Below are 288,358 nucleotides of genomic sequence, written 5' to 3'. Positions count from 1 at the left end.
GGAGAATAGAGAGTCTTGCGAGGTAAGAAGAAAGAAACATCAATTAGAATGGTGACAACTATGCAAGTGAACCACAGTCACGGAAAAGGGTGTGTATTATTTGTAGTGCATACTTCTAGTGATAAAGGTAAGGAAGTTGAGGATACATATGTTTGAGAAGGTACCCAGTTCTAAAACAGTTTCAGGATGTATTTCCTATAGATATTTCAGAGTTTCCACCTCACAGGGAAGTAGAATTTTCTATTGAGTTGGTGCCAGGGGCAGCCTCTGCATCAAAGGCACTTTACAGGATGAGCACTCCAAAGTTTGTAGAGTTGAAGCCACAGTTGAAAGAAATGTTGGACAATAGATACATTAATCCAAGTGTATCACCATGGGGCACATTGGTATAGTTTGTGAAGAAGAATGATGGTACTCTCAGGCTATGCATTGACTATAGGTAGTTAAAAAAAGTAACTATCAAGAATAGGTATCCATTACTAAGGATTGATGACTTGTTCGATCAGTTGAAGGGAGAAACAATGTTCTCGAAGATTGAACTGAAATTCGGATATCATCAGGTACACATTAAAGAAGAGGACATTTACAAGACAACTTTCCAGACTAGGTATGGGCATTATGAGTTTTTTATAGTTCCATTTGGTTTAACTAATGCTCCGACTATCTTTATGTGCTTGATGAATAGTGTGTTGCGTCTGTATTTGGACAATTTTTTTATTGTGTTCATTGATGATATATTGGTATATTCAAAAAATGAAGAAGATCATGTCGATAATTTATCAGCATTGTTGATGATACAGGAGCATTGAATCAAAACTATCATTGTATTTTAGTAGACATAGGGGGTCTTGTGTTTTCAAGGAAGTTGGATTCCTATGTATATAATTATTAATGTTTTGAGTGGTTAAAGTAGGAATTAATTAGATAAGTGTGAGGATATTTGTAAATGGTCTCAAGTGTAGGAGAACATGAGTGATTATGATGATGAGAGAGTTGGAAATCAATTGTAATTCTTATAGGTCTCATGATTCGAGGAACTAGAGAGGACTCTTAGGGATAAGTAGGAGTTAAAAGTGGATTTAGAAGAATTTCAAGAGTTAGTTCAGCAAATTAAGGATCTGAAATAAAATTAGTTCAACATAACCTTTTTGTATAAAGGTAAGCCTAAAAGGCGAGAACAAGTTAGTTAGTCAGTAGTTAGAAGAGTATTTAGAGGAGTCAGTCAGTCAAACTGTAAGCCTACAAGAAAGAGAAGAAAAAAGGCCACTGGTACAGAAGATTAGGCCAAGGAAAGGGTTCCTGTGTAAATACATGTTTATTAATACAAACAACTAAATTTTGAGTCATGTGTGTGTATTGAATAATTGAGATGATCTTCACTAATTCTGCGTAACTTATGTTGTAGGTACAGAAGGGAGACGAACCATAGAGAAGAGTAATAGAACAACTTCCAACTGCAGTTGGGTAGAAGTTTTTGAGGCAACTCCATAGTTGCGATTGTGGGTAGAGTTGTCTTAGAGAACAATTCCAGCAAAAGAAGTGTTGGGTAGAATTGTTGTCAGCAAGAGGTTTGAGGAGAGAACCATAGAACTGTGTTTCAGATTTTTATACATCGGAGGAAGACTTTACTGTTACTGTGAAGGTGGAAGAGCATAAAGGCGCAAGTGGAGCTAAGTCAAAGAGAAAGTGGTGGCGGAACAACGAAGGACCATAACCTTGAAGAATGTCGAGTCCATAGAAAACCATTAAAGGAATGGCATAATACTAAAGTAAAGTGTAGCGGGGGTAGGAAAGAACAAATTCCTTTGATCGTAGTTGAAGTCCCGTAGTAAATCTTGACCGTCGATCGCCAAAGTCAATGCTTACATCATAGTCAACTGCAGAATTAAGTGAGTGGATAAACCGTGTGCTAGTTGAAGGGTCGCAGATTGTAGGATCTAAAAGCCTTGTCATCCAACGGATATGGGTCATAAAGAGATCGATCTTTAATGGCAAGGACGGACCTAAAATTTTATATATCAAGAACTTATAAATCTCATTGAGTCCGAAAAGGCATTAAGCGTCACGTAAGTTGATCCACCTGATATTGCTATGGATTGTTGGATCAAGCGGATCTTGATCAACGATTATAAAGCATCGGTTTGGTTTGTTGGTCGGGAAGAAGTACAACCGTTGGATCGAGGATAAAATAGACGGTGGAGATTGAAGGGAAAAAGAATTTATGGAGAGCGGACCCGAAGAGGTTATAGGCGTGGTTTCCTTTTATTTGAAGTTTGGTTGTGATCGCATATCGCATGCGAGAGGCGATGAAGTCGCAGGATGGTTTGATGCGATATTGTGACAACCGTTGATCTGGTGAATGAAATCAATGGTGGGGAAGGCAGTCGCATATCGCAAGTCAAGAGTTCCGAAGGCATGTTCTAACGGTGGAGAAAGATTGTGATTGCGATAAAGGAAAGCATCAGGTAATGTGCAAAGACCAAGGAAAAGGCGAAAAGGTATGGTTTATGTGTGTTGTGGAATATTTCTATTATGTAAACATTATAATAGAAATAAAGCACCAATAGGAAGTTTATGGGTAAGTCCGTGAATAACCATAGTTATAGAGTGGGGTTGGTTATATATGTATAGGCTTAAGGATTGATTAACGAAAATGATGAAGGGTTGAGTATAGAGTCCCGATAGAAGGATTATAGAAGGTTTAGACTATAGAAAGTCTATAGAAATGTTTCCACGTGAATGAGATTAAATGAAGGGGCCTTAAACCTTCGCTTATGAAGGTTTGACCAAGCAAGTCATTGTAATTCCTAGGACGAATGAGATTATGCATTTTTATATGCATACTGTGGGTATCGTGGGTTTTACCCTGTGACAGAGTGGTATCAGAGCTAGTTAAAGCTCTTTTTAATTAAAGCAAATTTGTGCAGAATACAAGTGTGATTGCAAAAGAAAGAGGAGATTAGGTTATTTGAATTTGATAAGTAGATGGCATGACATAAGGTGAGAGTAGGTGATATTCTTAAGAAGAGATTGCAGAAGCATAAAGAAAACACAGTGATGTTTGTTTTCTTGAGGAAAATGGAGATTCACTTGAATGTGAAGAATGGATGGAAACTGCTTGTGAAACCATGCAATGGCAGTGAACCTGAAGAATCCAATTGAAGGTTGGACAGAGAGGATAAGAGTGTTCTTAGAAGGAAGTTGAGAAGCAAGCTTTTGAAATCTTGGGAATGATATTTGGTTTGAATAACATTGATACACAGGTGATAGCAAAGGACGGTGAGAAGATTGCAACAACCTAGAGCAAGGACTGCTCAATTGGTTCTAGAGGAAAGAACCAGTGGCTCTAGAGGAAAGAACCAGAGAAATGCTAAAAGACTAAGCTCAGAGGAGAGAATCTTAGTGAGACATATGTAGCAAGAAGGATACTTGTTACTGCAGAGGTATTGTTGCAGCTCACAAAAGCAATTCCACAAAGGATGTGGGTAGAATTTCTAAGGGATGAAGAAAGCTAGTAAGAGTTTATGATTGAAAGAAGAGGTGGTCAGAACCAAGTATTTCATTGTGATTGAAATAGAAGAGGACAGTTGTGCAGATGAGTTGAAGCCTAGAAGGAGTAGAGATAAATTCTCAAAAGAGTTTCGAGAGAATAGAGAACCAAGTGCTTGCCAAAAGACCAAGTAAAGAGGAAAGCTTGGTGAGGTAAGTGGCAGCAGGGAGGACTTGCTGTTGCAGAGGTTTTGATGTAGCTAATATAGGTGATTGAGGAAGTCATGAAGATAGAGAAGAAGATGACTATTGATAGTCATAATAGAGATAACAGAGGTTCTGAAAAAGACCACAGCAAAAGAAAAGTGAAGAAGGAGGATGCTAAGGTAAATGGAAAGAGGATGAGTCAAGAGGAACGTGACAAGGAGATTGCAGAGTTAAAGAACAACTCAATGTATTAAGGATGATACTCGAGGAAAGCCAAAGACAAGGTTGGGCCTTGAGGAAAAAGGCAGTGAAGTGGTCTAAGTTACAGAGAAGACTACAACAGAGGCAAGTGAAGAGCTTGATGGAATAACTTAGAGAAGCTGAGTTGGAAATGGAAGAGTCCATTTGTAAATCAGAATAGGGCAAAATTATGGGTGAAGATGAAGACTGGAGGTCTATGGAAGATCTTATGAATCATATGAAGGATTGAGAACATCAAGGAGGTATGATGATTGAAGCATCAAGAGAGACCATAAGGTCTTATGTTTTTAAAACTGATAATGTGTGTATGATTACAGGTATTGTAGGAGAAGAACAACCTTTTGAAGATGTATTCAAAATAGATGAAGATCTAGAAGTAAAAGGTGACAAATAAAATTTCCCAGAAGAGGAAGAATTTGACTGGATACAACAGGAAGAGTCTATGGATGAGTCTATGGAAGTTGTCATAGAGATGGACGATCAGGATCTTATTCTGATGAAGAATGAAGGAATATTGTCTCAAAGATGTAATCTAATGAATTTGATTAATGTTATTGATGAAAAAGAAATGCAGGAGAATATTAATGCAGATGATGAGACAAATATAACTCTGGAAGAAGGGTTACAAAAGGACAGCAAGACAAAATGTATTGAAGAAGAAGGACATCTACTGAAAGATGTTAAGAAAGAAGAAGTCTATGCAAAATATTTAGCAAAGGGAGAAAGGACATCTGATGATTTGTCAATAACAAAGGAAGGTATGGAAAACTGTGTGAAATTTCCAAATTCTACTCCAATTGAAATTATTGAGTTGTATGGAAAATTAGACTTTCAAAGAAAGGAGTTGGAAAAGCAGAGGATATATACTCAGGGTAGATTGCTAAAAAAGGAAGACAAAGAAATTTTCATGAATGACAATCATAAGGAAAAGGAGATGGTAATGAAAGTTTAGAAAATTGACATTGCAGAGGAAGGAATTCATTATTGTAAACCAAAGCAAAGGGATATCATTGAAGAAAATGGTATGGAGGAGATACTCACTGATAGTCTCATGAATTCTTTTTAGAATTCAAATCAGCATACTGATGTGCTGATAGAGGAGGAGAAATCAGAGCAACATACTGATGTGTTTCCGAAGGAAGAAGAGGCACTGAGGCCTTATGTTTTTTATTTTAATAATTGTTTTATGAGTGTAGGTTTAGTTGTAGATGCTGGAGAAAATTTGACACAGATGAGAAGCCAAATAAAAATGAAAGAGGAAGAATTTGTGGAAGTATTTAATCCATGGAACAACGATGTTAGATTACTGGAGAGAATGTTGGAAAGTCAAGATTCAATGCAGAAAGAGATAATCATGAAAGAGGGTAAGGATGAAAGGGTGGCAATAAGAATCTGACAACTTCAAACAGAAGATAATAAACAGAAATTTGAAGAGTTAGTGGACAGCAGCAACAACCTGAAGCAAAGAGAAAGAGGTAGCAGTAAATGGCAGAATATGATCTAGCCCAAGGATATGCTAGAGATGGAGATTGAAGAGTTATGGCAGTTAATGATGAAGCAGTCCATATGGAGGAGGTTGATAGCAGTGGGAAGAATGATCAATCAGAACTTGAAATTAATTGACAAGGAGAGGAAGATGAAACAGAAGACAACTGACATACAACAACAACAAATATGCAGAGCATTCAGACAACTACAAACTAAATTTTGGGACCCTGGAGGTTTCCTATCAACACATGAAGACACATGATCAAGAGATCATGAATGTTTTCTACTTTGGGAGTCTGATGCAGGAGCATTGACTCGAAACTATCATTGTATTTTAGTAGACATAGGGGGTCTTGTGTTTTCAAGGAAGTTGGATTCCTATGTATGTAATTATTAATGTTTTGAGTGGTTAAAGTAGGAATTAATTAGATAAGTGTGAGGATATTTGTAAATGGTCTCAAGTGTAGGAGAACATGAGTGATTAATGATGATGAGAGAGTTGGAAATCAATTGTAACTCTTATAGGTCTCATGATTCGAGGAACTAGAGAGGACTCTTAGGGATAAGTAGGAGTTAAAAGTGGATTTAGAAGAATTTCAGGAGTTAGTTAAGCAAATTAAGGATCTGAACTAGAATTAGTTAAATGGAACCTTTTTGTATAAAGGTAAGCCTAAAAGGTGAGAAAAAGTTAGTTAGTCAGTAGTTAGAAGAGTAGTTAGAGGATTCAGTCAGTAATACTGTAAGCCTATAGGCAAGAGAGGAACAAAGGCCACTGATATAGAAGATCAGGCCAAGGAAAGGGTTAAAGAGTTTAGACTTCTGTGATCCATACTTTGATTGTGAGAATAATTTCGGCAAAATCACATAGAGAATCATTTATCGACGTGTTTCGAACCAACTAGTGTGGTTCATCGTCAGGACAAGTTGAGGAACAAATCCGAGCGATCAGTTAAATAGTGCATGCAGGTCCTCCAACAGCTATATTTGACCGGGCAATGGTTAAAAAGACTCTTAACGGCTAGATTAGATCAGGGCCTAGGGGAAAGGGTCAAGGTTAGTTAAAATAATCAAATAATATTACAATTTTTCATCTTATTATCACAATTATTAACTTCTCAAATAAATATTATTAATCTAATAATAGACTAAATTTTATCTTATTTTATTAATTAATTAATTAATTTAGCAATATTAATTTATTTATTTTTTTAATTATTATTATTAATTTATTGTATTAACCTTAAGTTAATAGTAATATTATAGAATTAACTTCAGGCTAATAGTAATATTATTATATTAATTTCAAATTGATATTATTAATAATATTAGCCTAGCGTAAATTTTATTTTATCTTTTATTTTTTTATTTTTTTTTATTGTTTTTATTTTTATTTTTATAATATTATCAATAGCAATATTATTATATTAATACCAAATTTATATTAAATTATTATTAATAGTAATATTATTGTATTAACTAAATAGTAATATTATTATATTAACTTCAGGTTCATAGTAATATTATTATATTAATTTCAAATTAATATTATTAATAACATTAGCCTAGGGTATTTTTTTTTTCTTTTCATATATGAGTAACTAGAATAATATTACAATTGCTACTATTTCATGATACTAGTTATATTTAGAGAGACTTAATTACTAAATAACAATAATATTTTACTTAAAACTAATAATATTGGTTTAGGGTGAATAATTAAAGATTATTAATTAATAAAGTGACTAATGATATTAAAAGAATGAGACTATTATTACTAAACTAAGAAAACAACAGCTAAACAAACAGAGAGGGGTCATGAGAAGAAGAGGCTAAGATAGTCTATCTTAACCTCTTCTTCTCATGACCCCTCTCTGTTTGTTTAGATGTTGTTTTCTTAGTTTAGTAATAATAGTCTCATTCTTTTAATATCATTAGTCACTTTATTAATTAATAATCTTTAATTATTCACCCTAAACCAATATTATTAGTTTTAAGTAAAATATTATTGTTATTTAGTAATTAAGTCTCTCTAAATATAACTAGTATCATGAAATAGTAGCAATTGTAATATTATTCTAGTTACTCATATATGAAAAGAAAAAAAAAAAAAAAAATTACCCTAGGCTAATGTTATTAATAATATTAATTTGAAATTAATATAATAATATTACTATGAACCTAAAGTTAATATAATAATATTACTATTTAGTTAATACAATAATATTACTATTAATAATAATTTAATATAAATTTGGTATTAATATAATAATATTGCTATTGATAATATTATAAAAATAAAAATAAAAACAATTAAAAAAAATTAATTAATTAATATTGCTAAATTAATTAATTAATTAATAAAATAAGATAAAATTTAGTCTATTATTAGATTAATAATATTTATTTGAGAAGTTAATAATTGTGATAATAAGATGAAAAATTGTAATATTATTTTAACTCACCTTGACCCTTTCCCTTAGACCCTGATCTAATCTAGCCGTTAAGAGTCTTTTTAACCGTTGCCCGGTCAAATATAGCCGTTGGAGGACCTGCATGCACTATTTAACTAATCGCTCAGATTTCTTCCTCAACTTGTCCTGACGATGAACCACACTAGTTGGTTCGAAACACGTCGACAAATGATTCTCTATGTGATTTTGCCAAAATTATTCTCACAATCAAGGAAAGGGTTCCTGTGTAAATACATGTTTATTAATACAAACAACTCAATTCTGAGTCATGTGTGTGTATTGAGTAATTGAGATGATCTTGAGTAATTCTGCGTAACTTATGTTGTAGGTGCAGAAGGGAGACAAAACATAGAGAAGAGTAACAGAACAACTTCCAACTGCGGTTGGGTAGAAGTTGTTGAGGCAACTCCACAGTTGCGATTGTGGGTAGAGTTGTCTTAGAGAACAATTCCAGCAAAAGAAGTGTTGGGTAGAATTGTTGTCAGCAAGAGGTTCGAGGAGAGAACCATAGAACTGTGTTTCAGCTTTGTATACATCAGAGGAAGCCTTTAGTGTTACTGTGAAGGTGAAAGAGCATAAAGGCACGAGTGGAGCTAAGTCAAAGAGAGAGTGGTGGTGGAACAACGAAGGACCATAACCCTGAAGAAATCTGAGTCCATAGAAAACCATTGAAGGAACGACATAAAACTAAAGTAAAGTGTAGCAGGGGTAGGAAAGAACAAATTCCTTTGATCGTAGTTGAAGTCCCATAGTAAATCCTGACCGTCGATCACCAAATTCAATGCTTACATCATACTCAACTGCAGGATTAAGTGAGTGGATAAACCATGTGCTAGTTGAAGGGTTGTAGATCGTAGGATCTAAAAGCCTCGTCATCCAACAAATATAGGGTTGTAAATGGATCGAGCTTTAACGGAAAGGACGAACCCGAACTTTTATAGATTAGGAACGTATAAATCTCATCGGGTCCGAAAAGGCATTAAGCATCGCGTAAGTTGATCCACCCGATATTGTTGTGGACCGTCGGATCAAGTGGATCTTGATCAACGGTTATAAAGCGTCGGTTTGGTTTTTTGGTCGAGAAGAAGTACAGCCGTTGGATCAAGGATAAGATTGACGGTGGAGATTGAAGGGAAAAGGGATTTGTGGAGAGCGGACCCGAAGAGGTTATAGGCGCGGTTTCATTTTATTTGAAGTCTGGTTGTGATAGGAGGCGATGAAGTTGCAGGATGGTTTGATGCGATATTGCGACAGTCGTTGATCTGGTGAATGAAATCAACGGTGGGGAAGGCAGTCGCATATCGCAAGTCAAGAGTTCCAAAGGCATGTTCTAATGGTGGAGAAAGATTGTGATTTTGATAAAGGAAAGCATCAGGTAATGTGCGAAGACCGAGGAAAAGGCGAAAAGGTATGGTTTACGTGTGTTGTGGAATATTTCTATTATGTAAACATTATAATAGAAATAAAGCATCAATAGGAAGTTTATGGGTAAGTCTGTGAATAACCATAGTTATAGAGTGGGGTTGGTTATATATGTGCAGGCTTAAGGATTGATTAAAGAAAAGGATGAAGGGTTGAGTATAGAGTCCCGATAGAAGGATTAACGAAGGTTTAGACTATAGAAAGTCTATAGAAATGTTTTTGCATGAATGAGATTAAATGAAGGGGCCTTAAACCTTAGCTTATGAAGGTTTGACAAAGTAGGTCACTGTAATTCCTAAGACGAATGAGATTATGCATTTTAATATGCATACTGTGGATATCGCGGGTTTTACCCTGCATCAGTTGAGATTGTTGAGAGAGCATCCTTTGTATGCTAAGTGTTCGAAAATGTAACTATGTTCGATCTTCAATAATGTACTTGAGTCATTATGTAATGTACTTGTCAAAATAATAAAGAAAAGAATTTGTATTATTATTATTATGACTTATTAAAGTATGGTTTCATGCTTGGGTCACCATGTTTTAGGTTAAAGTCCCCATTGAGGACTTCTAGGGTTTATTCCGAGTGTATAAAGTTATTGTACATTTAAAGAGACCCTTCTTGGGATTTTGAATCATGTAAAAAGTTCAAGTATTGAGTCAAATATGAATTATGTAACCTCCACACCATGTCGGCCTAAGGGAATTTCAATTTGGCCGAAGGATCCTATTTGACCCCACAAGAACCCTATAAAAGGAAGCACGTCGAAGTCATTTGGATCATCACTCTCTCATCAAGTTTGAATTCTCTTGTTGCTAGGAAGAAGTGCGAAGTTCTCTTGTAGCTGGGAAAAGGTGCAAAGTATGTTGCTAGGAAGCCGAAGTGAATGCAAGTTTGGGAAAGTCTAAGGAGAAAGAAAAAATAAAAAATTTGGTGCCTCTCTCTTTGTGTTTTGTGTTATGGATTGGGATAATGAAGCCTCCTAATTTTCGTTGTTACTGGAAGATACCAGTTGTCATAAGTTGTTGCCCAAGTCAAAGTTGCAGGAAAGAGGTCGGAATTCTAGGAGGCTAACTTGGTGTGGAGGGAAGGTCTTGTCTTGTTCTAGGGTGAAGAGTCTCAAAGAATACTAATGAAAGGAAGAATTATCTTGACCGGTTTTTCCCCTCAAGGGGAGTTTTTCCCTGGCATGTCACTACATCTGGTGTCTATTTTTTTATGTAATGCTACTTTTAGTAATTGTTTGATGAACTAAATAAAGATGATATAAATAATTGCAACAATAAGAAACATCACAAGTAACTATCAAGATCAAGAAAATATTTACTACCTTTCTGATTTTCCAACATGGTATCAGAGCTTTGGTGAAGAAGAAAGAAAAACGCAAATCCATTCATAGGCACTATCTTAGGTAAGGAATCTATTATATTCAAGGAAGATGTATAACTCAATCAAGGGTGAGAACAAACTTGAAGGAGCATCTAACTTTAGATCCTGGAAGAATAGGATTGACCTAATCCTAAAAAATAACAAGGTGTTGGATCTGGCCTACAAAAGAATCCAACGATGTTGACAAAGCAAAGTTCAGGGATTTAGAATTGGTGGCTATGACTTTGATGGTAGAAGGAATAAAGGACAACCTTGTCCCATTCATAACTAACACTGATCATGCTCAGGAAATGTATGAAGCCTTGTTGAAGCTATTTAATATTAAGAACATTGGTCAAGTAGAAATTTTGAAGAATGAGTCAAGGACTATGAATATGACTAAAGAAGATACTATGGAAACCTTGTTTGTGAAGATAGCTAGACTCAGGGATGATCTCTTGGCCATCGATGAGATTGTTCATGACAAAGAACTTGTGGTCACTGCTCTATTAGGGTTACCACCCTCTTGGGGAGAATTTGCTGCAGGTATCAACAGTTGGAAGGTAGCTCCCACCTTTGAAGAATTATGGACCGCCTATAGTCAAGAATAATAGAGGATCTCAATGGTTGTCAATCTTGAAGGAGTATTAAATGCTTATGATGGTCATCATAAAGGAAAGAGATCGAAGGGACCAAGGAAGATAGTTGACATGTCCAAGAGAGAGTATTATCAATGTCATAAGAAGGGTCATTACAAAAGTGATTGTCGCAAGAATATAAAGAATAAGAAGAGAGGAAGAGATCAATCCAACCTTGTTGTAGAAATAGACTAAAAGAAGGCCAAGCCTGAAGAACCCGATATTAGGGACTTAGACTATTAAGTCCTTTTCTTGTACCTTTACATATCTTGTTTTATATGTTTTAGAATTTATAGGCTTTTAACATATTTTGGAAAAGAAATTTCTATATTGTTTTAAGTTTGTAGGTTTCCCTCAAGCTTTGGATGGAGCCCCCAACAACTCCCAGGAGATAAGTATCTCATGCCTTTTCAGTTTTGGTTTCATGTATTCATTTAGTTTTGATTATATTAAATACTAATCACCTTTCTCCCTCTGTTGTCTTGACTAGAGAAAACATATGCAAGAAGGAGGATCTCTCAAGACAAGGTTAGTCAAGAAACAAAGTTATGCTTTGAATAAAATTGATTGAAAGGATTCTTCATTTGATGATCTATTACTAACTCCGTTATGACTAGCTGTATTGAACCTTAGTGATTCTTGTTTGGGTAATTTATCTCTTGATAAATCTACCCACCTCACTCATATTCTTGATTGATTATGAAGAACCTTAAACAGGTGATGGAAAACCCTAACCAAAGGGTATGCTAATGTGAATGTCTAAAATCCTAAGTTGCTTAGGGATGTTGTGAAATGCTAGTGTTATTGATGATGTCTTGTTTGGGATTTTCGTGTGATCGTGAAATCCTAACTTGTTAGGATTGAACGATAAGGTCTAAAATCTCAGAACCTTTGAAGCTCTGGTAATGTAGGGTTTGTTATGTTTCTACATTGGAACCCTATCCCATTAGGGTTTCATGGAATGTATGTTTCTACATTGGAACCCTATCCCATTAGGGTTTCATGGAATGTATGTTTCTACATTGGAACCCTAGTCCATTAGGGTTTGGTAAAATGTGCATTATACATTGGAACCCTAACTCATTAAGGTTTGGTGGAATGAGTGATCAAGACCCTTACATTGTCTTAGAAATGTTTACTTTGGTATATGCGTGTTTGTTTGATAAAAACCTAGTGTAATCAAGATGTTTATGTGTCTAACTCTTATTTCATATTGTTGTGAAGTTGGGTTTTGACTAACACATGATATGAAATATATTTGCATGATGATGAAGTCTAGGCATATCTAGATATGTCCTTTGATTGAAATCCTAGGATGGTCTAGGTAAAATGTATTAATGTTGTTGGACATATGATATGCTTATGTATAGTTATGATTTCCTAGATATGTGCTGACCTAGTCATTGATGGTCATGTGATTTAGGATTTAATGGAAATCCTTGTCTGGAATTCTAGGATGATGATATATGGAAATCTAGGGTGTTATAGATAAACCCTAGTGAAGTTAAAATTGTCTGGTATATGAGATATAACAATATGGAATCTATTAAGCGGTTGTTGAAAATGAAAAATTTAGGGTTTTGCAATTAAATCCTAGTAGTGACATTGTCTAGTGTGAAATATAACAATATGATATCTATGCATGTAATGGAATTCTAAGGTTTTTGAGTTAAAACTTAGTCAAAGAAAAATAATTGAATTATGATGATATGAGATTTGTATAAGTTTGTTGAATTTGTGAAAAATGGAACTCTAGGGTTTTGGAATTGAGCCTTAGTTGAAGTAGAAATCACTGATGAATGTTGAATATAGGATTTGATATTTGTGAAGAGATTGTTGAAATTTGAATTTTTTGGTTAAATTTGATGATTTCTTGAAAATCTAAGGTTTGTGAACTAACCCTAGTGGTAATTGGTCATGTTAGTGATTGTTTGATGGTTAATTGAAAATCTAGGGGTTGGAACTAACCCTAGCGGAAGCTGGTCAAGTTAATGACTAAGTTGTGATTGACTTTGATTATTTTGTTTGTATGAAATCTAGGATTTATATGAATCCATAGTTGTTACACTAAAAAATGTCACCATGGCTATTTACAGTTGGTATGGCTCTATCAACAGTCATACTACCCTCTTGAGCAAGTCTTATGCCTCTACTATTCATGTCAAACTCCAAGAAAGAGAGAAAGTCTTTATAAACATGTTTATCTCTGGGTACGCAGGTTCTCTCAAGCCTTGCCTGCGGGTACGCACCTTTTGTTCATAAGGTCTGCGTCCAAGGACGCTCTGTATCTAAAGGGGCAGGTGCGTCCCTCTGAAAAGGTTAAAATGCGCAAGTTTTATCTTCAAAAACTTACTTGTGGTCATTTCTAGAGCATTCTAGAAGGTTGTTTGATGTGTATTGAGCGCCTCCAGATGGTTCATGCACTCCTATCAAAGAGGAACTTATCCCATCAATAAGGGAGTGATCCCATCCAAAGAGGGGTCTATCCCATTGATGGTGGACCTGATTAACTTCCTCTTGAGCACTATAAAAAGAGGCATTGAGCCAGAAGGAAAAGAGGCTGAAGCTATACATTTTCTAAGGGTAAATGCTGCAGGAATTAGGACTCCCATTTAGAAGCTTGTGAGGAGAGATTGCCATCTTTGCTTGTTCTATTTGGAAGTGGGTGAGCTTTGTCAAAGTAGAGGAAGACTCTTGTGGACCCTGGAAGGAGCTTGCACAACACCAAGGCTCAGGTTGTAATGGTTCCTTTTGATTACCTTTAATGCAAATTGGTCCATTCTTCTCAATAACTTGTTGTTTATGGGTTATTTCATGTACTCCTTGGTCTATATGTTGAATATGCTTTGTTTTATGTTATAATCAGGTGCTATTTAATTGTTTGACTGTTGGTGATTGCAGGTTTTGGAGAAAAGGAGGAGCTCATCCAGATCAACAAAGCTTGGACTTCTACAACAGCGTTTGGACAAAGGTAAGAACGAAACACTTGATTTCTCATATCATAATGCATGTTTAGAGAAGGATAGCTCCAGTTTGTTTTGTTTGTCATTAGAATGTCTTAGACTTCTAGGAAGGTCGGTTGTGTCCGCACTTTTGACTGATTCTGTGTGACAAATTGGCGACTCCGCTGGGGATTCCATTGATGAGAAAAGTCTTTTCCTTTGTGTGAACTTTGCTTTGAGAAAATTGGTTTATTTTTCTAGTTTTGGCTCTGTGATTCTGTCTCTGGGTGGGTTAGCTTAGGATTAGTTTTATTTTGGTTTTTCTTGAGTTTTTCAGTAGGGCGCACCCTCTGAGTGCTGCACAGTGCGTCCCTGGACGCACTTTTGCTGTGTGCACAGAGCGGGCCCGCACCTATGCTAACGGGTTGCCTGCGTCCCCTGCTAAAATTTGAAGAAAATTCCACTTTTTGCATTTTTTCTCTTAGATTTTGCTTTTTCTTAGTTTTTACTGCCCAGATCCATTAGTCTCTTGCCATAAATCTTCACCTAAGCTTGTTTCATTAGCATTCCTACTCTAAGCTTTCATCAATTGGGTGTCTTGAGTTTCTTTTTTGAGAAATTTTGATTTGATTTCCTTTGGTCATTACTTGGAGGTTTGTCTCAGTCTTTTCACAATTTTGCATCTTTTTGCTTTTGTTTTTGCAAAAAAATTTCCCCCTCATTCGCCGGGGGGGGCTAAATTGTGTATGAGTGTTAATCGCCTTTGAGTATTTTTATTTTTGATCTTTGGAACTCTCACCCAATTTTCTTGACTTGCACTTGATTGGTTCTTAGATCACATTAGAATCATCTTGTGTTTGAGGATTCTCTTGCATAGATCACATTTGCATAATTAGAATTCTCACTTTCAGAATATGAATGAAAAATGTGCATAGATTACATTTGCATACTTTTCAAGTGAATTGTGCTTCGATTACCATTGCATAGTTTACATTCTGAAAAATCAATCGTAGATTTAGATCAGCTTTCTTTGATTTGAATTTACACAAAAATAAAAATAAAAAAATTGGTTTGGAATTGATTTGCATTAGTTTTTCTTGATAAAATTAGTGCATTAGAGAATCTGTTATATTTTCTCTTAGTGATCAATTTTTGCATTGTTGGAAGTGAATGGAAACTCTCTCCTTACTTTAGTTAGGATTCATCGAATTGAAAGGATTGCATTATCATATTCGATTGCATTCAGTTGAGTCGGGTCATAACACCATTGGTTTCGTATCCATTTACCCATTTGAGTAAAAACAGCCTTAATAACACAGCGCTTAATTAAAATTCATCTAGTAATTTTTACATTTCTAGGGCTCTGATACACCAACATAGCTCAGGCTAGTGTCTTGGAGTAGGAGAGTAATTAACTCTCCAAGACAGCAAAACCAAACAAGTAGCTTATCTTGTGGTAGGATAAATCCAACTGTTTCATTTGTACTCTGGGAAAGCTCCTCTTAAAGGAGAAGCACGAGCTCGTGTCCGAACCAGTGAGGGGATCAATCCTCCCTCATTGGGAACGATGCCAGACACGCACGTATTACAAATGGTAAACCTCGGATTAACCATTGTCGAGGAGCCAGGGGTCACTTGTCGGTAAACCTTGGATTATTGTCAAGGAGCCGGCAGGGGGATTGAGCTTGATACTCTGCCCTTGCGTGCTGTCGGAGTGTAGACTGTTCCCCCAGGTGCATTTGTTGCTATTGGTAACCTTAGTGACCATTATCTTAGGATTCTACCCAAGGTGACGGTGGAGGGAAGATCCCACTGTACCTGGAGCAGACGTCGGTTATACTCACTTGGATTTTCTGGGGGGTTCACTTCACTCGAGACGGTTAAAGTGGAGGAACTTGGTCCAGTCTATTCATTAAGCAGGTTGCCGGGGTAACTGTTCCACCCACTATTTCTGTACTGGATTCTGCGAGGTTGGGCTTCATCACCAACTAGTGTTTTCGGTCCGGAGAGCTTACTGTTTGTGTGTGGTTTGACTCCTAGATTTGATAGCGCGTGTTAATTTGTTTGTTTTTACTTTTAGAGACCATAGGTGTGCATTGTGAATTGTTAATTTTAGTTTTAAATTGTTAATAAAATTCACTGAAGTTGAATATAATGGCAAATGCTCCGGAATTTATCAACCTAGGAACCCCTCCTAACGAGAATCCTAGTACTTTTCCTTACTTTGGAAATGTTGGTCCTCCTTATATGGCTACTTTGTCATTACCTGGATTTACAATAGGTTTACCGATATGGTTATTTTCAACTTCGTTGGCCCAAAGTACTCCAATTGTTCCACCTCAACCGGATGCTTCACCTTCACAGAGTTCACCATCTCAACATAACCAACTTTCTGTTGACCCTTTACCTTCTTCGCCTAATTTTTCTTCCTACATTTCTTCCTCTTCGCCTGGTAAAAGTCTTGATGCTAGTAACCAGGAGGTTAAGAAGAAAGGGAAGAAGAAGAAGAAGAAGAAGACGCAAGATAAGAAAGAAGTCAACCAACCAACCATGGCTGTAAGTGTTAGTTGTGTTGAGGAAAATTCCGACATGCATCGTAAACCCAAATACCCTTGCAGGCTTTGTAAGGGTGACCACTTCCTTGTCAATTGCCCTGGTATTCCAAAGGTCTTGGAAGTATGGTCAGAAAAATCTCATCAACTTTCCGTTGATCCATCAACCAGTGATAGTCAGGTTCCTGGGAAAAAGGGTAAAGTTAGGTTTCCTTGTAAGTTATGCAAAGGGAGTCATCAAACTCACATTTGCCCTCACATGGATGAAGCCTCAAAATTGTTGGAAAAACCTACTGTTCCACAGCAAGAATTTCCAACTGTTTACCGTAAACTTTCTCCCAACCTACCGTCAACTGACGGAGTGATTGATCTAAATTCAAGTACAGTCAATCACACTCTTCCATTGGAGAGTGAAACTCATGTCACTCAGGTTGATGATCCATTAGTTGATCAAGTGGTCGATTCAATTTCACATTCGGTCGATCCCACTTTCCCTTTAGAGAGTGAACTTCATACCGCTCAGGTTCTTCTTGTTACATCAGATTCTTCTACGCCGGGGGGCATTTCACCTGTTTCTACAGAACCCCCTCCAAGTACTGAGGTCTTTTCCTTTGATTGGAATAGACTGACAGAACCTCGTCTTCCTTCCTCCATCCCTTTCCAAATCATTGTTAAGGCTGGTGGTAGGGACATACATCGTACGCAGGTAGATGAAGGTGCTTCTGTTAGTATTTTATCCTCAACTGTTTGGAAAGCTTTGGGTTCCCCTCAGCTTGCGCCTATTACGCAGAATCTGAAAGCTTTTAACAGATCCATTAGTGAACCTTTAGGGATCCTTCCTAAGTTTTCTATTACCTTGGAAGGTAAAACTGTCTGTATTGATCTTATGGTAGTTCGAGGTCCCTTGGATTTCAATTTACTCCTTGGACGAGACTATGTTTATGCAATGAAAGCTGTCGTATCGACACTCTTTCGCGTAATGTCTTTCCCTCACAATGGCAGTATTGTGACTGTAGACCAGCTTTCATTCCCTAGTCTTATCTCAACTACCAATAGTATGACACCCCTAGATGTTCCTGATTCTAAAGTGGTATCTACCCTGCCACGGGTTAATTATGTGGCAACTGGCCCCATGTTTTCAGTTACCGATGTAAGTGAGCCTCTCACTGTGTGCTCATCTTCCTTTGATTTAGATCCGGTAATTGACATGGAAAACTCTATGGGATTACTTAAACACGATGTTCTTATCCCTTTTGAGTCCCTTGACATGTGTTCCTTCCAGAGAACTATTCTTCCTTCTGATGAAGACCTCTTGGAAGCCATGATCAAGGCGTGGCCATTGACATGTCTTTCTTCCAGTTGGAAGCCATGATCAGTGGGTTCCGAGGAAAGTTCCTGTTACTGAGTCAACCTCGTTAAAAAATGAATCAGGTATGAGGAAAGTTCCTTTTACTGTGTCAACCTCGTTAAAAAATGAATCAGTTGATGAGGAAAGTTCCTTTTACTGTGTCAACCTCGTTAAAAAATGAATCAGTTGACGAGGATAGTTTGTTCCTCTCTCAACCTCGTTAAAAAATGAAATTGGATGTACGAGGAAAGTTCCTTTTACTGTGTCAACCTCGTTAAAAAATGAATCAGTGTGTACGAGGATAGTTTTTTCCTGTATCAACCTCGTTAAAAAATGAAATAGGCTGTAACGAGGAAAGTTCCTTTTACTGTGTCAACCTCGTTAAAAAATGAATCAGTGTGTACGAGGATAGTTTTTTCCTGTATCAACCTCGTTAAAAAATGAAACAGGCTAGCATGAGGATAGTTCTTTTACTGAGTCAACCTCATTAAAAAATGAATCAGCTAGATTTTAGGATATGTAGTTAGACTGTAGAAAGTAGGGTTATGAGGATAGTTCTTGTTACTGAGTCAACCTCGTTAAAAAATGAATCAGTTTGAGGATAGTTCCTGTTACTGAGTCAACCTCGTTAAAAAATGAATCAGGTATGAGGATAGTTCTTTTCTTGTGTCAACCTCCTTAAAAATGAAACAACTCCCTTTTCAAGTTAAATATTGAAAGTAAACCTTCATTTCATCCACCTCATTGAATGCAATGAAGCCTGGGGGGCATGTCGCTTTGCGTCATTATGCTGGGGGCATGCGAACTTTTTGAGCATAGTTCCTTGTCTTGTGTCAAGCTCGTTTAAAAATGAAACAAGGTTAGGTTAGGTAGGTAGATTGTAGAGAGTAGTCATGAGCATAGTTCCTTGTCTTGTGTCAAGCTCATTAAAAAATGAATCAAGGATTTTAGAGCATAGTTCCTTGTCTTGTGTCAAGCTCGTTAAAAAATGAATCAAGGTTTTTAGAGTAGAGTTTTTTGTTAGGTAGATTGTAGAGAGTAGTTATGAGCATAGTTCCTTATCTTGTGTCAAGCTCGTTAAAAAATGAAACAAGGGTTTTGAGGATAGTTCTTTTCCTGTGTCAACCTCACTAAAAAATGAAACATCTCCCACAAGTCTTTCCAAGATCTTGAAAGTAAAGCTTCATTCCATCCACCTCATTGAATGCAATGAAGCTTGGGGGGCCATGTACCTCGTTTTGCGTCATTATGCTGGGGGCATGTGAACTTATACCAAGCATAGTTTTTCGCTTCAAGCTTGTGTAAACATGAAACTGAATCCGAGCATAGTTCTTTTCCTGTGTCAAGCTCGTTAAAAAATGAAACAAATCCTCCTCTACTTGAGTCGAGAGATTGACGAGATCTTATAAATGTTAAGTTTTTAGGTTAGTTATTTCAGTTTTTTGCATAATTTTCTTATAGTTTTAGGTCGAGTCTTTCAAATGATCTCATTCATGAACCTTCATTCCATCCAGCTTGTACTTAGTTGCATGAAATGAAGCTAGGGGGCATGCACTCTAGCAATCACGCTTAGGGGGCATCAAGCACAGTTTTCTCTCTGTTTCAAGCTTGTGTAAAAAATGAAACTACTTTAAAGCATAGTTTTTCTCTGTTTCAAGCTTTTGTAAAAATGAAACCTATGTCGAGTCAATTTCGGTTATTTTCAAGACTCGTTAAAACTCATGAAAATCCCGAGATTATTTTGCCATCTTTCATTCTCGTAAAACAAATGAAAATGTTGAGTTCTTTCCGTCATTTCCTGCTCGTAAATTAAATTGAAAGTCAGCCATATGAGTACATTTTTATCATTTTTTCGAACTCATTAAAACTTATGAAAAAGTGAAAACCATGAGTACATTTTTATCCCTTTTTCAAACTCGTTAAAACTTACGAAAAAGTGAAACCTCAGAGTCATCTTTTAAGCCCTTTTTTGACTCCTAAAACATGAAAAGATTGCCGAGCGTTTCTTTTACACTCGTTAAAACGGAATTAAAAGACGGTCCCCTTATAGCTCTTTTCTGACCGTAAAATCAGGAAAAGATTGCCGGGTTTTTGTCGTTTCAAACTCGATACGGAAATAAAACGACGTGTCCTTGATCGCTTTTTACTTTTCAGGTCAGTGGCACTAATTATGAAAGTACTCCTTGGTCGCAAGATCAAGCGGTTCCCCCAGGTATTATTTTATACTTTTTCGGGCTTGAGGGACACAAATCTACGAAAAAGTTCAACTTGGAGTTTCCTTAAGTTTTTCAGACTCTCTAAAATTGAAAAACGTCGAGTTTCTCCTATACTGGGCTCGTTAAACATTTCACAGTAAAGGACCTGTTCAATTACAAACAGGAACGAACCACTCCTTCCTAGGGTTCGAATCAAAACTGGGTTGGACTCATCCGAAGGATGAGCTTATAATCAAGCATATGTTATCCTCCTCAAGCTTGTTAAAAATAAAGAGGTACTTGCCAGAAATGGTGGGGGAAAAGAGAGAAGAATGAGCCTATTTGTTACCTTTTGTCTCAGAAGAAACTTTATTACCACTCTTGGACACGACACTTTTCATTCACCTGGGTTGGGAAATCTTTTACCTCACAGTCAATCAAACCACTTTTGAAAGTCTTCAACCGGGTTCTGGGGATTAACTTTGAGTTATTCAGCACCAAACCATCTGTCGTGTCGTTATGTGTCCAAGAGGTTTGCAAACAAAAATTTCATCTGCAAAATACTTGTCATCCATTTGACCATCCCTGAGTCAGTCCTTACAGCAGTATTTCTTCAACTTGAACAATGATTTCGTGTTGTGGGCTTGCCCGCAACGGGTCACTTTCTATCGACATCAGCACATTATCTAGAGAGATGACTTAGAAATCGTCAGTGCCTTGAAGTCTGCATGCATCAATGGCAGGTTTTTCGCCTTTGACGTCAGTTTACATCATTGACTTTCGATCGAAGGATTCCGTGAAATGTTCGACATCAACTCATTCATTCACATCTCATGGATTGTACTGGGTACTTTGAGAACCATTGACATTACTGGTGGTCTCTCTCACGCTTGTTAACAGTTCACATCATTGACTGGTAATCAAGTGGTTTCTACCATGTTCGACATCGACTCATTTATTCGCATGGCTAGAATCGTACCAATTCGAGAAGTAGGAATGAAGACCCTGGATCAAATCTTTACCATCCAGGCTGCGAGGAGTTTTGTATTCATTATCTAAGTAGACTAATCATAAACAGATGGCTGCGCCCATACTGTGTCTACAAAAAGTCTATGATTATGATGTACTGCAAAATCATTCCTGTATCAGAGTAGTTAGTCTGTTAGTTAAAGTTTTTATCTGAGTATGGGAATGCCTACCTCAGTGATGATATAATCTTATCCATGTATTTTGTGTTGAAAATTGCAGGTTCCAACCAGGTTCTCCACGAGATAATCCTCGAAATGATAAAGCGCTTCACCCTTCCTAGATAATACAAAACCCTAATCTATTCCAGGCTTCGCACTTTAGGGGGCAATCTGTTACACTAAAAAATGTCACCATGGTTATTTACAGTTGGTATGGCTCTATCAACAGTCATACTACCCTCTTGAGCAAGTCTTATGCCTCTACTATTCATGTCAAACTCCAAGAAAGAGAGAAAGTCTTTATAAACATGTTTATCTCTGGGTACGCAGGTTCTCTCAAGCCTTGCCTGCGGGTACGCACCTTTTGTTCATAAGGTCTGCGTCCAAGGACGCTCTGTATCTAAAGGGGCAGGTGCGTCCCTCTGAAAAGGTTAAAATGCGCAAGTTTTATCTTCAAAAACTTACTTGTGGTCATTTCTAGCATTCTAGAAGGTTGTTTGATGTGTATTGAGCGCCTCCAGATGGTTCATGCACTCCTATCAAAGAGGAACTTATCCCATCAATAAGGGAGTGATCCCATCCAAAGAGGGGACTATCCCATTGATGGTGGACCTGATTAACTTCCTCTTGAGCACTATAAAAAGAGGCATTGAGCCAGAAGGAAAAGAGGCTGAAGCTATACATTTTCTAAGGGTAAATGCTGCAGGAATTAGGACTCCCATTTAGAAGCTTGTGAGGAGAGATTGTCATCTTTGCTTGTTCTATTTGGAAGTGGGTGAGCTTTGTCAAAGTAGAGGAAGACTCTTGTGGACCCTGGAAGGAGCTTGCACAACACCAAGGCTCAGGTTGTAATGGTTCCTTTTGATTACCTTTAATGCAAATTGGTCCATTCTTCTCAATAACTTGTTGTTTATGGGTTATTTCATGTACTCCTTGGTCTATATGTTGAATATGCTTTGTTTTATGTTATAATCAGGTGCTATTTAATTGTTTGACTGTTGGTGATTGCAGGTTTTGGAGAAAAGGAGGAGCTCATCCAGATCAACAAAGCTTGGACTTCTACAACAGCGTTTGGACAAAGGTAAGAACGAAACACTTGATTTCTCATATCATAATGCATGTTTAGAGAAGGATAGCTCCAGTTTGTTTTGTTTGTCATTAGAATGTCTTAGACTTCTAGGAAGGTCGGTTGTGTCCGCACTTTTGACTGATTCCGTGTGACATAGTGAGAAGTCTAACATATGTATTCTGAAAGGTTGTTAGAAACTTTATAGATCTGTATTTATCTCAATTGTTTCTAGGGTTTTCCATATGTTGTAGTAAGGTATGTCATTCCTTTCGAAAACACATTGAAACCCTAGATGGAATGAATGTTGACATGAAATAGTCTAGGGTGTATAACAAAGTCTGTAGCAAGATGTTGAAGGGTATATTCCTCTTATTTGTAATTGAGTTTGGGTATCTAATATTTATAAAAGTGAAATGATTCCACGATTCTAATATGGCTAACATCATGATTCTATAGTTTTGGTTGTACTTGCTATTGAAGTTGTGCAGGTACACTATCTTCAACTTGGTGAAGATGCTCATTGATGAGATAAGAATGACGAGGATGATGATAACTCTAATGAAATAGTTGGAAGCCACGAAAGATTCTCCGATATAAAAAAGAAGAAGATGATGATCTCCCAGAGGAAGCATGAATAGAAGAGATCTCCCTAAGATTAAGAGGGAGTCCAGATAAAAGAGGTGATTCTTGGTTGAGAGGGAGGGCATAGCTTGGTATTAATTGAAGAATGAATCTCGAGAATATGTTGCTTCATGGGAAGTAGGAAGGAAAATGTATGGTTAATGAATGTTCCTTTGAAATATTTTGTTGATAGTCCTACTATAAAATATTTAGAAGCAACATCAAGTTTTCTGTAAGACCCTGAAGGTTTGTATTTAATTATGTACATGTGAAAGTATATTATTGATTGGGGTTGTGTTTGTATAGGTGAATCTATCGAAGGTTTTGATAGAATGTTGGTTAACCAATCAAGTTTGATTGGGAGAGATTGGTCATTCTTGATCTGTCAAATCAAGGGGTGTTGAGGCTTTATGAGTAAAGCATTTCCTGGGAAGACATCTGACTGACACTTTGTGTTTATAAGGTGGTTTTGATCAAAGAGATTTGTTTTGGATACACACTTGGATTCTAGGTTGATGGTTAGAAAGTAAGCCCAAGGGTACCTAAATGGCCTGACATCTTGAGTCCATCTTAGTCCCACCTAGATAGATTGCCTTGGTCAAGAATCTAGTCCTTGGCATTATGGTGCCTAAACTATTGAGTGACTGTTTGGATAGATTGCCCTGGTCAGAAATCTAGTCCACAACATTGTGGTGCCTAAAGTTCTTCATGGTTCATATAGTTTGAGATATTCGATTGTATTTTTACATTATGAATAACTCCCTAGTTAAGAGGGAGTGTTGGAAAATGTAACTATGTTCGGTCTTCAATAACGTACTTGAGTCATTATGTAATGTATTTTTCAAAATGAAAAAGAAAATAATAATTATTATTATTATTGTGACTTATTAAAGAATGGGTTTCATGCTTGTGTCACCATGTTTTAGGTCAAATTCAGACTTCTAGGATTTATTCTGAGTCTATAAAGTTATTTTACATTTAAACAGACCCTTCTTGGGCTTTTGAATCATGTAAAAAGGTTAAGTATTTATTCAAATATATGTAACCTCCACACCATGTCAGTCTAAGGGAATGTCAAGTTGGCCTAAGGACCCTATTTGACCCCACAAGAAGCCTATAAAAGGAATCACACCGAATTCATTTGGATCATCACTGTCTCATCAAGTTCGAATTCTCTTGTTGCTAGGCAGAAGTGCGAAGTTCTCTTGTAGCTAGGAAAAGGTGCAAAGTCTATTGTCGGGAAGCTGAAGTGAATGTGAGTTTGGGGAAGTCTAAAGAGAAAGAAAAAATTGAAATTTTAGTGTCTCTCTCTATGTGTTTCATGTTATAGATTAGGAGCACGAAGCCTCCTAAGTTTCATTGTTACCGAAAGATGCAAGTTTCCATAAGTTGCTTCCCTAGTCGAAGTTGTTGGAAAGAGGTAGAAATTCTGGGAGGCTGACTTGGTGTGGATGGAAGGTCTTGTCTTGGTCTAGGGTGAACAGTCTCAAATAATACTATTGAAATGAAGAATTATCTTGACTGAGTTTTCTCCTCGAGGGGGTTTTTTCCCTGGCATGTGCCTACATCTAGTGTCTATTGTTTTATGTATTGTTGCTTTTGGTAATTGCTTAATGAACTAAAGAAAGAAGATATAAAGAATTGCAATAATAAGAAAAATCACAAGTAATTATCAAGATCAAGAAAATATTTACTGCGTTGCTGATTTTCCAACACTAAGCTCATCAAGTGCAGTTTCTTTCAAACTAAGGTACAGTACTTGGGACATGTAACTTGCAAGGATGGCATAAGAGTGGACCCATAAAAGGTAAGAGATATCATGGAGTGGGTAGCTCCCAGGAATGTGGATGAGGTGAGATATTTCATGGGGTTAGCAGGTTATTCCAAGAGCTTCATCAAGAACTTCTCGCAAATTTCTTATTCTATCACGTCATTATAGAGGAAAGGTAAGAAGTTTGAATGGACAAAGGAGTGTGCGACCAGTTTTGAGAATCTCAAGCAATTTTTGACACATCCACCAATGTTAAAGATTATAGATATGGACAAAGAGTTTGTAGTATGTACGAATGCGTGCAAGAGAGGACTTGGTGGAGTCCTTATGCAGTATGGACAAGTGGTATGCTATGAGTCACAGAAACCGAATGAGCATAAGTAGAACAACCTGACACCTGATCTTGAGTTGGCACCAATCATACATCCATTGAAGATGTGGAGGCACTATATTATTGGCAGGAGGTTTGTATTAATGAGTGATCACAATGGTTTGAAGTATCTATTTGACCAACCAAATTTGAATGGCAGGCATGCTCCGTGGTTGGCTATGATCAGTGAGTTCGAGTTTGAGATCAGGTATATCAAAGGTAAAGAAAACAGGGTGGCATATTCTCTTAGCATGTAGACACAGGTAATTCACATAGCTGCTATGAGCTTCTATCGGACATATTTATAGGATACAATCTTGCAGGTAGGTCAACAGGATGACAGGTATATGGAGATTGTGCACAGGTGTCATGTCATTATGATGTTATACTTCTTATGTTGTCATGTTGGTTTGCTTCTCAGGAGGATGATCATTTTAAATACTACAATGAGCTATGTTAGATAGCTCCATGGACAATATGTTTTTTATTACAACAACCTTGCTGGTTGTAAGTGTTGTTGAACACCGAGGACAATATTCCCCGAAGGGGGAGGGTTCTATAACAGCCTTGGTCAAAATTCCATTTTATAAAATTTAATAAAGGCAAAATAATAACCACGTTTGATGGCACACTTACTCCAAGTTGAATGTTGGGAAAAAGCATAGTGACGGGGATCACTGGTGATTGATTAATGGCTAAGGAAATTGGCAAAGGCTTTGGAAGGCAAAGTGGAATTTTGGCACATTTATTTATGAAAATAATGGAAATTAGGAGAAAAGGGAGGTGAAAGGTCACAGGTTGCATGTGAGAAGGAAAATGAAGGAAAATAATGGAAAATGAAGAAAATAGAGGCCTCATTAATAAAAAGGATTCTGAGGATCAGTTCACAAACTTTTTTCAGTTCAGTTTTTGAGCTCTCTCTCATACTGTTGTATATTTAGACTTTTCTTGGAGTACTCTTGGAGAAGTGTGGCATACTTGGAGTTTTGGAGAAAGAAGGAAAAGGAAGAGCAGGAAAGCGGAAGAGGACATCGAGATCAACAACTACAACGAGTTTTTCTTGCAGGTACCAAGTTACATGTATGTTTTCCTCACTAGTTTTGGCATGCATGGCATATGCATGTGGTTTATTGGTCATGATTTGTCATTGACATGGATGATTTCTTGGATTGACAGTGGATTTTCCTATCCTTGCCATTTACTGGATAACTATGGTGTTGTGGGTTCATTTCATTTTTATTTTTTTTTTGGTTGGTTCTCATGTTTCCTTTAGCTTGGGTTCAATTACTAGTTCCAGGAATCCTTGGTTGGATAAATGCTCTGGAAGCCCTGTAACAACTTGGGCTCAGTTACTAGTCCCAGATTCCTTGGTTGGAAAAACTTTATGGAATCCCTTGGTGGGTTGAGTTACTAGTCCTGGAAGCCCTAGTTGGACAAACGCTCTGGAAGCCCAACAACAATTCTGGGTTGAGTTACTAGTCCTGGAAGCCTTGGATGGAACAAACACTCAAGAGCCCTGAAAGGCTTTGGTAGAGACCAATTTGGTGATGGTTTTTGATGTCTGATTATGATTTGGAATCACAGTTTGATGGGTTGAGGTGGTTTGGCCGCTAGAACCCCTAAATGGTTTTGATTGATGTGTTTTATGTGATCCCACATTCATGCTTGGAATATGGCATGGAAATGACTGGCTGAAGAAATATTTGGCTCAGCCATGTCTACAGTCGGGTGGTTCATGGAAGTCCCACACCGGGTTGGCCTTTGCATCATTAATATGAGGTTTTTTCTCCTTGTTAATTCATGAGTATTATATTGTTTTATATGTGGATGATATGGTTGTTGTTTCCTTGGTATTTCTCTTGTTATTATGTTGGTTATGAACATGTATTATGAAAATGGATATGTATGGCTCTTGCCATGTTTTTACTTGTAAAGGAATGAAAAATGTATCTATGTCCTAGTAGATGAAATTACAGCTAATGTGTTTAGGCATCAATGCTTCTTAGCGATTCTCAAATAAGTATGAGACCCCTATGTTCAGTTATGTTGTTAAGACCTGTAGCTTTCATGTTTGATGAAATTCCTATCATGGTTAGTAGGGGCCCAGTCTAGTCCTTGTTGATTTTATTACAAATTTATCTTTATTCCAGGGTGAAATTTCATTTCTGAAGGTGTCAGTGAGTTCTAGACAGTGACCTGGGCTCTGGACCTAAAAAAGTGGCACAAATATCGGAGTCACGGGTACAACACTGGGAAAAAAAGTCCCTACACGCTCACTTTCACTTGTTGTGGGAGCATCTGGAGCCTCCTGGACGTAGGTTAGAGCATATCAAGGGAGTCTTTAGGGGTTTGATGCACTAAAACTTCAGTTAGTCTCAGGGTTTGGTTACCTAAGCGGTTGGGATGGATCCTGGGAGTTCTGTTGCTGATGTGGAAGGTTTGTGTGATGTGTTCTGCCAGTTCCACTTCCTTATCTGACACATAGGGATTAAAATCATATCATAGTAACTTCTCGTCACATGTTTACCCTGGTTGGCCGTTTACTTGGGTATATGTGGGAGGAGGGTGTTACATGCTCCACCTCAACCTGAGCGTGCACACAATGATTCACTCCTTTTAAGAGTCCATAACGCACTGTACTAACGGTCTCCAATCAAGTCTTTCTGGTGAACCTCTCCATGATTGACTCTTCCCACACTGTTACAGGGCTCCAGAGTGAGATATATCAACCCACAATCTCTAGGGTCCTAAGCTGTTACAGGGCTTCAAAGATTCCATACTAATCCACAGCCTCTAGGGACCTAAGCTATTATAGGGCTCCAAAGACCTCTATCTCAACCCACAACCTCTAGGTACCCAAGTCGTTATAGTGCTCCAAGGATCTTATCCCAACCCACAACCTCCAGGGACCCCAACTTGTTACATGGCTCTAGAGACTAGCAACTTAACCCACAACCTCCAGGGAACCCAAGAACCAATCCCCTTCTCTTCTCTTCTCTTCTCTTTTGAGCTTTGTTGACTGCCTCTACAAGATGTTTGCATAACTTCTTCCTAGTGCGATCTGCCAATTTTTCCACTCGTCTACGCTCTCTTCTCTTCGAATTTATCCCCGTGTTTCAAATGAATATCTCCTTTCCATGGTGTCTCTCTTCTTCTTCCTGGTAGGTTTTGTATTGGAATTCACAACTTCCTTTCTGCTACCCTTTGTCCTTTTTTCCTTGTTTTCATTCCTTAAGCACATGGGATGTGTACTCTGTGTTACAAATTATTTAATTTGGATAGTTTTCCTCATTAAATTTCTACACAAATAGCCTTTAATGGTTTTCTAGAAGCTCATTTTATTTCTCTGAACAAGAACCATAACATCCCAAGAAATCCATCCTCTTCCCTAGCTCTGGAATCCATGTCCTTGACTCAATTTTCCCTTTTCCTTTTCATATATTTTCATCAAATTTACAATGCCTTTTTCAGAGAACTTCGGGTGGGTTGTCACAGAGGGAGAGCCTTATATCACCAAGGGGCGACAAACTAGGTGACTCCATTGAAATTCCCAAAAATTTAAGAGGTATCTTGTATTTTTCTGATTCATTTATTAGTTTTTGAATATCTGGCTATATTTTCCAGTGCTAACAACTATCTATTTGCAGAAAGCAAGCTTCCCACATCTTCACTACCACAGAGAATTTCATTTCGTTGTCATTCTCTCTTGTTCTCGGATTGTTGTATATGATAATCTTACATTGCAATAGTTTGTGATAATTCTGGTCAAAGATTTTCCAGAAGCTTGTCTTTTTAGGATTTTGGTTGTACTTTGTCCATTTAATAAAGTCAACCTTTTATTTTTCAATCAAATTGTCTAATTATCTCTCTATATTTAAGATGAATTTGATTTCAATAGTTTTTTTTATTATTTCAACATCTTATGCTATATAAGACTTAAGGCATCCACATAAGCTCTGATTAGTTCATTGCCTCCCTTTGCATTTTTAGGAGCGTATGCTCTACAGAACCTTAGACCTTTAACCTAAGCTTTGATTACATCACTTCTTGTTTCTAAAATCTGATTTGAATTCCTTGGTTTCCTTTTTTGTTTACTTATTATTTCAATTATAAACATTGTACCTTTATGTATATATCATTGTTCTATTTACTGATGTAAATATTTTCTCATTTCATTCCATATTCCTAAAATACAAAAAAAATCATACAAAACAAAAAAGCACAAACTTCATCTAATTTCCCGAGCACACCGTCTCACTATCTCGTTGTGATAGCACGATTCAAGCAGTTGATTTATTTAAAGTTTTTCAATCTTAAAACAATCATCAACACCACCGTAGCCGAGCTAGTAGGACATGCAACAATCAATGTATGCTACACAACCTATAAATGGTTTCAACAAAGAGAGTTGGATGGTTTTTACAAAAGGACACCAATCTTAATAAGGGGTGTAAGAGAAGGGATAACATAGAGATCCCTTAGGGGTAGCACAAAAAAAAAAGATGAGGCACACAAATTTTAGGAGGGTAATCCTGAGGAAAGAACAACATAGAGACTATGCATGGATTGGGAGCAACATAAAGGGAAGGAGCTCAAGCGCAACAAGAACAGACTACTGAAGAAGAAAATATGAAAAATATTCATATGAGGATGTAGGATAATAATGCATCAATGACCTTAGGGTGCTCGGTTTTGGGTGGACTCGACATTAGGGTGTTAAATCACTTGATTGTTGGGTGGAGAGTCAAAGTCCCCATCTCAATTTCCAATCATTTGAAGTTAATAAGATAAGTTTCTTACTTGTATACTTGATGCATTGAAAAGATGAACGTTGTTACTATTCGATGCATTCATGTTTTAACATTGTATATTCCTATCTATCTATGATGATATTCCATATGTATATTTGTAAATCTCATGATTATAAGGGTTTGAGAGGCCTTTGTGTTATGCTAATATGTCCAAGAAGTGCAGAGTTGTTCGTATGGTTCCATGTGGCTGCGGAGTGTGGTTGACCAAGTTGTTACAGTGTGTGTGCCTCAGCAATTAATCTAGCCGAGGAGAAGGGCAGATCGATGATGGTCTGAGAGGGTGGTTGTTGAGTTGTCAAATGTTTAGTGGAAATTAAAGAAACTAAGGCATGATTCGGTGGTGAGGAATACAACATAGCTTCACTTTGGGTCAATAAAATGATACTTGAATTCTACAGTCAGCTGAGGTTTGACTTGAGTTGATAAGTTGTGTCGTGTGCATAATTAGAAAGGTGTTGGACTTCCACGTTGACGCTCAATAGCTAATGTGGGGTCCATTGTGGGAAGACCTGGATTGTTGGTACGCTAATCATTTGAGATCATCTATGGATGAGGTCTTGGTATGGTCATTACTTACGTGTATAAAGTTGTCGACATAGGACAAAGATCCTAAAGAGCATGGGACACATCCATTACAGTCGACTAGATGAAGGATTTGGCTGGTCTTGTGTAGTTGAATGAGTCGACTAGTTGAGTTGATTTGATTGATCTTGTCTAGTCGATTAGTTTGAGTCACTTTGACTGGTCTTTCTTAGTTGAGGTATGTCGATTGTTTTGAGTTTAGCGAGTCGAGTCGATTCAACTGATCTTGTCCAGTTGTGGTAATTCAATTGGTTTGAGTCTCTTCGACTGGTCTTGTTTAGTCAAGGTAAGTCTACTAGTGGGGTCGTCTTTGATTGACCCTACCTAGTCATGCTATGTTTAGAGATAAGTATATTGTCTTATGGCTATGTCAGGTCGAGACCCTAGAAATTCTATGAGAGGCAACACGTTATATATATATATCTATATATATATATATATATATATATATATATATACATACATACATGTGTGTGTGTAGTATTTAAGGGTTTCGCCCTTTCCTAATGTTGGAGAGGAGCATCATAGGCTTTGGATGCAACCTATTATGTTGGTGCATGCACATTCACTAACGTAATTCTTAATGGGTTTTGCGGCCTTGGTGCATTGATAGTTGTGGTGGTTTAAGAGACGAAAGGATTCAAGCCTGTGTAAAGTGAGGAAGAGATCCAGAAAAATACGTAAGTATACAAGTTGGAAAAATAGGCTGAGAACTTGCTAGTGGGACTTACAAGGTCAGGGGTCAGCTAGTTGGTTGGAAAGACAGAACATAAATTGCACTTGGATTAGCGGCTCGACTACCAGGTGGTTTGACCCTATTCATTAGTCAAGGGTTGGTCTAGTAAGGGCTGGAGGCAAGTTGGTCTATTCATTTGGACCTCCAAGTTGTGGGGTTGGGTCAATCAGTTAAGTCGAGTTCGAGACTCTGGCGTTTACTATGGGTTATATTTCACTTAAATGGGCTGACTACCGAACATACATAAGTGCACCTGTTCCACTTGGATCCATCCATGATGGCAGAGCAACCACTTAGGCACCACACTAGATACCACGTAGGTGACGCGTGGGGACACTATTGATGTGGTAGGTTTAATGGGCCAAAATTTAAATGGCCATATCCCCTAATTCATAAGTGAGATTGAGGTGGATTGTATATCGTTGGAAAGGTATCTACGAAATGAGCGCAAGGGAATTTTTTATTATGGGTTTTGAGAAGTTTGAAAAAGATTGAATTTTATGACCCTATTTCCATAACTGACTTTTCGACGTTGGGTCATCATGGTAACAACCTCATTACATCCTTAGTATGAGCTAGGGATAATACAAAGCTTTAGTTATCAAGAGTTAGCTGAGTGGCTTCTGGGAGACTCTTCTCAAGGTCCACCTCAATGAACATCTTGGCACATACAAACATACCTTATCTAGGTTCAATTTGATCAATATATTTTCCTAATGAGTTTCTAATATTTTTGAGAGTTTCTTCATTCTAGCATTGAAGTAGAAGATGTGGTAGTTTATACTAGACTATAACAATAGAATAAATGTCATTTTCAAGGTTAAAGTCCAGATTACAACAGTTGAGACACAAAGTCTGAGCTCCTAGGAAATAAGATCTACTTCTAAATATTAAGTCCCAATCTACTTTTTCTTCAAATAGGAATGTGAAAAAACACTTCCCGCGGAAGAATAAAGAGATCTTCCCTTTGATTAATGGTCCTAGTTTTTGTATATCTAGGAATTTAGTGTTTGTATGGATGACTAAACTCTTGTAAATTGTCCAATTAAGGTCCAATATTCTAGTCTCCAAGCCCATTGTTCTTTATTGGGTCGTATGCACAGGCACTTTTGAAATTTCTTCAAGCCATTTACCAAATTGAGGAGGAGGAGTTTTGGTTGGATGAACAAGGACATATATCAAATAATTTAAGCCATTTGATGATAGGTAGAGGTGGGGAGAGGGGCCAACAAGCCCCCCTAGAGGTCGAAGCCATGGGCACAAACATAGTTTAGGAGAGTTGACACAGGAGAAAGGAGGCGATCGTGATATTTTGTTGTTCTAACATCCTAATTTCCAATTTCCATCTTTATTCATAATTCAATAAGTAATTTATACATATAATCAGATTCACAACAGATAAATTATAGCTTAATATTATCATAGTAAATTACATTTACTAAATAGGAGAAAATAAACATTTACAAAGTTTTCATGGCTATATTTCTTATGGCATTAAGGTTGTCCAATACATTTAAATTTCACTATCAATCTTACCTAATTTATTATGATGGGGTTTTCTACTTGCATCACACATTTGTTTAAGGCACTAGTGAAAGTAATACTTGTACAACTAATCAATGTATTGCTATGATAACATTATAGTTAATTCACCATAAGAACTTGATTCAATCAATCAATTTATATGTTTAGCTATGTTCATATAATCGTATATGAGGGAACATTATACCTTTTTTTTTCCCTTGTAACTGAGCAAACAACCCTCCAACCAATATGCAGGGTTAAGAAATTATTTAGGGTTCAAGGTCATTCAACAACAAAGCTTAAAGCTATTACAACAATATAATTGATATATGCTCAACATGTCACTTATGGGAACTGAACTTTGGCGGGGAGAATAACAATCACTCCTTCAAACCACTCAAATGTACCCAATTGACTGACACACTCTACCTTTATTTATTTTATTTATTAAATTTTTCTCTTTACTGCCTCCTCATTTATGATTTGCATCTTTATATCACTGCCTTTTTGAATTTATTTTTTATTTATCTATTTTTTTTAATTATTATTATTATAATGTTACATGGTATGTTTTTATTTTATTCAAATATTATATTGTTAGAAAGTTTCGGTGAAGTTCGTTTTTTTTCATTTGAATTTGGTGATTTAATTTTTTTGCGAGATCACTACTTTTTTGTTTTTTTTTTTATTATTATTATTATTATTTCAAATGATTTTTTTAATGCATAAATGGATCCACAACCTTGAAAACCCCTTGAGTTTCTCAATTTGTATATATTTAACAACTCAAATATGTCATTCGAACAATTTTTTACTACATTTTGGACAAACTCATTGAAAAATATACGCAAGAAAGAGTAAAAATATAGAATGTTTACACCACACTGAAATTTATTTAGGTAAGAAACACTTTCTCCAAATAAGGTTGGTAAGAATCATTCCAACCATATCGCCTCCAACAACACACATATGATCCTTGTCTACTGGGCTAGGTGGGTAGACAATTTCAAGTTGCTAAGTGGGTTAATGGTCCTTTCCCTAAGCTTGGGTTTTGAGTAGACAAAAAGGTCAAAGGTTCAATGATTCGATGGTGCAGGTTCATTGTGTTGAGAGGGGAATTTTTTTCCCTTTCTTAACAGTATGGGTTCCCCCCACTTAAAATTTCAAATTAGGTTTCATAATGTTTTAAATAAAGAATCAATCCAGGTTAAATTCGCTTGGCAAATTTTATTGGTTTTCTTTTACTTGTTATGGATTTGTTCACTTTCTAATCTCTAATACTATGCAAGATGTAAAAAATGATTCTATACGAAGAATCCACATTTAATTTAAATGCCTAAATATGAGGTGAAAATTAAGAGTCTTCAACACAACCAATTACATTTCTACAATTACTTTCAATAAATAATTATTGAATAAATAATGTAAAGATACAAGTAACAAGTTATCAACCAATATTAATTTGTAGTTAAACAAATGTCTAAAACTCCATATTCAAATGCTATAATAAAGAAATTGAAAGACAAATAGGAACAAAGAAAAAACCATACACATTAAGAACCATTCTATTAACTATTCCAACCACAGCAACCAACAACAACAAAAAAAGTCCATATATAACACAACATGGAGACAATGATATTTTTCTCATCATGCAAGGTTACATTTATAGTTTTCTTTAAACTACTTCCTCATGTGTATATTGGCCTTTTTATTTCCAAAATATAAAATTCATATATTTCTTCTTCAAGGAAACTTCAAAACTTCGACCTTCTACAGCATCGCTCTAGAATTTCAGCCCTGCAATTCCGATCTCATGCAACTTCAAATAACCCTAGCAACTTCATATGTGTGGATAGAAAGAGATAAACCCAAGAGACTCCAACTTATTATTTTCTTTCTTCGTCCTTCCAACTATTTCTCCTCCTTCGCTATTGCAAATTGAACTTGTGATTGGGTGGTGCTACAAATAAGTCGAGCTCCTTCTATTTATATCCTTCTTGAGGGGTTGAATAGCCCTCCTTTAGACCAACTTCTCCTTTCTTGGGCCAACTTGGTCTTGGAGGAATAAATGACTTTTCTTGACTCAAAATAAATATTTTCTTTTGTTACAAAGAGTCCAAATGGGACATGAAATAGATTCTTCTTTGTCCTATAAATACCTAGAAGCACAAAGAACATGATTTTGACTTAGACTTGAGCATGAAACCCATGCTTTGAATAAAATATTTTTTTTCCTTTCTTTTTCTTTTTTTATACAAACTATACAATGCCATGTTTATAAAAGTTAATTATGAAGATCGAACTTAGTTACAATTTCCAACACTCCCTCTTAACTAGGGAGGTACACATAATCCCATCATGAAGTACAAGGAATATAATTCTTGAAGCATTCTCATAAGAAGAGTTGGATTGATAAACCATCTATCAAGCATCTATATTATAACCAAAATTATAATTGAAGGCCTTAACTAGATAGGCTCTACTTCATTCAAGAGAATTATTCTGGGAGGTTTTACTTGAGCTACTACACTACCTCTAAGGAACATACCCCATCCAGATGTTCACTGAGTATTTCCTTTTAGGACTATTCTTAACTTGGATTTCCAATCCTGAATCCTCAAAGAATTTTTGTCCTCTTCAACTACTCGTATCTTGGTTGCCCTACCTCATCCTCAAAGAGTATCGGTCTAAAACTTATTTCCATAAGAATTTCCAATCTTAGATGCTTATCCAATCCTTCAGAATCCATTATTTCCTTATGGCCTTCACTAAGACTTACGATTGTTAATCCTGATCTAGTGCATGATACATAAATAGAAGAATTATCCAGCATCACTCCCTCTCAATTAGGGAAGAGATGTCTACCAAATCAAGATTGTCTCTAAGGTTCTAAAGCTTCTTGTTTGGTAACACTTTAGTTAGAATATCTTCTACCAATTCATTTGTAGGTGAATAGTGCAGCTCCATGACCCCATCTTGTACCAAGTTTCTGATGTAGTGGTACTTATTATTTATATGCTTCATCCTACAATGAAACACTAGGTATTATGTTAATATTATGCATATTTCATTGTCATAATGTATGCGAGTAGGGCTAAGTGGTCCTTCAAATAAATCTGATAATAAATTCCTAAGCCAAACAACTTCCTAATAAACTTCTCTAGCAGCAACAGACTCAACTTCAACACTAATCAAAGCAATTGTATCTTGTTTTATGCTTATCCATGAGACCGTGGAAGTCCCTAAGTTGAAGCATCCACCTGTTGTGCTTCTTCCATCCATATTATTTCCACCCCAATCAAAAAATGTATATCCAATGAGTTGGATCTCATTGCCATTGTATCAAAGGCAATGATGTAAGGTTCCACATAAGAATCTAAGGATATGTTTGGATGCAATCCAATGATCATGTTTTGGCTACATCTGAAACTGACTGAGGACATTTACTACAAAACAAATCTTTGTCTAGTATTTACCAGATACATCAAGGACCCAATCAATTGTCTGTAGCAAGTGGGATCCACTAGACTAGAATATGAATTCCTCAAGTTCTTCAGATTGGTAATCATAGAAGTCGTCATAGGCTTTTTATCCACCATGCCAAACTTTTGTAGAATCTTGATCACATATTTTCATTAACCAAGATATATTTCATATGGCTTCTGCCAAACCTCTAGTCCCAAGTAATAATGGATAATCCCCATATCCATCATATCGAACTCAACTTCTAACTGCTTCTTGCATTCTTGAATTCGATGTTCTACACCTGTAATAAGTAGATCCTCCACATACAATATTATGATGATTGTCTCATCATAAACACCCTGATGTAGAGGTTAGGATCTAAATAACTCTTGGCAAAACCAAGTATCAATAGACTTGCATCCATTCTTGCATACCAAGCCCTAGGTGCTTGTCTTAAGCCATATACATCCTTATTCAATTCGAAAACATGAGTCTCCCTCTGATTTATTTCAAATCCTTGAGGTTGCTCAATGTAAACCTCTTCTTCATCAATAGTCCCATTCATAAGGGTTGACTTAACATCCATTTGATGGATATTAAATCCCATTGAAGCAACCAAAGAAACAAGAGATATGATTGTTCTATATCTAGTTGTAGGATCAAAAGTTTCTTTATAATCAATACTTTATTTCTGTGAGAAACCCTTTGCCACAAATCTAGCCTTATATTTATCAATGCCCCCATTTGCAACATGCTTCATTTTATATATCCATTTTGAAGTTACTATCTATTTGTCACTTGGCTTGGGAACGATTTCTAAGACATCATTCTTCATAATTGACTGGTATTCTTTGAACATCACATTCGTCCACCCTTGATGTTTAGTTGCATATTCATAGGAGGAAGGCTTAGCTTCAATGAACTTCATCATATATGTTTCATATCCAAAATACCTATTAGGTATATTACTTTCTATGAATTTTCCTCTTGTTGTATGTCCTTCTGCTTCTTGTAGAGTTATCCTCAACCAAGAAAATCTCTTATGAATTTTAGCAAAAACAACTTGCTGAATAGGCTCACTCGTTCCTTCAACATCCGCTTGTTTTGATGTAGAGTCTTGACCATTGTTGTCCCTAGGGAGATCCTAAAAAATGGGTACCTCTTCTTCATCAAAATCAACTGGAACATCTTTTGATTTCTTGTAAGCCACATTTTCATCTAAGATGACATCCCAACTTACTTCAATATGACAATCCTCCTTAATGTATATTCTATAAGCTTTTGACTGTACCTAACAAAGATTCCCTTCATACTGGTAGGATCCAACTTCTTCCTTTTTTCCTTTGGAATATGCATATAAATAGGACATCCAACTATTTGAAGATGATCCACACTCAGCTTATTTCCTGTACATGCTTCTTCTAGTGTCATATTGTTGAGGATCTTGTGAGGACTTCATTTCTGCAAGTAGACAATTATTACACATGCTTCTCCCCATAAGAATTGAGGGAGATCTTGATCATGAAGCATGGATCTGACACATTCTTCAATTGTTCTTTTCTTTCTTTCAACCATGCCATTATGTTCAAGATTATAAGGAACAATTAACTCCCTCTTAATCCTTGTTTCCTTGCAAAACACTTTAAGTTCTTTGGAGATATATTCTCTGCCATTGCCAGACCTCGGAGTCTTGATCTTTCTTCATGTTAGATTCCTTGAAATTCTCGAATACCTAATCTTTGTTCTTGAGGAGATATAACCATGTTTCTTGGAGAAATCATCAATGAAGGTCACATAATATTGATGCCCACCAAGAGATTTCATTGCCATAAGGCCACATACATCAGAGTGTATGAGATCTAAAAATTCCTTAGATCTGGTATCACTTTTTGCAAATTGCTTCTTTACATTCTTTCCTAGAGCAAAACCCTTAAAGGTCCCTTCATGTTCTTCCCTTAATTCAAGGTTGTCATTGCCCATTTGATTTAGAGATGGAAAAATCTTGTAATGAAGGTGTTTATACATTCTATGCCATAGTTCGAAAGGTCTCACATCTAAGTGAACTAGGGCTTGAGACAAAGGTGTAAAAATTCTATACAATGTTCCCTCACGAATCCCAATTATACTAGCATGATCAATACTAGAGTCCTTAACCCAAGCCAAAACCTTGCCATCAACAAAAGCCATTCTATCACCCTTATCCTCTAGACAAGAAATAGAAAGTAAAATTTTCTTCAAACCTGGAGCATATAAAATATTGTTGAGGTGAATACTTCCACTGGACTCAAGCTCCAATGAAGTAGATCCAATCCGTTTCACTGGATAACTCTTCTTATCTCCAAGTTCAATCAAGTGAGAGGAGGTTCCTTTTGACAAAGTCGGGAGTTGACTGCATTCACCTGTCATATGTCTAGAAGCACCACTGTCAATAACACATACATTCTCATCCCTGAAAATCCCAAACAAAGCGAAAAATAAGCTTCCAGCCATCACTTCTAGCTTTGAAATGATCTTCAAGATGTAACCCTTGATGAATGTAGCGAGATTATGAAGAAGCTTGAAACCCTTCTTCATAATCCTTGCCATAGCGCCAACTAGGATGTGATGTTTTGTCTCCTTCTTGCACCTTAGCTTTGATACCATGTTGGAAAGTCAAGGTTTTGGAGATTACTGATGACTTTCCTTCCTTGATAATTACTTGTGATATTAGTTGGCCTTTTATTACATAGTATTCTTTGTTCATTAAGAAATTACCAAAAATAACGAATATCACAACGTGACAAAGTACACAAGATATAGGCTCCAAGCCAGAGAAAAAACCCTCCATGGGGAAAACCCATAAAAAAAACTTCTCTTCTTATAGAATCTTCCCAAGAACCAAGCCAACCTTCCAGAAATATCTTCTTCAAGGAAGCTTCAAAACTTCAACCTTCTAAATATTTTCTCTAGAATTTTGGCCCTATAATTTTGGCCTCCTGCAACTTCCCAGCTTCACACATGTGGATAGAAAGAGATAAATCTAAGATAATTCAACTTCTTCTTTTCTTTCTTCATCCTTCCAGTTATTTCTCCACCTTTCCTATTACAGATCAAACTTGTGATTGGATGGTACTACAAATGAGTCTAGCTCCTTCTATTTATAGCATTCTTGAGGGATTGAAGAGCCCTCCTTAGGACGACTTAATATTTCCTGGACCAACTTGGTCATGGAGGAATAAATGGATTTTCTTCACTCAAAATAAATATTTTATTTTATTACAAAGAGTCCAAATGATACTATAATACATTACATAAATTCTTTGTCCTAGAAAGACCTAGAAAGACTTGGAAGCACAAAGAACATGCTTTTGACCTAGACTTGAGCATGACACCCATGCTTTAAATAAAATAAAATATATTTTTCTTTCTCTATAAAAAATATACAATGTCATGTTTACAAAATATTATTATGAATACTAAATGTAGTTACAATTTCCAACATTGAGGCCCATAAGGGTTTAAAGAAAAATGTTAAGGGATAGCCCATAAGGAACCAACAATTTCCCTCTCTCTTTATGTTCTTTCTCTTTATGCTGTTGTTGTTCTTTATCTTTCTTCTCTCTTTATTTCTCGTGAAATTGTAGCATCTATATTAAGTTCTATCTCTTCATGTTTTGCCATATCTTCTTCTCGAAGGACCAAAATTCCTTGGTCCAATCCTGAGGGTTTGCTTCTGATGCTCCACTAGTTGAGCTTATTTGAAGTTTTCATTCCTGAGATGTTTCTACAACCAATGATGTTTCTTGAGTGGATGTTCCACATTGTAATTATCATTCTCTTGATTTTTCTACAATTTTTTAATTGTTCTTATACTACTTGAGTTCTCGAAGTTTTTTTTTCCCTTGGAAAAATCGTAATCTTTCATTATGATTGAAAAATTACATGTTGTAGATGCCTTCTGGCATATGCTGTAAAAACAGATTCAAAAATGTTGTGCAGAAAAGATGCAAAGATCCTTCATCACCACGCAGGGTGTACGGATTCAGGAAAATAGTCATGTAAAGCAAAAATAAAAATTAATGTACAGGTGGGGAAAAAAGTCAGACTTTTCTCCCTTTTTTCTTCTCAACCTTTCTCCAAACCCCCTGTGACTCTGTTGGAGTTATAAGTGCTAATGTTGTTTCAGCCACAGGTTGTGGATTGTCTTTATCGGAGTCTGATGTGTCTGATATGTGTTGGCGTTTGTTTCTGCCCATATCCATAGTTTCTGATATACTTGCCAGTGTTGTGTCTATTTGTTCCTGTGGGTTTGTTTTTTCTGCTGCTGGTTCTTTGTTCATCTGGCTGGTTTCAGTGGGGTTGGCAAATTCCATTTCTTCTTCCTCCTCGTCATCCGGGGCGGGTGGAGAAAATTTCCATCCCTTAGCTTGCTTTTCCGTTTTCTTCTTTCTGCGATTATCTTTTTTGTTTGCTGGACATGAGCTTTGTAGATGTCCTGTTTGTCGGCAAATTCGGCATCTGAATGTCGTATTTTCATAATCTAGGACCTGTGTCCAGCTCCTCTGTCTATGCTTTAGCTGAATTTGATCTGGCAGGCCTTTGCTGAGGTCTACTTCCACACATATTCGTGCAAAAGTATATATTCTTTCCTCTATTCGTTGGGTGTCCATTTTGATGTAGCGTCCAATAGTGTTTCCGATTCCAGCTAGTACTTGATTATTCCAGAGATGTATTGGGAGATTGTGAAGCCGCACCCAAACTGGCATTTTGGAGATGACCATTGTATTTGCATCAAAATCTGGGAACCATGGTGTGATGAAGAGTCCAGTGGATCCCCAGAACCAAGGTCCTTCCTGTATTACTATGTCTCTGTCTATTGCTGATTGAAATTTCACTATGAAAAAACCCTTGGAGCAGAGATGTATTTCGCATTGTGTGGTCCAGTTCGTGAAGATCCAATAAAATAGATCAGCTGGTTTGGGCCAAAAACAGTTAAATCTACAGATTATTGCTTGCCTTTCATATATTGTGCAATGCTCATCTAATTCTGGTGTATCTATATTGTATTCCGGCGTATGATCTAGTTGTTCCACAATGTATGGTCTGGCGTCCATACCTGTTTGTTTCGGTGCTGCTCCTTCTGTGTTTTTCCCTTGTAGGGCATTTTTGAAGGAAATGCTGCCTGGTTTTTTCCCTATTGAACCAGTACCACTTCCTTCAGCCCTGTCAGGAATCCTGTTATTGTCAATTGCTCCCCCTCTTATCCTCAGATTGAGGATGATTGTTGACAGTGATGTAATTTTGTATTCCCACAGGTATTTTGTGTCTTGTAGCACTCTACCCCCATGTATCAGGTTTTGAGTTCTGATGGGGTACCCCAGCTGTTGCATTATGATTTTTTGCACTTGCTCTACTGAATCTGTCTCTTTTACCCAAATTATTTTCGATTTACCTTCTGGGGTTTTTACAAAGACTTGAAAACTGAATGGTCTTATCAGGGTTTCAGATTTTGTTTTCTGCAAATCTAACCCTGTGCTTTTGCTCTGCATCTTTTGCTTACTTCGAAACAGCTTTTCCCGTGAGTGTGTTTCCAGATCTGACCAGAATAGGGGTAGATCTGCTCTACAGAGATCTAGATCGGAGAGCCCAAGACCCGATCTGTGCACAATGCTGCTGATCGATGAATATGTTGCCCAATCTATGCTCAAAGGCAATTATTCGAACATATGGAAAACAAGATCTGCATAATAGTTCAATTCAGAGTTTTGACCTGTAAAGAGCTTAATAATTTCTTCATACCTTTTGCTTTGTCGGCGGTCTACCATCCTGAGAGCTCCATTGTTACTCGAGACAACACCCTCCGATGCAGTTGCTGCCATAGAGCAGACTTTCAAAGGCTCGATCCTTCTGCATTTCAGAGGCATAGCCGGCCCTGTTGGGCCTATCGGGGGTTTATCAGCAGTATTCACCTCATTTTGCATCAGGTTCGTCTGGATTCGCACCTCCGCACTTCTTTTAAACTCTGACTGCAACAAATGACGTGACACCCTTACTCTCGGCCGTGTAAAGTTGATCAGTACCCGTCGAGCGGATTCAGACTTCTCACTTGTGGAATCTCCGGATGTTTGACAAGCGCGGGTAGATCTGGGAGCCATTGCCTTCGCAGGTTCGAACTCGGATCGCCGCAGCAGGTTTGAGTTCTCGAAGTTAAATTAGTACTCAGGCAGTTTATTTTTTCAACTACAATATATTTTCTAACTTTAATAAATCAACTTTTTTTATTCCTAGACCTAATTTATCTATTCATATAAACATAACAAGGATTTGCAAAAACCTACTAAAGTGAATTTGTAAGATCTTACCTCTCATCTTGCCTCTTTCACTTCTCCTTGTCCTAAATGCTTATACTAAAACAATGCAAAAGCAAAGTAACTATATAAAACTAAAAACTAATTCTAGTTATGCCTCCTTGATGGCACCAAAAATGTCAAGATTAATTTTCTAGTATATATTTTTACATTCACCATATCGATATGATATTTGTAAACTAATGAAGCGCTCTCACTATACGTGAAATAAATTTCTTAGTTTCCTAATGTGTCACTTTAATGAATATTAAGTTTAACTAAGAATGAATCTCTTGTAAAATGTCAATCAATCTATGCAACTAATAAATAATGTTAATTGGAGATTTAAGTAAAGAATGAGATTCCATCTAGGACCAAAAGCATATAAAGCTAGTTAAGTAACTAAACTAACATTTAATAAGAATTAATTTCAAACTTTACTAAGAAGGTATAAATACATTAAATCATTGCAGTGGAAACAACAAAATTTCTAACTTGATATTAAGACTAACTCTACTTGAACTATTTCAAAGCAAAACAAGGTTCTAGGCTACCAATATAACTTTCAAGACAAAATGGAACTAATATTTTCCAATATACGCTACCAAAGCTTGCATAGGTAAAAATCATGGTTGTGGGATATCACACCTAAAAAAGCTCACACAATAGTACTTTATTCAATTGTGGATATTATTGATTGGGAAAGAAATTATAATCACTCATGCATTGAATTGAAAGGCTATTCTAGATTGAATCAAAGGAAAGAAATGGCATCAAGTCTGGGTTAGCTAATTAAGCATACATTGTGGTCTCAACATGTGCAATATAAGGTTGTAGCATTTATATTATATTCCCATGGGTGAAAGAAGCTTGCAACAATACTATGAAGACCCTTCCAATAATTACCCAAAAAGCATGATTTAGACTTGTTTTAATAACAACTTTTATGCCAAATAAAACAAAATAGTTGTTGCACATAAACAAAGGCTAATTTACATATATGTGATACGAACTTAAAATGAAAATAAATATATATTTACCAACAACAAATGCATAAGAAACTAGACTATGTATACAAGAAAGAGAGGTGCGCATGCCCATAGATTGGGGGCCCTCCAAGCTTTGATTTGCACACAATTATGGATTGTAGAACCTCAGAGTAGTTGTATATATAATGAAAAAGAAAAGTACATGATCCAGGTGGATATTGGTGGATAACCAAATGGAGATCATGTGCCAAAGTTACGACCCCGGGAAGTTGATGTACCAATTTACCCAAACAAGGCCCACAATTTTGACGCTTCATCTCCTAGGGTTAGGTTTATGGATGTTTAGGGTTTTCCATTGTTTATCAATAATAAATAAGAATTTGAGCCTCATTGTAACACAGATCAGAGGCATGTAGATGCCACATATATTCTCAGATATAAGCTACCATCACCCGAGCTAGTTTATTTCCATTCTGTTTGTAAGCATATTTCAGTATTCTGATATTAATGAAATGAAGTGTATTTCTACTACATTTCCATATTTATGGTTATATATGTAATTTTTTTTGTTCTCATTTAAGTTCAGATCAATGGTATTAAAGCGGTCTACTCTTTCTCTGTTTTTCTTTGCATGTCCCCAACGAGGTCAAGGTATAAGGAGTTATGGCTCGATCTAGTTTAACCTTTGTAAGACCAGCCTCACAAAACCCAACGACCTCCCATGGCGGAAGAAAATAAAGAGGAGGGGGCAGGAGATCCTTTTAAAATATTGCTCGAGGAAGCCCTCGAGTGACAAAGGAGCACGATGATGGATAACTTTTCCCAAATCTTGCGACGACTACCCATAGGCGACACATCTTCATCCAATAGCCACTCTGGGGGCGCCACTCCTTTTAAGGTACAAGTTAACTTTGATATTCCCATATTTGAGGGCCAAATAGATGTAGATGCCATAGATAAATGGTTGAATCTATTGGAAGGATAGGTTTCAGTTCATGACTTTTCCAATCGAGAAAATATTTCTTTTTCACTTTTCAAAGTCACCCCACACGTCAAGGACTGGTAGGAAACCTACTGTGAACAAAAGGATCAGAGGTAATCCTCATTGTTTTCAGCTGCACCCACTTGGGATTCTTTCCAAGATGCCATCAAGGAACAATATTACCTTGTTGGGAGCTATGAAGATAAACACATAATGTGGACCACATTATGATAGGGAAGGGACCAAGGTGTGCCAGAGTTCAAAAATGTTTTCCATACCCTCTGCACTAAGTTGGGTATCAAGGATTTTAAGCGGCATTTGGTACTCAAGTGCCACGACTGTCTACACAAGTACATCCAGGACGAGACGGAGTTCCTGGACATCTCGTCACTCGGCACGACATACCGATACACTATCAAGATTGAGCATAAGTTTAAATAGAAGAAGCAAGACTTTGGATTTGCAAATCCAAAGTAAGGAAAAGGTGCCCCTAAACTAGAGAGAAAAGGCCAAAGCCAATGTCGGGCGACCCAAGACAACCCTCCGAAGCCGCAAGCAAATAACAACACCACGAAGACAAATAAGGAAATGAGAAAATGGTGTCAGTTCCATAGGAGCTTCACTTACAACACAAGTAAGTGTCGAGCCAAGCAGTCATTGGTGGAAGAGTTGAAGGCTTCTGAATCAGACGCATGTTCCGACTCTCAATCAGAATCCAATAAGGGGAATGAAAAAGGGAAGCAAATCATTAGCATAGAGCCCAGTGCCACCATGGTCACCACCAAGATCCAAAAGAATGAGCCTAAAGATCCAGATGAGGGGGAACGCCTCTTCCACTCACAAATGTGGGTGAAAGGTTCTCCATTGTAGTTCATTGTCGACAGCGGGAAACAAAAGAACCTCATTTTAGAAGAGGTCATGAAGCAGATGGACCTATCGACGAAAACACATCTGCAGTCGTACACCATCGGGTGGCTTCACCAAGGATGAGATCTTCGCGTCAACCAACAATGTTGCCTTCCCTACAACATCAAGCCCTTCACAGATGAGGTATTGTGTGATGTTACTCCTCTTGAAGTTGATGATGTATTATTGGGACAACCATACTTGTGGAAGCAACATGTCGTATATGAATCTATACCTGGCTTTATGATTATTACTTTGGGCAATAAGTTGTACAGGATACTAAAGGTAGCCCCGCCTACCACCATCTCTTTGATCACTACAAAGCAATGCAGTAAGATCATTTCCCAGACCAGGAAATTTGTTTTCCTTATGATTCTCCCTCGGGGAAAGAAGAAGGTTATGTCCATGGCTTCCAGACAGGCTCCTCTGCAAAATAGCAACAAATGGACAAGTTCGTGGAGGAGTATAGGGACATTTTTTGTCACCTACAAGGGTACCTCTACACTGTCAGGTCAAGCATTCCATCGATCTAACCCTGGGTGCGATGCTACCCAATTGACTGATCTATTAACATTGTTCTAGAGAACGATGAGATCAAGAGGAAGATTTAGGAGTTGTTGCGAAAAGGGCACATCAGGGCAAGATCATCACCCTGTGGGAGCCTGATTGTATTGGTACAGAAGAAGGACAAGACCTGGAGACCTTGTATTGACTATCGAGTGTTGAACAAGATCACTGTCTGGAATAAGTACCCAATCCAACAGATTGGTGACCTTCTGGACCAATCCAAGGGGGACAAATATTTCAGCAAGATTGACTTGAAGTTTGATTATCACCAAGTGCCTATCAAACTCTCTGATGTGTGGAAGACTGCCTTCAAATCCAAGGAGGGCCTTTTCAAATAGTTGGTCATGCCTTTTGGGTTGACGAATGCCCCCACAACCTTCATGAGATTAATGGATGAAATCTTATGACCCTTCACCAATGTATTCATGGTGGTGTATTTAGATTACATCTGGAACTTCGTCCAGAGTTGGGAAGAGAACCTCCACCATATCCAACAGGTACTTCGAACCCTGTGACAACACAAGTTGTGTGCCAATTTGGAGAAATGCACTTTTATCATGACCCAGTTTCAATATCTGGGGTATATAATTGATTAGGAGGGTGTGCATGTGGACCCATCCAAGATACAATTCATTTGGGATTGGCTAGCCCCAACCACTCTAACAGAGCTCCGCAGCTTTCTGGGTCTTGCCAATTTATACCACAGGTTCACGTTGGTGTTCTCTCATATCACTTGGCCTTTAAGTCAAGTCACCAAGGGTGAATCGAAAGAAAAAAAAATTTGGTCTGAAACCCAATAGAAGATGTTTGTCGAGTTGAAGCATTTCCTCTGCTCTGCACCAGTGCTCATATTACTAGACCTGCAACAACCATTTGAGATTGAGACAAACGCCTCCGACTATGTTATTAGTGTAGTTCTTGCTCAGCAAGGGCATATAGTGGCTTACCACAGTGAGACACTTTTTGACACAGTCCAAAAGTATCCCACTTACGACAAATAAATGTATTTCATTGTGAAATATTGTCTTCAACGGAAGGGAAATGGTCATCCACACAGACCACCGACCCCTGCATTTCAAATAGACACAAGGAAAGTTGTAGAACCATCGCCATCAGAAATGGTCCACATACCTAAAACAATTCCATTTGAACATTAAGTACAAGAAGGGAAGCACCAATAATGTTACATATTGCCTCAACTGACCACCAATTATGGCGTTGATCACTGTGCTCGACTCCTGTGGGCACGAGACTCCAAGGTGGCCACATCTTTACAAGAGCGATCTAGAATTCGGCAGCACATACCAGACACTCATGGAAGGTAAGCAAGTTCCAAATTTTCACCTCTAGGATGCACTATGATTCCACCTGGGACACATCTGTGTTCCTTCAAGCGAACATGCCAAGATGATTTGGGTGCACTACAGTCAGGTCGTTAGACATTTCGGAGTAGAGAAAACAATGGTAGTATTGTAGAAGTATTTTTATTGGCCAAAACTTTAATCAGGATGTTGGGAGGTACATTAAATCCTACACTGCCTGCGTCATTTCCAAACCAACTATCAAGAAGCAAGGCCTATATACTCCTCTTCCTACTCCTAGTCGACCTTGGGAATCCATCTCCATGGATTACATGTCGACCCTTCCTTCTACTAAGCATGAAAACGACTGTGTTTTTGTGGTCATCGACATATTCTCTAAGATTGTCATTATGGCGGTCTACAAGAAGAGTATCACAGAAAAGGCCATTGTTAAGCTCTTCTTTGAGTGAGTGTGGGTACACTTTTGGGTCCCACAGTCCATTATCTCTAATCGGGATAGCAGATTCCTAAGTGCATTTTGGTCAAGTCTCTGGTCGATGTTGGATACCAAACTCACTAAGTCCATGACTTTCCATCCCTAAAATGATGGCCATACAGAAGTCGTTAACAAGATTATCGTACACATTATGCACATGTACAACTTGAAGCGTTCACGCACATGGGATGAAAGCCTCCTCTATGTCCAACAAAACCACAAAAAAGCTCTTCACAGCTCAACGTGCCGCAACCCCTTTCAGGTAGGGTTTGGATTTTATCCATTATGTCACATTGATGTGGCCATACCATTTGAAGCTACTCAAGCATATTCGACTCATGTCCAGTCTAAAACTGATAGGGCTAACAACTTCATTGAGGACATTCAACACATCTGCGAGCAGGTCCATGATATATTAGACAAAGCCAATGCTAAGTACAAGTAGCACCATGATCAACATTAGGTGTTGCACAATTTCTAGGTGGGTGACAAAGTTTGGCTACCAAGGTTGTAGGGGAAAATGCCTTCAAGCTCAACATTCCATCGTTCCTTGGTCTACACCTAGTGTTTAATGTAGACCACCTTTGGACATACTTTATACCATTGTTGGACACATCCGACATTACAGAACAACTCACACCAACAGAGCTAAACCTAGTCTGCATGGAACAAGCCACAACTGATTGGATCATGGACACATTGATCAAGAGCACTCACCAACAAAAGATCCAACTATATCGAGTTGTCTAGCCAACTCCTGCATCAAGGCAGATGTCTCACCAGGGACCAAGTTCAGCAGAAGTTTCCCCATATCATGGAGGCACTCAACGCAATGGGCACCATTTCCTCCTAAGGGGGGAGGACTGATCAGGTGGATATTGGTGGATAGCCAAATAGAGATCATATGCCAAAGTTACGACCCAGGAAGTTGATGTACCAATTTACCCAAACGGATCCCACAGTTTTGGCCCTTCATCTCCTAGGGTTAGGTTTTTGGATGTTTAGGGGTTTCTATTGTTTCTCAATAATAAATAGGCCTTTGAGCCTCATTGTAACACATTTCAAAGGCATGTAGACACTACATATCTTCTCAGAGATAAGCTACCATTGCCCGAGCTAGTTTATTTCCATTATGTTTGTAAGCATATTTTAGTATTCTAATATTAATGAAATGAAGTGTTATTTCTGCTGCATTTTTGTATTATTGTTATATCTATAATTTGTTGCATTCCCGTTTAAGTTCGGATCAGTACAAGACTTAATTAAAAGTATTACTATATGAAGGAACTTGATCCCCATGCCTTCACTTATATGAGTATTTATACAAAGAAAAAATGAAACTAAAATGATAATAATTCTCCATGAGTTAACTAAATGACTAATTTAACATTCATCTCCATTAAATTTGACTTTTGTTTCTATCAAAATTGTGCCAAATCACAACATATTGAAACATCTACACATTTTCTTTTTGTAGTAACATAATTTTCCTTTGTGTGGTAGCATTAACCATGCATCTGCATGTGGATTTTTGTAAATCCCAAAGGAAACTTTCCATCTCGTGAACGATTGAGACAAAAACCTATGTTCTTGATTTTCTCCAAACCGCCTGGAAATATCTTAACAAATGAGAAATTACAAGAACAAATTACTTCCTGTAGAACTTGGTAAAAAAGACTTTTCAACACTTGAGAAAAACAACTTTTTATGGATTTATTTGGCTTTATTGGACAAAATGTAAGAAAAATGAAGGAAATTAGGGTAAATATGGGCGAAATAATAGTTAATTGGGACACTTTTTGGCAACGAAATTGAGGACCAACAAAAATCATGGTTACAAAAGGTTTTAATATTAACCCCCCAATAAAATGAGTGCTATTAGTAGCCCCAATTTTCAGTTTGAGGGATTCTTTTGGTGTTTTTGTTAGAACTAGATTTCTTGTTTTGAGGTCATGGTTCTCATTGAGATAGTAACTATGTTTACAACAAACTTGTCTCCTTCATTGTACTTCATGAAACTTGCTCTATTTGTCTTGAGTGATAAGGTTATTAAGGTGATTCAAGAGGAAGACTAAGGTAATTACGTAAGAATACATGGGAAGCTAGGGTTTGGGAGAAACCCTAACGGAGCAAAGGGAGCACTTGTTCTTGTAGTTCTTGAGAGAAGAAGACTAAGTTTTGGTGGCATTTGGAAACCATAGTACTACTTGAATTGCTTAATGTGGATATAGAGAGAGACTATTTTTTATACTTGTGTGATGCAAATGAATATTTCAAGAATGGGTTCTTGTTGTGTATGTTAATTTGTTTTGGATCTTTGGTGGAGTGGGTAGTTTTGATTGTAAATGATTCCTAACTAGGAATTGGTGGCTAAGGTTTTATCATGGTTTTTCTAGTTAGGGTTAGGAGAGCATGACTCATACCAAGCTATATTGAGATGGTTATTTATATTTGTACTTCATCTTATCTATACTTATGAAATGTTCCTACTATCCAAACCTTGTGTACTTGTGTATCTAATTTTCAACTTATGTCATCTTGATGATTGAGTAGTTTTTAATGTTGGGTATGCATGCTAGTTAGATATAACATTGGGCATATTTTCTTAAGTGATTTAACAAACATATATAAGTTAAAAGGGTATATTTATTGTTGCAATATGTGCTTTTGTATCATTTTTATGCTTGGGAAGCATGCCTTATATCCCTAAAACTTGTTCCATTGACACTTGTTGAATACTTATTTTCTTTGGTTTCCTTATGTATTTAGTTAAAGAGAAGTGAAGCATATGATGTCATAGTTTAGTATTTCAAATCCATCTCTAAGGCTTATATCTCATAAAAATATATATGGAAAACCTCATGGTTAATGTGAAATTTCTGAATTTGCACCAAATTTTATTTATTTATTTATTTCCAAAGAAAAAAACCAAAACTTTATTTCGAAAAAGGAACAACATTACATTTTGCATATGCTTATAAAACATTTAGAAAGAGAAACCAAAATTATTTTTAAGAGAAACAAAAACTAAAAATAAAATACAATTACAATGGGGAAGATAAATTTATGTAGAAATCACTTATCTTCCCGTTCTTTCCTTTATTTTTTTGGACCTATTGTCATTTTGCAGATATGGGGCCCACTGGAACCAGAGCCATATCACTCACTGATGTCTCTAGAGGGTGTCCTTTGTCCTAATATGAGATTTTTGATACAAGAACATGCTTTTTACCCCCTAATCCATCCTCCTTACATGTCATTGTTGGTTGATGTTTTGATCCCTGATTTATTATTGAATCTGTCTCACTCTGATTGAGGGTAGCATTGACATTATTATCATGAATGCCCCCTTTTTATTTGGATGCACTCTCCATAGTTTCCTCTTCTTCTTCTTTAGATAGGTGTGGATCTGTGAAATTCCATCTTTTTGGCTTATGTGCCTTTTTCTTTTCTGGGTTCTTTTTTTCTTGTGGCATGTGTTTTGCAAGTGTACTGTTTGGAAACAATTTCGACATCTGAATGTGTGTTCTCATAGTCTAAAACTTAGGATCACTGAATATTTTTGTGTTTTAATATAATTTATTCTGATAGACCTTTGCTAAGGTCTATCTCCACACATATTATAGAAAAAATAGAAATACCTTTCTAAGTTCATTCTAAGTCCCTCTTTTTGAACTTGCCCAGAGTGTTTCCAATATCCTCAAGGACCTTAATGTGCCAAAATGAAAGAGGTAGGTTTGGAATTCTCACCCATACCAACATCTTTGAGACCACCATATTTATTGCATCAAAGTCTAGAAACCATGGAGTAGTAAAGATCCCAAAACCAAGGCCCTTAATTTTGAACATACACAAAATATTTCTATGTACCAACTTGAACAATGAAGAAACCTTTGGAACACAAATAAACTTCACATTTGGGTGTCCCAGAGGAAAAAAATCAATTATGTAATGCTTCTGATTTAGGCCAGAAGCCATGAAACCTATAGATAAATGCCTTGGATTGAAGGGGAGTGAAGAGAGAATTTATCTATGGAAGATTAAATTCCATGGTTGTTGGATGCTCCATTTGTTCTTTAAAGTAGGGAGCTGAATTGTTTTGAATATGATCTATTGAGGTAGAAGACTTCCTTTCACTGTATCTCTAAAAGAGGTAGATGTTCTATTTGGTACCTTGGGTCCTAGAGCTCCTCCCCACAGCCTTAGTTTCAAGACTAAAGTTGAGTTCCTTTGATGTAATAGTATTTGATTTGGCAAGAGTTTTGAAGAATATTTACCTCATATTGTAGACTTTACAAATTGGTAGGAATGACCCATTTAACCCCTATGCTTTGTTTTAGAGTGTTGACAGAGTCTGAACTCCTTAGCCAAGGGATAGAGGTCTTCCCATTTAAATATTTGATAAAAATATGAAAAAGACTTTGTTCCATCTCAACCTGAGGAGCATATAACTCAAATCAATAAGAAATGAAGGGCACACTTTGAGGAGAAGGCACCCATATGAACTCTGGAAATAAACTTTCTTCCAAACCCAAAAACCCTAAGACAGGGTAGGCATGAGATGCGGGTAAAAGGGAGATAGGGGGCTTACTAAGCACCCCTATGTTGAGAAATATAGGGTGTAAGAATTATGTTATTTCTCTTCTATTAGTGATTGCTTGTGAATTCTTTTTACTTGATTAGATTAGGATAATATACATGTTAGATTATTAGTGTTCTTCTTCATCAAACAGTAACCAATGCATGAACATAAATACACAAGAGATACAGAATGTAGGCTACAAGACAGGGCCAAAACTCTTACTCTTTGAAAGGAAAACCGACACAAATTCTTCTTATAGAGATTCCAATTTAAGAATACCAAGACCAAGACCCTTGACCTATTAGCCACTCCAAGACCAAGACACTGGTTCTCTTGATTGTCTTCTCTTCTTCTCTTCCTCTTCAATCTTCTTATCATTGAAATTCTTGTCACCACCGAGATCTTCTTACTATATTCATATCAAGAGAATCGATCTATTTCCTTGATATAGTACATATGTCCTTCCTTTAAGGTAGCACCGAGACCTTATGTTGAGGTTCCACTACATCACTGAATTGCAGCTCTTCCATAACTCCTAACAGTCCTTCATATCACTGTAATCACTATTCTTGATTACTAGACTTCAGAAGGATCTGAATTACTCTTACTGCAATGACATCTAAATTTACTTGACTGTAAGAATTTACCAAAATAGAGATCTGAATTGATAGATGAGTGTGTTAGAGGTCTGAGCCCATCATTGTTCTCTTCATCAAAAATATCCAAACTGTTGACTATGATTACCTTCTCAAAAATCTCAAAATAATGAATTCGTTTACTGTGCCAAAGATCTGAATTTATATCTATATTTCCCATACTAAAACCTCATAGATATCACCGAACTGTTAACTATACTCCATCATGGAAACTTCAGAAGAAATCTGAACTTTGTCTTCTATTACTTCCATCCGAAATCACAAAGATATGTGAAGATTTCTCTATGGAAATGCAAAGTGTGATCATGCATATATGTAGTAGTTTCCCTCTATAAATAAGCTGACCTGACATCTTGAATAGATGTGTCTCCATATGGGCTAAGCCAACATTAATTTCTACATCTTCTTAAGGCCGACATGAAGAGTATAGTTTGTGTTTGTCATTGGACGATTTCTAGACAATCATATTGACTCAAATACTTTTGAGACATGCCCAAGAAGGGTTCTTCATACATGACATAAACTCTTTGACTTTTAATGACCAATCTTAAGGCTCTCAATGGGAGCCATCTAAACTAAAATAACTTGCTCATGAAGCCCATGAAGCAAGGCTTACAACAATTATTTTATTTTCTTCATTACATCATTTTACAAAAGTCACAATTACTTGTCATTATGAAGACCGAAGGTATTCATAATGGTACTTGGTCATTATCAATTTGAAGAATTTCTCATAAGAAGAATCAAATTGATAACCCGTTTGTTTATAATCATATCAACCAACATTGTCACATAGCAATGCCTTGACTAAAAACTCTATGTCTCCACAAGATCTAAGCGCAATGTTAACGACACCAATGATTTATAGACACACTCATCATTCTCTCTCTCAGAAAATACCCCACCTAGGTTCTCAAGGTGTGTTCCATTAGGACTATTCTTATCTTGGATTCCAAGTCCTCAAATAATATCGGTCCTCCACGACTACTCTTATCTTGGATTCCCTATCTCATCCTCAAAGAGTGTCGGATGCCAAACGATTACCCAATCCTCTCATTCTTGTCTTCCCAGGTGAATACTAGAATGATGTGTCTATCTTTCCCTCTCAATTAGGGAGGATATATATATTCCAATAAAGAAATTTACTCATTCCTACACAAGGAATGTACCTAAGCTCCCTCTTGGCTTAGGAATTTCCAATTTTCTTCCAAGTAAGAAACTTTCCAGGCTCCCTCTCAAAATAGGGACCTTAAGCAGCTCCTCGAGTGGAGATGATGGGACAACCAACTCCTTGAAGAGATCTTTCCTTCGATGTCATGAATTTTTTTGTCAATGAGTCTTCATATTTTGTGGCTTCTTCATAGGGCGCATACCATCCATCACTTTCAATCATATCATTATTCCTTTCATCAGAGAGTGATCCATTAGTCTTCATATGGTCTTGCTTCATGTCTTGTTGCCTTCTTCATGCCATATTTCCCATAAAGATATTACATCCTTATAAATAGTTCTTCATAGAAGACATTCATAGTTCTTCTCTTCGGTAGCCTTGCATAAGCTCATCCAAATACTTGTTCAAAAATAAGAAATGAACACTTAAATAAAAATTACCTTTGTGATTTTCTGTCATCATGAAATCTTCTCGTTTGCATCAACATCCTACATACATGTTGACATATCTCCCAAAGATATCCATTGTCAAGGTCTCCATCTTTTTCAAACTTCCATCAGAGTCTTCATATCTTTCAGGGATATTTCCTAGTCAAATTTTCTTTGTCTTTCGCAAGTTGATATCATTTAGCATGGTCGCATATTTCATGACCTCTTCCTTCCTTTCTTCACACTTTTAATTTCATTCCTAGGATATTCCAATGAGAGTTCCTCAATTGTATTCAACCACCTCATAATCCATATGAGGACATATTATGTTGATTTCATCTAGTGTGACTCATGCCCTCTAGCATTCTTTCATAGGAGGAGATTCCTTTCCTTTGATCATGCTTCTCAAAATAGAGCAGTGATCCAAGTTACCTGCAACCATACAACATGACTTTATAAAATTAAATACAAGCATACATACCTCATTTACCTTTAGGTCATCTAGGTTTCTTTCAACAACTTCCTTGATTGACAAGATCTTTAACCCCTTAATATGCTTCCTCTCTTATGTCATCATACCGTCATCCCATGAATTCCACAAGTTGGGGTTCCTGATGAAACGCTTGCTTCCACTCTAGATCGGTGAATCCTTCGATGGGGACTCCATCAAAGAATCGTGAGGATCTCGCATATTCGTATTCAACATATGTTTCCCTTTTGACTGATTTATGATGAGACTTGTCCTAGATGACTTTTTCCTTTGATCTCTCAATGAGGTTGCCAAGAGTGATATCTTTTAAAGTTGACTATCATACCTCCTTCATATTTCTTATGGTGATGTCACGAGCTCTTACTTCTAATGCTTTTCTTCTTCCTTAGACTTCCTTATTTTAGCTTCCTCCACTTCTTCGGTGAAATGGACTTCTTCTCTACTCTTCTTGTTATTGTCCTTCTTAAGCGAAGGAAAATATTTCTTGTAATGTTCATAGCCTTGAATCTTAGCTATGTTCTTATTTCCTTTCGACAAAGTGTCTGAATCCTTTTATTTTATCCTTCAACACTTTTTCCCTCAACATGTCTTCTTCTATCTTGAATAGAAACCATGAGTCGTTGAATGGGATAGCCTTCTTATCCTCATAGACATTGTTACCTTGTTCATTAGTTAGTGCATTTAGAACAATGAGGATTATCTCTCCTAGATCTTGCAATTGAGATCTTATGAATATAACCCGTTATCCTTTGATACCTTCAATTTGTGTAGATCAGATCTAAGTGATATGACCTTTTTTATCGTATCTTCAGAGAATATCTCTACGATCCTATCATATATATCTATTGATCTCTCAAATACTGCTATATAGGGATGAGGGATCTTTGATTGATTACATAAGAATCCCTTGAGCCCTTTTATCCCTTTCCATGTATTCAGAGGAGATATTTCCATTGATATGTTCAATGACTTCACTTTCTTTGAGGACTATGTCTATCCTCCTTTTTAATGCAAGGAATTTTGATGACCAAACCAACTTATAGATCTCCTTGCAAAACAAAGTCATTTTACCAAATTTGATTATAGAATGAAAGATACTTACTTGACAAGTGAAGATGAAATATTCAACTTGATCACTTTGATGGTGGTTGAAGAAGATGTACTAGTTCTCCTTTTGGACGATCTTCTTCCAAATGAAAATCCCTTTTTCAATAAAGGAAATTGCTCCTTTTATGATGTCAACGCCTTTAGATCTAGGTTCCTTTGTTGATGGTGATTGATGAGGATGTTTTGCTACTTCCTCAGATGATCTTCTAAAATGATAAGGAGGGGATCCTTGCTACAACCACCCTCCAAAATTTTTCCTCTACTTCGTTTTGGAGCCTTCATACCAAACTTTCACAGCATCATGTCTTGCCTTGTCAAGTACACAAGCTTCAATGATTTTCTTGCAGAATGACAGCATGTCCATCAAAACTTGTTGCATCCCACTCACAGGATGTTTCACCAGACTTGGTCCAGCTACATGCTGAGCAACTCCCTCAATAAATTGCACAATTCTGGAGGGTAACGAGCCTTCCCTCCAGAAATTACGCAATTCTATTTGGTAGCCCGTTGGGCTCCATAATTGCGCAAATATGCATGTCACGGTTCGCTAGAAAAATTGCGCAATTCCTCCCAGCAGGACTGCTCAGCCCAGAAATTGCATAATTCTAGGCAACAGTCAGTTGCTCTACCCAGAAACTGTGCAATCCCTCTGGGAAGCTAGCCCATCTCCCTCCCATAAATGAACATTTTTTCCTCCCAACTGAGCATATTGTTGCATGTGCATTCAAGTTGATCAGTTCCCTCCGGGACCGAACAAAACTGATTTGCATGCATGGGTTGCTCCTCCCAAGGCAACATGCAAAGGAATCCCTTGTTTCAGGGATCTATTTTTAGTAGTTGGAGGTTATATGCAAGGATCATTTCAGAAACCTCCCACCAAGTGTCGCTTTCCATAGATTTGTGGCATGCGTGTCGCAACCTCAATTTTATTGAAACTCACCAATTGGACATTGTAGAGCTCATTCCTCACATCGATCTTGCATCTCCGACATCCCACATTGCATCTAGGAGTTGTCAGCACATTTAGCTCAATTGTTTTGGGGTAAACCCGCTTTTCATGTCTCGCGCTACGTTTCTGGTGGTTTTTGTGTTTCGCTTCGTATGAATGTTGTCTGCTTGATTTCAGTGAACGCTTGATGTCATTTTGATACATATTATCCTGTACTAGCCTCGTTTCAATTTTTGTTAACATATCACTGTTGTCACATGCATGAAATTGTTTTTGCACGAACGATTATCGTTGCGGTGATTCACTTCACACACATGCATGCCTTCCCATTTCCTGAATCATGCACTTGCTGTTGGCATGAATGATCATTCACTCTTGTTTGCAATCATCTCATCATGCATTCACATTTATCATTTTTTCAGTCACCCGTCGGCCGTACTGGGCTGCCTTGGCCCAGACCGTGCCTTGTCCCGCTAGCATTGTGCATTTCTGGATGTGAAGACTCTACCTTCCCTCCAGAAATTGTGCAAGTCTACCCAAGCACTAACCTCCAAGCTTGCATTGTGCAATTCTTGGAGGCAGTGTCCTGTTGGCCCCAGAAACTGTGCAATGCAGTTCACTGGTTACATGTCATTGCTGACTGAAATTGCACATTATGCAGTTTCAATCCTCAGTAGTCCAGGCTAGACTATGCATTGCACAGTTCCAGTAGTCAGTCAAACTCCTGACAGCCCGGGTTGTGCCTTGCGCAATTTTGGCAGCTAGTCTCCTAACCTCCTAGTGGAAATTGCGTGGCCTTCATGATTAGTCACACAGGTATGTTGCAAGTTAGTTCTCAAGTTCGTTTTGGTTTTTGACTAAAATATTGCTTTCCATGAGTGTTTCCATTTCTCCAGGTATCATAGGTGTTCATCTGCCTCTTAGCAGCATAGGTACAATGGTTTCCAGGAGAGAAGAATCGAAGACACCATTTAGAGCACACTTGGGGATGCAGTTGATCAAGTGTCTATGAACTTGCCTACCCACGAAGACATCAAGTTGTTCGTAGACAAGGACATCAAGATAAGATGGTAGCAACATAATATCAAGAAGCACCATCAGCAACAGCCGAAGACAGCATACCTACATGCAACGAATGCAAGAGGAAGGTTTTTGATAACACAGAGGCGGAACAAAGTTTCAAGCTCAAGAAGATCCACTTTTGATGAAAGAAACTTTGGGGATCGAGGCTATGAGGTGACAACGCGACACGAAGATCACATGAAGGCATAGAAATGAACAGAGAAGGAGTTGCATGTGCTGAAGCAACAACTCGAGGAAGAATAAGAGCTACACAGAAATGAGAATGAGTTATAGCAGGAACAAGTACAACAAGGGGTGCAACATGCACAGACAGATGAAACTATGCCCGTACAAGTTATAAATCCATCCCAACAACTGGAAAGGAGCAGACAAGGTGAGAAGTGTTGTTGATTGCATGCAAGGGAATTCAGCAGCATGCATGTCATTGTGCGCACGCATGCGATCCACCCATTTGGCACACTTGTTGGGTTGTGTTATATTCTTTCCACGTAGTTAACAGGGGGTTTTAGGGGCACCTGTAACCCCACTTTATGGGATCTGAGGCAGCGCCCTGGAAAATTTTGGTTTTGGACCCTATGTTAGGTTGGGCGGACCCACCTATGGTTTTGTGTATGATTTTCGCACATGTTTTTTGGACTCGATGGTTTTCAGTCCATGGTATTGGATGCTTCGGCATGTATAAATATGTATTATAACATTGAAAGGAACATAATGAAAAATCAAGCTGGTAGTCCCGGTTTTGGGATCCAGGGGAAAATCCTCTCTGTATATGTGTTTTATGTGTTCTGCTCTCGCATTATTTATTTTTTGTGTTTTAGAATTTGTAAGCAGGTAATTTCTGTACGGGGTTAAAACCTACAACACTCACCAAGGTGAAGACAAGAAGCAATTCCGACTGGGCTGAACATGCAGTTTGACAGTTGATGTGCATGACCACCAACAGACACTTGAAGATCAACACAGACATCATGCATCGGTGTGTTTCCAGTTCGGCCGCACCCAAGAAGACCATGCACATGCTATCAAATGATTTAGATGGAGGAGCCATATCAGTGCACTAGATGCAATGGAGGCAAGAGTTAGCTTCAGCAAGATGTCACCATCGAGCGCACGGACACCATCATGGACGACCAAGCTTGGCATCATCTCACCACCTTTACCATCAAAGAGTTGGTCTCACCACAACAGTCCGAGTGTCAATGATATCTTGCATGGCTTACTCAAGCCATTTTGTCTCACATGGGCACATGTGCATTGTAATGTAATGTCTTGTCAAGTGGAAGTTCAAGTTTCGATAGTTGAATGTAACAGTCATAGAGTAGTTGAAGAGTCATGAGGATAGATGAATGGTCACAAAGGGGAATGTCAAGGGTCACCCCACCCTTTTCTATAAATATAACCTCATAACTCATTGTAGAGGCTTTTGGTCATTTAAGCTTCCGACTATCTTAGAGAGAGCTTGGACAATATTGTAACGAGCCTTGGCTTCTCCACTAGGCAGAGCTAGTACATCTCTTTGGAGGAGCAGGCGGTTGTGGCTCATTATTCCGCTGTCGAAACTAGTGGTTGGACATGGATGTATTGTATGACTAGAACTTACACTTCTTAATACAACAAAGCTAGCATGTTTCATGCATATGTTGTATTGTATTCTATGCTACCTGGTTTACTCTAAATGATATATGTATTTGTTTTCTTATGCATGCATGTATGGAATATTCTGTATAAGTATGTATGAATCTTTTTTAAATGTGTTGTTGGTTTAACCATCACTTTAGATTGCTAGCTAACTTGCCTTCCATGTTGTGATTCATCTTTGCTCATGTGTTCCCTTCTTAACTCCGTGCTATCACAGGTTTCCAAGGGGCACACTCATCTCAAACCCCATGTGTTTGAACCTCTCATGCACCTTCCTTGGCTTGTTGCAGCTGTTACACCCTTGCTACCAACAGAGACATCTTACTTGCCTTTGTGCGAAATCACGGTCAAGGCATTACCGTACTTCCACTATTGTGACTCCTACACCAAACGGTCTGAGATCTAATTGGGAATTCTTACCATGGAGATCCCCTTACATGTTGGCGGGTCCAACACCATCAACATTTTGGCGCTAGAAGGAGGGCCAAATGACAAGCTAAGACCTCACATATGTTTTGAATCTCTATATATCTATCATGACTAACTACAACGTTTCTCTTCCGAAGTGTATGTCTTATGGAAACGACTTCATTATCTCGAAAAATCTCTCGGATAACTTGTCACATAAAATATTTGATGGTGGAGGCCACGTAGCCTTGGTTAGGCACGCGGTCGGTGTTGTAGGCTCATGCAAAAGACATGGAATCTTTGAAGAGTACATGACCTGCACATTGTTCGTCTACACGCTTTGAGGGCACCCCATGCACTGGTGTGCCACGCTGCCTGAAAAATCTATTCATTCTCTTGCTCATCTGGTCGCAGAGATAGACTGTGCTTTCAATCACTTTAACCATAAAGCACTCGATCAAGAAATTCTGAAATTACGAAAAGCACCCGATGAATTCGTTGATCAATTTTACACACGCTTTTGTAATCTTGCATACCGATTTCCCGAAGATGAAATTGATTGGGAATTTATTTATGGAATATTTGAGTATCTTCTTCGCATATCTGAACCCCGCTCAACACACTTCAGTGATGGAGTTGCACAATCACAGGCAGGCATAGTTGTTGTCACAAGTGACTGTCTGCCTTCACCTCATCAAACAACTCCACCACCGCAAAGTAATGTGGGAGAACATGCACACACATTTGTTGAACTGTCACATCATCCCACCCCACCTGCTCTTGATATCTGCGCAGATTTGGCTTGCAAGCCTATTGGTTGTCATGTGGATTTGTTCCCTCAACCTCCGTCCCTGCGTTCTGTTGATCCTCTGGATTGTACTATCTTGTGTTTTCCCATTCTAGACTCCTCACCTGTTGTGAACGAGGATCAAGTTGTCGACGGAGTTGGTGTTATGCAACCAACCTGTGCCATCATTCATGATGAGTGTGTGCGGGAATCTAAAGAAGAAATCGCGGTGAAGGATGACTCCCTTCCAGTCGCACCTCATCCGCTTTATCCTAACATCCCTTGTGATTTTTCCACTGCTGATGTCCCATGTGAAAACCCATTTCTGGATGTTTCTACTTCCAATCATTCACAAGACACGTTAGATGTCAGTCTGTCATCATAATGCGGAGAGGACACATCTTCCTCCAAAAATCCATCTAATCTGTCATCTGTCATTTCTGAAAACACAGAGGGTGAACATCTTTAATTCTCATCTACCCCTATGCCCGATTCATCAATTCATGAGGATGTCGACAAACATCCTAAATTTTCTAATCTTGGTTGTCGTGATCTCTTTACTTCTTCATCTGATCATGATGTTGATTCAATTGTTGTTAATATTTCTAAGACATTGGTCTACAATGATCTATCTGTCAACGAAGTCGAAACCCCGCAAATTGGTGAGGCACTTTAGCCCGAGCTAATGGTTATGTCAGGCCCTCCCTATCCTGAGGTTGGTTTCACTTCCGGTCAGGAAATTGTTGAAACACTCAAGGCTCCTCATCACTTTTTGCTTTGCATTGAAGATCAACCAAACACCCAGATTTTGCTTCCTCCACTCAAACTACACAATCCCATCGCTCATGCATTGGAGGAATCTTACACACATGCACAACGCAATTGGTCTACCTTTCTCACATTTTCTTGCATGTCACAGTCAAGAGAATGCATACACTCGACATCTGCGCACATTGTAGCACAGCACCATGGAAGCTCCACAGAGTGCATGTCATGTGCTTTCACTCATCTTTGTCCTGTGGTCGCTTGTAAGCTTGGAGTGTGTCCATATTCATCATTATATCTTTCATGCTTGCTGGTTTGCGCAACTATGATGTTCGAAAAGCATGCCTTCACCAACATGGTTCAACCAATGCGCCGGTGGCTGCATTGGAAGTATCACTTCACGTGAGATGACCTATGCACTGTTAGCTTAGGAGTAAGAGTAGTGTTTTCTTTTGAGCTGTTTTCCTACATGCATGTTTTCTTCTTTCTTTGTGTGTTTGTTTTCTTTCTTGTTTGTTTGCTTACTCCCTTTGCTTCTGATTCTTGCTTTTCTTTTTGGTTTGTTTTCTTGTTATTGTCTGTAGGTTAGTTTCGCATGGACCGTGTACGACTCTTGAACAAGCTGGGTAAAGTACAAGAGGACTTGTACAACTATCAACATTTGGTTATATTTTGTCTGCTTTCTTGTGTAAGAACTTGTTGTCTTCAGTCCATGATACATCAATGGAAAATACGTATTGTTCGAAGTGAACCTTGGTGAAAACACAATGCTTGCACGCTAACTATTATCACCTACTCTAGTCAGTTGTTTTTGGGTTAATCCTTGTTAGCTCAGTCAAGTAGAGTAAGGTGGGGGGGGGGAGAACCTTAACAAGTACGTCACAGGTATACATAAACTACTTCTCTAAAGGAACAACCTCTTTTGCTCTCAATAAGTCGGGATCCCTCCTTCGCCTATGAAATGAATAAGTGATATGCACAGTTACAGAAAAATGAAAAAAATGAAAAGTGAAATATGAAAAAAATAAAACATGAATAAGGTGACAGAAGAGAAAGGATTCCTATGTAGAGAGGTGATGCAAGTAACTCTGCCGAGGTACTGACGAGGCTCACTAGCAGCATAACGATGCTTGTGTTCCTGCGTGACTCCGCCGAGGTACTGTCCAAGTCTACTAGTAGCGAAGAAACATGAGAGATGAAACTAAGACTTTGACGACTATACTTCTTGTGCACCAACATACCCCTCAACCCCATTCAAAACAATTGTGTTGACTTGGCTTGGAATGTGTTTCAATTGACCTAGAGCTTGGTAGATGCTACATATTATAATCAAGCAAGTGTGGAAACCAAGATGAACTGAGAACTGAACAATACTTCCGGAGGTGTTAGACTCACAAACAAGGTCAATTTAGAGAGTTGGAGTGCTACCAGTGTGTCGCCAAGTGTTGTAGTGGCTACAACCACCCTCTAAAATTTTGCCTCAGCTTCGTTTTGGAGCCTCCCTAATAACCTTTCACAACAACATGTCTTGCCTTGTCAAGTACACAAGATTTAGTGATTTTCTTGCAGAATGAAAACTTATCCATCAAATAATGTTGCATCCCCCTCAGAGGTTGTTTCACCGGACTTGGTCCAGCTATAGGTTGAGCGACTCCCTTAAGAAATTGTGCAATTATGTCTGGCAGCCTGCTGGGCTCCAAAAATCCGTAAATATGGCTATCACTGTTCACTGGAAAATTCCACAATTCCTCCCAGCAGGACTGCTCAGCCTAGAAATTGTGCAATTCTGGGTAGCAGTCAGTTGTTGTGCCCAGAAATTGTGTAATCCCTCTAGGCAGCCAGCCTAGCTCCCTCCTAGAACACATTTTTTTCTCACAGCTGAGAAGATTGTTGCACGTGTAGTCGAGTTGACCGGTTCCCTCTGGGACTGACCAAAACTGATTTGCATGCATGGGCTGCTCCTCCCAAGGTAGCATTCAAAATCATCCCTTGTTTTGGGGATCTATTTTTAGCAGTTGGAGGTTACATGCAAGGATCATTTCAAAAACCTCCCACCAAGTGTTGCTTTCCCTAAATTTGTGGAATGTGCGTCGCAACCTCAATTTTATCGAAACTCACCAACCGGACGTTGCAGAGCTCATTCCTCACATAGATCTTGCAGCTTTGACACATTTCATCTAGGAGTCGTCGGCACATTCAACTCAACTTTTTTGGGGTAAGCCCGCTTTTCATGTCTCGTGCCGCGTTTCTGGCACTTTTTGTGTTTCGCTTCATTTGAATGATGTCTTCTTGAGTTCAGTGAGAGCTTGTTGTTGTTTTGATACATACTAGCTCGTACTAGCACCGTTTTGGTTTTTGTAAACATCTCATAGTTGTTGCATGCATGAAACTGTTTTTGCACGGACAGTCGTCGTTGCGGCGACTCGCTTCACACATATGCATGCCTTCCCGTTTCCCGAATCCGACACTTGTTGTTTGCATGAATGATCATTCACTCTTGTTTTCACTCATCTCATCATGCATTCACACTTCTCATGTTTTCAGTCACCCATCGGCCAGACTGGGCTACCTTGGCCCGGATTGTGCCTTGCCCGGCTAGCACTGCGCATTTCCAAAAGCGAAGACTCTGCCCTCCCTCCAAAAATTGCGCAAGTCTAGCAAGGCACTGACTTCCAGGCTTGCATTGTGCAATTCTTGGAGGCAGTGTCATGTTGGCCCTAGAAACTACACAATGCAGATTGGTGATTACATGTCACTGCTGACTGAAATTGTGCATTGCACAATTTCAGTCCTCAACAGGCCAGGCTGGATTGTGCATTGCGTAGCTCCAGTAGTCAATCAGCCTCTTGACAGCCCAGCCTATGCCTTGCACAGTTTTGGCAGTCGGTCTCTTGACCTCCCGGTGGAAATTGCACAACCTTCATGGTCAGTCACACAGGTATGCTGCAAGTCAGTTCTCAAGTTCGTTTTGGTTTTCGGCTGACAGATTGCTTGCCATGAGTGTTTCCATGTCTCCAGGTATTGTAGGCATTCATCTGCCTCTCAGCGGCATAGGTACAATGGTTTCCAGGAGAGTAGAGTCGAAGACACCATTTAGAGCACACTTGGGGATGCAGTCGATCAAGTGTCTATGAACTTTCCTACCCACGAAGACATCAAGTTGTTTGTAGACAAGGAAATCAAGATAAGATGGTAGAAGCATCACAACAAGCAGCACCATTAGTAGCAGCTGAAGGCAGTATACCTGCACGCAACGAACGCAAGAGGAAGGTTGTTGACAACACAGAGGCAGAACAAAGTTGCAAGCTCAAGAAGATCCATTTGTGATGAAATCAAATTTGGGGATCGAGGCTATGAGGTGACATCGTGACACGAAGATCGCGTGAAGGCAGATAAAGGAACAAAGGAGTTTCATGTGTTGAAGCAGCAACTCGAGGAAGAACGAGAGCTGCACAGACATGAGAATGATTTACAGAAGGAACAGGTACAGCAGGGGGCGCAACATGCACAGACAATGAAACTGCGCTTATACAAGTTATAGATCTATCCCAACAGATGGAACAATGCAAACAAGGTGAGCAATGTTGTTGATCGCATGCAATGGAATTCAGCAGCATGCATGTCATTGTGCACACGCATGCGATCCACCCATTTGGCACACTCACCGAGGCAAAGACAAGAAGCAAATCTGACGGGGGCTGAACATGTAGTTTGATAGTTGATGCACATGACCACCAGCGCACACTTGAAGATCAACACGGACACTATACATCAGTGTGTTGTTGGTTCGGCCGCACCCAAGAAGACCATGCACATTCTATCAGACAAGTTAGATGGAGGAGCCATATCAGTGCACCGGATGCAACTGAGGCAAGAGTTAGCTTCAGCAAGATGTCACCATTGAGTGCACGGACGGCCAAGCTTGGCATTAGCTCACCACCTTCACCATCACAAGGATGTCAAAGAGTTGGTCTCACCACAAAGATTTGAGTGTCAATGATGTCTTGCATGGCTTTCTCAAGCCATTTTGTTTCACATGGGCACATGTGGATTTTAATGTAATGTCTTGTCAAGTGGAATTTCAAGTGTCAATAGTTGAATGTAACAGTGATAGAGTAGTTGAAGAGTCATGAGGATAGATGAACGGTCACAAAGGGGAATGTCAATGGTCACCCCACCCTTTGCTATAAATAGAACCTCATAACTCATTGTAGAGGCTTTTGGTCAGCCAAGCTTCCGATAGGACTATCTTAGAGAGATCTTGGACAGTGTTGTAACGAGCCTTGGCTTCTCCACTGCGCAAAGCTAGTACATCTCTTTGGAGGAGCAGGTGGTTGTGGCTGTAACATTTCGCTGTTGGAACTAGTGGTTGGACATGGATGTATTGTATGACTGGAACTTACATTTCTTAATATAACAAAGCCAGCATGTTTCATGCATATGTTGTATTTTATTCTATGCTATCTGGTTTACTCTAAATGATATATGTATTTTTTTGCTTACGCATGCATGTATGGACTATTCTTTATAAGTATGTATTAATCTTTCTGAAATACGATGTTGGTTTAACCATCACTTTGGAATTATAGCTAACTTTCCTTCCATGTTGTGATGCATCTTTGCTCGTGTGTTCCCTTCTTAACTCCGTGCTATCACAGGTTTCCAAGGGGTGCACTCATCTCAACCTCGTGTGTTTGAACCTCTCATGCACCTTCCTTGTCTTGCTGCAACTGTCACACCCTTGCTACCAACAGAGCCATCTTACTTGCCTCTGTGTGAAATCGTAATCAAGGCATTATCGTATGACCCACTGTTGAGACTCCTACAACAAACAGTCTGGGGTCTAATTGGGACTTCTTACCAGGGAGATCCGCTCACATGTTGGCGAGTCTAGCACTGTCAACACTTTGATAACCATCAACTTGCTTTGACACCTTTCTTGAAACTAGATGCTTGAGTGTCTCTTTGATTAGATGCCCTTCCTTTGACTTCAACACCTTAGCTTTGATACCATGTTGAGAAATCTAGGGTAGAATCATTATGCGATTTCTCTTCTATTAGTGACTTCTTGTGACTACTTTGTACTTGATTAGATTAGGATCTTCTACATGTTAGATTATCAGTGTTCTTCTTCATCAAACAGTAACCAATTCATGAGCATAAATACACAAGAGACACATAATGTAGGCCCTAAGCCATGACAAAAACCTCTCACTCTTTGAGAGGAAAACCCACACAAGTTCTTCTTATAGAGATTCCAATTGATGAATACCAAGACCAAGACCCTTGACCTATTAGCCACTCCAACACCAAGACACTGGTTCTTTTGATTGTCTTCTCTTCCTCTTCAATCTTCTTATCATTGGGACGATTTTCACCACTGAGATCTTCTTATTGTCTTCATATCAAGAGCATCGATCTCTTTCCTTGATCTAGTACAACGTCCTTCCTTTAAGGTAGCACCGAGACCTTAAGTTGAGGTTCCACTACATCACTGAATTGCAATTCTTTCATGACACATAACAGTCCTTCGTATCATTGTAATCACTATTCTTGATTAGTAGACTTTAGAAGGATCTGAATTCCTCTTACTACAATGACATCGGAATTTACTTGATTGTAATCATCTACCAAACCAGAGATCCAAATTGCTTGATGACTGTACTAGAGGTCTGAGCCCATCTCTGTTGACCATGATTACCTTCTCAAAATTCTAAGAATAATCTAAATTCTCTCACTATGCCAAAGATATGAATTTATCTTTGTCTTTCCCATACGAAAATGTAAGAGATATCACTGAACTGTTGACTATACTCCATCATGGAAACTTTAGAAGAAATCCGAACTTTGTCTTCTATTACTGCCATCTAAAATCACAGAGATATGTGAAGATCTCTCTATGGAAATGTGAAGTGTGATCATGCCTATATATAGTAGTTTCCCTCTATAAATAAGCCAACATGACATCTTGAATAGATGTGTCTCCATATGGGCTAAGCCAACATGAATTTCTACATCTTCTTAAGGCTGACATGTAGAGTAGAGTTCGTGCTTGTCATTGGAGGGCTTCTAGACAATCCCATTGAATCAAATACTTTTGACACATGCCCAAGAAGGGTTCTTCATATATGACATAAACTCTTTGAATTTTGATGACCAATACTAAGGCTCTCAATGGGAGCCATCTAAAATAAAATCAATTGTACATGAAACCCATGAAACAATGCTTACAATAATAATTTTGTTTTCTTCATTACATCATTTTACAAAAGTCACAATTACATGTCATTATGAATACCAAACCTAGTTACACTTTTCAACACTCCCTCTTAACTAGGGAGCTATTCATAATGGTACTTGGTCATTCTCAATCTGAATAATTTCTCATAAGAATAATCGGATTGGTAACCCATTTGTTTAGCATCATATCAACCAGCATTGTCACATAGCAGGGCCTTGACTAACAACTCTATCTCTCCACATGACCTGAGCTCAATGCTGATGAGACCAATGATTTATAGACACACTCATCATTGTCTCTCTCAGAACATACCCCACCCAGGTTCTCAGGGTGTGTTCCATTAGGACTATTCCTATCTTGGATTCCCAATCCTCAAAGAATATCAGTCCTTCGTGACTAATATTATCTTGGATTCCCTATCTCATCCTCAAAGAGTGTTGGATGCTAAATGATTACCCAATCCTCTCATTCTTGTCTTCCCAGGTGAAGACTATAATGATGTGTCTATCTCTCCCTCTCAATTAGGGAGGATATATATATTCCAATAAAGTAATTTACTCATTCCTACACAAGGAATGTGCCTAAGCTCCCTCTTGGCTTAGGAATTTCCAAGTTTCTTCCAAGTAAGAAACTTTCGAGGCTCCCTTTCAAAATAGGGACCTTCAACAGCTCCTCGGGTGGAGATGATGGGATAATGAGCTTCTTGAAGAGCTCCTTCCTTCGATGTCATGAATTTATTTGTCAAGGAGTCTTCATCTTTTGTGACTTCTTCATAGGGAACATATCATCCATCACTTTCAGTCATGTCGTTATTCCTTTCATCAAAGAGTGATCCATTAGTCTTCATCTGATCTTGCTTCATGTCTTACTACCTTCTTCATGCCATATTTCCCAGAAGGATCTTACATCCTTATAAATTTTTCAAGGAATACATTCATAGTTCTTCTCTTCGATAGCCTTACATAAGCTCATCCAGATACTTGTTCAAAAATTAGAAATTAACACTTAAATCAAAATTACCTTTGTGATCATCTTTCATCATGACATCTTCTAGTTTGCATCATCATCCTCCATACATGTTGACATATCTCCCAAATATATCCATTGTCAAGGGTCTCCATATTTTTCGGACTTCCATCAAAGTCTTCATATCTTTCAAGGAGATTTCCTAGGCAAATCTTCTTGGTCTTCCAGATGTTGATATCCTTTAGCATGGTTGCATATTTCATGACCTCTTTCTTCATTTCTTCACACTTTTCATTTCATTCCCAGGAGCTTCCAATCAAAGTTCCTCAATTGTAGCCAACCACCTCATACTTCATATGAGGACATATTATGTTGATTTCATCTAGTGTGACTCATCACCTCCAACATTCTTTCGGAGGAGATTCCTTTCCTTTGATCATGCTTCTCAAAATAGAGCAATGATCCAAGTTACCTGCAACCATACAACATGACTTTATAAAATTGAATACAAGAATACATACCTCATTTACCATTAGGTCACCTAGGTTTCTTTCAGCAACTTCCTTGATTGACAAGATATTTAACCCCTTGATCTGATTCATCTCTTATGTCATCATACCATCATCCCATGAATTCCACAAGTTGTGGTTCCTGATGAAACACTTGCTTCTACTCTAGATCAATGAGTCCTCCGATGAGGATTCCATCAGGGAATCTTGAGGATCTCGCATATATTTATTCAACAGATGTTTCCCTTTTGACTGATGTATGATGAGACTTGTCCTAGATGACTTCTTCATTTGATCTTTCAATGAGGTTAGCAAGCGTTGTATCCTTCAAAGTTGACTATCATACATCCTTCATATTTCTTATGGTGATGTCACGAGCTCTTACTTCTAATGCTTTTCTTCTTCCTTGGGATTCCTTATTTCATCTTCCCCCACTTCTTTGGTGAAATGGACTTCTTCTCTATTCTTCTTGTTATTTTCCTTCTTAAGATAAGGACAATCTTTCATGTAATGTTCATAGCATTGAATCTTAGCTATGTTCTTCTTTCCTTTCGACAAAGTGTCTGAATCCTTTCATTTGATCCTTCAACACTTTTTCCCTCAACCTGTCTTCTTCTATCTTGCATAGAAACCATAAGTTGTTGAATGGGATAGCCTTCTTATCCTCATAGACATTTTTACCTTGTTCATTAGTTAGTGCATTTAGAACAATGAGGGTTATCTCTCCCAAATCTTGCAATTGAGATCTTATGAATATAATCCTATATCCTTTGATACCTTCAATTTGTCTAGATCAGATCTAAGTGATATGACCTTATTTATCGCATCTTTAGAGAATAGATCTACCAGCCTATCATATATATCTTTTTGATGTCTCCAAAACTGCTATATAGGGATGAGGGATCTTTGACTGATTACATAAGAATCTCTTGAGCCCTTTTATCCCTTTCCATGTATTTAGAGGAGATCTTTCCATTGAAATGTTCAATGACTTCACTTTCTTCGAGGACTATGTCTATCCTCCTTTTTTATGCAAGGAATTTCGATGACCCAACCAACTTATAGATGTCCTTGCAAAATGAAGTCATTTCGCCAAATTTGATTATAGAATGAAAGATACTTACTTGACAAGTGAAGATGAAATCTTTAGCTTGATCACTTTGATGGTCGTTGAAGATATATTAGTGATCCTTTTGGATGATCTTCTTCCAAATGAAAAGCCCTTATTCAATAAAGGAGATTTCTCCTTTTATGATGTCAACGCCTTTATATATAGCTTCCTTTGTTGATGGTGATTGCTGAGGATGTTTTTGTACTTCCTCGGATGATCTTCTACAAGGATAAGGAAGGGATCCTTGCTACAATGATAGGGAGATTGCTTTATATCTTTGAAGATGATGATAATGACTTCTTGCCTTCAAGATACTTCGACTTCTCTTGTAGTGTAGATCATAAATGCTTCTAGGATTTCGACTCTCTCCAAGATGATGTGATCTTCAACTTTAAAGTACTTCGAGCTACCTTGATTTGTAGATAACTTGATGAGGGTCTTTGTGGTCTTTTGATGATGACTGTAGGATCCAAAACTTTTGTTGTTGTAGACTGCTTCCTATATCTAGGGTTTGGTTCTTCAATGTAGATCTTGATCTTTTGCTTTGATAACCTTTGACTTGCTTTGATGCCTTTTTTGAAACTTGATCCTTGAGTGTCTCTTTGATTAGATGCCCTTCCTGAAACCATGTTGAGAAATCTAGGGCAGAAGCATTATGCGATTTATATTCTATTAGTGACTACTTGTGAATGCTTTTTACTTGATTAGATTATGATCTTCTACATGTTAGATTATTAGTGTTCTTCTTCATCAAATAGTAACCAATGCATGAACATAAATACACAAGAGACACAAAATGTAGGCTATAATCCAGGGCCAAAACCTCTCACTCTTTGAGAGGAAAACCCACTCAAATTCTTTTTATAGAGATTCCAATTGACGAATACCAAGACCAAGACCCTTGACCTATTAGCCACTCCAAGACAAAGACACTAGTTCTCTTGACTTTCTTGTCTTCTTCTCTTCCTCTTCGATCTTCTTATCATTGGGACGCTTGTCACCACCGAGATCTTCTTATTGTCTTCGTATGAACAGCATCAGTCCCTTTCCTTGATCTAGTACATATGTCCTTCCTTTAAGGTAGCACCGAGACCTTAAGTTGAGGTTCCATTGTGTCATTGAATTGCAACTCTTCCATGACACCTAACTATCCTTCGTATCATTGTAATCATTGTTCTTGATTACTAGACTTTAGAAGGATCCGAATTCCTCTTACTGCAATGACATCTGAATTTACTTGACTGTAATCATCCACCAAAACAGAGATCTGAATTGCTTGATGATTGTACTAGAGGTCCAAGCCCATCACTATTCTCTCCATCAAAAATATCCAAACTATTGACTGTGATTACCTTCTCGAAAATCTCAGAATAATCTGAATTCTCTTACTGTGCCAAAGATCCAAATTTATCTCTGTCTTTCCCATACGAAAACCTCAGAGATATCACCGAACTGTTGACTATACTCCATCATCGAAACTTCAGAATAAATTCGAACTTTGTCTCTATTATTGCCATCCGAAATCACAGAGATATGTGAATATCTCTCGTGGAAATGCGAAGTGTGATCACGCCTATATATAGTAATTTCCCTCTATAAATTAGCCGACATGACATCTTGAATAGATGTGTCTCCATATGGGCTAAGCCGACATGAAGAGTAGAGTCCATGCTTGTCATTGGAGGGCTTCTAGACAATCCTATTAACTCAAATACTTTTGACACATGCCCAAGAAGGGTTCTTCATACATAACATATACTCTTTGACTTTTAATGACCAATCTTAAGGCTCTCAATGGGAGCCATCTAAAATAAAATCACTTGCTTATGAAACCCATGAAGCAAGGCTTACAATAATAATTTTATTTTCTTCATTACATCATTTTACAAAAGTCACAATTACACGTCATTATGAAGACTGAACCTAGTTACACTTTTCAACACCATGTAGAACATGTCCATCACAATGACCTTGTCCATAAGAAACTCCAGACATAGTCGACAGTGAGTGGAAGCACTTGTTGTCGTATCATCACAGGCCCAAAAGCAATTGGCACCTGCCATGCCCACTCTAGAAAAGCGAGAACACCATCATCATGAACAACCATACTCTTTGCACCGTTTTTATTACAAAAAGAAATGTTGGAGCAAACCAAAATAGTGGAAGCTTCCACAGGGCTGAGCTCCACACTTCCATTATGCTCGAGAAGTTGGGAGCATTTATTGTGAGGCTTCACAGGAAAAGGGCCAAATACATCAACCAAATGAAGAAGCAATCTATCCCATAGGCTATCTTTAGCCTCATGGACGTTAAAATAATTTCTTTCTTTCTTTCTTTCTCCTTTGACACATAGCATTGAAAATCTAGTCGAATCGCCTAAGGATAGGGAAAAACACGACCACGTCTAAAGCTGTGAGCATACCAAAGCACAAACTCCCCTTGTCCTGGGATGCCGAGAGCACCAATAAAGAAATCAAACCTAGCGTTGGTGCAATGCCCGTCACAACAAGATGACAAAACCCTAGTGTGCACATTTTCCATCGATTTACTGTTTGGCATTTTCAAAATAATGGTTTATTTACCTAGGTTTATTTAGTGTGAAACCCTAATGTGCTTTAGAGAATATCTTTAACCCTATAAGGGTTGTTATACTTTGTTTATTTTGAATTGAGGTTTGTGCTATATTTGTAGGGATGCTTACTCTCAATCTAAGAAAGCGAGAGAAATTTGTTGGTATACACAAAGAATGTATCACAAGTTGTCACGAGGATAAGTCCAACAACTATTATGGAGTTAAAAATAGTGATTCCAAGCTTGTAGAGTATCAGGACGTGACTGTTGGATTCTCTCAAGAATAGTTGACATTGAGGAGATTCTTCCTCCAATTATTGTAGGATTATCCTAAAAAGGTGGAGTTAATCCTTTTGATTTTTTTTAGGTTTAGGGGTGCATGGATGAGATATTCATGTTTATAGTTCATCAAAGGCCCTGTATGAGTTGTTTTTTGCACTATGAGCTTGATATTTAAGGATGGACAAGATTTGTGCATATTTCTATATTTTTAATTTTCGTAGTATAATCTAAATTCTCTTGGTCTTATATGGAGATTTGATTATCATTGCAAGATAAGGAAGTCCTCGTCACCAATCTCAAGATGTTGATCATTTGGGCTTCGAGGTTGGCTTGCGCTGGCATTGAATAATAAGATGATCTGATCTTGTTAGGAATAAATTGTTAGCATATAAGATCAAATATCAAAGACATACCTTCAATCATGAAGAGAAGTTGGAATCATCAGATGCCCATTAATCCAAGCATGCCATGTGCAGGGGACTTGCTTGAGTTCATATGGCACTTTCTTCAATATGTAATCATGAGTCTCATCTTATGTGCCTCAAAGCCTTGAGGTAGCTCCAAGTACGCTTCTTCCTTAAGTACATCATAGAGGAAGCCAATTTCACATACATATAGTGATAGTGCATCTGGCAACAAGTGTTAGAATCTTATCATAATCCTCTCCCTCTGAGAGCATCTTTCTTATCATTGTTGGACTGAATATCGCAGAAGCATCTGGTACTGCTACATCTTAGTCATCTTAGAATGGTCCTTGCATGAGGGACATATTGCTTCTCTTCTTATCCTTATCTCAGAGTATCTCAACATTACATGGCAGTTTTCTCCCTCTAAATAGGAAACCTCTTTAGTCGTAGATATCAACCTACAAGCCTTGCAATCCTTCCTCCGAGGTTTGGACTCTTGTCCATTACCACTCTAATCATGGGGCAACTCTACATTCTCCTCAATCTCATTATAGAGGAGTTGGCCCTCACATTTATTAGTTGTACCTGTTAACCCCAGAAAAAGAGCAAGAGCTATAACAAAAACGCAAATAAACATAATAAAAGTGTATATAATGATCAGGCAAGTTTGTCTTTCTTCTATGAATATGAGAGTGGCTCCTTCATTTTCCAGCACCAGCTCCCTCTTGGACCTAACTCTTCCTGCATTGCTCTGATGATCCTCAAGATGGATCACATCCTTATCCAAGAAGTTAGAAGCATTCAAATACTCATGCTAGAAGGATAAACAATAGTCTAAGAAAATCAATTAAACAAGAACAATGTCACAACGAAATAACATGAATTGAAAGTACATATCTTTTAAAGAGGATTGTAGGAAGCTATCAACTCCCCCTTGATGTTGCCTCTATATTCATCAACCATAATGTTAATGTCTTCTGCAAAAGAATAATTGCTTACACCACTTGTGTCCTTAATCTCCTTCTTCAGCAGCCAAGCTCAATTATCAATGTTTAATATGGCCATTGGCTCTACACCATATCATCTCCTATTGGGTAGGAGACAAATCCATCTAGGGTTCCTCTAAATATATCACGAGTACTTGAATAATTGAATGGCTTCTTACTGATCATTTCCTATCATGAAAAATTTGAATCACACTAAGGTTCCAATGCTATAGAACCAAGCGTTTCCAATATCCAAGGCTACTCCTTGAGTTTCCTTCAAATCCTAGCATTTTTTAAAGTCTCCAACATCTTCATCTCTTTCACTCTACTTGACCATGAACTCCAACAAATGTGTCTTCATGGGGGTGATCTCAATGACTTTTATTTAGTCTAGCTTTGATACCATGTTAATTTTTAGGTCTAGATTGTTCTCTATTGTAGATAATTGCAATTTTAAACTTTCTCAACATTTTCACATTACATTCACCCATAACATCATATCATCATTAGAAACCATGTAGAAAGAACAATAACATCAACAATGTGGCGAAATAGAAGGAACAACAGAAGAAAATCACAAAATAGAGACACCACGATTCTGGTTAGAGACCAGGGCAAAACGCCACAAGGTGGAAAACCCATAAATTGATTCTTCTTCTATTAGATATTCATCAAAGGTTTAGTTGAGATACAAAGTACAATAATCATGAGACATAAGTATTTCATCATTCAATACATTAGTCATACTAGGACAATCCAACAGCAGGCAGGCCTCCAAATCATAGGAACAACATGATTGTAAATGTCATAGTGCATTACACACTTCACTATCATCTCATTATCACAGAGTCAATTTGTACATCAGATTGTTTGTCATACATCAAAAGTCCCTTCCATGTCAAGTTCACTGTCATACATCAAAGGTCATTTCCATGTAGATCTTTGTCACATATTAAAGGCGCTATCATATAGATCATTGTCACATATCAAGAGCAATGTCATGAAGATCAAGGTCACATATCAAAGACATTGTCACTGTCATGTCAAAGTAATTGTCATATCAAAGTTACTATCACCATTACTGTTATGATGTCACTGTCACAATGTCAACAAGGTCATTCACTCCCTATCCACAAGGTCATTGTTATGTAACAAGGTCACTGTCATAGCCATACATGGTTACTACCATATCAAATGTCACTTTCATACTAGGTCACAATTATGCCAAGTACACTGTCATATAGATCATTGTCCATACATAAAGACCATTGTTATATCAAAGTCACTATCATATGTCTCCAAGTCATTATCAAGTTGCTAGCCAGAGATACATTTGTGAATTAACATTGTGAACCAACTAGAGATAATAATGTGAGCCGATGCCAGCGATACAGTGTAATGTGCTCCAACATGAATCACAAAGAAATACATTGCAAGCCATTATATAGAATGTGGGTCATTGTATACAATATGAACCACATAAAAATATATTGCGAGTCACAGTTATGAATTTCAAAAAATACGTATGTGATCCACTGTAAATAATATAATTCGAGTCACAGAAATAATGCGATCCACTGAGTGCAAGCGATAAACAAATACTAGAGCCATAGAGGTATAAGAATGTGAGCCACATGTTTATAAATGAGCTACAGTGTGAACCACAAGGACAAATACCAACAAAGGAGAATAGCGAGCCACAGTTAAATAAGTGAATCACAAAGAGGATATGTCAATGATCCAATAAATAATGTGAGCCTCAGAAATATGTCAACGAACCAATGTGAGCTACAAGAATGTATGTGAGTCACAGAGCCATAGAGAGATATATCGAGCCATTAAAATAGCAAACCACAGAGACAAATACCGAGCCACCACAGAATAGATGCGAGCCTCTGAGATTGTAATGTGAGCCTCAGAGACATGAATCACAAAGACATACGAGCTTTAGAATGCGAGTTGCTTGAGCCACAATGATTGGCTATTTATAGTCGATTTGGGATGTGGCTTTTCACATGGGCGCCGACATAAGTTTCTATGAGGCCGACCTTGTAACTTGGAGGGAAAAACACAATTTAAATTTCCTTCTAAATATATTAACAAATGCCATGATGTTGCTTGCTCAAATAAATTTGTGCCACATGAAATAATGGAGAAGAAATAATGGAGAAGAGTGACATGCCAATTACATTAAGGAGGATTGCCATGACCTCATTAATAATAATATTTTCCTTTTAGACAAGATGGGCTTCATTTGGGGAAATTCATCCCAAAGCTGCCCAAATTTCAACACTATTATAATGGATTTTTGCACCTTCCTTGGTAAAACATGTTATCCATCATTTATGAATGCACTCGACTTATTTCTTACTTTTCATTTTTTACTTCAACAATGAATGTACACCTTAATAATCCATCATTTATGAATGCACTAGACTTATTTCTTACTTTTCATTTTTTACTTCAATAATGAATGTACCCCTTTAATTATTAGATCAAAGTCTTCAATTTCAATGAGTCCTTCATAAAAGCCTTCATGTTACAAAATCTCTCATTGTTTATCCTTGTAGATTATTAATGAAAAATCTCAAACGTTTTTTATTAGATAGTTTGACCATTAATTACTTACTAAATTGTTTTAGAATATATATTATTTTTTTTCAAAAATGAATTTATATCTTTAAATTATACGGTAAAGATATCAATGCTTCTTCAATTAATGCCTTGTGCTACAAAACCTCTCGCAGTTCCTAATCCTTTATAAACCAAAGGCCTTAATAATTCCTCCTCTTGACTCTTTCATAATTGGCATATACCTCAAAATGAATTACCTAGAAAACAAGTTCTAGTAAACAGGAGGAAAAAATCCAGAATGCTACTCAGACAATTATTTTAAGGAATACAACCACTACTGAATTTGGGGAGGAATCTTTGAGATCCTGCTTCTCGTACAAGAAAAAGACTGATACTTATAAAACTGACTTATTGGATGGTGACATGTACATGTCAATCAGAGGATTAATGTCAGTATGATCACATGAGAGCTAAATATGAATGGCTTACCAACAATTTGGCAATTGATGGTAGCACCGTTAAGATATTTACAAGAAAGTTGAACCAATTATTATTGGTTACCATTACAGTGGGCCTAACGGTTAAGAGCATGTGTTTTCTCCTAAGAGGTTACAAGTTCAAAACCATAGGGGTAGAGTATGTATGCCTTCATAGGCTTCGCAGTCAAGTATGTAAATTTTAAAATAAACGTCAACAAACATGCAGATATTACAAGCATTGTTTTCTTTTCCAGCCATTTGATTGAAGCTTCCAGAGAGTTCTATGAGCTTCCCAAGGTCTCATTTAAGTTTCCCGAGGTTTGCATGGGTTTCACACAAGTTTCTAAAGTTTTCCTGGGGGTTTCACTTAAGTTCTATTTTCTTGTTTCCTCCCTCGTTTCCTGTGGTTTTCCGTTTCCTGTGGTTTTCTTATTTCTTGCAGTTTCACTGTTTTCTAATTGTTTCCTCTCAATGCTCATTGAAGTTTCGAGCCAATGGTAAACCCCAGTGGTCCCTATTTCCTACCATCTTCTATTCCCTATTCCCAATTCTAGGGACACATAGGGTTGCATGAATATTCAAAAAGATTTTTCAACCAACATAGTCACCACTACGTAAAGTTAAAGTTCAGATTCAATCATAGTCCACCTTCATCTATTTGATGGAACGCGTTAGAGAGATGACTTCGATTAGGGCTGATGATATGATACCAGTTTGTAATATTAAGAAACTGAAACGTGTGGCTTGATTCAGGCTGTTTGCAAATTGTAGTCTTGCATCAGGAGCCTATAAAAGAATATAATTATTTCACAATGTACAAGTCAATACTCAATTATAGTCAATGTCTAGACCAAACAAGAGGGCTAAGATTTGTAGCCTTCTTCACTAATTCTCTCTGCTTTATATATGTGGAAGATATATGGAAGTATCAAGAAACTAACACATCAAAATTGTATTAATTGCCTTCGAAACAGACAATAATGGCCAGAAGATGAGTTATCTATAAAAATTACAGAGGAAATATCTCAATAATCATCAGCTTATTAAGCTCAAAAACAAATATGCTAAGACAAAAAAATTAGAACAAATATTTTTTGGAAGGGTTCGAAAAGGCAGGAGTAGGGACTTTTCCGTATCCTAATCAGATAAGAAGAGGAATAAACTAAACATCAAATGTGTTCGCTTTAGAAAAACCATTTGTGATGTATCAGGTTTGAAGGACCAAAGGTTAAAGCATCTCATCGAACTAGAGAATCAAAGAAGGCTGGTGAGGAATGTAAGGTTGGAAACAAAATGCAGCAGTGAGTCTACTGATAAAGGTGCCAAGAACGTAGAATTTGTAATTTAAGGGCACAAGCAGACCAGTATTCATTTTGAAGCTTCAGGGTTGCCTAGCGGAGCACAGTAGTTTAGAGGTTTCAGTTCAGGAGTGCAGAGGTCAAAATGAGTAAATATTACCTATTTGTAAATTCATTGGTCAGCCAAGGAAGCATACCAGTTTAGAGGTTTATAATTGGAGAGATCAAAATACACAAGTAATAAGGCTTGATGATGTTTCCATCATGCTTGGCAAACACTGAAAGGAGAATGAAGAAAATGTAGAACTGTACTTACGCAAGCTATCGGAAAATAAGGTTAAAATAGGGTTAAAATATAAAGAGTAAAGCAAGTCTCTTGAATATTTATAAGCTTGTATATGCTTAAGGTAATTCTAAATTTTTCCAATACACAAGTGGAATAAGGATAAAAAGTAAGAAGCAAAACACTCCTAGAACTTCACCATGTGCGATTTCTGGAGCTGAACAACAAATAGATGGGCCATGGAAAAATAACAGGATCATATGGACAACAAAAGACGTTTATGTTATTCCGTCAAACACAAGTTGTAGCCCTTATGGCAAAGCATCCACAGAGATGATATTGAGCCCCTTCCAGTGCCCAGTTTGCTTTTCGGACAAACATATGCTATACTTTGGGATATGAAATGACTGAGCACTTACGTGATGTTTCATTTGTATTTTCCAATTTTGGAGATAAAAACAGTTGATCAGATATTAAATGCATTAGGTTGACTCGAGAAAACAGAAAAACGGAAACCTGAGACTGTCATACGTTTAAATAATATGTATTCAGCTCCCTGAATATTTTGGTTCAGATAATCGTATCTGGGAGTAAAGACTTAATAGATGGCCAATTGGAAATACTGTACAGACCAACCCACAATTAGAATACTTCGTGGAAATGAAGGAACCCCTATTGTAAGACATCTGCAGAAATACTGGGAGCTGGGCCTCTTCCCATTGCCAGTTTGCTTTATAAAAGATATCAACAAGCATAGGCCACGGATGTGTAGAGCAAGAGAATCTTAATGAATAGTTCACTAAAATAAAATGGAATGATCAAAAAGCTGGTTGGCTAATGAAGTTATCCAAGATTCATCGCTGAAAAATATAGTATAGCCAAGTAAAGTGATAGTTTCTTAAAATAACAGTTCATACAATCTCAAGAAGCATATAGAGAATCGAGATTAAAAGGAACGTGTTATTTTTACCAAGGAGACTGTATCTTCCTAAGGAAGGTAGACATATCTGGATGATCATGGCCAACTCTTACATAGGACAATCAGTGGATATGCAGGGGCATAAAAGTTCGTCTAGCCATGAGAAGATGAGAAAAATATATTCTAAAAATTCTAGGTATAGAACATCGTATTACAATAAAAGAATGAATCGTTATTCTATTCATGTGTTAATAGTTTTAACCTTATCTGGGCAATGCTGCTGAATCAATTTGGATGAAGCACTAGCTAGCTTCACAGCTACAAACAAGTAACATTTACTAACTAACCAACATGAACAGCGACAAACAAGTAACATTTACATAGCCTCCACCAACTGTGTTTCCGTGAAAGGTATAGAGAGTCTAGACCATACGAACAGTGGATGAAATTACAGAACACAACCCTCAGAAAACTCCAAAAGAACATTAGCTTTTATCTCCATCAGATAGAGCTATTTAGTTTTCATACGCATAGCATTTGCTCCACGGTAACATAAGCATGCTTCCAGCACAGTAGTTTCATGTAGAGAATAGTATAAAGAGAAAATAAAGACATAGCTTGTTCCTGCAACTTGTGGAAACTTTTTTCTCGTGTTATAAAAAATTTTCAATTGATACAAGTGATCAAATCAAAAGGAATCAATTAGTAATTCCGTGTTGGTAAAAAGATCATTTCTCACTAGTATTCCTACTAATACTTTCAAAAGTAGAGACTTGATTAGTAGCTTGCCATCTACAGATAATAAAACCAAGACGTAGTCTGTCCTTGACTAAGGAGAATGATCTGCTGTGTCTTTGTCCGCTTAGTGCTCAAGTAATGGCTAGTTTTATCCTAATATATAAAATAGCATCTCATTTGTATGCCACATACCATTAATAGTTCATCATAGACTCATCACCGCATGTTAAGATCTAGTTCTCCAACTTCTCTCCAGTCATCTTGCATCCCATTTCCTGAGGCCACTTCCATATTTTGAAACCCTCTGTCATCACCTGTCTCTGGATCATGGTCATCATTCAAAAAATCCTCAGATGGCTCAGCATCATCTTCCCTCTGCAAAGTACCCCATCCATGCAAAATATCTTCCATGTTTACACCTTGTTCTTGTGTAGGAGGCTCATGCATGGTATGTTCTTCAGCTCTTCCTTTTACAAGAGCTTCCATTCGTGCAGCTGCTTCTGCTCGGACTGCTTCAACCCGAGCCAATACTTCGGCATGTGCCTGAGCTTCTGCTCGTGCCTGTTCAGCTTGAGCTATAGCCATCCTCATTTTTGCTTCTGCTGCTTCCCTTCCTGCTTTCTCTCTAGCTTCAATTTCTGCCTGGGTATCAAACCGCTTCTGCCTCTCATCCTGAAGGATCATTTGCTCTATCATTAATCTTTCCTCAAATCGCAAATCTCCTTGTGCTCTCCTTTTTAAGATGGAGTTGAAAATGTGCATTTGCTTCTCAAAAGCTCCAGTAAATTCTCCAACTTTGGAGATTATGTTCTGATCCCAGACTTGATAACGTGACAATAACTGACCGGTTGTATCAGAGTCCAGTATTCTATCCTCCTCGTCAGCTTCATAGTCCGCTACAACATGGTAAGGTAAAATCCTGCAAGAAAATTAGCATACTTTATTTCAAAAAAATACAACGGATCACTCAGAAGAACACTTACATCTGAAATTAGTTCAATTTTTCTATTATAATCATAGTCTCCCGCAAGATACTTGCAACTCCAAATAAACAGAAAATTGTAGCTCATAATCAAAGTTTTTATCAAGGAATTCACTTTCATTTACAGTTAGATCAATCTGTATACGTTTTAATGCAAAAAGCTATGTATCATGTTGCAGCATAATTTAGAGAAAGGATAGGCTCTGTTGAATAATCACCAAAAGTATGCACTTCAACCTGATTTTAACTCCACAAAAGCAATATACAAACTAACCAGTATCCATAATTGGGAATCTCGTGTACAATAAAATAAGTTACGGTGCTTGCTCTACATTAATATCATGTAGTATTTACTGTTTATCATTCATAATTTTCCTTGGTCTTCATAAAGTTTCTCCCTACCAAGAACAATTTGGAAAATAAAATAAAAGATAACTTTCCAAGTATATATTTAGACAGCATTATGAGAACAGACAAGTGCAACCTTCCAGAAAATTGCAGGAACAAAGGTAGCATCACGGTGTCAATTCATAAGATCAAACAAGAATTTCTAATTGGACCAACTAATGCTAAAGGAGATCCTACACTGAAAATGGACAATAACCCAGGCCTTCAAATGATGGAAATGGGAAAGAAACATGCATTCCTATCACCGAATCCAGAAAGCTACTATTCTCATCATTCAAGCCCAAATTGGAGTGCTAATACGCTAAAATTTAATGCAGTTCAAACTTTCCAGTGGCCAAATGAAGTGAAAGAGGGTGTATTTGTAGTTCTTTGCAGTGCCTTAGAAGTTAGGGTAGCCTCCTGGTCATGTGTTAATCATTGTTAACAGCTACTAATGCTCAGCAGAGATTCTGGTCATGTTGATGTGATATCCACTTCTTTGACAGAAGTGGTCCTGCTGATGTGATACCACTTCTTCAACAGAAGTCTACTTTTAGCATACAACCGCAAAAAATTGTTCAAGTTCATTCACGTTTGCTCAGGTTCACTTTTACGGTTACCTCTGCCTCATGATGTTTCTTTGTGAAGAATTCTAGTAGCAAGGCCAGTATGCCTTGAGTTTGTTGTATACCTGTTGCTTTTTACTCTACTCACAATTCTTACTCGTTTATGTTTATTAATGTTGATTATTTATTATTTTATGTTATATTTCATTTTAAAGTGTGTGTGTGTGCATTGTGTATATATATAGAGAGAGAGAGAGAGAAGCTCATCCAAACCTTATCAGGAAATTTGAATTTGAATCAAACCTAATCACTGCTGAACCCAAACCATGTCACATAGTTAGCATATGCATATACAATACAATGCTACGCAACCCTATCAAAGCATTAAGGAGGTGTATTTACTATTATGTAATAATACATATATACATTGTCTGTGCTAGAATTGGCCTTGCATTGTTTGGAGACCCATATGGCCAACTCCCAAACCTCGACATAATACCCTAAATATTGAGTTAAACATATGCACTATTACCCTTACCCAACAGATGGGTTGACTCAACATGACTCCACCATAGTTATCATACTCATACTTGCTAAGACAATCATCCAGGGTACTCAGCATGCACAGCACATTGGGCATACTCATACTCTACAATATGAAAAAGTGGTAAAAGATTTTTATGGAAAAGAAACCTGCGAGTATGAGGATTGACTAGGAATACTTAGCACAGTCAACAGGTACTCGCCAATACTTGCAAGTATAGCAATATTGACTGCCCAATACTTGGTCGATGCAAATATGGCAATATGAAGCCAAGCACTTGTCCATGATCAAATGACATATTCAGCGTGCCCTCAATCACTTGCGAGTCATGCTTGCAAACTATATTGCACTAAGTTTTGGGGGCGGGGAGAATGGATGGAAGGTACTCCCAAATTTTCAGGGGATGGGTGGACATGGATGACAAAAAAATATTTAGAATATTCAAAAATATTGAAAATTAAAAAATAAAGATCCTAGAACATTTGAATTGCCTTCCCACTGCGGGATAATGAATTCAGACAACCCTGATCTCCAACCAGAATGGCCCTTTTGGGCAGAGCAGGATGAATCAGACTGGATGTTCTAGAATTGGCTTAATGTGGAACAGCATGAAGCCAATGAAGATTTGAATTTTTTCATGGATAGGAATGCTGAATATACAGAACAGATGAAAAACCTTGACCAAAGAGGTATTATCCTGTATTTCTTACACAAGATGCCTGATAAGGAATCCTTTCAAAATGGTGTATTTTAAATTGGGAGGCAAATGTGCTCTCGCTGAAATCTTATTGGGGTCTTGGCTCTAGATATATGTACCTTTTGTTCAATTCAGAATCCATGGCCAGATTTGTGCTATAGAATGGTGCATAGAATATTGGAGAGTCCTTGGCTTATGTCCAATCTTGGAGAGCAGATTTTAACCCAGAAGATACAAATCAAGCCAGGTATCCTTTATGGATTGAGTCTCCAGGCCTCAAAGCAGACATGCACCCATTTGTAGATCTCTTTGCACTAACTTTAGGAATCTTCTCATTGCTGATGGGAGATATAATTCTTTCCAGACAAGTCTATGGGTACGTGTAGAGGTGAACCTAACAAAGAATCTGTCCCAGCACATCTAACTGTTTACTATTGAAGGCCTTGTTTCCAGAAAATCATGGATTTGAACCTCACGAATACTTGTTTTGTCTATCAAGCACAGGATCATTTAATTAGGGACTGTCTTAATCACAAACCCAAATCACCACCACCCCAGGAGTAGGCCTCCATTCAACTACAGAAAAATTTTGTCTTCAGCTCCTTCAACTCAGATTCAGTCACCTGTCAATGTTTTGATTCCTCAGCCTGCTAATTAGCCTCCTAAACCCCAGATTCAGGAGAAAGGTATTTCCTCATTCTCAGTGCTGGCCAAGAAAGGTTCAAAAGTGCATGAGAACGATTGTTGGTAAATAAAGGAAAGCAAGAAAGGATTTAAAATTTAACCCAATTTGACCAAAAGATCAAGCAAAGGAGAAGATGCTCAGCCGTGGACAAAATCCTACAAAGAGGTGACTGTTGACCACTCTGTGTCAAGCACCCTATAGCAGCATACATTTTGTTTTCGAAGCACTCCATCATGCTTGAGCAGTCAAGCAGCCAAAGATCATCATTATCTTTCAGCAGTCTGTCAAGTCATGTAAACCCAAATTCTGCAGCCCGGTGGGCCATTGTCAAAATGATTCTAGTATGTCTATTAAGCCATGTAAAACACCTAGGTAAGCTTAAGAATTTTTCCTAACGAGTTTCATTCTAGGGAGTTTTTTAACCTCATTAATTATTTTGTGTTTCTAAACACTAAATAATTAAGAGTTTTTCTTCCAAATATACCCCAAAGCTATGGTGTGGCTCAATGTTGATGTCTTAAGTGAGTCCTAGTGTGTCGAGTCTATGTATTTTCATCATACTAGATCATGTCGAGTCTCGCAGAATTTGGTTGAAACTAAGTGTCTATTTTTAATTATTAAATCTCCAGCTGGTTAGGAAATTTAATCATTTGGATGAAAATTGTAAAACCAAAAGTTTGTAAAAGTTGAAGGGGGTAGAGTACTCATAATTAGAACCTCTACACCTCAACTTAGTGTTTGGACACCTTTTGAGGGTTGAAATTATGTCTATCCCCTCAAATTATTTTTATTTTTAGTTTTCTGGCAAAAAACAACAAAAAATAGCGAAAAAAATAAAATTGAGAGAAAATAAAATTCTCTCCAAGTGGAAAAACGAATTTTTGGCGAAGGTGGTCTTTCCCAAAGAAGAATTAAATTTGACAAAATCAATTCCAAGGCAGAAAAACCCACAAGAAATTCAATGGGGCTAGAAAAGAATTAATTTTTCATGAAAATTAATTTTCTGAGTCTAGTTGGTTGAAGAAAATTCGTGGGTCCAAAATAAATTAATTTTTCAAGGTCCTCCATCAAGGGAAAAATCAAATTTTTAAGAAAAATCAAGCCTTTGGACCATGGATATTAAGTCAAAAGTGATTTTTTGAGGAAAAAAGGTCAAATAATATTTTTTTGACCATGAAAAAAGTGAATTATTATGGAATTCGAATTTCTTCATCAAGATCAAAGGACATGATTTAATTTTGGCATGGATCAAGTCAAAATTGTGCAACTTCTTGGACCTAGCCATTTTACACTTGGAGGGGGATCTAGATCTCTCTATTTTTCTATAAATTGAGCCTGAGACTCCTCATTGTATCAACTTTGATCTTGAAGCTCTTTCTATTTTGGAACAATAAAACAGAGGTCTTTGGGGTTTACTATTGTGGTGTTTTTTCCATGAATATGGTAGTATTGTTTCACTGGGCTTTCAATTTCTATTTGTGCTTACACTTGTTATGTTCATCTGCTTTTATACAATCATTGGTGTATAGCTATCTTGCACTGGTGATTGGATCTGAAGAATCCCATAGGATTGGATGTGGCTAGTCGTTTTCGGTTAAACTACTAGAACTCCCTTCCATTGTATTTTTCATATCTCATGTGGATCTAACAAAATTCTTCTAAATTGTGTAGAAAATGTTTTTGAAATAGATCTCAAGCATGAGGGGACGTTTTTGGCTAAACTATCCCACTCTTGAGCATTGAAGTGGAAGAACCCACTCTATTTTCCTTAAAGATTTATCTAACGATTTTTATTGTAGGGTTTCTAGATCTGGGCTTGAGGAAAATCATTTATTTTATGTACTCATCTAAATTAAATAGTTACAAATGAATAATTTGCTATTTAAAGAGCCATTAGACTTGTAAATTACTCGTAAGTTATTTTTTGTAAATAATTATTGTAAATATTTTTTCTAACATTTCCTTTGTAAAATTTGTAAATAGATTTTTGTATATATATTTTCTTCCAACCCTTGTAATATAATTCTTGTATATATTCGTAGGCTTTTCCTTATTGTTTCCTTGCGGATCTGAAGACAAAGAGAGGGAATTTTATTTACATTGTGAGTGGATTGGTTGGGCAAAGATCAAAATTTTTTAGGGCACTGGGGTCTTGGGATTAAGACATTAATTAACAAAATTTCAAATGATTTCTGCGTTAATATTCTTAGGAGGTCGTGAGCCTTTGTGGCTTCCTATCATCCTGACCGTGGGTATTTTTGTAAGTCATTGATTATCTTTCTCAAGGTCGTGTGCAATTAGAAGTGGCAAAATCAAATTCTTTTGAGGTGAAGACGTCTATGAAATTTTGAGTTATTCCTACATTTCTGTGAGAGATCTTCAAAGGTTTTAAGTGAAATTATCCAAGTTCGATTTTGAAAAGATCAAGCATTTTCAACACTTGGGAAATTAATGTTTGAATTGTTCTCCTAGCCACAGGAAAGTATCACATGGGGTTTCAAAATTTTTTTATAGATCTTTTGGTGAGCCACAAGCATAAGAGGAGGATATCCTCCTTCCAGAGTGAATTTATTTAAGGGTTTTCATCTAATTTTTTTTTTATAATTTTCGCAAGCCATTTTCAAGAATCGATCTCGTGAAAATCATTTATTTAAAGGCTTACATTTTTTATGAAGCCGAGAGGGTTTTTCCCTTATCTGGTGCGAAGTCCTGTGCTAATTTGTTATCTTGTAGAAGAAATCGAAATTTTGAAGGGATTTTTAATCATCAAATTTGGTAGAAGATCAATCATCTGAAATTTCTTTGACGTCCCGCGTTTGGAACGAAAAGATTTGGGCAGAGAAATTTAATTGTTTGAGTGTATTAAAAGTTAAATTTTAATTTTCTAAACCTTTTGTCTCCTAGCCGCTTGATTTTTCCCTAATCCATTGCGTAAAGATCCTGCTTAATCTTGTGTGTCAATCTTTCTTTGGGAAAGTCATTTCCCTTTGGGATAAATTTTCTTAATTAAATTTTGTCTAATCAATTATAAAATATTTCCCCAAAGGTTAGCTTGAAGAGGGGTATTTAATTCTCACTTTGTAAATCCTCCTTAAGTTTTATTTAAAACCCTTTCATATTGTCTAAAAAGGTTTTCTTTGTAATTTTAATAAAATCATTTTTTTTAGAGGGAGCTTGGGGCCCCACCCCTTGGTATCCCTATCTCCTCAATGGAGGAGCCATTCTTGTGGTGATTGCTAATTTCTCAGATTAGTTTCTCCATAGTCTCTAGATCTAATTCATTGCATTAGAGTAGTAGTATATTGAATTGTTTCATTTGATTGGATTTCATTAGCAATCTCATCTGCCATATTTCTATTATGCTTTCATCATGCAATTCTCACTTTCTTTAATTGTTATAATAACATATAAGTGAATAACTTCTTGATAAGCACTATTATCTAAAGCCATTTGAGCTATTGTTTCATAAAATTGTCATCTCTCTCATCTTTATTGTTTCATTGGGTGATCCTAAATTTGCTTCCTCAGATCATTGTCATAAGCTAATAATCTTTGTTCTAAATGATTATCATAAGCATTGATTATAAGTGTCTTGGCATTTCCTACATTGAAGCATATTGTTATAATTGAATCTCATTGAAGCATTTACATTTGCATCCATTGTCATAAGCTAATAATCTTTGTTCTAAATGATTATCATAAGCATTGATTATAAGTGGCTTGGCATTTCCTATATTGAAGCATATTATTATAATTGAATCTCATTGAAGCGTTTACATTTGCATCCTAGATCTAGTTGTGCATCCTTAAAATTAACCTCCAAGCATAAGCTTGGTTGTATAGAAATTCTTAGGACCACTTTCTGTAAAAATTCAAAAACTCGAATCCTATTGCAGCAACTCAAAATTATTCACCTAATTGTTATTTTTAATTAACAATTTATTCATTGTTTCCTATAGCAAATACTGAATAACTCACATTGCAACCTACACAAATAAAACTGCAGAAGAATAAACGCTGTAAGAAATGCTAGCACACACATATAAATTTACACAGTTATTTTTGAACCAATGTCCCCGGAAAAACCCAACTTGGGAAAACCAGTGTAGTAGTTAAGGTTTTATTTATTATGCAGCAGTGAAATTTGAGTACATCTATGGATGCCCAACTGGCTATCCAAACAGCGAGAAAATTTGAGTAAAATACTTAAGGGAATTACCCTTCTCCCACAATCAATCTCTGGCTGGACTTTCCCTATCAAAAACTCATCCTCCTGGAGCACTGCGTTAGCTTTTGCGCTGCTCAGTGTAGCTGGTTAGACGGCTTTGTTATCGGGAAATCTAGTGTCTATGCAGAGCTGCTAGTCCCACTAAGGCTGGTAGCTACCTTAGAAACAAACAAACTAAAACCACTTTCGTTTTCCTTTATGAGAAGTAGATAAGAGGGGAATAAAGGAGACCAACCTCTGTCTTGCGCTTGGTTCCTTGCTTGATTCCTCTCCTTTCTGATAGATCTTTGCCACTCGCTTCATTGTCTACCCAGCTTCAAAGAGCACCTGTAGAATCAAAGTAGCATAACACTATCCAAGAACACAGATCTACTATCATAAACAATATAGGACCAGATATATATTGACCACACGAATGCATATATCATCAATCATACAAGAATGTGGAGGAAAACTTGAATAGCTTTATTAATAATCAAGAATAGCAAAGAGGATTACAACCAATTGTTCTGACCCAGCATCATCCTCTCAGCAAGAAAGCCCTTCTTCACCTCATGAAAAGCTTAGATCACCCAACATTATGATGTTACACCAAGAAACCAGCAGCACTTCCTTACAAGATACAAAATTCCAGCCTCCTGGATCTCTGGGATGAGGGATCCATATATAGATGTTTGCAAGGGGGGTGAGTTAGCTTTTGAGATTTGATTAGTGTCCTCTATTTGATAGTTCTTGATTCCACTTGGAGATTGACGATCTCTTACTCATCCCTGGGCAAATGCAGAGAGGCAAGTGTCACAGGAGAAGTTTCTGGAAGATTCCATGATCCTCCACCTTGCAGATTGACCCTGCCATTTGTCCACTCTCGCCCATCGCACCCCATAGAAGGGCTTTTCAGTATGCATCGCACCTCCCGTGTGTATTTAGGTGGGATGCAGCGCACTTTGACCATGGAGCAGGTGAGATGGTCCAATTTGACCAGTTCTGAGCAATTTTTCATGAAGAACTTCTAGGAGAAGATGTAATCAGTTGACCTTGTTCTTTTAGAGGTTGGAACAACACTTTTAGGGACTTAAGAGCCCTTGTTTTATGGACATTTATGATTGGGGTTGCAGTGCCCAAAAATGTCTATAACAGTGGCCCCCTAAAGCATGAGGTCGTTAATCTGTTGATGTCGGGTGAAATGCTTTATCATGAGGATACAATACAATACATTATCTTCATAATATTTTCATGATCTAGCTGAGGCGGGCATTCCCATGCTCAGCTTTATAAATTCATTTTCATGTACATAAGACAGACAATCGTCTAAGTGTAGAGTGATGATTCTGGTAAAGCCATCATCCCTTAGGTTGGATGATTATCTGTGCAGTAATGATGTACATTTGATGTCTTTATTTTCCTGAATATATATCGCAGCCCGGATGGATGAAACTAGATCCGGGGTCTTCAATCTCGTTCGATCTTCACTCAAAGTACAAGTCGATCCATGTGAGAGATGTTCTGGAGTCGAACATGGATGGACATCACCTGATTACCAACCAATGATGTGAGTTGTTAACAGGCGCGAGAGGAATCACCGATAATGATGATGACCCTCAAGGTACCACAGTACAATTCACGTGGTGTGAATAAAGGGACTTGGCATCGAACACCACGCAAAATCTTTCGATCGAAGGCCATTGATGTAAACCTGTCGCCGGAAGTGAGAAACTTGCCATTGAGGCATGCAAGCTTCAAAGTACTGAAAGGGTTGTTCTTAGATTGACTTCTTGGATAATGTGCTGATGTCGACAAGAAGCGATCCGTCATAGGAGGGCCTTAGTGAATCCCACATCAATGACACGGAACGGAGCAAATGATTTTAATGGAGGTGAAAACGATCTGGTGATAAAAGGTTCAGGGTGGCGGTCATGAAAGGATGGAGCGTGAATGTATTGCAACGGATGAGACACAGGTGAATTCTCTGAGTGACTTCTCTTGAACATATCGGCGACACTGACATGATGGATTGGTAGAGTTAACCCCAAATATGGATGGTGTGATCGACCCATGGTGATATGACCAGTGAACGGAACAACCCAACCCGACTCGGATGCAGAGTGAAAGTGTCATGTTCAAGAGCGACTTGCTACCAATAAAGTTTCTTCAAGTTTTCTTCCCAATTTTTCCCCAGTCATTGCTGACCAGTACCTCTTTATTTTTGTCAAGCTTGAGGAGGATAACATATGCTTCTTCTATAATTTGCCCTTCGGGCAAACCCATCGCTATGTTTTAACGAGCCTAGCGATAGTGAAACTCGTTCTTGTCTGTATGGACAAGTTTGTCGCTATTCGGTTTTAACGAGTTTAAGGACAAAAATAACTCGGTCCTTTTCAATTTTAGAGAGTCTGAAAAAGGGACGTAAAGAAAACTCCAATAATCCTTTTTCGTCATATAATCCCTTGAGTCTGAAAAAGTATAAAACAATACAAAAGGGATGAATTTTCGGTACTTTTAACGAGCCGAACAAAACAAGTGCTCGATCTTTTTGTGTAATAATCCCTCAAGTCCAAAAAGATTAAAATCTAAAGGAGGGATAGTACTTCCGGTCCCTTTAACGAGCTAGAGAGGCCAATTGCTCGGCAATCTTTTCATATTTTACGAGTCAGTTGAAAAGAGCTTAAAGGAGACTCGTTTTTTGAGGAACGAGTGATAAATTTGGGTAGCAGCTGATTCCAGGTAAGGGTGCATGCCCCCTAGGTTTCAGTCATATCCTCCGAATCACTCGCGCTCATCAGGAGGACGGACTGGGGATTGATGAGACATTCCTTGCGTGAAAAGACCATTCAGGGATGATATATGACTATTTGCTATGTGTGAACCAGGGAATGAAAGCTGGTCTACGAGCTTGACCACCCTTCCTTCATGCGAAAAACACATTACTCTAAAGAGTGAGGAGACAATGGCTCCCATGCAATAAATATAGTCACGTCCAAGGAGTAGATTATAATCTAGGGGTCCTTGGACTACCATTACGTTCATGTGAACGGTTTTCCTTCTCAATGTTATCGGCACATTGGGAAGGATCCCTAACGGTCGACTAGTTCCTTTGTCAAAGCCTGTTAGATTTCTCATTTCAGGCAAAAGCGGTGGCGAACCAAGCGCTTTCCAAGCAGTTGAGGAAAGGATACTCACAGAAGCCCCTTCATCTATGATGGTACCGGCCATGACCATTCTGTATATTTGAGCAATGGTTCGAAATGGTACACTGGCCGGTAAGTGGGGTTTGCCTAGTAGATTCCAATCGAAGGAAACAACTAGGTTGCTTGGAGGTGGGACCGAATAGACGGCCGGATATGACTTTGACGAACTTCCTTCCTGCGGTAAAGGAACGGGTAGACTGCCCCCATGTTCATCGGAGTCTGTGCTTACGAAGAGAATTTGGACGGTGTCGTTCTTGTTCTCTCCGGTGACTGTATCATCTGAAGATGGATCCTCTGAAGGCAAGACCGGGTCAACTGCCGCCTCAACCTTTTGACTTTTGTCTAGTATGGATTCAGATGGTTTATCTTCAATGATAGACGCTTCGGCTGACCACAATGGCGTGTCAGCCGGATTCTCAACTAGTGACGGACTCGGCAAGAGTTTCTTATATCCAGGAGGAAGTCGTAACGGTGAAACCAGACGGTCGTCCAAAACTCTTTTAGCCTCGTCTAAGAAGGGACAACGGTGGACGGCGTGATCGCCTTCACACAGTTTACAAGGAAATTTACATTTTCCTTTTTGTCCAAGGGCTTCACTTTCACTAGTTGACAGTGTATTTTCAACATGACCATCAGAGGTTGATGACACCGGATTGTGCAAACGAGGAGACCATTCCCTTAAGATCCGCGGGATGCAAGGACAATCTCGATGATAGTGGTCTTCTTTGCAAATGACACATGGCGATTTAGGCCTGGACGGTGCAGTGTGTGGATTTTCGCTAGACGATGCCTGGTTGCCCCTTTTCGCTTTTGGCTCCTTCTTCTTCTCCTTCTTCTTCTCGGTTACTTGATTTTTGGCTTTACCAGCTTCATCAAGCGAAGAGGAAGAAGGAGAAGAAGAATTGGACGAAGTAGAAGGTTGGGGGGTGACTCTGGTATCGTTTAGTTGCTGACTTGATTGTTCAAGAATCACGGTGTTCTGAACGACAGAGGTTGAAAAAAGCCATACGGGCAAGCCGATTGTCAATCCTGGAAGCGACAATGTGGCCATATGGGGCGCACCAACATCTCCCCAAAAGGAGAAAGGACTACGATTTCCCCCAAGGGGAACTCCTTGGTTGGTGGACTCCATTTTTCTCAACTTAAGACCAACGTAGGAAAGGTGATATTTATTCCGATTAAAATAAATTTTAGACACTTTGATACAACTTGCTTTTTCAATTTTTTAAGAGTCGAGAAAAACAAAAGATGACTCTAGTCGCCTTCGATTTTTAATGAGCCTGAAGTGACAAGTGCTCAGATGGACCTTTTCCTTTAAGGAGTCTGAAAAGGAACGAAAGAGACTGCTCTGAAAATCTAGACAGAGGGATTACCAAACCAATCGCAAAGCTGCAGAATACTTTTTACGGTACGGCAGTCAATCTTCCCGAATGCTGTGTTTAGTGCATTGCGATCGATAGGGCGGCAGACACGGCTTCCTATGGATAAAGGATAAAACCTATTGTGGTCTCCCAATATATACTCGACGGTACGTGGCAGCACAAGTCCGTACTGGCACTTATCGTCTCAAAGTGGAGGAATCACCCAACCATCAATGAAAACAACAGTTACCAGGCTTTACGACGCCGGAATACGTCTCTAGCCTAGACTTCTAAATGTTGTGCGTTAGGTTCCAAAGCGTTTTTAGATTCATTAAATTTATTTTACAGTTGATCTTGCTTAAGAAATTTGTCTTTCAGGTCCACCGCGTGATGTAGATGTACAATTCCTAAAATGCAATCTAAGATGATAAACAATCGTTTAATCTTCTTTTTGCAATGAAAATCCTAGCTACTAAGGAAAGAGAGATGATATTCTTTCAACATAGAGCAGAGAGCACACACTATATGCACTGTCCTAAATCAAACCAACAAACAGTCTAAATGCAAATGCACATGCATGTATTTGTTTTCAGCCTTCTTAATGTGTGAATGATAAAAAGAAAGCTAAGCGCAAATCTGAATTATTTTTCAAAGCGACATTACTAACAAGTTTCTTTTCAAGACAAAATGAAGGCAATGACGACACTTTGCGATTTGGAATTGAAAACTTGCTTTCGACACTTGAAAAACTACTAATTCAAATCAAATACAAGAGTAACAGTGTAATCGACTATTAAGAACAATCGGATTCTCTTCTATGACTGAAAACGACACTTGCGACACTTTCAAATCAAGAAACGACAGTTCAATTACGCTACTTCTTTGTAAAGAGAACTGAAAATGGCTCAAAATACATAAAAACATTTACAGTTCTTTGCACAATGAAGGCGGAATAATGGCAAGGAAGGGGGTTTCAATAGGGATATACTGACTACAAACAGCAAAACTCCTTAATAGAGCTTAAAAGAGTGAACACAGAAACCAAAATCCAAGAGCAGAAGAGGCCTTGTCTGATCAGCGCACCTGTAACATAGGGAAAGTGAGATGCAGCGCACCTACTACACTCGGGAAGTGCGATGCATCCAAAATCCAAAGAAGAGACAGTGCGATGGTCCAGGGACGAGACTTCAACTGGGTTCCGGGTCACAGTTTGCAGCTCAGTTCAGGGATTTAGGCCGAGCAAGTGGTAATCAGTAAATAAATCACAAGGGTAGATCTAAGGAGGTTATGTTATGAAACCAGCTCAAGAAAAGATAGATCAACGCCTTAGAATTCAGCCTCTTCGAGGGGGCAACCTCCTTTACATAAATGAACAATTCTTGGATGATAGAAATGAAAATACCTCATTTCTATATATAGGAGTCTAAAGGGGCATAACATAATCAGAGCCGACATAACAATAATAATGTAAGGGCACAATAATAACAATAGTGGGCTTCTATGGGGCACAAGAGTAACAATATGGGCACTACATGGGTACATCAATATAATAAGAGGGTTGTACTAATAACAATAAGGGGTTACACTAGTAGTATAGGGGCCTAACATGCCCCTCTCCTTCAAAAAGCGTTGTCCTCAATGCTTGAGTAGTTCTTGATGCTTCTGTATAAAATTCTTGTCCTCCCATGTGGAATCTTCAGTAGGTAAGCTCTTCCACTTGATGAGATACTCTGAAATTGATCGATTTCGTAGCTGTCGAGTTCTTGTTTCTGTGAATACTCCAGGTTCCAATATGATTTTTCCTTCCTCTTCAATTTCTGGCAATATTGTTTGCATTGGAATCTTTTGCAACTTTTGAATAAGTGGCCATACTTCTTTGTCCTTCTTCCATTCATCCCTTGCTTCGTTTATCCAATCTGGTTGGATAATAGAAATAGCACAAAACAATTCTTCCACATCCTCATCCTTGAAGAGTCTTCCCATTCGGTAAGGTCGCCATTTGTTAAGTGCATGTAGTATTGCCCACATTTCCTTCTCATAAATAGTTTTATTTATATGTAGCAGCAAAAATACCCAATCACCTACATCAAAACATTTTTCACTATGATGTTGATCTACCTGTTGTTTCATTTGATTTTGCACCAAAGTGGCGTTATCCTTTAAAAGTTGGAGAACTTGTTGTTGATGCTCGATGTGATCTTTCACTGCTTGAACCTTTTTCTTCTTGATATGTCCTTCTATCTTTAGAGTTTGAGGAGTGGTAATTTCTTCCAATCCTTTACAAGATATGGTCGGATTCATTTCTTGATGCTCGATGTGATCTTTCACTTCTTGAACATTTTTCTTCTTGATATGTCCTTCTAGCTTGATAGTTTGAGGAGTGGTAATTCCAACCAATGAATTACAAGATATGGTTGGATTCATTTCTTCTTTCTTGACGTGATCTTTCACTTCTTTCACCTTTTTCTTCTTGATATGTCCTTCTATCTTAAGAGTTTGAGGAGTGGTCTTTCTTGCTAATAGTTTACAAGATATGGTCTGATTCTTTTCTTCTTTCTCTGTGGTTGAGTCCTGGCATACATCCTCTTCTTTTGATGTTTCTTGATCCTTTTCTTCCTCTTCTTCATACTCTATGTAAAATAATTTCTTCTCGACACACTTACGACCTTTAGTGCATCTACTATCACAATTATAACAAAGCCCTTTTTCTCTTTTTTCTTCCAATTTTTGTGGTGTAACCCTTGTAGGTTCTGGAAGGCTTGGAGAAACAACACTTCCATCTTTATAGTTGTGAGGGGTAGACTTCCTTGTTGCCATAATTTTACTTTCCAATATGTCACAAAGCCCTTTTACTCTTTCCAATTGTTGTGGTGTTGCTCTAAAGAAGGTGTTGCTCTTTGTATCCTCATAATGTGCTATCATTTCCTCCGTGAGAATTGACCACGTAACAAGTTTTTTACGAGAACAAAGCCCTTTATACCATAAAAATTGATCCGGTTCTAAATATGAAGATGCAATACATACCTTTTGTAACAGTGGTACACCATGTAGATCAAAATATTGCTCCATCTGAAGTATCCAACTTACCGGATCCTTGCCATCAAACTTCCTCATCTTGCTTTTTCTTGATTTTAGGATCTCGATCTTGCAACGGTTGTAACTCTGTAATTTCGGATATTTAAGTTCTAAAATTGCTCCCTGTAGTAGCCCTTTGTGTCCTCTTTCCAATGCCACCAGTCTGATCCAAATTGGATTCTCCAAGAAAGAGTTATGCACAATATCCCAAGATGACCTGATTATTGACCTTTCCAGAAGAGCGAACTTGTATGAAGTGCCATGTGTCAATTTTTCGACCTTTGGTTCTGAAAATGACATACAAGAAACTACAATTTGTCTTCTTTCTATACCTTCTTACGAAATTTCAATCCGATGCTCAGAGAGAACGTTATGACGATTTTCCCTAGGTCACCTGTTTTGAATGTAATTCAGGAGTCTGCAAAAAGACCAACTTCCTCAAATCATATCTCCGCAAATATCGTGCGAAAAGCTCTGAAATTCGGACCCAAGGTTCAGCGCAATTTCTTCTCAAATGGGTTTTTTTTGCGACTTCTGAAACATCACAGAAAAAACGTTATAGCGAAAATGCCACGATGACCTGTTTGGAGCAGCGAAACCCTAGAATCCAAAGCTCTGATACCAAATGTTATGAAACCAGCTCAAGAAAAGATAGATCAACGCCTTAGAATTCAGCCTCTTCGAGGGGGCAACCTCCTTTACATTACATAAATGAACAATTCTTGGATGATAGAAATGAAAATACCTCCTTTCTATATATAGGAGTCTAAGGGGGCATAACATAATCAGAGCCAACATAACAATAATAATGTAAGGGCACAATAATAACAATAGTGGGCTTCTATGGGGCACAAGAGTAACAATATGGGCACTACATGGGTACATCAATATAATAAGGGGGTTGTACTAATAACAATAAGGGGTTACACTAGTAGTATAGGGGCCTAACAGGTTACTAGAGCCACCACAACGGCAATTAGAGAGCTTGTAAATCGATTGTTTAGTTCATAAACAAAACCCGGAGATAGACTGAAGCAGCATTGATCTACTTTGCACTTGCATAGCAAATGCAGTTCGAAGGCTAGCTGGCTTGACTTCAGGCTCCGTCTGTAAGTTTATAAAGTAAACAAATATAGACAAACAAACAATCTATTCGCTCCCCAGCGGAGTCACCATTTTGTTATCAGGAAATCTAGTGTCTATGCAGAGCTGCTAGTCCCACTAAGGCTGGTAGCTACCTTAGAAACAAACAAACTAAAACCACTTTCGTTTTCCTTTATGAGAAGTAGATAAGAGGGGAATAAAGGAGACCAACCTCTGTCTTGCGCTTGGTTCCTTGCTTGATTCCTCTCCTTTCTGATAGATCTTTGCCACTCGCTTCCTTGTCTACCCAGCTTCAAAGAGCACCTTTAAAATCAAAGCAGCATAACACTAACACAGATCTACTATCATAAACAATATAGGACCAGATATATATTGACCACACGAATGCATATATCATCAATCATACAAGAATGTGGAGGAAAACTTGAATAGCTTTATTAATAATCAAGAATAGCGAAGAGGATTACAACCAATTGTTCTGACCCAGCATCATCCTCTCAGCAAGAAAGCCCTTCTTCACCTCATGAAAAGCTTAGATCACCCAACATTATGATGTTACACCAAGAAACCAGCAGCACTTCCTTACAAGATACAAAATTCCAGCCTCCTGGATCTCTGGGATGAGGGATCCATATATAGATGTTTGCAAGGGGGGTGAGTCAGCTTTTGAGATTTGATTAGTGTCCTCTCTCTGATAGTTCTTGATTCCACTTAGAGATTGATGATCTCTTACTCATCCCTGGGCGAATGCAGAGAGGCAAGTGTCACAGGAGAAGTTTCTGGAAGATTCCATGATCCTCCACCTTGCAGATTGACCCTACCATTTGTCCACTCTCGCCCATCGCACCCCATAGAAGGGCTTTTTAGTATGCATCGCACCTCCCATGTGTATTTAGGTGGGATGCAGCGCACTTTTACCATGGAGCAGGTGAGATGGTCCAGTTTTGACCAGTTCTGAGCAGTTTTTCATGGAGAACTTCTAGGAGAAGATGTAATCAGTTGACCTTGTTCTTTTAGAGGTTGGAATAACACTTTTAGGGACTTAAGAGCCCTTGTTTTATGGACATTTATGATTGGGGTTGCAGTGCCCAAAAATGTCTATAACAGGCTTGCGTTAGACTGGGCTCTGATGAAGTCATTCTGCCTCTGGTTGCTGAGAAAATCATCTCTTCGGCTCTTTGGGACTCCTCGGACTCTGGAATTGAGAACAATTTTCCTTCTCTCCAAATCAATCTACCTAACTGAAGCATTGCACAATCCCTCAGCACTTCCTCTCTGGGATAATTTGTCTCGCTGTTGCCTCTCTGGATCTGGAAAATCTTTCCTCCGAATCACTATCTCTGCTCCTCACTTACTGCTTTGATCTCACTGGCTCTCTCTCTGGCAACTGACTGTTGCTACTCTAGAAATCGATCTGCTCATGAAATCGAACCTGACGACTATCTTGTCCAAGTGCCCATCGGTTTCTTCTTATAATCCTCTGTTGAGACTTCAACGGCCAAGATTAGATCTTAATCGATGGCTAGGATTAACTTGAAGTCGATCCGTGTGAGTTTCTAGAACATTCACACCTTAACTTAATTAATTCTGATTAATTAGTCATATTCCCTAAGTTTAGACTTAGGAAATATTTTAAAAATGACTTATAGTCTAATTAAGTCATTTCTAGGTGGAATTTCCAAAAACGACTTCTGGGTTTTGGAGATCTCCTGTACTCTAGCCTCTCCACAAAATTTCGTGGCTAGAACACATTCGATGCTACAAAAACTAACACTCCCCCTTAGCGAGGAATGTGTTTTAGTGCTCTACTGCACATCCTATGACAACAACCTATCTCTACATCATCTCTTGTCGCGCTGCTGATGTCTAGCTATTGCTGCCCACCAACTACTGTGCAAGTCTTATATTTGCTGCACATGTGCTGCTGCTGACCCTACTGAACTGCTGCCAACACTGCTTCTACACAGCAACTCCCTCTTCATCGATTGTTGTTGCAACTGCAACATCTGCAACTGAAAAGCATCCTAAACACTGAATCAACTGTGATCAGTTATGATGCATCTGTCCCCCGAGTCCAGACTGCTACTAGTATTTGCGTTGTCGCTGACTCTGCACTGCTGCTAACTTTGCATTGCGCTCCTCAGCATCTGACTGCTACTAGACTATGCATCTGTCACTCTGGCATTTGACTACATCTATTGCCACTGATCCATCCTGCTACTAAATACTGTGGGCCCCCATAGCAAGGTATTGATCCAAGAGGTGGACTCCTCAAGGATCCTGCCCATCTATAGCACTCTAGGGCTACAAAACCAAGTCACTCCACCTCACTCCTGGAGGTATGTCAGCAAACATGGCGAAGTCTTCCTCCAGCCTGGAGGACAGCGTATCGATCTCTGTTGATGCTACTTGCGATCCTGCTTCTCCTCCTTTCCCTTCCTCCTGAGAGGACACTGGGTATTGTAGTGACCAAGCTCACCACATCTGAAGCACTTGATCTTCGACAGGCCCTTCTTCTTTCGTTGCTCCCCCTGTCCTTGACTAGGACCCTTAGATGCGAGGGCCACATTCTCCTCCTCCTTCACCTGCTTCTGTCCGCTGCTGCTGCCACTAATGGAGCTCTTTAGAAGAGCTCGCCTCAATTCCTCCTGCTGCAAGTCAGCCCACATCCTATCCCACTCTATTAACTTGTCTCTGCCCAGTAGCTTTGGATAAAGACCTGCCAGTCCTCGGAGACACTGTTGAGTGCCAATCTCGCAAGCTCTGTGGGTTGAAGCGTTGCCCCAACAACTGACAATTGATCCCAGACCTCCTGAATCCTGGTGAGGAAGGGGTCTATGCCTTCCCCTTTCTGCATTCGGATGAGCCTCAACTTCTCCTCTAAGTACATCTTCCGTTGCTCGGAAGTGCCTTGGTACAATGTGGAGAGAATCTCCCACATCACTTTGGCAGACCCTTTGCCAACTATGTGTGAAACAATGTGATCCCAGGCTCCATTTAGGATCAACCTCTTTTCCTGCGCCATCTCCTTTCTGTACTCCTTCAGTTGATCTGCATCCTGGGGCACTGCTACCACTACATCAATATATGTCTTCAAGCCATATTCATCTAGAAGGAAGGACATCCTTGCCTTCCAGATGACATAGTTGGAAGCACCATCCAACCTGTCCTGATCTCGAAGCCCAGCAGTGGCCATCTCAACAAATGTTGAAAATCTCCTCTTCCCTTCTACTCAATTGCTGCTAGGCTATTCGCACTCCCTTCTGGAGTGAGAAACTCCGCTCACAACAATTGTTGATCTACAAAGGAAATCGAACTTCTTGAGATTCCTTGAGGAAAATTTTCCTTCAGTGTGTGCTCTTCTTCCACCCGACGCTAGCTCTACTCTAGCAAACTGCTGCAAAACTACTGCGCCCAGCTAGAGATTTGCTCTGCGAAAATACTGGGCTTCTCCCTCTGCCTCTGGAATTCTTCGATCTAGAGATATCGAATTTTTTTGTCCCTCCATTTGAAAAATCAAATCACCTCAAGAAACTCGACCTCTTAGCAAAGTGATTGTGTTGCCCTCTAGGATTTCGATCTATTGCCCACACTGGTCAGTGAAACTCCTTCTTCGCTACTGAGCGCTCCCGTTGATCATCTGCGCTCTGATACCATGTGAAAATTCGAAAACTCAAATCCTATTGCAGCAACTAGAAATTATTCACCTAATCGTTATTTTTAATTAACAATTTATTTATTGTTTCCTACAGCAAATATTGAATAACTCGCACCGCAACCTACACAAATAAAATTGCAGAAGAATAAAAGCTGGAAGAAATGGTAGCACACACACATAAATTTACACAGTTATTTTTGGACCAATGTCCCCGGAAAAACCCAACTTGGGAAAACCGGTGCAACAGTGAGGGTTTTATTTATTATGCAGCAGTGAAATTTGAGTACATCTATGGATGCCCAACTAGCTATCCAAACAGCAAGAAAATATGAGTAAAATACTGAAGGGAATTACCCTTCTCCCACAAGCAATCTCTGGCTGGACTTTCCCTATCAAAAACTCGGCCTCCTAGAGCACTGCGTCAACCTCTGCGCTACTCTGCGTAGCTGGTTGGACGGCTTGCTTTGGACTGGGCTTTAATGAATTCATTCTGCCTCTGTATGCTGAGAAAACCATCTCTCCGACTCTCAAGGACTCCTTCCCAGCCTCTGGAATTGAGAACGATTCTCCTTCTCTCCAAATCGATTTCCCTGACTGAAGCATTGCGCAGTCCCTCAGTGCTACCTCTCTGGGATAATTCGACTCACTTGCTGCTGCCTCTCCAGATCTGGAAAATCTTTCCTCCGGATCACTGCCTCTACCCCTCACTTACTGCTTCAATCTCACTGGCTCTCTCTCCAGCAATTAACTGTTGCTACTATGGAAATCGATCTGCTCATGAAATCGAACCTCACGAGTGCTTTTCCAAGTGCCCATCGACTTCTTCTTATAATCCTCTGTTGAGACTTCAATGGCCAAGATTGGATCTTAATCGATGGCTAGGATTAACTTGAAGTCGATCCGTGTGAGTTTCTAAAACATTCACACCTTAAATTAATTAATTATGATTAATTAGTCATATTTTCTAAGTTCAGACTTAGGAAATATTTAAAACTGACTAATAATATAATTAAGTCATTTCTAGGCGGAATTTCCAGAAAAGATTTCTAGGTTTTGGAGATCTCCTGTATTCTAGCCTCTCCACAAAATTTTGTGGCTAGAACACATTGGATACTACAAAAACTAACATTTTTTTCATCTAATTTGAGAAGTTAAACCGTCATTAAGGTTAACACAGGTGACCTTGTAGTCGTCAGGGCCACAGTGCCTGCTGCGTTGGAGGCACTTGGGTAGTTAGAAGCAAGGGGAGGTATTGTTAATAAAGCCCTAGCTTTCTTCCCCGGACCTTCTCTCTACAACTTGTGTTTGTGACTGACTTCAAAACAATTGAGAAGAAGGATTCATCTAGATTAGGCATTTAACTAAAAGTAACCAAGATCTTGCATTCCACCTAGTTTAGTTGTGCATTCCATCTTTCTAACTTTTCATCTCTTGTGGCATAACTATCATCGTGGGCATTATATCTTCCTTGCAATATTGTATCATTATCCTTGTACTCATCTTTGGTTATATTGCCTATTTAGATTGTTATTTTTATCTTGAACATTTTCTTGAAAGTACGAGATATTTCTGTCGTGTAAGTTATCTTTATCTGTTCATTGTGCCATTTCTAATGCTTGTTTTGTGGCATTGTTGTTTATTGTAACTTGAGTATCTATTCCTTTGCAAGTAATTTTCTTTTACATTTGAGAATTGATGAAGGCACTGGTTCATCACATTTGTATCTTGTATCTGCTTCATTGATCTTAATTGCACTCACCTTAACAAACATTGCTCGTAATTTCTCATACTTGCTCTAATTAACAACCAAGTTACTCTACTAATAATTTGTCTTGCCCTTAAAGTCTCCTAGAATTTGTTGTTCCAACAAGTTTCCCCCTTCCATCTACCCTGAGGGACTACCCCCCCTTGACTTAGCTAGGAGAAAGTCTACATAGAGTGAATAGGGATTTGAGTGACAAACCCTATTCTGAGCGGTGCGCCTTAGGTCCCCTTCCATCTACCCTGAGGGACTACCCCCCCTTGACTTAGCTAGGAGAAAGTCTACATAGAGTGAATAGGGATTTGAGTGACAAACCCTATTCTGAGCGGTGCGCCTTAGGTGTACACTTTAGGTGACAACAGTGACCAAGCAGCCTCCAAGTTGGTGTAGCATCACATTAGGAGATTAAGTCACAGACAACAGATTTGGTAAGCTTGCTTCCGAAGGACCACCTAAATGAAAATTACTAGTAGTGTCTTGGACTGTGAGGGAGGTGACTATCCCAAGTTGCAAGATGATCTTGAGAGACACTGTAAAGCAGTCTTGCTGACATTGTGTCAGTGAAAAAATCAGCAAGGATCCTGAAAAGCAAAAAATAGTAAAAATTGGGAAATATTGGTAAAAATCAGAAAACATCAGCAAAATTTAAAAAAATACAAAAATATTTATTTTTTACAATTTTTTTAACATATAAAGCAACAACAACATCAAATAAATACATTGCCACAAAAATATGAAAACAAAACTAATGCATAAGATGTCTAGTGCTACATAGCACATCAACACTGAAAAACAAAACAGTGATGTCAAAGGAAAATTGTGTCCTCCTTTGCTCTCCAAACCCTTTTTTGTTTGCAAAATGAGTTGAAAAAATTCCATAAATTATGGCTTAAAGCACTTTTCCCTGTGGCCTGGCAATTTTTTCACACATCTCCTAATTTTATCATGATTTTCCCGGTTTTATTGTGTCAATTTTTACTGGCAATAAAATCACCTAGTGGTAAATATCTTGACTGCACAATTCTTTCGCGATTTTATCGTGATTTTCATAATACTGCTATAAAGAAAATGCAAATCTGATATCCTATTCCTCCAAAAAGTCAATCATCAAGTTTTGAGTTGTGCTCCACTATTGTTAGGGTGTTCCCAATTGGACAACAAATCACTAGCAAGGTAATAGAGGGATTGTTTTGGCCATTTTACATACCCTTCATTCTCATTTGGCTGTTCAAGGTTTTGATCCATCTCAAAGGTGTGTTTGGGCTACTTTCCTCTATCTCAAACATCACTTGGGATCTACATAGATGAGATGATGCCTTTTCTCTAGGAGCATATCCAACTTGTTCACAGGTACCTCTTGCACCAAGTCTTGATATCCATCCTTCTTTTCTTTGGCAACATGGTCCTCTTTTCCACCACTGTAAAGGCCTGACAAAGACAACTCGATGCCTTATCCAGTTTTTGCGATCTTCGCTAGTTGATGATCAACCTTGGCAAAACCAGGTTTAAGATTTTCAATGGGTCCAAGAATGCCCTTTCATAGTTTAATTTTGCTTCCAAGGTGTGGAGGTTGAGATCACCACTACTTATACATACATGGGAGTTCAATTCTTAGGGCCCAGATTTGGTTTGATGAAAGCCCTCTAGCCCCAAATCAATAAGGGATATGGCTCAAGATCAGCGAAGGAAAGACACACCTAGAAAGACCATATCTCAGTCTACACGTGTGTCTATACAGTGATTTCAGGCAGCCGAAATTGCAGACCTGTGAGGAAGGCTGAAAGCTTCAGGGTGGCCAAAAAGTGCAGTACAAGAAGAAGCTTTGACTAGTATTGTCATGGCCAAGAAAAAGGAAGAAAAGGAAGAATCTTTATGGCTTGGTCTTGGAGTGGAAAATAGGTCAAGGGTCTTGGTATCCGTCAATTGGAATCTCTATAAGAAGAAGAAATTGTTCAAGTTTTCCTCTCAAGTGGGAGAGGTTTTGGCCCTGGCTAATAGCCTATATTCATTCTCGTGTGAAAATTCCTCAAGAGAAACCCCTAATGCAGCAACTGATGATATTACTCATATTTGTTAATTCCCTTAAACAAATTACTTGCAGTTTCCTACAAAAAATATCGTAATACATACACTGCGGCCTTCACTTAATTAAATATTATGTGGAAACAAGACACTAAGCAAGAAAGAAAATACAACGAATAGACACCGTTATTTTTGGACAAATGTCCCTGGAAAAACCCAATGCAGGAAAACCGGTGCAGCAGATCTCAAGGTTTATTATTATTAAGCAGTAGCAAATTGTGAATACATCTCGAAATACCTCTCAGGTTATTCAGTTACAAAGAGAAATGCTGGCAAAAAGCTTTGTGAGATTACCTCACACAATCACTGAAGAAATCCTGGTTGATCCAGATACTAAATGAAGTGCATCTGGCAGGCCCTACGCTACTCTGCGTAGTCTCTGCGTCACGCAGTCTGCTAATCGATTTGTTGCCCGGAGTCTCTACTCTCAACCTCCCGGTCTCACACCCCAGCTCCCGGCTTCTGAAACTGACTCTCCTCAGCAAAATCTCGGACTCTCTCTCACCCTTTGTGCTGCCTCTGCGTGGCCCTGCATCAGCCTCTGCGTCTAGGCTACTGGATCACTCTCTGCCTCTCTCTGCTGATGATTCTCTGGCTGAGAAAATCTCTCTCTTCGAATGCTATCCCTGCTCCTTAACTGCAAGAAATCTCCTCGATCGAAACTTCCTCCTGAGAACTTCTCACTTCATAAATTCGATCTCTTGATCTCTTGGTGTGTTTTTCAAATGACCCTCAAGCCCCTTCTTATATCTTTCTGTTGGACAACCAACGGCCTAGATTAACTCCTAATCAAAGGTTCAGATCATTTTGGCTTGATCTTCGTCTTCTTCTAGAAGTTACACTCACAATTAGATTAATACCCATTAATATTTTTAATTTCCTAAGTTTAGACTTAGGGTCCCATTTAAAAATATTAATTATTTTAATAAAATCGTTTCTAGGTAGAATTTCCTAAAACGCTTTTTGGGTTCTTTGGAATACATGTGTCCAAGCCTCCCTACAAAATTTGAGGCCTAGAGCACATCTGATGCTACCCCAAATCAACACTCCCTCTTAGCGAGGAATGTGATCTAGCAATATACGCTACTGCATACTGCTCTGACTCTAAAGCATCGTCCTTTGCGCTGCTGATGTCTCACATGTTGTCCACCAACTACTGCGTTGCTGTTGTAACTGTACTACTACTGACACTGCCACTGCCAACACTGCATCCGTACTACATCTCCCTCTCAAGTGTTGCATCTGTGTTGCTGCTAGCACTACCACTGCCAACTACTACTGCACTGCAAACTGTTGCTTATACCAACGGAAAAACATCCAAAATTACTGAACTAACTGTGTTCAATATGATACCACGTGAATGTTGAAGCTTGACTGCTACTAGTCTCTGCACTGACCCTCTGAATATACTGCACTACTGCCGACCTCTGCTTTGTGCCATCTGCACTGTTGTCAACTCTACTCTGCGCTTCTCAGACTCTGCCGCTCCTAGCCACTGCAACTGTCTCTCCAACACTCCTTGGTACCATCTGACACTAGTCCATCCTACTACTCCTGATCTGGGCTCCCGTAGCAAGGTATTGATCCGAGAGGTGGATTCCTCAAGGATCCTGCGCATCCAGTGTTGCACGAAGTGCCCCCCCCCCCCCGGTTCCAAGCCCCGAAGCGCGTCCCGTACGGAAGCGCCTAGGAAGCTTGGCCGGAAGCGCGCTTCCGAAATTTTTAGACGCTTCCAGAAAAGCTTCTAGAAAAGCATTTAGAAAATCGTTTTTTTTTTCAATTTTTTTTTAAATTTTAGGTGAGTTTGCTTGTTGGGGGTGGGTCCACCTTGGGTTAGGGTGACAAATGAAAGCAAAAAAATATATAAATATAGCAGATGCTCCCTCATGGTAATGTTAAATTCTTAAAGTAAAAGTGACATTCTCCTTTATTTTTCATTTTCATCATTTTACTTAAATTTTTAACATTACCATGAAATGACTCAGAATGTTTGAGAGTGGTTCCAGCCTCATTGGACTTCATATGGAGAAAATAGAATTTCATATCCTATTCAAAATTCAGCAGACTTAACAGTTTTCAGGTATTCAGGATCAATGGGATTGTGGCATTTCATTAGATTATATCAAGTATGAAGGTATGCGATTAACATTTAATCAAGAGCACCAAGCCCTATATGTACTCTGGTGTTGGTGGTGTTAATTGTTGAACTCCTTTGTCACGCGGCACGCCCTTAGCAAAAAATTACCTTTCAATCAAGTCAAAATCATCGATCAAACATGTTAAGCTTTTTCTACCATATTTTAAGTCTTGAATTAGGTAGTTTGATCAAAATTGGGCAATGTTGACTAATATCCCTAGACAATCGAGGTAGAGGCAAAGGCTAGACAAGAGGAGAAGAATCTAGATTCTAGATCATTAATGTACAATGGATGTTATATCTATCTTGATTTATGCAAAAATATTCATGTTTTCATGTCTTCTACAATTAATTTGGTATTTGGGATGTTTGTTTTGAGTATAAATGCAAAAAAATATAAAAAATATATATATATATAGCAGACGCTTCCGCGGACGCTTCGCTTCCTAGATTTTTGGAAAATGACGCTTCGGCGTCCCCGCTTCCAAAAAACGCTTCCGCTTCGCTCCCGCTTCGTGCAACATTGTGCCCATCTATAGCTCTTTCGAACTACAGCTCCAAATCAGCCCACCTCCCTCCTGGAGGTATATCGGTTGTCATGACGAACTCCTCTTCGATCTTCGCGAGTACCACCTTCAGATCGTGTTTCTCATCCTTGTCCTTCTTCTTGAGAGGACACTAAGCAACGTAGTGACCCATCTCACCACATCTGAAACACTTGACCTTCGAGATGTCTTTCTTACGTTTCCGCTGCTCCTGTTGTCCCTTCGACGCAAGGGTCGCATTATCCTCCTCCTCCTTGGGCTTTGACCCACTGTTGTTGTTGCTTCCATCAAGTTTGACCTTGACTAAGTCTCTCCTCAACTCCTCTTGTTTTAGAGTTGCCCACATCTCACTCAATTTGGCAAAACTGCTCTGCCCAGGATACTCTGGACAAAGACTTGCCACTCATCTGAGACAGAATTGAGGGCCAATCTAACCAACTCTGAATCCTGAGGTGTATGCCCAGCAACAAACAATTCATCACGGGTTTCCTTCAGCTTCGTGAGGAGAGGAATGGATCCACATGCTCTCCCTTCTACATCTGAGCAAATCTCAGCTTCTACTCCAGGTATAGCTTCCCCTGCTCTGAAGATCCCTGATATAACATGGCCAAGGCATCCCATATCTCCTTAGCAGTTCCTCTGCTAGCAACGTGACACACCACATGATCCTTGACTCCATCCAAAATCATCCTCTTGGCCTTCGCCATCTCAGATTTGTACTTCTTCAATGGATCTGCATCTGCAGGGACAACCACCACATTGTCGACGTATGTCTTGAGGGCATGCTCATCTAGAAAGAATGACATTCTAGCCTTCCAGATGATGTAGTTGGATGCTCCATCTAACTTGCCCTAATCCCTTAAGCCACTGGTTGCCATATCTGCCAAAAAATGTCGAAAATCCCCTCTGGTTCTCACTGCTACTGCTCAGCCAATGAAAAAACAGACTTCTCGGTGGGAAGTCTGCTGAAGAAAAGTTCCCTCAAGGTGCTTCTCTTCTCTCTTCTGACATTTTTCAGCACATGTTAAATTATGGTATGTTCCATGCTTAGAGCAGTTTACTTCTTTTTCTTATTATTATCCACAGATTAGCAATCACATGTACATTAAGTAAAGTGCATATAGAACATTAAACGATCGACAGAAAAACAAGCCAAGACAAGAGACACAAGATGTGGCGGCTAGCCAAGGACAAACCCCAATATGGGGAAACCCTTTGATCAAATCTTCTTTTATCTTCAATAATTCAGCAGAGAGAAATAGTACATAAATCTGATTTACATCAGCAGTAGCAAACCCTAGATCAGCGCTCAACTAGGGCAGACAATATCTTGCAAACCAACCGTCGGATCGACTTGATTCCTTCACCAAAAAATGCAGCCTTCTGAGGAGAGTCAGTTCCACCTACAGCGCAGTTCTGAGAGAGAGAAAGATGGTCAACGCTGGTCAAACTTCCGATCTGCAGTTGCAGCCCTAAATTTTGCGTCCTTCCTTCCACACGTGTGAGAGAAGAGTCCCTTTCTGCGCAATAGGAGAAGAGCCTCTTTTCTGCGCAGGAGAGAGAGAGAGAGATGTGATGAGAGTGAGTGTCCAAATGAGGAAAAGACCTCTTGTATTTATATACAAATGTTGATGATGAATAGATGCGTTTGTTGGGCTTCTGAGCCTACATGAGTTGTTGGTCAGCTTCATAATTATTCTATAATCAAAATAAATTCATATTTGCATAAATACTTATCGGAATCGGATGATCTTTAGATTAATCCTACACCTCTCGACGAGAAGAATCTAATAAAAATATTATCAGCCATGAAAAAGATGACCCACATGGAGTTTGGCCCTAGTTGCCAATTTTAACACTCCCTCTTAACTAGGGAGAACTCCATCTGCAATTCGTCTGTCAGTCGCTACTATTCATCCATCAAATGCACTGCCCTGTACAGCTTGACCCCTGCTCTGCTCTATTCTGCCTGCTCTGCTCTGTTTTGTTTTGCCCTGTTCTGATCTACTCTGCTCTGCTCTGTTCTGCTTTGCTCTGCTCTGCTTTGTCCGAATTATGAAGAAGAAGAAATGATCGAGGATGTATCATACCATCCTCCACTGACTCAAAGTCAGTCTCAGAGTGTGTACCACTGGTCCCAGACCAGTCCTCAACCGACCCGAAGTCAATGTCATAGTGGGTACAACTCCTACCACTGGTCCCAGACCAGTATCATTGATCCCAAATCAATGAAGGTCATCCTAGCATAGGGAGTACAGTGGATACAACGATGCATCCATCGATACTACTATGGTCCCTATCCTCATTTCCCTGCTCATTGATCAGATGAGAGGTACTTCCCATGAGTCCCAGACTGCATGGGTAGGATGCCTCGACAGGAGAACTAATCATCCTGTCCACAGGAGAGTGAATCATCCTGTCCAGTGGATGCCACGGAGAACTAATCATCCTGGCCCACAGGAGAGCAAATCATCCTGTTCCACAATCACCATGGAGAACACATCATCCAGGCCTCACAGGAGAACTAATCATCCTGCTACACAATCGTCATGGAGAACACATCATCCAGACCTCACAAGAGAACTAATCATCCTGCTACATAGTTGCCACGGGGTGTCACAGGGAAAGTTTTGATTCTTTTACCCTGTACACGTACACCACCAGGGGATGGTGAGTCACCCTGTGGTCATATGTTGCTCCAAGAAGTACCCTGCGCCCCCCCGCAGCTCCAAGAGCTCCATACATCATACAGGACCCTCATCAGAGGGTTTCTGAACGACACCAAGTCGTTCTCAGGAAGTCAAAAATTTGACCTTTCCTAGGGGCTTTGTCAGAATGTCAGCGACCTGTTCATCTCTACCGATATGTTGGAGCCTTATAGCTCCTCACTGCACCATATCTCGAATATAGTGGTACCTGATATCGATATGCTTAGAGCGATCATGAAATACGGGATTCTCTGATAAACGAATCCCACTCTGGTTATCACACAGGATCACAGTGGTATCCAATGTAAATCCAAACAGCTCACTGAAGAGCTTTCGTAACCAGACTGCCTCACAGGTGGCCATGCTAGCAGCAATATACTCTACCTCGGCGGTGCTCAAAGCCACCAACTTCTGCTTCCTACTCATCCAGGATATCGAAGCAGATCCCAAGGAGAAACAGCACCCGGAAGTGCTCTTACAATCCACCACACTGTCTGCCCAATCAGCATTAGTGTATCCAAGTAGTCTCACATCTCCGGCAATGTATCTCAACCCATAAGTAATTGTGCCACGAAGATATCTCAACAGATTCTTGGCACCAATCCAATGTATGTGGTGAGGTTCAACCATACGTTGACTCAACGTGTGGACTGCGAAGCATATATCTGGACGAGAGTTCACTAAGAACATTAATGCTCCGACAAGTTGACAATACTTTGTGGCATTTCGTAAAACAGGTCCAGCAGCGCTACCGCTTAACTTCTTAAAGTCAAGCTCCATCGGGGTAGTTACAGGCTTGCAGTCCACCATACTGAATCTTTCCAATATCTTCACCACATATTTTCCTTGAGATAGGAAAATTTCCCTTGGCCTTTGCCAGACTTCAAGTCCTGGGAAATAGTGCATCAGTCCTAGGTCCTTCATTTCAAATTCAGAATCCAACTCCCTCTTACATTTGTGAATGAGAGGGTCTGCACCTGTTAGAAAGAGGTCATCCACATACAACACCAGTATGAGAGGTTTGTCATCTTCAACCTTAAAGTAAACATTAGGATCAACTTCACTCCTAGTGAATCCCAGCTTCATCAAGTAGCTATCAATCCTCTCATACCATGCTTAAGGTGCTTGCTTCAGCCCATAGAGAGCCTTCTTCAACCTACATACATGAGATTTTCGATCATACATCTCAAATCCTTCGGGTTGCTCCACGTAGACCTCTTCTTTGATTGAACCATGCAAGAACGCGGTCTTCACATCCATCTGATGTAGGTTCCATCCTTGTGAAGCTGCAAGGGCTATGATCGAGCAGATGGTGGTATATCTAGCAACAAGTGCAAATATCTCGTCATAGTCTATACCTTCCTTCTGGGAGAAGCCACGAGCGACAAAACGAGCCTTATACTTTTTCGTACTTCTATCTGCTGCATGCTTTATCTTGTAAAGCCATTTAGAAGTGACAACTGTCTTGTCCTAGGATCTAGGAACTACTTCCCAGACATCATTCTTCATAATAGACTCATATTCTTCGGTCATAGCATCCTTCCATACTTGATGCTTGACGGCATCTGAGAATGATGAAGGCTCATTTTGTATGATCGTGCTCATGATGGTCAGGTATCCCTAATCCCTGTTAGGTTTCTTACTTTCACGGAAGGTTCCTCAGGGTGCAGTGTGTCCTTCAGCATCATCGAGTAGCCCCCTAAGCCAAGAGGGCCTCTTCCTAGAAGAGGAAGGCTCAGGTGGATCAATAAGATCCATGGGTTCATTCACATCGGGCATTGTTACATCATCTTTTTCTTTCGGTTCCCTGGTGTCAGCTTCTTGAGAGCTCCTCAAAGTAGGAAGATTGTCCACCTTGCTGAGAGCCATATCTTCGTCAAACGTGACATCATGACTAATCACGACTTCCCTTTGACCGGCTACATAGATTCTATAGCCCTTAGTATTTTCACCATAGCCCACGAAGATTCCTTTCTTTCCAGATGCACCCAATTTATTCATTTTCTCTTTCGGCACATGAAAATATACAGGGCTTCCAAAGATTCTCAAATGAGATACGTCAGGTTTCTTACTGGTGAACGTTTCTTCAGGAGTCTTGGAACCCAATGCTTGATGAGGGCATCGGTTTTGTACATATACGGCGGTGTTTGCAACTTCGGCCCATAGAAACTTCGGAAGTCTTTGATCATGGAGCATGGCATGGACAGTTCCACAATTGTACAGTTCTTCCTTTCCGCAACACCATTCTGTTCAGGAGTATATGGTGTAGTAGTCTCCCTCTTAATGCTAGCCTCTTTACCAAAGTCATGAAACTCGTTAGATTCATATTCAATTCCATTATCAGTCCTTAAGATCTTGATCTTCTTTTCAGTTTGATTCTCGATCAAGGCGTTGAAGTGTCGAAACTAGGAGAACACTTCATCCTTCTTTTTGAAGAAGTATATCCAAGTCTTGCGAGAATAGTCATCTATAAAAGTGAGGTAGTATGAATACTCCCAAGGAGTTCACAGGCATCATACCAGATATGTCTGAGTGAACTAATTGCAATATATCGGAGGTCTTGCTTTGGCTTGAGGGGAATGGTCCCCTTTTTAGCTTTCCTTCAGCACATCCAGGACACACCTTCTTGTTCTAATCTGAACTCGGGCATCCCGGTTACCATTTTTCTTACATCAGGTAGAGCTTTATAATGAAGGTGAGCAAACCTCCGATGCCATACTTCGGACTGAAGAGATGTGTCACAAAACATGATGCCTAGCAGACTTCCACCGACCTGATATAATGAATCAACTCGAAACCCAAGAGTGAAGGCATATTTAACATTGTTTTTCCATACATGTACCTTGCCATCACTAAAGGTCACCTTGTAGCCTTTGTCTTCCATTGCTGAGATGGACACCAGGTTCTTTTTGAGGTCAAGTACATATAATACATCCTATAAGTGGATTGTATTACCTTGATTCAATTTAAGAGAGACATTGCCTACACCTTTCACAGGATATTTCATATTATCTCCGAGGACAATTTCCAGGTTAGTTTCTTTCTCTATCAGATTATGGAGAACTTCTTTATAACCAGTGAAGTGCCTTGAGGCACCACTATCAATAAGCCAATTTCCCAGTGAGTCCGGAGGAGCAGAGGTAGATAGAGCAACTGGTAGATAATATTCATCCTATTTATTGTCAACAGTGTTAGATTCATACCTGGAATTTCTAGCCTTCTTGAATGGTTGTCCTCTTCCTTGATTTCCAGCACTCCTTTTACCTCTGCTATTAGATTTGCCATTCCTTTGATTTCCATGAGAGGGATTTTGATCGTCGTCCTGGTGAGAGTTCCTTCTATCAGGGCATTCCCTTGCATAGTGACCTGCTTTATCACAAATGTAACATCGTCCTTTTCTTCCACCCTTAGGTCCAGCCTTTCTTTTTTATTTAGTCCTGGAATTATTTCTTTTCTTAGCATGAGAAGAAAAGGCAACAGGAGGACCTTTAGGCATGGGCATTTCTTGCTCTTCTATCCTTGTTTCTTCTTGAATGCATCTTGCCATTAATTCCTCGAAACCAAGAATTACGTTATTGTTGAGAAGAGTAGTCCTGAACACGTACCATTCGGATGGTAATCCTCCAAGGGTTGAGAGTGCCATTTCCCTATCAGTAATAATTTCTTCAATAGATAGAAGATCGTTCTTGATCTCAGTGATTCTTAAGAATCTTTGCCCTTCTTAATTTCCTTCAGCTTATTTCTAAGAAACAAAACTTAATTTGCATCATTAACTTTAAATAAACTCACTAGTCTATCGTAGATTTCCTTGGAGGTGTTCAAGTCAGAGATGTAGGCCACCAAGCACTTGTTGATAGAGTCCCGGATGATCTTCTTTGTTTTGACTTCACCGGTTTTCCATCCGTGATAGTCAAACTTCTCACGGAGCTTGTCTTCGGCAAGGAATAGTGTTGAGGACCCCATAGTTCTTTTAGGATAGCCTTGCCAATCTTCTCTTCGGTGATTGCTCTTGCTCTTGCTCGGGCTTTGTCTTCACCTCAGCTCCGATACCATGTTAAATTATGGTATGTTCTATGCTTAGAGCAGTTTACTTCTTTTTCTTATTATTATCCACAGATTAGCAATCACATGTACATTAAGTAAAGTGCAGATAGAACATTAAACGATCGACAGAAAAACAAGCCAAGACAAGAGACACAAGATGTGGTGGCTAGCCAAGGACAAACCCCAATATGGGGAAACCCTTTGATCAAATCTTCTTTTATCTTCAATAATTCAACAGAGAGAAATAGTACATAAATCTGATTTACATCAGCAGCAGCAAACCCTAGATCAGCCCTCAACTAGGGCAGACAATATCTTGCAAACCGACCGTCGGATCGGCTTGATTCCTTCACCAAAAAATGTGGCCTTCTGAGGAGAGTCAGTTCCACCTACAGTGCAGTTCTGAGAGAGAGAAAGATGGTCAACGCTGGTCAAACTTCCAATCTGCAGTTGCAGCCCTAAATTCTATATCCTTCCTTCCACACGTGTGAGAGAAGAGTCTCTTTCTGCGCAGTAGGAGAAGAGCCTCTTTTCTACGCAGGAGAGAGAGAGAGATGTGATGAGAGTGAGTGTCCAAATGAGGAAAAGACCTCTTGTATTTATATACAAATGTTGATGATGAATAGATGCGTCTGTTGGGCCTCTGAGCCTACATGAGTTGCTGGTCAGCTTGATAATTATTCCATAACAAAAATAAATTCATATCTCCATAAATACTTATCGGAATCGGATGATCTTTAGATCAATCCTACACCTCTCGACGAGAGGAATCTAATAAAAATATTATCAACCATGAATAGATGACCCACATGGAGTTTGGCCCTAGTTGCCAATTTTAACAGCCCATCAATCTGCCTGCTGAAAAATCTACGTCCCACCAGCGCTCTCACCTTGAGGCTTCAGGGCTGCTCCCTCTGCCCCGGTAAAAATTCAAACTGAAAGTCATTCTCTCCGTCGACTCACTCAGAGAGAGACTACCTCGAATTTTTAGCCCTCCAGCTAAGAACTGCATAAACCCCCTAGGGTTTCGAACTGCTGCCTCTAGTAGCTTTTCGAACTCCCTCTTCTGCTCAGTGTTGGATCTACCGGCTCTGCTCTTCTTGCTTCACCTGCACCTCTGATACCATGTGAAAATTCCTCGACAGGAACCCCTACTGTAGCAACTGATGATATTACTCCTATTTGTTAATTCCCTTAAACAAATTACTTGAAGTTTCCTACGACAAATATCATAATACATACACTGCAACCTTCACTTAATTAAATATTATGCGGAAACAAGATACTGAGCAAGAAAGAAAATACAACACAATAGACACCGTTATTTTTGGACAAATGTCCCTGGAAAAACCCAATGCGGGAAAACCGGTGCAGTAGATCTGAGGGTTTATTATTATTAAGCAGTAGCAAATTTTGAATACATCTCTGAATACCTCTCGGGTTATTCATTTACAGAGAGAAATACTAGTAGAAAGATTTGTGAGATTACATCACACAATCACTGAGAAAATTTCAACTGATCCGGATACTGAATGAAGTAACTCTGGCAAGCCCTATGCTGCTCTGCACAATCCTCACGCAGTCTCTACATCAACCTCTCTAGGCTCTGCATCACCCAGTCTGTTGATCGATTTGTTGTCCGAAGTCTTTGCTCTCAGCCTCCCGGTCTCACACCCCGACTCCCAGCTTCTGAAACTAACTCTCCTCAGCAAAATCTCAGACCCTCTTTCACCCTCTTTGATGCCCTTGTGTCAGCGTCTACATCCAGGCTACTGGATCACTCTCTGTCTCTCTCTATTGATGATTCTTCGTCTGAGAAAATATCTCTCTCTTCGGATGCTATCCCTGCCCCTCAACTGCAAGAAATCTCCCTGATCGAAATTTCCTCTTGAGAACTTCTCACTTCAGAAATTCGATCTCTTGATCTCTCGGTGTGTTTTCCAAATGACCCTCAAGCCCTTTCTTATATCTTTCTGTTGTACAACCAACAACCTAGATTAACTCCTAATCAAAGTCTCATATCATTTTGGCTTGAACTCCATCTTCTTCTAGAATTTATACCCACAATTAGATTAATACCCATTAATATTTTTAATTTCCTAAGTTTAGACTTAGGGTCCCACTAAAAAATATTAATTATTTTAATAAGATCGTTTCTGGGTGTAATTTCCCAAAACGCTTTTTGGGTTCTTTGGAAGACATATGCCCAAGCCTCCCTGCAAAATTTGAGGCCTAGAGCATATCCGATGCTACCCCAAATCAACATCTTGTCCTTTTATGGTATATGCATTGGTAGGTGTTTGATGAATAAGAACACTATAATAATCTAAGTAAAAGAAGATTCTAATCTAAGAAGTAAAAAACATTCACAAGCATCTAAAGAAGAGAAATCATCTAATAGTTATGCCCTAGATATCTCAACAATTTTGATGTTGATTGGGCTAGTAGTGTGGTGGATAGAAAGAGCACATCATGATGTTGCTTCTCGTTGGGATCTACTTCGATTTCTTGGATGAGAAGGAAGCATAAAGCTGTTGCTCTAAGCATTGTCAAGGCCGAATATATTGCAGCTAGTATGGCCTGTTGTGAAGCTATTTGGCTGAGGAAGCTCTTCAGTGAGTTATTTGAACACGTGCAGGATACCACCGTTATCTACTGCGATAACCAAAGTGGGATTCACTTTTTAGAGAATCTTGTGTTCCACGAATGCTGCAAGCATATTGATATCAGATACCACTTTATCCGAGATATGGTACAACAGGGAGCAATAAGGCTCCAACACATCAGGAAGGATGAACAGGTTGCTAACATCCTCACGAAACCCCTCTTGGTAAGGTCAAGTTCATTGCCTTCAAAGATAGGCTAGGAGTCAAGGAAGGACCCTCCCATGAGGGTCCCACTTGAGTTGGACATTGAGCTCTAGGAGCTTCTAGGGAACTAAGGTACTTCTTGGAGCTATGTGCGACCATAGAGTGAGTGGTTCACCTTCCCCTATATGCACGTTGTGTACAGGGTGAGTGGTTCACCTTCCCCTATAGGTACGTTGCGTACAGGGTGAGTGGTTCAACTTCCCCTGTGATACCCCATGATGATATATGAGAGCATAGGGTGAGTAGTTCACCTTCCCCTATGGCTTATGATATATGCATAAGATGAGTGGTTCACCTTCTCCTATGGCATATGAGCAGGATGAGTGGTTCACCTTCTCCTGCGGATGCCCCAGCATACATCCTACCCTTGTAGTCTGGGACTCTTGGGAAGTACCTCTCATCTGGCCAATGAGTTGGGAAAAGAGGATAGGGGCCATAGCACTACAAATTGATGCATTGTGTACTGTCGTACTCCCTATGTCTAGGACGCATAATGTTCAACAACTTGATCACTTAGGATCAAGTCAGATTGGAGTTCTACCCTTGGTTATGTGGACTAACTTTTGTTAGTGAAGAGTGGTAAGGTCTTGTGACTCACTCTTGATCGATTCTTCTTATTATCTATATCAGTGTTCAACAGAGCCAAGACTAGATGCAGAGATGGTACATGATGGCATGATGATCAATGGTCAGATATTGGCACGTGGAATTCTCCCTAGTTGAGAGGGAGTGTTAAAGTTGGCAAATAGGACCAAATTCCACTTTGGACAGCTCATTTGATGGAGATAATTATTGTATTGAATTCCTCTTTTTGAGAGGACCAAAATCAACCTAAAGATCACTAAATTTGGACAAGGAGAACTATGTTTTTGAAGTGAAGCCCACACATGTAAATTGTCAAGTTCGGTCACAACTCATGTAGGCTCGTGAAGCCAAAGCGACATGTCTTTTCACTCACATCGACTTATATAAATAAGGGAGACCTCCAACCTCATTTGGCATCATCTCAACTCAACAAATCTTCTCTCTCCTCATCTAATTGGGTAGTACAAATTGCAGGCAACTGTACTTCTCTCACATGTGCGATTTCAGGGGACATCTTTTGACTGCGTTGATTTTTTTATTTCAGCTGAAGTTTGACAAGCGTTGACCAAGGTGATTTTGACCAGATTTGACTGCGATTTTGTGGGAGAATCTCTGTTTCAGCAGGCCGCATTTATTGGCACAAAAATCAAGGAATTTTGAGTACTTTGACCTGCGTTGACCGCAGCCCTGTTTCACTGCAAAGCTGACTTTAGTTTGACCAATTTTGACTATTGTTTTGCTCACTGTTTTGGGTCGAATTTGACTAGCAAAGGTCGATTTTGACTGAGGTTGACCGATCTTAAGAGGGGAAGTTTGACTATTGACTATTGATTGGTTAGGGTTGATTTCACTGTCATTGACTGAAAACAAGATTGCAAATTTGACAAGGTTGTTTTGGACAGTGATTTGGTAAGTCAATTTTGACTTTGACTTATATTATTGTACTCTCTCTCTACTGAACATTTGATATTTATAATAAGAAGAATTGATCAAGGATTTCCCCATCTTGGGGTTTTTCCCTGGCTTGAGCCAAACTCTTGTGTTCTCTTGTCTTGGCTTGTCTTTTACATTTATTATTTATGTTCTATCTACAATTACTGTCAATGTGATTAATGGTTAATGTGATTGTTGTTGGAAAATAAGATAATATTATCGTTGGGCTAATAAAAGGACATTGAAGTAATTGTTGCAAGCATAGAACATGCCATTGTTATCTAAAATTAACAATCCCAATGTCGACTTTTTCAACATTGAAATAGGGCCTTTGGTAAAGTCACACTAGACTAGGGGCAAAGGATAACCTCCCAAGTGAAGTGTGGGAACAAGGGTACAATCAAGAGTAGTCAATCATCCAACTCTACCAGTGATCCACATTAGATTGCCCTTGACATTAATGAAAGCACATGTTACAAAAATGGTTAGTGTACCTTTTGATAGATAATCCACCTTCCTTCAATAAGTATGTTATATGGGAGAAAGCATCAATTGGAGCAATAGATGGAGAAATCTAAGTCAAAGCTATCTTGGATCATCATTGGGTTGCAGGTTGGCTAGCTTATCAGAAAGGAGAAAAAATTTCTCCTAGGGGTTACCCATTATGGTGGGTAACAAGGCCTTTCTCTCTCTGTCTAGGAGGGGCACAGATAAAAGCCTCTGAGGATGACAGCATTCCATGATTTCCATACTTAACACTTTCCATCTTCCCCATGTATGCACATCCCATCTTCAAGTTGATTGCTATCTGTTGCTTGTATCAATTCCCTATTTTCCTCATCCTTCGAGTAGGGGCTTGGAAACTTTTCCCTAAGAGGTCAATGCAACAAAAAGAAAAGAAAAAGCATGATCCAAATGTTAAAATGCAAAAAATCTAGCAAGGGTAAAAGAAAGTGTGTGCAAAAAAGCCTAGCTTGAGCTATACCACCCTAATTAGCCCTCACTGAATTCTTGGCTAAATCACTATCTATCTAAATAAAAGGAACTTTGAATATCCCAACCCCGATGAACAAGTAACCGCTTCATCTTTAAGGGGTTAATAATGAATTTCATGAATCAATGAAAGTTTGTAATCCAAGCTATATATGTAAAATAATGACGAAAAAGGCACAAGGGGGGTGGTAAAAATAGGTCAAGAAAATGGGTAACCCAAGCCCTGCGATTGCTTCCTCTTCATGTTATAACGCTCAAGGATGTTATGGACTTCATAGCCAGGAACAAGGCAATGGCATCCTCCATGAAGTAGACCCAACACCATATCATCAATCACTTGCACCTATCTTTTAAAAGGGTCAACCTAGGAACTTCTCCCCCCTTAGGGTTGCAAACACCTAACAGGGTGATCCACGTGGATATTAGTGGCCACCCACCTATTCCACCTAGACCCCCCAGGCAATTTCATCTGTTTCCTTAATTGTAGCATAGTTTACTATTTTTGGCAGTTTTTCGGGTCCTGAACTTCCGAAGCCGTTTTGAGGCCCCAAACGACGTTTTTTTGGCAAAATTGATTTAGGGATCGCTATGGCAATTGCTTCAGCATCTGTAGCCCTCAGAGAGATCTTCCCAACAAGGTATCATATGAGTCAAACGGAGATAATATGACCAAGTTATGACCCCGGGAAGTTGGCTGCCCAACTAACCCCAACGGGGCCCATAAACTCTTGGTGTTACATCTCCTCGAGTTAGGGTTTTGGTTGTTTAGGCTTTTCTCTTATTGTCCAATAATAAAAAGGCCTTTGAGCCTCATTGTAACTCAGTTCAGAGGCATGTAGCCGCCACATCTCTTCTCAGAGATAACCTACCATCATCCAATCTATGTTATTTCCATTCTATTTGTAAGCATATTTCAGTATTTTTCTATTAATGAAATGAAGTGTTTTTCTGTTGCATCTCTGTGTTTATGATTATATCTGTAAGTTGTTGCATTCTTGTTTAAGTTCGGATCAGTGGTATCAAAGCGGTTTGCTCTTTCTCTGTTTTTCTTTGCATGTCCCCAATGAGGTCAAGGTATAAGGAGTTAGGGCTCGATCTGGTTGAACCATTGCAGGATCAGCCTCGCAAAACCCAACGACCTCCCATGGTGGAAGAAAAGAAAGACGAGGGGGCAGGAGATCCTTTCAAAATGTTGCTTGAGGAAGCCCTCGAGCAACAGAGGGATGCGATGATGGATAACTTTGCCCAGATCCTTCGACAGCTACCCACAGGCGATGCATCTTCATCCAGCAGCCACTCTGGAGGCGCCACTCCTTTTAAGGTACAAGTTAACTTCGATATTCCCATATTCGAAGGCCTGATAGATGCAGACGTCGTAGATAAATGGTTAAATCTATTGGAAGGATATTTTTCAGTTCATGACTTTTCCAATCGGGAAAAGATTACATTTGCACTTCTCAAAGCCACCCCACACGTCAAGGACTGGTGGGAAACCTACTGTGAACAAAAGGACGAGAGTGAACCCTCGTTGTTTTCAGCTGCACCCACTTGGAATTATTTCCGAGACGCCATCAAGGAACAATATTACCCTGTCGGGAGCTATGAAGATAAATACATAAAGTGGACCATGCTACAGCAAGGAAGGGACCAAGATGTGCCAGAGTTCACAAATACTTTCCATACCCTTTGCACGAAGCTGGGTATCAAGGATACTAAGCAACATTTGGTGCTCAAGTACCACAGCTATCTACACAAGTACATCCAGGATGAGATGGAGTTCTTGGACATTTCCTCGCTCGGCACGACGTATTGGTACATTGTAAAGATTGAGTAGAAGTTTAAACAAAAGAAGCAGGACTTTGGATCTGCGAATCCAAAACAAGGAAAAGGTGCCCCCAAACCACAGAACAAGGGACCAAGCCAAGGCGAGGCTACCCAAGACAGCCCGTCGAAGCCGCAAGCAAAGAACAACACCACAAAGATGACAAAGGACGCAGGAAAATGGTGTGAGTTCCATAAGAGCTCCACTCACAATACAAGAGAGTGTCGGGCCAAGCAGCCACTGGTGGCTGCGCTGAAGGCTTCCAAATCAGACGCAAGTTCTGACTCTGAATCAAAACTCGATAAGGGAACTGACAAAGGGAAGCAGATCATTGATGCGGAGCCCAATGCCACTGTGGCCACCACAAAGATCCTGAAAATTGAGCCTGAAGATCCAGAGGAGGGGGGAACACCTCTTCCACTCACAGATGTCGGTGAAGGGTTCTCCGCTACAGTTCATTATCGACAGCAGGAACCAAAAGAACATCATTTCAGTAGAAATCGTGAAGCGGCTGGGCCTAAAGACTACAGCACATCCATAGCCGTACACCATTGGGTGGCTTCACCAAGGACGAGATTTTCGCGTCAGCGAGCAGTATCGCCTTCCCTATAACATCAAGCCCTTCATGGATGAGGTACTGTGTGATGTTGCTCCTCTTGAAGTTTCTAATGTATTGTTAGGACAACCATACTTGTGAAAGCGACATGTTTTATATGAGTCTAGACCTCGCTTTGTGATTATTACTTTGGCTAATAAGTTGTACATGATACCGAAGGTAGCCCCGCCTACCACCATCTCTTTGATCACAGCAAAGCAATGCAGTAAGATCATTTCCCAAACCAAGAAATTTGTTTCCTTATGATTTGCCCCCAAGGCAAGAAGAAGGTTGTGGCCACGGCTTCCAAGCAGGGCTCCTCTGCATAGCAGCAGCAGATGGACAAGGTCGTGGAGGAGTACAAGGATATTTTCGCCTCACCCACAGGGGTACCTCTGCACTGTCAAGTTAAGCACTCCATCAATTTGACCCGGGCGCACCGCTGACCAATGGACCGATCTATCGACGCTCTATTCTAGAGAACGATGAGATCAAGAGGTAGATTCAGGAACTACTGCAGAAAGGGCACATTAGGTCAACCTCATCACCCTGTGGGAGCCCAATTGTATTGGTACAAAACAAGGATGGGACCTAGAGGCTTTGTATTAACTATCAGGCGCTAAACAAGATCATTGTCCGGAATAGGTACCCAATCCCGCAAATTGATGACCTTCTAGACCAGCTCAAAGGGGTCAAATATTTCAGCAAGATTAACTTCAAGTCAAGTTATCACCAAGTGCCTATCGAACCCTCCGATGTGTGGAAGACTGCCTTCAAATCCAAGGAGGGCCTTTTCGAATGGTTGGTCATGCCGTTCGGATTGACGAATGCCCCTGCAACCTTCATGAGACTGATGGACGACATCTTGCAGCCCTTCACCAATGCATTCGTGGTGGTGTATTTAGATGACATCTTGATCTTCAGCCAGAGTTGGGAAGAGCACCTCCACCATATTCAATAGGTCCTTCAAACCCTTCGACAACACAAGCTGTGTGCTAACTTGGAGAAATGCACCTTTGGCCTGACCCAGGTTCAATATCTGGGGTGTTGATTTCGGGTAGCATCGGATGTGCTCTAGCCACGAAATTTGATGGAGAGGTTGGGGCACATGAGATCTCCAATACCCAGAAAGGATTTGGGAAAATTTTAAACAAATTAGGAAATATTAAAATAATTAACATTTTTAATGGAGTCTCTAAGTCTAAACTTAGGGAAAATAAAAAATTAATGTGTATTAATATGAATCTGTGTTAGAGTGGTCCAAAAGACATGGATCAAGCCAGATCTAATCTTAGCCGTTGATTAGGGACTTAATCTCGGTCGTTGAGATGCCAACAGGGAAAGTATAAGAGGAGGCTTGAGGGTCACTTTGAGTATACACCAAAGTGATCAGTCATTCTATTCTCTAGAGCGGGGTTTGCTAAGAGAGATAAAATCAATGATCGGGAGAGCAGCTGAGGGGCATTGAGTACAAAGTGACAAAGAGGCAGAGATAGTGTCGGGATAGCAGCGGAGCAGCCAGAGAGAGAGACGCAGGAGCAGCCAGTGATCACGCAGGGCCACGCATAGGCAGCTAAATGTTGCGCAAAGCACCAGAGGGGCCAGCGTAGCTGACGCAAAGGCTCAGAGAGCTAACGCAGGGCTGACGCAGTGCCAATGTTGGGCTAGGAGAGGCTGACGCAGTCCAGATTGGGCAGACGTTGGGGTTTCTGGGGCAGATTGGTGTTGAGTAGCTGCTGGAAGGATTATCCGGGGTTTCAGCCAGTAGATTTGTCAGAAACCTAAAGGTATTACTGCTAAGGAAATTCTCTATTGGGTAGGCCAGTTTCGGCACCCAGATTATGCTCTGATATTGCTTAATAAGAAAACCCTCAGATAGCTTTACCGGTTTTCCCACATTGGATTTTTTCCGGGGACATTAGTCCAAAAATAATGATGTCATGTGGTGTGTTTGTTCTTGTTTCTTTTAGTGGCTTATCTGTAATATGTTGAGCATGCACTGGTGTTTATTTTCAGTATTTACTTTGTAAATAACTTGTTAAGGAAAAATAACAAGTAGGTAGGAATAAATCAGAAAAAGTGCATGAAGGGTTTCTAACTAAGTAAACTTAGAAACTTCAACATGGTATCAGATCATGATTGCAGATCACAGAAGGACTAAAAGACATTAGCCAAGCAGAGCAATAGCAGCAGAAAATAATTGTCCCGAGGTGACAGAAGTTGTTTTTAGTAACGCAGAAGCCAAGGAGTGTGATGCAGAGCCAGCCAGGGCCACGTAGAGGAAGTCGGGAGTTGTGCAGAACCCTAGAAAGGCCAACGTTGCTGACGCAGAGGGCCAGAGGGTTGACGCAAGGCATCCCAGCGCTGACGCAGACCCATCTAGGGTGACGTAGAGCCAGCGTGAGGCAAAGAGGGGCTGACGCAGTTCACAGAGAGGCAGTTGTTGGGGTCTAGAAGGTTGCAGGAATATTGCAGACTAGAGTTGGTGAGGTACTGTAGTCAGAACAGTACCTGACAGAGCAGGGCCAGAGGAGTTGTTACTGAGGGTTTCTAGCCGAGGAACCCATATCAGCAGTGCAGCTGCACGAGTTGATCAAAGTAGGGGGCATAGCAGCAGAAGGATTTCTAGGAGGGAAATCAAGACTCAAAGGGAGTCCAGAAGAGAACTTCCTGACGGGAAATAGAGACTCAGAGGAGTCGAACAAAGAACTTCCAGGAGGGAAGTAGAGGAGCATCATGGCACTACATGGGGTAAGAGACCAGGATGGACTAGACAGAGCATCGAAGTTCACAGTCTGGAAGGCCAGAATCTTATCAGTGCTTGACCGGAATCGTGTCAAGAAATTCGCCTTGAAGGTAATAGCTGTCCTAGTCAACCCCAATGATAATGACAGATACGAAGAGGCGATGGCGAGGGCCAAGTGCATTATCCTTGACGGGGTCAAGGATCATGTGGTACCACATATAGTCGAGAAGGAAACGACATTTGAGATGTGGGAGACTCTCAAGACGCTGTATCAGCATACTTCTGTGCCAGAGAAGAATGTTGCTCGAGAACTAGATGAGGTCGTATCAGATGAAGAAGGGTCAATCGATTGACACCTTCCTCGGAGGACTGAATGAGATCCGAAACCAGTTGACTGCTATAGGAGTGACACCGGATCAGGAGCTTATGGTGAGGGCAGCCCTGAATGCTATCTCAGAAGATTGGCAAGTATTTGTCCAGAGTATCCTGGGCAGAGGAACTCTCCCACCTTGGGACGAGATGTAGGCAGCTCTTTGCCAGGAAGAGATCAGACGACAGTCGAAGACAGGTAGCAGCAGCAAAGGGATCAAGGTCAAGCAGGAGGAGGAGGATATGGCCATAGCATCTGAGGGAAAGCAGGAAAAGCGGAAGAAGAAAGATCTCTCCAAGATCAAGTGCTTCCACTGTGGGGAGCTGGGTCATTATGCGACCCAATGTCCAAGGAAGAAGAGTAAGGGAGAGTCTTCCGAGACTAAGGTAGCGCCAGCACGGGAAGAGAAGGAAGTTTTGACAGATGATGACTGTGCCATGAGTGCACACGCACAACTTGAGTGGAAGTGGGGAGACTTCGAGCTGTAGTCAGGTGGACTACAGGCGATGAGGCACAGGATCCTTGAGGTGCCCAGCCTCTTGGATTAGACCTTGCTACGAGAGCTCCGCCGAGGAGTAGCAGGATTAGCTGAGTGGGTAGAGACGGATGCGGATGGAGTGGTAGAGAGAGATACAGTGCAGGAGTCCCGAGACAACGCAGAGCTAGCACGTTGCAGCGGTGCGAGAAGCACAGGAGTGTTGCACCAGTGTAGGAAGGCACAGAGAAGTGTGCAATAGTGCGAAATGCAGGGAGTTGTTGCAGCAGCGCGGAGGATAGAGAGGGAGCACTTGTCAGCGGCAAAGGGAGCTTCAGCATCAGTGGATATCTCTAGCCCAACAGGGAGGTCAGCTGGGAGATCAGTTACTTACTTCTCAGTAATAGAGTTGTAGTGCAGCAGTGGACAGCACGATGCAACTTGATGAGAGGAGGTGCAGTACGGATGTAGTGCTGGGAGAAAGGACCAGCAGCAGCATGGATGCAAAGGGAGTTGTCGTACAAATGAAATAGTGGCAATGGCAAAACCATGGTCAGCGATACAAGATGCAGCAGTGCAGAGGATGTTGGGCAGAAAGGCCTGCCATCAACACAGGTACCGATGCCGGATGATCAGAAAATACTCAGTGAGGAGTATTGCTAGAGCACAGTCCTCGCTAAGAGGGAGTGTTGATTTGGGGTAGCATCGGATGTGCTCTAGCCACGAAATTTGGTGGAGAGGTTGGGGTACATGAGATCTCCAATACCCAGAAAGGGTTTGGCCAGATTCTAAACAGATCAGGGGATATTAAAATAATTAATATTTTTAATGGAGTCCCTAAGTCTAAACTTAGGGAAAATAAAATATGAATCTGTATTAGAGCGGTCCAAAAGACATGGATCAAGCCAGATCTAATCTTAGCCGTTGATTAGGGACTTAATCTCAACCATTGAGATGTCAACAGGAAAAGTATAAGAGGAGGCTTAAGGGTCACTTAAAGAATATACCAGAGTGATCAATCATTCTATTCTCTAGAGCGGGGTTTGCTAAGAGATAGAATCAGTGATCCGGAGAGCAGCTGAGGAGCATTGAGTACAAAGAGACAGAGAGGCATAGATAGTGTCGAGATAGCAGCAGAGCAGCCAAAGAGAGAGATGCAGGAGCAGCAAGTGCTCACGCAGGGCCACGCAGAGGCAGCTAAGTGTTGCGCAAAGCACTAGAGGGGCCAGCGTAGCTGACGCAGCGGCTCAAAGAGCTAGCGCAGGGCCTCCTAGAGCTGGCGCAAGCCAAGATAGGCTAACGCAGTGCCAACGCTGGGCTAGGAGAGGCTAACGCAATCCAGATTGGGCAAACGTTAGGGTTTCTGGGGCAAATTGGTGATGAGTAGCTGCCAGAAGGATTATCGGGGGTTTCAGCCACTAGATTTGTCAGAAACCTAGAGGTATTACTGCTAAGGAAATTCTCTGTTGGGTAGGCCAGTTTCAGCACCCAGATTGTACTCTAACATTGCTTAATAAGAAAACCCTCAGATAGTTGCACCGGTTTTCCCACATTGGGTTTTTTCCGGGGAAATTAGTCCAAAAATAATGGTGTCATGTGGTGTGTTTGTTCTTGTTTCTTTTAGTTGCTTATCTATAATATGTTGAGCATGCACTGGTGTTTATTTTCAGTATTTACTTTGTAAATAACTTGTTAAGGAAAAATAACAAGTAGGTAGGAATAAATCAGAAAAAGTGCATGAAGGGTTTCTAACTAAGTACTCTTAGAAACTTCAACATGGGGTACATCATTGATGAGCATGGTGTACATGTGGACCCATCCAAGATACAAGTCATTTGGGATTGGCCAGCCCCAACCACTCTAACAGAGCCCCGCAGCTTTTTGGGTCTTGCCAATTTCTACCATAGGTTCGTGTTGGGGTTCTCTCATATCACTTGACATTTAAGTCAAGTCACCAAGGGCGGAGCGAAAGCAAATTTCTTTTGGTCGAAAACCCAACAGTGAGCGTTCTCCGAGTTGAAGAATCGCGTTTGTTCTACACCAGTGCTCACATTACCAGACCTGCAACAACCATTTGAGATTGAGACGGATGCCTCTGACTACGCTATTGGTGCAGTTCTTACTCAACATGGGCATCCAGTGGCTTACCACAATGAGACACAGTTTGAAAGTACCCTACTTACTACAAAGAAATGTATTCCATTGTGCAGGCTTGACGTCAATGGAAGCATTACATTCTGGGGAAGGAAACGGTCATCCACACAGACCACCGGCCTCTACAGTTCATATAGACACAAGGGAAGTTGCAGAACGATCACCATCAGAAATGGTCCACCTATCCGCAACAATTCCATTTGAACATTAAGTATTAGAAGGGCAGCACTAATAATGTCGTTGATTGCCTCAGTCGACCACCAGTCATAGCGCTAATCACTGTGCTCGACTCCTGTGGGAACGAGACATTAGGGTGGTCGCATCTTTACAAGAGCAATCCAGAATTCAGCAACGTATACCAGACACTCCTAGAAGGGAATCAAGTTCCAAATTTTCACCTTCAGGATGCACTGTTATGCCACTTGGGACACGTGTTCCTTCGAGTGGGCGTGCCAAGATGATTTGGGAGGTGCACTACAGTCGGGTCCCTACACATTTCAGAGCAGACAAAACAGTGGCGGTATTGCAGAAGTATTTTTATTGGCCGAAACTTCGTCAGGATGTTGGGAAGTACATTAAATCATGCACTGCTTGCGCCATTGCCAAACCAATCATTAAGAAGCAAGGCTTGTATACTCTACCTACTCCTAATCGACCTTGGGAATCTGTCTCCATGGATTATATGTCGAGCCTTCCTTCTACTAAGCACGGCAACGATTTCATTTTCGTGCTCGTCGACAGATTCTCTAAGATGGCCATCATGGCGACCTGCAAGAAGAGTATCACAGCAAAGGCCACTGCTAAGCTCTTCTTTGAGTGAGTGTGGGTACACTTTGGGATCCCACAGTCCATTATCTCAGATCGGGACAGCAAATTCTTGAATGCATTTTGGTCAAGTCTCTGGTCGACATTGGATACAAAACTTACTAAGTCCATGGCTTTCCATCCCCAAACTGATGGCACAGAGGTTGTCAACAAGATGATCGTACAAATTCTGTGCATGTACAACTCGAAGCATCCACGCACATGGGATGAAAGTCTCCCCTATGTCCAACACAACGAATACAGAGCTCTCCACAGCTCAACAAGCCACAGCCCCTTTCAGGTATGGCTAGGATTTCAGCCATTATGCCCCATTGATGTGGCCATACCATTTGCAGCGACTCGGGTAGATTCGTCTCACGTGCAATCCGAAGCTAAAAGGGCTAATAGCTTCATTGAGCGCATTCAACACATCCACCAACAGGTCCATGATATATTAACAGAGCCAATGCTAAGTACAAGCAGCGCCATCATCAGTATCGAGTGTTGCACAAATTCCAGGTGGGCGACATAGTTTGGCTTCATTTGTAGAAGGAGCGCCTTGTTGGACCCCACCACAAGCTTCGCCGCTCCGATATAGGCCATACACCATCACCAAGGTCGTCAGTGACAATGCCTTCGAGCTCAGCATCCGACCGTTCCTTGGTCCGCACCCAGTGTTCAATGTAGATCGCCTTCGACCATACTTTCCACCATTGTTGGACACATTTGACATTGCAGAACAACTCACACCAACAAAGCTCAACTTGGACTGCATGGAACAGGCCACAACTAATCAAATCAAGAACACTCGGCAACAGAGGATACAACTTTATCGAGTTGTCAAAGAAGGCCAACTCCTTCACCAGGGCAAGTGGTTCACCAGGGACCAGGTTCAACAGAAATTTCCTCACTTCATGGAGGCTCTGCACGCAATGGGGACCATTGCTTCCTAAGGGGGGAGAAATGATCTAGGTGGATATTGGTGGCCACCCACCTATTCCACCTAGACCCCCCAGTCAGTTTCATATGTTTCCTTAATTGTAGCACAGTTTACTATTTTTGGTAGTTTTTCGGGTCCTGAACTTACGGAGTTGTTTTGAGGCCCTAAACGACGTTTTTTTGACAAAATTGATTCGGTGATTATTATGGCAATCGCATCAATAACTGTAGTCCTTGAAAAGATCTTTCCAACGAGATATCATATGCGTCAAACGGAGATAATATGACCAATTTACGACCCTGGGAAGTTGGCTGCCCAACTAACCCCAACGATGCCCATAAACTCTTGGTGTTACATCTCCTTGGGTTAGGGTTTTCTCTTATTGTTCAATAATAAAAAGACCCTTGAGCCTCATTGTAACTCAGTTCAAAGGCATGTAGCCGCCACATCTCTTCTCAGAGATAAGCTACCATCACCCGAGCTATCTTATTTCCATTCTGTTTGTAAGCATAGTTCAGTATTTTTCTATTAATGAAATGAAGTGTTTTTCTACTGCATCTCTGTGTTTATGATTATATCTGTAAGTTGTTGCATTCTTATTTAAGTTTGGATCACAGGGCCTTGTAATAAACCTCCCATACCTAAGCATGGTCACTTGTTTGCAAATCATAAGCTAGGACGACATTTGAAGATGATGCTTGTGTGAAATACTTTGATGCCTTTAATATTGAATATGGCCCACTATGACACTCTTATGGTTTGTGCACCCATGATGTTGATCTCACTTGATTTTGTGTGTAGATATATTGCTCTGAGGTACAGTTTCCATTCCTTAAGGGATTGTATGATACTTCTCTAGCACTTCAAAGAGGGCGTTTCAACCTGTTAAAATTGGCAACCAAGGCAAAACTTCATGTGGGTCATCTTATTCATGGTTGATAATATTTTTATTAGATTCCTCTCGTCGAGAGGTATAGGATTGATATAAAGATCATCCGATTCCGATAAGCATTCATGGAGATATGAATTTATTTTGATTATGAAATTATTATCAAGCCAACCTACAACTCATGTAGGCTCAGAAGCCCAACAGTTGCATCTATTCAAACACCAACGTTGTGTATAAATATACGAGGACTTTTCCTCATTTGGACTCACTCATCTCACACATCTCTCTCTCTCTACTGCGCAGAAAAGAGTCTCTTCTCTACTGCGCAGAAAAGAGTCTCTTCTCTACTACGCAGCAAAGGGTCTCTCCCCCACACATGTGAAGCCGAAAGCTATTGAAACTGAAGCTGCAACTACAGAAGTAAAGTTTGACCTGCGTGGACCAGAAGATCTCCTCATCTGAACTGGGCTATAGGTTCATCTAAACCTCCTCTGGAAGCCGCAACTTTTGGTGGTGGAATCAAGTCAATCCGACAGACAGTTTGCAAGATATCGACTGCCTTAGTTTGAAGCCGGAAGCTGCCGAAACTGAAGCTGCAACTACAGAAGTAAAGTTTGACCTGCGTGGACTAGAAGATCTCATCTGAACTGCGTTGTAGGTTCATCTGAACCTCCTCTGGAAGCCGCAACTTTTGGTGGTGGAATCAAGCCGATCCAACGGTCACTTTGTGAGATATCGTCTGCCCTAGTTTGATGATGAAGCCGCTAATGCTGATGCTGCTGATTTACGAATTGCTACTATTGATATGAATCAGATTTATTGTACTATTTCTCTCTGCTGAATTATTGATTTGATCAAAGGGTTTCCCCACACATTGTGGGGTTTGTCCCTGGCTAGCCGCCACATCTTGTGTCTCTTGCCTTTTCTTGTTTTCTGTCAATCGTTTAATGTTCTATCTGCACTTTACTTTATGTACATGTGATTGCTAATCTGTGGAATATCACAAGAAAAAGAAGTAAAATGTTATAAGCATAGAACATATCATAACTTAACATGGTATCGGAGCTGAAGTGAAGACAAATCCCAAGCAAGAGCAAGAGCATTCACCGAAGAGAAGATTGGCAAGGCTATCGTAAAAGAATGATGGGGTCCTCAACACTCTTTCCTGCCGAAGACAAGCTTCGTGAAAAAGTTGACTATCACGAATGGAAGATGTCTATCGATCTAACCCTTGAGGATCAAGGAGTGTTGGATCATGTGAGAGGCAATATTATTGAGCCTCCATCAAATGCACCTCTTGTTGGCAAGAACAAATGGAAGAACAGAGAAATTAAAGCGAAGAAGATCATTCGGGACTCTATCGACAAGCACTTGGTGGCCTACATCTCTGAACTGGACACCTCCAAGGAAATCTACGATAGACTGGTGAGTTTATTTAAAGTTAATGATGCAAATCAAGTTTTGTTTCTTAGAAATAAGCTTAGGGAAATCAAGAAGGGTAAAGATGAGAGTATGCAAGCATACTTCTTAAGAATCACCGAGATCAGGAACGATCTCCTATCTATTGGGGAGACTATCACTGATAGGGAAATGGCACTCACAACTCTTGGAGGATTACCATCCGAATGGTACGTGTTCAGGACTACTCTTCTGAACAATAATGTAATTCCTGGTTTCGAGGAATTAATGGCTAGATGCATACAAGCAGAAACAAGGGTAGAAGAGCAAGAAATGCCCTTGCCTAAAGGTCCTCCTGCTGCTTTTTCTTCTCATGCTAAGAAAAGAAATAATTCCGGGACTAAATCAAAAGGAAAGGCTGGACCTAAGGGTGGAAGAAAAGGACGATGTTACATTGCAATAAAGCAGGTCACTATGCAAGGGAATGCCCTGATAGAAAGGACTCACACCGGGATGACGATTAAAATCCCTCTGATGGCAATCAAAGGGATGGAAAATTCAATAGCAAAGGTAAAAGGAATGTTGGAAATCAAGGAAGAGGACAACCATTCAAGAAGGCTAGAAATTCCAGGATGTATTAAATGCACCTGACCTCAAAAAGAACCTAGTGTCCATCTCGGCAATAGAAGACAAAGGCTACAAGGTAACCTTCAGCGATGGCAAGGTACATATATGAAAAAATAATGTTAAAGATGCCTTTACTCTTGGGTTTCGTGTTGATTCATTATATCAGGTCGATGGAAGTCCACTAGGTGTCATGTTTTATGACACATCTCTTTAGTCTGAACTTTGGCATCGGAGGTTTTCCCCCCTTCATTGTAAATCTCTACTCGATGTAAGACAAATGGTGACAGGGATGCCTGAATTTCGAGTAGAGAAAGAAGGTGTATGTCTTGGATGTGCCGAAGGAAAGCTCAAAAGGGACCATTCCCCTCAAGTCAAAGCAAGACCTCCGATATATTACAGTTGGTTCACTCAAGCATATTTGAGGCTGGCATTCAGAGGGAGACTACTACACCACATACTCCTTAGCAGAATGGTGTGGCGGAAAGGAAGAACTGTACGATTGTGGAAGCTGTTCAAAGACTTCCGAAGTTTCTATGGGTTGAAACTACAAACACCGCCGTATATGTACAAAATCGATGCCCTCATCAAGCATTGGGTTCCAAGACTCCTGAAGAAATGTTCACTGGTAAGAAACCTGATGTTTCTCATTTTTTGGAAGCCCTGTATATTTTTCATGTGCCGAAAAAGAAAAGAAATAAATTGGGTGCATCTGGAAAGAAAGGAATTTTCGTTGGCTATGGTGAAAATACTAAAGGCTATAGAATCTATGTAGCCGGTCAAAGGGAAGTCGCGATTAGTCATGATGTCACCTTTGACGAAGATATGGCTCTCAGCAACGTGGACAATCTTCCAACTTTGAGGAACTCTCAAGAAGCCAACACTAGGGAACCGAAAGAAAAGGATGATGAATCAATGCCTAATGTAGAAGAACCCATGGATCCAATTGATCCTCATCCACATGAGCCTTCCTCTTCTAGGAAGAGGCCTTCATGGCTTAGGGGGATACTTGATGATGCTGAAGGACATGCTGCACCCCGAGGAACCTTCCGTGAAAGTATGAAAACTAACAGGTATCAAGGATACCTGACCATCATGAGCACGATCATACAAAATGAACCTTCATCATTCTCAGATGCCGAAAGATGCTATGACCGAAGAACATGATTTTATTATGAAGAATGATGTCTGGCAAGTAGTTCCTAGACCCTCAGATGAGACAATTGTAACTTCAAAATGGCTTTACAAGATAAATTTGTAGCAGATGGAAGTACAGAATAGTATAAGGCTCATTTTGTTTCTCATGGTTTCTCCCAGAAGGAAGGTATAGACTATGATGTGATATTTGCACTTGTTGCCAGATATACGACCATCTGCTTGATCATAGCCCTTGTGGCTTCACAAGGATGGAACCTACATCAGATGGATGTCAAGACCGCGTTCTTGCATGGTTCGATCAAAGAAGAGGTCTATGTGGAGCAACCCGAAGGATTTGAGGTTTATGAGTGAAAATCTCATGTATGCAGGTTGAAGAAGGCTCTCTATGGGCTGAAGCAAGCACCCCAAGCATGGTATGAGAGGATCGATAGCTACTTGATGAAGTTGGGATTCACTAGGAGTGAAGCCGATCATAACCTTCACCTTAAGGTTGAAGATGACAAGCCTCTCATATTGGTGTTGTATGTGGATGACCTCTTTCTAATAGGTGCATACCCTCTCATTCACAAATGTAAGAGGGAGTTGGCTTCTGAATTTGAAATGAAGAACCAAGGACTTGAAGTGTGGCAGAAGCCAAGGGAAATTTTCCTATCTCAAGGAAAATATGTGGTGAAGATTCTGAAAATATTTGGTATGATGGACTGCAAGCCTGTGACTACCTCAAGGATCTTAAATTTCAGAAGTTATATGGTAGTGATGTCGGACCAAATTTGGGAAATGCCTCTGAGTTTCAAAAACTCATTCGCGTTGATGTTCTTGGTGAACCTTCATCCGAACATATGTTTTGCAGTTAGCATTGTGAGCTCATATTTGGTTGAGCCTCACTAGATTGGTGCCAAGAATCTTCTGAGATGTCTTCAAGACACAAACTCTCATGGATAGAGATACACTGCCGGAAATATGAAACTGCATAATTATTTGAATGCTGATTAGGCAGGTAGTGTGGAGAATCACTGGAGCACTTTTAGTGTTGTTTCTCTTTGGATTCTGCTTCAATATAATGGATGAGCAGGAAGCAAAAGTCGGTTGCCATAAGCACCGCCGAGATCAGGTACATATCTACGAGTATGATCTCATATGAAGCTACCTGGTTGGGGAAGCTCTTCAGTGAGCTGTTTGAATTTACATTGGATACCACTGTGATTCTCTGTAACAACCAGAGGTGGGATTCGATTATTGAGGAATCCCGTATTTGTCGATTGCTCCAGCAGATAGACATCATCTGAGATATGGTAAGTCGAGCAAGGAGGCTCCATCGCATTAAGATTATGTACATGTCGATACACCTTGTCAAAGCTCTGAGGAAAGATCTAATCTGTGATTTTCCTTAGCGACTTGGAGTCGTCAAGAAACCCTTGTACAAGGGTCCTGCATGTTGCATACATTGAGCTCTGCGAGCTCTGAGGGCTTGCGTTCTTACTAGAGCAACATACGACCACAAGGTGACTCACCCTCCCCTGGTGGTGCGCACTGGAACAAGATGATTCACTCTCTTGTGGGACACGATGATTCGCTCTCTTGTGGAACAAGATGATTTGCTCTCTTGTGTAGCAAGATGATTAGTTCTCCTGTGAGGCCTGGATTGATGTGTTCTCCATGGCGATTGTAGCAGGATTGATGTGTTCTCCTGTGAGGCCTAGATTGATGTGTTCTCCATGGCGATTGTAGCAGGATTGATATGTTCTCCAGTGAGGACAAGATTGATTGGTTCTCCTGTCGAGGCATCCTACCCATGCAGTCTGGGACTCATGGGAAGTACCTCTCATCTGATCAATGAGCAGGGAAATGAAGTTAGGGACCATAGTAGTACCGATGGACGCATCGTTGTATCTACCGTACTCCCTACGCTAGGATGATACTAGTCTGGGACTAGTGGTAGGAGTTGTACCATACTATGACACTGACTTCGGGTCGGTTGAGACTGGTCTGGGACCAGTGGTACACACTCTGAGACTAACTTCGTGTCAGTGTAGTACTGATCTGGGACCAGTGAGAGTGGTACATACTATGACGCTGACTTCGGGTCGGTTGAGACTGGTCCGAGACTAGTGGTACACTCTCTAAGACTGCGATACTAGTCTGGGACTAGTGGTAGGAGTGGTACTTACTATGACGCTGACTTCGGGTCGGCTGAGACTGGTCTGGGACCAATGGTACGCACTTCGAGACTGACTTTGAGTCAGTGGAGGATGATACTGGTCTGGGACCAGTGGAGTTGTACTCACTATGACGCTGACTTCGGGTTGGTTGAGACCATAGTTTTAAAATTCGGCCGATTCGAAACAGAAATGGCCGAGTTGATCCGTTTCATTGCCCAGAAATATGACTCGGTGGAGGAAACGGTTCGGGAGGCCGAGTCAGCCATGACTTGGCCGAGTCATTCAATGACTCAACCGAGTCATTCAATGACTCAGCCGAGTCATGGCTGACTCATCCAACTCGGCCGTTTCCACATCTACTCGGCCGAGTCATTAACTCCAGCCAATCACCCAAAAAAACAGGGATTTTTCTAATTTTTTTTAACTTTTTAACATTTAGGTGATTGTTGGGGACTCCAAGGTGTTTTCTAAATTGGTTAAGTGCTATTTGGGGTCCATTCCCCTCTCCCAGTATTGATATGCTATTCAAATTTCATGGTAATGTTAAATTCTTAAAGTAAAATTGACATTCTCCTTAATGTTCATTTTCATCCTTTTACTTAAATTTTTAACATTACCATGAAATGACTCAGGATGTTTGAGAGTGGTTCCGGCCTCATTGGATTTCATATGGAGAAAGTAGAATTTTAGATTTCATTCAAAATCCAGCAGACTTATCAGTTTTTCAAGATTTCAGAATTGGAGGATTGCAATGTTTCCATTGAATTTTGTCATGTACTAGGGTATGGAACTCGTATTTAATCAAGAGCACCAATCCCTCTATGTACCTTGATGTTAGTGACATTGGTTGTCGAACTCCTCCGGGATTCGCTCCCAAACCAAGAGCTTCTGAAAATGTCACTCCCACTCCCGTTTTCACTCTCGCTCCCCACTTTCGCTCCCGCTCCCAAGTAACATTGAGCCAGATGATGTTGGCAACTCTAGCAGTTGCCAGTCGTACTGGTCACAGACTTTTGTTGTAGAGGCCATTTATAGCCTCCTTGGTTATGTGTATTTGCTTTGATCTCTATATCAACATCGTGTATGTATTGAACAGTGCATTGGGTGCCATTTTGATATAATGGATATATTCATGAGCCTACTTTGATCATATGTTGTCTTCTATCTATATTCTAATGTTGTGTGTTTGGAAACATGAATGAAAATCTTTAAATTATGTGTTTTTATAAAAAATAAATATTTAATGTACTTTTTACAACGACTGAGTCATTGAAATCGAGTCGGCCGAGTCGATACCGAGTCGGAGTCGAAGTCGGAGTTTTAAAACATTGGTTGAGACTGGTCTGGGACCAGTGGTACATACTCTGAGACTGACTTTGAGTCAGTATGATACATCATCGATCATTTCTTCTTCTTCATAATTCGGTCAAAAGCAGAGCAGAACAGAACAAAGCAGAGCAGCGCATAACAGAGCAAAGCCGTACAGATCAGTACAGGGCAGAACAAGACAAAGCAGAACAGGCAGAATAGAGCAGAGCAGAGCAAGGGTCAGGTTGTACAGGGCAATGCATTTGATGGATGAATAGTAACGACCAATAGACAGATTGCAGATGAAGTTCTCCCTAGTTGAGAGGGAGTGTTGAAATTGGCAACCAGTGCAAAACTTCATGTGGGTCATCTTCTTCATGGCTGATAATATTTTTATTAGATTCCTCTCGTCGATTGGTGTAGGATTGATATAAAGATCATTCGATTCCGATAAGTATTCATGGAGATATGAATTTATTTTGATTTTGGAATTATTATCAAGCCGACCTACAACTCATGTAGGCTCAGAAACCCAACAGTCGCATCTATTCAAACACCAACGTTGTGTATAAATATAGGAGGACTTTTCCTCATTTGGACTCACTCATCTCATCACATCTCTCTCTCTCTCTACTGCGCAGAAAAGAGTCTCTTCTCTACTACGCAGAAAAGGGTCTCTCCCTCACACATGTGAAGCTAGAAGCTGTTGAAACTGAAGCTGCAACTGCAGAAGTAAAGTTTGACCTGCGTGGACCAGAAGATCTCCTCATTTGAACTGCGTTATAAATTCATCTGAACCTCCTCTGAAAGCCGCAACTTTTGGTAGTGAAATCAAGTCAATCCGACGGACGGTTTGCAAGATATCAACTGCCCTAGTTTGAAGCTGGAAGCTACCAAAACTAAAGCTGCAACTGCAGAAGTAAAGTTTTACTTGCGTGGACTAGAAGATCTCCTCATCTGAACTGCGTTGTAGGTTCATCTAAACCTCCTCTGGAAGCCGCAACTTTTGGTGGTGGAATCAAGTCAATCCGACAGACGGTTTGCAAGATATCGACTGCCCTAGTTTGAAGCCGAACGCTGCCGAAACTGAAGCTGCAACTGCAGAAGTAAAGTTTGACCTACGTGGACTAGAAGATCTCCTCATTTGAACTGTGTTGTAGGTTCATTTGAACCTCTTCTAGAAGCCGCAACTTTTGGTGGTGGAATCAAGCCGATCCGACGGTCGGTTTGTGAGATATTGTCTGCCCTAGTTTGATGATGAAGCCGCTAACGCTGATGTTGCTGATCTAGGGTTTGCTACTACTTATATGAATCATATTTATTGTACTATTTCTCTCTGCTGAATTATTGATTTGATCAAAAGGTTTCCCCACACATTGTGGGGTTTGTCCCTGGCTAGCCGCCACATTTTGTGTCTCTTGTCTTGGCTTGTTTTCTGTCGATCATTTAATGTTCTATCTGCACTTTACTTTATGTACATGTGATTGCTAATCTGTGGAATATCATAAGAAAAAGAAGTAAACTATTATAAGCATAGAACATACCATAACTTAACACAACCCCACTTGATGATTGCACATGGCATTTTGATAGAGGATGTTGGCCACCTATTGAGGAGAATTGAGTTTGGGATGCCTTGGCATAATTGATGACACACTCACTTACCTCAAGGACCTTGGACGCTGTCCTCCAAAGCTAGGACATTGCCTTGAGAGCAAATGTAGCCTAGCGCTGATAGGACACCCCTAGGTTAGCATTGCACCTACTTCATGGGCATTGCCCTATTTTTTAGGATGTTTGATGATGATGGTGATGACATGAGACCCTTCTAAAGGGAATGGTACACTGTTTTCCATGATGACATTGTGCCATAGCACTATGACGTCCTCTTCATGATGCTTGGGTCGATGACACGGACACCCTTTTGGAGGGCCTTAGGGTTGATGATGCCTTGCTTGATGATTTAGCACCATTTGATGAGGACACATGACTTTTGGATGAGATGTCATCACACTTCTGTGGAGAGATGCACCTTTTTAGAGGATGTTGTCACCCTTGGAGGAAATTTAACTCATGTGTGGGTTAATTGAGGCATATTTTTTTGTTGTATCAATGAGTTAGCTATCTTTGGGAGATGACTTGTGACCTATCCAACTTGTAATCGTAATTTAAGATTATTTTAGGGTTTCTTAGACTAAATTAGAAGAATTCGACTTGGTTTCCCTCATATAAATAGAGGGAAGTCAAATTTCTTAAAATCATTGTCACACTTGGAGATCACATGCACTAGCTACTTGGCTAATCTCTCTTGTGCACTATGGAGCAGTGGCTCATTAAACTTCTTATGCAGAATGTTGGTTGGATGGTTCTCTCTCTTGGATGATTATTGGCGATACTTCGATGATATGTGCTAATTTATTGTAAAATATCTTCTTTCATCATGAATTAGGGTTTAATGAAATTTTCACCAAAGATTTGTTTATGTTTTGTGGCTCTAAAATCTCCTTGAACAAGATTTTCATCAAGTTTCTCTTGATGAACCTAAATTTAGCTTCCTCCCTTTGAATCTCCAAAGAAGATAGAAGAATGTGAGGCTTAAAGGTGTGACGAATGCAAGTTTTTCTACCTCATTCTCTTTGAATTTGCTTCCATCTTTATTCTTCCATAGACTTTTATTCCTAGACTCCATTAACCCTTGATTGAGAAAGGAACTAGTCATATCTCTTATGCTAATCCATTTAGATAAAACCCTAAATATTTTTCAATTTATGTTTTCAAGATAAATTAAGGTTAGGTTACAACAAAATCATCATTTTTCGGCATTATTTACCTTAGACATCATTATCCTAGGACTAGAATATTTTTGCATTTATTTGGAAAGTAAAAATAACATTTTACATGCATTTACAACGATAAATTAGGATTGACATCTAGGATTTATCTTGTTGTTATATGTGTTTTCCAACAAGGAAAAGCATTGTAAATTATTCTCTTCCTTACTAATTAAGTAGCCCTAATTTCACACTTGTTTATCATAGATTCCAAGCATTGCTTTTTATTGTTTTTATAAAATGTTTGCATGTTGTAAATTGCTTATTGAAACCTTAGTTTATACCAGTGAAGTGTAATTTCTTGATTGCATGTGTTTCAAAACCTATTTCAGTCAAACTAAGCCTTCTATATTTAACCATAGAGACCTTTGAACTCGCTTTCTTGAAATTATACCTTAATTCACCTGAAACCCTAATCATTCCATACTTATCCTTGTATGAATCTTAGTGTAGAACCCTTCAGGGACAATTAGCTTGAGTCCATTTGGTTTACTTGATCCCTAATATCTACTAGGGTTGAGAAATCTAGGGCATCAAGTATGGTGATTTCTCTTCTTTAGATAACTGCTTGTGAATGCTTTTTACTTCTTAGATTAGGATCTTCTTTTACTTATGTTATTATAGTGTTCTTCTTCATCAAACAGTGATCAATGCATAAACATAAAGAGACAAGAGACATAGAATATAGGCTATCATCCAAGGCCAAAACCTCTCACTCTTTGAGAGGAAAACCCGAACAAATTCTTCTTCTTATAGAGATTCCAATTGAAAAATATCAAGACCAAGACCCTTGACCTATTTGACCTCTCCAAGACCAAGACACCAAGCTTCTTATCTTTCCCTCTTGAGTCAACGATAGTCAATTGCCTGCTCCTTCCTTCTGCTTCGACTTTCTTTCAGATCTCGGCTTCCTTTCCTCTGCTTCAGGCCTGCAACTTCTCGGCCCTAAATCAGAAACCCTAGCACGTGCAGATGGCAGCCCTTTCTACCTTGATTTCCTTCGCTTGAGGTGGAGGATTCCTCTTTGGCAACTTGGCTTGTGTTGCACCTCAATTTCTCCAAGATCCGACCTTCAAGTATCACAGTAGAACCTCGGTTTCTTCTGCAATATACAGGTCTACAATTTCGTATGTGTGGAGGTAAGTTGGCCCACAAAACAGTCCCAAATTAACACTAGAGACCTTGTTGCTCATTCCTTCTTCCTTGTTGGTTATTAGGCTCCCTTGATGACCCTCGCACTTCTTCCAAGCTTCAGATCTTGACCGAATTGTATCTATGAAATTTTGCTCTGAAATAAGGCCAAGCTCCCCTATTTATAGTGGTTGGAGCCTCATAATTAGCCAACTTGAGAGAGTTGAAACTTGAGCCGACATGTCTCTTTGAGTAGGTAATACACTCCATATTGTAGCCGACTTGAACGAGTTGTTTTGTGCTTCGTCTTGGAGGGCTTACGTACTGATTTAATGACTCATACAAAATGTAACATACCCAAGAAGGGTCCATACATGACATTGACTCAATGACTTTATGACCAATCCTAAGGGCTTACAATGGGAGTCATACTAAAAATAAAATTCCTTACTCATGAAACCCATGAGACAAACATTATGATAATAATTTTTTTTCTTCTTTGCATCAATTACATAAAATCACAATAACACGTCATTATGAAGACCGAACCTAGTTACATTTTCAACACTGCCTCTTAACTAGGGAGGTATTCATAATTGTACTTGGTCATTCTCAATCTGAAGAATTCTCATAAGAAGAGTCAGATTGGTAACCCATCTGTATAGCATCATATCAACCAACATTGTCACATAGCAAGGCCTTAACTAGCAACTCTATCTCTCCACAAGATCAGAGCACAATGCTGGTGAGACTAATGATGTATAGACACCCTCATCACTGTCTCTCTCAGAACATACCCCACTCGGGTTCTCAAGGTGTATTCCACCAAGAGTATTCTTATCTTGGATTCCCAATCCTCAACGACTACTCTTATCTTGGATGCCTTAATACATACTCAAAGAGCACTAGATGCCAGATGTTTACCCAATCCTACATTCTGTATTCCCAAGTGAAGACAACAATGATGTGTCTATCTCTCCCTCTTAATTAGGGAGGACATATTTATTCCAATAAAGGAATGTACTCAATCCTACAAAAGGAATGAACCTATGCTCCCTCTTGGCTTAGGAATTTCCAAGTTTCTTCCAAGTAAGAAACTTGTTTCCAGAGTCCCTCTTAATTAGGGACCTACAGCAGCTCCTCAGGTGGAGATGATGGGACAACTAGCTGCTTGAAGAACTCCTCCTCACGATGTCATGAACTTCTTTTTGTTATCTAAGAGTCTTCATGTTTGGGACTTCTACATAGGGCATCGACCATCCATCACTTTTATCCATGAGTCATCCATGTCATCATCGGAAAGTGATCCATCAATCCATATCTAGCCTTCTTTCATGCCATGCTGCTCTCTTCATGCCATGTTTACTTAAGGATCTTTCATCCTAATACATGTGCATAGGTGGTGGAAGACATCCAAAGATCTTCCCCCGGCAGTCCTGCATAAACCCATCTAGATATTTGTTCAAAAATAAAGGAATCAACATTAAAATCAACATTACCTTTGTGATGATCTTTCATCATGACATTTTCTAGTTTGCATCGGCATCCTGCATACATATTGACACATCTCCCAAAGATATATCTTGTCAAGGGTCTCTTTCTTTTTCAGACTCCATCAGAGTCTTCATATCTTTTCATAGAGATATCCTAGTGAAATCTTCTTGGTACTTTGGATGTTGATTGCTTTTACCATGGTTGCATATTCCACGATCTCTTCCTTCCTTTCTTCACACATTTTATTCCCAAGAGCTTCCAATCAAAGTTCCTCGATTGTAGTCAACCACCTCATACTTCATATGAGGACATTATGTTGATTTCATCTAGTGAATGTGTGACCCATGCATTCCTCCATCCCTTTTGAGGGAGGAGATCCTTTCTTTTGATCATGCTCTTAAGATAGAGCATTGGTCCATGTTACCTGCAACCATATGACATGACTCTTCAATATTCACTGTAAGCATACATACCTCATTTTCCTTTGGGTCATCCGGACTTCCTACAATAGCTTCCTTGATTGAAAGAGCCTCAATCCCTTGATCTGCTTCACTTTTATGCCATCATACCATCATCCCATGAATTCCATAAGTTTGAAGTTCTTGATGAAACACTTGCTTCCCCTCTTGATCGGTGAACCTTTCAATGAAGATTCCATCAGAGAATCTTGAGGATCTAAATTATCCCCATTAGTGAATCTTGAGGATCTAAAGTATCTCCATCAACAGATGTTTCCATTTGACATATGTATGATGAACCTTGTACTAGATAACCTTGTCACTTATGTTTTCAATGAGATTCCCAAGAGTTACATCCTTGACTTCCATAGATTCTAACAGTCTTTCATGCTTCTCTATGATGATGTCCCGAGTTCTTGCTTTCAATGCTTTTATGATGCCTTGATGCATCCCATTATTTACTTAGTGAATCATGATAGCCATATCTTAGAAGACTTAGGAACTTGAAAAGAACTTATGTGAGGAAGACTATCTCTATAGTGGAGATCTATTACTTCCTCCTTGGATTTCTTCTTTTCAATTTCCTCCACTTCCTTGGTGATGTGGGCTTCTTCTCTTCCTCTCTTGTTATTGTCCTTCTTGAGCTTAGGACGATCTCTTCTATAGTTTCCATATTCTTGACACACATAGCATTGTATTTTAGCTATGTTCTTCTTCTTTTTTTGAGGACCAAACTTTTCAAATTGTCCCTTTCTTTTTGTCATTGCAGCATAAGCTTGATTTTGCTCACCTATTCCCACATCAGATTTGCCCTTCATTCTAGATTCTTCAATCATGCACAGTGACCATAGATCCTGGAATTGAGTAGTTTCTTTCTTCCCATAAATAATTGAAGCAAAGTTACCCACCTCCTCTAGTAGTGCATTTAATACAACTGTAGTCATTTCTCTATCAGAATTGACTTCTCCCAAATCTTGTAGTTGATCCCGAATCTCAGATATCCTCATAAAGTATGAGGCTATTCCATCTTCCCTTGACATCTTCAGCTTGTAGAGTTCTTTCCTTAATGAGATGGCTTCTACAGCAGTGCTTACGAAATACAACTCTACCAGTTTGTCATAGATTTCTTTTGAAGTTCCGAGTTTAGATACATATGGGATGAGGGGATCCTTGATGGATTCTATGAGAATCCTTTGAGCCCTAACTTTCCCTTTCATATACTTGGCAAGAGCTTGAGCATCTTCCTTTCTAGGTTTAGTGATAAAACCTTTGACACGTTCCATAACCTCATTTTCAATGAGATTCAGATCTGTCATTTTCTTCCATGCAAGATAGTTTGAAGCCCCAACCAATTTGTTGTTTTCCTTGCAGAAAGACATTTTGACAGATTCAAATGTGGACATAAATATACTTACTTGATAGGATGCTCCTTCTTCTCGCTGCTTCCTTAATGTTGATGATGATATAGAGGATAGAAAATTTCTCCTTGATGAAGGCAGTTTTCTTCAAGAATGATCCTTGATCCCACAGAGAGTGAGATGACACCGCTTTTTGATTTAGCTTCCTTTGGATGTTTAGTCTTCAAAACACTTTAACTTGAGTAGATGTAGGATTTTGGCCTTCTTCCTCTTAATGATGATCCCAATACTTCTTTGTATACTTCTTTGATCTAGTGTTATGATGCTTCTTTTGACATCAAGATGATCTTTGCTTTGATGCCTTCCTTGAGATTTGATCCTCGAGTGTCTCCTGATAAGATGCCCTTCCTTGAATTAGTCCCCACATCAGCTTTGATACCATGTTGAGAAATCTAGGGCATCAAGTATCAGGTGTGTTGATCACTCCATGTCAACTACCCCATAGCTATACATTTTTTCGCGCATGATCCACAGATTCATCATTATCAGCTATATATGTACACTGGAGTTGTGTAAACCCATTCTGCATTTTGTGATGTAAATGATCCTAGTAAGACAAATGTATGTAACAACCTAGGTAAATTTATTTTTCTGATGATGATTTCTATCTTAGGAGGTTTTTTGTCTCACTGATTCATGTGTGTTTCTAAACACAGATGATCAGCAGAGTTTTTCCCTCCAACCTCACCCCAAAGCTAGGGTGGATTTTGTCGTCAAGATTTTAAATGAGTCTTAGTGTTATTTATTGAGTCTCTGTAAAAGTGATTTGGGAATAATTCTAACTATTTGGTTAGATTATTTTATTACAAGTCACTTAGTCTACTAGATCATATTTTGTGTCACAGAAATGGGTAAATATTGAGGGTCTATAACGAACGGGTGTTCCCCCTTCATGGGTTAGAAATGTAATATTTCATGTAAAAAATATTTTAGCTATAATGCTAAAGTATTAGAGGGTTGGAAAAATTAATAATCCCCTCATGAGTCAATTAATTAAATTTTCAGAGTAAAATAAATTAAAATGCGAAAGCCAGAAATTTAATTAATTTAGGTCCCAGGAAAAATTAAATCTTCCAACATTTAAAATTCATGGGTTTTAAAGTTTTTAATTTTTGGAGGTCCCCGACCAAGGGAATATTCAAAATTTCAAGATATTTTGGACCCTTGGGCCATAGTAGTTAAGTCAAAGTCAATTTTTTGAATTAATTAACTCAAAATAATCATTTTTGAGTTAATTAAAAGGAAATTAAAAGTGGAATTCGAATTTTCTCAAAAAGTAACTTTATTTCAATGGTGATGATTAAAATATCATTTGATCTTCATCAACGGTTGAGATTGCTTTGGCGGGGATCAAACCAACTAGCCGTTGGAGAATTTATCTACAAATTAGAGGCCTCTCTCTAATATTTGGATCTGATTTCTGAATTGTGTACTTGCTCTAAGAAAGCTCTTGTAACATTTTTATGGTTAATAAAATGCAAAAGACTTTGGGGTTTCAAACCATGGTGTTCCTCTTTCAGATTTATGTGGTATAATTGCTCTTAATACTTTGTTGTTTTTATTTGTATTTACTGGATAACAACCTTTGAAGATTGATCTGTGCACAGGTATCTTGCATAGATTTTTGGCTTTTTAAAATATCATTTTGATTTGATAGAAGTAGCAGGTATCTCTATTTCTTGATAATTTTATGATCATTTTGAATCTCTATTAATCTAACAATCATATATAAGTGTGCAGAAGTTATCATTCAGGATTTGGGTGTTTGGAGAAGTCCTCAGCTGAACCAACTAACACAAATTACAGAATCTAAAGAGCCCACTACTTTTTTAATTTCTGAAGTCATTTTACAAAATATTTTGCTTGCAAGGTTTTTCTTGGGCTTGTGCCTCTTTAAAATTTCCAGTTTATTTATAAATTTGTACAAAATTGTTTAGATTTGGCTAATAGAGGGCTTTGATCTGTAGATCTGTAGAATATTATTGTAGCTATCAATTTTTTTAATTTATTGGGGTTTTGGATATTTCATATTTTTGTATATACATGTTTTGGGGTTTGCTATCTTTTGTTTGTGCAAGAACAGATCTGAAAATTGCAGGTGGTTTTTGTGAATTCTAGAGACAGATCTAGGCCTGGGAGGGCATCTCCATTTTGTTTGCAGGTTGAAGAGAAATTTCGAAAAGATCGTGGGCAAATTTTTTTTAGGGCCTTGAGGCCTTATGTTGGCCATCTCCAGCCACCTTCTCGGCCTCCTTTCCATTTTCGGCCTCCCCTCTTCATTCTCGGCCTCCCTCAAGCTTACGGCATCCCTCCTCCTTTCTTCCCTTGCTTCTCTGTTTTCCCCTGCTCTCCCTCTTCTCGGCCTCCCATTCCAGGTCGCCCTCTCTTAATTCTCGGCCTCCCCTCATCTTCATCTCTCAGCCTTAAGGCACTTCCCTCTCAGCGTCTCTTCCTTCATCCTCCACCATAATTTTCTCACAAAATTTTTCCTAAGAATTTTAACAAATTTTTACCAAAAAAATTCTCAAATTTTTTTCTTGAGTTCGCCATTTGGATTTGAAGATTTTCAGTGACTTGGGCAGCTTGTCTCCAAGTATCTTCAAGCCCCTAAGGGCTGAGTGGTGCACATCCTCTAAATCCTTAACTCATTTCATTGATCTAATTGAAAGCAAGACTAATACTGGCACAGAATTTCGGTTAACTAAATTTTAGCAGCAAATTTAGTTTGCATATTTTACTGCAGTACATTTCAGAAACTTTTGCAGGCTAAATTGACAAATTTCTGAATATTATCTCACTACTTTTTTCAGTAATTTATTTCTAAGTTTTAAGATCAAATGCATCACTAAATTGGAAATAGTTGAACTCAATAATTTTTCTGAATTCTTAGTTTTCATTTTGTCATTTGAAGTTTATGTTGTTATACATAGAAAAAATACGAATATTGCATGATAATAGGACCCCTGGTTTAAAATATATTGCTAGCGTTGACATTTGTTTTAAGAGCAGATTACTAAACTGATATTTTATTGATGTAATTTGAGTTTTAAGCACTTAGTTTAATTTCTGAAATACATTTGTTTTTACATGCTCATGCAAGTAGGACTAATCTAGTTTTACTTATCCATCCAATGATCTTTGATTGAGTACTTCATGCAAATGGATTTCTGAATATTAAGTGTTTTATTTCCATCATTTTTCATTGGTTTCCTATTGTATATTTCAGTAATTACATGTGCAGATTTTACATTTTACATCTCTGGTATAAGCATTTATTTTCACATTAAGATTATCATTTTTCTGAGCCTTAAGTTAAAAAACACTCAAGACATATTTTGGGAATAATTTTAGGCACTCCTTCCGACACCACATCATTTCACTTTGCATTTGCATACTAAACTATAAATTGCACATTAAAATTTTAATTCCAAGCATAAGCTTGGTCGATAGAAACATTAAGGGGTCAAGCTTAGAACAAGCGTTTAACTAAAATTAACCGAGTCCCTGCATTTCACATAGTTTTAAGTTTTGCATTTACATATAAGATAGTTGAATCATTCAGCAGCAGTTTCCCATCCTTTACTTGGACTTTATTTCCTTCACAAGATAATTGACTCCACAAGGCACTGGTATCATTTTTCTCAAATCTAATTGAATCTTTCAAAATCTTGCACAATCTAAAACAAGTATCGGTTGCTTAACTATGTCTCCTAGATTGGTTGGTTCTCAACTAATCTTCCCTCATTCCATTTCCATAGGGTCTACCCCCCTTAGTCTGCTATTAGGAGACAACTCAAACGGAGAGATTGGAAATTAGTGTGACAACCCCCGATCTGAGCCGTTGTCGCGATACCTAGACATTCTGTGCGACAACAAGGCGATTTCTCTTCTTTAGATAACTGCTTGTGGATGTTTTTTACTTCTTAAATTAGGATCTTTTTTTGCTTATGTTATTATAGTGTTCTTCTTCATCAAACAGTTATTAATACATAAACATAAAGAGACAAGAGAAGCAGAATATAGGCTATCGACCATGGCCAAAACCTCTCACTCTTTGAGAGGAAAACCCGAACAAATTCTTCTTTTTATAGAGATTTCAATTGACGAATGCCAAGACCAAGACCCTTGACATATTTGACCTCTCCAAGACCAAGACACCAAGCTTCTTATCTTGGCCTCTTGAGTCAACAATAGTCAATTGTCTGCTCCTTCCTTCTGCTTTGACTTTCTTTCAGATCTCGGCTTCCTTCACTCTGCTTTAGGCCTGCAAGTTCTCGGTCGTAAATCATGAACCCTAGCACGTGTAGATGATCGTCCTTTCTGTTGGATGTGTGTTATATTCTTTCCATGACTAATCGCATGCGCGGGGAGGTCATAGGGGAAGGGCGTTAGCCCCCCTATACGGGGCCTGGGGTAGCGCCTTGGAAAAAAAAAAAAATTGGACCCTATATTAGGTGAGCGGACCTACCTATGGTTTTGTGCATGGGTTTCGCACATGGTTTTGGGCATGATGGTTTTCTGCCCATGGTATTTTCTAGATCCGGTCAAGGGAACTACGGTTATGTTCTAATCTAGGGTTAATGGATTGGGGTTTATGAATGCTTTAGCATGTATATATATGTTTTGTAACATTGAAAGGAACATAACGAAAATCAATCTGGTAGTCCCAGTTTTGGGATCCAGGGGAAATCTCTGTGTATTTCTTTTATATACTCGTTATTGTATATTTTCTTTTTTAAGAATTCGTTTGCAAATAATTTTTGTACATGGTTAAAACCTACATTTGGTATCAGAGTTATTTCGGCTTCAAGGGGATGCCTTTGCTGCTAAGGGGTTTTGCTCGAGCCTATGGTAGACCCTGTTCAGTGGGAGATCTACGAGATTAATTCTTTCGGTGAAAGAAGATGGGAGTAGTGGAATGATAGAGATCGAGAAATTTAATGGTCATAGTTTTGAGTTGTGGAAGCTTAAGATGGAGGATCTGTTGGTAGATAAAGATCAGTGGATCGTGGTAGATCCGGGTACTAAACCAACGACAATGTCAGCAAAAGACTGGGCGAAGTTGGATCGGAAGGCAAAGAGCACAATACGGTTGTGTATCTCAGATTTAGTATTGTTGAATGTATCAGGAGAAGCTAAGACGAAGGCTTTGTGGGACAAGTTAGGGACTTTGTACTAATCTAAGTCTCTGGTGAACAAATTGTTCCTACGGAAAAAGTTGTATACCCTGAGGATGAAGGAAGGAGACTCGGTGACAGAGCATCTGAACGTCTTTAATATTGTGGTAAGCCAATTGTTATTTGTTGATATTAAAATGTCAGATGAAGAGAAGTGCATCAGTTTGTTGTGTTCTCTACTAGATTCGTGGAATAGTCTAGTTGTTGCAATAAGTAGCAATACAACTACCTTGAAGTTTGATAAAATAGTCCCATCCTTGTTGTCAGAGGAGATGAGATCGAAAATATGGAGGGCCAGAATGGAGATGTTTTGTCTTTATGAGGACGGTCTCAAAACAAAAACAAAAATAAGTACACGAGTGGGAGATCTAAATCTAGAGGGAGATCTAAAAATCTCCAAGAAGACCTGTAAAGGTGTGTTGGAAATGCGGAAAGGAAGGGCACTTCAAAAAGGACTGCAGCTCTTGAGAAAGGAAAGGGATCTAATGATGCTCCTTCTACAGAGGCAAAAACTACCTCAGATGAAGGTGGGGATGTGTACTTGGCTTCTTCTTCAAGTACACATGTAGATCATGAGGCATGGTTGATTGACTCGGGTGCATCCTTTCAATTCACTCCCCATAGTGAGTGGTTCTGCGAGTATGAGAAATATGATGGTGGTGATGTCTTCTTAGGGGATGATAGGAAGGCCAGAATCGTCAAACACGGAAAAGTCAAGCTAAAGTTACAACTTACAAGGTGGAAGGATTAGAACGCTTCCAAGTGTTTTGCATATTCCTGCATTGGCCAGAAATATGATTTTTGTAAGCAAGATGGATGATGCAAGTGTAAAAACAGTGTTCGAGAAAGATACCTACAAGATGATTTGGGAAGCACTAGTATTGATGCAGAGAGTTCAGATTGGAATTTTGTACAAGCTTCTCGGTAGCACTGTCATTGATGGGTGCAACAATTTTGTGGTTCCTGAAAGTGGAGCAAAAAATCTAGTGGTCTCTGGAGAAAAGACCATGCTATGACATCAAAGGCTTGGACATATTGGAGAGAAGGGCCTTCGAATACTTCATGGTAATGGTATGGTAGAAAGTATGTCTAATTGCTCTCTGGATTTCGATTTTTGTGAACATTGTGTATATGGGAAGCAAAATCGGGTGAGTTTCCCCTCTGGTGCTAGAAAGTCGAAAGGGATATTAGAGTTTGTGCACAGTGATGTGTTTGGACCTGTGTCGGTTCCATCACTGGGTAAATCTATGTACTATGTATCATTTACAGATGGCTTCTCAAGGAATACATGGATATATTTCCTCAGGAAGAAATTTGAAGTCTTTGACAAGTTTAAAGAATTTAAGGCTCTGGTGGAAAACCAGACAGAGAAGAAGATAAATGTGCTAAGGACGGATAATTGTGGAGAGTTATACAAGAATGAATTTGAAGAGTTCTGTAAAAAGTGTGGTATATCACGACAGAATACTACTCCATACACACTTCAGCAAAATGGAGTTGCAGAAAGAATGAACCAAACGTTGATGGAAAAGGCAAGAAGCATGTTGAGTGGTGTCGGGTCAGGACAGGAATTTTGCGCAGAAGCAGTGGAGACTGCACGTTACCTGGTTAATAGATCACCTTCATCAGCATTGGAGGATAAGTCTCCACATGACGTATGGACTAGTCAGAAACCCTCTCTTTCACATCTAAGGGTATTTGGCTATGATGCATATGTACATGTTCCAAAGGAGAAAAGAACTAAGTTGGATAGTAAATCTAAAAGGTGCATCTTTATTGGGTATAACGATGGTTTAAAAGGTTATAAGTTTTGGAACCCAGAAACAAGGAAGGTTGTTTACAGCCGAGATGTGGTGTTTAGAGAGGTGAAAAATGTTATTAAACATGAAGTCCTACCAAAAGAACTTGAAAAGATAATTTGAGCTAAAGGAGTAAGAAGCAGTCTCTATAGCAGAACAAGAATCAAAAGATGAAGAACCACAAATTCCAGCTATGAGAAGATCAGTGCGAGAAAGAAGGCAGCCATAAAGGTATAGTCCATCTGCTTTCTGTTCAAATTTGGTTTTATCTATCACTGATGATGATCCCAGAACTGTCAGGGAGGCAGTAGATTCAGAGGATGGCAAACTCTGGAAAGAGACCATGGTTGATGAAATGGCATCTTTGGACAAAAATAAAGCTTGGGATCTGGTGGAGTTGCCGGCTAGAAAGAAACCCATTGGAAGCAAATGGATGTTTAAGAAGAAGATGAATGCAGAAGGAAAGGTGGAAAAATACAAAGCTCGGTTAGTAACAAAAGGTTATTCCCAGGTGTCGAGAATTGATTTTGGTGATATTTTTTCTCGTGTTGCCAAGGTAGCTTCTATTAGATTACTTTTATCTGTTGTTGCTGCTTTTGATTTTGAGGTAGAACAAATGGATGTGAAGACAACATTTCTTCACAAGGATCTGGAAGAAGAGATCTACATGAAGTAACCTGAAGGCTTTGCGATGAAGGGAAAGAAAGCACTGGTATGCAGGTTAAAAAAGTACTTATATGGATTAAAACAGTCACCAAGGATGTGGTATCAAAAATTTGATACATTTATAAGGGGACTTGGCTTCACCAGAAGCAAAGCGGATCACTGTGTGTATTTTAAATTAATTGGTGACCATGTTAATTATCTGGTCTTGTATGTGGATGATATGTTGTTGATTAGAAATGACAAAGAAACAATCCAGGATTTGAAAACTCAATTGTCTTCCAAATTTGACATGAAGGACCTTGGTGCTACAAACTATATTTTGGGCATGGAAATTAAACGAGATCGGGCAAAGAGGAAGCTTTGGTAAACCAGAGGAAGTATGCCGAGACAATATTGCAGAGGTTTAATATGCAGGATAGTAAACAAATGAAGGTTCATATTCCTGTAGGTGCAAAGTTATCTACTAAACAGTGTCCCAAGACACAAGAAAAAGAAGAAGACATGTCCCGTGTTCCATATGCGAGTGCAGTTGGTGGCCTGACGTATGCCATGGTCTGTACTTGACCAGACATTGCACGTGCAGTGGGAGTATTGAGCAGGTTTATGTCAAAACCAGGGAAGGAGCATTGGACAACAATGAAGCGGGTTTTCAGGTATTTGCGTGGCACTAGTGATTATGGTTTGTGCTACCAAGGAAGACTAGGATTGGATAGAATTTTGGACATCCATGGCTTTGTTGATGCAGACTGGGCTGGAGATCTGAATCAGAGAAGATCTACAAGTGGGTATGTGTTTAACCTATTTGGAGGTGCAGTCAGTTGGATGAGCAAGAGACAATCTGTAGTGGCACTTTCAACCACAGAGGCAGAATACATGTCAACCATTCATGCAAGCAAGGAAGCAGTTTGGTTGCAGAGATTGTGTTCAAGTATGGGGTTAGTACAGGAGCTATAAGGATAGACTGTAATAGCCAAACTACAATTTTCTTGGCAAAGAACCCTGCTTATCATTCAAAGACAAAGCACATTGATGTTCAATATCACTTTGTGAGGGATATGGTTGAGGCCAATAAGGTGTTGTTGGTAAAGGTGTACACTTTGAAGAATGTTGCAAATGCATTGACGAAGTCTGTGAGCACTAAAAGTTTTCTTAGTGTAGAGAAACAATGGGCGTTGTAGCACTGGACCAATGACTAAGTTCCCCTGTGACCCCTGTGTAGAAAAGAAAACAACAAGTGGGAGAATGTTAGGTGCATGTTATATTCTTTCCGCAACTAGTCGCACGCACGAGGGGGTCACAAGGGGAGCGTTAGCCCCCCTATACGAGGTCTAGGGCAGCGCCCCGGAGAAAAAATAAATAAATAAATAATAAAAAAATTGGACCCTATATTAGGTGGGCAAACCTATCTATGGTTTTGTGCATGGGTTTCGCATATGGTTTTGGGCATGATAGTTTTCTGCCCATGGTATTTTGTAGATCCGGTCAAGGGAACTATGGTTATGTTCTAATCTAAGGTTAATGGATTGGGTTTTAAGAATGCTTCGGCATGTATATATATGTATTGTAACATTGAAAGGAACATAAAGAAAAATCAATCTGCTAGTCCCGGTTTTGGGATCCAGGGGAAATCTCTGTGTATTTGTTTTATATTCTCTACATTGTATATTTTCTTTTTAAGAATTTGTTTGCAGGTAATTTATGTACAGGGTTAAAACCTACACTTTCTACCTTGATTTCTTTCGCTTGAGGTGGAGGATTCCTCTTTGGAAACTCAACTTGTGTTGCACCTCAATTTCTCCTAGATTCAACCTTCAAGTATCACAGTAGAACCTCAGCTTCTTCTGCAGTATACAGGTCTGCAATTTCGTATGTGTGGAGGTAAGTTGGCCCACAAAATGGTCCCAAATTAACACTAAAGAGCCCTTTCTTTCTTCCTCGCTGGTTATTAGGCTCCCTTGATGACCCTCGCACTTCTTCCAAGCTTCAGATCTTGACCAAATTGTATCTCTGAAATTTTGCTCCGAAATAAGGTCGAGTTGCCCTATTTATAGTCGTTAGAGCCTCATAATTAGCCGACTTGAGAGAGTTGAGCCGACATGTCTCTTTGAGTAGGTTATATACTCCATATTGTAGCCGACTTGAAGGAGTTGTTTTGTGCTTGGTCTTGGAGGGCTTACATACTGATTTAATGACTCATACAAAATGTAACATACCCAAGAAGGGTCCTTCATACATGACATTGACTCAATTTGACTTTATGACCAATCCTAAGGACTCACAATGGGAGTCATACTAAAAATAAAATTCCTTGCTCATGAAACCCATGAGACAAGCATTACAATAATAATTTTATTTTTCTTCTTTGCATCAATTACATAAAATCACAATAACACATGTCATTATGAAAACCAAACCTAGTTACATTTTTCAACATAGGGAAGCCTTCCTTGGGGGGATAGCATCCAACCATAGAAATGAGGAAGTAGTTGTTGAGGTGGCAATGGTAATTCTCCCATTCTTCTCTCAATATAGGTTGTTTAGTGAAGCTTTGCACTAAGGCGCTAGATTTTGCAATAACATCAATGGCACCGTTGTCGAGGAGGAGTTGAGTCCTTCTCCTCGTGATCTGAAGTCTATGCTTCAATCCTTTTAATGAGTATACCTCAAATTCTAGATTAACTTTCTCATCTGGCAACTCCATCATCTAATTCAAACCTAGGAGCTTCTAGTCTAAGGCCTAGCAAGAAAGCTATTATTCCTCCTAAAAAGAAAGAACACTCGCAAGGCTCTTGTAGTTAAAGCTCTCTTGAATAATCCTTCTACCTCAGTCACAATGACTAAGCCATGGCCAACTGATGCTTTCAAGCCTTTGGCTATAAGCCTCATTCCAAGACACCCAAACAAAATGCCTGATAAATTTGAGGAATAGTTGCCTACGTTCATTGGAAATAATGTTGCCATAGTTGAACAACAAAGATCTGTTTTACTAGTGTGTTAGTGGCCATTATATTAAAGAAGAATATGTTGTCATGAAACTCTTTTCTTTATCCTTTGAAGAAACTACTAAATCATGGTAGAAGAATCAGAAATTGGGATCAATTCCATGGTGCTTTTGTCAAGAGATGGGCGACTAAGAAAGATGGACTCAGTGTTGATCACTCAGTTTCATGAAATGGAAAAAAAGGATGAAAATGTCCATGAATTCAACCAAAGGTTTGATGGTTTGCTCAAAGAAATACCAACTAATCTTAATCCCACTACAGATACTATCTTATTACAATACACTACTACTTTTGATGGGCAATTTGGTTATGCATGAACAATTCAGCGATGCATTTAGAGATAAAGGTCTTGTTGTCGCACAGAATGTCTAGGCACCGCGACAACGGCTTAGATCGGGGGTTGTCACCCTGATCCCCTCTCTCTCCGTTTAAGTTGTCTCCCTACAACAGACTAAGGGGGGTAGACCCTGTTGAAATGGAATGAAGGACTAGTTGTGAACCATCCAATCCGGGAGACACAGTTGAGCCACCAAATGCTTGTTTAGATCTAGCAAGACTTAAATGATTTGATTTAGACAATTGATACCAGTGCCTTGTGGAGTCAACTATCTTGCTAAGAAATTTAGGACCAAGTACATGATGGACAACTGCTGCTAAGGAAAATGTTATTATGAGATGAGATGCAAGATGTGATTAGCAAAGGGAAGAGTGAATAGTCTCTAAGGTAAGATCGTTTATGGTTCAAGTACTTAGTATTGATTTGCCTTAGGACAAGAGCACTTAATGAAGACAATCTTACACATGACTAATGCAAATAGGATACCAAGATGCCAAAGATGTAATCGTTCAAGTAAATAATGCCTCTTAAAGAAAGATCATTGATATGACAAGATAATCATAAACCAATGATATTAATGTAAAGAGAATTAGAGAATTAAAATCTAAATGACAATTCTTCAAGATCAACAATCTCCTTAGGATTTTTCTAAGATAATGTCAATGATTTCTCAATACCGATTATGCAAATGCTCAAAATATACAATTTTCCACAAGTCAATAAAAAATGTTGATCACAAATACTTGAAAATTCTGAAAACTATTTATTCAAGAAATATCCAATAATCCAAGTAAATAGATCCAGACTTAGAGTTAATTTCCTTCTTAGACAGTGAGCAATCTCAATAATTATCAAGCATTAAAACCAATGATCACAAAACTTAGTTGAAGCATGCAGATAATGAAAGCCTACACACTTAAATTTCAATGATTTAATATTCAGGATAAATATTTTTTCTTCTATAGTCAATTTTAGAGAAATTTAAATATATCTATATATATATATATATATATATATTTGCCTTGACTATATAAGAATTTAAAATTTTACCTCACAAAGATTTTAAAGATTTAAGGCCCCAAAACATTTATCACAAAAAACTCAAAATGAACTTTAGATTATAATTTGTATCATACTTTAAAAAAAAATTAAAGCTTAATATGATAATGGTTATAAAAATAAATTTTTCAAAGGGCAAATAAATCAAAGAATTTTTAATGAGAGAAATGAAAATTTAATTTTCATTAAAGGGGCAAAGTGATAATGATTAATGAAAAGATTAATTTTAATTTTTTAAAGGGCCAAAGGCCACTTCAAAAAAATTAAACCGAAATGTTTAGGCGCGTTTAGAGACAGTGGATGTGAAGAAAGGGGCGAGGAGCTCGGGCAGTGAAAAGGGAGAACAACGGGCCGAGGAAGCTGCGAGGAGAGTTGAGGCTGCGGAGGAGATAGGGTCGTGGGTCGAGAGGAGGGAACCGAGAGGGAGCTACGACAAGGCAGTCTTGGCTCGCGGCAGGGTTAGGAAAAGCAAGGACCGACTGCATGCAAAAGGACCAAGGGTTACGGAGGATAGAGGACACAGGCTAAGGGAAAAGTAATGGCGGGGAGGAAAGGTTAGGTGGAGGAGTTAGCAGCGTGAGGCATGAGTGAGGATGAGGGCTAGGAGGAATGGCATGGTCGCAAGCAGAGAAGAGGTGGACTTCTGAGAGGCAGTGAAAGGTTGGATGGGCAGCAAAGCTCACGCAGATGAGAGGGACGCGTGTGAGGCCACGACAGGGTTGTGATAGTTGCGGGCTAGGAAGCAAGGAAAGAGGGCCGCAGGTAAGGGGAAACGCAAAAGAGAGGGCTAGCAGGGATGCAAGGGAAACGTAGAGAAGAAGCCAAGGATTGCCCCAAAAACAAAAACAAAAAAAAAAATTAAAAAAATTTGCCCAAAATCAAAATTTCGAAACTGATATAATTTCGCTTTAGATTTGCCCTCAGAATTTATTATGAGAAACCTCATATTTGAACCTTCAAATGACTGATTTCATTGTTTTTATCCCTGCAAACAAAAGTTTGAGGCTAGATCTTGCCCTCCAGGGCCTAGATCTGCCTCAAAACCCCAAATTTTCTTTGCAAAACTTTAGATCTGAACCTGCACAAAACAAAAATAAAACCCCAAATCCCACATATATACAAAAATTAAATTGAAAATCCAAATCCCAGGTGTTAGAAATTAAAAATTATGTTACAAGACTACAGATCTATACAAATAATTTATAGACCTATCAGATCTAAGGAGTATGAGTCCAACTACGCTTCCAGATCTGTAGATCCAAGGTTCTTTCTAGCCAGATCTAGCTATTTAGCACAATTTTTAAAAGAAGTAAAAATTTTAATTTGGGTACTAGCCCAGAAAATCCCAACAAAAAGAAGTTCGTCAGATAATTTTAGGACTTTAATTAGGAAGGCTCTCCAGATCTTATTTCTCAGGAGTCGGTTGGTCCAACTGAGGACTTCCCCAAATGTCCAATTTTTACAATATGAATGATTTCTGCAAACACTAGATCAAATTGTCAGATCGATGGAGATATGAAATAACAATAAAATCTTCAAGAATTAGAAATACCCGCTAATTCTATCAAATTAAAATTGCTACCTTAGATTCAATAAACTAAGCAAGATACTTGTGCAATAGATTATTCCTCGAGAGTTATCAATCAACAATTTATAAATAATATTCAATAGAACATTAAAAACAATATTACCATAAAATACCAGAGAGAAACACTGCCATCAATAAAACCCCAAAGACTTTGCGTTTATTATTCCAGAAATATTACAAGACAGCTTCGAAAGCTAGTACATGAAAAATCGGATCAATTGAATGAAAACTAAACTCTAATTTATAGAATAATTCTCCAACGGCTAATTGGCTTGATCCCCGTCAGAGTAATCTCGACCGTTAAAAAATATTTAATTATCTTTTAATCTCCTTTGTCGAAATTATTTTATTTTTTGACGAAATTCGAATTTTTCATTTAGTTCAATTTTAAGCAACTAAAAATTAATTATTTTGAGTTGATTTTCTCAAAAAAATGACTTTGACTTAACTACCAAGGCCCAAGGGTCCAAAATCTCTTGAAATTTTCAATATTCCCTTGGTCAAGGACCTCCAAAAATTAATTTCTCTGAGACCCACAAATTTTACCTTTTGGAGAATTAATTTTTCCTAGGACATAAAATTAATTAAATTTCTGGCTTAGAATTTTAATTTATTTTTGCCAGAAAATTTAATTAATTGACTCATGAGGGAATTAATAATTTTTCTGACCTTCAAATATTTTAGCCATGGTGTCTAAATATGAGGGACCATGCACTAAAATATTTTTTACATCAAAATATTACAATTTAATACATGAAAGGAGAACACCCATTCGTTATAGACCCTCAATTATTTACCCAATTTTGCGACTCAAATATAATCTAGTAGACCAAGTGATCTATAATAAAATAATTTAGCCAATTAGCTAAATTTATTTCCAAATGACTTTACAGAAGACTCAACTAGAACAATAGGACTTACATAAGATCTTGGTGACAAAATCCACCCTAGCTTTGGGGTGGAGTTGGAGGGAAAAACTATGTCGATCATCTGTGTTTAGAAACATGCATAAATCGATGAGACGAAAAACCTCCTAAGATAGAAATCGTCACCAAAAAAATAGGATTACCTAGGTCGTTACATACATAGATGGTCTTACTAGGATCATTTACATTATAAACATGCAGAATGGGTTTACAACTTTAACAAAATGATAACTGAAGATGATGATGAAATATGGATAATCTTCACTGCCCGAGCATGATGGAATCTTCTTGTGAAAATGTACACTGTTATAGGGTAGTTGATGCGGAGTGGTCAACATCTAAGTTGGTCCCCAACTTGTCTCTCATTTCATTCTCCATAGGGACTACCTCCCATAGTCCACTGTTGGGAGACAACTAGAATGGAGTGGGGCCAGGGATCAGAGTGTCAGCCCCGTCCTGAGCATTGTCGCAGTGCCTCGACATTTTGTGCGACAATAGGTCCAACTACTTTGGCTCAAGCAAAGAAGTACGCTACTTGTCTTAGAAAACATCTTTGCTTCCAAGTTGACCTTTTCTCACACCCTAGAGTCAAAGTTGAAACCAATCCTAGAGCCATGAATCATGTTGATCCTAAGTTGCATGCCTTTGCACAGAAATTTGATAAGGTGATTATTACCAACCCATGTGGGTAAACTCTAGGTGAAAAATTTTCTCCTATTGTGTCAGCTTGCCAACCAATAGCCCTATCATGATCCACAGATAGCTAGCCTTAGATGGTTCTCATCCGTGCTCCAGGCAATGCTTTGTTTCATCTAGCCTACTCATTTGATGAAGGTGGATCATCTATTGTAAGGTACATTAGCCCATTTTGCATTCAAGTGTTTTCATTTAATGTTTAGGGAAATCTAGTATGGATCACAGATTGAGTTGGATAATAGACCACTTTTGATTTTACTCTTGTTCCCATGCTTCACCTTGGTGATCATCATTACTAGAAGAAAGCAAGAAAGCTGGGAGAGGGCAGAGTGCATTCGGAGAAGAACGAACTGCTGAAGTGACCAGCAGGTACAACGTGTCTTATGCTAGATCATACACTACTATAGCAGTATTTTCCATGCATAGGCCGTACACCTATATATTTGCAAGGCCTACTTTATCTTCCATAGTTGCTTGAGTATGTTTCACTGTTGATAAGAGAGAGAGTGGTTTGTTATTCAGGAAAGGCAAAAGTAGAGCAAGCCATGATGTTGTAGTTGTAGCCACTTTTACACAAGTTATACAACTTGAGTGGGCCTAATGGTTAAAAGCATGCGTTTCCTCCTAAGAGGTCACAGGTTCAAAACCAGAGGGAGTAGAGTATGTATGCCTTCGTAGACTTAGCAGTCAAATCCCTGCCTGGAGGTGGGTCTATTGTCCCACAAACAAGGGGGTTTCCTACACCAATTTGGTGTCTGGCTTGGCCGTGACCTTAAAACTGGATAACAATAACTTTCATTTGAAATGATTTTGTTGACCATACAGCTAATTCAAGCAGGCTACAGAGGTCACCTTGTAAGCTTTGACCAAAGGAATGAAAAGCTGATTAGAAGGAGAAATATTTGTTTATGTATTGTAAGCTTTGATCAAAGAAATGAAAAGCTGATTAGAAGAAGAAATCTTTGTTTACGTATTTTATTTCTTTTCCTATTTATTTTTCAACTGTTGTGTGATTGATGTAATGTTCAGAAATTTAATTTTCTGCTGTTAAATAAATTATGTTTTGAATTATTTAATGAGAGAATATTAGGACAGCAATCACCTAGGTTTAAAAATTTACACCGCAGCTATACAAACCATATTTTTGCTATTATTGTTTTTTCCTTTTCTGTGCAAGCTGTACAACTCCTCAACAGGTCATACAGATCTGTTTAGGTGTAATTGTTTGATCCTGTAGCTGCTGGTATAGCAATCTACAGAAGTTACCTTGTAATATTTGACCTAAAAAATGAGAAGCTAATTCGAAGAAGAGATCATCTGTGTATGTATGTATCTCATGTATGCTTCCAGCATTTACTTTTCCAACTTTTCTGAATGATGCTATATTCAGAAATTAAATTCCTGCAATTAAATAAATTCAGTTTGATTTGTTTGCTTTGAGATCATAAGGACATCAGCCATCTAAAGTTAGAAAATTAACAACTATAATGGAACAACATCACTAGTTGTGATACACATAACCAAGCTCTCTAACTAATTTACATTCAACCTGTTTCTTCTAACACTCTGGATGAAACTATAGGTGCATCAACACCTCTTTGTAGAAAAAGTGTTCACCACTTGTGAAAGCACCAGCGTTGCCAAATGTTATAGCTGTAGGGTAGAACCACCATACACATTCAACTACTAGAGAGAAGATAGATTCCATCGATCTCTAACTGCATGGTTGGTCCCAAAGACATGGTTGCCACCAACAGTGGCTCAATTGTTTTCATACGGTATCCCACTCCTCTTCATTAAGGACCAGTTTATCTAATGTTTTCATATAACCAACTTGAAGCTTGATCCTGGTGAGGTTTTTTCTTCATCCCACCACCAAGTGCTTGTACTTGTAGCCGTGGTGTATGATAGTATTTTGGTGTAAGCACATATGCTAAATCATGTAGTGGAATATTTAGCCTTTTCTACAACTTTTTGACCTCTGAAGTTCATTCGGGATCCTTACAAAAAATGATGAACTCTAATCCCTTTCCTGTGGGAAGGCAGAATGGATAGAGGAATGGTTGATAAATTCCTCATCGGATGGGAAGTGGTGTTTCGAGTGGCAGACGGGTGAGTAATGCGTAAGAACCTGCCCTTGGGAGGGGAACAACCGCTGGAAACAGCTGCCAATACCCCATTGGCTGAGGAGCAGAAGGACAGAAACTAGGCACAGAACAGCCCTAAACAGGAAGCGTTCCAGCGAGCAAAAAACACACTTAAATATCCATGAAAAAGGCCACGAAGAAAGAAGGCTTGGGTTTCCATGTCTCATTGTATGATCCACATCTTGAAAATGTTTACATCTCTAGGATGAACCCATAACTAGCCAATCTAATATCTACAAACCAAATTATATTCTAAATTGACTTGGAGAATTGCAAAACATACCTAAGTTGCATCCAAAAAGGACTATCAAGAATAGTTTGTGTCACTGCATTAGAACCATCTCTATCAATAATCAAGTAATCCCACTCATCACCATAGCACCGAAAGCTTGTCTTACCCTCAATAAGTGCTTGAAGGTGAGGAAATAGCTACCAAATCTAATCTTGGCAATCTTAAGTAGATGCAATGTAGAGTATATGCCATAAAAGAAATGGAACCTTGTATGTCGAGTGATGAATTTAATGAGATTCTTCCCTCTCTTGTACAAAGTCATTAATCCATCCACAATCTCTATGCTTGACAATATCATGCATCAAAAAGTTGACCACGTGCACTAAACACTGAAACCAAAAGATGTTAGGATGTGCCAACTCATGGTTTGGCCTGCTCCTTAACAATTTGTTGCATTATCAGTGATTACTTGAATCACATTAGAACGACCAACGTCTAAAATGTTTTGAACAGATGCAGTGATTGACGAGGAGTAATACGCTACAGGAAACATTGCACCACTAGCCAGAACACCAAGAACATTTATCAAAGGTTGGTTTCTAATGTTTGTCCAACCATCAAAAATAATGGATACCCCATTATCTACCAGCTCATCTACAAAACATGAGAGCACTCTGGATTTTTGTTCTTTCTCTATCTAGTCACGCAGTCCTAGATTTCTCGTGAATCATACCTGAGGTTTATGTATCCTCCGGGGGACTTTGTTGACGACCTGAACCATATCATACCAATTGGGGAAGCAAAGAACATTGATGGTATTTCACATGCATACAAAAACGATACCACAATTGCATCCACCTCATCCCTCCCACCAACATAAGGAAATATGCTATTGATATTCTAGTTCCACCCCTTGCATATCCTATAGTTACACTAGCAGAAAGGGAGGTAGATGTGGTGCCGCCAAATCTAGATATGTGTCAAATTGAACCTTTTTTCACCATGCATTTTTTGTGCAGCATTTTCTATCTTCTTGTATTTTTTTATCTCTTCCTTTTGATACCTTGGAAGAAATTGAGATTCCAATGGACTTTGTTAACCACTCAAGTTGCACTGAAGATTCGTCAAAGACTCCATGATCAAAGCACAATTGCAGCATTCCATCATCATCCGATCATGTCAGAATGCCAGAATTCGAGAGTTCATCAGTTTTGTATTCCAAATCCTCAGCCCTACGGGGGATTATGTAAAAAAGATTCTAGTATGATGAAAAAGAGTCATGTAAGAGGCCTAGGTAGCTTAGGACTTTACTAACAAGTGAGTTCACACTAGGGAGTTTTTTTTCCTCGGCCCATTATTTGTGTTTTTCAACACTTGTAATCAATTGAGTTTTTCTCCCAGATATACCCCAAAGCTAGAGTGCAGCTTGACGGTAGAGCCTTAGGTTAGTCCTAGTGTCTAGAATCAATGTATATTACCATACTAGATCATCTTTAAAGTTTCGCAGAATTTGGTTGGGTCTAAGTGTCAGTTTTTAATTATTGAATATTTCCCACTAGTCGGGATTTTTAATAATTATTTGATATAAAATGTAATAAGTGTTGTCTATAAAAGTTGTAGAGGGTATGAGTAATCAAAATTAGACCTCTACACCTCAAATTTCTATCTAGATACACTTTGAGGGTGGGAAAATATGCATTTACCCCTCAAAATTCATTTTTTCCATTTTTTGGCAAAAAAACTGGCAAGTAATTAGCCAGAAAATAAAATGAGAGGAAAAAAGGAATTCTCTCCAAGTGAAAAATGATAAAAAATTGGAATCTCCATACATCAAGCAAGAAAAATTCGTTGGTCCTCCAGCACAACTAATGGTCCAGGAAAATCGAATTTTTAAATGAGATGGTCCAAGATGGTTAAATTATGAGAATTTTTCGAGGAAAAAGGATGGAAAATATTTGTGGTCCAAACCACTCTAGGATCAATTTTTTTCTCAACCCAGCCATTCCTCCAGTCAAAACGACTTCTCCTCGTCAATATTTATGCAGGCAATCAACGGCTACGAATTCTTTGGGCTTGGATATAGTGGTTTTCCTCTTGGATCTAAATGTTTTCCACTTGGAGAGGATCTCCTCTCATTTTTACTATAAATTGAGCTCTAAGCTCCTCATTGTAACATCGTTGTAATATCAAGCCACTGACCAAGCGAAGCTCTGCATTAGTTTTGTATTGGATATTTTTTTTGAAAAATAAAGAAAGACTTTGGGGGTACATGCTTTGTGGTGCTATCTTCTACATCTATGGTAATTTTTTTCTGATTTATTTGCTCTTAATGCTCTATTGGTGCTAATTAATTTGTTAATTCCATTTTCTAGCATTTGGATCTATTAATGTACAGTTTTCTTGCATTGATATTTGGATTAGAGAACCACTCTAGTGTTGAAATTTGTAACTAGGTTCGATCTTCATAATACTCTATGTACCAGTGATTTTATGTATTTGATGTAAAAGAGAAAAATAAAATTATTATTATTATTTTTATAGCATGGGTCTCATGCTCTAGGTTTATTTATTTATAGGTCAAAGCACCCATTGTGTGCTTCTAGGGTTTGTCATAGAGTTAAGAAGTCAAAAGAGTCATTGTCATTTGTAATAGACCCCATTGGGCATTTTGTATCAAGTCAAAGAATTTATTTAAAGTCAAAAAGTGTCATAGTCTCCCTCCAAGACCAAGTCGGCCTACAAGAGAAGAAGTCACCCTGCAGAAGACAAGTCGGCCTCATGAAGGGCAATTCGACCTTCCTAGAAGCTTATATATAAGAGGCACTCGACCTCATTTGAGGGATCATCCAAGACATTTGATCACGCAAGAGAAGAAGTTCGATCATAAGGAGAAAGAAGTCTAAAAGGGAAGCAAAGTTCAAAAAGGAGAAATCGAAATTTTGACGTCTGATTTTTGGGCCACAATGTCCCACACTTGTGAAGAAATTAGGGCACACATTGACTGAATTACATACATCTAAAGGAGCCAAAATTTGTTATCAAAAGGATCAATTTTAGAAGTCGAATTTCTAAGGAGAAAGAAGCACCCTAAGCAAAGGAGAGAGAAGACCTAATTCTGCCCTAAAATCACTCACACGTACAAAAGTCAAAACTGCAGTAGAAGCTAAAATATTGTAGACCTGAAGCAGTAGCTGAAATTCTAAAATAAAGGCTGAAATATGAAGTTTGAAGTTGTTTGACTAGCGTTGACTTTGTGGAAAGAAAACTCATCTGCAAGGTAGGTTGACTTGGTCTTGGAGGGGTCTTTGTCATGGGTCTAAAAGGTCTTGGAATTTGTCATTTGAAGATTCTATACGAAGAGAAGAATTCTTGTCTGTTTTCCTCTCTAGGAGTGGTTTTGGCCCTGGCTAACAGCTTATATCTTGTCTCTATTTGTGTTGTTGATCTTCATAGTTTGGTAGTTGTTTGATGATAAGAACACTATAATAATCAAGAATTACAAATATTACAAGTTGAAGTAAAGAACATCAAAATTAGTTATTAAAGAAAAGAGAAATCACCCTAATCTAGCTGCCATAGATTTCTCAACATCTAGATCTAGAAGCGCTAGTGGGTTTTTGGTTGGACCCCTAGTCTTCTTTTTCACTGTGCTATCTAATCCCTTGTGGATCTAACCAATGTTGCAGTTATCGTTATCGGGATATTATCGGCAAGGAAAAAAATCATAAAAATCGGGAAAAAATCGTAAAATATTCATTTTTTTCCAATTTTTTAAATATCTAAAGCATCTACAACACAAAATAAATACATTGACACATAAATATGATAAAAGCACTAATATATAAGATGTGTACTATCATTTCTAGTGCTACATAACACATAACAGTGAATCATGTCCTGAATAGTAAGTCCTGACTCCTGAGTCCCAACTCAGCCTCAAAATATCAACAAAAAATATAATAATGTATCTCATATCATGAGTCATAATGTCATATACAATGAAATGAACCAAATAACTAAAGTCTAATACTATTGATTTCCTCTGCCCCTCTTGCGAGAAAATGCAATAGCTTTCCCTTTCTCTCTAGATGTAGATGTCGATGGAGTTGGCAGTAGACTCTGCTGTGCTCTAGAAGCTGAAGAACTAGGAGCTACAGGAGGTAGACCACGTCCTCTACCAGTGACAGGGGTAGGTTGTGTCAACTCCTCCTCCTGTTGCTCCTCCTCTTCATAAAAAAATTGGAATAATAAAAAATAAAAAATAAAATTAATAATCCTTGAAATACTTTTTTTTTGCAAGATTTTTTCCCAAAAAATCGCGATTTTTTCAAGTTATTGCGATTTTTCGTGATTTTTTGCAAAAAAATAAAAAAATTAACGTAAAAATAGGGCGATAATATTGCCAAACTCAAAAAATCGCAATTTTTGCAACACTGGATCTAACAATATCTCTTGGAAGTGTGTAGAGATCTATTTTCTGAATCAGACCTTGAGTGTTTGGGGAAGTTTTCGATTGAACCAACCAACTCTCAAAAAATAGAAGTGGAAGAACCCTCATCAATCTCTCTCAAAGACTTATTATACGAATTTTTTAAAGGGAGTTTCCTTGCCATAGCTTGAGAAAATCATCAAATTTTCAAATCTATCTATTTATGCACTTTATTTGTTATATCTAGCTAATTTAGAGCTTATTAATTGCTTGCCCAAGAGAGAAGGTGTCCTCATACTCTTTGGGCTAGCATTTGTAATTTTGTGTATATATTCTAACCCATTTTGTATATAAATCACATTCATCTTGTATATATTTGGATCTCCTTTTATGCATGTGCAGATCTGAAGGAAGATTGAGGGTTTGTTTGGATATTTCTCTTAAAAAAAATTCTTGCAAGTGGATGCTCGAAGATCAAAGAGACATAATTTTTTGAAGTTAAAACCTACACTTGTTTGTTGATCAAGCTATCCCCCTCTCCTCTCTTCATGCTTGCGTAGATCCTAGAGAACTAGGGTTTGAAGATAAATATGAAGGGATCTCACATTCCAAGGCTTGGGAAAATCAAGATCTATATTTGGAGGCCTTCATTTCTCTTGCTCATGAGCAAAGAAGAGGATCTCCTCTATCTTGTCTAGAGTTTTTCCTTCTCTTGGACGTTAAGGGTTTAAGCAAAAAATTTCTTAAAGGAAAAGTGAATTCCTTCTTGAAATTTTCATTGTAAATTTGCCATAAGACGTTGAAAATATTTTTCAATTCTCTTTTATATCTTAAGGAGGGGTATTGGCTTTCAAAGCTCTATTTTTGTAAATCCTCCTTAACGATCTAAAGCCCTCATTCTTATCTAAGAGGGTTTCACCTTGTAATATTAATAAGGAAGATCTTTTTCTTGAGGGAGCTTGGGGTTCTTGAAGGAGGATCTCCTGGATAGTTGATCACTAACTTGTTTCATTTCTTTTGCTAGCTTAGTCATTAGATCTAATCATTAACTTTTTCATTTTTGTTATTAGCTTATTTCATTGCATCACTTAATAGCTAGATCTAGTATCTTGTTTTCATTTGCAAATTGTTTTAATCACTCATTACTCACTTGATCTAACTCTTTTGTGTTCATTGAGTAGTTTCATTGGCTATTTGATTTAATTTGCAATGAAGTAGCTTGATCAAATTTACATTTGCTTCAGTGAGTAATTTGCACTTGTTTCATTGGTCATAAACTCAACTCTAATACATTCATTTGATCATTTAAAGTGGAATGGTATTTTTTTATTGGTGTATCTAAGGCATTTCACTCTTGAAGCAATTTTGTTTTAATTGTCAAATCTACAACTCACTTGGAGCACTTGTATCAATTTAACATTTAATTTGCATTTTAGATCTCTCTAAAATTTACCTCCGATAATAAGCTCGGTTGACCTTCCTCAACTATCATTCAATCTCCCTAAATTTGAGTTTGGAACAAAGGTTAAAACGTTTGACCTCATAGTTCTCTTGTGGTCGAGTCCCTTGTAGGAACAAAGGCACGCGGGTTGTACTGAAGTCCTAAGGGGGTATCGTTAATGAGGCCTTAGCCTTCTCACTTAGCTTTCCTGCAGCCACCTCACTCTTTACCAAATTGAAGGAATCGAGGGGAAGTCAAACCCTAGATTAGGAATTTAATAAAATTTACCAAGACCACTCTTTATTTCACACACTCACACATAACATTGCTCTTTTGCATATAATTGGTTATTGTACAAGTTGGGTTGTGAGCATCTCATTCACTTGCAAGTATTTTATTCAATATTCTTGTACTTGTTTATTCCATTGTTCTTTAATGTTATATCATAATTGAGTATCTTTCACTTAAGTACAAGTATTATCTTATTGTGAGGTTCATTTACGTCTTCTTGTTCATATCCTAAAGTTGCATATAATCGATTTTGGTTTTGTTTCATTCATGCTTGTTTTGCAGCTTTCTATTCTTATAGCTTGAAAATTATATCTCATTTGCAAGTATTGTTATTGTATTTTTGAGCACATATTTCTTACAAGAATACTATTGGCACTAGTCTCTCACATTTTGGCTTGCAGGATATCTTGTAAATATAATTGATTTATCTAAATTGTTGATTCTTATATGCTCATAAACTTTTATACTTGCTAATCAAATCTCTAATCTCACTTCAAGTTATTTTGAATGATAATTGCTTTACTAATTATCTCCTAGGCCTTGTTATTGTTAACAAGTTTTCCTTTAAAATCTTCTTTAGGGACCACCCCCCTTAGCTTAACTAGGAGAGAATTTAAACAAAGAGAGTTGGGATCAAGTGACAGCCCCTTCTCTAAGCGTTTCACCTTTAAGGCCACACCTAGTGGGATTGAGGACTTCTCCCACATTAATCTATGTGTGCATCTTAGGCGACAACAGGCTCCTTATTATCATCTCTCACAAATGATGCCTCTTCACATGAACATATGAACCATGTTAGAATATAAGGGTTACATTTTATAATAAAATGTCACTATAACTAAGTTATGTCTAAGTCTTGTATAATAACATATCTACATATGTATTTATACTTTTTGTGTAAAGTATCTAAACCACATTCATAAGTGGAAATGACTTGCTCAATGAGTAACCGTATATTAATGTCACACGGTTCGGTTTCAGGTTCGAGTTCTACAACGATAATGTTCGATTCGAATTCAAATCTAGCAATAAAGTTCGAAAAAGGTTTGACTATAAATATTTTAATTTTTCAAAATATTAAAAAAAATAAAAAGTTAAATATATATATATATATTAAAAATTATGAAATTATTAATATAATATTATATAAATATATATAGAAAATAAAAATAAAATTAATATTTTATATATAATTTTTAACAAATATAAATTATATTAATTTATAATATATATTATAAATGAGATATAATATATAATATTATTCTACGTCATAGATATAAATTAGTAAATTTTATTAAAATAATTTAAAATATGATTAACTTTATTAATTGAAAACTTATATCAGTCAATAAATCACCCTGTAACTCCCTCGTTGCAGCTTGCATCAAACCCGTTACCTCTTGAGTAACTAACGTTGACACCTGTAACCTGCCTCACGTAATTTGCCTCGACCCTCTGTCGATCCATAACCTGCCCCACGTAATTCACTTTGACTCTTTGTTGAGTCGTAACTTGCACACGCATCAAAGCATCATATGGTTTCATCAATATTGTTAATGGTGAGGCCCTTCTTGAGGCTCTTCTCATGGTAATGAACTACAAACGTTGGCGGGTCGTGTCTATTAATCAAATTGTTTGCATGTATTGGTTTATGAATTCATGTAATCGCCCTTTCCATTGACAGTCCTTGAAATTGGTGACGACCAATGTTCCGAAAATTGCAATTCTTTCAAATAATCGCAATTTTTTAGAGGAGACGATTCAATCGGCAAATAAAATCAGAGATTTTTTCAATTTGAAAAAATCGCACGATTCGATAAGTAAAAATCGTGGGTTGCAGCAACAACGAGTTTTTAAAGGGAAAATTTGGATATTTTTTGGTTCATTTTGCAAACAGAGGGCAAGAATGAGAGCTAAGGAGGAGGAGAACTCATCTACAAGGGCAAGAGAGGAAAAGTTAAGGAATTTAGCATCCCAAGCAAAAAAAAATCAAGTTTGGACCAAGTTTCTTCACCAAAGCATGGTTTTCAGGTATGGGCATCAAATTTGGCCCTTTTTTTCTTATTTTTCCTTGGGTTTCTATCACCCATTTATTTTCCATGAATTTTGTTTGGATTTGAGTGTTTTTTTTGTCATTTTTGTTACATTTAGTGGAGAGGGTTTTTTTGGTCAAAAATGCAAAATCTTGATTGTTAGTTTTATTTATTTATTTCTACTTGTGCCCTAGTTTTTTTCCATGATTTTTGCTTGGGTTTAAATGTTTTTTTTTGCCATTATTGTTGCATTAAGTTGAGGGTTTCTTTTTTGTCAAAAATTCAAAATGTTGTATGTAACTTTTAATTTCATTTATTTAACTTGCAATTCTTCTTGTGCCCTAAGTTCAAACTTCAATCTTACATTAAAACTCAAGATTCAGCAAAGTTACAAACATGCCAAGGAAATTGGACCCTCTATGGGAATTTGGTGAACCTAATGGAGGGTTTGACATATCAAATTTGACTTGCAAGTTATGTGGGCATCTGTTAAATTTAGGTATGTTCTATGGTTAGAGCAATTTATCTCAATTTTCACAGTTAGCTCAATATCTTTAGCAATCACATCAGCATTAAAGTAAACTGCAGATAGAACATAAACATAAATCGCAAAAGACAAGCCAAGACAAGAGGACACAAGATGTGGCGCTAGCCAAGGACAAACCCCAATGTGGGGAAACCCTTGATCAATTCTTCTTATATGTTCTTCAATAGTTCAGCAGAGAGAGAGAGAGATAGTACATTTACAACAGAAGTCAATACTTCGACTAATATATTATCTCTACATGAGATCAGTTGAAGACATGCTGCTTCAACTGATTCTCCAAGGTGACTCATTCACCTATCATGCGCTGCATCTCGTCCATATGTTGCACCTCACCGTGTTGCACCATGCTGCACCTATCATCACAATATTGGACCTCATGTTGCTGTTGTCCCAGTGTTTACCTAGTGCCACGGCTGCACCTTGCTATGCCCATGTGCTTGCTACACCATTGCTGCTTTGTGTCCTAGTTGCATCAAGTACTATACTACTGTCCCATATAGCACTCTACTTGTAACTGTCCATGCTTTACCATGCTGCTGCTGTCCATGATTCTTCATGCTTGCAGTTGTCCCATGTTGCATCATGTTTTACCATGCATGCTATAATACCTCATCATTGCCATGCTGTCCCATTGCAGCACCTATGTCTAGCAATACTGATCATATGTATTGTTGCCCATTGTTGTTATGACTGTGTTCAGGTTAGGGCTACCACACAGTCAGGAGATAAGTCCTTTTAGGACTGCAGTTTATCTTGAAGAGCTTTCCCTCATGCCACACTGCCCTTTGAAGGTGTTGTCCACCCTTGACAGTGCTTGACACAACCTCAGCAGTGTGCTCTGGCTTGCAACCTAGCACAATAGCTAGCTGTAGCACTCTGCCTTCCCAAATGATACCCAAACAGCAGCGTTTCTTTCCTCATGAACTCAGGCAAGCTGACAACACTTACCTGCACTCAAATGCATACATATATAGCCCTGAATCTCTCCTCCTTGTGATTGCAGTTTCCCTGTCTTGCTGTTGTCCATGCCCACGTTGCTTCATGCTATGATAAGGTCCCTTGTGCTGCGAATGAAGTCCTTCTTATGCTGCGGCTAAGGCCTTGACTCAGGGCTCCTCTTGACAGCAGTTTAGGGCTTCCTCTTGACAGTGGTTTAGCGCTCCCATTAGCTACGGATAAGGGCCCATTAGCTACGGATAAGGGCCTTCCCTTTGCTACGATTAGGGCTCCCTTTGCAGCAAATTAGAGCCTTCCCTTTGCTGCGGATTAGGGCTCCCTTTGTTGTGGATTAGAGCCTTCCCTTTGTTGCGGATTAGGGCTCCCTTTGTTGTGGATTAGAGCCTTCCCTTTGTTGCGGATTAGGGCTCCCTTTGCTATGCATTAGAACTCCTATTGACTGCAGCTAGGGCTTCTTAGATCTGCGGCCAGATCTCCTCCAAGACTGCGGCTAGGGCTCTCCTAGATGACTGCGTCTAGGGCTCTTTTAGATGACCCTCTCCACTATGTCTTCCTTGAGAGAAGACAAACCCAAAACAAGTGGAGAGAGGGAGATCATGAGAGTTGTGTTCTCAAATGATTCAAGGCACCTTTATTTATACAAAAACGTGGAGCACATGAGGGGTTTATTTGGTTGCTGGCCGACCTTGACGAATTGTCCCATAACACAAATAAATTCGTTCCATGGATACTTATCAGAATCGGATGATCTTTAGATCAATCCTACACCTCTCGATGAGAGGGATCCAAAAAAATACCAGCTGCCATTAATAAGATGACCCGCATGGAGTTTGGCCCTAGTTGCCAATTTTAACACTCCCTCTCAACTAGGGAGGACTCCATTCGCTGATCTATATGTCTGACTATACTGTCTCTGCCATCAGTGCCCTGCACTATGTTGCTCTGCTCTGCTCAGTTTTGCTCTGCTGAGCTCTGCTCTGCTCTGCTAAGCTCTGCTCTGCTCTGCTCAGTTCTGCTCTGCTGAACCATGAAGAAGAAGAATTGATCGAGAATGTCTCATACCATTCTCTACTGACCCGAAGTCAGTTTCATCTGAAGAGAGTGTGTCATATCGCTCTTACTGACCCGAAGTCAGTTGTATTGATCCCAAATCAATGTCACAAGAAAGTGTCTCAAACCACTCATACTGATCCCAGATCAATGGAGGTCATCATAGCATAGGGAGTACGGTAGATACAACGATGCGTCCATCGATTGTACTACTATGGTCCCTAACCCCATTTCCCTGCTCATTGATCAGATGAGAGGTACTTCCCATGAGTCCCAGACTGCATGGGTAGGATGCCTCGACAGGAGAACTAATCATCCTGTCCACATGAGAACGAATGATCCTGCCCCACAGTCACCACAGGAGAACTAATCATCCCGACCCACAAGAGAACTAATCATCTGACCCAAAGTCAGTTTCATCTGAAGAGAGTGTGTCATATCGCTCTTACTGACCCGAAGTCAGTTGTATTGATCCCAAATCAATATCACAAGAGAGTGTCTCAAACCACTCATACTGATCCTAGATCAATTTCATTGATCCCAGATCAATGGAGGTCATCCTAGCATAAGGAGTACGGTAGATACAACGATGCGTCCATCGATTGTACTACTACGGTCCCTAACCCCGTTTCCTGCTCATTGGTCAGATGAGAGGTACTTCCCATGAGTCCCAGACTGCATGGGTAGGATGCCTCGACAAGAGAACTAATCATCCTATCCACAAGAGAACGAATCATCCTGCCCCACAGTCACCACAGGAGAACTAATCATCCCGACCCACGAGAACTAATCATCCTGTTTCACAGTTGCCACGGGAGAACTAATCATCCCGACCCACAGGAGAATTAATCATCCTTTTCCACAGTTGCCACGGGAGAACTAATCATCCCGGCCCACATGAGAACTAATCATCCTGTTCCACAAACGCCATGGGGTATCACAGGGGAAGGTTGAACCTGTCATCCTGTACATAGCGCACCACCAGGGGAGGGTGAGTCACCCTGTGGTCGTATGTTGCTCCAGTAAGTACCCCAAGCACCCTAGAGCTCCCAGAGCTCAATGCATGCAACATGCAGGACCCTTATAAGAAGGTCTCTCGACGACTCCAAGTCTTTGGGAAAGTCACAGATTTGACCTTTCCTCGAGGCTTTGACAAAATGTCTGCGACCTGTATATCAGTCTCAATGCAATGGAGCCTCCTCGCTCATCGACTTACCATATCCCAGATAAGGTAGTATCTGATGTCTATCTGCTGGAGCAATCATCAAATACGGGATTCCTCAATAATCAAATCCCCCCCTGGTTGTCACAAAGAATCACAGTGGTATTCATGATGTGTACAAACAGCTCACTAATGAGCTTCCACAACCAGTGAGCTCCACACGAGATCATACTCATAGCTATGTATTCGGTCTCGGTGGTGCTTATAGCAACCGACTTTTGCTCCCTGCTCATCCATGATATCGAAGCAGAATCCAGAGAGAACCAACACTGAGAAGTGCTCTAGCGATCCTCCACACTGCCTGCCTAGTCAACATTTGAATAATCATGCAGCGTTCATATTTCCGGCAATGTATCTCAATCCATGAGAGATTGTGCCCTGAAGATATCTCAGAAGATTCTTGGCACCAATCTAGTGAGGCTCAACCAAATATGAGCTTACCATGCTAACTGCAAAGCATATATACGGACGAAAGTTCACCAAGAACATCAATGTAGATGAGTTTATGAAACTCAGAGGCATTTCCCAAATTTGGTCCGTCATCACCACCATATAACCTCTGAAAGTTAAGATCCTTGAGGTAGTCACAGGCTTGCAGTTTACCATTCCATATCTGGAATCCAACTCCCTCTTACTTTTGCAAGTGAGAGGGTCTGCACCTGTCAAAAATAGGTCGTCCTCAGAAGGTGCCGATATGAGAGGTCTATCATCCACAACCTTCGAGCAATGGTTTGGATTGGTTTCACTCCTAGTGAATCTCAGCTTCATCAGACAGCTATCAATTTTCTCATACTATGCCCAGGGTGTTATACTTCAAGCCATAGAGGGCTTTCTTCCACCTGTATACATGAGATTCCCGATCATGAATCTCAAACTCCTCGAGTTGTTCCAAACCTGTGGACCTGCTACATGAGGGGAATGGTCCCCTTGTAAGATTTTCCTTCGGTACATCTCAGACATGTACCTTCATGCTCTTCTTGAATTCAGGCATCTGAGTCACCATCTGACTCATATCAGGTAGGGCCCCATAAGTAGACCTTCGGTGCTATAGATCAGATGTGTCAATTGATATGGTCCCCAATGGACCATCCTACAACTTGATACAAATTGCCAACCCTGAACTCAAAATCATCTTTAGAAAGTTTTATTTTTTAAACACGTACCTTTCCATCGATGAATGCCACCCTGAAACCTTTGACTTCCATTGCCAAAATGGACACCAGGTTCTTCTTGCGATCAGGTACATAAAAGAGATTCTGTAAGTGAATCGAGTTACCCTCATTCAATTGAGAGGTAACATTCCCTACACCCTTTCTGGGATAGGTGGCATCGACTCCAAGTATAATCCCACGATTGTTTCCATCTCTACCAAATTAGAGAGAGCACCCTTCTATCCGATGGAGTGCCTTGAAGCACTACAATCAATAAGCCAGATTCCCAAAGAATCTGAAGGAGAGGGCCAATACAAGATAGCACTTCTTTATCTTATCAGAAACAACATTTGATTCTTCATACCTGGGGTTCCTTGCTTTCTTGAAGAGTCAGTCGTTACCTTGATGACCTGCATTGTCATTCCTCTGATCATTGAAGATGTCCCTGGAATGATTGTTATCATCATCAAGTGATGTGTCCCTACCATTCAGACACTCCTTCGCATAATGGCCGAACTAAGATGCCTTTCCTTCCACCTTGAGATCCAGTCTTCCCAATGAAGTGATCTTTAGGTAGGCCATATTCCACTGCGCCATTCTGATAATATTCTCTGCTTCGATTTCACCCTCTGTGAATTTGAAGAGGGATGAGGAACCCATTGATCCTTTTGTCCTTTCCTAACTGTCTTTGGTGATTGCTCTTTCACTCTTGCTTCGGCTTGTCATCACCTCAGCCCTGATACCATGTTAAATTTAGGTATGTTCTATGATTAGAGCAATTTATTTCAATTTTCACAGTTAGCTCAATATCTTTAGCAATCACATCAACATTAAAGTAAACTACAGATAGAACATAAACATAAATTTCAAAAGACAAGCCAAGACAAGAGGACACAAGATGTGGCGCTAGCCAAGGACAAACCCCAATGTGGGGAACCCTTGATCAATTCTTCTTATATGTTCTTCAATAGTTCAACACACACAGAGAGAGAGATAGTACATTTACAATAGAAGTCAATACTTCGACTAATATATTATCTCTACATGAGATCAATGGAAGACATGTTGCTTCAACTGATTCTCCAAGGTGACTCATTCACCTATCATGTGCTGCATCTCGTCCATATGCTGCACCTCACCGTGTTGCACCATGCTGCACCCATCATCACAATACTGGACCTCATGTTGTTGTTGTCCCAGTGTTTACCTAGTGCCACGGCTGCACCATGTTATGCCCATGTGCTTGCTGCACCATTGTTGCTTTGTGTCCTAGCTGCATCAAGTACTATACTATTGTCCCATACATCACTCTACTTGCAGTTGTCCATGCTTTACCATGCTACTGTTGTCCATGATTCTTCATGCTTGCAGTTGTCCCATGTTGCATCATGTTTTACCATGCATGCTATAATATCTCATCATTGCCATGTTATCCCATTGCGGCACCTATGTCTAGCAATACTGATCATATGTATTGTTGCCCATTGCTGTTATGACTGTGTTCAGGTTAGGGCTACCACACAGTCAGGAGATAAGTCCTTTTAGGACTGCAGTTTATCTTGAAGAGCTTTCCCTCATGCCACGTTGCCCTTTGAAGGTGTTGTCCACCCTTGACAGTCCTTGACACAACCTCAGTTGTGTGCTCTAGCTTGCAGCCTAGCACAACAGCTAGTTGTAGCACTCCGCCTTCCCAAATGATACCCAAACAGCAGCGTTTCTTTCCTCATGAACTCAGGCAAGCTGACAACACTTACCTGCACTCAAACGCATACATATACAGCCTTGAAGCTCTCCTCCTTGTGATTGCAGCTTCCCTATCTTGCTGTTGTCCATGCCCACGTTGCTTCATGCTATGATAAGGTCCCTTCTGTTGCAGATGAAGTCCTTCTTATGCTGCATCTAACGCCTTGACTCAGGGCTCCTCTTGACAGCAGTTTAGGGCTTCCTCTTGACAGTGGTTTAGGGCTCCCATTAGCTACGGATAAGGGCCTTCCCTTTGCTGCGATTAGAGCTCCCTTTGCTGCAGATTAGAGCCTTCCCTTTGCTGCAGATTAGGGCTCCCTTTGTTGTGGATTAGAGCCTTCCCTTTGCTGCGGATTAGGGCTCCCTTTGTTGTGCATTAGAACTCCTATTGACTGCAGCTAGGGCTTCTTAGATCTGTGGCCAGATCTCCTCCAAGACTGCGGCTAGGACTCTCCTAGATGACTGCGTCTAGGGCTCTTTTAGATGACCCTCTCCACTATGTCTTCCTTGAGAGAAGACAAACACAAAACAAGTGGAAAGAGGGAGATCATGAGAGTTGTGTTCTCAAATGATTCAAGGCACCTTTATTTATACAAAAACGTGGAACACATGAGGGGTTTATTTGGTTGCTGGCCAACCTTGACAAATTGTCCCATAACACAAATAAATTCATATCTCCATGAATACTTATCGGAATCGGATGATCTTTAGATCAATCCTACACCTCTCGATGAGAGGGATCCAAGAAAAATACCAGCTGCCATTAATAAGATGACCCACATGGAGTTTGGCCCTAGTTGCCAATTTTAACAGCATCCTATGACAGGGGGGGTATACAGATTGAAGTACCACCTTGCACAAATTCACGGACATGAGGTAGGGCCTTGCTCAAATACAAATCCAAAAATCATCCGAAGAGCCCTCAAATCATTGGAAGTGTCCAAGGCAGCGCTGAAGAGTCAAATAGCAGGGGGCGGAATGGCAAGATTGGCATGTGACCGTGAGAGTGGTACTAATTCTTCTTCACCATCAACATCTACACCCAACCCCATACCTACCTCATCATTTGTTGTTCCTAGAACCACACCTGGTGCACAACCATCTATTTCGTCAATTCTTAAAAAATGGGAGAGGGAAGACGTTAACAAGTTTTTGGGCAAGTTTCTTCTTTGGAGTGATATTCCTTTCAGCGTTGTCAAGAACAATCCATTTTTCTAGCCCGTGATTAATGATATTGCTATTGTTGGCCCAAGGTAAAAAGCCCCTTCATATGATGACTTTAGAGGGTACATTCTTCAAAATGAAAAGGTCGACTGCACTATGAGATTGGAGGAGTTTAAGAGATCATGGGCACACACAGGATACTCTATGATGTCAGATGGTTGGACCGATCAAAAGGGTAGCAGCCTTATTAACTTCTTGGTTAATTCTCCCAAGGGGACAATGTTTATGAAATCTATTGATGCATCTGCACATATCAAAGATGCGCAGTTATTATGTGATTTGTTGGATGTATTCATTCAGGAGGTGGGTCCACAACATGTTGTCCAAGTCATAACAGACAATGCTGCAAATTATGTTTCTCCTTGCAAGGTGCTTATGGAGAGGCATCCTAACTTATTTTGGACACCTTGCGCTGCACACTGCATTGATTTGATGTTGGAGGATAGGAAAAATTCCTTTTGTCAAGGATATTGTTGAATCATCAAAAAGCATTACAAAATTTATATATAATCATGGATTTGTGCTTCATTTGATTAGAACATTCACCAACAACAAGGAGTTGGCGCACCCTGCCAATACACGGTTTGCCACTAGTTTCATATCTCTTCAATCCCTCCTAAATTCTATGTGGGATGTGAAAAGAATGTTTCTTTCAAAGGAGTGGTGTGCTTTGTCATATAGCCGTAAACCAGAGGGAGAGGCCATATGCAGGTTAGTTTCATACCAAGAAAGCTTCTAGGCGAGAATGCAAGAGGTGTGTAGCATTATTGAACCTTTGGTAAAGGTTATTCTATTAGTTGATGGAAACAAGCCTGCAATGGGTTACTTGTATGAGGCCATGGATAGGGCCAAAGAATCCATTCGCAGCTACTATGATGATAAGGGGGATGAGGGGTTTGAGAAACAACAACTCATATGGGAAGTGATTGATGAGCGATGGAACAATACACTCCATCGTCCCATTCATGCTGCAGGGATCTACCTGAACCCTACATTTTCTTACTCCTATGGTTTCTTATTTGATGCTGAGGTCATGGATGGATTCTTCACTTGTGTTCAGAAGATGGTGCCATCTCTAGCAGAACGTGCAGAAATCTCCAAAGAAATGGAGATATACAAGATGGCAGGTGGCACATTTAGCTTTGACATGGCTATCCATGATAGGAAGACCAAAATGCCAAGTAAGCTTTAGTTTGTTTCAAAATTCATTGTCTCTTCAAGTTCATACTTTGCTTCAACTTTCAAATTTCATTTTTTTCTTATGTTTATCTTATTTGTTGTAGATGCATGGTGGAGAAGCTGTTGGAAAAAGTAACTATGTTCGGTCTTCAAAATGTACTTGAGTCATTATGTAAATGTACTTGTCAAAAGAATAAAGAAAAGAATTTTTATTATTGTAGCAATGACTTATTAAAGCATGGGTTTCATGCTTGGGTCATCATTATATTAGTCAAAGTCTCCATTGTGGACTCCTACGATTAATATTGAGTTTATAGAGTCATTGCACATTCGAAAAGACCCTTTTTGGGCTTTCAGATCATGTAAAAAGGTTTTGTATCAAGTCAAATATGAATTATAAATTTATATGCCCTACACATCATGTCAGACTAAGGAAGATCAAGTCGGCCTAAGGACCTCCATTCGACCCACAAGAAGCCTATATACTGGAGGAGGTCAAAGTCATTTGAAGCATTAACTCTCTCAAGCAATTCGATATCTCTAGAAGAGCTGGGAAGTGCGAAATCTACTATCGGAAGGAGGAAAGAAGTGTGAGTTTGGGGAAGTCTCTAAAGAAGAGGAAAATTGAACTTTTGGTGCCTCTCTCTCTCTCTTTCGTGATCTGTTTGGGAGATCGAAGTCTCCTAGGGTTTTGTTGTTGTCGGACGCTGCATGTTGCTGGGAACTGCTGCTTAGTCGAAGTTGCTAGAAGGGGTCAAAGATCTTGGAAGTTGACATGGTGTGGAGGGAAAGTCTGGTCTTGGTCTAGGGTGAAGAGTCTCAAATAATACTATTGAAAGGAAGAATTTTTTTGACTGGGTTTCCCCTCGAGGGGGGTTTTACCCTAGCATGTGCCTATATCTTGTGTCTCTTGTTTTGTGATCTTCATGTATGTATAATTTCTTGATGAAAGATAAGATAATAAAGAAGTAAAAGAAGCCAACACACTCACAAGTAATTATCAAGAAAGGAGAATCAAACCCTAATATAATATCTTTGATTTTCCAACATGGTATCGGAGCTAAGGTGAAGAGAAGTCGAAGATCACTTTGTTCGCATGGATTCTCCCTCTATGATGAACTACATAAGATTGGGTTTCAACTTTGTTGGAAGATGGATCAAAAAGATCATCTACTACCTATTCAACAAAGTCAAAAGTCATGGAATCTTGGCTACCCTTACGGGGTCTCTTACTGATGACAATGCATGGATCATTGATAGTGGAGCATTGAGACACATGAAGGTGAAAGTAGGCAACTACACACACTATCAAAGGAGTCATCCTCTCATGCAGTGGAATTGAGTGACAGATGACAACAAAAGCTACGTTGTTAAAGGCCTGGGATCTACATCATTAAAGTTGGACAATGGATCGAAGCTGCATCTCAACAACATTCTCTATGTTCTAGGTTTGAAAAAGAATTTACTTTCTATTTCTTGTTTAGAAGATAAAGGGGAAAGAATTGCTTTTGTTGATGGAAAAGTATTGGTTTGGGGAAAGAACTCTAGTATTGACAAAGCTAGGGTTATTGGAGTTCGTGAAGGAAGTCTTTACTAGGTTATCACTCCATCTCCTCAAGCTTTGGTTCATATGGAAATAAGTCCCATTGAACTATGGCATCGAAGGTATGGCCATCTTCATTATAGGGTCATCCCTACTCTTAGTCAATTGGTTCATGGTATTCTTGATATGAAGTTAGACCATGAAGGTGTGTGCAAGGGATGTTCTTTGGGGAAGCATACTAGAAAGCCATTTCATCATAGTGAATCTAGATCTAAAGAAATATTAGATCTCATCCATTCCGATGTATGCGGGCCCATGTCTGACAAGACACTTGGAGGTCATCTCTACTATGTAACATTCATTGATGACCATTCAAAGAAGACATGGTTCTACCTACTCAAAACTAAAGATGAAGTATTTGATAAGTTCAAGGAGTTTAGGGTTGAGGTGGAAACCCTAACCGAAAAGAAAATAAAGACTCTAAGGTCTAACAATGGTGGGGAATACACCTCTAAAGAATTAATTGCATATTGTAAGGATGCATGTATTAAAAGGGAGTTCATTGTTCCCTACTATCCCGAACAAAATGGATTGGTCGAAAGGAAGAATAGGTCAATCAAAGAAGGCATTCGAACTATGCTCCTTGATCAAGATCTACCAAAGTTCTTATGGGATGAAGATGACTGCCATGTACGTTCAAAATATAAGTCCTCATATGAGTCTTGACAATACTACACCCGAGGAAGTATTCACATGAAAGAAGCCAGGTGTAGATCATTTCCGCATATTTGGAAGTCTAGCATATGTCCATGTTTCGAAAGAGAAGCAAAAGAAGTTGGACTCGACAAGCATCAAGGGAATATTCGTTGGTTATAGTCTTTCCTCAAAAGCATATAGAATATACATAAAGGAGGGAAGATACATTGACGTAAGCAGGGATGTCATATTTGATGAGAATCAAGCTTAATCAAAGGATATTCCTATTGAATCTGATGACGAAGAAGTTCCCGTGTTTGAAGAAGATGAAGTTCACGAGAACTATACTGCAAATGATGAAGAAGAAGGACCAAGTGAGCCTATTCAATCGGTGGTTGTCCCAACCATAAGGAAGAGGCCAAATTGGTTGAGAGCTACATTAGAAGATGTTGAAGGACATGGAGCTGCAAGATCTTCCAGGGAAAGTAAGAAACCAAAAAGTTGACTGAAGCCAAACCATCTACATTCCAGGAAGCTGAGCAAGAAGAGGATTGGAAGAAAGCCATCTAGGAAGAATATCAATCCATCATGAAGAATGGGGTTTGGGAAATCGTTCCTAGACCTAGTGACAAATCAGTTGTCACATCGAAGTGGATCTATAAGATCAAACATGTTGTTGATGGAAGTATAGACAAGTACAAAGCAAGGTTCGTTGCAAGGGGTTTCTCTCAAAAGGAAGGCATTGACTATGAAGAAACATTTGCACCTACTGCAAGGTACACTACCATTAGATTGTTGGTTTCACTAGCTGCTACAATGGGGTGGAATATCCATAAAATGGATGTTAAGACTGCATTTTTGAATGGGACCATTGATGAGGAAGTGTACATTGAACAACCTGAAGTATTTGAAGCAAATTGCAGGGACTCTCATGTTTGCAGACTCAAGAAGGCTCTATATGGCTTGAAGCAAGCACCAAGGGCATGGTATGCAAGAATGGATGCATACCTTCTCAGGATTGGGTTCATGAAGAGTATTGTTGATCTGAATCTATATATCAAGGTCGTGAATAATGAACCAGTCATTATTCTACTATATGTGGATGATCTATTCATCATCGATGTAGAACGAAGAATTCAAGAATGCAAGAAGATGTTGGCAGCTGAATTTGAGATGAAGGATCTAGGACTGATGCATTACTACCTAGGTCTAGAAGTATGGCAGAGACCTGGGGAAATATATTTGGGGCAAGGAAAGTACATCATCAAGTTATTGCAAAAAATTGGAATAATGGAATCCAAGCCGATGGTTACTCCTATGATCACCAACCTCAAGAAGTTGAGAAGCTCCAACTTGAGTCTCATGGATCCTACTTCATATCGTCAGTTGGTGGGTTCCCTGATGTATCTAGTAAATACCAGGCAAAATATATGTTTTCCAGTGAACATTATTAGTCAGTTTCAGTTGGAGCCTCGTCATGATCACTGGATAGCTGCCAAACATATATTGAGATATCTTCATGGCACTATACATCATTGCCTAAAGTATGATAGTAAGGAAGTCAAGCTAATTGGCTTCACAGTCTCTGATTGGGGTGGCAATGAGACCGACGGAATGAGCACTACTGGAGGATGCTTTAGTCTGAGAGTTTCCATGATCTCATGGATGAGTAGGAAGCAAGATCCCGTTGCATTGAGTAGTGCCGAGGCAGAATATGTGGTTGCATGTGAAGTAGGAAAAGAGGTTGTTTGGTTAAGGAAGTTTCTGACAGACTTGTTCAAAAGGTCAATGGGTCCAACTATGATTAACTGTGATAATCAAAGTTGTATCAAGATGTCTGCAGATCTCGTGTTTCATTCGAGGACGAAACATATCAATAATAAGTTCCACTTTATTAGGAACTTGGTGCATGATGGGATTGTGACGCTAGAATATGTTCCAACAAACGAATAGGTAGCAGACATTCTGACAAAGGTTCTTCCTAATAAGAAGTTCGAATATCTAAGCAACCTATTGGGTTTGGTAGATATTGGTGATCGTATTGATGATAAAGGAATGGAAGAGATTTGTTAAGGCTTTGCAAGTGAAGCATTGCCTGACATTAGGTCGGCACTATGTGTTGATGTCAAGAATCTCGGAATTGAAAAAGGTGGTATCGTTTATTGAGCTCGGTTTTGGATACACCCCTGTATGTTTGGGTTGGCGGTTAGCAAGTAAGCTTGATGGTACCTAGAGGGGCTGAAAGCTTGAGTCCACCTTAGTCCCACCTGGATAGATTGCCTTGGTTAGGAATCTAGTCCATGGCATTGCGGTGCCTAAATTGTTGAGTGAATAGTTGGATAGATTGCCCTGGTCAGGAATCTAGTCCATGGCATTGTAGTGCCTAAATTGTTGAATGATTGGTTCCCTGGTCAAGAATCTAGTCCATGGCATTGCGGTGCCTAAAGGTTGTTCATGTTTTCATATAGCTTGATATCTTCCATTGTATTTGTACATTATTATGCCTCCCTAATTGAGGAGTGTTGGAAAAAGTAACTATGTTCGTTCTTCAATAATGTACTTGAGTCATTACGTAAATATACTTGTCAAAAGAATAAAGAAAAGAATTTTTATTATTGTGACAATGACTTATTAAAGCATGGGTTTCATGCTTGGGTCATCATTATATTAGTCAAAGTCTCCATTGTGGACTCCTAGGATTAATATTGAATTTACAGAGTCATTATACATTCGAAGAGACCCTTCTTGGGCTTTCGGATCATGTAAAAAGGTTTTGTATCAAGTCAAATATGAATTATGTGTCCTCCACATCATGTCGGCCTAAGAACCCCCATTCGACCCACAAGAAGCCTATATATTGGAGGAGGTCGAAGTCATTTGAAGCACTCACTCTCTCAAGCAATTCGATATCTCTAGAAGAGCTAGGAAGTGCGAAGTATGTTGCCAGAAGGAGGAAAGAAGTGCGAGTTTGGGGGAGTCTCTAGAGAAGAGGAAAATCAAACTTTTGGTGCCTCTCTCTCTCTGTTTCGTGGTCTGGTTTGGGAGATCGAAGTCTCCTAGGGTTTTGCTGCTGTCGGAGGTTGCATGTTGCTAGGAACTGTTGCCTAGTCGAAGTTGCTAGAAGGGGTCAAAGATCTTGGAGGTTGACATAGTGTGGAGGGAAAGTCTGGTCTTGGTCCAAGGTGAAGAGTCTCAAAGAACACTATTGAAAGGAAGAATTAATTTGACTGGGTTTTCCCCTCGAGGGGGGGTTTGCCCTGGCATGTGCCTATATCTTGTGTCTCTTGTTTTGTGATCTTCATGTATGTATGATTGCTTGATGAAAGATAAGATAATAAAGAAGTAAAAGAATCCAACACATTCACAAGTAATTATCAAGAAAGGAGAATCAAACCCTAATATAATATCTTTGATTTTCCAAGAGAAGCTACGGTGGCAAAGTACCCAATCTCCAAAGGCTTGCCATTCGAGTGCTCAGCCAAACATGTAGCTCCTCGGGATGCGAGCGCAACTGGAGTGTATTTGAAAAAATACACACCAAGAAGCGCAATAGGTTAAAATATTCCAAATTTCCAATTAATTTTTTGAATTCATTAAATAATATTTTTTTATAATTATTAATTTATTATTTATAGTTTATTAATTTATGACCCTTCTGCAGGTTGGAGTCCCAGCGACTTAATGACATAGTCTATGTCCACTACAATATTTGATTGTGTGTGAGGCAACTTGAGAGGACACCTAATGTGGAGGCCATCTCATTGGATGGGATTGACACCACTGTTGCATGGAGGGTTGAGGCCAAGAGGCCTATCATGGAGTCGGCCCTTGATTGGTTAGAGCAAGAGGTAGTGGACGGGGTAGAGGAGAAGGAGCAACAGGAGGAGGAGGTGACACCACCTACCCAAGTCACCAATAGAGGACGTGGTCTACCTCCTATAGCTCCTAGTTCTTCGGCTTCTAGAGCACAACAAAGTCCACTGCCAGCCCCACCGCCTTCTTCATCTAGAAGGAAACTGTTGCATTTTCTTGCAAGAGGGGCAAAGGAAATTAGTAGTATTAGTTATTTCGTTCATTTCATTGTATATGACATTATGACTCGTGATATGAGATACATTATTATATTTTTTGTTGATATTTTGAGGCTAAGTTGGGACTCAGGACTTAGTATTCAGGACATGATTCATTGTTATGTGTGATGTAGCACTAGACATGATATTACACATCTTATATATTAGTTCTCTTTTCATATTTATGTGTCAATGCATTTATTTTATGTTGTGGATGCTTTAGATATTAAAAATTTTGCAAAAAAAAAAAATGGTATTTGCTGATGTATTTGCCAATTTTTACCGACTTTTTCCCCAATTTTTACGATTTTTCCGATTTCAGACCCTCGCCGATTTAATCTCGATCACGATGTTCACAACAATGTTGGCGACCTGCAGTTTGTTTTATTTAGACCTTGAATATCCACCGAAATTTATGTCGAAATTGTACAAAAATTCGTCGAACCTGAACCAAAGTTTTTAAGTCCACCTAAATTCGAACCTCTTGCTTCAAATTCAGCGAACCTTACTGCCCTATATAAGGAGGTGAACATCATTGTAATAGTTACTCAAGTATTTTTAAAATATCATATTGTGTTATTGTGAGAATCCACCTTTGCACTAAGTTATGTGACAGTGTGACTCAATACTATATTGTTTTTGTAATTCAGTGATCTGGCTCATTTTATAATGATATTAGAGTAGGAAGATCAAAATCTGATTTGATCTGACCTGAAGCTCGACATATTTTTACCTGATCTAATCATAATCTGGTTTAATCTGATCTAAGGTTGGACATTGATAGTGGCTATTTTTGAGCATTTGTTTTGACGGCACCCAGATCCAAGAAGGCTACAATCTGCAATACGTTATACAAACTATCACGATCCAAGTGTAGTGGTTGTCTTATCAGAGACCAAATTCTTGTTAGTTTGAATCCAAAGAGAAAGAACATGCAAAAGTACTATTGTGAAAATCTTTTTTAGTTGTTTCATTTAGTTTATAGCAGAAGGAAACTTATTTCTAGTTTCAGAGGGAGGCAGAATACGAAAAGAGAATTTTTCCTTAGGATTTACACAAATTTTGTTTTTAATGGAAATATTGTTAGAAAATATTTTGGTCTCAATTTTAACACCTGAATAGTAAAAATACAAATGCAACTGATGAACAGAAACTTGTGGGGACTGGTAAATGGGAAAGAAAATTCACCTACAGATCCAAATAAATCACTGGAATGACAGAGAAAAGATGATAAAAACAAAGCCATTATTGGCCTTGCTCTCTCAAATTCTGAGTTATATCATGTAGATCTGGAAAAGTCATCCAAGGAAATCTCAGAAAATCTGAATAAACTTTTTGGAGAAAAAGTGGTCACTGTAAAGTTTCCTCTAAAGCTTCAGATATTTAGATTCATGGCCAGTGGAGTCACTATGTCTAGACATATGAGCAGTAAATGATACTGTATATGAAGAGGATGCCAAAGCCAATCTGTTAAATAGTTGACCTTCTAATTATAGCAATATCATTTTTATTCTCAGTCAAATGCCTTCTCAAACTCTAGAAGATATAATTTCAGCTTGAAGAAAAGAGAACTGCAAGAGATACAAAAGGTGATCCTCAACCTAAGATTGTGTGACACTCTATTGTGATCCCTGAAATAGCAATGTATAATTGTATATATAATAAATGGCCAAGGGCCAAGCGATCTAATATGTAAACACTGTATATGGAAAAATAATAAAATGAAATACACCACTGATTGCAAGACAGAAACAGACGAAGTTATGGAGGGCTATGATTCCACAAGAGAGGCAGTTGAAAGTGCGGTGCAAGGGGGGAATCCACATGCCCATAATTCAATATCATTTTCATAAATTAATTGTCATTACCATGTAAACCCTCATTTGATTTATGAAATACCAATCATTGAATGCAGGTATGAGGTTGGTAGAAGAATCATCTCGGTCAGTTATTGAAGCATGGGGATAAGTGCATTCACCTAAGTGGTAGGTGAAAGAGTCGGCTCTCTTAGTTATGACAACATGGGGCTGAGGACAATCATCCTTGGGGAGAGTGAGAATCAAGCAACAATGATTGGAAAAAGGGAAATGTGAGTGAGGAGGAAGGCATTTTTTATAGCAGCGAGAAGTGAGGAAAATTAGGGTGGAGTGCTAAGAAGAGCACAGACTCAGGGAGACATGACCATGTGTTAAAGACAACTTGTTGGAGCTGGTAATCAAGCTAGGGTTGGTATGCCTGTAAGGAGTTCTCACTAAAAAACTACCCAACAGCCTATGTAAAGGCTGTGTGAGCACTCCTATAACAGCCAGTTTTCCTAAATCCCCCAGCTGCGAAATTCCTGGCTGTTCTTTGGATGGAACCCTGGAGGGAATGAGGACTATCGAAGAAACTACAGCTCAGAGAAGGAAACCTCATCCCTTGGGTTGTGCAGAATAATGGGGAATAGAGTTGGGCAGTTGGAATGGCTGTAGGAGTTGTGTCACCATGTTTTTACTGGGTATTGAGCTGTGAGAGTGGACACCCATAAGAGCTTGGCCATTCTTGTGGACTCATAGCCTCAGCTCAGGGGTGACTTGTTGCTAAGAGAAGTGGAGCGACAGAGTCTACAATTGGGTGGAACGTTCAATATCTGCAACTAGTTGTGTGAATTCTTTTTAAAGATAGGTGTTCATCTCTGTGTATGATTTACGGTTTGAATGCTATGTTGAAATGCTTGGATGATGTGTTTTACTCATGTTTTGTATGGTTAAACTCGGTTGTGCGTGTTTAATTCCATTGATTAACTATTTTGAGATTTGCTGTTAGTTGCACGAACATTTCTCGTATGTTGCACGTATACATGAGAAAAATTGGTATCAGAGTTGGTTAATAACATGCTGCAGATGAGGATCTGGGTGTGTTACAAATTGCATTATATTCAAGAAACAATCATAGAAGTTCAAGTAAAGACAAAGGGCTTAATGAATGTCATTACTGCAAGAAAATAGGTCACATGAAGAAACAACCATAGAAGTTCAAATAAAGACAAAGGGGAGAATGAATGTCATTACTGCAAGAAAATGGGTCACATAGCCTGGAACTGTAGAATTCAACTCAATGCTGCTCTCAAGGGAAAGCTCAAAGGCAAATCAAATGTAGCTAATGTAGCCATTGTTCAAGATCCACTGAATGCTAACAATGGTGATGACCTCATTGAAGAACAATCATTTTTCATATTTTAAGAAGCCCACACTTTGAAGACAATAAAGGATCTAGTGTAGATGAAGCTTAGCATGGATGGTTGCCTAATAGTTCAAGAGTTAGTGGGTCTTGGAAATTATACACTTATGATGGTTACGAAACAATTTGATGGAGAAATATGGATGTAGCTCAACATGGATAGTTGTCTAACCATTTGGGAGATTTGTAATTTGAGTGTTTAGGAAGGTGGAATCTAGGAACTTGGGAATTCAACTAGGGAGCTACACCTTTATGAGGGTTATGAGGTAGCTTGATGCAGCTCTACCTAGTCCAAAAATGATTTTAAAGAGAAGCTTCTAAAGAATGTTACTTCTCTTGTTAATGTGGTCAATTAGTGAGTGTTTGCTTTTAATAAGTTTTGTTTTCAATACGAAAATGCTTTAAGAGGGGTATTAGGATATCAGGCTTACATTCTATAATAAAATGTCACTTTATGACCTTTGTCTAAGTTATGTTTTTGTACTTCTTTTGTAAAGCAATCTATCCCGCCTTCATAACTGGAAACGACTTGCTTAGTGTGTTGAAGTTTGTAGCTCAAGCAGGTACTTTTGTACCTACTGAAGGTCTTATAGCCATGTGTCTTGACTAGAAGAGCCTTGTTTTGCCTCTTTAGGAGCTGCATGTGACATGCAAAATGTGCAAGTGAGTTGCACGACTACAGATGTGTTGCATGTGACATGCATGAGATGTGCATGTAAAGCAAGTTAAATTTATGACTTGTACTTGAGTTAACGTAAAGAAAGCTAAATATAAAATAGTTAACTAAAGCAAAGTCCCTTATCTTCAGTTAATTTGAGTTTATTTTAGCCATCAATCCTAGCTTAGGAAAGTTATAAATTGAAACTAAAGTGAGGAGCTAAGACACAACAGCAGCAAAAGTTTGAGAGCGGCATCTCAATGAGCATGTGTTGAGTTCAAGAGAGTGCAGTGTGACTAGTGATCAATTTTTTATTTTCTCAGTTGGGCCATTATCCCAAGATGGGAGACCAAGTAAGTTCCGTGATTAATATATTAATGAAGAACTGTTGATTGGGCAGAAATTTGCTTACGTGTATGTGATTCAGATTGAACTATTTTGCTTCCGCTAAATATTTTTGGTTAAGAACTTAGCCATGTATTTGTTCAGTTAATAATTGTTGGGAACCGAATACTGGGTGTTGGGTTCAAGAAATTCTAACATGGTATTAGAGCCCCAACTCTAAATCAATCTCAAAATTACAGGTGTCGGGTTTGTATCAAATTGGTTGGGATCGTACGAACAAGTTTTTTTTAAGGGGCCGAGAGGAGTTTTCTTTTTTTACGAGCAATTTTTTTGAGTCAAACAAAAAGGACGATTCAAAAAAAACTAGAAAAGAAAAAAAAACAAGGTCCAATTTTTTTAAAGAAAAAAAAAAAATCAAAAAAAGGGGCGAAAATTATTGTTGGTCAGCGAGGTTTGAGATGACTACTAGGTTACATTACGAGAATCGGTTGGATGGGGAAGGAAATTTCAGCCCATGGAAGGAGCCGATTGTTCTGTTATTTGAGGAGCAGGAATTGTGGGACATCGTGGAGAAGGTTATCCAAATTCCCACTGATCCTACTCAGTTGGGTGAGTTTAATAGGAAAAACGTGAAAGCCGAGAGAATAATCCTAGACTCCATTAAAGAATATATTATACCTCATGTGACAGGGAAGAAGTATGCCTTCGAGATGTGGGCATCTTTAACAAAGTTATACCAGAATACAAACCAAAACAGAAAGATGGTGTTAAAGGAGAAACTAAGAAATGCCAAGATGTCTAAAACTGACACAGTTGTTTCATACCTAACTAGGATCACCCAGATTAGCGATGGCTTGGTAGCAATGGGGGGAAATAGGAAACTATTGACAGTGGAGAGTTGGTTAGATTAACCTTGAGTGGCTTTCCTCTGAAATGGTAGGTCTTTGTTGATGGGATTGTTACACGAGAGAATCTGTCCAGTTGGGATAGATTGAGGTATGATTTCATACAAGAAGAGACAAGTTAAAATTGGCAACTAGGGCCAAACTCCACATGGGTAATCTTATTTATGACAACTGCTATTTTTCTTGGATTCCTTTCTCCGCGAGGTATAGGATTGATTTAAAGATCATCCGATTCTGACATGTACAAATGAAGTTATGAATTTATTTTGATTATGGTCAAATTGTCAAGGTCGGCCGGCGAACTTATGTAGGCTCAAAAGCCCAACAGTCACGTCTATTCATCCTCAACGTTGCATATAAATAGAAGGTGACTTAGCCTCATTTGGATACACTCATCTTCACACTTCTCTCTCTCTCTCCTCATTGATTGGGTACAAATTTCTGGGCCTCTCTCTCTCCACACATCCGAAATTTCAAGAGTCTGAAATTTCAGGAGAGCGAAATTTGGGGAGGCTGAAATTTCAGGAGACCAAATTTCTGGACAGTTTGACCAAGTGTTGACTAGCGTTGACTGTAGCTAGGGCTAACCGCACGTGGGTAGTTTGACCAGACTTTGACTGGGCTGAAATTCACTGTTTTGAGGGTTGTTTTATCTTGTTGTTTGGAGGCTGGAGTTGACCAATTTGCTGAGGGTCAAATCTACCCTGTTGACCAACGTTGGCTTTTCTAGTTAGGGCTCTTTTGCTACTGTTATAAATTATCAGATTTCTAAATTGTACTATCTCTCTCTATTGAACTATTGAAGACTAAAAAGAAGATTTGATCAAGGGTTTCCCCACATTGGGGTTTGTCCCTGGCTAGTGCCACATGTTGTGTCCTCTTGCCTTGGCTTATCTTCTACTGTTTATGTTTATGTTCTATTTGCATTTTACTATCATGTTGATGTGATTTCTAATCTTAATATTAATACTGGGCTAATAAAGAAATTGAAGTAAAATTGCTCTAAAGCATAGGACATACCATTGTTGCCTAAAATTAACATGGTATCAGAGGTGAGGTGAAGACAAAGCCCAAGCAAGAGTGAAAGAGCAATCACCAAAGACAGTTGGACAAGGACAAAAGGTTCAATGGGTTCCTCATCCTACTTTTCAACTGAAGACAAGCTCCTTGATAAATCTGACTATCATGGATGGAAGATGTCTCTTGATTTGACCTTGGAAGAAAAAGAAGTGATGGATTATGTGCAGGGTAAAATCCTGAACCTCCTTCAAATGCACTGATGCTGTGAAGACCAAGTACAATAGGACTGAAGTCAAAGCAAAGAAGATTATCAAGGATTCCATTGACAAGCATCTAGTGGCCTACATCTCCGAATTGAAGACCTCCAAGGAGATCTACGACAAGTTGGTTGGCATGTTCAAGGTTAGTAATGCTAATCAAATTCTATTTCTCAAGAATAAGTTGAAGGATATTAAGAAGGGCAATGACGAGGATATTCAATCCTATTTCTTGAGGATTACTAAGATCAAGAATGATCTACTCTCGATTGGAGAACTCATTCTTGACAGGGAACTTACTCTCACCACCCTTGGAGGACTCCCACCTGAGTGGTATGTATTTAGAACCACCGTCCTCAACAATGATCGAATTCTAGGGTTTTAAGAATTGATGTCGAGATGCATTCAAGAAGAAACAAGAATGGTGGATCAAGAAATGCCTTCTAATAGAAGCAACCCCACTGCATTCTCCGTTCATGCCAAAAGGAGAAATAATGCAAGGTCTAAAGGTCATTTCCATAGAAAGCCTGGATCTAAGGGAGGAAGGAAGGGCACGTGCTTTGTTTGCAATAAGTTTGGCCACTATGCAAGGGAGTGTCCAAATAGTAGGGACACATCGCATGATGATGATCACAATCATTCCAGGGGAAACTTCAACAACAACGATCAAAGGAATGGCAGGTCCAATAGCAAAGGAAAAATGAATGCGGGGCATCAAGGAAATGGTCGACCCTCCAAGAAATCAAGGAACTCCAAGTATGAAGAATCAAATGTTGTTAACAATAAGCAAAAAGAGTACTATCTTATATCGGCCCTCTCCACTACCTCTCCCTCTGGACACTTTGGGAAATTGGCTAATTAATAGTGGTGCCTCAAGGCACTTCACCAGATACAAGGAAGCCCTCTCTAATCTGATAGAAAAGGAGACAAACTTGGAGATCATCCTTGGATATGATGCCACCTATCCCGTGAAGGGAGTAGGGAATGTTACCCTTCAATTGAATCAAAGTAACACTATTCATTTGCAAGAAGTATTATGTGTACCTGATCTCAAGAAGAACCTGTTGTCCATTTCAGCCATGGAAGACAAAGGATTCAAGGTGGCATTCATCGATGGAAAGGTACGTGTTTGGAAAAGAAATTTTAAAGATGTTTTTACTCTTGGGTTCAGGGTTGACACTTTGTATCAAGTTGGAGGAAGTCCATTGGGAGCCATGTCTTGCGACACATCTCTACAATCTGAACTATGGCACCGAAGGTTTGCCCATCTTCATTATAAGGCCCTACCCGATGTGAGACAGATGGTGACAGGTATGCCCGAGTTCAAAGTAGAGCATGAAGGTGTATGTCCAGGATGTGCCGAAGGAAAACTTACAAGGGGACCATTCCCCTCAAGTAATAGCAAGACCACAGATATATTGCAATTGATCCACTCCGACATATCTGATATGATGCCCGTAAACTCTTTGGGAGGATACTTATATTATCTCACCTTTACGGATGATTATTCTCACAATACCTAAATCTACTTCTTGAAGAAGAAGGATGAAGTGCTCACCTGGTTCCGACACTTCAAAGCCTTGATCAAAAACCAATCCAAGAAGAAAATCAAGATATTGAGGACTGATAATGGGACCTAGTACGAATCCAATGAATTCCAAGATTATTACAGAGAAGTTGGCATTAAGAGGGAGACTGCAATGCCATACACTACTGAGCAAAATGGTGTGGTTGAAAGGAAGAATCGCTCTATTGTAGAAGCAGTTTGTGCCATGCTTCATGATCAAGGCCTTCCGAAGTTCCTATGGGCTGAAGCTACAAATACCACCATGTATGTTCAAAACTGATGCCCTCATCAAGCATTGGACTCCAAGACTCCTGAAGAAATGTTCACTAGTAAGAAACTCGATGTCTCTCATTTTAGAATTTTTGGAAGTCCGTATATTTTCATGTGCCGAAAGAGAAAAGAAGCAAATTGGATGCATTTGGGAAGAAAGGAATCTTTGTGGGCCATAATGAAAATTCTAAGGGATATAGAATTTATGTGGCTAGTCAAAAGGAAGTTGAGATAAGTCATGATGTCACCTTCGATGAAGATATGGCCCTTAGGAAGATCAACAACCTTCCTATCCTAAGGAAGGACAAAGAAGCTGACACCGGAAATCAGGGTGCAAAAGAAGACAAAACGATGCTTGATGTTGATGAACCTATGGATCCCATTGATCGTCCTACTCATGAGCCCTCCTCTTCCAAAAGGAGACCCTCATGGCTGAGAGACACATTGCACCAAGGGGGACTTTCCATGAAAGCAAGAAGTCGAACAGGTATCAAAAATATTTGACGACAGCCATGAGCACTATCATTCAAAATGAGCCTTCATCATTCGAAGAAGTCGTGAAGCATAAAGTATGGAAGGATGCTATGAGTGAAGAATACGATTCAATTATGAAGAATGATGTCTAGGATGTGGTCCCTAGACCCCGGGACAAATCGGTTGTCACCTCTAAGTGGCTCTAGAAAATCAAGCATGGAGTTGATGGAAGTGCAGAAAAGTTCAAGGCTCACTTTGTTGCTCAAGGCTTCTCTCAAAAGGAAGGTGTAGATTACGATGAGATATTTGCACCTGTTGCCCGATACACCACCATCCGCTCAATCATAGCCCTTGCTGTCTCGCAAGGATGGAACCTACATCAGAAGGATGTCAAGACCACTTTCTTGCATGGTTCAATCAAAGAGGAAGTCTATGTGGAACAACCCGGGGGGTTTGAGGTTCATGATCGGGAATCTCATGTATGCAAGTTGAAGAAAGCTCTCTATGGATTGAATCAAGCACCTCGGACTCGGTATGAGAGGATCGATAGCTATCTGATGAAGCTGGGATTCACTAGAAGTGAAGTCAATCTGAACCTTTACTTTAAGGTTGAAAATGATAAACCTCTCATTCTAGTACTTTATGTGGACGACCTCTTTCTGATAGGTGCAGACCCTCTCATTCACAAATGTAAGAGGGAGTTGGCTTCTGAATTTGAGATGAAGGACCTAGGACCGATGCACTTAGGGTTGGAGGTCTGGTAAAAGCCAGGTGAAATTTTCCTCTCTCAAGGAAAATACGTTGTGAAGATATTGGAAAGATTTGCGATGGTGCACTGCAAGCCTAAGACTACTCCGATGGAACTTAACATTAAGAAGTTATGTGGCAGTGTTGCTGGACCTGAATTGGGAAATGCTTATGAATATCGTCGACTCATATGATGTTCTTGGTGAACTCCCGTCCAGACATATGTTTTGTAGTTAACACATTGAGACAATATATGGTTGAGCCTCATCATATACGTTGGATTGGTGCCAAGAATTTTCTGAGATACCTTCGGGGCACAATCACTCATGGACTAAGATATCTTCGGGGCACAATCACTCATGGACTGAGATACATTGTCGGAGATGTGAGGCAGCATGGTTATTCTGATGCTGATTGGGTTGGCAATGTGGTGGATCGCAAGAGCACTTCTGGATGTTGTTCTTCTTTAGGTTCTGCTTCGATATCCTATATGAGATGGACATTGAGCTTTGGGAGCTCTGGGGAGCTTGGGGTACTTCTTAGAGCGATGAGCAACCATTGGGTGAGTGGTTCAGCCTTCCCCTAGTGGTTTGCTATGTACAAGGTGAGTGGTTCAGCCTTCCCCTGCGATACCCCTTGGCGACATGTAGGCAGGATGAGTGGTTCATCCTTCTCCTGTTGAAACATCCTACCCATGCAGTCTGGGACTCATGGGAAGTACCTCTCATCTGGCCAATGAGTAGGGAAATGAAGATAGGGACCATAGCACTATCGATGGACGCATCATGTACTACCGTACTCCCTATGCTAGGATGACCGATATTGATCTGGAATCAATTGGAACTGACTTTCGGTCAGTAAGAGTGGTATGAAACACTCTATTTTGATTGGAACTGACTTCGGGTCAGTGAGAATGGTATGATACACCCTCCTTTGATTGGGACTGACTTCAGGTCAGTAGAGAATGGTATGATACATTCTCGATCACTTCTTCTTCTTCATACTTTAGCAGAGCAGTGCAGTGCAAAGGAGTGCATTAATGGCAGAGATAGTACAGATTGGCAGATGGATTAGCAGATGGAGTTCTCCCTAGTTGAGAGAGAGTGTTAAAATTGGCAACTAGGGCCAAACTCCACATGGGTCATTTTATTGATGACAGCTGCTATTTTTCTTGGATTCCTCTCTCCGAGAGGTATAGGATTGATCTAAAGATCATCCAATTCTGACATGTACAAATGAAGTTATGAATTTATTTTGATTATAGTCAAATTGTCAAGGTCGGCCAGCAAACTTATGTAGGCTCAGAAGCCCAACAGTCACGTCTATTCATTGTCAACGTTGCATATAAATAGAAGGTGACTTAGCCTCGTTTGGATACACTCATCTCCACACTTCTCTCTCCCTCTCCTCATTGATTGGGTACGGATTTTTGGGCCTCTCTCTCTCCACACATCTTAAATTTCAAGAGAGCGAAATTTCAGGAGAACAAAATTTCAGGAGTCCGAAATTTCAGGAGAGCGAAATTTCAGGAGGCCGAAATTTCAGGAGACCGAATTTCTGGACAGTTTGACCAAGTGTTGACCAGCGTTGACTATAGCTAGGGCTAACCGCAAGTGGGTTGTTTGACCAAACTTTGACTGGGCTGAATTTGGCTATTTTGAGGGTTGTTTTATCTTGTCGTTTGGAAGCTGAAGTTGACTGATTTGCTGAGGGTCAAATTTGCCCTGTTGACCAACGTTAACTTTTCTAGTTAGGGCTCTTTTGCTGCTGTTATAAATTATCAGATTTGTAAATTGTACTATCTCTCTCTATTGAACTATTGAAGACTAAAAGAAGATTTGATCAAGGGTTTCCCCACATTGGGGTTTGTCCCTGGCTGGTGCCACATCTTGTGTCCTCTTGTCTTGGCTTGTCTTCTACTGTTTATGTTTATGTTCTATCTGCATTTTACTATCATGTTGATGTGATTGCTAATCTAAATATTGCTACTGGGCTAATAAAGAAATTGAAGTAAAATTGCTACAAATAGAACATACCATTGTTGCCTAAAACTAATAGAGACATTCCAAAACTGCAGGCCAACATAATGGTAAGGATGATGAGGAGAATTTTTCTCTTGTTGTAAAGGGAAAAAGTAAAGGGAAGTGGGGGATCTACTTCCATGAAGGACATGAGCAAAGTGAAGTGCTTTGCATGTCACAACACTAGTCATTATGTGAGCTAGTGTCCATACAAGAAGGAGGAAGAGGATTAGGTGGCTACATTAGCATCAACTAAGATTGATGACTTTACAGGGAAATTTGAGAAGGAATTTTCTCTTGTTACCTATACTTCGAATAGTAGTAATGTTGTGTATGAGGACAGTGGGTTATGGCTAGTGGACAAATTACAATAGAGAGTCTAGTCACATGACAGAGATGAGGTCAGTGTTCCGCAGTATTTCAGAGACAGGCTTAGACTGCAGTGTGTTTAGTGGGACTAGTATGATGTATGCAGTGAAGGGAGTTGTATGTGTCAAATTCTAGCTAGAGTCAGTGTTGGAGAATGTAGATGTCAGTTATTAATTCAATTCTCATTAACCTTAATAATTGCTTGTGAACTTTAGTTATCTTCTTATGTTTCTTTATTAGATCTTTTCATCAAACAATTATCACGAGCAAAAACAATAAAAACAATGGACACAAGAATTAGGCACCAAGCCAAGGCAAAACCCTTCCAAGAGGAAAACCTAAAAAGAATCTCTTCTCTTCTTATAGAATCTGCGTCTAATGAGAAAACCAAGACCCAAAACCCTAGACCAAGTCCTCCTCCAAGCACCAAGTCAGCCCTCCAACAAACTTGTCCAAGTAGGTCAAAGATCAACCAAGTCAACAAGGGTCAATCCTCCTTCAACCTGCTTCCAAACTTAGCTTCAACCCCAACTTCGAATCTGCAATCTCATTTTGCAACTTTCAGCCTTGTAATAGGTGTAGAAACCCTACCACACGTGTGGGTAGATAAGAACAAATATGGATCTCCTACCTTCGCTTTTGGCTTGCTCCTTTTCTTCTAGACTTTTGGCTTCAAGTCTTGACCTTCTTTCAAAACTTCAGACCTACAACTAGATCTCCAATTTCGACTTTGAAGCTGCAATAGAAACCCTAAATCCTTCGCATGTGTGAGAGAAAGATAGTCACAAAGATCAAAATTCAATTTCTCCTTGAGATGCTCTCTTCTTCTAGCCTTCACTCTTGCTTCCTTCTTGCTCTCAGCGTCAAATCGAACTTCTTTCTTGTGTGACCAAAATTGATGACAAATGAGGTCGACGCTGCTTGTATATATAGGCTTTCCATGAGGTTGAATACTCCTCTCTAGGCCGACTTCTTGCTGGTAGGGCCAACTTGTGCTTGGAGGCTCATAAGGACTTTCTAGACTCAAAATACTATCTTTTACATGTTACATCTTGCCCAATAGGATCTTATACAATTGACAAGAACTCACTTGACTCGAGAAAAATATTCTTTTGACATGACAAACCCTAGGACCATGAAATGCATGCTTGACCTAGATGACCAATAAAATGAAGCATGAAACCCATGCTTAAAATAATATTTTTCTTTCTTCTTTTTCTTGTAACATAACATATACATATTGACATAAGTACAATGGCAATTATGAAGACCAAAGCTAGTTACATTTTCCAATAGTTAGGAGGATTTCCAAAGGTGACAAGGATGTTGTTTGTTCCAAGGTCGATGGTACACGTGCTACCAGTATCAGCCTTGGAGGATGTTGGATATAGAATTTTGTTCTTGGATGGATACACTTCTATATTCACAAGGAGCGACCTTGGATGCAATAGTAGTGCTTGGCATCAAACAGGGGCAGTGATATAGGTTGTTGGGACAACCTATGGGTGTATCCAATGGGATCTTTGATACAGGATCAGCGTCAATGACTAAGAGGGGGAAACTGACTAGGAAGAGTGATTCTTCAGGTATTGCCAAGAGACTCAATTGGTATGATATGGCATTGATGGATGCTCAGGAATAGGATCCTTAGAGCATGGTTGGATATGACAAGTTCTCAGCTCATATTTTAGGTCAGGCTTCAGAGTTAGAAGGAGCAGCTACAGATACTAAGATGGGCTTGGAGACAGATCCAAGTGGAGGAAGTTCTTCCAGAAGTACCTCCCTCACTAAGAGGGAGTGTTAAAGGTCTTATAGCCATGTGTCTTGACTAGAAGGACCTTGTTTTTCCTCTTTAGGAGCTTACATGCGACATGCAGAGTGCGCAAGTGAGTTGTATGCAACTATGCATGCGAATGTGTTGCATGTGACATGCATGATATGTGCATGTAAAGCAAGTTAAATTTATGACTTGTACATGATTTAAAGTAAAGAAAGCTAAAGATAAGATAGTTGACTAAAGTAAAGTCACTTATCTTCAGTGAACTTGACGAGCTAATTTTAGATGTCTATAATAGCTTTTAGGAAAGTTATAGATTGAGCATAAAGTGAGGAGCTAAGACACAACAACAACACAAGTTTGAGAGTGGCATCTTAGTGAGTGTGTATTGGGTTCGAGAGAGTGCAATGAGGTTGGTGACCGGTTTTTCTCAGTTGGGCCGTTATCCCAGGACGGGAGCCCAAGTAAGTTTTGTGATTAATAGCCCCAAGGGTTAGCTCAACTGGTTGAGTTCATGTTGCTAAGTACCTCGCCAATTGGGAGATCACAGGATCAATTCTCCTCAACCCCCTTGGGGTTAGGCATTGCTAGTTGGGCCAGCGGGATTTGATTCCCTTCCGGGTTGATCTACCTGAATTTCCCTGTGGATGTAGCCGCCACCTAGTGTCTTTGAACCACCAATAAAAAAAAAAACTAATTGATTTATTAATGAAGAATTGTTGATTGGGTAGAAATTTGTTTTTGTGTATGTGATTCAGATTGAGTAATTTTGCTTCCACTAAATATTTTTTGTTAGGAACTTAGCCGTGTATTTGTTCAGTTAATAATTGCTAGGAACTGAATACCAAGTGCTAGGTTCAAGAAATTCCAACATAGTGCATAACCATATATAAGGAGTTGAACTTCAATCTAATAGTCACTAAAGTAATTTTATAATACTATAATGTGTTGCCATAAGTATTTTCCTTTGTGCTAAGTTATATGACTCAATCCTAGTTGGCATTATGTCATTCAATGAGCTAGCTCATTTTATGATAAAGCATTTGTAAGGTTTTTTTAAGACAAACGTGTTTACATATCCACCCCCTTCCCCCACAAGTTTTATCACATACTTCCACAGAGGTGTTAATTAAGTTTTTGTTTTACCTTCATAATGTCATTGCCACATTCATCTTCGCCCCCTTCCAACTCTTCTACATGTTCATCTAAAGGGTCACCGTGAGTATGGTGATCATCCTCTTCTTTTCTCTCATGCATATTCCCTGCCAATACCATGAGAACCAAAATTGGAAGCATAAACCACAAGAAGAACAATTCTTCAAGTCTTAGATGAACAACTTGCAATAGAATGAGGGAGAAGAAGGAATGGAAAAGAGTAGGAGAACCAAAACAATCTACAACAATCAACACAAGGATATAGCAGAAAAAATACAAAGAAGGGGCTTTGGGCTTACCTCTTTAGCTCTCTAACTATTTGCAGCAATAGAATGTTACTATGCAACCTACATTTTCTCCTCCAAGCTCTCACAAATTTGTCTTCCTCAAGAACTAGCAACAAGACCAAGCTGCCAACTTCAAACTCCAGCACACAAAGAAGAATGAAATGAGGAAAATAGTGGGGTGCAGTGTTTTAATTTCCCCCTTGTGTATACCCTAAACCTAAACCTACATTAGCAGCAATGCGTGCATGGGGTCGGGAAGTAGTATAGCAGCTTGGGGAGAACGTGACCAAGAGCACAAGGAGAACTTCAGCACGAGTGGAAGGAGCAAGCTATTGTGGATAGCAACAAGGAGCACATTCAAGCACATTCTCAACAATGCTCCCCTATGGGAGCATTATCTTACGCAAGTGTTGTCAAGTGCATGCTCTGAAGGGTGTTTCTTGTACGCTCTTGCTTAGAGTCCAGTTCTGGATTGGAAGCATGGCCTAGTGAGGCACTCCCAATTACCTTGACCTTAACAATCAAACCATAAGACAAAAGTGAAATAATATAACAAACAAATTTACTTCAATACTCTCTATAATTGTTGTGTTTTCTAATTGCATCTCTCCCACGTTAGTAAACGATACTTTAGCTTCAAAAATTTTAAACATGTCCTTTCATTAATCTAGCATCCCTTCCCTGTGACTCAGATTAGAACCATGGCATCACTTGTCCAAGTCCGTAGTCAATGTGTTTGGATTTCTAGTAATATGCGCTCCCCAATGCTCTATTAACTTTTTAGGGGCACACATTGTCCACATAAATCTTATACATGAACATAAGATAAGTTAATTTTATTAATGTCCAACAAATGACCAAAAAGTAGGTCAATGGTGTGATACTCTATGTTCGTATACTACGCTACTCTAAAGATAAAATTGGTGACCAAGGTCCTACATTAAAGAAAGGACAAGAGAATAAAGCAGCAACAAATAAAGAAAGCTCTACGAAATGGCATTAGGTCAGGATGAGGAAGTAGAGAGTGGGAAGTATGCATCACCACATCCCCCACCAAGAAGACACCAATGCATTGTCTAACGATGCTATCAAGAGAAAGTCCAAGGCCTTGACACCAATGCATTATCTAACGATGCTATCGAGAGAAAGTCCAAGGCCTTGGCTGGATGACCCTGTGAGGATCCCAAGCACCACAAGTAGAGATTCTTCTAACATTCGGGGGTAAAAGAAAAAAATATCATGATAGGAGCCTAGCCTAAGTTAGAACATCAAAAAGTGTGGGTACTCCTCTAGAGCAAGTCATCGTACGAGGTCTCACCAATTTTTATTCTTCTAGGGATTTTGGACATGTGTTGTTATGTTCTCAAGTGCGCACATTATTTGAATAATAATACGCACAGTCCACAAGCGGTTAAGTGACAACATAGTGCTCTCAACCAAAATATTAGGTCTAATGTTTGTGGAATCAACACTCGATCGAAAAAAAAAAATCAAAGCTTACAAGAATTTGTTTAAAACCAAAGAATAAGGCAGTCTAGAAGAGTATGACAAAGCAGTTGCAGTGATAATGACGGGTTTCAAACCTTGCTGGGTTTGCTCCCACATGTTCCTACGAGTCACGGACCCATGATAATATAGAGCAAGTGGGCAAGGCCAGGGGAAAGTACGCAGTAAGCCACAGCTGCTTAGACAAACAGTTCTCTAAATTTGACAGTTCACTGCCCTGTGTTCATTCAGTTAGTGTTTACCTTGTTGATGGACCAATAAAGAAAAATAAATCTCAGAATACAATCAACTATTTCTAACCATTAATCCAGAGATGGACTCTTAAGTGGTCCAAAACAAATGTTGACTAGTTTTGTTTGTTCTCGGTCTTGCTTGTCGATTTGATTCAACTTGTCCAAAAGATCGGATGCTGTTATTACTGTAAAACATAGCTCTCGTGCCTAATTTAAAGAAAAGAAAAGAGGAAACGTTAATTTTACTAACCAGGGTGATTCGAAACATGCCCACAATTACAAGTACATTAACGTATAGTTGTTTCACGAGTAAACCAGTACCAACTTGGCTTGCTCAATTTTGACATTACCGCATGAGCCCAAGTGATCTACCGTCAACTTAAATAGGAACCGGCAGAGGAGGAATTCCAATACAAGCTTACTTTCCAATGGGGTGTTGATTCAATGGTAAGGAGCAATCCAAGGTTTCTATTTAGCGAAGGTCCTCCCACTAGTGACAATGCAGTTGGTCTAGGTGAAAGTACTGAATGAATTTGGCTCAACAGCTACCCTGTTGTGGCATTTCAGCTAAACGTAGCCAGGTACAAGTCCTGGATACTTCAGTGAAACAGCTACCCCTCTTTTGTGATTCTAGCTGAGTTTGACCCATTCCGGGTGGGCGATTCCAGGTTAACTTTCAAAAGAATTTTAAATTCTGAAGTTCAGTTGATAACAATCAAAAACTGTAAACCAAATTTCCTGCTCTTGTTGATAAATAGCCCAATTCCTCGCTCAAATAAACCCAGATTTGGAACTATGAAAATTGTAACCTGAAATTCAGATTTTATTGCAGAGATATACATCAACATAAGAAAAACGAAACAGAGAAGGTGTAACAAAGATAGGAAAGTAGCCCACCTTTCACAAGCATCCTCGAGAGAGGAAAATGGTCGTTTGACATCAGGGTTGCAGACCTTCCATGCATCCAGCTGGGCCATCTCTAATTCCTTTTGGAAACCTTCCCTGATGTTACCCTTCTGCTGTTGTTGCTGCTGCTCCTGCTGCTGCTGAAGAATATGGTTATGGTGAAGAAGGGCACTCCTGGGTTGCTGCTGCATTGGATGGGAATCGTTGGTAGGTATGGTTGAATTTGAAGCAAATCTTGTGAGGGGTTGCTGGTGTGGATGCTGGTGTGGATGCTGCTGTTGAAATTGTTGTTGCATCCGTAAGAACTGTTGGTGCTGCTGCTGCTGATGTTGCAGTAACAATTGTTGGTGATATTGCTGTTGAGCCAATGCACTGGCTTCCTCCATTCTCCTTGTCCTTTCTTCATTGTTCATTTTGATGGTGGTGCTCTCGATAATGATGATAATCGGTCTTGGAAAACACAACAAATTGATGTTTTCAAGGTACAGCTTTCGTTGGCGCCGTGCAACAGAATAAGGTCAAACGGTTTTTTCAAGGTAGAGCTTTCATGAGCACTGTGCGACAGAATACGCAACATATATCCATGGCTTTTCATGACCAGGAACGCTTACGTGTGAGTAGGGAATGACATGGCTTCGGCTGATATTTGGGTAAGAGGGATGGCTGCAGCATGAATATTAATCAAAAGGTACCATTTCCCTCTTGTGTTTCGTGCGTTTATCACAGGAGTCTACTTGTCAACCACATCGACATTTCAAAAATGCGATGGGACAGTCTTGGTGATTTTAAGCTGCTCGGATAGATGTAAAGAGTTCAAAATGCTGTGTTTCCTGGTGGGTATTTTCTGGATTGATTTTATACCAATATGGATTGGATTGATTTTATAGAAGTATAGATTCATCATAATTAATTAAAAGTATCAAATTTATTCCTGTACAAATTTCATAATTAAAAGTATCAAATTTATTCGCATACAAATTTCATTAAAATATAAAATAAAACGTGTAATTTTGAATTATTCTAGTTGTATTTTTAATATTATAAATATATATAATATCAAAAAAGTTTCTTTAAAGACAACTCCATAAACATTTTAACTATAAAATTTATTTTTTATATAATATATATATAATTGAGATAATAAGAATAATAAATCAGACTGCGACGATTGTGATGAAGGTTGAGGATGGAGCGTGCCGGATTAGGGTAATTCCTAGGGTTTACTGCATAACCCTGCAGACTGTTGCCTGTACCGTAGCCGTTTAGCAGCCTCTCGCCGGTGTCGTTTAACCGTTTCCACACCCGTCGCCATCTGCTACCGACCGCTGGCTGGAATGGAGGAGAATATGGAGACAGAACAAGTGGATTACTCCGAGGACCCTTTCCCGGATCGGGTAATATTCGGTAACCCTAATTTTTCTATGTCGGTTTCTGTTCCTATTCCGATATCAGACCTTACCTCGCCAGCAGTCTCGCCTGTCGTTACATTGCCCGGCTATAGCGCTGCTCCCACTATCTCTGAGCCGCCCCTTGTTGATTCTCCTGGTCTCGAAGGTCCTCCCCTATCTCCGGGCACTCTGCATATTCTCTCCACCTATACGCCTCACTCGCTCTCGTTTGACCCTCACCCGCCCCTCTCCACTATCCTCTCTGCGCCCCCGGTGAATGCTCCCGTAGTTGGTACTAACATCCCCCTTGTGTCTGGTCTGCGGCCATCTGGCTGTTTCGAAACCCCGGCGGTGAATATTAAACCTGTCAAGAATATCTCCCCTGAGGGTGTCCCAAATCCCTTTGTTGACCATCCTTTGGCTCCCCGTACCAAAAAAAGGAAGACAAAGTGTATAAAGGCGACAGCTAAAGATATTACTATCAGATTTGGCGAGACCTCGGCCATAGGGGAAGCTGCGGTCATGGCGCGCATGGTTTTAGTTGGACATGTGCGAGGGCGAGCTTACTCGGCCAACAGGCTGACGCAATGGGTCAAGGAGATTTGGGGTGCCCTATTGAAGGAATTGCCGGAAGTTCATGTTTTGCCCCGAGGATGGTTCTCTCTACATTTCGCAAAGGAAGTTTACACGGATCTGGTACTTGCAAAGTACTGGCATATTGAGATGGCTCCGGTTCTTCTCAAGCGGTGGAGCCCCCTTTTCGACCTGGAGCGCGAACAAATTGGGGCAGGACCTCTGTGGGTAAGACTGCCAGGGTTACCACTGCAGTATTGGAGCGAGGATGTTCTCATCAGAATTGGAAATGCTCTTGGCACTTACTTAGACCATGATCGAACATTCGTGGAATCGAAGAATCGAACTCTTGCTCGTGTACTGGTCCACCTGGACACACGTGAAGGACTGGAGGAGAAGATTACTCTTCAGTGGGGGAAATACAGCAGGATCCAGATATTGGATTATGAAGGGGTCCCGTTCCGTTGCAGACGGTGTCATAAGGTGGGACACCTCTACAAAGAGTGCTCGCTTAACAAAAAACCAGAGGACTCCCCCAAGGCTACTCCAATTCCATCCAGGGGAAATTCACCGGTCATATCTCGTCCACCTCCGGGGCCTTCACCTGCCGCTCAATCTACTCCACAAAAGGCTAGGACGATGGGGCATGGAACATCTTCTCCGCCGATGACCAGAGCTCGTGCTGCTGCAGAAGCCGCACATGCCTCAGGTATCTCTCTAAACCCTTCCTCCATAGTTCTTGATAATACTTCATCTATGGTTGTATCATCGGCTCAGATTTCTATGGCACACTGTAATATGTCGACCCCCCCCCATCGTCGCTTCTGCTCCATCTTTATATCCCCCCTCTTCATCCTCCATCTCGCCGACATCCTCTGGGACCTCTATCTCCCATCCATACTTCCTCTGCTCTCGATCCCATTCCATGGATACGCCGAACCATCAGGCCGGGCTAGGATTAGCTATACCGGGACTTGGTCCTCTGACTTCCAGAGGACGAAAATCTGATCTAACTAAAGCTATTTTGCGTGCTGGGCGGAGGTTGCCTCCGGCCGTCAATCCACTCTCGATGGGGTCCTTAGAGCAAATTCTACCCCGAGAAGCGTTCCCCCATGAAATGCTTATCTTTCAACTGCAGAGGCATGGCTAGTGCCTCCAAGAAACTAGCCTTGCAGAGACTTTTTTAGGTTGAGCCGACTGATATTATTTTGCTTCAAGAAACCCTAGGACAGGCCGAGCATATCACCCTCTCTCTGCAAGCTCTGGCCCCGCGATGGAAATTTATGGCTCTTGATGCTGTTGGGAGATCCGGGGGTCTGGCAATTGGTTACAACCCTAGATCAATTAGGGTTGATGCATCCTGGGGGGGATCAGGTTTCATGGGTATCGATATTTTCTCTGCAGAGCTCAGCAAAACCCTCTGAATTGTGAATGTTTATGGTCCCTGCCACCAGAGAGAACCTTTCTGGCACCACCTCCTAAATCTCTCTTTACTGGCCCCTGATCACATTATTATGGGCGGGGATTTAAACTTTTCCTTGGGTTTCAGTGAATCCTGGGGGTCTTCGGCTCAGGTTGATGCTATTACTGGGTATATGACAAACCTTCTGGAACAGACCAATTTTATGGACGTCCCCATGCACAAGCCACTCCCCACTTGGCGAAACAGGAGAGTGGGAGCAGCGGCATTGGCCCGAAGACTTGACAGATTCTTGATGAAGGGTCCGCTCTTTCAACACCATTATTACAAGCAATGGGTCGGTTCGGGAGGTATTTCGGATCACTCCCCTATATATCTGGAAATCCTAGGCCCTCACCAGAAGCCGAAAGCTCCCTTCAAATTCAACCACACATGGTTGCAGGACCCGGACTTCATAAAATTGGTTACTGACTTCTGGGTTGCAAACCCCATCAACAGAGAGGCATCACTAGCAAAAGGTTTTTGTAAAAACCTATCCATGTTGAAACATCATGCTATTAATTGGGCTAAGGATAAGCATAGCAAGGAAAACGCTCAGCTCACCCTCATTGAAGCTGAACTGAGCTCTTTATTGGATGATCGGAATTTGGGTTTCATCACAGGAGAAGAAAAGGCTCGTTTGATCGAGTTGGAAAACCAAAAGGCTCATATACTTAAATTGAGGGAGGAATCACTAAGATTGAGGAGCAGAGCCATTTGGCTTAAAGCAGGTGATGAAAACTCTAGATTTTTTCAAAACTATGCAAAAGGAAGAAAAGTTACTAATACTATCTGGAATCTCCCTCTTCCGGAGGGAGGTTTAGCTGACTCCTTCAACAAGCTCTCTCAGCTAGGAACTACACACTTCAGGAACATTTACAGGAGCCCTCCAGGCATAAATCTGGCTGAGATCATAAATGTGGCAAACCATTTTCCCAGATTTGTCAATGAGGAAGACGCAGATGAACTCCATGCACCAGTCACCTCAGAGGAATTGGAAAGCACATTAAAATGGTTCAAAAAAGATAAGAGCCCTGGCCCGGATGGTTGGACCATCGAGTTCTATCTAGCCTTCTATGAACTACTGGGGCCTGATCTGTTGAGGGTGGTGGAGGAGAGTAGATCATCTGGATGCCTATATCATGCTATCAACTCTACTTTTATTGCCCTCATCCCAAAGTCTGATACCCCATCCTCTTTCGATGACTATCGTCCCATATCTCTATGAAATTGCCTATACAAGATCATATCCAAGATTATTGCTAATCGCCTCAGACCCATCCTATCCAGAAACATTGCTCCCCAGCAATTTGCTTTTCTTGAAGATAGACAGATCCATGAAGCCATAGGATCTGCCCAAGAAGCCCTGCACTCAATCTGGTCCAAACATCTCAAAAGCATCATCCTCAAGATCGACCTGTCAAAAGCATTTGATCGAGTCAGCTAGCTTTATATCAAAATGATTCTCATTCATCTGGGTCTACCTCATAATTTCATCAACTGGATCATGGCATGCATCACCACCCCTACTTTCAGTGTCCTCATCAATGGATCGGCATCCCATTTCTTTCACTCAGAAAGGGGTCTCAGACAAGGCTGCCCCCTATCCCCTCTCTTATTTCTTATTGTCATGGAAGGGCTTAGTCGATTAATTGCGTCTACTAAGCGGGATGGATCCCTCAGTGGCCTCAAGATCTCTGATGTGTGTTACCTCACACATCTATTATTTGTGGACGATGTACTTATCCTACTGGATGGCATCATCAGATACTCCCTGGCTTTCTCTCAGATCCTTCACCTTTTCTCGACTGCCACTGGCATGCTAGTAAACCAGCAAAAATCCACAATCACTTTTGCCCGCACACCTGTTCATGAATCTCAGTATGCTCAACAGGTATTCCCTTTCAGTATACACCCATTGGACAGAGGACTAAAATCTCTGGGTTATTGGTTAAAACCCACATGTCAGAGGATAGCAGATTGGGTCTGGCTCGTTACAAAATTGGAGAAAAGGCTCAGTTGTTGGAGCCACAGATATCTGTCTAGGGCAGGTAGATTAGTGATTATCAAATCGGTCCTGGAAGCCACCCCAGTCTTCTGGATGGCTCTCGCATGGATTCCCAGACATATTCTATCTCGCCTACAGAAACTGTGCAACAGATATCTTTGGGCCAGGAATCAGGACAAACACATTTTTGCCTGGATCAGCTGGCAAAAGATTGCATTGCCAAAGAGATGGGGGGGATGGGGCCTGAAAGATCTCCCTCTATTTGCACAAGCCCTTGCTGCCAAAATGGGCTGGTCCTTGCTGACTAGTCAGAACCTATGGTCCCGCTTATCATATCATAAATATATCTGGCCCCAAGACATGATGGATTGGGTCAGGCTTCCTAGCTGGCAGAAGACAGGTATCTCATCTGTTTGGAAGGCGTTGCTTCATTCACTGCCCCTAATTAGAGACAACTTGGTGTGGAGGATCAACGACGGATCCCTGGCTCGGATAGGATTGGATCCATGGATTGGTAGTGGAGGTAGACATATTCTCTCTCAAGATCTCATCAGGTATCTTCACTCCCGGGAGATCAAGGTATTCTCACAAATTGCTGACCAATAGAACTCAGGGATGTTTACTCAGGCATGGAAGTCGGCTCATCAAATAGATCTTCCACATAGATGGCACCAGGAGTGGCAGGAGTTCAGATCAGCTTTATCTGAATCCCATCTCAGAATCAAAGAGGGCCCGGATGAACTGATATGGAGCCAGGCCGAAAATGGAAAATACTCCCCAAAAGTCGGATACATCACTCTAAATATACATAAAAAACCTGACATCATTCCATTTTGGTGGAGAAGCTTATGGAAACTCACGGCCCCGCCAAGAACCAAGCTATTTTTCTGGTGTATTCTGAGAAACAAGGTACCTACAGGGGAACAGCTCACTCACAGAGCTTTTCAAGGGCCCACCTGGTGCATACTGTGTAAATGTGCATCGGAATCCACAGAGCATCTCTTTCTATGATGCAGTGTTATACTAGCCCTGTGGAACTCATTATCCATTTCGATTCCATACAACGGGCATTGGGAGGGAGATGACCTGAACATCGCTTGGGATGAATGGACTCATAGACACAATGGAACAAAGCTCATAAACCTTCCGGTACTCGTTAATTGGCACATCTGGAAAGCTCGCAATCGCCATATCTTTGACAACAGACCTGCACATTGGCCACAGATTGAGGCAGGGATAATATCTGCATTCAGGGAGCTGCCAGATCCCCCGCCTCCTAAAGAGCGTCGACCACATCCACCTCCGTGTATTGACACAAACACACCATGGGCATTTTTTGACGGGGCTGCAAACCAACATGGATGCGGTGGAGGGTTCATTTTATATATCAATGCACAACATTTCTATAAAGTCAAAATGGGCTTAGGAGCCGGAACAAATAACTATGTTGAACTCATAACATTGCGTCACTTACTGCATTTCACTCTGGGTCACCATTGCACCAACATAAACATTTTCGGGGACTCAAAGATTATTATCAATTGGTTCAATGGCATTTCTGATTGTCACATTCACACACTCAGCAACATTCTAAATGAAGTAAATATATTCAAAGCAGCTTTTAACAATATCTCTTGCTCTCATATCTACAGGGAGCATAACAGCCATGCTGAGAAATTATCCAAGGAGGCCGCGCTAATGCCCAGAGGCGTTTGGGAGATTACCGAGCAGCAAGGGACAAATGCATACCAGTATTACCACCGGCCATATATAGACCAAATATATCAGAGAGTTCCTGGTCACTGAACAGGACACATTTTTGTTTTTTGTTAACTTATCTGAACAATACAAATGATATTTTTGAAATGTACAGAACCAAGTATGAGGGCCCTGCGCGGCTAAATGTATAGTCAAAACAAGTATAACACAGTTGACAGTATATACAGCTAAATATAGCGGATTGCCCTGCGAGGTATATCTGGCTATAGATACTCTTAGTTTCTCTTATGATCATAGTTCACAGTGGCAAACAGCATATGTGATAAGCATCTACAATATGTAATTTTTCCAATATAATGAAAAATTATGGATTTTTCCAGGGGAATATATATATATATATATATATAATTGACATTAAAATATTTTACATAACATGTATATAGAGATATGTTATCGTAAATTAAAATAATATATTTTTAAGTATATATCACATATTAGAATATTTTATTAATAATTTACATTGAATATTTTATTTTAACAATTTTTTTCTTATATATAATTATATATGAAGTTGATCTCACATAAATTAGTGAACATAGATCTTTAAATAGAATATTTATATAACTTGTTGAAATATTTTTTTTAAAAATAGTGTATTTAAATATTTTTGAAAAGTATAAGGTTTAAACATATCACTTAAACATATTTTTTACTTTTAATTATTTTAGAACATATTCATTTTTTATGATTATAGCCAACATTATTTTTCTATTTAGAGCATAATTTATTTTTACTTTATAGGGGCATGTGTTAATTTGACTGGAGTTACACATCCCCTTCATATTGAGTTGTAGAATGAGCCTCTCCACTCAAACACGCAAAAAAATGTTTTTAAAGTGTATTTTGTTTATAATATTAATGGCACTCATAAAGTATTTTAATTTTATGTTTTTTAACACAATTAATTGAAAAATAATTTTATGTTTTTTAACACAACTAATTGAAAAATACTAGGAAATAAGCAACTTTTTATGCTAAAAGAAAAAAAGATATGACTTTTATAATGGAGTTGTCTATAGTGCGACTTTTTGGAGTTTCCGATGTTGGAATCCAGTGGAAAAATTTAAGGTGAAATCTTGATTTGTGTTATTTAAACTAGGTTTTTGACTGTATATATGGATTCAGCACCATGAAAACCCATAAGGCACTTCTATTGTGCAGGGTTTACCCATCAATCTTGTGATTTCAATGAATTCCTGTCGGATTTTAGAAAAATTAGGCCGGAAAAATCCACCTGAAAAGGTTCCAAAAAGTCGCACTAATGACAACTCCTTTTATAATTCTATGAGGTTTTAAAAACATCTTAATATAAATATATTGGGTTGTTATTAGTCTTTGCCTCGTCATAAACTATAGCATTCGCTTCGTAGTCACATTGTGTTGACTTCGCTGTGTTTTTGCAATTTTAACCAAAGTTTCGAGAAAATGCTTAATATTCCTATTTTTGCATAAATTGAAAAATAATTCTTGAATTTTCAGTAAATGTTATTTCTAATTTTCAATTGATGGGACATAATTCCCGAGGTGGAAAGCCTTTTATTTTCATTTTATACCAATGTCTCACAATTCATTTTAAAATTAAAATTAAAATAATTTTGTGAGTGGTCATTGTGTTGGTGAGTGTTCTGACACTGTCATTGTTATGTTAATGCTTTGCTCAATGATGCGAGAATTGATGCGGTTGCAGGACACTATTATGTTAATGTTCTGCTCAATGATGCAAGAATTGATGTGGCTACAGGACACTATTATGTTATTGTTCTGCTCAAAGATCCGAGAATTGATGTGATTGCAGGTTGTTTGCATAGGCTCCCGGGTGGGGGTTGAACAAATGTCGAATTAATATTATTATCTTTCCTTTTGCGAGGGATACAGCATATATGCAGGAGAGATGGGGTCATTTGCATAGCGAGTGTTGTGATATTGATGAACGATGTGGTTGTTGGTATGGTTTCGTTGTGCGGAACGTTTTATGTGCGGAGGACGGAGTATGTGCAAGAGAATCAGGGTTTTTTACATAAACGGGAGTGCTAAATAAATTGTGTAATGAATGTGTGGAAGACTTTGTATTTTTTAATTATTATTTAGGAACACTTTTTGCAACTACGAAAGTAGTTGTACAAAGGTGGTTGTGTGAAGCTAGTTGTTGATGTGATTGCATAACACTTTTATGTTAATTCTCTCTTCAATGATGAAAGAATTCATGTGGTTGCAGGTTGTTTGCAAGGGGGGTCGGGCGAGGGGAGGGCGGAGGGGGGTCTGAACAAATGTTGAATTAATATTATTATATTTGCTTGTGCAGAGTACAGAGTGTGTGGGAGAGCTGAGATCCTTTGCATAGTGAGTATTGGGGTCATTGTATGGAACGTTTACTATGTAGAGGACAAAGTATGTGCAGGAGAACCGGGGTCTTTTGCATAGACGGGGGTGCTAAAAAACTATGTTTTCAATCCCTGTAAAGATAAAGTGTTGTGCAGGAAAACGAATGTGTGGAAAGCTTTATCTTTTTTAATTATTATTTAGGAACGTTTTTCGAAAGTACGGAAGTGGTTGTATGAAGGTGGTTGTACAAAGCTAGTTGCTTGGAGGTATCGTGTGTGGAGTTTCGAATGTCAATGACTAGTCAAAGGGCGTTATTGAGCGTGGAAGTAGCTATGCGAACAAAGTTGTTCAAAGGTTGTTGTGCGTGTGTGAATGTTATACGGAAGTTTTGTGCCAAAGTTTACTAAGATAATATATATACAAACCCCCTTTTAATTCTTATTTAGGGACATATTTCACAACATGTAATCATTAATATCAATTTTGAATGTCAATGATTGAGGGCATTGTTGATTGCAGAAGTAGTTGTGCAGAAATGTTTGTGCATGTGCGCAGGTTATGTGGAGAACAAATGCATGTGCAGAATTTGTGCGGAAAGATTCTATGGGATGTGGAAGTGCATACAATGAAAGCTTGAAATTTTTTTGCACACAATGGATTGTTTTGTTCGAAGGTAGCGTGTGCAAAGAACAAATGCTTCCTTTCCATGATATTTGGGACCCACGTTTATTAATATCAGTTTCAAATGTCAATAACTGATGGAAGGGCGTTATTGAGTCCAAAGGTGGTTGTGTGTAAGAGCATTGCTTTGTGGTTTCGCACATGTTTATTTGTGTTATGTTGAAAGTGTACGAAAATTAGTCGGTGAATTGAATGTTGAGATGACTTGTATTTTTCTACAGCTTTGTTTTATATTAATCATAGGGCGGACATTGGGACACTAAAAATTTTGGATGGCGGTTTTATATTTGTAGCATGTTTCAGACGCAAAATAGTGGCAGGTGGTGATTTCTAGGGAAACGAGACTACAAATATTTGAAATAGCTAGTATAGTGAGGGGAGAAACGTTATTTGCAGTGATAGAGAAAATAGTGGGGCATGTAGTGTTTTCTCTTTGCAAATTGCGTTTAAGAGCTTGGATTATTGTCTGAGCTTCTGTTACCTTACATAAATTGTTATCTGCAAAGCTAGGCTTGGACGATAGCAATAGCGCAGAGATACAAAAGTTATACAATATTACAAGCTTCTAAACTGATTTTCCTTTGTCGGTTTCCCGTTCACATTTGGAAATACTGTAAGTTTTGGTTTTCTCTACAATACCTCTGCATGTTTTTCTCAACAACACTGCAAAAAATGAGTGTATCAAGTTATTCATAAATCAAATTTGGTTTGGTTTTGAAAAACTAGTGGGGACCGTTGTCAAGTCGATTCGTCATAGAAGGTAATTTTACTATTTTGTGGCTATTAGCGATAGTTTTATGAGTTTTAAATTTGAGTAACTAAATTATTTTCGTGTTTGCAAAAATCAAAGAGTTTAAAATTAAATGTGTCTGTGCGGAATAAGGTTTGCATTGCATCATAAATGTGTCAATTTTTGCGAGAAATAGTTGTGTCACGTTATTCGTAAATCAAATTTGGTTCGGTTTTACAAAATAGTGGAACCAATTGTCAATATGATTCGTCACAGAGAGTAGTTGAATACATGTCGACATAATATATATTTGTGAATGTCATTTCACACTTTACTATTTGTACCTATTATTGATGGTGTTCTCTATGAAGGCTACAATTCCACTTAGATAACAAAATTTTGTACGAGATTCGATGAAAAATATTTGAAGAAATCCAATACTAGGAGTGTTTCAATCGTTTTTTTATATTGGATATGGATTTAGTAGCATCAAGAATCTTTGGAGCACTGAAAAATTCCAAAGTTTGATAGCTTTTTCGAGGTGAATTTGTGGTCTTGTTAGACTACGACATTATTGATAGCTATACAGGTCTTCAAAATTGACCGAAAAAACAAAGGGAATTCGAGCATGTTTCTAATAAAATATGGTGGTGATTTTTTGTAATTTTAGGTTACAATTGTCAATTTTTATGATATTGTGTGTCAATTGGGTGTAAAAATAAATAAATAAAATAAAATAAAAATTTACAGTGATTTTTTGTGGTATCGGCAAATTTGTCGATGGGGTTTTTGATGATGTTGAATCCATTTCCACTATTACAAAAAATGATTCAAACACTTGTGTTGTTGGGTTTTTACTAAATGAACAAAAAAAACCCAGTGATTTTTGGCTGTGTGGACGAACTTACCGGTTCGATAGACAATGTCTATTATTGCATATTGTAAATTTTTGTTTCTTACGGCGCGTATATCAATGATCTTGAAGCAAGAGCAAAGTGCGCACTAAATGCACATGATGCTTTTGGAATTTTGAAAAAAAAACTATTATTGTCCGTAAAACTTGGCTTTGCTATCTTTAATTGTTATTTATTCAAAGCACCGAGTGTAACGGTTTTTTATATGAGTAATAGTAGCAGTCAATGTTTGTGAAGAAAATTGGAAAATTGTAAAGTGAAACGAGATTTGAATACATTATTCATTGACATACATTCCCCCCCTGCAAATGAAAAATTGGTAGTAGGCAAGGAAAAGAAGATTTGCAGTGATACGGTTAACTCACTTGTTGAGATCGATGATAGCTTTGATTCTTCGAGAACTTATGAGTGATATGTGAATATGTCAATGGAAGAGAAAACATGTGAAAATATTTGAAGTACCAAATTAGTGAATGTTGGGTGTGTTTTGGAGGTATTTGATTTTAGAGAAATTGTTTATCTTTGTGCAGATAATTTTGATTTCAAAAAGAGGGCAATTAAGTTGGGAGCGATAAAGGTTTCTCTGAATCCCAATGTATTCAGATTATTATTCAAGTTACCAAAACTAAACAACGTTTAGAATTGTCCGTTGCAGATAGTTTCTTGGAGGCAAAAGGGCACAGAATTGACATTGTGTGAGAATTCATTTGTGTAAGTTCTAAGGTTCCTTCCGATCTTTCTCTTGTAGATATTTCTTTGTTTAGGCAATCATTTAGGGATTTTTGTTGGCTATTTTCCCATGTAGTAGGGATAGAAAGTACATCACATGTCCTAAAATGCATTTTCTATGTGCTTTATGAGACATACAAAAATAATTGTATGTTTGATTGGGCTTATGTCATTTCGAATGAATTAGTTGTTCAGTTACATAGATTACCCAAGAACAATGGGTTCTTTATGATGTCATATCTAATAACAGTTCACGTGTTAAATCATTTATTTGACGGGTTGCCTTGTAATTCTATATTCAAGTTTCGTGAGGAACCAATGTAGTTTTGGTATCCTATATTGTGGAAGCATGAAGCTTCTTTAAATTTTTGCTTAATTTAGGATGTGTTTGTGAGGCAAGTATATTGCATGGTAACTGGACAAGAGCCTTCTCAAATATCTACAGAAGCTGAGGCTTTCTTACTTCACAAGGGGGAATATGAGGAAAGAGAAAGCAATACGGTTATACAAATTTATGGTTTTGAAGATAGGCCATTGCTTTTGCCAATCTTTGTTCTAGATAGGTATTTTGTTGCTGAATTTTGTAGGCAATATCGTCGTTGGTTGTCTATATTTGAACAGAAAAAGAAGAGACAATTTATTTCTTTTTCGTTTATTATTGGAAAAGTGATTATGAAGGATACGGTTCACGCTTTCATTTTTGCAAATTCTTTGGATGCTTTGAACTTAAGTGAAGTTGAAGCTAATAAAGGTTTTGATAGGGGAAGAATTTTCACAAAACACCTTGAGTTTATGAGATACGGGAACTTGTTTCCGAGAAGTAGAGAGAAGAGCGAGGAAAGTCACAGGGCATCAATAAAATATCAAAAACCACTAGTAGATGTTGGGCATATTGCTAAAAAATATATCATCACGATGGGAGAAACATCTAAGCAAAGATGTGCAAACCCTATAGGGAAATCTCAATCTTGCAGATGCAGTACTAGTGCAACTTCATATGCTAGCAAAAAAAGAAAAATAACTACTGGAAGAGGCAAATTAGTTATCAATTGGCTATTAAGTGGTGGGGAAGAAGAAGGGCCTCATCGTAGAGTAACTCCAGAAAGAGCGCACATGGTTGAATCATTTAGATCCAAGAGTGTGCCTGAAGTAGAGAACATTGAAGAAATTGTAGACATGGAAGTTGATAACGATGCACTTCTTGATTTGGTTAGTACTTATTTGCAAGAAAGTCAGACAACAATGGAGGAAATTGTTAAATAGGACATTAGTTTCGATGACCGTTTTGTCACATTGCAGGATGCAAATTATGACAAGGGCGGTAAGCGTTTGAAGATTGAAAGAATACAACTTTCTTATAGAAATGTTATTGATCAGGCATAATTGAATGTTGATTTGTCTTTGGTTGCAATGCCTAGGCTGAAGAAATTGAATTAAGCTCGTGGTGAAGTTCTTGCAAATTATGTTGGTCGTCGACAAAAAACAAATCAAAAGTTGAAGGAAAGAATAAAAGAGTTAGAAGATGCTCTGAGCATGGGTCCTTTGTTGAATACTCCATTCGCAATAGGTGGGCCGTCATTGTCAATTTCTACTCCTAGTGGATCTAATAGATTTGAGAAACATGTCAATCTTTTAAGTGTAGTGAAATCGTTTATCATTAATAATATCTGAAAGATTATGGATTATTAATTTTGCATGGAAAGTTGCTTTTGATCTACAACATTTAAAGAAGAGAACTAGGTCTTTTGTTGAATTGGTTAAAAGTGAGCTAGAGGGAGACATGGAATTCGTGGACAATGACCTATTAACTTTTAGTCAAAATCTTGATTCACTATATGAACTAGAAAGAGATAAACAAGGGTTGCCTGATGCTGATCGGATGAGGCAGATCAAAGCTACATGGTCTGGGAAAATTAGAACATTGGAAGACATTATTTCTAAGTGTGGAGACATAGAAAATTGAAGAGAATATGCGTATCTCAAGGCGGTAGCAATTGTTCAGGGTTTAAATGGTTTGTGTATTACATATGAATCTAGATTAATTGCAAAGGAGAAGTTGATGGTTGATTTGGAGAAGTTGAAACAATCACATGCAACGAAGTTCGATGATATAACTGATTTTAGTGCAAATGAAATTAGCAAATGGCTAATTATTTTTGTTGGTATCAATGAAGAGTACACTGTCTCAGTTTTGCAATTGCGAAAAGAAGCAAAAAAGATTGAGGATGAGAAATTGATCTGATTAAGAATATTAGTTTGTTGTGCTAAGATCTTCCTAAGATTAGAAACAAAATGATATTCATGTGCTTAAGGATTCATGAGTTTTGCAAGTGAAAGATGAGTTTTTATGTTAATTTTATGAGCAATTTTAACATACATAAGAGACTGAACAGTTGCATTAAAATGTACAGAACATCACCAAAATCACATCACAATAGGAACATGATGAAGGAGTTCACCCCTCGTGGGCTACGTCTCCTTGGTCCAATATCCAATGGCTTGGGCCTCTTTATTATGCTCAAATGTGTAAAAAGGTGTGTTTACAATGCTCAAATGCTTTTGAAACCTAGTCTAATGAGTCCAGAATGTCCAAAAATGGCTACCTAGCCTCTTTTTTCTCCCAATTTGGTAGAAAATTGGAGAAGTTATTACCTCTCCTAGTTTTTCCACTATTCACTCTACATTTTCCCCAAAATCTGGCATCATCCTACAATTTCGCCTCATTTTCCTCTAACGGACCACCAAATCCGTCGAAATTCGGGCGGATTTGTCGGATGGTTAACTTTTCCGCTAAGGCCTAAAAATCAGAAATTATGGGCATATGGGGGCCATGCGCCTAGGGGCTAGCCCTTGGCACTGGCCCCCTCCCTCCAACAGTTATATCATAGTTGCAGGAGCGTTCACATGGGCGGATGACCTAGTGGTTAGGGCTGGCGGTCGACAGAGCGGTCAAGGATGGCAGTTAGTGTACCATCGGTGTATTGTTCACATGGGGGGCAGTTAAGTCCACCCGACCCCCCATACCTTGCAGCATTACCATATAAATTAAACGTGCCACCATGTTATATTAAGTGACAACTAGTGGGCGCATTGGTAATGTTGTTTGTTTTTGTGATGGGAGGTCGACGGTTCAACACCCGCTACCTCTGCCTGTAAAAATTCCCACCTGTAGATCACCTGATAATGCAATATACGAAAGCAAAATACTTAACAATTATGCAGAAGCTAAATAGACTATGAGCAAGATCAATTGAACATATATAACTGATAAGAAGAAATCAATCACACATAACACATAAGAAATAACCAGGGGAAAGCATCAGCCTAAAATCCCAACTCTGTATTATCATACAAGTGGAAATCTTGTCCAAGTTACAAAAAGAATCAGCTCAAAAGCTTTCCTGCTCTCTCTGTAATCAAACAATGAAGCTCATAGACTCAATAGACAAGTATAGATCCTCCTCAAGTCCTCCAAGCCCCTATTTCTTTGCGCAACTTTTCTTGGGGTCTAGTGAAGCCACATGTGTGAATTGGCCTCATCGCACTCATTGAACAAGAAGAAGTAACAACGCAATTCTCTTGGATAGAAATCCTTCTGCATGCAAGGAATATCCTAGCAACTGACAGTACATTGTCCCTCCATCTGATCTCAACTGGGTCTCTGTCTGAACTAACATGCATGAGTTATGTATGAGAGAATATTCAGTTATCTGAAGAGCAGGAGTTATATACAAGCATGCATTAACTAACTGAACTTACTTAATTAAACAAATTGTTTAAATCAATCTAACTGGACTTGACTCAGTTAACTGAGCCAACTAATTACTACTCAAATTAGAGCTCATCCTTATCTCTTTAACTGACGGATAAATTCCTCAATTAATGGAGAAACTGTTGCATGTCCCCACATAGACTTCAAGTTTGATTTTCCTTAACTAATTAACTCAAGATGGATTAATTGATTAATTTACAAACTGTTGTTAATATCAAATTCGAATTTTACTTCCTATTATAGTTTAGGGACTGACTAAAATAGGAAGGTATCCCGAAATGCTATTTTTAGCGCTTTCACTTTTCATCCATTGTTGCTAAGTTCAACACTGGCTGAACTGCTATTTTTAGCATTTCTTGTTGCTATCTTCAACACTCCCTCTCAACAAGAAAGGGATTATCAGTAACCCCAATCCTGTCTCTGTGGAACTCGAACTTGCATTTTGACAATGCCTTTGTCAAAATATCTGCATCCTGTTCCTCGGTCGAAACATACAACAACAACATGATCCTCTTGACCACACAGTCTCGAAGATGGTGATACCAGATATCAATGTGCTTGGACCTGTCATGAAAAACTAGATTCTCAGAGAGTTTGATGCAACTCTGATTATCACAGTAGATCATTGTAGGATCCATCCTCTGACCAAACAATCCCACTAGAATCTTCCGCATCCAAATGGCCTCACATGCAGCCTAACTAGCAGCCATGTATTCAGCCTCTGCTGAGCTAAGTGCAATTGATCTCTGTTTCCTGCTGTACTAGGAAACTACAGCTGAACCAAGGTTGAAGATTCCTCCAGAAGTGCTCTTCCTGTCTGATGGACTCCCTGCCCAATCCGCATCTGTGAAGCCCTGAAGCTTCATTCCCTCTGTCTGTTTGTACCACAATCCAAAGTGAGATGTGCCTCTGAAGTATCTCAACACATGCTTCACTGCCTTCCAAAACAGCTTGGTAGGCTGAACCATAGCTTGACTCAGCTAGTTCACCGCAAAGCACAAGTCTGCTCGTGTGTTCACCAGATACATAAGTGAACCCACCAGCTACCGATAAACAGTAGCGGCTACTACCTCACCTAAAGTAGCATACTCCTTCCTCCAGTTCCCAGCTGGAGGAGTCTGCATGGGTTTGCACTTCTCCATATGGAACTGCCTGAGGATCTCATTGGCATACTTGCCTTCAGATACAAAAACTTCTCCATCTCTCTGCGACACCTCCATGCCTAGAAAGTAGTGCATAAGATCCATGTCTTTCATCTCGAACTCTCTTGCAAGGTCCTCCTTACAAGACTGTATCATCTGATCATCACCTGTCAAAATCAGATCATCGACATAAAGTACAATGATCAATGGCTTACCTTCTACCATGATGTGGTAATGGTTCGCATCTGCTTCACTCTTGGTGAAGCCCAACCCGGTGAAGTAGCTGTCGATCCTAGTGTACCAAGCACGGGGTTCTTGATTCAGCTCATACAGAGCCCTCTTGAGTCTGCACACATGCGACTCATTGTCGAAGGTTTCAAAACCTTCTGGCTGCTCAATGTACACCTCCTCCTCAATCGTCCCATTGAGGAATGATGTCTTCACATCCATCTGGTGGATCTTCCACCCCATCTGAGCTGATAGTGCCAATATCGATCTAATCGATGAGTACCTTTGTTGGGCCTCAAAATAGTCCCTATTTTCACTCCATTATTCACCAATATTTTCACATTTTACCTTCATGTTACCTCCATTCCACCTCCATATCATTACATTTACCTCATTATTGGGTTCTAACAATACTTTTCCAAAGTTTATTAATTCTTAACATTTTTAAGTGAATTTATGGCTAAAACTTAGAAAATAATATGCTTAAACTTATACCTAACAATTAGCATGAGTTTGTTGACATGTGTAGGCACAAAGGAAGCTTCCAGGGCATCTTTCTGTGGCCTTGAATGATCAAATTCGAATTTGATAAGATAAGCTTCATGGAGAAGATCATGGACCTCATGGAGGAGATCATGGAGGATAGGGTTATGTGTCATCATTGGTTGAGAAATATGTGGGTCAAAGGAGAGAATAGTGGGTCTACATTTATGAGGTTGTTATCATAGTTTTTGTATAAATAGGAGTACCTCCTCCATTCCAAAGGGGAGGACTCTTAGAGCATTGTATCCAATTGATGATGGAATAGAATAAGGCTTCATTTTTCATATATTTCCATTATGTAGTTTTAGAATGTAGGATAGGAATTTATGTAGTTTTAGATATAAGTTTTCTTAATGTAGTATATGGAATAATTTGTCTTGTTCTTAAGAGAATTGAGCTCACTCTAAAAGGATGAGAGAAACATTTTATTTCATATTAGATCTTGTTTCATTTCATTGTTTAGATGTTTAAGGATTTGATTGGTGAATGAGTTTTGAATTAAAATCTTATCAGCATGTGAGGGAACAACCAAGGGTCTAAGTTAGACCCTCTCTCCATTTGATTTGCATGATAATTAAAATTCATTCTTTTGCTTTTATGTTTCAAGTATCATATGAGGAGATACCAAGAGTCTAAGTTAGGCTCTCTCTCCAATGATTTATATGGTAATTGAAATTGATCATTTTGCTTTCATGTTTCAAGTAGTTTCATTTCTTATGCTTGTGAATGAATCTTAGTTTAGTTTGGATTAGTACATGAGAGGACAATCAAGAGACTAAGTTAGTCTCTCTCTCTACTTGAATCTAAACAATAACTAAGTTCATTCTCTTGTCTTTATTTCAAGTTTCTGGTTTTAGGAATGATTTCTCTATGATACTGTAAGGAAGGGCAACCAGGACCTCCTTAGTTAGGAGCCTCTTCCCTTGCATATTATATTGAATCTTAAATAATTTAGTTAGACATAGAGTTAGTTGCCTACTCCTGCATATATATTGTTGGCACCATCACAAGCTTACGAGTTTCCCTGGTCGATAATTTATGCAGAAATTTAAGTCCGATAAATTGCCCAACAACCTTGCTACAGGAGCAAAAGTCTCATCATAGTCGATCCCCTCGACCTGTGAGAAACCTCGGGCAACAAACCTTTCCTTGTGTTTCTCAACACTGCCATCAGCTGCCTTCTTTACCTTGTAAAGCCATATGGAACTCACCACTAACTTGTCCTGAGGTCTTGGGACAACATCCCAAACACAGTACCGCATGATGGAGTCATACTCCTCCACCATTGCATCAACCCACACTGGTTGTTGCACTTCCTCATCGAATGAAGAGGACTCGAAACCTACACACTCCCCAACCAGGGCCATGTAACCAGTGTACCGCTCTGGCGACCTCCTTTGTCTACGCTAGGAAGATGGTTGTCCCACATTCTCCCGCGCATCCAACATCAACCTATCAGCTTCCCTTGAGCGTTTCCGCCCATCTCTGGAAGTCTCAGAATGAGTGGATGTTTCCACTCCCGGATCCTCTACATGCGGCTACTCCACATCAATCTGAGGCTCCTCCTCCTTAGGAACAGAAGGTTCCTCATCTGCATGCAACTTGAGCTCCCTCTCAAGTGACACTTACATGGCTTTCTGCTCGTCGAACTTCAGATCCCTGCGTACCACGGTCCTCTGAGTGGAAGGCAGGTACACCCGATAGTTGTGAGGTGTATTCGTGTACCCCACAAGTATTCCCAACTCAGTTTTTGGGTCTAGCTTCTTCCTGGCATCTTTGGTCACATGACAGTAAACTGATGATCCAAATATTTGGAAGTGACTTACATCAGGTCGCTTCCAGAATAGGCCTCCATAGGTGTCTTCATCCCCAGTATACGATGTGGGCTTCTGTTCTGCAAGTATACTGTTGTATTGCATGCCTCAGCCCACAAATACAATGGTAGGCTTTGGTCATGCAACATCTCTTGAGCTTCTCCCACAATCGATTTGTTCTTCCTTTCGGCCACCCCATTCTGCTGTGGGTTATGGGGTGCCATCAATTCCCGTTTAATTCCTTCTGCAACGCAAAAGTCTTTAAACTGCTGGGAGACATACTCTCCACCATTGTCGCTACGTAAGGCTTTTATTTTCTTTCCTGATTCTTTCTCTACCAAGGCTTTAAACTCACAAAACCTCAAGAAGGTCTGATCCTTCTTTTGCATAAAGTAGATCCAACATCTACGAGAAAAATCATCAATAAAAATAACATAGTACCTTTGTTTAGTGGTGGAGGCTGTAGAGAAAGGTCCACAAACATCTAAGTGAACTCGCTCCAGGATTGCTCCAGCTCTATTGTCTCAATCCGGAAAGGAAGATTTCACATACTTACCCAAGGTACAACCTTTGCATGTACTCGTCTACTCAAGTTTTCCCTTGGGTAATCCGATAGAAATCTGCTGCATGATCTTCAGGGCTCCATGGTGCAAGTGGCCCAATCTTCTATGCCATAGCTCGCCAACATCTTGGTTCTGCACCATCTCTGCTTTGGAACTCAAAGCAACATAGTCATCTACCTCCAGCTTATAGAGATTCTTGACTCGAATCCCTATTCGCTTTGTCTATCCAGTGCCGATATGCCTCAGGAATACCTTTCCTTTGATAAAGAGTACATCATAACCTTTATCTTCTAGCACAACAATGGGCACAAGATTCTTCTTCAGACCTGGTACATACTTTACATCAGTCAGGGTGAGGGGAGCTCCATGCTCCCTCTGAAACACAACCGTACCTTCACCTGAGACACAGTACTTTCCATCATCGCCCATCTCGATCCGCATCTGGAGATCCTTATCCTCTAGGGTACTGAAGAGATTCTTGTCACCTGACATGTGGAAAGAGGCTCCACTATCTAGGTACCAAACACATCCCACCATGGATGAAACCATGCATGCGATAAGAGAGAAATTCAGCTCAAACTGTGAGGCTAGTGCCTTACCATAAGATCCCTTTGAGGAACCCTTCTTGGATTTCTTCCATGGACAATTAGCAGCATAATGGCCCACTTCATGACAATGAAAGTATCGCACCTTCGATTTGTCAAACTTCTTCCCACCATGGGATGAACTGGATTTGGATTGGGATGCCTTCCCTTTCCCCTTCCTTACCTTACTCGCTAAGGCTAGATTTTCCTCATCATCTTGCTTTGATGAGGATCCATCTATGGTGCTTCTTCTTATCTCCTCCTGCATTAGATCCAACCAAAGTCGTTCCCAATCCGCAGTTTCTCTCTTCCATTAACCGAGTCTTGGTAGCTATGCCAGCTCTTAGGAAGACCGAGGAGTGCAAGACTCACCATGTCATCATCCGTTGTCGCGATCCCTACACTTCCAAGCTCATCCCTGCAGGTGGTGAGCTTGTTTAGATACGTAGAGATCGTGTTGCCCCTTTCACACTTGATCTTACGAAGCTTGTCTTTCAATGCCAGCTTCCTCTGATCGCTGCTATTCTGATATAGATCTTTCAATGTTTTCCACATTGAAAACAGTGTCTCCTTCCCATGGAGACTCGAGACTATGTGGTCTCGAACTCCCTCCAGAAGGATTCTCCTTGTTCTAGCCACACACTTTCTCCATTCCGCCAATTGAGTAGCATCAGTCGCCTTGGGGACTTCTTGATCAATGAAGTCCTTTAGATCGTTGTCTTCTAATACTGCTTCCATGTGATCCTTCCAAGGTATATAAGTCGAGTTGCCATCAAGGGCATACTCGAGTCTTAAACCACTGAACGCCATAGGTGAAATAGAGATGTGATAAGAACTTGATTTCTATATTCAGGAATCACAAACTTCGAACTTCTCCCTTCTTGTATATTGTTCTTCCTTGATCACCTTTGCTCTGATACCATGTAGAAATTCCCACCTATAGATCACCTGATAATGCAATATACTAAAGAAAAATACTTGATCTACTTCTACAAACAATTATGTGGAAGCTTAATCGAATATGAGCAAGATCAATTGAACACATATAACTGATAAGAAGAAATCAATCACACATAACACAGAAGAAATAACCAGGGGAAAGCACCAGCCTAAAACCCCAACTCTATATTATCATACAAGTGGAAATCTTGTCCAAGTTACAAAAAGAATCAGCTCAAAAGCTTTCCTGCTCTCTCTGTAATCAAACAATGAAGCTCATAGACTCAATAGACAAGTATATATCCTCCTCAAGTCCTCCAAGCCCCTATTTCTTTGCGCAATTTTTCTTGGGGTCCAGTGAAGCCACATGTGTGAATTGGCCTCATCACACTCACTGAACAAGAAGAAGTAACAACGCAATTCTCTTGGATAGAAATCCTTCTGCATGCAAGGAATATTCACCAAGGAATATCCTAGCAACTGACAATACACTGTCCCTCCATTTGATCTCAATTGGGTCTCTGTCTGAACTGACATGCATGAGTTATGTATGAGAGAATATTCAGTTATCTGAAGAGCAACAGTTATATGCAAGCATGCATTAACTAACTGAACTTACTTAATTTAAACAAACTGTTTAAATCAATCTAACTGGACTTGACTCAGTTAACTGAGCCAACTAATTACTACTCAAATTAGAACTCATCCTTATCTCTTTAACTGATGGATAAATTCCTCAATTAATGGAGAAATTGTTGCATGTCCCCACATAGACTTCAAGTTTGATTTTCCTTAACTAATTAACTCAAGATGAATTAATTAATTAATTTACAAACTGTTGTTAATATCAAATTCAAATTTTACTTCCTATTATAGTTTAGGGATTGACTAAAATAGGAAGGTATCGTGAAATGCTATTTATAGAAAAGATATTTTTAGCACTTTCACTTTTCATCCATTGTTGCTAAGTTCAACACTGGCTGAACTACTATTTATAGCAGTGCTATTTTTAGCATTTCTTGTTGCTATCTTCAACATTGCTTGGTCTATAGCCAATTTTTGGTGGCCTCTCAGGCTGCTACGTGTCATCCCATGGTTGGCCACCTCACCAACCAATAAAAAACCATAAATTTCAACCAATCAAAGGGTGCCACTTGGAACGATCTAACTCGCTGAGAAAACTTTGACCCAGTCAACTACCACATACCCTGCCCAGTCAGCGCCACGTCAGCAGTATGGACTGCTAACCGGGCTGTCCATTTTTTTGAAAATTTTCCTGTTTGACAAAGTGGATAAACTAATTCCTAGAGTCATACGGAGTCCGTTTTGCGCAAAACAAGTTGCGTCAGATTTAGGATGACGAGCACTACGTGGTTGTTTAGGTTCCACACCATTATGATGACTTTGATTCTTGAGCACCTGATCAAATATTCAATGAACATGTTAAGCAAGACATTATTGTTGCTCCAATGAAAGAATTCATCGAACTTAAAGTGAATGAATTCATTGCAAGAAGCCTGATTGCAAGTGATAGTTGAAGGTTGAAGAATATCAGAGTCTATTTTTGCATACTGTAAGTGTTTTAATACATTGGAACATTTGTTTTGATGTCAAAGCATTTTACTATTTAAATCTTATGTGTGTGTTATGATGGAATAGTCTAATTCCTGAATGTAGTTCCTTGTTACTTGTTGCAAATGACTTTTGGAGATTACAATTGATAGGATTGCAATCACAGTTGTCATCGAGACAAATGCATTTAGCTTTGCGATTGAAGTATTAGCATTTTCATAAATGCTATATGCAACAGAGGCTATTTCCTGAACCATGGCTCTGTAATCATAACTTATTTGAATTATGATTATTGTTTTTTCTATCTCTTAGTATGTTTACTAATTATGTAAATAATTATGAGATAATGTTTGACATGGGATGTTGTATGGACTCGGGTTCTCGAATGTTATACAAAAAACAATAATTGAACAACTATTTTCCAGTATTTGCTTTGCGCTTTTATATATTCCCTAATGTTTTGTAATGAATAATAATTAAAATGCATTTTGTTTACTCTGTTCTAATACTAAAACTTTTTACCAGTTATTTCAATAATTCTTAGATAATGTTTTACATGTGAAGTTGTATCTATTGCATTTGTTGTGACTAGCATTTGAATTTGAATACAATTACACTTGTTGTAACTATGTTGATAACTATTGAAGGTTGTTCGGCCAGAAAGCATGACTATTATGTTGCAGTTGTCTTTATTTATGAATTTTTGTACAAAAGCAAAAATGGCATACATCAATGTTTCATTGTACGGAGCTTTCATTCTCCTGAAATAAGGATAAGAGTTTTCATTATGTAGGGGAAGTTGCCTGGAGTGAAAGCTTTGCACAACAACATATGATGATAATAATACATTATCATTATTATACATTGAACTATGGGATCTGTTTTTTCGAAGCAATGTGAAAAAACTCCATATGTTGTTTTGCAATGATCAATTATAAACCAGTTTTTGTAAGTGATTTGTTTATAGACATATACAATTTGTTTACTTAAAGAAAAGAAATATTTAAGCAAGTCTTAATGAAGATAGAAACCTATTTTATTGTGGGAAGCTTTTTCTTATGTGAAACCCATATGAAAGATTATAACATAGTCAATTGTAAATAAACAATTGTAAAGCGTCACTGAATACGGAACTAGTTGTATGGAAGTGGTTGTGTGTGTGCATAGGCTATGCAAGGAACAAATGCATTTGTGGAATTAAGTATTTATATGTAGAAACTTGTTTCACTGTAAACTTTATTAATTAAATGACATTATATAATAAGAAATTTTACCAATTGCAAAAACACACACACACAATTAAAAATAATAATGTTGTAGCTGAAGTTTTGTTGGTGAGTGTAATCAATACGGGAGATGTATAGTGCATATGGAAAAGAGGCGGAATTTCAAATTTGCGTTATGTAGAAGCAGAAGAAATGAGAAGAAGAAAAAATAAAAAAGTAAAACGATTTCATTGTGTAGAGTGTGGTTTCATCATTTTCGTACACGACATAATGACATTAACAGTTCGGTACCCTTTTGGCGAAATGGATGGATCGACACGTAATCGAGAACGTAAATGCTATTACCTCTAAATTGACATCGATATAGTAGTGGATGTGATTGTTGACAACCTATAAGCTAGCTATCATTATTAGAAAAGATTCACATTTAATTTGTTTTGTACATGGAGTAACTGATTTCTGAATTTCAAGATTTGTTTTTAAACTATTGTTGTTATTTCTCAGAAATGTTTGCTTTGTTGTTTTTTAATTTCTATTTATTATGTAAAACAAATTTCACACACATAATAGCAACATATACTGGAAACGAAATAAGGCAAAAAATTTAGCATTATCGACGATTACCCCGATGCCAAAAATCTTGCAATTTGACAACTGTAATCCGATTTTCAAAAAAATTGTGCCCGGTTTTCTAAACACTATGTCAGAATTTCTTTTGTTTTCTAGCCAGAATTGTGGCACATTTAGATTATGTGAATTATTTTTGTTATTTGTCGTAAATGTAGATTTTGTTATACTGAATGGCTATGTGTTGGAAGTGTCTTGTAGAAGGGATTTCATAGGTAGAGTAGTAACATGTGGTAGTTGTTTGAAAAAAAATATTTGAAATTTCACTGCAGAAATGGATTTGAGGGGAAAGAAAGAAGATATTAGCATTGATACTATTAACTCACATGCGCTTACCGATCAGTGCTTTCAGTGGTTGACTATGTATTAGGGCTATGTGAATCTGTCGGTGCAAACTAAGAACAATGATAGAATTTGGTCTACCAGATTAGCGAATGTTGCATGTGTTCCAAAGGTATTTGATTTCAGAGAAATCGTTTATTTATGCGCAAATAAATTTTATTTAGCAATAAAAACAATTAGGCTATCAGCCAAAGATATTGGTATTTCTTTGAGTTCAAAGGAATTTAAGTGGATATTGAAGTTATTGATTCTGAATATATGATTAGTCAAACACAAATAGTCTTTTAGAATCATGGGCAGGTGGCTCGAAAATATTATAGGATTTAGCTTTGCCGATTTATGAGGGTCCTTCTTATCTTTCCTCTCTAGATATCACTTTGTTTAGAGAACTATTCAGAGAGTTTTTTGGTTGTATGCATGTTTAATGGGCCAAGAAACTATGACCACTGTGCCAAGTTCCATTCTCTATGTGCTTCATTACTCATATAAAAAAAAATGTGTATTCGATTGGGCTGATCTTATTTCAAATGAACTGTGTTTTCAATTAGTACATTTGTACAAGAGAAATAGGTTCTTCATGATGGCGTATCTAATAACAACCCTCGTTTTGAGTCATAATTTTGATGAGTTGCCACATAACCCTAATTTTATTCTTGATAAAGAACCGATGCAATTTCTTTATCCCAATTGTGGAAGAAGGAAGCTATTTTTTTTTTGTCTAATTCAATATATTTTGTAAAGCAAGTTATTTGCATGATAATTGGATGAGAGCCCCATCGAATATCTGGCGAAGCACAAGTTTTCCTTTGGGGGAAATGGATACATGAAGAAAGAGGAAATAATATAGCTATTCGAGTTTATGGGCTTCAAGGTAAACCACTGTTTCTTCCAAGAATTGTTATGGACATGTATTTTGTTTCCGAAGTCTGCAACAATACTACGATTGGCATGTTAAATTTTGAATATATATATATATATATTTCTTTCTCATTTACTGTTGGGCAAGTAACCGTGAAGAATGGAAGCCAACTTGCAGAGTTTGCCAAGTCTTTGCATTTTTTTAATTTAAAAGGAATTGAAGGCTCGCGAGATGTTGATCCTGAAGGCCTATGTATTGGACATCTAAGTTCCATCAAATACGAGAGCTTGTTGAAAAAAGTTGCAAGTGAAACTAAAAAGAGTCACAATGCTACAAGAAACAACAAAGGAGCAATTACTATTAGAGAAATTGTTGAAGAAGCAAGTATTAGCAGTGAAACAAGGCATAAACAAATAAGCGGAAAAGTTGCGCAATCCTCTATTCGCATATTTCAAACTGCTTTAGATTCATCTTCAAGTGAAAAAAAACCGAAAATATACTGAAGTTTCACAACTGATTCACAACCCGTTATTAGTTGTCGAAGATTACAAGGAGCCTCAATTGGAAAAATACAAAAGCCCCCTGCAAACAAGAATCAGTCAAGAATCTATCAACGAGGAGATTGAAACTCCACTACCTAATTAGGTTAGTAGTACTTTGAATGAAAATAAAAAAATAACGAAGCAAATTGCCAAAGAATTTTCTATTTTCGATGATCAGTTTGTCACTTTTCAAGATGCAAACTATAACAGGCAGAGTAAAATATTGAAAATTGAAAAGTTAAGGATGCATGGTAAAAAAGTTATTGATACAACAGAAATGAATCTTCATATGTTTGGAATTGCAACCACAAATGTTCTAACATTGCATGAAGCTACTAGGAATGAACTTGCAATGTCTATTGAGCAATGCAGAGAACCTGGTATTGAAAGAAACAATAGAGATGTTGGTAAATACTTTAAATCTCTGTCCCTTGTTAGTGACCCCAATCACAATACAGACTCAATAATAGGTAATTCCCGCTACTATTACATCTCATGTATCTATTGGAGCTTTGCAACTGGTTAATGCAATCAAGTGTCATATAGTTAGTAATATATGCCAGAGATTAGAAACCAATGAACATGCATGACAAACGGTTTCTATTCTGCTATGGTTAGCACAAAAAATAACTCATTTGTTGATTTCTTGAGAAGTAATGTTACCAAGGACAAGCATTTCGTTAAAAATGACTTAGTTTCTTTTAGTCAAAGGCTTGAATTGTTCTTTGATCTTGTAACACCCCACCCCACATTTACCCACTTTTACTTGCTCACGAAGGTAAACATGAGATGAGAGTTAACATGCAAGATGTACTTATAGAAAATGGGGTCCACATGTCTAGAAATAACTTCAAACACCTAGTGACACATAATCACATTGTTATCAGCATAACTCGACCCAAATCTATTACCTTTCAATTTAGTCTCCTTAAATTTAGCACAACTTTCTATTTCTGGCAGTTTTCAGGCCCTAAACTTTTGAGGCCATTTCGAGGGCCTAAACAAAGTTTTTAGAGAAAATGGAGAGACCAAAAAAGTGTCAAAATCTATTGATTTTTTTTAACTCAACCTCCTCTTGAAGATCTTTGACACGAAGTATTATAATAGTCAAATCAAGATCGTATGCCAAAGTTACGACCCCGGGAAGTTGGAGGTTTAAATTACTCATTTGTGCAAACACTTTGTGTACATAGTACCTATAGGTTATAAATACATATATATTCACTAATTCAATAAGCTCACCAGAGAATCATCAAGAAGGTGTTATGCCCTCTCCACATAACTGCAATAACACTTATTAGTCCATGCATTCATTAGTCTTTCATTAATTTATCAAAACATGAGGAGAGCCATAGAATGTATACATCATTTAACTAGAATATAACAAACTAATAACCAACATATAAACCATGGAAAACCAACCATAAACATCAACATGATATCCAACACAAGTGCTCATAAATCACGATAGAGAAACACCTCATATTAATATATGAAAATGCCAACCAAGTTAGGGACTTCCACATACCACCCAACCATAGATTGGGTTGAACCAAATCTCTCTTTCAGCCAATCACCCTCACGCAATATTCCAAACATGAATGTGGGGTCTCATGGAATAAACCAAAACAAAACAAAACCAGGGCATTTTGAGGCCAAACCACCACTACCCTCAACCATAGTGACTCCACCTAAATAGTCAGACATCTCTAACACCAACCAAATCAGTCTCTACCCAAGTTGTCTAGGTCTCTAGGAACTAATAACTCAACCCACAACTGTCGCATGGCTCTAAAGCTTTTGTCCAACCTGGCTTCAGGGACTAGTAACTCAACCCACCAAGGGCTCTAGAGTGTTTGTCCCAACCTAGGCTCCAGGACTAGTAACTCAACCCAAGTTGTTTGGGGCTCCAGAGTGTTTGTTCCAACCCACAACCATAGGGAAAAATTGAGAGCCAATCAGAAAAACAAGCGAGTGGAAAAAAATCCATAACACCATGGTTATCCAGGAAATATCAAGGCAGGGCCCAAATCACTATGAATTCAGACAATCCTCCATGTCAATAACAACACATAACCAGCTAATCACATGCATATACTATGCATCCAAAAATCAACAAGGATATCATACATGCAACCTATTACCTGCAAGCAATCCAGTTGTAGTTGTTGATCCCACTGTCTCCTTGTGCTTCCTTACTTCCTTCGCCTTCTTTCTCCAATCCAAGTGAATACTAGTGTGACTTAAGCATGCTCCAAGAATACTCTAAGTGTACTAGAGTGTAAGATAGAGTGAATGAATTTAGAGAGCCAAAGCCAAAAATGACAAAAACCATCAACTCATCCTTTCATGCCTCTATTTTCTTCATTTTCCTCTATTTTTTATTCAATTTCCTCCTCATGCAAAATTGTGACCCTTCATCTCCCTTTTCTCCTATTTTCCATTATTTTCATAAATAAATGTCAATTAATGTCTTTTTTCCTTTGCTAAAGTCTTTGCCTATTTCTATAGCCATTTATTAATCGCTAGTGATACCCTTCACTATGTTTTACCCAACATTCATCTTGGAATACATGTCCCATGACCTTGGTCTTATTTTTATTTACATAGGAAATGAACTAGGGGTTGTTACAAACCTCTCCCATTTAGGGATCACCATCCTTGGTGTTCAATGACACCTATAACCCAAAAAACACATGTTTCCCATGAAAATTTATAACATATCTCAATGCAAAATTTACATCGTATCATACTGCCAAGACCATGACCATCATAACATGAACACCATACTGCTTATTGGAACTTTATAACATAGCTCGATGTGCTACACACACACACACACACATATACATATACATGACCAAAACACAACATCAAACAAATATATCAGAATACATCCTCTCAACTAGTGAATAGAGAAGGATACATAGCCTACATATGATCAGTCATCTCCTATGTAGCTTCATTGGGCTCAAAGTTCTTCCACGACACTTTAACTTGCTCGATTGCTCTGTTCCGGAGCATGAGTTGTTTCCGCTGTAAAATACACTGAGGTTCCAGTTGGAATTCTCCTTCTGGTTCCACCTGCAATGTAGACCAATCAATTACATGATCAACATCCTTCACATACTTTTTAAGCAATGAAACATGGAAAACAACATGGACTTTCATTGTCGGAGGAAGTGTAAGTTTGTAACACCCTCCTCCCATATCCACCCAAGTAACCATGCCAACCAAGGTAAACATGAGACGAGATGCTATTATGATCATATTTGACCTCCTATGTGACCTTAAGGAGCTGGAATTGATGGAAACATCACACACAATCATCCAACATCATAAAAAAAAACCCTCAGGAGACAAGTTAGTCACTCAGACAACCTGTCCATGGGTCCCACTACTGTTCTGGATCTCTTAGGCCATAGTCGGTCTCATGCTATGGGCAAGGGAGCAACCAACAACCTAAAGTCACTCTCACAGGCTCGCCTGCCAGTGACCAAAGACCAAAATTTTCAGTTATGTGCTAGTAACCCCAGGATTTAAGCCAATTTTTCAATCCCAAAGCCCAGGCCACTACCGAGAATGGAGTGATAGCTTGAAATTAGTTAAAGTACAGGGAAACAATGATGTGAAAGCAATAAGCTGAATAAGACCATAATCATACCCCTACTAGCCATGACAGGAATTTCTTCAAACAAGTCATCAACATGTAACCTACAGGTGTAAACAATAGAATTAAGTGTAGGGATCTCATACTTATCTGAGAATCGCTATGAACCATTGTTTCCTCATGTCATTTGCTGCATTATCATCTATTAGGCCATAAATGCACTATCCATTCATTTACAAGTAAAAACATACTAAGAGCCATACATAGTTGCTGTCATAAAATATACATATAACCAACATAATAGGAACAAAATTACCATAAACATATCAACCATCAAAATCCACATATACATCAATACATTTGCACATAGAAATCAAGGGAATGAATTTCTCATTAATGAATGTTGTTAGCTCTGCTAAATTCTTCAACATTTGAAGGTCATAAGCAAGCCTGGTCATGTTGCTGCTGTTCAAAGAGGACCCGTATCAGTCATCCTTTACCTTCTCCTTCACCCCGCTTACGCCCTTTCACCCAGCTGCCTCTGTTTTTTCCCTTCACATCTAGCATGAACCCCTGATCTTAAAGCCCCGAAGAGCTAAGCCTAAAGTTCCATAGCCTATAACCACATGACCACGCGCCTTTGCAAAGTCTTTCCCTGTCACATTAGTCATAAACATGTGCGATCTTTTCTGCACCATCTGATCATCTCCACTGATGATCGGACGTCATTTGTTCCTCGCGCGCCCACAAACTCACCGCTCGTTAGCTTGCGGGGAAAGCGGTTTTTTGTCCCGTCACATCTGCCACGCGTCATCGTCTGGGTGGGATCACGTGCTCGCATACTTTAACTGCCCATCCCCCCTAAGCGGTGCGGGGAATACCACTTACTACCCAAACTGTTTTTCCGCTCATTATCTCCCGTGTACCTTTGACCCCCTATAGCCGTTGGATCTGCTTGCCTGAGATCCAACGACCTGTGTCTATCCCGATCCCGTATCTCCCGATTCCTCCTGCAAAATGATCTCTGTCGTCCATCCAATTGATCCAACGGCTGATACCTATTCCCCCAGCCTTCTCATGCGTCTGCCATGCAGTCTTCGCGTCCTTGATCTGTGCCGTGCATCCGAGGGACGAAAGTAACTAATTCGCCCGTACCCGACGCATTTAATCTCCAACAACTGCATTTAAGAAATAGAATGGCCGAGAAGGAAAGGACCAGCCTCAAGCAGATCACAACATTTACCAGTTATGGGACCTCTTCCATATTACACTCCACCTGCTCAAGAAGGACAACAGAGTATCTGAAAATATCAATTTTGTTCATTAAAGCAAGCAGATTGTAGCAGAGACTCTTTTAGAGAATTAAGGTGGTTGGTGGTCAATTATGACCCCTCCACGCATAGAACAACAGCATATCTTTGTAATCAACCTCTACATATACCCAGAAAACAGATGTAATGAGGGTTGATGGTTGTTGTTTTGATGTAAGGTTCAACTTCTGGAGACTGTAACTACTTTGATACTTGCAGCGTCTGGTCTTCATTTTCAGCTAATACAAGCTTCTTTTGTTGTTAATTGCTCACTTTCCATTTCTACTCTGTTCTAGGTTGTGCCTGTTATGCATTTGTTCATGTGCTCTTGATATTTAGCATTAGAGGGGCTATCATCCCACCTTTGTGTTGAAGTCTAGTATGTATCATTGAATGTGTTATGCAGGTTTCTGTTTACTTAGTGCCAGAGAGCTGTCATCCTGTCTGTGCATTAGGAAATAGATTTGCAGACCTCTTTACTGGTTGCAGCCGGCCATCACATGGTCTTGTGCATCTACTGGTGTGGTCAATATTCTCCATGTTCACCTAATCCTCAAACTATGAGTAATTGGTGGTCTAAAGCCTTGTAGTCTGGGGGTGTTCACCCATGTCTGGAGTTAAGCATAGTAGAAGTGGTTATCTGGCTTGGACAAGCATCATTCCTTCCATTCATCCATTTCCAACATTTTGTTGAGTTTGTAATGTTCCCGAGCATCTCCGAGATACAACCTAGGAGAGTTTCTTGGGGTGATAACATTAATTGGCGCCGTTGCCGGGGAGAGGAGATTGAAGCTTAGCTTCCTTGGGAAAATGACACAGTTGTAGATTTTGATGATAGACAAAGTCTGGGCACATTTCTGGTTGTAATCATCTATCTGGCGACTCCACTGGAGGAAGACCAACCTTTGACGACTCCACATCATAGTCCTGGCTCAGTTCGTGAGACACACTCGAAGAAATCCTTAGAAATCACCAGCTCTTTCAGTACCTGACCCTGAGAAGATTGTTAACCCGAGGAAAACATCACAGAAAGGAGCATCAGGATCAGGTAAGCCCAAGAAATCTTTTTTGTCTTTGCATGAGGAGTTTTTAGTTGAGAATACACAATTTGAAGATATAGAGCCTAGTATTGCTAGTGAAGAAACACCTGCAGAGATTCATAAAGCTCTTTGTCCATTTAGTTCTCCTTTGAGTCTCAGTCCAAAGAAAGCTTCCCACACAGTCCATAACATCCCTTTGTCTGTGTCATCCATTTCATTGTTTCATACTACTCAATCTACCAGTATCCTTCCACATACGCCAGTCATGGCAGGACAGCAAGCACCTACGAAGATGGAAAGAATTATTGTTGCTAGGTATGGACCCCTGGTCTTGCCTGTTCCTTTGAATGCCATGCCTGCAGGAGAATATCAGAAATACATGCCTAAGTTCACTGGCATAGAGGGAGTAACAGCCGAAGAGTACCTTGAATCTTTCTATAGCTATGCTGATAACTTGGATATAAGTGAAAATGATGTGTGGATGAGAGTTTTTGTATAGAGCCTTGATGGAGAGGCTAGAAAGTGGTTTAGAGAACTGCCCCTTGGATCTATTTCTGATATTGAAGCCTTAGATGAAGCACTGGGGAGATAAAAAGGACTTGCTGTATTACCATACTGAGTTTGGTAACCTGAAGAGGGAGAAGGGGGAATCACTGCCTGATTTTAATAAAAGATTCAATCGTATGTATAGTAAGATACTAGCTGAAGTGAAGCCTACCCCCACCTCTGCCAAAATTGCCTATGCTAGTGCCTTTGACTCTGATTTCTGTTTGTTGTTGAGAGAAAGAAGATGTGCTACTCTGGCTGACATGCAGGATGCAGCACTGGAGGTGGAATCAAATATCATGGCTGCAGAAAAGCTTAAAACACATGCTGATAGAAGAAGGCAGAGAGGTGAGGCTTCTTCTTCCTCTGCTTCATCTTCAGGACCTAAACTAGATAAAATGACTAATATGATAGAGTTATTGGCTGCTGAGATATCTAAGCTGAAACTTGAGCAGAGTTTTGGAAAGACAAGGTTTCAAAACACATTTGCTCCAAGAAATCCAAATCCATTCAGAAGGGCAAATGAACAATTACAAGTCATTCAAAGGGGTAAAGAAGCAAATGAAGAACAGAAAGTCAAGGCCCCTTTCGAGAATGTAGTCATGGAGGAGGAGCAGTTCGAAGAGGAGGATGAAATCCGTTGCATGGAAGATAAAGGTAGTGCTACTTTTTTGACATCGGCTGCATATGAAGAATCATTACTGCAGGACCAAACCGGTCGAGAGTGGGATAGAGAGACCGTTTTGCAGACTGGTGAACAACAGAGATATAACCTCAGGTCAAAAGCAAACAATGTCAATGAGAGTCCTGCCCAAAGAGATGTTGTCCAAATAGAGTCACAGAATATCAGACAGAGAAGACCAACAACTGATCCAATCATCCTCAAAGCACCAGTTCAAGAGGTAAGAGGTTCTGACAAGTTACCTTCCTCTTTCAGCTTTGAGTTAGAAGTCCAGAAGTTAAAAATATCTATGCCTCTGGTAGAGTTGATAAAGAGTGAAGTGTTTAGAAAGCCTATCCTTGAAGCTCTTGAGCTGGAAACCACACAAACCTCCACTGACTATGTCAATTTGCAAGATGATAAGCCTACAGTTGTGCTTAGCCTTATGATCAAACTTGTTGATAATAATTCTCCATCATTTTATGTCTCCTTGACCATTCATGACAAAATCCTCCACAATTGCCTGCTAGACACAGGGGCCAGCCACAATCTGATGCCTAAAGTTGTCATGGAAGAGTTAGGCCTTGATACCACTAGACCATATCATGATTTATTTTCTTTTGATTCAAGGAAAGTGAAATGCCTAGGATTAATCAAAGACCTGGCCATTACCTTAACTCAGCTCCCCATGAAGAGTATGATGATGGATATTGTGGGAACAGATGTCCCTCCTAAGTTTGGCATGCCACTGTCTAGAGGATGGATTAAGAGACTAGGTGGGACATTACAGAATGACTTATCTTATGCCACTGTCCCAGTCTTTGGAGGAGAAAGCAGGAGACTGTACAGAGAAGCACAACTGGCATACATCATCAGTGATGAGAATAATCCTTCTAATCATCCCATTTATGCTGTGGACACCGATTTTGGAGCATGTATTCTCCAAATGGAAGAATCTCAAAAGGCCTCAATGCAGATCAAGAAACCAATAGTTTAGGCTGAAGAAGAGCAAGGAAGTCAAGTTTGGGAGATGTTTTTTGATGGAGCATGTTCCAGGGAGACTGCAGGAGCAGGGGTGGTGCTGATATTTCCAGAACAAGAAAGCACCCATTTGTCTTTCAAGCTAGATTTTCAAGTCACAAACAATATAGCAGAGTATGAGGCTCTGACATTGGGCCTTAACGCAACTAAAGACAGAGGAATCAGAAGCATAAAGGTGTTTGGAGATGCTGATCTAATCATTCAACAAGTAAACAGAGCATTTCAAGCAAAGCACCCAAGGCTAAAAGCATACAGAGATGAGGTATGGAGACTCAAAGATTCTTTTGATAATTTATGTATTTCATATATCCCTAGAGCCAAAAATCAGCTTGCTAATTCCCTTGCTGTGTCTACTAGCATGTTTATTCCTCCCATGCCTCCCAGACTAGTTGATGAAGTCCAAATGAAATATAGACCATCCTTGCCTGATAATGTCCAGCATTGGAAAGTTTTTGAGGATGATGATGAAATAAATAGGTTTCTGCAAGTCATCGATGAATTTTCCGAAATGCAAATTGACCAAGAAAATGAAGCCTTGGAAGAAAGCCCCAAATCCCAGCTTAGAAACAAAATTGGTAAAGATAGCATTGTCCAACTGCCCAACAATCATATACCTAGGGATCTGGTTCCATTAGAAAAGTTGTTTGACCAAAATGATGTGCCTTCTAAGGCTGCCCAAAAAGAAGAACAATTTGTAGTCTGTAAGCATGATATAGGGAGTCCAAGTCAGCTAAGATACATAATTCTGTCTACTCACCTGTCTGATGCCCAAAGTTCCGAGTACTGCAGTTTAATGAAGCAATTTGTTGATGTCTTTGCCTGGGAATATAGTGACCTGAAAACCTATGATAAAAAGATTATTCAGCATAAAATCCCTCTAGAGAAAGACACCATCCCTTTCAAGCAGAAGTTGAGACCAATAAATCCTTTACTCCTTCCTTTGGTTGAAAAGGAAATAAAGAAGTTACTGGCTGCCAAAATCATAGTCCCTCAGATATTCCAAATGGGTAGCCAACTTAGTGGTAGTGAGGAAGAAAACTGGAGAAATCAGACTCTATGTTGATTTCAGAAACTTAAACAGATGCTCCAAGAAAGACAATTACCCTCTACCAAAGATGGAGCATTTGTTGCAGAAGGTCTCAGGAGCCAAAGTGATGTCTTTCTTGGATGGATTTTCTGGGTATAATCAGGTTGCTGTGCATCTAGATGATCAAGAAAAGACTGCATTCACCACTCCTTGGGGCACTTTTATGTATTCCAAGATGCCTTTTGGGTTGATGAATGCTGGAGCCACCTTTCAGAGAGCTATGGATATAGCATTTGTAGGAGAGAAGGACAAATTTGTCCTTGTTTACCTTGATGATATAACAGTATACTCCAACAGCCATCATGACCATTTACAGTATTTAATGAAAGTGTTCCTGAAGTGCAGAAGGTTTGGGATTTCAGTCAATCCTAAGAAGTCACAGTTTGCTTTAGAGGAGGGAAAGCTGTTAGGACATGTTGTGTCTACTGTAGGTGTCCGAATTGACCCAGAAAGAGTGAGGGCAATACAGACTTTGTCTGTCCCAAGATCAAAGAAAGATATCCAGTCCTTTCTGGGAAAAATAAATTTTGTGAGGAGGTTTATACCAAATTTTGCAGAGCTAGTAAAGCACATTACCTCCATGCTGAAAAAAGGGTCAGAGATTAAGTGGACTGATTCAACGAGAAAATCCCTTGAGTCCATTAAGAAGGTTATTATGAAGGCTCCCACTTTAATAAGTCTGGATTACAACAAGGAGTTCCACATATTTTCTTTTGCCTCTGAGGACACCATTGCAACAGTTTTATTGCAAGCAGATGAAGAAGGTTTAGAGCATCCAGTGGCATTTTTCAGCAAAACATTAAGGGATGCTGAGCTAAGGTATGATATTATGGAGAAACAAGAATATGCTCTTGTCAAGTCTTTGAAAGCTTTCAGAGTTTATATTTTGCACTTCAAGATAATCGCATATGTACCCTCTGCTTCAATAAAAGATGTCTTAACACAGCCTGATGCTGATGGAAGAAGGGCTAAATGGATTGCAAAGTTAATTGAATTTAATATAGAATTGAAGCCCACCAAGCTGGTCAGAGGTCAGGGCCTGGCCAAGTTATTAGCTGAAGAAAATTGCAGAACGCTGGATATAAATCTCATGGGCACAATTGCAGAAAATGGTCAAACAGAAGAAGAAGAAACAGCTGAACCAGAAAAGAATCAGACATTGGCCGAAAATCTAGCTTCTTGTGATTGGTACTCTGCAATAGCTAAATTCTTGCTGAAGCTAGAAATCCCTCCAGGCTTTACTCAAAGTCAAGCCAGAACTGTTAAACTTAGGGCAGCAAAGTATTGCATTCATGAAAATCTACTTTATTGGAGGGATCCTTCTGGAATCCTGTTAAGGTGTCTCGATAAAGAACAATCAATGGGGGCTATGCAGCAATTTCATTCCAGCGTGTGTGGGGGACACCATTATTGGAAAAGTACAGCTCACAAATTCCTCAGAGCTAGGTACTATTGGCCCACCTTGTTTTCTAATGTCTTTTCATTTGTTAAATCTTGTGACAGGTGCCAAAGATTTGAAGGAAAGTAGCAATTGGAGTCCTTGCCTTTGAAACCAATACATGTAAAAGGACCTTTTCAGCAGTGGGGCTTAGACTTCATTGGAGAGATCAATCCAGATTCTAGTGGCCAACACAGATGGATCTTAGTAGCCACTAATTACTTCACTAAGTGGATTGAAGCAATCCCTACCAGAAAGGCTGATCATAATGTGGTCATCAGGTTTTTAACAGAGAATATCTTCACCAGATTTGGGTGTCCACATAAAATAATCACAGATAATGCAACAGCCTTCAGGGCAAAAGAGTTGGTGGATATGTGTGATTCAATGGGCATTAAACTGGTTCATTCCACCTCATATTACCCTCAAGGCAATGACCTAGCAGAGTCTTCCAACAAAAGCCTAATAAGAATCATTAAAAAGCTGTTGGAAGACAATAAAAAGAATTGGGATTCTAAGCTCAAATATGCGATGTGGGCTGACAGAGTGACTGTTAAGAAATCCACAGAAAATTCTCCTTTCAAGCTGGTATATGGCACTGAAGCTGTATTCCCAATTCAGTTAACCCTCCATGTGGCAAAATTCATGCAAGAAGAGCAGAATGAGGAAGAAGACATGGCAAAAAGGATCACTGATTTAGTAGAGGTACATCAAATCAGAGAACAGCTGGTTGAAAGGTCTGCAATGCATTAGAAGAAGGTTAAGGAAGCTTTTGACAGAAAGACAAAATCAGATAATTTTCAGGTTGGAGACCTGGTCCTGAAGTGGGATGCACTGAAAGAAAATAAAGGCAACCATGGGAAGTTTGATGCTTTCTGGATAGGCCCTTTTATTATTTCACAGATCCAAGGCAACAATACCTTCCTACTGTAAAGTATGAGAGGAGAAGCAGTTTTTTATGGCCCAGTTAATGGGAGTTTTTTGAAAATTTATGTGATTTAAGGTTTTCTAGCCTTAAAGTTGTAAATATGTTATCAATTTTAGTATAGGCTCAGTTAGACTCCATGCCCAATGGGACACTAGGAAATTTGCTAATTTGTTTTTCACCTAAAAGGCATTGATCTGCAAGTTTTTGAGACCTCACAGGGAGGATCTCATCCCAAGAAGGAGCCAATGTTAGCTCTGCTACATTCTTCAACATTTGAAGGTCATAAGCAAGCCTGGTTGTGTTGCTGCTATTCAAAGAGGACCTGTATCAGTCATCCTCCGCCTTCTCCTTCACCTCGCTTACTCCCTTTCACCCAGCTGCCTCCATTTTTTCCCTTCACATCCGCCATGAACCCCTGATCTTAAAGCCCCGAAGAGCTAAGCCTAAAGCTCCATAGCCCGTAACCACATGACTGTGCCGCTTTGAAAAGTCTTTCCTTATCACATCAGTCATAAACATGTGCGATCTTTTTTGCACCGTCTGATCATCTCCGTCGATGATCGGACGTCATTCGCTCCTCCCGCGCCCACAAACTCACCACTCGTTAGCTTGCGGGGAAAGCAGTTTTTTGTCCCGTCACATCCGCCACGCGTCATCGTCTCGGTGGGATCACGCGCCTACATACTTTAATTGCCCATCCCCCCTAAGCGGTGTGGGGAATACCGCTTACCACCCGAACTGCTTTTTCGCTCGTTATCTCCCGTGTACCTTCGACCCCCAATAGCCGTTGGATCTGCTTGCCTGATATCCAACGGCCTGTGTCTATCCCGATCCCGTATCTCCTTATTCCTCCTGCAAAATGATCTCTGTCGTCCATCCAATTGATCCAACGACTGATACCTATTCCCCTAGCTTGCTCATGCGTTCGCCATGCAGTCTTCGCGTCCTTGACCTGTGTCGTGCATCTGAGCGACGAAAGTAACTGATTCGCCCGTACCCGGCGCATTTCATCTCCAACAACTGCATTTAAGAAATAGAATGGCCGAGAAGGAAAGGACCAGCCTCGAGCAGATCACAACATTTACCAGTTATGGGACTTCTTCCATATTACACTCCACCTGCTCAAGAAGGACAGTAGAGTATCTGAAAAATCAATTTTGCTCATTAAAGCAAGCAGATTGTATCAGAGACTCTTTCAGAGAATTAAGGTGGTTGTTATGAAACCAGCTCAAGAAAAGATAGATCAACGCCTTAGAATTCAGCCTCTTCGAGGGGGCAACCTCCTTTACATTACATAAATGAGCAATTCTTGGATGATCCAAATGAAAAAACCTCCTTTATATATATAGGAGCCTAAGGAGTCACAATATAATCCAGTCGACCTAACAATAATAATATAAAGCCACAAAAATAACAATAGAGGGATTCTATGGGGCACAGTAATAACAATATGGGGGCAATAGGGGCACAACAATATTAATAAGGGGTATAACTACAATAGTAATGGGGTAATCACTAGTATTATAGGGACCCAACATGCCCCTCTCCTTCAAAAAAGTGTTGTCCTCAATGCTTGAGTAGTTCTGGATACTTCTGCATAAAATTCTCATCCTCCCATGTGGAATCTTCAGCGGATAAGTTCTTCCACTTGATAAGATACTCTGAAATTGATCGATTTCGTAGCTGTCGAGTTCTTGTTTCTGTGACTGCTTTCGGTTCCAATATAATTTTTCCTTCCTTGTCAAGTTCTAGCAATATTGTTTGAACTGGGAGCTTGTCGCCTATAACCTTCTTTAAACATGAAACATGGAAAACTGGGTGCAATCGAGAAGCTGCAGGAAGCTCCAATTTATATGCCATAGTACCAATCTTTTGCAACACCTTGTACGGACCATAATACTTTGGTGATAATTTATTATCCTTCTTAGCTTGCTTGAGGGACATTTTCTTATATGGTTGTAGCCGTAGGAATACCCAATCACCTACATCAAAACTTCTTTCACTGCGATGTTGATCTGCCTGTTGTTTCATTCTATTTTGTGCCAACACGAGGTTATCCTTTAAGAGTTGGAGGACTTGTTGTTGATGTTCGATGTGATGTTCCACTGCTTGAACCTTAGAATTTTCTCTTAAATATGATGTGATGGATGGTGGTTGATACCCATAAAGTGCCATAAATGGGGTCATTTTTGTTGCTGTATGGAAGGAAGTGTTATACCACCATTCAGCCAGAGGCAACCATTTGACCCATTGTGTCTGTTTATCAGATACAAAGCAACGAAGATATCCTTCCAAACATTTGTTTACTATCTCAGTTTGCCCATCAGATTGAGGATGATAAGATGAGCTATGAGCTAACTGAGTACCAAGACAAGAAAATAATTCTGTCCAAAAATTTCCAGTGAAAATGGGATCTCTGTCACTTACAATAATCTTTGGGTTTCCATGTAGCTTTTGAATTGTTTCCATAAATGCAGTAGAAACTGTACTGGCTTTAAATGGATGTGATAATGCACAAAAGTGTGCATACTTGGTAAGTCTGTCAACTACCACCATGATGACACTCTTTCCCTCAGACTTGGGTAAACCTGTGATAAAATCCATTGAAACCTCCTCCCAACGTTGGCTTGGAATGGATAAAGGTTGTAATAGACCCGGTGTCTTAATTGTTTCAACTTTATTTTGTTGGCAAACCAAACATTCCGCCACAAACTTTTGAATATCTGATTTAAGGCCATCCCAAAAAAATTCCTTCTTAACCCTGTGGTAAGTTTTTAAAAATCCTGAGTGCCCTCCTAAGGGAGAAGTGTGCAATTCCATAAGAATCTTTTGTTTTAGCTGGGAATTCTTACAGAGGTATAAGCGATCTTTGTACCATAACGAATCATTTTGCCAGCTAAATGTATCAGAAGTACTGGAATCTTGTTGTAGCTTTCGAATAAGTGCCCACACTTCTTCGTCATTCTTCCATTCCTCCCTTGCTTCGTTTATCCAATCTGGTTGGATAATAGAAATGGCGCACAACAATGCTTCCACATCCTCATCCTTTCTTGAGAGTGCATCTGCCACCACATTTTGCTTCCCTTTTTTGTAGATGATTTCAAAGTCATAATCCAACATCTTTGTGACCCACTTTTGTTGCTCTTCAGAGGATAATCTTTGTTCTAAAAAGTATTTAAGGCTATCATGATCCGTTTTTACCTTGAACATTAGGTAGGGTCGCCATTTCCATGGAGTATTGCCAACATTTCCTTCTCATAAATCCTTGATTGGACGACTTTCAAAAGCAATGGGTCTTTCATCTTGCATTAGAACAACACCAATTCCATTTCCTGAAGCATCACATTCCACAATAAAGGTTTTTGTGAAGTAGCTAAGATTGGCACATTGCCTCTTTAAGATGTTCAAAGGCCTTTGTTGCTTTGGAGTCCATGAAAATGCATCTTTCTTCAATAATGTTGTCTTTATGGAATTCCCCTAACCTTAACTCCTTCATGAGATACAATATGTGGACTCCAAAGAAACATTTGGATCTTTTTGCATATAATTGTTTCTCCTCCAATAGTTGTAGCACCCTGTCAACATGTTCAACATGATCCTTCCAAGATGCTGTAGATTAGTTCTAAGGAATGGTTTGAAAATTGAATTCATCAAACCTTGAAATTTTGAAGGTGCATTGGTAAGGCCAAAAGGCATGACCAGAAATTCATAATGACCCTCATGAGTTCTAAATGCTGTTTTTGGAATGTCTTCAGTCTTCATTCTGATTTGATGATATCCTGAACGAAGATCCAACTTGGTGAAGTAAATTGATCCATGCAATTCATCCAGTAATTCATCAATGACAGGAATGGGGAAATTATCTTTAATAGTGAGCTTGTTGAGCTCCCTATAATCCGGACACATGTGCCATGATCCATCCTTCTTGTGCACCAATACTACTGGAGCAGAGAAAGAACTTTGACTCGGTTGAATTATACCAGCGTCTAGAATTTTTGCAACCATACGTTCAATTTCACTCTTTTGGACATAGGGATATCTGTACGACCTGATGTTTGGAGGAACACTTCCTGGAATCAGATGAATAGCATGATCATGATTACACATAGGTGGGAGACCTTTGGGAGTCTCAAATACCTTGGAATGATTGTCCAGGACTTTTTGGAGATCTGGAGAAATAGATGATTCCGATGTGGAAACATCTAGCGAACATAATTGCGCAATTACACCTCTTTGCTCCTTTTTTAGAAGCTTTGTCATACCATTAGAGCTGATTATCTTTCCTGGTTTCCCTGCAATACCCCTTAATTCAACTTCCTTTCCTTCCGTAGAAAATTTGATGAAAATTTATTGAAAATTAAAAGCTATTGTACCCAAGGATTGTAGCCATTGGACTCCTAGTACAACATCAACACCTCCCATTGGAATGGAAAGCATTGAGCTAGTCAATACATATTCTCCCATGGATAGCTTGATATTATGGCACTTTCTAGAGCAATTTATTGTTCCTCCATTTGCAATCATCACTTGACACTCTGGTGCTGGATATAGGAAGCAATTCAATTCTTTTGCTACCTTACAATGAATAAAATTGTGCGTGCTTCCTGAATCAATCAACACTATTACCTTTTGCTTCTTGATTTGTCCTTCTATCTTGATGGTTTGAGGAGTGGTAATTCTCGCCAATTCATTACAAGATATGGTCGGATTTATTTTTTCTTCATCTAGGCTTTGTTCCTAGAGTATATCCTCTTCTTTTGACCTTTCTTGCTCCTTTTCTTCTTCCTCTTCACAATCTATGTAGAATAATTTCTTCTCAGCACACTTATGACCTTTAGTGTATTTGCTATCACAACTATAACAAAGCCCTTTTGCTCTTTTTTCTTCCAATTGTTGTGGTGTCAACCTTATAGGTTGTGGAAGATTAGGGGCAACAACACTTCCGTCTTTATAGTTGTGAGTGGTATGCTTCCTGGTTGCCATAATTTTGCTTTCCATTTTTCTTGCTAACCTGAATGCCTTCTCTAATGAATCAGGTTCCCAAAGGCGAACATTATGTTGGATATTATCCTTTAAAGACCCTATGAACACATCAATCCTATGCTCCTCTGGAATATCTTTTACCCTTATGTTCAATTTTTGGAACTCCTCAATGTGCTTCATTATTGAACCCTTTTGTTTGAGACTTATCAATTGGTTAAAAAAATTGTTGCTTTTTGTATCCTCATAATGTGATATCAATTCTTCCGTAAAAATTGCCCAAGTGATAAATTGTTTACGAGAGCAAAACCATTGATACCATACAAACTGATTTGGTTCCAAATATAAAGTTGCCATACGTACCTTTTGTGCGTTTTGCACATTATTGAGATCGAAGAATTGCTCCATCTGTAATATCCATGTGGCGGGATCCTTGCCATCAAACTTCCTCATATCGATTTTTGGAATATGGTGAGTCTTCAATCCAACATTAGAGTCTATGGAATCATGATTAACATTTCTTTTGTTCTCATCATGAGTTTCCTTTAGTAGCCTTTCACCCTTAGTGACCATTTCTTGTAGCAACTTATTCATATTTATCTTCAATTCGTCCATGTCTGTCTTCAGATCTATCTTCAAATCGGCCATCTTAGCTTCTATGCCTTTCTTTAAACCATCTATCTTAGCTTCTACATCTTTATTTAAACCATCCATCTTAGATTCTGTTCCTTTTTGTGCAAGTGACAATTGTTGCACTTGGTCTCGTAATTTTGATATATCATGTTGCATTTCTTCCTCTTCTTCATGGGTCATGCTAGAGCTTTCAGGTTGCCTACTAGGTGTTTCCATTTTCTTTCCTCAGGGCATCAATTACCAATAATAATGCTTTACTATGCCCTTTTAATTCCTTCAAACTAATTTTTCAAACCAATCTTATGCAAAAATTTTAAAAAACTACACACTTTTTTTCACTTTGTAGGAGCTCGATATTGCCTCTGATGTATCTCTGTACTTTTCGATCATCTAGTTCTAAATTTGTGACCTGCAGTAGCCCTTTGTGTCCTCTTTCCAATGCCATAAGTCTGACCCAAATTGGATTCTCCAAGGAAGAGTTATGCGAAATCTCCCACAGTGACTTGATTATAGACTAGTTCAGTAGAGCGAACTTGTACGACGTGCCACGAGTCACTGTTTCGACCTTTGGATCTAAAAAATGCATAAAAGAAACTACAGTACGAAATTTCAATCTGATCCCCAGAGAGAAAGTTATGACGATTTCCCCAGGTCACCTGTTTGGAATGTAATTCAGGAGTCTGCAAAAAGACCAACTTCCTCATATCATATCTCCACAAATATAGCACGAAAAGCTCTGAAATTCGAACCCGAGGTTCAGCGCGATTTCTTCTCAAATGGGTTTTTTTTGCAACTTCTGAAACGTCACAAAAAAAGTTATAGCGAAAATGCCACGAAGACCTGTTTGGAGTAGAGAAACCCTAGAATCCAAAGCTCTGATACCAAATGTTATGAAACCAGCTCAACAAAAGATAGAAAAGATAGATCAACGCCTTAGAATTCAGCCTATTCGAGGGGGAAACCTCCTTTACATTACATAAATGAGCAATTCTTGGATGATCCAAATGAAAAAACCTCCTTTCTATATATAGGAGTCTAAGGAGTCACAATATAATCCAGCTGACCTAACAATAATAATATAAAGCCACAAAAATAACAATAGAGGGATTCTATGGGGCACAGTAATAACAATATGGGGCCAATAGGGGCACAACAATATTAATAAGGGGTATAACTACAATAGTAATGGGGTAATCACTGGTATTATAGGGACCCAACAGTGGTTGGTGGTCAATTATGACCCCTCCACGCATAGAATAACAACATATCTTTGTAATCAACCTCTACATATACCCAAAAAACAGATGTCATGAGGGTTGATGGTTGTTGTTTTGATGTAAGGTTCAAATTTTGGAGACTGTAACTACTTTGATTCTCGCAGTGTCTGGTCTTCATTTTCAGCTAATACAAGCTTCTTTTGCTGTTAATTGCTCACTTTCCATTTCTACTCTGTTCTAGACTGTGCCTGTTATGCATTTGTTCATGTGCTCTTGATATTTAGCATTAAAAGGGCTGTCATCCCACCTCTGTGTTGAAGTCTAGTATGTATGATTGAATGTGTTATGTAGGTTTCTGTTTACTTAGTGCTAGAGAGCTGTCATCCTGTCTGTGCATTAGGAAATAGATTGCAAAACTCTTTACTGGTTGCAGCCGGCCATCACATGGTCTTGTGCATCTGCTGGTGTGGTCAGTATTCTCCATGTTCACCTAATCCTCAAACTGTGAGTAATTGGTGGTCTAAAGCCTTGTAGTCTGGGGGTGTTCACCCACGTCTGGAGTTAAGCGTAGTAGAAGTGGTTATATGGCTTGGACAAGCATCATTCCTTCCATTCATCCGTTTCCAACATTTTGTTGAGTTTGTAATGTTCCCGAGCATCTCCGAGACACAACCTAGGAGAGTTTCTTGGGGTGATAACAAATGTAATAAACCAACCGGAGATGGGACTACCATGTTCCACCCGACCATAGAATGGTTGAGCCAAATCTTTCTTCAGTCATTCACCCCCATGCCATATTCCAAGCATGAATGTGGGACTCCACCAAAAGAACCAACTGGGGCATACCAAGCCTAAATCACCTCACCCTCATCAACATAAACCAGGCTTTACCGTAATCCATCCCGATCACTAGGCCAACATAATGAACACATCATAATAGGTTTTACCGTGATCTCCACCCAATCACTAGGCCAAACAAGCATGGATGCCATAGGATTTCTCCACCTACACCGTGAGGAATTTTCCTGTTTCCTAGTCTCTTAGGCTTTACCGCAATCCAAACCCAGATCACTAGGCCCTAAACCGAGACCAACTCTCCAGCCTTTACCGCATATCCCAACTTGGGATTACTAGGCCCAACGGAGAGAAAAGCACCTCTAGGCTTTACCGTATATCCTGCCATTCAACGGCAAGGATTCCTAGACCATTCGAGGCAACACAAAATCCAACTTTACCACAACCAACAGTCTGCCTCAGGGTTTACTAGGCCATTTATTCTATCATTTTGGAGATCCACCTCACTCAGCTTCGAATCCATTCGACAATCCAGCTCAACCAAAACATGGAACCCATCACACCACGGCTATCCAGAAATGGCAAGGCTATGCTAAAAATACTGCCACACCTAGAAAAACCCATGCCATGATAGAAAAGAACCATATGCAATACCATGCATGCCAAATCTAGCAAAGAAAATACACATGCAAGTTGATACATGTAATGAAGCCTGTTGTAGTTGTTTGATCCTGTCTTTCCTTGCTTGATCTTTGCTTCCTTTTGCCTTCTTTTCCTTTCTTGCTCCAAGAAACTCTAAGTGTCTAAGAGTATGAGGGAGAGAGAGAATAATGAGAGAGCTCCAAAGCTAAACTGAAAAAAGGTTACCAACTGATCCTCAGAAGCCTTTTTATGAATGAGGCTTCTATTTTCTTCCTTTTCCATTATTTTCCTTCATTTTCCTCCTCACATGCAACATGTGACCTTTCACCTCCCTTTTCTCCTAATTTCCATTATTTTCATAAATAAATGTGCCAAAAAATGTTATTTTGTCTTTCTAAAGCCTTAGCCATTGCCTTTGCCAATTTCCTTAGCCATAAACAACCAAATGAACACCCCTAGGATGTCCTGCCCAACATTCTTCTTGGACTAAGTGTCCCATCAACCGTGGTTATTGTTTTTAACTTTTATTACATGGATTTTTCACCAGGGATGCTACAACCCCCCCCCCCCCTTGGGGGACACCGTCCTCGGTGTTCAATCACACATGTACCTCGGCAACTAGCTGAAAGAAGACATACTGCTCATGAAGCTTTATAACACAACTTGTTGCAGTATTTACAATGAAAGACCTGCTCAAAAGAAAACATCATGACAACATGATAACATGTTGTGTAGTGGAGCTTTATAACACAACTCATTATGGTATTTACAATGATCATCCCACTTAGTGCCAATCCATATGACATCATAACATCGTGATAACATAACCACATGATAGCATAGTAACATGACAACATAATCATGATGACATAACACCCATACCACATAGTGGAGCTTTATAGCATAGCTCATGGTGGTATTTACATCCATACACATATGTACATATAGAAACATCACCATGAATAAAAAAAAACATATATCATATCATATACCAAAACATATACTAAACACCTTATCTAAGAATATATCAAAATATCATAAATCATATATCAAACCACCATAAAGAATATAACACACCACCAGATCGAAGTTGCCTTGCCTCAACCGCAAACAAGGAAGGATACATAGCCTGCATCTGATCCGTCATGTCCCATGTAGCTTCATCGGGCCCAAAGTGCTTCCATTGCACTTTAACTTTCTCAACTGCTCGGTTCTGGAGCATGAGAACCTTTTTCTGCAATATACACTAAGGCTCTGGCTGGAATTCTCCATCTAGTTCCACTTGCAATACAGATCGTTCAATCACATGATCAACATCCTTAACATACTTCTTAAGCAAAGATACATGGAAAACATCATGGACTTTCATTGTCAAAGGCAGTGCGAGTTGATAGGCTACTGGCCCACAATCCTCTCAATGATACTAAAGGGTCCAAAAAACTGTGGTGCCAACTTGGCACAAGATCCAATCCGCAAGGATCTCTTCTTCAGTTTGATGCGCAAGTACACCTATTCCCTAACCTAGAACTCCTTTACCAACATGTTCCGATCTACATAGATTTTCTACTTATCCCATGCTGCCTTCAGATTTTTCTTGTTCACCTACATTTCTTGTTCCATGCCTGCCAACATTTCTAGTCCAATCAATACCCTGCTAACCGGATCACTCCAACTGATAGGAGTGTTACAACTCCTCCCATACAATTCCTCAAAAGGACTCTTCCTCAATGACTCCTAATAACCGTTGTTGTATGCGAACTCTACCAAAGGGAGATACTCTTCCCACTTCCTCTACTGATGCATCACATACATCCTCAACATGTCCTCCAATATCCTGTTGACCATCTCTGTCTGTCCGTCTATTTGTGGATGATAAGCTGTGATAAAGACCAAATCTATGCCCAAACCTGCAAATAACTCCTTCCAAAACTTGGAGGTGAACTTCGCATCCCTGTCTGGCACAATATTCTTTGGAACATCATGCAGTCTAACTACATCTCTGATGTATATCTGTGCCACATTGCTAGTTGAGAATGTAGACTTTACTACAATGAAGTGTGTAACCTTTGTTAACCTGTCCATAATGACCATAATGGAATCATGTTGTTTCATTGTCTTCGGCGACCTTGTGATGAAATCCATGGAAATAACCTCCCATTTCCATTCGGGAATCGCAATCGGCTGTAGTAGTTCACCTAGATATTTACACTCTACTTTCACTCGCTCACAACCGAAACACCTCGCCACAAACTCTACTACATCCCTCTTCAAATTCGGCCAATGATAGAATCTATTCATCGTTGTCAGTGTCTTTTGATAACTTGGGTGACCTGAATAAGGTTTCACATGAAACTCCCTCAAAATCATATTATTGAGCTCACTATTATCTGATACATATATCCTATCTTAGAACCTTACCAATCCATCCGTTGTAAGACAATAATCCATACCTTGTGCACCTGCACCTATACCTTGTTGCAACATGTGCACAATCTCTATATACCTAACATCCTGTTGACATGCCTGCAAGGTCCTATCCTGTAAGTCTATCCCATAGGAGCTCATAGCTGCCAAGTGATGTACATGTACCCGTCTACTAAGAGCATCTGCCACCTTGTTCTATTTACCTTTGATATACCTTGTCTTGAAATCAAACTCGCAGATCGTGACCAACCATCTAGCCTGCTTGGCATTCAGATTCGGCTGGTAAAAAAAATACCTCAACCTAATATGATCACTCATCAATACAAACCTCTCGCCAAGAAGATAGTGCCTCCACATCTTCAATGTATGTATGATCGCTGCTAGCTCAAGATCACGTGTCAGGTAATTCTTCTCGTGCCCGTTTAGTTTCCAGGACTCATAACATACCACCTGTCCATCCCGCATAAGGAATCCACCAAGCCCTCTCTTGAAAGCATATGTGCATACCACAAATTCTTTGTCCAGATCTGAAATATGTAGTGTTGGTGCATGTGTCAACAATTGCTTAAGTTGCTTAAGCTAGCTTCACACTCCTCTGTCCATTCAAACTTCTTACCTTTCTTTTGCAATGATGTGATGGGATAAGCAATCTACGAGAAGTTCCTCGTGAACCTCCTGTAATATCATGCCAAACCCATGAAAGATCTTACCTCATCCACACTGTTAGGAGATACCCACTCTATGATGGCCCTTATCTTCTATGGATCTACTGCAATGCCTTCCTTGGAGACAATGTGTCCTAAGTAGTGTGCCTCAGTCTGAAATAAACTACACTTGTTGAGATTAACATACAATTGATGCTCTCTCAACAACCTCAACACTGCTGCTAAATGCTCGACATGCTCTTCCTCATTTTTAGAGTATACCAGTATATCATCAATGAACACAATATCAAACTTATCCAAATATGGATGCAATACACTATTCATCCAGCACACGAATGTAGTTGGAGCATTATTTAAGCCAAATGGAACAACAACAAACTCATAATGTCCATACCTGGTCCTGAACGTAGTCTTGTAAATGTACTCTTCTTTGATGCGTACTTGATGGTATCCGGATCTCAAGTCAATCTTCGAGAACATTGTTGCTCCCTTTAGCTGATTGAACAAGTTAGTAATCCTTGGAAAAGGGTACATGTTCTTGATAGTCACTTTGTTCAACTGCTTGTTGTCAATGCACAATATGAGAGTACCATCTTTCTTCTTCACAAACAAGACCGGTACACCCAAGGTGATACACTTGGCCTAATGTATCCCTTGTCCAACATTTCCTTCAACTATAGCTTTAACTCAACTAACTCAAGTGTGCTCATCCTATAAGGTGCTTTCGATGCTGGAGCTACCCCTGACACTAACTCAATAGAAAAGTCTACCTCCCTGTGAGGTGGAAACTCTGTAATGTCTTCAAGAAATACATCCTTGAACTGCTTTAGAACTGGGTATCTCCTCAACTTCATTACCTTTATCACTAGAAATGTGCATTGCAAATAACTTGCACCCTTTCCTGCGAGTATGCTTTGCTTGCATAATTGTCGCCATCCTAACTGATGTGGCTTTCTTCTTATCCTGTAAGACTCTTGGTTCCCCATTATCATCAACACACTCAATGGCTTTGTCATAACAATCTACCTTGGTCCTATGAAGATACAACCAGTGAATGCCCAAAAACATACTGTATGAACCCCACGGTAATACATTCAAATGTGTTGTGGTGGGCATACCATTCAAGTCAAATGCACAAGATCTTACCCAATGATGAACTCATATCTTCATACCTGCAACCAAGTATACTAACCATGACTCTACATGCAATTCCTTACTAAAACCACACTTATCCACCAAGTCAGGACTAACATAGCTGTAATTAGATCGAGGGTCAACCAAAATAGAAATAACTTGATCACAAAACTTACCGTCCATCTCAATGATAGATGCCTGGTGTTCTGCCTACCTGTTGTCCACTGCTGCATAGATACATGGAATACACTAACTAACATCCCTAGCAGTCTGTGCCTCCTGTGCGTTGTATATCTGAGGCCTACCACCCTGATTATGTGGACAATCTCTCTTAAGGTGCTCCTTACTGCATGTCCAACACTCCAACCGACCAGTGCCCTCACCTCTATGTTGCTGCTGTTGTGACCCGTGTCCTTATCTAGCTACATTAAACTTCTTTTGTGATGCCATATTTTCTTTCCCATTTGCATTCTGAGGCTTTTTCCTCTTAGGCTTCCATTTACCTTACCTTTGTCCTTTCCTTTCCATCCATGCTGAGATTCATTCTTATGCTTTGATTGTTCATAGAAATGCTTCAGTTTCCCAATAACTTCCTCAAGTGACTGAGGCTCATGATACTCAATCCGATATCTAAATGCTAATGGAAAACCACTGAAAAATCTATGAACTTTAGCCTTATCATTAGTAATATACAGTGCATGCCTCAATAGCTCCATAAACTTGGTTGTGTACTCTTCATATGTCATTTATCCCATCTTTAGCTCATAGAATTATTTATCCTTACTGTCGTAGTACCTTTGTGACAAGTACTTCTTCTTGAAAATCCTCTTGAACTCCCGCCAACTCAAGTCATCTGTCCTGATGTCTCGGACCCGTTTAACATATTCCCACCAAATGTCTGCTTTATCTTTCAAGATGAATATCGCTACTCTGGCCTTCATGTCACCTGTGTAATCATGCAACTCAAAGAATTTGTTCATCCCAAGTATCCAAGCCTCTGTATGTTCCGGCTTCTTCATATCTCCATCAAAAGTAGGTGGTTTTTCTTTCTTGAATTTATCCAGCAAGTATCCCCTATCATTCCTCCTGTAAGGATGATAGTGATGACGATCATGATGTCTATCAGAACCAAAACCATAATAGTCCCTGTACTCATCTCCCCTCCTATCCAGAGTGTCCAATAACCTGCAATCTCTCACTGTCTCAGATCTATCCGACCTGTGTCTACTAGGAGACCTACTGCCATATGCCTCATTAGTTCTATCCTCGTGTCCATGATTGATTCGAAGTGACCCGTGTCGCTGCAATTCCAACAAACTCTGAAGAAGTATAGCATTAACCTCTGCTTGCTTCTCTTGTGCATGTATGATCCAGTCATTATCTGCCTTACAACTCCTTACCTCTTCCTTCAAACTTTTCAAAGTAACTGCCAAATCGGAAGAGTTCCCAACACCATACAACTCTTCGGATCCATAGGGAGATTCTTTGTAGTGAACCATCTTGCTAGCCATTTGATTTCTTTCCTGCAATGCATAATATGTCAGATAAGCCAAATCACAATAAATAAACATACCTTAGTATAGCTTGGGGAGGATACCTTGTCTACAAGATCACCAAATCAATGTGATATATGTATAACATAATCATAACAACATATAGACATACACAAATGAATACATCAACCCATAAAAATCACTCTAACTAGGGTCCAGTCATCAATGCAAGTCCATATCAACAATGCATGCTATGAACTTATGCATGACAACAACCATTACTCCATTGTACACATTGCCACATGTAACCAACAACATTCATAAGCAGTGCCTAATCAACTACACATACACATGAACGCATGTAGTCGAGCATAAGTGATCAATTCTTGTAATCAACCTACACGACTGATACATGTAATCAACATATTCAAGAATGTAACCTAACACACAAGGATGTAAGTAGGCGACATAAAATCAACATGTAAGCAACATATAATCCATATGCAACCAGTCACATACTCACGACAAATACATTCTGAAATATCAATATCATATTCTCCATATCAACCATACTACAACCATAACCAATCACCAAGCCAATGCAACAAGCACATGAAATGTAAGTGTAAGAGACATACATGCAACTGACATGCATGCATGACCAACGCACACCACCCATACAGTCCGAGAATTGAACCATGCTATGATACCACTCTATAACCCCCTCCTCCCACATCTACCCAAGTAACCATGCCAATAGGGGTAAACATGAGACGAGAGGATACTATAATCAAATTCTACCTCCTATGTGACCTTAAGGAAGTGGAATCGACGAAAACATCACACACAGTCATCCAACATCATCAACAAAACCCTCATGAGACAAGTCAGCCACTCAGACGGCTTGTCCCTGGGTCTCACCACTATTCTGGATCTCTTAGGACATAGTCGCTCTCATGCTATGGGCAAGGGAGTGACCAACAACCTAAAGTCACTTTCACAGGCTTGCTTGCCAGTGACCAGAGACCAAAATTTTTAGTTTTGTGCCAATGCCCCCCGGATTTAAGCCACTTTTTTAGGCCCAGAGCCCAGGCCACTACCCAGAATGGAGTGATAACTTGAAATCAGTAAAGGTAGAGGGAAACAATGATGCAAAAGCAATAATCTGAACAAAACCATAACCAGACCCCTACTAGCCATAACAATCATTTCGTCAAACAAGTCATCAACATGTAACCTACAGGTGTAAACACCATAATTAAATGTAGGGATCTCATACGTATCTAAGAATCGCTATGAACCATTTTTCCCTCATGTCATTTGCTGCATTATCATCAATTAGGCCATAGATGCATTATACATACATTCACGAGTAAAAACATGCTGAGATCCATAAATAGCTGATGTCATAAAATATACATATAACAAACATAATAGGAACAAAATTACCATAAACATACCAACCATCAAAATCGACATATACATCAATACATTTGCACATAGAAATCAAGTGAATGAATGCGATAAACCAACCAGAGATGGGACTACCGCATTCCACCCGACCATAAAATGGTTGAGTCAAATCTCTATTTAGCCATTCACCCTCGTAACATATTCCAAGCATGAATGTGGGACTCAACCAAAAGAACCAACCAGGGCATACCGAGGCTAAAATACCTCACCCTCATCAACAAAAATCAGACTTTATTGTAATCCATCCCATATCACTAGGCCAACACAACGAACACATCCTAACAGGCTTTATCGTGATCTCCACCTGATCACTAGGCCAAACAAGCATAGACGCCACCTGATTTCTCCACCTACGCCGTGAGGAATTTTCCTGTCTCCTAGTGTCTTAGGCTTTACCTCAATCCAAACCCGGATCACTAGGCCCTAAACTGAGACCCACTCTTCCAAGCTTTACCGCATATCCCAACTCGGGATTACTAGGCCCAACAGAGAGAAAACCACCTCTAGGCTTTACCATATATCGCACCATTCATTGGTAAGGATTCCTAGGCCATTCGAGGCAACAAAAAATCTGGCTTTATTGCAACCCACAGTTTGGCTGAGGGGTTACTAGGCCATGTGTTCTATCATTTCAAAGATCCACCTCACTCAATTTCGAATCCATCCAGTAATCCAGCTCAACCAAAACATGAGAACCCCATCACACCATGATTATCCTTAGATGGAAATGCTAGGCTCAAAACATTGTCACACATGGCAAAACCCATGCCACGATAGAAAAGAACCACATGCAATACCATTCATGCCAAATCTAGCAAGGAAAATACACATGCAAGTTGATACCTACAATGAAGCATGTTGTAGCTGCTTGACCCTGCCTTTCCCTGCTTGATCTTTGCTTCCTCTTTCTTTCTTTGCCTTTCTTGCTCCAATGGAAAAATTGCTCCAAGAAACTCTAAGTGTCCAAGAGTATGAGAGAGAGAGAATAATGAGAGAGCTCCAAATCTAAATTGACAAAAGGTTACCAACTGATCCTCAGAAGCCTTTTTATGAGTGAGGCCTCTATTTTTTTCATTTTCCCCTCACAAGTAGCCTGTGACCTTTCACCTCCTTTTTCTCCTAATTTCCATTATTTTCATAAATAATGTGCCAAAAAAATGCCATTTTCCCTTTCCAAAGCCTTAGCCATTTCCTTTGCCAATTTCCTTAGCCATAAACAACAAAATGAACGCCCCCTAGGATGTCCTGCCCAACATTCATCTTGGAATAAGTGTCCCATCAAACGTGTTTATCGTTTTTAACTTTTAGTACATGGAATTTTCACCAGGGCTGTTACAAAGTTTGTAGGCCACTAGTCCAATCCTCTCAAGGATATCGAAAGGTCCGTAATACTGAGGCGCCATCTTTGCACATGATCCAATCCTCAAGGATATCTTCTATTGCTTCATGCGCAAGTACACATCCTCCCCAACTTGAAACTCCTTGAAAGTTCCATGTTGATCTGCATGACTCTTATGCCTATCCTATGTTGTCTTTAGATTCTTCTTGATAACCTACATTTCCTATTACATATATGTCAATATGTATGGTCCAATCGGTACCCTGTTCACTAGATCACTCCAACTTATGGGAGTATTACAACTCTGCCCATGGAAAGCCTCAAATGGACTCATCCTCCAGGACTCCTCATACCCGTTATTGTAAGCAAATTGTAATAGTGGTAGATACTCTTCCCACTTCCGCTCTTGATGCATTACATACATCCTCAACACATCCTCAAGAATCTTGTTAATCCTCTTTGTCTGGCCATCTATCAACAAATGGTAGGATGTACTAAAATCCAACTCTGTCCCCAAACCTACGAACAACTCCTTCCAAAACCTAGAAGTGAACTTGGCATCTCTATTCGACACAATCTTATTAGGAACACCATACAATAGCATTATATCCCTATTGAAATATGAGCTACCTCACTAGATGAATTGGCAGACTTCACTGGAATGAAGTGAGTTACCTTTGTCGACCTGTCAAACACAACAATGATTGAATCATGTTGTCTAGATGTCGTCGGCAAACCTGTAATGAAGTCCATGGAAATGACCTCCCATTTCCACTTTGGAATCTGATTCGGTTGTAATAAACCACCTGGATGCCTACACTCTTATTTTACCTATTGACAATCCAAACACCTTGTGGCAAACTCAACTACCTCTTTCTTCATATTGGCCAATAATAGAACTTCTTCACAATTGTCAAAGTCTTATGATATCCTAGGTGACCTGAATATGGCTTAACATGAAATTCCCACAAGGTAAGCTTCTTGAGCTCACTGTTGTCCAACACATAGATCCTGTCCCTAAATCTCACCAAACCATCTGTTGTGAGATGATAATCCACATCTTGATCACCTGTAATCTGCTACTGTAAGTTGTGCTTAAGTTGCAGGTACCTATCTTCCTTATGTCCTGCCTACAAGATCCACTCCTGCAAGTTTGTCGCATATGAACTCATAGCTGCAATGTGATTTACCTGCACTCTTATGCTGAGAGAATTTTCAACTCTGTTCTCCTTACCCTTCATGTACCTGATCTTGAAGTCAAACTCAGTGAGCATAGCTAACAACCTAACTTGACTAGCATTCAAATTAGGTTGGTCAAACAAGTATCTCAGTCTATTGTGGTCACTCATCAACACAAACCTCCTACAAAAAAGATAGTGCCTCCACATCTACAATGCATGAATAATCACTGCCAATTCAAGATCATGAGTCACATGGTTCCACTCATGCTCATTCAGTTTCCTGAACTCATAGAATACCACCTGTCCTTCCTACATCAGGACTCCACCAAGTCCTTCCTTAAAAGCATCTATGCACACCACAAACTATTTATCCAGATCTGTAATCTTCAAGACTGGAGCATTTGTAAGTAAATGCTTCAACTGCTCAACGTTGGTTGCACACTCCTCTATCCTTTCAAACTTTTTCCTTTTCTCTACAAAGATGTAATAGGATAACCAATCCATAAGAAGTTCCTGATGAACTACCTGTAGTAACCTATCAATCCCATGAATGATCTCAACTCATCCACATTCCTAAGAGTAGGCCACTCCATGATAACTCTAATATTTTCCGGGTCCACTGTTATGCCTTCTTTGGAAACAACATGTCCAAAGTAATGAACTTCCATATGAAAGAAACTGCGCTTGTTGAGCTTGGCCTACAAATGATGCTCTCTCAACAACCCTAACATTGTTGTTAGGTGCCCTGCATGCTCTTCCTTATTCTTAGAATATATCAATATATCATTAATGAATAATATCACAAACTTGTCCAGATAAGGATGCAACACATTATTCATCAAACATATGAAAGTAATTTGCGCATTAGTCAAACCAAAAGGAACCAAAACAAACTCATAATTCCCATACATGGTACAAAATGCAGTCTTGTACATGTCCTCTTCTTTGATGCATACCTGATGATATCCTAATCTTAGATCAATCTTTGAGAACATTGATGTTCCCTTCAACTGATCAAACAAGTCATTAATCCTTGGCAACATATACCTAATCTTGATAGTTACCTTGTTCATTTTACTGTAATCAATGCACAACCTGAGAGTACCATCTTTCTTCCTTACAATCAAAATTGGTGCACTCCAAGGCGATACGTTGGGCCTTATGTATCCTTTGTTAAGCATTCCTTAAGTTGCAACTTCAATTGTACCAACTCTGGAATGCTCATCCTGTATGGTGCTCTTGATGTTGGTGTTTCTGCTGGCATAAAATTAATAGAGAAGTCCACTTCCCTATGAGGTGGTAACTTTGGAATATCAGCTGGAAACACATCCCTAAACTGCTACAAAATTGGGTACTACAAGTAAAACCCACTGTAGTTGTTGATCCCGATGTCCTCTTGCACTTTCCTGCTCTTCCTTTGCCTTCTTGTTCTAAATCCAAATTATGGCACACTCCTCCAAGAGTGCTCCAAGAAAATCTAAGTGTCCAAGAGTATGAGAGAGAGAGAATAAAGAGAGAGCTCCAAGCTAAAAGTGGAAAAAGCCTAAACTAGCAAAAGCCATGAAATGATCCTCGGAAGCCTATTTATTAATGAGGCCACTAATTTCTTCATCTTCCTTATTTTCCTTCAATTTTCCTCCTCACATGCAACCTATGACCTTTCACCTTCTTTTTCTCCTATTTTCCATTATTTTCATAAATGAAATGCCAATTAATGCCTCATGCCTCTCCAAAGCCTTTTCTATTTTCCTTTGTCAATTTCCATAGCCATTAAGTAATCACAAGTGATCCTCATCACTATGTTTTTTCGTAACATTCAACTTGGAATACATGTCCCGTGACCTTGGTTATTATTTTTCTTTTTTTAACATCATTACATGGATTTTTAACTAGGGCTATTAGAGAGCCCTCCCCATTGGAGGAACACTGTCCTCGGTGTTCAAGGACACCTACAACCAACAAGACTGCTGAAAAGCAAAACATACTACCCATGGAGATTTATAACTTAGCTCATTGCAGTATTTACAATGATCATCCTGCTGAGAAGCAAACCAACATGAGAAACATTACAACATGACAACCATAACAACATGATACCCATACTGCTTATTGGAGCTTTATAACACAACTCATGGTGGTATTTACATCCATATACATATATAAATATACCAAAACATCACACCAAAACATCTGCCAAAAATATTTTCTCAACTAGCGAATAGGGAAGGATACATAACCGGCATCGGATCAACCATCTCCTAAGTAGCTCCATCAGACCCAAAGTGCTTCCATTGCACTTTAACCTGATCGATTGCTTGGTTCTGGAGCCTCATCTAAAATGGTATCAACAAGAGGTATGCCATTTGATTTCTCATTTCCAACCTTTCAATATTATTTATGTTCTTAGAATGCGTAAGGCAACTGCAAATGCATTAGAAAATGTTGTTGCTAGGTTATCACCACTTAGGGACGATTTTTCTATAGAGATTACTTATAGACCATTCGTCCCTGACAATATAACTAACTTATGCATTTTTAATGATTACCAGCAGATATTGTCCTTTATGGAGAACGCCAATGTATTCAAGGATGCAACTATCGACAAAGACGAGCACAAGAAACTATTGCACGATGCAACCCGCACAAATAAGGAAAACCCCATGCCAAAGGGTGTGGTATCACTTGAGAAGATGTATGACCTACATAATCACTTTTGAGGGCTAGTGAACGCAAAAACCCATAGCTCAATGTTGTCGCATGAGCAAATAAATCTTGGAACAGAGAAAGATCCGAAAATTTTCAATCTAGGTACTTGTTGTACACCATAGAAGTGACAAGGTTTCATCCGCTTATTAAAGCGGTACCGAGATGTTTTCTTGTAGACGTATGACGAGATAAAAAATTATTACATGTGAATAATCAAATATGTTATTCCAATCAAAGAAGGGGACACGCCTTTCGAACAGAAGATGTGAAAGGTACACCCAACGCTTGAGCCTCTGATTCAAAAGGAGTTAAGGAAGTTGTTGGATACTCAGATCATATATAAAGTGCAACATTCTACCTGGGTATCAAATATGGTCCCAGTAAGGAAGAAGTTTAGGGAAATCTGCTTGTGTGTAGATTTCTGCAACTTGAATCGTCCCTCAGACAAGGATAACTACCTTGTGTCGCCTATGGAGTAGATACTACAAAAAGTATTGGGATCATAAATGTTTTCTTTGTTAGATAGATATTCAGGTTACAACCATGTTCTAGTCTCAGATCCTGACAGACTCAAAACTACATTCCACACCAAGTGGGGCACGTTCGCATTTAGAAGAATGCCATTTGGGCTGGTCAATGTCAGTGCAACATTTCAACATGCCATGGACATCGCATTCCATGGAATCATCGAGCATAGCTTAGTGTTCTATCTTGGCAATGTCATGATGTTTTCCAAGAAGATATCTGACCACTTGCGCCATTTGAAGAAAAATTTCAAGCGATGTCGCAAATACGAGATATCCCTCAACCGCAAAAAAAACATTTTTGCAGTGTCTGAAGGAAATATATTGGGCCATATTATCATAAAGAGTCGGATTAAAGTAAACCCAGAAAGGGTCAAATCCATTACACAGATTCCATTCCTAGTGAACAAGAAAGCTATGTAGTCTTTCCTGGGAAAGATCAATTTCCTCCACAAGTTTATCTCTGAATATGCTTAGATTGTTAAACCTATGCAGGAGATGCTGAAGAAGGGCACAATATATAAATGGGATAAAAGGGAAAAGGACACGTTCTCCCGTATTAAGTAAGCTATTGTAGAAGCACTTGCTTTATATAACCCATATTTTAGCAAAGATTTTCTGCTCTACACCTTCGCTTCTGATACTTCTCTTGCCACAGTGCTTACTCAGAAGGATGATCATAATACTAAGTGGCCAAGATCTTTCATGGGTGTCAGCCATCAGGGACCCGATCTCAACTACTCCACCATTGATAAGCAGGCTCATGCAATTTACAAGGTGGCGAAGCACTTCTGACCCTATCTCTTAAAGAACCATTGCATTATCTTTGTGCTGCATCCAATAGTTAGATCATTGTTTGTTCAGTAAGAGTTGGGTAAGAGAATAGAAAACTGGATGAATGGTTTATAATTGTATGACTTATAATTCAAGCCAATTCATACAATCAAGGGCCACAGTGTTTATCGGTTAGCAGCAAAAGTAATAGATGTGAAATAAGAAGATCCATCCAGTTGGGAGCATGAAATTGAAATGTACAATTTTGAGCAAGCTTCCCCCACTACCATTACAAACTCTTGGTACATGGATGTGCACCAGTATCTCGAGCACGACACCTTGCCCTCTCACGTTTCCACATGACAGAAGAGGGCACTCAGGTTAAAATCATTATCTTATCAGTTGATGAATGGGGTTCTTTTCAGGAAGCACCATAACAATTTTTTTCTCAAATTCTTGGAAGCACATGATTTAGAGAAAGTACTACGTGATCTCCATGACAGACCAACTGAGGGACACTTTGTAGGTAACACAATTGCACATAAGGTTATGCAGGACAATTTCTATTTACATTATTTAAATATGCTCATGCCTATGCCTACAAGTGTTTGGTCTGTCAAAGGTGTACCCACAAAGGAAAGAGATCAGACACCCTTTTGCAGCCTATTGCAGTGGAAGAACCATTTCAACATTGGGGCTTATATGTGATTGGTGAAATTTTCCTACACTCATCAAAGAAGCACTGCTACATCCTCACTTCTATAGACTAATTTACATGGTGGACAAAAGCAATTCCACTCAAACAGGTGAATGGTCAGGAAGTCATCAACGTCCTTAAGAAAAATATCATCTCCATGTTCGACATCCTGACTTCACTTTTTTTTTTACAATGCAACATATTTCTCATCGTTAAAATTGTATGATTTTGCATTGGAAAATTGGAATCATATTGAAACATTCATCAAACTACTATCCGCAGGGAAACAATCTTGCCAAGTCTACAAACAAAAACCTCAACCACATTATTAAGAATATCATTTTCTCTGAACAAAGGAACTGACACTCTGCTTTGTTGAATACTTTATGGGCTGACCGAGTCACACCAAAACCTTCTTTGAACACCTCTCCTTACTTCCTGGTGTACGAAAAAGAAACCATCCTACCCCCGAACATATACTTGCCTTCCTTTCAATTTTCACAAGAATCTGAAGGCAAGCCATGCTTATTGGTTTAGTGTAGAATAGACACCCTTCACAAGCTACAAGAAGCAAGGCAAAAGGAAAAGAATTTTTTTTCACTTCAGCGGAGACGTATCAAGAGATGGTTTGACAAGAACTCTGTCGGGAAGAATGAATTCAGTGTGGGTGACTTAGCCTTGAAGTGGGACAAGGCCCACAAGGACAAAGGCAAACACAATAAGTTCCAATCCCTCTGGATCAGATTGTTAACTATCCACGAAAAGCTTGTCCAACACACATTTCGTTTGTAATCACTAGACAGGAAGATTGAATCTCTTTCTATTAATGGCCAAGAATTAAAACACTATTTTCAATGATTATCTGCGGTTATGCCCTGCCCTATGTACATAGTTTATTTTCTTGCTTATTTGTTTGTTGTCATTTGTGTAATTAAGTGTCGTGTGTGAACGTGTTTTTAACTTCTTTGTGTGTGGTTGAATTGAAAAGAGTCTTGTGACACTGTTGCCATTTTGTATTTTTGAGGTTGAGGGAGTAAACACGTTGAACAACATCAAAACCACTTTGGAAGTTGGGATCTAGCCCTACCAACTTCATAGAGGGATCCCTCTGTATGATTTAGCTTTGTTTTTATGTAAATTTTTAAGCTAGCTATGATTGTGCTTGTTTGTTTTGTTTGAAAGGTTTGGTTGATTTGAGTGTTATAATTCCATTAGGCTATGGAGTCTAAAAATAAAACTGGATTTTTTTGCATCAATTTTAGAGGAGTTCTCATGAGGCAAGCTAGGTTGCACTAACTGGATCTTTTCAGATAATGGGATAGCAGAAGTGTAAGGTTCAGTGGAGACCAAAGAGAAATTAAGAATTCCTTGATCTAACTTCAGTAGAAAACATTAAAATTAACAACAACCAAAATAGGGCGCTCTAGATAACGAATCCTATTTATCACAGTTTTTGTTGATTAATTAAAAAATTCAGAATAACAGAGAAAGGAAAAACAATGTTTAAACAAATAGACAGAAGAGACAAATCACTGTTAAGTACACCACATGAATACTGTGAAAGGTCCCTGTATTATTGATGCTCCAGTGCTTGAAAATTACAAAATGCAGAAATAAATTACATTCGGAAATCAACCCTTAATACTTCGAACAACAAAGTATTTATAATGAAAAATTACAAAAATGCTTTACAAAATCGTTGTCAAACCGACCATGTATTATTAGCCCAATTAAAAACTATATCATCTAATCCTAGAAAAAGGATAGGCCACGTAGACTGCTGAAGAGAATGGTGGCCCTGTTTTGATGGTTTCGATTGCTGAGTCATCCCGAAACAGTGTTGAGACGCTGAACTGACGTTGTGCTGGCAGCTGCGTTGGAAAAGTCGTTTTACTGCTCCTGATTTATCCTTCAATCTAGTAAATCAACCAAATCCTCCCATCTCTTTTCATCTAGCATTGTCAACTTTGTTACCCTGTGGTAAATTTCATCTACCTCTGTGTATTTAGCAAAAGTTGGTTTTATGGTAAAAATATGTTTTACCTCATTCTGCACATGGAAATCATTTGACATGGTCTCTAAGAATGCCTTTGTTGTCATACTTCCTTTAATTCCACTGAACTTAACACTGCTTTTAGCCACTTCTTTCATCTTCAGGATATAGTCTTCCTAAGTGATCAACTTGTCATTTATGACATAGATACTGGGCAGTCCCTTTTGCATTAAGGCTTCAATCCTATTTGTAAACCTATTTACCTACAGCTCTAAGGTTTCACACCTTTCCTCCAACTGATCAATGATATTTCTCTTTGTCAAGACTTTCTTGACTTCCAGAATGGTGGTAGTTCTGTCACTAACTCCTACTTCCTCCAGCTCATATCTAGACTTTGAATTTAAGAATTTAATTATATTGGCAGCTTTTGTTGGCATCTCTCCCAACTTTTCCCTTCCTTGCACAATAGTTTTTGTTGCCTTCTCTATTATCTCTTTCTGCTCAAATATCATTTGGATAGAAGGCCAAATCTCATTCATAAAGTCTAATATGTTCATCCAACTAGATTCCTTGGCTTGGGCCAAGGTCTGGCCAATTGAAGTCTCTCTCTCTACTTGGCGGATGTTTTCCAACAGTCTCTGGGATTTCTCTAGTTCAGCAGTCCGAGCAGCGTCAGCTTTAGCCTTTTGGACTTCCAAAGCTTTGAGTTAACCCTGCAAAGTCTGAATTGCCTTTGACTGCAATGACATGTTTTGAAGTGTCTGTGTAACCTTTTCAACATTGTGAGTCTGAGTTGAAGAAGTAGCTATAGTGGTTGCTCCTGTTGATGGCAATTGAGAAAGAGGTACAACATCCAAGGGGACAATGGCCATCTTTAGGCTGTCTTCCTTCTCCTTTATCAGTTTCTCCAACTCTGCCTCCATTTACCTAATCTATATATTTTGGTCTATGATCAATTTCATCATATCTGCTTTCTGTGCTTCACCCTCTTCAATGTCCTTGGTCATTGGATCTTCTGTGGCTGGAAACTTGAGCTGCTTCCTCAATGCTGCAATGTCCAAGTTCTTCTTTCTAATAATCTCCTCAGCAACATTAACATCTTTAGGTTCATACCCTATCTTGATCACCAAGTCTTCCAAAGAATTGATCCTGTTATCTTTGGCCAAGGAGGAGACTTTCTCCATCTTTAACTGTGATTGTACATTTGCAAAAGAAACCTGTAATTTGGATAAGGACATAGCAATGTTAGTCAGAGTGGAGGATATCATCTCACCAGTTTGCTTGTGCATCTCCATTTGATCAATGGGATGTATGTGCTTTGTGTTGAATTCAAAGGTGGTGCTCTTGTAGTCCGCTGTTGATTTGGGCTATGGAATCTGGGCCTCCAGAAAGGCCATCTGCATTTTACCATGCTCTTTATCAAATATTGACAACAATCTACTTTGTGAGATGGAAGTTTGCTTCTAGAATTTGTTATAAGTGTTGTTTTTTAGAAGTTCATTCCTGAGCTTTATCTCCTTGTACCTGTCAAAAATTGTCTTCTCTTTATCTATTTGGACAGTTTGTGATTCCATCTCAGTCTCCTTATGACCTTGTGAAGATTAAGGTTCAGAAGGAGATGTAGTGAACTTGTTGTTGGCAGGTGGTGAATCTGTGATGATGATGGATGCCTGCTCTTCAGTTTCTTTCTCTTCAAGCTTAGGATATCCTCTTTTCAAGCTTAGGATAAGGGGAAATGTAATACATAAAGTACTTTATCCCCGCAAACATGCTTCTCCTTTGAACTTAGGATAAGGGATGAATAATAAAACATTTTGAAATACATTATCCATAGTATGCACATTTGCCTCTTGAACTTAGGATAAGGGATATAAAATGAAACATTTTAAAAACCTTATATCATCATGCACATTACAACCTTTTATGCTATCCTCAAACTTAGGATAAAATTTGTATATGCAGATATTTAGCAAACCACCTAATCTACCTACCCTTAGCTAGACTAGCATTTTTTATTTTGATCTCTAGGGTGCACTTAGACTGGCAAACCCATTTTTATTTTTCTTTTATGCAGAATGAAAAACTATCAAACCTATCCCTTATTTCTCCTATTGACCCAGATTAAACAGTTGGATCAATGTCATTTTCTACCTAACTAATGATTTACCTAGATTAAACTATTGGGTAAATCTTTATTCCTCTATCTAATTTACAGAAATTTAAAAGAGTTCAATCATGATTAAACTGTATGATTAAACTAAAACTAGTGATTGTGGCATTTTGAACAAGTTGCACACAATTTTATTTTACATAAATGAAGCAAAAACTATGTATGAGTAGTGGCATTTAGACTTGCAACACTTTCAGTATTATTCTTTTTTTATTTTCTTTCTTTTGGTGGGGTTCAATTTTTCTTCTTTTTCAATATTTTTGTTTTTCTCTTTATTTTTCTTGTTTATACCCTCTTTTAATTTTTTATTCTATGTTTTTTTTCTTTTATTTGGAAATCATTGGCAGATTGACAAGTATTTACAAAATAGGATTCCTGAGATATAACACTCAATTACCTTGAGATCCTATAAATTATAGGACCCTAACAGTGGCTCCAGCTGGGGATGGCACTCTCCCTGTGAGGTGCCAAGAACATGTGATCAGTAGCCTTGAGTTGTTATTTCAACAACATCCACCTCTGATTTCTTTGTTGCAGTACTTATGGTAACTCATCAATAGAAGCTCAGGGCCTTCTCTGCGGGCTTCAACTTCTGTTAATAGGTCACCCAATCCAAACAATAAGGACAATGATATTTACAATGAGAAATGTCAATAAAATATCTATTGATAAAAAAAATAGTGTTTGAGCATCCTGCCATTGACAGGTCCACCAGGTAATTCTGTCCCATCCAAATTTCTGATAAAAAATGCACTATTCCCTCAAAAAGCATAAGTGACATAAGGCCCCATCCATAAGTTGTCAAAATTTCCATTCTTCCCTTTATCCTCTCTTCTTGAATTCCACTTTACAACTTTATCACCAATGGTGAAATCATCTGCTTTTGTCCTTCTATCAAAAAATTTCTTAATATTCTCATGAATGACTTGAGCCTTATTATAAACTTCTTCCCTGGATTGCTGCAACTGGATTGTCTGATCAATCCTCCTTTGAATGTCATTTGGCTCGGTCTGCAATTCTTGAATTAACTTCATGACTGGAACTCCCAAAGAGGATGGAAAAACAACATCCATTCCATAAACCAATTGGTATGGTGACATGCCAATTGATTTCTTTGTAGTGATCCTATCAGCCCAAAGTGAATTTATGAGTTTGTTATGCCATGAATTTTTGTTGTCTACTAACAGCTTCTTGATAATATTTACCAGACTTTTGTTTGAAGATTCAGCCAGCCCATTACCTTGTGGGTAATAAGCAGTTGAATGCCCCAAAGTGATATGGTATTTATTGCAGAAGTCTATCATTTTCTTAGACCTAAAGGCTACAGTATTGTCTGTAATAAGCTTATTTGGGCAGCCAAATTTGGACAAGATATTGGTTTCTAAGAATTTGATGATCACATCATTTGTGGCTAGTCTAAAAGGAGTGGACTCAATCGATTTGGTGAAGTGGTTAGTAGTGGTAAGGATCCATTTGTGTTGAGCAGGGGATGGAGGATGAATTTCTCCAATGAAATCCAATCCCCACTGTTGGAAAGGGATTTCAACATATATGGGCTTCAAAGGTAAAGGCAAAAGTTTTCTTTTTCCCTCAAAGATTTGACACTTGTGGCAAGAGGTTACCTTCTTATGAACATCTGGAAAAAGTGTAGGCCAGTATAAACCAACTCTAAGGATCTTATAGGAAGTTGTTTTCCAATAGAGATGGTCACCACAGTCGCCTTCATGGAATTTATGCTTTGTTATTTCTGCATCATCACTCAATAGACACTTTAGTAGAAGACCACCAACATCTTTCCAATACAAAACATTTTCTATGATGCAAAATTTAACTGCATTTAGCTTCCGAAATCTAGCCTCTGTTTTTGTGAGACCAGGAGGAGCATTTAAATTAATAAACATAAATAAGGTTTGCATACTAGGGTGAGGCCATGAAAGCCTCATCAAGTTATGTAGTTGCTTGTTCCTCTTGATCATCCAATTCAGCTACAAAGTTGATATCCAAAGCATTAAAATTAGATTCAACCATTAATTTGGCTAATCCATGTCCTTTAATGAGCTTGGTTGGTTTTATTTCCATGTCATATTCCAGAATGATGGCAATCCATTTTCCTCTTTTGTCATCTGGTCCATTCTGTATCAAGATGTCTTTAATTACAACATTTGGTACATAAGCAATTATATGAGAATGAAGGATATATACTCTGAAATCTTTAATTGCTTTTATCAGTGCAAAAGCCTATTTTTCCATTATGTTGTATTTGAGTGCAACATCCCTTAAAGCCTTGCTAAAGAAAGCAGTGGGTTGTTCATATCCATCATCATTTTTCTACAAAAGGATAGCTGCAACAATATGTTCAGAAGCAAACGAAAAAATTATAAAATCTTTAGTAAAATATGGACTAATAAGGACTAGTGCCTTGGTTAATGCCTGTTTAACCTTGTCAAATGATTGCCTAGCTTCAAGGTTCCACCTGATTTCAGAATCTCATTTTAGCATGTTTGTGATATTTCTGAGAAGTCTTGCAAGGTTAGGGATAAATCTCCTCAGGAAGTTTATTCTCCCAATGAATGATTGAAGTTCTTTAATATTTATTGGATGCTTTATTTTTAGAATAGCTTCCATCCTTTTAGGATCAATTCTAATACCTTCCTTAGATATAACGTGACCAAGGAGTTTTCCTTCTGTTAGTGTCAGTCTTTCCAGCCTTCCTCCAGTGATCAAATATGCTCTTACAAAGTGATTTTGAAGTGTCAAGGTCAAATTTTGTCATTTCAGTGAGTCTTCAAGCAAAATTTGGTCACTAGGCATTAGGTCTAGGGTTTGCCCAAATGTCAGTCCATGTCATCATTCAGCTGAGCCTATCATCATTCAGAGGGTTGTCATTATCATGTCAGTGTCGAATGAGTCATTTTACATCTTGTTCATGCTTTAGTTGTGCCTAGGCAAGGTCATTTCCCTCTCCTAGGGTTTTGAAGGCAATTTCTCTTGGGCGGCTAAATAATCGGCAAAACTCATATCTTGATGTTCATACACCTTCCCCTATCCTTAAAGTACCTTATCAAACACTTCCCAAAACTCAGATCCGCCAAATTCCTCATTTTTGCACAAACCCTAGTTTCTAGCTACAATCTGGCAATTTTCTAGGTTTGGCCTGTGTTTTGCCCTTTTGGACCCCTTCCCCTCACTCAATCTCTGAGATTCCATTTTCCCCTGCTTCCTAACATCCCTCCCCACTCCCAAAAATTTCCCCAAGAATTTAGAAGCCCCCTATCCCCTTCATTTCGCTCCATTTCGACAAAATTCCTTGTTTCACACATCGGGACAAGTCGCACTCAAATGATGTTCCAGAGCAATAAAAGATGAATTTTGGAAAACTGAGAGAGGTTTTTTTCCAAAACATGCCAAAGAAGAAAAACCTCCTTCACTTTTTGCACAGGTGTCATGGTTTTAGAGAAATGTCAAAATTACAATCGCCGGATCCAAGGCGGTTGGCCAAGGCACAAAAAAGGAGAAAGAGGCCTGATCCCCTCCATATCTTGGCTAAGGCTTCACTCAAAGATCATGGCACTCAATTTCCTAGCCACAACTCAAATCCCAAATTTTTTGAGAATTTTGGGTAATTTTGGCATTTTTTGGAAATTTACAGGTTTTGGCTCCTCAACGGGTCTCACCCCCGGTGAGACCCTTTGTCATGGCAACTCCTTTTTGCAAAAACTCAGCATTTCTAGATTTTTTATGCAAAGTTACATATGCCTATGGATGGACTTGAGTTTTTATGGGGTTTTGGGCCTCCAGAAGGTCAAAATACATGCAAAATTTGACTTTCTGCCCCTTTTTTGAGTTGCAGAAACCAGTCTTGGGAGAATTAAGTTTTGATAGGGAAAATTACCTCCAAATTCAAAAATTCTAGTTGGGTTGGAAAGTAGACTCACAGACCTTTCCAACGAGCTATCCTGCACCCAATTCTGACACCTGCAAGTGCCTCAAACAGAGCTCCCAATGTGCGCGACCCGTTGAGCAGGGGTGCGCGACCCGTTGAGCAGATTTTGCCAGAATTGACTTGTTCAGCCCAGAAAACGCAGATTTGACTCTTTTTGACTTTTTGAGGTTAATGATGGTCCTCTTGGATGTAATTGTGACACTTTTTAGATACTTTTACTCTTGTTTAACACTTCTAGAAGATTCATTTATGTAAAGGGTAAAAATTGAATGTATGAACTGGTTTCCAAGTTTATAGAGGCAAGTTGTTTTGACTGCCTATTTTCTAGTGTCTAGTTTAGAAGTTTTTGAAACAGCTCCTAGGATAGTGAGCTCGACCCATGGAGGCAGGGAAAGAGGTTAGATCATCTATATTATGTACTTTCTTGCTCATTTTCATGGTTGGACTCTTGAGGGAGAAGCTATCATTGTATATTTTCACTGTATCTCTGCAATTTTTGGCTAAGGAAGACCAGGGTTTTGCAGTCATCTTTGGGATTCTTGTGGACTCATGTGTTGATGGTGTGTTTCTCAATGTTCTTGTAAGCTTTGCTATGTGATTCATTTCCTTTCTTTACTGCTGCACATTAAACAAATGAAGTGTTAAAGTAGGAATTCATGCTAGCCATGCTCTGCTTTTAAATTTGTTTAATTTCCATGTTTTCTACTGTCTAAAGGGAATTCAAAGTCATTGTTTGCTCTCTTTAGCTCCTCATCTTTCATTCCTGATCATCCATCTCAAGTTAAGGCATCAATACTGTTTCCTACCTCGCCCCAAGGAACCCCCTGTAGAAACTGTGTCCAATCCCCGCACCCAAAATTGCAATTCCTCAATTTGCCACCAAAAACCCTAAAAACCCCAAATCAACCTTTTTAATCAGTTTACTAGCCTAATATCAGTGTTTACCTTGTTGGTCATCTCATCCCATTGAAGATCTACCGAGATTGACCGGAGAGAGCCTTCTCCTGCCCCGTAGGGCTAGCTACGAGGCTGAATGGTTTGATGTAGCCTTGAGGTTTACCTTTCTCAGCCTGAGGTGAAATTTCAAGCGCTAACACCTTCTTCAAGGCCAAACACTATTTTCTTAGGATTTAATGAGATCCCAAACTTTCTACACTTTTCAGAAACTCTTCTTCGGTGCATGAGATGCAATTCATTAGATTTAGAATATACAACTATGTCATCTCGATAGATCACAATGAACTTGCCAATTTCATCAGCAAAAGCAATATCCATTTCTCTTTGAAATGTGGCCCCAACATTCATTAATCCAAAAGGCATATTCACATACATGAAGGTACCCCATGGAGTGGTAAAGGTTGTTTTGTCTTGATCCTTTGGCTATACTAAGACCTGATTATAACCCGAGAATCCATCTAATAAGGAAGTCCTAGAAGATCCAACTAAATTTTGTAGAATATGATCCATTTTAGGTAAAGGATAGTTGTCTTTTAGGGAAACTTTGTTTAAGTTTATGAAATCTATACACAATCTGATTTCAAACCCATTTAGAGTACCTAAGAGGAACTATGATTTTGGAATCATACATTCTTTTTATTTCTTTCTCAATTAAAGGCATAAGAACTGGATTTATTCTGCGAAGTTTTTGTTTAAAGGGTTTCTGATCTTCCTTAATTGGAATTTTGTGTTGTATAATTTCTGTGTCATATGTTTTAAGATCTTCATAGATCCAGGCAAAAACATCACTAAATTCCTTGAATAAAGCAATATATTTTTGTATTTCAGCTGTTGGGATTGATTTAGACAGTTTATGATTTTGGGGTCTTTTTCAGTACCTAAATTGCAATCTTAAACTGTTGTTCCTGAGGGCTCAATCTTAGGCTTTTTAGCCACATCATTGAAATCAAATAAATCTTCTAGTGGGGCTAGACCTCTAGGCAGAACATTATCCTTAAGCTAGAGTGTTTCAAACTCTTCTTTTTCTGGGTCTATTTCAAGCAATTCTAATTTATTTACAACTTTATCTAAGGGTGTATTTACATCTAAATTATCTAATTGGCTTTCTGGATCAGAATGTTCAACAATTTGACTATCTACTTCAGATTCCAAATCAATATTGTCATCTTGAAATTCATCTTTTGATTGCAGGAAACTTTCAATCTGTTTATCATTTCCAAACACCTACCAATATCTCATGTTATCAGGCACAACTGGTTGGTGTTTTACCTCCAGTACATATTCTTGATTAGGATAAGGCATTTTACAAGAGCTAGCTGAAAAATCCAGATTATTTGGAATGATGTTTTGTTTTCTTGGAATTGCAGAAAGGTCATATTCAAGAAAACTCTCTAGGAAGTCAAGCACAACATTTTTGTATGCTCTCATCCTAGGATGTTTGGCTGAATATTCTCCTTTAATTTGTTTGATAATTAATTCAACATCCCCTTGAATGGAGATTCTTTTGGCACCTAACTTTTTTAACAACTGCAATCCTAGAATAAGGGCTTCATACTCTGCTATGTTGTTAGTACATTGAAAATTAAGCTTGTATGAGTGACCCTCAGCATGGTTATTTCCTGTGTTAACCACCCAAATTCCTGCTCCAGCCCCATCTTTGCTGCAAGAGCCATCAAAAATCATGTTCCAAAGAGGTTTAGGAGGATTTTTTAGCTCTGTTATTTGTGTTTGGGCTGGGTCTATTTTAGAAATTTCAGTTTCAACATTGATTTCTTGAGTGTTGATATCCCCATCATTGTAAAGAATAAAAGAATCCAAATCTGAATGAACATAATAAAGTGGATATTTTTGAGGTCTGTCTTGACTACTCACCATGAATTTCATTAAGGTCTCCCTATACAGTCTTCTTTGCTACCCAAAAACTGGTATGGTAGAAAAGGTCATGTCCATTTGTAGGGTACCTTGTAGTTTTTCTCCCCATGAGCGTGACAACAACATGCCATACTTTGGGGTAATGTCTGCAACCACTATGTCCATTACTATACTTTTAGCAGGGATTTGGGCTAATGTAACACATAGGTGTTTGATAAGACCTAGGCATATAACTTTGCTGGAATCAAAGGAGTATAAGTCTGTGTAGGGTCTAGTAATGTCAATTCCTAATTTCTCCATCACAAGTTTAGGCATTAAATTTTGGGATGCACCTGAATCTAACATAACATTATGGAGAAACTTGTCATGGATATTCAGGCTAACATAGAATGGAGGAACTCCTCCTTCCTGTGGTTTACCCTCAACTTTCAGTCCAAATAAGAGTTCAAGTTGGTCATCATTCAGATTTACAGAGTCATTGTTTTCCCCAATGTTTAAGGCTTTCATCACTTAGGGTTTGTACATATTTTTGCTCATTAACTCTGTGAGAGGAATGGGGATTTTCAATTTTTCCAGTTCATTCTCAATGTTGAACGATGTTTGAATCTTAATTGAATTGGGAAATTCAGATTGTTTTGTGATTTGTTTTGTCATAGGCTCTTTTTGTTGACTGGTGGTTGGGGCATCTGTTTGAGTAGTTTTAGAAACACTTTCAACAACCTTTTTGACAGGGATTTCTACCTTTTTCTTACAAGAATTATCCACATTTTTCTTAGGAAGAATATCTGTGGTTTTCTATAGTTCATTTTCAGATGGCTTTTTAGCAGGATTATCTGAGTTTTTGGCATTGAGAGTGTCTGAATTCTTTTTGCTCCTAAGGTTGTACTACCTATGGACTTCCATTATAGCATTTTCAAACCCTTGTTTATATTCATTTGACTCTTCGAAATCCAATTTAGTTTGGGCTAGGAGAAAAAGTTCTTGCTCCTCTTGGGTGAGGAAAACTACTTCATCATCGCTTATTCCCATCAAATTTATTTGATTATCATCTAAATCTTCCACAATATTCCCCTCATCATCAGTGTAATTTTCCTAAAAAGGAGGTTGAACTTGCTGGTCTGGACCTTTTTGTTCTCTTTGTTTAATTTGGGGAACATTCCTTCTAAAGTTTTGGTTTCTAGTTTGAGGGGCATTTTGGTTCTCTCTTACTTGAGTTTGGCCATTAATATTTACTCTTTTCATCACCTGATTCAATACTCTTACTAAGTTATCAATTTTATGATCAACATCATAAGTAGAAGGTTCTTCTTTTATCGTAACTCTGCGTTCACACTTCAGTTTGGATTTCTTGGCCAAAATGTTAGATTCAACTTTAATTGCATTTCTTCCAAAGTTGCTCGATCTCTCTCTCTAAGTTGATATTCCATATCTACATCGAAACCGTCTGGAAAATCAATTAGAGCCATGCCAGGAGAGGGCTTGATGTCTTGTGGAATGGTGTTGTAAACAATATTGAACCATTCACAATAATCTTCCGCACTTTCATTGGGTTTATTTTTCATCCTTTTACATTCATTTAGGAGTTGAAGTGGATTTTTCTTGATCTCCCATCTAGCTAAAAAGGTTTGATGGAAATCATCAAGGTTGGCTATACTTCCTGTAGGTAAACCCCTAAACCATTTCTTGACATCACCTCCTAAACTTTGGGCAAACAATCTCATTTTAACATCAGCTTCATCTACTTCTTGGATGTCAAACACATCATTCATCCTATCCACATGCTGCTGAGCAGTATAAGCACCAGTTTTATCAAAGGTCACAATTTTAGATTGGTAATCTCCAAGCATAGCCTAGTAACACCAAAGGTGCATACCTAACTGCCATAATTGTTTTGGAAGATTGACTTGAAGATGGACCTAATGGAGGTGTAGTTTTGATAACTATAGGGATAGTAGGAATAATAGTTTGAGAGATCACAGGTGAGGAAGTTGAAACTATGGAATGAGTAGGACTGGGAGGCTGTAGATGAACAGACTGGGAAGACTGACTAGATAAAGAGGTTGTTGCAACTGTCAAAGTAAAAAATTCAACAGATTGCTGAATAAAAGCTTCTTCAATAGCTTGATCCAACACTGAAACTAGACCTTGTAATTTTGGATTTAAGACCTCTGTGGTTAACTTCAAAATGCTGGGTTTGGGGTATGGATGGTTGCAGTATGGATTTATCAATGACAATTTGATCTACGAAAGCCTCAGACTTTGATCTAAACAAACTATGTTGGAAAGGCAAATCAAACTCTATATCTTGTATAGTTTCAAATTTCTCTAGGAGTGAATTAGACCTTGACAAAGGAATATCTTCAAGAAGAGAATTGAATCTAGACAATGGGCTATTGCTACCTTGACTCTCTGTAAAACTCTTCTTTCTCACCAGCTTCTCAGGTTTATCTACGAATTTAGCAGGATTAGGGTTAGGGTGTGATTTAGTGAAAATCCTTTTAGGAGCCAGGTCTATTAAAAATCATCACACAAATAGAATCAAATCAATGACACAGTAAAATATTTACAAAATAAAAACCTCAGATCATGTATTTCAAAATGATATAACAATTTGTTTCAATGAAATACTGATTAACACCAGGGAATAATAATGTTTTGGATTAAAAAGTATTCTTCCCCAGTATGGTCGCCACTATGTTGTCATTTGTTGAATTGAGGCCTCTGTGATCCATATTAAGTTTAAGAGAAATTCTTCGGCGTAAATCACAAGATAAATCATTTGTCGATGCGTTTCGAACCAACTAGTGTGGTTCATCGTCATGACAAGTTGAAGAAACAGATCCATCTTAGCATGTTAAATAGTCTGAGCAGAGCCTCCAATGGCTATCTTGAACAACGGCTAATTTTGACTTTAGGACCAGAGTCATACAAATTATTATAATTTAATGGAAATCAGTTATATTAGGTGACCAATAAAAATTATATAAAAATATAAAATAATTTAAATGGTGTTAATGGTTAGTTAAAAAGATAGTGTTTGATAATTAAAATAATAAGTTATTTAGTATTTAAATGGGAATTAGTCCTTTATATAACTAATTCCCATTTAAATACTAAATAACTTATTATTTTAATTATCAAACACTATCTTTTTAACTAACCATTAACACCATTTAAATTATTTTATATTTTTATATAATTTTTATTGGTCACCTAATATAACTGATTTCCATTAAATTATAATAATTTGTATGACTCTGGTCCTAAAGTCAAAATTAGCCGTTGTTCAAGATAGCCATTGGAGGCTCTGCTCAGACTATTTAACATGCTAAGATGGATCTGTTTCTTCAACTTGTCTTGACGATGAACCACACTAGTTGGTTCGAAACGCGTCGACAAATGATTTATCTTGTGATTTACGCCGAAGAATTTCTCTTAAACTATGTTGTCATTCTGTATTTTTGAGGTTGAGGGAGTAAACACATTGGACAACATCAAAACCACTTTGGAAGCTGGGATCTAGCGCTGCTAGCTTCGGAGAGGGTTCTCTCTGTATGATTTAGCTTTGTTTTTATGTAAATTCTTAAGCTAGCTATGATTGTGCTTATTTGTTTTGTTTGAAAGGTTTGGTTGATTTGAGTGTTATAATTCCATTGGGCTATGGAGTCTAAAAATAAAACTGGATTTTTTGCATCAATTTTTAGAGGAGTTATCACGGGGCAAGCTAGGTTGCACTAACTAGATCTTTTCAGAAATTAGATGGATAATGGGATAACATAAGTGTAAGGTTTAGTAGAGACCAAAGAGCAATTAAGAATTCCTTGATCTAACTTCAATAGAAAACATTAAAATTAACAAGAACCAAAATAGGGCGCTCTAGATAACGAATCTTATTTATCACAGTTTCTATTGATTAATTAATAAATTTAGAATAACAGAGAAAGGAAAAACAATGTTTAAACAAATAGACATAAGAGACACATCACCATTAAGTACACCACATGAATCCTGTGAAAGGTCCCTGTATTATTGATGCTCCAGTGTTTGAAAATTACAATATGAAGAAAGAAATTACATTCGGAAATCAACCCTTAATACTTCGAACAATGAAGTATTTATAATGAAAAATTACAAAAATGATTTACAAAATTGTTGTCAAACCGACAGTGTATTATTAGCCTAATTACAAACTATATCATCTAATCCTAGCAGAAGGATAGGCCACGTAGGCTGCTGAAGAGAACGGTGGCCCTGTTTTGATGGTTTCAGTTGCTGAGTCATCTCGAAACAGTGTTGAGATGCTGAACTGAATGTTGTGCTGGCAGATGCACTAGAAAAGTCATTTTACTGCTCCTGAGCTATCCTTCAATCTAGTAAATCAACCAACTCCTCCCATCTCTTTTCATCTGGCACTGTCAACTTTTTTACCCTGCGGTAAATTTCATCTACCTTTGTGTATTTTGAAAAAGTTGTTTTTATGGTAAAAATATGTTTTACCTCATTCTGCACATGGAAATCATTTGACATGGTCTCCAAGAATGCCTTTGCTATCATACTTCCTTTAATTCCACTGAACTTAACACTGCTTTTAGCCACTTCTTCCATCTTCAGGATGTTAGGGTCCAACCCTAACCCCCTTATTTATGTAATAGGGTCGAGTCATAGTTATAGTTAGTTAAAGAGTCAATAAAGCCCATATTAATAATTGTAAGTGGTTGACTCGCATTTAAAGAAAGGGACCATAGTTAGTTGCAAACAGGCCATGGTATTAGATAGATGGTATTAAGAGAACCATGGTACTAACCCATGGTATTGCATGGATGAATCCTATATAAAGGATAGAGACTCCCTATTGAAGGGCATCATGTCTTATTTTTTAATTGAGCTCTGCTCTATTGGAGGTTGCCCCCTCAAAGAGGCAAGTGAATATTGCTTTCATCTCTAAATAATAAAATACATGCTATTATTTCTCATTTTGTTCTGTGTTTTGGGTTGTGTTTCTTCGTATATTTGGTATTCCGACATCTTCTCGCAGGTCAAGAGCATAACACAGGATATAGTCTTCCTGAGTGATCAAATTGTCATCTATGACATAGATACTGGGCAATCCCTTTTGCATTAAGGCTTCAATATTGTTTGTAAACCTGTTTACCTACAACTCTAAGGTTTCACACCTTTCCTCCAACTGAGTAATGAGATTTCTCTTTGTCAAAGCTTTATTGACTTCCATAATGGTGGTAGTTCTATCACTAACTACTACTTCCTCCAACTCATCTCTGGACTTTGAATTCAAGAATTTAATTATATTGGTAGCCTCTATTGGCATCTCTCCCAACTTTTCCCTTCCTTGCACAATAGTTTTTGTTTCCTTTTCTATTATCTCTTTTTGCTCAAATATCATTTGGATAGAAGGCCAAATCTCATTCATAGAGTCTAATATGTTCATCTAAATAGTTTCCTTAGCTCGGGCCAAGGTCTGGCCAATTGACGTGTCTCTCTCTACTTGGCGCAAATTTTCCAATAATCTTTGGGATTTCTCCCATTCAGCAGTCTGAGCACGTTTTGGCCTTTTGGAATTCCAAAACTTTGAGTTGGCCCTGCAAAGTCTCAATTTCCTTTGACTGCAATGACATGTTTTGAAGTGTTTGTGTAACCTGTTCAGCACTGGGAGTCTGAGTTGAAGAAGTAGATGCAGTGGTTGCTCCCGTTGATGGTAGTTGAGAAAGAGGTACAATATCAATGTGGACAATGACCATATTCATGCTATCTTCCTTCTCCTTTACCAGTTTCTCCAACTCTACGTCCATTTGCCTAATATGTATATTTTGGTCTATGATCAATTTCATCATATCTGCCTTCTATGCTTCACCCTTTTCAATGTCCTTGGTCATTTGATCTTTTTTGGCTGGCAGTTTGAGTTGCTTCCTCAATGCTACAATGTCCAAGTTCTTCTTTCTAATAACCTCCTCAGCAGCATTAACATCTTGAGGGTCATAACCTATCTTGATCACCAAGTCTTCCAAAGACTTGATCGTGTTATCTTTGGCCAAGGAGGAGATTTTCTCCATCTTTAACTTTGACAGGACATTTGTAAAATAAACCTACAATTTGGATAAGGACATGGTAGTGTTAGTCAGAGTGGAGGATATTCATCTCACTAGTTTGCTTGTGCATCTCCATTTGATCAATGGGATGAATGTCCTTTGTGCTGAATTCAAAGGTGGTGTTCTTGTAGTCCATTGCTGATTTGGGCTGTGGAATATGGGCCTCCAGAAAGGCCATCTGCATTTTACCATGCTCTGTATTAAATACTGACAACAATATACTTTGTGAGCTGGAAGTCTACTTCCAGAATTGGTTATAAGTGTTGTATTTGATAATTTCATTCCTGGTCTTTATCTCCCTGTACCTGTCAAAAACTATCTTCTCTTTATATATTTGGATAGTTTATGGTTCCAGATCAGTCTCCTTATGGCCATGTGAAGATGAAGGTTCAGAAGGAGATGTAGTGAACTTGGTGGTTGCAGGTGGTGAATCTGTGATGATGATGGTTGCCTGCTCTTCAGTTTCTTTCTCTACTTCTGGTCTATGAGTTACCTTGGGTCTCTTTCTATAACTGATTCTAAATTCTCTGGCTTCACTTCCAGTAGTAGATGATGATCCTTCCTCCCTTTGCCTTTTGCTTGATTTTTCCTGAGGAACAGGGGTCTGCAAACTAGAAGTAGAAACAAGTTGTTCTTCAGCTTCCTGCAAGGTATTTTTTGCCCACTCCAACTGATTGGCATACTGCTCTATGTCTGGCCTTGAAGTATGAATGTAAGGAGTGTTCTTGTTTTCCACTCTGAGCTTTGAGATGATGCCACATGGGTCATAAGACCATGTAAAGCTCAAGCTGAACTTCATTTCCTTCAATATTTTATCTTCCTCCTCACTTGTTATCCTTATGTTGCACACAAATGGGCCCACCTGTGTTTTTATTCTGAATTGTGCCTTCTTCTTGGCCACTACAAAGTGGATGTCATTTGAGTTCAACATCTGCCTAATATACTCCAGAGCAAAGATCCTCATTGGGAGGTACTTTGGGAGTTTATAGGGGGCTAGTTCACATCCATAGACTCTAATATTTGTGTAGTTTTGATATAGATACCAATCACTGGTCTTTTCTTGGTCTGAGAGATGCAGAATTCTCTTGATTTCCTCACTAATTCTGGGTTGTACTGCACTATTGAGAATGTTCATGGCTGGATGAAAAAAGTCTTCAATGAATTTCTTGTATGTGAATTCCTGATATTTTTTCATGACCAATGAGGTCCAAAAGATCACTGGTTGCTGGTTCCCTGCATCATCCAACTTCTGCCATGCAAACCTGAATTTGTCTGCTTGATAATATATGAACATGTAAATCAAAATAGAGATGTAAATGAACATCTGCTCTATAGGAATTTTAATAAATTTCTCATGGATATTGTCAGCCAAGAATTGACTGAAATTGAAAATCATAGAGGGCTTGTTGTCTGTGGAAAATGTGGAGAGGAATCCTAAGATGGGCTCATCTACCCACTGATCAGAATGATAGCCTAAAATGTAAGAAATGATGGAAATAATTTGCTTGGCCTGATCAGGGAAAATGGAAGAAGGATATGGAGGATTCTTCTTGGGTAATTGGGCATTCTCTAGCAAGAAAATCTCAAAAATTCTGGCTTTGGTGGCAAAGTCCATCTTTTGATAAAGCTGGGTGAGGGATTCTAGGGAGAAAGGGGCAAAATTTTCCACATTCGGGGCCAACATCATTTTGTCAATTGATTTGGCTATTATGGTGAAAAGAATGTCACCTTTAGGGGAAATAATGGCTCTTTGGGCGGGGACATAGCATGCTTGACATCTTCTAGTAAATTCTAGGGCTTGGAATGTCAAGGGAAAAATATAATGGGGGAGGTTTGACTCCCAGAGTGCTATCTCATTAGTCTTGTTTGTGTGCTTATCAGTAGTGGAATTTAGACTTTCAACACTTTCAGTATTATTCTTTTTTTATTTTCTTTCTTTTGGTGGGGTTCAATTTTTCTTCTTTTTCAATATTTTTGTTTTCCTCTTTATTTTTCTTCTTTATACCCTCTTTTCATTTTTTATTCTATTTTTTTTTTCTTTTATTTGGAAATCATTGGCAGATTGAAAAGTATTTACAAAATATGATTCCTGAGATATAACACTCAATTACCTTGAGATCCTATAAATTATAGGACCCTAACAAACACCACAACATTTTGCTAACTTTCATCCCCCCTTCTTTATTTTGGGTCACATCTTTTAGCTGATGAAGTTCTGATGGAAAATATGATTCATTCGTAATGAGATTTTTGATTAAACCATGATCCTCATGTATATTCTATAAACCTTATGTTACACTTGGTTCTCATGTTTCAGTGTTTTCACGATTATCCAATCAGTAGATAAGGAAAAGGGGAAAAATCTAAACGAGCAAACCTAAATCAGAGGTCTCTATATGTTTCTCTGAAGGAACAACCTCTCATTCTCTCAATAATTTAGGATCCATCTTCCGCCCACAAAATGAATAAGTTCCAATGCACAGTCCTCTTAAATATATAAATAAAGGTGAAAGAAGAGAAAGGCTTCCTGTGTAGAGAGGTGAAGAAAGCAACTTTGTCAGGGTACTCTCTAGGCTCGCTGGCAGCGAAGAAATGTTTGTGTTCCTTAGTGACTCCACTGGGGTACTGTACAGGCTTGCTAGTAGCAGAGCAACACCAAAGATGAAAAGCTATACTCTAAAAATCTAAAGCTCACAAACTTCACTACCCTTTCCAATTTGAAACATTGCGATATGGATTAATCTTATGTTGTGTTAAACCAAGAAAGGCACAAAGGGGACCATGTTTATTCATAGGGTAAATTAGAAGGCCAAAGTGATCTACACGATGAGTCAATACTCCCTAAAAAACTGAGACCCTGCAAGAAAAAAAAGGTTCACCTAGACAGAGAAGCTAGAATTCCACTATTGTGTCGCCAAGAGTTGTCACTGCTACAACACCCTCCAAAATTTTGTCTTGCACCAAACATTGGAGCCTACCTTGGTCTTGTATATTGTCTTTGTAAACATTGAGGTCCATTTCATGTGTTTTTTAAAGTGTTTTGGTCCCTTTTCCAACAAAAGGAAAAATGTTGTCTTTTCACATGTTAGCTATTGCATAATGTGTAGAATATTGTTTTGGTGGTTTTAAGGGATTATCTTTATGTGAATGAGTTCATATAGCCATGTAAAAATTTGTTGTACTCATTCCCAAAGTGCTAAGCATTGTCGCACAAGTGTCCTCATGGTCGTCACAAAGTGTATCTTTGGTGTCACACTTGTCGTAAGTCATCACAAAGTTGTTGCACTAAGGAAAATGTGTGGTTCATGTGTCATGAATGATATATGTTGTTGTGTATTCAAGTGTTTTAAGTGTGTGGTCATAGTCAATTCATGTCATTGATCACATTAGTTCACCGATCCCACACTTAGCCAATTTTCAGAAATTTCCCAGCAATTTAGTCTCATCCGACCTTCCCCCACTGTGCATTGCGTAGTTCCAACCCTCAAGTTGCAGTATTGTCCCTTGACACTGCGTAATACACAATTCCTACCTCCCAGGACTGTGCACTATGTAGTTCCAGTGCTCAAGCCCGGATCTTGGCCCCCATAATTTTTCAATCCATACCCCCAGCCTCGCCTTAGCTGTGCATTGTGTAGTCTCTTAACTCAAGCTCAATCATTGATCTCTTGACCTACGCAATTGTGTAGTTACCCAACCTCATTTTCCTTCCAGAACTGCGCAATGGGCTGAATGAGTACTCATCCTCTCAGCCTGTCACATTGACCTCCTAGATTGTGCAATTTCCTTCCTCAGTCTAACCCGAACAACACATTATCTAGTCTCAAGGCTCAAGCTTCACCCATGAGCTTGTGACCTATGTAATTGCGCAGTTACTAAGACTCTCTCCCAGCCTACAACCCGGTTATGGATTAGTTAGTGGATAAACATGTGCCATCTTAGACTAAGGGTTTTATCGGACGAATGTCATCTCGTCATGAGTGAATTGTAGATGCATGTACTCTATCATACCATGACAAGATGTTGAACAAGGACATGTAGAAGGGAAACATGCTAAAATACATTTGTGTAGTTGATTATGCAAGTTGATCAATCAACAGAAGAAAAAAGGGACACCAGTTTACGACCACAACTCAAGACTTGATATTAGTGAAGACTCCTTACCTCTAAGCCATAAGGAGGTGGATATAAGAGAATCTTAAAGAAGACATGTAGAAAGCAGTAGGATAAGTGGCTTGACATTTCCATGTCATCAAGTAGTCTATGTCATGTCATGAGCTTTCATATGCCACATCATCATTGTGGATTATGTAATTATCTATTCAAAATGTATTGTAAAGTTGAAGTCCAAAGGACACATTCAGAATATGAAGAGTCATGTAAAGTTGAAAAGTCATAGGAATTCAAACAGTCATGAGGTTAGTCAAAGAGTCACAAGGAAGGCGAAGCATCACCTCATTGGTTATATATATACCCTCATTATAGGAGCAAAGGAATTTTCACCTTCACTCCTCATGCAAGGCATTAGAGAGACAATATAGTTCTTTTGGGGAGCAAGGAGTGGCCCCAATGCTCCACTATTGGAGCTAGTGGTGTTCATTGTATACATGTGTCTTGGAACTTTTACCTAATATAATAAGCTTCATGGCCAACACATTCTTCATGCATGGGTTATGAATATTTCTAAGACTATTCTATGGATGTTTGTAATTCATTTTTGCTTTCATATGCGCTAAAGTAGTTGAACTATTTTAGTTATTTTAGTACTTACCATATTGATAATGTGCTATAATGGTTACTATTGTTGACACATCCTTGAGGACTATTCCACTCGATATTAGACAAATCTCTCTTGTTGATTGGTTGTATTGACCGTCGCATCTTTGTGGACTATTCCACTGGATGCTAGACATATCCTTCTTAGTTACGTGTGTCTCTATTAGCGTGATACTGTTACCTCTCTCTTAGAGGCTCACTTTATTTTCTCCCTTCGTAGTAGAAGAACCTTGACACATACAAAACTGAACACTCATCACACACACTCACTTTCTTTTCGAAGACACATTTGCGTTTCTCTCTCTTGATGACAATTAGAGTGAAGGAAAATATTTAAGAAACCAACAACTGAGCCATATTGCGATTGGGGCTCCTATCCCAAACAATGTGAGGTCTAATTGGGACCGCATATCAGGGAGACCCCTTGAATGTTGGTGGGTCCAATACCGTCAACACCCTCTTAGCTAGGGAGAAATTCCAACTGCATCATGTAATCATCACAAGTATCTTGTCATCAAATCATGTCC

The 288,358-nt window shown here is 39.1% G+C and overlaps 2 protein-coding genes across 2 annotated transcripts; one reads left to right on the top strand and one right to left on the bottom strand.

Moving 5' to 3' along the window:
• Positions 1–81,409: 81,409 nt before the first annotated feature.
• On the bottom strand, positions 81,410–205,178 carry LOC149167696 (uncharacterized). The gene is made up of 2 exons (XM_089433092.1): positions 204,334–205,178; positions 81,410–82,435 (listed from the first exon to the last, which is right to left on the bottom strand). Exons 1-2 carry the CDS (start codon positions 204,753–204,755, stop codon positions 81,733–81,735), a joined length of 1,125 nt encoding a protein of 374 aa, XP_089289218.1. The 5' UTR covers positions 204,756–205,178; the 3' UTR covers positions 81,410–81,732.
• Positions 205,179–209,392: 4,214 nt separating this feature from the next.
• Positions 209,393–211,576, top strand: LOC149167695 (uncharacterized). Its single transcript, XM_089430563.1, has 2 exons — positions 209,393–210,324; positions 210,787–211,576. The coding sequence occupies exons 1-2, from the start codon at positions 209,393–209,395 to the stop codon at positions 211,574–211,576; spliced, it is 1,722 nt and encodes a 573-aa protein (XP_089286689.1).
• The last annotated feature ends 76,782 nt before the right edge of the window (positions 211,577–288,358 follow it).

Source organism: Pinus tabuliformis, chromosome 5_1 (assembly GCF_031772625.1).
Source record: "Pinus tabuliformis cultivar Carrire ecotype Pingquan chromosome 5_1, CPIR1, whole genome shotgun sequence".
NCBI classification, from domain to species: Eukaryota; Viridiplantae; Streptophyta; class Pinopsida; order Pinales; family Pinaceae; genus Pinus; species Pinus tabuliformis.
This window is presented reverse-complemented; position numbering and strand designations above follow the sequence as displayed.

Coding starts and splice junctions, on each gene's coding strand:
- LOC149167696 (XM_089433092.1), bottom strand. CDS start 204,755: ATGAACAATGAAGAAAGGACAAGGAGAATGGAGGAAGCCAGTGCATTG. Junction 82,436..204,333: donor CTCGAGGATGCTTGTGAAAG/GTGGGCTACTTT, acceptor ATTTTCTTGCAG/GATTTTACCTTACCATGTTG.
- LOC149167695 (XM_089430563.1), top strand. CDS start 209,393: ATGGAAGGGCTTAGTCGATTAATTGCGTCTACTAAGCGGGATGGATCC. Junction 210,325..210,786: donor CTCTCTCAAGATCTCATCAG/GTATCTTCACTC, acceptor TCTATGATGCAG/TGTTATACTAGCCCTGTGGA.